The following is a 278871-nucleotide window of genomic DNA, read 5'->3' on the forward strand; positions in this document are numbered from 1 at the left end:
ACATAAAAATGCTGCCTAGGCTTTCTTATCTGTGCACCCTTATAGGTACTGTATCTTAGCCATGCTCCCCAAGACTTCAATATGTGAGCATTAACACGCTTCAAGGTCCTTGATTTCTCTATACGAATTACTGGCTTGCAACCAGGAGGGGAAGCTGAAGATTTGTTCCTAAGTAAACAGGATAGAAGTGCAAGCAATCAAAAAATAAAATAAAAACAGCACATGCACAACTATCATGAAAACGCAGCGGTCGAAAATACGATTTTGTCTTTTTTTTTTTTTAAATGGTTGCCTTTTAATAATATAAACGCTAAGATCCCCATATAGCTTTATATTGAACTAAAGTGAACTGAATTATGTCTTACTGAACATTTACATTTACTACATTATGAATAATTTTTCAAAACAATCTGTCCTCATTAGAAAATGAGACCCTAGTCGTGGAAATAATTGCTTATTACAATTATTATGACCCTGTGTAGGAGGTGTGAGTGAGTGGGGGACTAGTTGTTATTTAGCATTTATTTATTTATTTATTTATTTATTTATTTATTTATTTATTTATTTATTTATTGTTATCTATTTATTGTTATTTATTTATGTATTTATTTATTTTTATGGCAAATTTTAAGCAATTTTTTTTTCATTGTAAACCCATGTTTAACTGCCCCCTCTAGTTATTCCTAATAAAGTTTACGTAACTACAATTTACGTTGAACAAAACACCCGGCTTATAGCAAGCTCGATAAAACGACTTACTTTAAAAAGACAAGAATCGCTAATCCATAAATTTCAATGTGGACGTTGCAAGTAAGGAAAGCAAGGCATATTCTTCAGGTCTCAGTAAGGAAACGAATTGAAGGGAGGAGAAAGTCATGACCTCTCTTGGCCACGCCACCTTGGCCAAAGGATTAACCAAACAGCGGCCACTGACAAACGTTTAGGAAATCAGAACCATATGCTTGAAGGGAGCTATACTGTGGCGATTATTTGTTTTTGCTAAATTAATGAGGGCTAATTGTTAATGTCATTACGTTACGGGAAGGGCACCGGGAAGGGCAAGGGTAAAAAAAAAAAAAAAAGAAGAGAAAAATCAAGGAATGCTGCCCATCAATCGTCTTTGAATACCACAGATGCTGCACTCACTCCCTGCAGAAGATTAAGATGTGCTCAGTTAACCAGGAACAGACCAAAGACTAACGGAACATTGCAAAATTGTGGCAGCGGCACAGCGGGATCCTGTGGAGGCCACACGGCCATAGTTTAGATGCTGACTTATTGTAACAACTAATGACATGACAGAAAAAATAAAATAAATAAAACATAAAAATAATAATAAATAAATAAATAAATAAATAAATAAATAAATAAATAAATAAATAAATAAATAAATAAATAAATAAATATTTTGTTTTTGCTGGAACCAACATGCGTTGTAATCATCCGCTTTATTTTCCATGACCAAAAGTGTACTTGCATGCTATAGAGAAGACGGCTGCTCAGGTGCTTCACAAGTGATTTAGGAGACAGCAAAGCAGCTTTAGAGAAGGAAAATAAAAAAGTTCATTACACTTTCATACTCACTTATCACTCCCCAAAGACGCGTCCATGAAGCCAGTGAAGTAAAATAGCAGGCTTCATCCTTCCTGCAAAAAAAAAGTTATGCGACAAAGCCCTGGAGTGAACGTGTCATTTCCATTTCTTAAAGTGAGACCCCTTGACCTCAAAGTCTCTGGGGTCACTACTTCATTTCAAACTGTTTGCATTAGTCGGGTGGGTGCTCACCAGGCGCAACTTTCATGCTTTCCTCCAAATAGCATAAGCCGGTTTTGTACGTGGATGTGTGTAGGTTGCAGGGGTGTTGTGATGGCAAATGATTACAAATGTCTCCGTTCTAGCATAATTGGATCAAGCTGACTCAGAGCTTATTGAACAAGATCTTAGTTGTTTCAAAGCAGATGGATTAACAATTAAATTTGTTTGGTAATTCCGTGCAATACACCTTGAAAAGACAATAAGGCGCATTAACTTGAATAAATTAAATTCTTTCCACAGGGAATATCATTAGCGGGGAATTTGTACTTTAAGCCTCCCAAAAGACTTTGTCTTACGTTTCATCTTTTAAATAAAAGAAAATGTCTGTAGTAGTATTTACTGCTAAATAACACTTTGAATGGGAGTTACAGTTTTTTATTTGCTTTTAGTTCATCTGATTTGTGGTAGTGTTACATTTACAATTCTTTGTAAGTGTGAATATTATGAATATTATGTGACAGTGGGTCTTTGCAGCACAAATCCCAATGAGAATTTAAATTTAAAAAAAATTAATTACCAAAAAATATCGTTTTTTATGACATTTTTTCTTACTGACATATCTTTTCCATAAGTTGTGTCTTTTTTTTTTTTATATATATTTTATTGATAATTTTTTAGGCTACACATTCATTCCCTTGACTATGTAATTTTTTTATAATAATAAAAACAATCACTAGCTAAAGTTGCGTCAATGCTTTACTGACACAGTAAATATTTTGGTATGGCTTAATTTAGTTGAAAAGTTAACTCAAACATATGTGGTAACATTTTGCATTGATAAGCTTGTAGGCAGAGGTCTGTGTTTTATTTACTGCACTTTTTGTATTTGAATCTAGGAACAGTCCCAAAGAAACGTCACAGTACCAAAGAATGTGTACTGTGTATGTTTATGGATATTATAAATATGTGCCGAACCTGAGCTGGGGTGTCTGTGCATAGCAGCAATACTTTCCCCATTAAAGTCAACTGTCAGGCTGTAAAAATAGTACCGAGCGTCCCAACAAAGGTGAGACCTCGCATTGTACAACCTTGTATTAGCTTGACAGAGGAAAATATCATTTGTCCAAATCTTATTTTAAAGCACAATGAATGTCATCTTGTGTTGCGGCTCTTAAAATGAAAGCGAGTCGACCTCGCTCGATAATATAAGAGCGCACATGGCGCTGGCCGAATGTTTTACGATGATAGCGACCACCACCTGGTTAATATTAGCATCCTCCTTATTGTGTACTCGACATTCCTCACATCACTTTCCATATAATTCACCCAACGCAGGTTAGCAGTGGATCCGAAAATGTCGTTTTATCAAATCGGCGTTTTTGCGATAACTGGAATGAGATAAATCAACGCTATATTTTATCGCCGATAATTCCGCAAGGTCATTCTATAGATAAGAGTACATATTGCAATAAAGTTGTGGTGGTGATTTACGGTTAAGCCTCATGAGGTTTGTCATCTGTATGTGATTCAGGCCGAGGTTCTAACCCACTACATGTGGCTAAGCTCATCCGAGAACTTTACTTGTAAAGGCTGGTTGGAAGTCAAGCAGCTGCGGAAGTAATTCATATTGTGTGTTGGACTCTGTCATCCAAATGTCTTAGTTAAGCTTGTTATCTTGGTATTGAAAAAGGAACGTTTAGAAAGTCATCCCGCGATATAGCTAGACCGCAACAGGAGATACGCAACGTTCAAATCATTTAATTGTCATTTTTTACGGGATATTACAAAAAAAATTGTCTCGTCGAACCTTGTCGTGCTTCCGAACTGGCCCGGTGCGCATTTTAAGTCCTTGATAATAAACCAACAGCTGTAGAACTTACAAACGCTTTCCTCGAGTTAATTGAGTAAATTGAAGCAAGCTGCAGCGCAGTGCTGATCTACGATCCCCTGTTGAGGGCCCAGAAGGGAGACAACAGATTTACTGCGAGAACAGTGGGCGGCCTTTTGTTGGGGCCCTGGTTCACGGGAAGTTTGAGGTCAATCAGGATTAAAATGTTTTCGGGAACAAATGAAGTAATTTGAGCATAATATAAGGAGTGCTCTGGCAGCATTTACCAGGGATCCAGGTGAGATTTATTTGATTTTAAGCCCCATGTCCCCTTTTCATCTTTGTCTGTACCCCTTCCCTATTATTTGGGATTTATATAACATGAGGGTTAGACCTTTTTAACAAGCTCTTTAGTTTTGCTTGACATAACTGAGCAAGAACAATGGACACAAACGGATACTAAGGTGAAAAATAAAAAAAAAAAAAAAAAAAAAAAAAATCTCCTTTTTCTACTGAGAAACTTTTGAAGTGTTTTTGAATAGAGATTCCGGACCGCAGTCATCGATCATCTCTTCATTCAGTAGTTTTAATGATGAATCAAACATCTTGTATAGATAGGAATCATTTCAAACAAAATTGCTACTGCTAATCCAGATTTTGAGGTTCATGTCAATCCAGGCCAAATTAAAATGTATATCATACTGTAGATATGATTATATAATTCACGGCAGCTATTTCTGATCTTTCATAACTGCAACCAGTAATATCAAATCATTTGACGACTTGCACTGGAATTGAGAAGTGCAGTGGAGAGCGAGGCCAACATGAGGCGAGAGGATTGGCTATGTTCGGTAGCAGTCGATCAGATTAATTTGAAGAGGGGCCACAGCATTTAGTTACAAGGGTCAAGAGTTTGATCCTCATCCTGGTTTTCCTCCTGACGAAACGAGTCAGGTGGTTACGGTGGTCCTCCCGTGCGATGATTGCGTTAAATCGAGCATTAAAGGGGAACTACTCGGGGCCCCCCGTTAAATTGTGAGTGAGAACATGTGACTGATGTTGTGCACCATGAGGACTGAGGGTGCACAATATGCAAATATTTTTATAGGATTTGTGTTTGTTTTGCATTTAGTCACATGTCTTCTTTATTTGAAAATATTTTTTTTCAAAGACATTTATTTTGAGTTATATACGGAAAGTTAAGCTGGAAAAGAATGGGCCTACTGTTGTCTTTTTTTTATATTATTATTATTTCCTGTGTTAGCCTGCCATGTGATTTGGAAAGAGACAAAGGCGAGAAGTTATTAAAAATCTGGGTTTGGAACGCTGGTGTGATGGAGCAAATATGTCGTGATGGCTCATGCGCAGCGAACTTGAAACAGCTGCTAGTGATTTCTGAATTATTTCCTCGTGTGACTCAATTTAATATCAATTTAGTGTAATATGGAAGAGCTCGCTCTTTTTACGACATACAATAAATTCAAGACTACATAAAGTGGTCAGGACTCTGCTTTTCCTAACATCTAAGTAGAATTTTGTACAAAAATAAATGCACTGTAATTAATCAGACGTCGATACATTGTATATTTTATGGTTACTTTATTAGTAGCATATTATTTTTATTAATTGTCATTGTGAAAGTCCCAACTCTGACAAGTCGTGGATGGAAAATACTAGTTAATTTTTGGTCAGATCAAAAATTACGATCATAGTGATAATAATCGGAACTGAATACTGTGCTAAAGATAATCACTAACTTTTGTTTTTATGGGCCTTTTTCGTAGGAGTTAATCTGACATTTCAACAACTAATTATCTTTAATTTATACCTTTTTTATTATGATCTGGATAGAAGTATCATATTATTTTTTTAATCAATGTTGGAAGTAACCCCCACAATCATTCATTTTGGCATCTCCCATCTGTTCACCATTTTCCATTAACCAGGAAGTAGCTTGTTAACTAAAAAACATATGGACAAACAAACCCAAACGCAAAGTCCTACATGTTGTTTTCACGTTTATTAATAGTTCACCCTTGGGGGCGAGCTACACATTTACATGCTGTGGCATTCAAGTTTTTGAGATTTTTGTGGCATAGCTAAAGAAACAGATATATTGTTAGCATGTTGTTATTGTTATGTATTATTAGCCTTAATGTGGTCATAAACATTTCAACATTATCTTTGTAAGTGCAAAATATTTTAGAAAAGAAAAATCTGTTGCTTTTAAGACACGTTTTGAGTCACTTCTTCACATCAAGAATTCAAATCTGTTTATGAAAAATCTAATCCCGCTAAGAAAAATAACCTCAATGGTTTTATCTCTCAATGAATCACCCGATTGCATTTTTTGCACGAAAGAATATAATTGTCATGACACTCCCCCAAAACATTTGCACTCACACAGGTCCATCTGTCTAATGAGGATTTCCACCAGCCAAAATAAAGCATAAGGCTCTATCATCACAGTTGATACAAAATATTCCCCACTTCTCAAATCATATTTACAAGTCAGTTTTTCCTCATGATCCTCGCTGAAGCCCAGAAGGCTCTTGGACCGAATATGTCATCCATATTGTACGTCCCCCAATCGCGAGCAATAATTAGTCATATTCTGTCAATGGGCTGCCAACGACACCATCTTTTGAAGCCTTTCACGCCCAGACACGGCCAACAATCGGCTCTCCTCAGCTCCCACATTCATTCATACAGTAGAGTCGGAGAGCAACTGCATGGGGGCTTTGTGAAGGCGAGGGAGTGACACGCACACAAAGCAAAACAGGTTAAGAGAGAGCGAGGAGGGCTGGAGAGGAAAGATGTTTCGGCAGTGGCGGGGTGGGAGAAATAGCAGGCCAAACTCGTTTTCCGCTTGATGGCTTGGCTGGAGAGAATGTGCCTTTACTAGGTAAATGATTAAGGGGGCTGGAGGGGGCCAAGCTGCTCTGCTATTATGTACTTCAAAGGTCTGCAAAGGCAGGTTAAATGAAAAGCAAATGTGCTACCCCCGCCGCTCAAATACCTCAAATGTTTTAGCAGGTGCAAGGAATGAAGAGGTGGGCAGTGACAGAAGTGTGTTGCACCTTGCTTGCAAGTTGCGGGTGGATCTTCAGACAATGTCTGGATAGATAGATCCATTGTGCCGATGCACCAGGGAGGTCCACTTCTGCACACTGTTCTCGCCACTCTGACCTCCTCGGCCGATAAAGCAAATTGGGTGCGAGTGATGTTAACTGAAGTGTTTGTGATGAAGATGCGGCAGTTTTTCAGTGACAGCAACACAGATTGATTGACTTTATTCATCTGATCAAATTTGGTTTATTAATCGTGTGATACCAAAAGGAGAAACAGCTGATGAAAAATATTAAATGATATTAAGATGTGTTTTATTGTGGTTGTAGTAGGCAGATATTACGAGGATGTAGATTTTTTTTTCTCTCACAAGGCTATAATGATAAATAGGGCGACTGAGAATAACTATAAATATATTTCAGAACATCAAATAAAATAGATGTGGAGAGAAGTTCTGCCGTAACGCAGGCACAGCGAGACGGTGTGAATGACTTTAGTTGGGCATATGTGCAATAACGGCAGGATAAGTGTGAGTGTTGAAACACCCACATCCGCCACGGGTGCGACACCTCTCCATACTTAATTGCTCAGTGAAATTGTCAACGCAGCGGGGGGAGGGAGGGAGGATATTTTGGTTTCCATTGCAGATGCACGGATTTGCACACTAATGGACCACGTGCAACACATTAAGCATTTACAATGAAAAGGTGAGATGTAAAATGAAAGAAATGAAAAGTATGGTGAAACTTTCTAACAACACAGATTTTTTTGACTAACATTGGCAAATCAGATGTTTTTATTCCCCCCTAACAATAAAAAAAAAGTCACCAGGGTTCACTTCTCCCATATCAGCTAGGTCCATTACATCAGTGATTACAGGTTTCCTTGTTGCAGAGCAATTAGCTAATCTTGGTCTTTATCACCTCTCAACATCATCGGTGCGAAGCATCTGAAAAGGCAACATAGCTGCCTTCCCTCAGTGACATTACTTAGCAATAGGTCGCAAACTACATTTGACGCACTAATGCGCTGTAATTGCTTCATTATACAAGTGGCCATGTAATAGCGTTAAGCACTCGTTAAGCGCACTTACGACACCCCTACTTATTTTTAGGTGTGACGTTTTAAAGAAATGCAACAGAATGAAAAGATTATTTTTACATTTAATTCAAAAATAAATAATATGAGAGATTGTAAAATTATATTATAGGCCATAGTTTTGGGATTGACTAAAATAAAAATTGCAAGGAAACAAATTGGAGCTGTTGTCATAGCCACTTTTTGGCTCGCGAGAAGATCGAGATGTTCTGTCGTTGCTCGTTTAACAAATTCACCCGCCAGGCAGCTGGATTTGTCAGAAAATTCGGCAAGTGATTGATGCTATTGTTTTCTCTGAGAAATGACGATAATTGTATGTGCTTTTTCCAAAAGTATTTTTTTAGAAGTCAGGTTTTGCACTGAGCAATGTGGAATCTTGGCGTCTCCTCTTATCGGCTGTGTGGAGTGTGGGGCTCCTTCCTCCCCTCTTTCTCCATTTCTTCTCTATCTCTGGCACTAAACTTATCAAAATAATGTACAGTAAGATCATTTTTGGCTTGCGCCTGACAAACTGATATAAATTTCAATCTGCGTCTGACAGAAGTTTCATTTCGCCAAGCGTGCAAAACGAGGCATTTGTGCATGTGTTGTGTATCCGTTGGGTGTGTGTGTTCATTTCTTTTTGAACACAAGTCCAAATTTACCCAGAGAGGCCCCCATAATGTTTTGTAGAGAATCAACAAACATTTGAACAACACAATCAGTTCACCTCAAAAGTATTTTTCTTTCCCAGATGAGAATTAAATATTCTTCCACGATTATTTTTTTCATTAAAATCACCTGTTAGGATACAGTCCAATTTAAATGAGATTTTTTTTTCCCCAATGCATTTTCATGTAATATTAATTTATAGATAATATTTATTTATGGATGTGGTGAGGTGGCTGCTGTGACAGAGGACAGAGTGAGATGGAAACTGTGGCGAGCCCTAACAGGAGCAGTCAAAAGAATAATTGTCGAACTGTTTTTATTAGCCATGAAGTCCTCAGTGTTCGCTCTCACAAAGGCGCAAACGACCCTTTCCAACTGCGCCCATCTATGTGCACAATTAGTTATTTCCCAATTTTTAACACCCATGCACAATCCGCAATCCCAGTTTATAACACCAACAGGAAGTAGCCTTCAACATTTAGTTGTCACCAATATTATTTAGCCTATGCGCTGTCCAGGGTACCACGGCAGTTGTTCCTCCAGTATGCCGAGCCTCGTCATGTGGCCTAAAGCTGATGTCACGGATACCCGAACCTCTCTGGCCGTCATGCCACTCCACATGGTGCCATCAGCACCCCGGTCCAGCTTGGCATTGGCTTCCGGAGAAGGAATTTCGCACCCTCATTACACCTCAGCCACTCTAATTACAACCTGCTCAAGAGCTGTTATCCTACACCTCGCAGTGACAATGACAGTGCCTCCTGTTAGAGGCCAGTTTTGTGTTGGGCGGCGCAACACAACACCTCTGTAAATGAATGACGCCATCCTTGCGGAAAACACTTGCAGCAGGTACCAATTACCGCCACCCGTTTTGCCCCGTTTCTTGTCTTTCAGGACAGCATGCATCTATATTTTTTTATGTTAGTGTAAGATGATGATGATGATGATGAAACTGAGCCTATGGCCCGTTGCTTGTGGTCATGGAAGAGAAATCCAGTTAAACAACAGACAGCACCATTGAATGTGTCCTATCACACACACACATATACACACACACACACAATATTGTTGGAGATCCTGTGTTATGCTGACAAATCCTCTCGTGGCAGCAATCACCTAAGCGTCTTCCATGAAGGGGATGTTCATATTCCTCCACTTATTTCAGAATTTATTGTGTTCATCACTAATCCAAAGATGGGTTCCTCATGTAATACCCGCCATCTAATCATTCTTAGTACTCGGAGAGCTTGTTAGACAAGATCCCGCAGACTGTAATTGTTTTGTCTAGAGCTCCTTCAGCGAAGTGCAAATAGATTAAAGCTTTGGAAAGTGTATGGTTATTTTGTAGGAATATATCACATTAAAATCTCCAACGGGGAATTGTCACAGTCAGTGAATAATACACACATCAACGTAAACACCTTGCCGCTTACATTGTTTCCATAAAGTGGTCGCTTTTCAAATCTGCGTGACAGCAACCTGCCTCTGCCTGTACTGTACGCCGTGTCCTGGCTTAATCTAAACGTATTACACAGCGTAATGTTTATATACAAGTCCATATTAGGCCGCGCAGATCCTAAAAGGTTTATGACGACCATTTAGCATCATGCGAGAGGGGCTTAACATGGCCGTGTCAAGATAACATGCAAGCGCCCGTGTTGTTTTCAGTGGCTGTCATCACAGATTTTACAGTGGCTGCAAGGAAAAGGGGCCATATGTGCTTAAGATGCTCATGCAAGGGCTGAAACTGCAGGAGAGCATGCAAAAATAGAACAGAGAGACAGATAGCGCTCCCTGCCCAAATAGATGATGAGGAAGAATACAGCACAGCGGGTAATTTGACTGGAGAAGTAGCAATATTTTGTTGGGAATGACAAATCTCGGTCATCTGTGCACAGAAACTAGGTGGCGCTATTGCTCATGCACTGTAATGTACTCTTGACCTGCCGTTCAAGTAGAGCATGTCACACTGGAAAATACAGGATGATGTCATCGAGCTCTTGCAAATGAGGGAAAGAGGAATTTCAGGCGACAGGGGTGGGGGGGATGTTGACTCCTCATTAAGATGACACCCAACACGAATCAATCCAGGGAGATTGTGGCGCAGTTATGCTGAGTTGAAATTTCCAGCTGGAATTATCCTTTTCGCTCTATCTGGCCATGCATCATAAAAGCAGCGGTTTAGTGGGAGATGAATAATCTTGCTCAAGCATGCCTCCTTCTCCACTGCGGCAGCAACCCCCCCTCCCTCACCCCCACCTCACGCAATAATCGTCAGAAGGCAAGCCAGCTTAGTCAACCCTGTGCTAGGGGCCAGGATAATAATTGCTGTATTAATTGGTGTTGTCCAGGCTCGACTAAATATAAGAGATCCCAGTGGGGCTAATAATTCATGTTTTGAAGCCTCAATTTGTCTCCCTCAACCAGCACAGGCATCTTCCTGCACAGCCTTGTTTGTGCTATCATTTAGTGGGACAGCAAATTATTTTTATTCAGAAAAAAACGTATATAATTGCAATTTTATTGACACTTTTTTTTTCCTTGAAAACTTTTTCCATTTTGTTATCACATCTGTGCTTAAAAGAGAGCACCTCTAGTTTGACTCATCTTTCCTGTTGTGAACCTGTTAATGTCCCTTTTAAAATAAATAAAAAATAAATCCCTGACTCGTGAATTTATTGCCAAAGCATGTTATGACGGCACACGGGAGCTCAATGTATTTTTTATAAAGGAAGCTGATAATTGGAAACTGCTTTATGTGCCTTAATGTCAAGTGAGAAATATAGAAATTGGACATTTTTAATGTGCAACTTTTTATCATCATGTTTCAATTTAAACTTTTTAAAAATATATTGAGTGCATTTTAATTATGATGCTTTTTAAGACAGCGAGGAACAATTGTTAAAAGAATGGATTTTTCTGGAATATCTCGATTGTGGAGGTGTAAAGTACATAGCAGTGTTCTTGATCATTTTATCGCCCACTCATTCTGCTGCCTCTCTGTATTTTCCTTACATATGTCTTGAATTAAAAAAAAAAAAAAAAAATCTTTTTAGGGGGCTTATTAAACCTGAGCAGCTGTTTTGGAAAGATTAGGTGTTTTTGTTTCAACAGTCTTGATTAAAAGTCATTCAAGATCATATCTTGCATGTCACAGACCTAAATATCCCCCACCAAGTCCTTTTACTGTAAAGCAGCAAGCATTTTAATAAGCTCTGTGGAAACACAACACTGGTGTGTAACGATGAGCAGTGGGAATTGGTCCAAGGAACAGCTTGGCTTTTTACAAACAAGCAGGGAATTAAGATTACATAGAGGCCCACTTAGTTAACAGTTCTGACAGGGTCATTTGACCATCTGCTTTAATTACCAGGTACTAAGACAATCTTCAGCTAATGCCTCACTATGAGCAGTGCAAAGGTGCAAATTAGTTTCCACTTGACAAAAGCAGGGCGTGCCACGAGTTGGACTAACGGCATCGGTTGGCCTCTGACATCACGCTCCATTAAGTGGAGGTGCTAATCAGTGGGCTCATTATGAAGCATGATTATGAATCAGATGCGTACTCCGCTTTTGTTCGCACAAAATATTTGCACCGTTACTCATGCCGAGAAAATGTTTAATGCATGAGTAAAAAAAAAAAAAAAAAATTCCCGTAGTTATTTCATGTGTACGCATGTTGAGAATGTCGTTTCAAAAGTTTACGAAGCCTCGAGGGCAGAGACTCGTTGTCCCCGTGAAAGGAGTACGAAACACTCAGATACACCGTTTTGAAACACGACTTTCCTTTTCCACTTCAACATCTGCAGCACCTTTGCTCGACACGAGGGAAGCCCCCCAGTATTAATTTTCGCTTTTCACCCGTACTCACCTCTGACTCAGTGGGTGTTACCTCAGTCAACTATCATCTAAGCGTCTTTCTGCACCGACAGTTTGCCCGTTATTCTCTTTCGGTGTAGAAAAGAGGGGACTGTGTTGTTTTTAAATCAGGCAGTCATTAGTCGAACAGATGTCTTTTCTTCCAGTGGCTGTCCTTCAGATAAACAGGCCTGAGCACTGACACATGATCCCTCCAGCTAATACAACCATTGATGGGAGAAATAGTAATCAGACAAGTAGTCGTGCGGATGACACACTATGTATACCACTTCCAACACGATCGACACTCCTTAAAATTCATATTTGTTGCGCAACTACCAACAATTACAGTACGTACATTACTCACGCCGATGAAGTATCAATTGCGATTTCACGCAACACTTTGAAATGCGATTGCTCATCAACGGGCTGAGTCCAGAAGAGGGAAAAAAATGAAAGTATGCTTCCTAGTGAAAGCTAAACGTGTGGCATTGAGAGCTTTTTCCTGCAGGAACACGGTGTTCCAGCAGCGCCTCAACCCAGGCAATAACTGTCATTAATTAGACTGATAAATTACGTCCAAAACAATGGCATGTTTAAATGGTCCGATTTAGCCCAAATCCTAAATGAGATATTACATCAAAAGCCAGCTGTTTTCTCTCTGTTAGCCCATTTAGAGCGGCACACTGCCTCGCTAAAAGCGTTTGAAAGGTTACGATTTCCTCAGATGATAACGCAGTACCTTTTAATGAAATTCTAATTAGTAATTTCATGGACTTTGTTAGCAACCGTATCTGATTAGCACACATTTTCACAGCCCACTTTAATTAAGCGCTCTTACTGTACAGTTTCAAAAAAAATCCCCATTTAAAGAGCTAGTTAGCCTAAAATATACTTTGTAAATAAAACTGTTGATTTTTTTTTTGTCTTTGGAAACTTACAAAAAAAAAGTTGCGACCGCCATTATTTAATATCGTAACACAATTAGTCAATTTGTGTATTTATTTTTGTTACAAATACTCGAGTAAAATGCATGTGCAGTTATTTCACAGCAATACGGACAAACTGAGGAAACGATCAGGTCTTTCCGAAATCCCCGCAATGTAATCACATTACATGTTTTCCCAGTAGATTGCATGTCGTCTGTCCCATTTTGTCACAGCCAATTACACACCGTGGCTCCGTTGAGGCTTAGTGACTGTTGACCAAAGAACCCCAAAAAGACCTAATCTGATTTCACTTCCCTTCAAATCATTTCCCACATTTAAATCTAATCCTGGTTTTACAATACGAACTCTGACCTTGAATATCAACTTGACTGCATTTGGTATTTTCATGTTGGTATTTCATCAGCTTCAGAGTGAAGACTGCTTTTGACACAACCTTCACCCAGCCGCCCCCACAGCGGGCCCCTGTGGACCCTCTAAGGTCCCTAACCACACAAGTGTTTCCACGGTGGCGAAACTGTTTCAGCGTGAGTGACATCCCGGTCTGCGTTGAGGCCAACGGCTTAAAAGCGTGACAGACCACCTCGGCCCTACCTCCTTTGCCCCATCCCTCCTTTTAAAACACAGAGTCCACCCTGTCAAGTCACATGCCAAAGCCGTAATTTAGTCTAATAATTACCAGACATCACCACAATGAAACATCAGTGTCTGAACTTCTTTGGACCAAGCTGAATTTTAATACATTTGGAAAAGGTTGGCCGGAGGCACGAACCCCGCTCCCTGAGAAAGTCAACGCACATGTGGAAGCACTTTGGGAAGTGATAAATGATTTGAAATCCACAGCGTCCCCGAAAATGGAAATTAGGCCCAACAGGTGTTAAATGGGAACCACTGGTGCATTTTCAATGGGAGGAGGCAAAACGGCTTGGGCTTGCGGGGCCAGATGTGACGGACGAAGATGGGGGGGGCGTTACTGGGTGCTCATAAATGTGTGATGTGTGAGCCCCATTGTGCCTGACCCCCACAACAAGACATAAGGGCTCACTTGTGTCAGCTGTTTGCTTCCGATGGCCAAGTGCGACGTCTGAGGCTGCTACGATTTGTTCAGATTTCCAAACATTGTTTCCTGTAGGAAGTACATTCCATGGTCGAGTTATCAATGCTATTAAATCTCGCATGAGGGGATTTATGAAGCCGATAATATGGAAATGTAGAAAATAGCCAATACACATTGCCAGAATTATTCTTTCGTCGCTCATCGACGCGGTCTCACAAATTTCACTACACTTGCTCCTACATTTCCCAGGGAATTTTTTTTTTTTTAATTTACCTACACTAGAAAAAAACTGGGTTGAATTGACTCAATTTCATTTGGTCAAGTGGTTGCACGGAATAAAATCATCCAGATCCCAAAATATTTTTTTAAGTAGACTATATGTCTACATTTTTGGCCAGTGGTTGCACAAAGATGTATTTTTTTAAGCAAACTATATCTCTACTTCAAGAATCTATCAGATCATCTTATTTGGTGTAGCCATTTCACAAAATAAAATGGAGTCAACTCAAGACACCATTTCTTTCAGTGAACCCCAGCGAGAAAAGTGAATTGATTTTCAATTCAGGATCGGTCAGGGGAAAAAAAAAAACCACATTATTTCCTCTGCAGTTCCTAGACGAGGCCTGAACGAAAAAGTCTGATCACCAGTTGGAGCCAATCCAAACATGATAAGTCATTTACATTGTGAGATATAATAAATGAATAACAGTGCGGCCAATTGTGCAGTCATTATGGAAAACAAACCAAGCGGGCAAGAGGAACACGGAATCGGGTTTCACTGCCGGACAATGAGAGGTTTCTCATTTTTAGTCCCTAACACGGCCGAAGCTTTAATTTCCTTTCCATCCTCACACAGCGATACAAGATTTGCAAGACTTCTGGATGAATTTCTTCTTCTTTCCTTTCAACCTGTCAGTCCAACTTATAATGCAGATCTCACGGAAACTTTCTCAGAGCGCTGTGAATCGTCCACTTGTTTTCGCGCCGACTCTCAAATTGTTTTGTCACAGCTGTCAAAACACCAGGCGTCAACACGGGCTACGTGGGCAACTTTTGATTGATGTTGATGTGGTCTATATTGCCCAAATCTGCGAGGGCAGGAGAACGATACCGGTCTAGAAAATAAGACAGCTGCTGGTATTTGAAGAATATATTCTTCAAGTGGCGTAGCGCCCAGATGGAGCTTAATCCAATCTATACATCAACATATGTTAACTATTTCATTAACCTCGCCCGTACAAAGCATTGCTGGGGAGCCTGCATTGTTTTGACATGACACTGCTGCATGGGAGTTTAATTAGCTGTTCCATTAATAACACGGCAAACTAATTTGGAAGAACCTGTCCTCTTTAAACCACAGGAACAAAGAGTAGGAGAGTGGAAATCAATCTCAGCTTTGTGCCTGAGCCACTGACCCGTTCACGCTTTGAAGATTGCTGCTGCAAAAAAAAAAAAAAAAAAGCATCTGAGAAGTTATTTAACTACAAACAGAGCCTACCTTCCCCATTCCAGCTGCATAATCAGGCATAATAAGTGACTGCAAAGGTCCACTTAATGTATTTCTAACACTAGAGACCTGCTAATCCTGTCAGGGGGAATGAGATGGAGGGGGGAACCGTGCAGAAGCCAAGCCATGGAGCTGAGCATTTAACTCCATAACCATGCAGGCAAATGCCTGGGCGCCCGAAAAAAAAAAAAAAAGAATAAGCCCAGCTTCGTATTTCAACCCAAAGTGGGGATCCATTTTTCCGCTTTAGTGCCCATCGAGGAACAGTGGGAATAACAACAACAGTAGCCGTGGCTGTCTGAGTCCTCCTAAACCTGTGCCATTATCACTCTCTTTATGAGCCTTTAAACAACAGTCTTCTGGCGAGCTGACATTTAAAGCATGTAACGCTGTTTTAAGGTTTGTTTACACCACGACTTGCATTTCCCAGTCAAACAATAATATCGCAATGTTGCCTACTAAACAAAGCCATTTTTATATCAAACTTACATTTCAAAAAAATACCCTAACAACAATATTGCCTACTAAACAAAGCCATTTTTTAAATTAAATTCCAAAAATATACCGTATATATAATATACCGTATGTAAATAATATCATATTCAAAACCTATTAAGCGTATCAGTTGCATTCTGTGAAATACATATTCCAAATTAGTAAAGTCACCCAGTGGATGGAATATTTCCATTCTCGCTTGATTGGAACATTAAAACATAAATCAACGAGCTCCAACCGGCACACACAGCGAGCGCCATCAGATAGCGTGTTTTCTCCAGATTTGTTTGTCCAAACACATTTTATATTGGGCTTTGAAATTCAGGGAGCCCATTAGGGTTCAAGCATATAATCACATCTCTGTAATGAGGTATTAATTAAGCGAGGGGCATCTATTGGCTTGCTAAATAGCCTCATAAACAACTGACAGGAGATTTGAGATTTTTGACACCATTAAACAAATCAATATTAGGTTTTGCAGACATGCCCGCCGTCTGTCTCTCTGCGCTCTTTGCCAATCAGCTCTGTGGAATACTAATGAGGGAATTAACCGCCTCATATTCCGCATGTGTCCCATCAAACAGATCCTTATCGAGTAGCTCTCATTTGCATGGAAAAAGACTCTGCTTTGTAGGTATAGATTTGACAATATGTCACTCATTATTCCAGCCCGACCTGACTCAATCTGCCGTCCGTCCACTTCTTTTTTTGCATAAATATATGAAATATACAATAACACCCGCTAAGACGATGTTGATTTCCAAGTGGTGCGTTTGTCTACGCTCACTGCAGATTCTCCGCTACCAAGCCTACAATTTCTTGCAGTCCTTCTAAAAAAAAATCCAGTTGGCTTTTTAGATATTATATGAGATAGGTGGCTGCATTTCCTTCAAACCTATTTGGGCATATCAACAGGAATGTTTGAGTGAAGACATTTTCGGTATAACTTTTCCCAGTGCGAAAAGAAAAATGCATTTTGGGAAATTTTGATGAGATCTGACTTGAACCTCACCAAACTTGATGGGGTGGACTAAGCGATGCATTTTTTTGTGTTGTGTTGTGGAGGTCTTGTTCAAAAAAGTCTGGCAAAAGATTTAAAAAAAAAATATTTTGACTGAAATCATTAAAACATGCTCCCTAGAAATTAATTCAAAAAGTAAAATCATTTTACCAACTGACTCTAAAGACTAAAACTGAGGCTTTTTTTTTTTTAATCGTTTTTCCTTTTGGCTGAAAACGTAATCGCATATTCATTCTCATTATTGCTGATTTCCTTATGTTGTTAACAGAAATGAATCATTCTAATTCCATCCTGCTGCTTCAGGTTCAGGTTTTTGTGTATTTTTGGTGACTTTAAATAGAGTCAGAACTCAATAACAACCTAATGATCATTAATTGGACGTTTAGGGCCGTCAATATGTCTGCAGTCATTTGGCTGTCAAGTTCACTAGAATGATGACATGACAGTGTAACATGATGTCAAAGCCAGTCGGAGCCGCTTGGTTGCACATCCTTGCAGCATTCCATTCTTCAGCAGGTGATATCAGAACCACGGAGCATCTCATTTCATCTGTCCCGGGAGTCCGCTCAGACCAGGAAAATGAGTGACAGGGGATGGCCCGTTGTCTTTGTGCTGCGTGTGTGGCCGCGGGGCGCTGAGTTAATGCAGGAGATTGACTCTTAATTGCGGCGGGGAACGCTCATCTTTTCTCATTAATGAGACGGAGACGGAGCCCAGAGATTTTCTCATCACATAAACACTCCTCCACCGGCCAGGTTAAGTGTTGTTTAGATATCGACTTCCCTGCAGAGGTTTTTTTTTTTTTTTTTTTTTGCGCATTGCTGTGTGTCAAATCTTGAACACAAGCAAAAGGATGAAATAGGAGTGAGACAAGGTTAAAAGAAGACGGCTATGTGCGTATGATTGGGGTGGGGGTCTCACAAGAGGCCGGGCTCACTATATGGACCCTCTTCAGAGCGCCTAACAAGGCAGACGAGAAGGCCGCTTATGGGCTCATGTTACATTTGCACTTTGTCCAGCCTGCAGATCAAAAGACAAAAGCAAATTTGAGGGCTTTACCAATAAAAAGTGAGTGTTTCTTGACGGTCACAGATGTTGCGGAGCAGAGGCGGATACATTTGTCTGTCTGTCTCTGGAGCTGGGGGTGAACTTCGGCGTGGAAAACCACCCTGGCTCCCCATGATGCATAACGGTGAGGGATTAGAGAGCACAAAGCAGCAGACTGTTTGGTAGAGCACTAAAATGTGCTCTTCAGGGGCTCATTGAAAAATGATTGCCGATTAAGTGTTTGAAGTCTGCCAAAGACGAGCGTGCGTTTTTAAGCAACGTGCTGATGAAACTCTATCTTTCCTTGCTTGTGCGGACAATTTTCTCTCTCTTTCTTCCGCAAACTGTGCTATGATGTGTGTTCGCTTGTCATGCCTTGCAGTCGAGGTTGCCAAACTCATTTCACCTCTTGGACCCCAGATTGACTGGAAGCCAGACAAGCTCAAATGATAAGAGTGAATTAAGCAGCTCCTCTCCAGCGGGAACATTATTATCCTACCAGAGAGACTCATTGATTTGCTTGAGAACAACAGGTGAGCTTGTAGAAAACAACTTGCTGCCTATGTAAACAGCAGGTAATGTGCTGTCCTGAATAGTTTTTTTTTTGTTTCCACTTTGGTAGTGATATATTGTGACGTGTTTTAATAATCTGATTTAGAGCACTATAAATGTCATTTAGTTTGAAGGCGATTCTATTCTAGTGAAAATTTGGATTGAGGAAATAAAAACATTTTTATTTATTATTTTATTTTATTTTATTTTATTTTATTTTATTTTATTTTATTTTATATTACCACGACACTCGGGAGAGAATTGGTTTGGATTGTTGCCACACTTTAAAACCAAATAGCTCCAAAATTAAGAAGCATAACACTTTACACACGAATTGCTGACTAGCTGAAGCAGATAACAGATAAAAGATTTATTTCTTATTAGAGTACCCTTCAACCCTGAACCAGATAAACAGAAGGGAAAATGGGTGGATATTTACACACTTGGAGGCGACTGAACTATTTTTATGAAAGCATGAAAAAAGTGACTTTTCTATGATATCTTCTCCTTTAAGTAGAAACCAGTAAATTATATGACTAACGTAGTCTGTCTTCAACAGGGGTCAGTACAAGTGGCCCAGCAGAGACATATGGAACTGCACTTCCTGTGATTAATTGTGCCCTAAGATGACAAAATACTCTAAAGAGAGCTCGAGGAAACCATTTGTGTGAGATACAATGTCGAGAGTGATGACAAACACAGCTTAGCGCTTCCCCGCTTGTACGTCAACTCCTTGCAACGGCAGCTTTGAAACTGCAGCGCTCCTCCATATATTATTGCGTTACAGCCATTTGTTTTCATTATTGCATCAAAGAGGACCTGGTCAAGCGGCGGCCATTTTCTGCTGTACCGAGGCCTTCCAACAAATGTGACTCTGGAGTCAGCGGGAGGTTATACAAACAATGGGGAATTTGTACTTTAATAAAGGGTTAAACTCACATTCTTATGTTACTATGTAAAGAGAAGAACAGCCACTTGAGTGCTGCAGTGTGAAAAAGAATTTTGTGTTGTCGCTCTCTGTTCTGGGATGATTTTGAATATTCACGAGATCCAAACTAATTGAAGGCAAAATCATCGAGGTTTATTGCTCAGCATAATATGATAGCACTTGAAAGCAATGTTGGTAAACAAAGCTGACGGCTTGTTCGGGAGCTGTAAATGGAGCTCGGGAAGCCGGAGGGCGAGAGGTGACGGGGTGAAGCTCACCCCGGTGGACAGGTGGAGGTAAACTGAGAGTCGTACCACCCAAGGGGAGCGTGAACTTGAGACGTGTCCCTCACCGTCTTGTGAAGGTGGAGGTCAGCACGCTGAGATGCTCCAATCAGGTTCAAGGAGCAGAAACCTCTTCCCGGGGATAAAATAAAACCACCTGCCGGCAGGGTCAGTCACAATTAGGACTCATAAAATATAATCAAAAGCTGACCTGCAATACTCGGGTGGTCAGGAGAGAACAGAGCATCTTTGTGAGGGAAGAGGTATCACTCGAGTGTGAAACAGACACACTATTTATCTCTGCATTTAGCTCTTAACCAACTCAAGCTTCTAAAAGAAATGGGGAACCATTATGATGAGAATTATGGTGATAATTGACACAGCATACTTACTATATAGAATTGAATCGAATTGAATCGATCGAAAAGAATCAAATCGAATCAAATAGAATAGAATTGCCTAAACTAGTATTGACACACTTTTCATGTCATAACCTCAACATTGAGCCACTTTCACACCACACATGACCATTTTCTTTTTTTTTTTTTAGGAGTAATCTTGCCAAGACATCATAATATGGCAATAAGCCCAGAGGTTGTTTGCTTTCCAGCAGCATCTCTATCAAAAGCAGGTTTATTGTTTGTTTTTGAAATCCAGTAATTAAGGCAGCCGCAAATTGGTATTTCTGTTGTCTGAGGCCTCGGGCCAGGATTAACAGCACTTAGCATTGTAGAATGTGGCCCGCCTCCCTTAAATAGGCTAGATAAAAACAACAACAACAACAAGAAGGAAAGATGGGTTTGCGTGTTCGAAATTTTATTCAACAAAGGCTTGCTGACGTACTTATGTAATTCTTCAATAGTGAATCACTCAATCAATCATCCCCACACATTGACTCATTGTTGCAATGAACCACACGACTTAATGCAATGAATTATATCCTAATGACATTTATTATCCCCCAAATTCCAACATAATGTTACGTACATACATGTCTTGACAAAAAAAATAAACTGGTTGTATAAATGACTAATAAGTATTATTTATGTTTCCAGCACGTCAAGGCTCACCAATGACATAAATCACGAATTGTAAAGTGAGACAGTTGCAGCTAGCTACACCTGCGTGCCTTTGACACCAAAGCAAAGAACAGGATGCCGAAAGGTATTTGGAATGGCCGCGGCGCTTTGACACTCATTACCCTTCTATTACAAGAACACGTCAAGCATGAACATATTTCTCATTTCTGCAGAACAAAGAGTTACATTATGGTGCAGGAATCCAAAGATGCTCAGGAGAACTCACTCCCCTGAGGCAGCACCCATGGGTGACAACTCAACTCTCTCTGGCTTATTACCCCTGCCTGTCAAGCCTCAACACTTGTGCAATAAGTGACATGATTTGAGCTGTCAGCAGGAATGACCTGAGAGGAAGTTTTCTGTTGAGATGCCGCTTCTGAAGGTAGATCAAGGCGATAAACCGGATTTGAGCAAGGTAATGAGTCATTTTAACGGATTCATCATTTGGCTCAGGATGACGTGCTGATACCCCGCGCTGATAATATCGCTTCCAAATTATAGCCTATGAGAATATCAACTTTACAGGTTTCACTGATGCGACAGTGAAGAGATTTTAGCCAGAGATTAGGATGCCTGCAAGTAGAGCAGCACCCTCAATTACAGTTTACAAATCATAAATGACTGATTTCCTTCTGTAACGTTTTTTCTTTTTTCTCGTCGTCATAGTTTTCTTCGGAGGGCCCATATGAAGTTTTTTATTTTCTTACACATTCCCCCATTTTACAGCTATTTTCTGCTCCACTGCAAATTCTAATTGATGGAGCTCAATCTTATCTTGGATAGATGACATCATTTGATACTGATATATTTTGCACGGCCCTTTCAAGCTAATGTTTTGCCAACACATCGTCGAGGCAAAGGTGTTCAGAAATCAAATGTCTAAATTTTTAGACAATCATTATTTTAATTGAAAAATGTTAAGGTTGATTTAGCTTTTGAAGAAGCTGTGGGTAATTGTTGGATTGTGACATGGCGATTATGTTGTGCTAAGCCATTTGGTGTTTTGAAGTCTTTCAGGCTCACATTGTTTGGGAGATTGAAGTCACACCGTACTGTCGTGTAACATCGCACAGATAAAATAGTCAGACATTCCATGGCTTTCCCCCAAAAGACGCTCTTGGCAATCAGCTTGAAATCAGCTTCATTCATGCAATCCATTTGATGAACTCGTTGGTGATTGTTTTTTTTTTGTTCCCCAAGTTTCATTGCCATAATACTAGAAAAGAGCAAAGAGATGTTTCATGTTAAAAAAAAAACAAAGCAGTTGAGTCATTGTTGCTCTTTCAAGACTAGTTCCTGCCGGTTTAGTGATTCTCATTCTCCAGGCACATCCCTGAGGGACTTCAAAATGTACCTTATGCTTTAACTCCTCCCCCTGGTCTGTCCTTCAGACGTTTACTAATAAACAACAGGTCAGCACCTGCCGAGGAAGGTGATTTATCTGAGCCATGATGGACGTGCATTGGGGAGTGTGGCGGCTTAAAAAGGGAATACCTCCAGCTCCGCAGGCCTGCAGGGCTGGAAGTCAACGCCCCCACTCTAAAGCACTTACCACTCACTTGGTTCTGCTTCTTATTTGACTGCTTTCTTTATTTGCCCAGTAAAAACAGCCTAATGGTTGCTGTTTATCACCAGGAGCTCATAAAGCGCCTGAAGGATGGACTAGTCACCTCTTTGGCAGGTGTGTGCATGAGTGGGTGGGTAAAGGGGGCTCGCCCTAGTCTGTGACATCACATCCTGAAGTCCAGCTGCCTCTCACTTTGTCTGATACCAGTCAGGCCAGGCACATGGCCACCGTGTCATTGAGCACTGATAACGGATTAAAGCATGTTTCCCCCCATCTGTCCGATGGATTGAGATGATCACAGGAGGTACAGGGCAGGATTGTGTCCAAGAACCTAACTAGCGCAGAATTACTGAGGAACAGGAAATGAAAAAATTCCTGCAATGCCGATCCACCACTAAAAGCAATTCTTTTAAACTCTTGCTTGTCCCCTGTCTGAACTTTCTGTCATTCTGTTTTTGGTGCCTTTTTTTTTTCCCATATATTGCAAATGAAAGGTCAGCCACTCTCCACTACAAATACACTTGTAGTATAAAATAATGAGACCCGCTTAATATATTTTAGATTTAAAATAAATGTTCCGCTTCTGTCACTGTTTCTCTACGAACGAGATCGGACGGAGGGAAATGATTACACGGTGAAATGGGCATTATTACAGATTATGTGGCCACATTACACAACCTCCTTAGAGCTGTTAAAGTTAAAGCAGTCACTGTAAAAGTGTAAGCAGGTGTGAACAAAAAAAAACAACACAAGTATCAAACTGTGACCGCTCGCAAAGGTTGATCCTAAACCTGCATGTAGAATATTAACAAAGAATTACAGGTGCATTACTTAAAATTTCAGCAGCATGTGGGAACAGTTAATGCAGAATATGTCCTAGCAGGCCTGTGTCATTAACGGACTGGCTAGAGCAGGAAACCTGGGGCGCGGGGTGACGGAGACCAGTCAAGTCTATTTGTCCAAGACCTCGGCACACCTTTAAAGGCTGAATGAGGATGTCCATGTTTCAAAAGGCTCACTCCCCCTACAGCGCTTGTAGCTGGGATCACGTACATGCCCCATCACTCTTCTTCTTGGCCAAATCTGGGTCATCTGGCGTTGGAAAGTAGTTCATTTGTTTTAGCCACCTCGGAGCACTCGATGGGCGCTGGGGGTTGGGGACTGGAGCGGAACGGTGAACACTTGAGAGTTTAAAATTTACACATTTTTCTTGTAATAGTGTTTTGAAATCAGGTTTTTAATATTTTATCTGTCTGACCTCAAGAAAGGAAAATAGGTCTCTATAAAGGTCATCGGATGAAAGATTAACGTGTGTGTGTGTGTGTTCATTACTCGATGGGGACAAAAGTCAGTTTACACAGTCACAAGACTGGAACCTCTTTCAGAGTCGGGACTAAAAGTGAAAACAGGTGTCAAACTCAAGGCCCGGGGGCCAGATCCGGCCTGCCACATCATTTTATGTGGCCCGCAAAATCAAAATCATGAGTGTCAACTCAATGTTTCTTGTTAAAATGCCCAAACTCTAAATTGTCTTTCCTTTTAATAACAGTGAGATATTGCAATTTTTTTTTCTTATAATCCCAATTTCTAAATAAATTGGAAAATTGTTAAACTTTTCTGTTGTATGTGATAATACCCACACACTTATTCAGTCATGAATGGTTCATCCATAACTCGGATGTGGCCCGCAACAAAAAAATGAGTTTGATACCTTTAGTCTAAAGCAAAATAGTGAAATCTCTGTATGACTGATTTATATTCCTGTCTAAAGTAGTTTTCAGCCTTCTGTGACCTCATATTTTCCTTTCAGGAATGCATTAGCAAATGTTTAGCGTCTGTTTACTCATGCCGTCGACTAGACGTGGCAATGTCACCATTTCTGCAGTCAACCAGAAGTGTAGCACTCGCTCTCCTCTCTGCTCTTTTTGCTCTCCACATAGTCGAGTGAAGCTTTTCCAACAGCCGCTTCCTCAAGGCGTCTAGCTGGCAGGTAGCGAGCGTGCAGTTGCCTAGTAAAAGCTCATTTGCTGGAAACAGCCGCTGTTGATGGCGCGACTCAAAGACACGTGAGGTTGATCTCCGTCGTCTTTGCTAAGCAAGAGGTGTTAAGTTGAGGAGCTGCGTGGCACCCAAAAAAAAAAGCAGCTATTTAATGTCGTTTCCAAAGCCATGTTTAGCCTTGTCTTGTACATTACATCAAGTAAATTCAGCCGCCTTCCACAACAATCACGTGTGTGTGTGCGTGCACTGGCGTCAAGTCACGCCGCTATTTTTCTCTGTGTCAGAAAGTGTGAGTTGTATCTGAAAGGTGGTAAAGCGGCTGAGGCTGTTTAATTTCCCCCCTCTTCACTGGCATGAGGGATGGTTCAAAGGGTGACTCTCTGACAGTGCATGTGATCGCTCCTCCGTCCTTTATCTGCCTCCCCACATTAGCACGTAAATGAGGCTGCACTTTGGGTTTTGGGGAGCTGAAGCGTGCTCAGTGTAAACAGGAGTTGTACTCTTATCGTTATTGGACAGATTTCCGACACCCTAACACCTCCCTTTCATTAACATTCAAAAAAGGCTGGGATTTTGACACGGCCTCTGTTTATACAGATTTAGAATACTTTGCGGTAGGGATTGTATACAAAATGCTGGATACATAATACCTTCACTATTGAGCAGGGTTATTGGCAACCTCAGCATGGCATTAGAGCCCGATGACTGACCTAGTAATTATGGCTCTACAAATATTGTTTTCCCCATTAACGTGATTTCATTCGAAAGGGGTTTCGGACAAAACATGATGGAAGGGCAACCCAGACCAAATTATTTTTATTTTTTTGATTGATTCTGAGATATTCATATCTTCAATGTTTGTATTTAGTATAGCTTCTGATATATAACAAATGGTTCAGTCCTTGAGTAAATATGACCAGCTGAGTAGTGAGTGCGGAGGCAATGCCATTACACATAAAAATAAACACGCGCACACACACATGCTTCAAATCTACTTTGCTGCGTGTAGCTGTTGCAAATTAGAGTCCCATTTATCAAGCTTTTAATGTCTGACTGATAAACAACTTAACGCTAGCATTTCTAAACAAATTCAGCTGCTAGGATAAAATAAAAAAATAAAAAATGGCCCGCCCATGGTGACTGGTGTGAAGACAATCAATGCTCACTCCAACTACATTTTATTTCCCGTGATTATTTTTATTCGTCATTTTGAGCATCACCATTTTTTGTTATATCCACCTTACATCGAGTAGCATTGTTACCCCAGTTCTAAAAAATAATTTTAGATGTTTTGCTACCCCTAAAAAAAATACAGTTTGGTGGAAATGGATCAATCCCAAGTTGTAATTGATGTGTTGCGTTCATAGAGTATTTTTTTAAAAGCAGTCGGGTATATCCAGCGCTCTGCCTCATCTCGACATGTTTGTTGGAGTGTGTTCTCAGGCCGACAGTGGGGTGACTGCAGTGGGGTCCCTGAAACTCCATTGTGATTCGAGCAGAGCTTATCACATGGGAGTGAACTGGCAGGCTCTTAAAAGGTATTATATGTGCTCCCGTTCGCCTTCCCACTGTCTGACTGGAGCCCTTGGGATGAAAGGGAAAAGCTGTGGAAAAAGAGACATCGGTTCCCGACATGGGCAAGTCTTTGTTTCTATTCTCTCCATCCCAAGTCTCCCCAGGAATCCTAATTTCCACCATTCACCTAGCTATCGGAAGATAAAAGCTGGTTGAACAGGAATTGGGGGGAGGTGGGGGGAGGGGGTGAGGCTCCTCAATTGAGACAGCTTGTAACCAGTCTAGTTGAGGGGGGGGACACAAAGCTCAAGGAGGTTTGGAGCCTAGATCTCCAGTTGCTTTGAATTTCAAAAACATTGGTGAGCAAATGATTGGGCAGAGCATTTTTTACAGGAGCTGATCTGCGACGACAACAACATAACATGTCATGGGATCCTCTCCTCAATCTCCAGAAACCTCCGAAAGAAAGGAGAGCAAAGTGTTAGCGCTTGTGAAGGGAGTGAACTCCACAGCCCTCATTATACCGCTTTCTTTATTAAAGCGCTTCTCTCCTTTTCTCCCTCTCCTGAGATGGTGATGTCCAAGTTCAGCGGATGCCAAAGCCTGGCAGGCAGCTGATGTGCCTAATGCGGCTGCTTGGCATTAGAATGAGAGATGCCAGTCTCTTGGGAGTGGGAGGTGTTAACTTCTAATGGCTTTCTCTGCCACGGCCCTGACATCTGCGGGGCTCCCGGCAAAAAAAAAAAAAAAAAAGAGTGAGGCCTTTTTGAAAAATTAATGGAGCTCAATGCATCTCGCAGCAAAAAAAAAAAAAAAAAAAAAGAGGGGCTGGATTAATCAGCACATTAAGGGCCAGCTCCGGATTGGAAATAATTATTGGGGCTGACAAGGTGCAGAGATGCCAGCACCAGCTCCTTTCAGGAATGCATTTTAAATAGCAGTTTAAAAAGCCTTCAGATGTTGGCATTATCTTGCGTGACCAAATTAGGAGCAAATGAGAAAAGTTTATCTGGCGTTTTGGAGTATTGAAAGAGCTTAGGCTTTATAAATTATACAGTGTGCGTGGCATAGTGTGTCTCTTTATGCGTGCGTGCAAAAAAAAAGGGTGCAGATATCTTTTCTGTAAGTATACGTTGCAGGAATTGAGGGGGGGAAGGAAACGCAGGTTTCAGATTAAAAGTGGGTGTTTTTTTTTTTTCCTGCAAAACTTTAAGGGGGATTAATTTATATGGGTGCTTGAAAGCATCATACTATTTGTGCAAATGAAGAGTGGATGTCTTAACAACCTGAAAGAGGCAGACACTAAACTGATTACTGCTGACCACCCATGAAAAGCGTGAAGAGGGGGGTGATTTAATAAGCGCCATGTTTTTTTTTCCTCTTTCAGGAATAATCCTCTCTAATTTTTTCCGCAGAAGTGATTGGGCCGCGTTACAGGCATTATTAAAATTCACTACATTTAAGGCGGCAATCTGCAGTTAATATACCTTTCGTCTTTGTAAAATCAGGGTTAAGATGGAATCAAATCATCTTTAAATATGTTAGCAGGAAATGCTAAAATGTATACAACTTCATGGGAAGTGAGGAAAATAAACTATTCGTATGTTTCTGAAGCTGCAATTTTCAAATCGCAAAGGCTGCAATGCTACCCAAAAAAATAAATAAATAAATAAATAAATAAATTTGGGTCATTCAGTAATCTTTATTTATTTATTTTTTATGATTTTTTCAACACATTTGTTTGGTAGAATATAAATTTAAAATGTCAAAGTGATTAGTAAGTTAGCAAATGTAATTGAATTACAAAATTTTTTATTAATTCCTGGTTAATTTGCCTTTTGCTTGCACGGCTAACCTAAAAGACCAAAATATTTATATGTATTCAAAACAAAATATATCTTTTTTACTGTCATGGAAATTAATTTTTTTATTTCTTGTCAGTATTGCAATTTAATGTGTAATTATTTTTTTAAAAAAAATCACATAAATTTACAATATTGACATTTTTTTTCCATCCCTAACCATTACACTATTGAGTCGGTCATTCTAAATTTGACCTAAAACCAAACAAAGAAATAATATGAAACTGATAATTAGCTGTAATACAGTTAACATCTTTACAGCTCGAAGAGGACAACACTTTTCAACGGACATCAATGGGACTCTGCGAGGAATTCCAAATGTTTGCCTGACTCTTTGATCTTTAGAGCACCTCCATCAGATATGTAACCTTGGATAAAGATCTACATTAAAGCTGTTAGCCCCTTTTAACTGAGAGAAGCTCTGCAGGTAGGAGCATCACGCCGACCGGACAATTGGAGGGACCGAGCGGCCGCAATCATCGCTCCAATCTCTGTTGCACTGAAATGAAAGAGCCCCAAACTAATCAGCATATTACGCTGTCTCGAATGCCGTCCGCAACTGTGTAATTCCACGAAGCGTGACGAAAGTCAAGCCTCACCTACGCAGATGTAATCATGTTTATGATTCACCTGATTTGTGGGCTACAAATACGATTTTGCTATTCGATAGGGAAACGATACTCAAATTGAAAAAATAAATAAGGAAGCCATTGTCGTAATGAGCTTGAAATTTGATTCTTATTGAATGATGCAGCTATCACAAATCAGCACATTGTTTTTCCAGCAGTTTTGTCTTGATTGCCACTTAGGTAATACGATCTCCATTTTATTGCCTATGGAAACATTTAAAGAGAACAACTCCACTTGCCATATAGGGGACCAAAAGTCGTTCCAGATGATGCCAGTCACTTATGCTCAAAATCTATAAATCCCAAAATATAAAAACTCTGTCAATAAACAAAACTTGCTACTACACTGACAACTCCATGCACCTGTTATTTTCTGAGCAAAGCAAAAGTCCATTTGTGATATGGATTCCTCTACAATTGAATGATCCCTTGAGGGCGTCACAAACTTCACAAAGGTGGGTGTTTTTACAGAGGCATTCCCAGCTTGTCATTACTAGGCAGTTCCACCGCCTATTTCCCCGCTTGCTGTGCATGCGGTAGCTCATCGGAGCCCTGCGGACACAGCCCTGGGCGCCGCATTCTGGGTAGCGCTTGAACACCTCCCCACCCCTTTCTTCGCTGATCAAAAGCTGTTTAGAGCTTCCTGACGGAAACGTCTTGACTATCTTTGCATACCCTTACACACACATACGGGACACGTAGATGAAAGGCCTGCAAGAACGAGAAAGGATGCATATTTTAATGTGTTCGCCACAATTCTCCGACTATTATTTAAAAAAAAAAAAGACCGTGAATATCTTTCATTTGAATAAAAGCAGGTGACATTTTTAGTTTTGGAAAAAAAAATGTGTGATCTTCCAAACATCCTGCAATTAAGCAATCTTCTTAGCAATTAAACAAACAGAAGGTCAAAGGTTATGGGCTGGCAGCGTGTCTGCTGTGTGGGTGCTGGCGGAACAGCATGGCAGCAGTGGAGAACTGCTAGTGAGGGCAGCTGCTGGTGAGTTAATGAGCGAGGAGGGCATGAGGCCCCCCGCCGCTACTTGTTGCCACTTAATGGCCCCACTAATCCCTGCAGAGGCAATGGCTGTACACACAATTGCTTTGCCCTCCATGTGGTAATATATCCCAGTGACTGGTTCTCACACCCAACAACGGCGCTCCACAATCGAGCGATGCGGCCGAGAAGAAAGACCGAGCCGCCTCATTATTTGTCATTCATTCTGGTAGTTCATTTTTTTTTTGGAAACACCACCTTTCACCATAAGGTCCAAAGGCTGGAAAGTTGAGCCAATTATTACAACTGCTCATATTCCTAACCTTGTGCTGATTCATTCGTCTAGCGAGTATCAGTCATTTTCCCCTTCCCGATCCACGACAGTAAGTTGCAACAATCGGAAATTTTAAACCTGTTCAATCGTCACCATCGTAAATGCATCAACACGATCAAATGGAATGACAACCAAGTAGGAACCAAAATCTGAAGGTGAAAGAAGCAAGCTTATTAAACTTTGCTCATCACTAGGGATGTTAGATACCACTTATTTCAGTCCGAGTACTCAGTTCTTGAGTAGCTACCGATACCAAGAACCGATACCGCTAGTACTTTTGGTTTATAAAATTTTCCCCAAAAGTAGTTTTTGAAAAACACCTTTACATTCCAGTGTATCAATTTTCATGACATACTGCAGGAAATTAATGACAATTTTCTCTTCTATTTTTTTGTTCCTGATTGTAAAACAACCACAATAGAGCAGTCGATACTGGTACGAATATTCTGAAATAAATGTGGCTTCAATATTTTTTTTTGTTACCCTTCCACCTTTCAAATGATCATTACGGTTGATTTTTTTGTAGGATACACAATGTTTAAGATTCAATAATTGCTTAGACTGAAAAAATTCCCAGCTCACGTATCTACGACGAGCTGCACATTTTGTTCCAATTTGTTGTAAAATAGCTCTGCTATTACATGTGGTTAAAATGTTAACATTCCGTACTTTTGGCTTGTAGAATAACATGAATGTAAACGTTCTCAGCACTCATACAATTACACTAATTTTCTGACAGCGTCACTCAAAAATGAGCATTATTTTCATTGTACAATTTTGGATACAGCTTGTATCGAGCCTCATTAGACTTTGTAAATGTTGTGGTCTGTGTGTGTATGGCAACTTTTGAGAGTCACACACACACACATCTCCAGATGCCCTCAGAGTTATAAGCATAGATTTGCCGGTGAGATATGAAAGCATGAAAATCCAAAAGACACTATAAGAACATTCCGCTGATGTCACAGGTCCTGGAAGGTAAAAGAGTCGACATATTAGTATCATTTGTAAAACATCTCAATCTGTTAGTCCATCGTTTTTAAAATGAACACATTTTTCCCACATTTTTTGGGGGAAGGTTTTTTTGATTGTAGGATCAGTATCCGCCAGAATGTGTCCATACATGTCATGACAACACAACAGAGACATGCACAATACTTCGGCGTACACACAAACAACACTCACATAGACGCTTTCAAATTCAGATCCAGATGTGCACCGCTCCCGGCGAAGTCTGGCTCGCTAGCCGAGCGGAGCATTACCAATGGCAAAGAGCAAAAGGACAGATGAAAACAAGACTCCCTCAAAGCTTTTATTTATGTGGAGCTAACAACATTTACACCTGTCTGTGGTTTGGGTTGGAAAAAGTTCCATGCTGATTTTATACCTGCTGCTTTTCTCAGAGTTCATGAGTGTCATGAAGTGAATGGAGCTGGGCGACCAAATGCAGCTTGGACCAGGGTTTACTGAAGGAACTCCAAAGACAGAATATAGAGGCTCACCTAGGGACGAGAAAAACAAGAAGACATGAGACGCAAACAATCCGAAAGGGGAGTGAGGGGCAAACAGGACTTAAATACAAGACAGCTAACGAGAGGGAGGTGAGGTTGATCACACTGATCAGGGCACAGGAGGGGAGGGGCGAGCACACAGGCACGCGAACCCAAACTATGACATCATTAAAACAAGTAAACGACCTGTGACAGATCCTGACAGTGAGTTGGACTTTCTGGCCGCTAATTTTAAAAACAAAGATCATGATTCTCAGTTTTATTTTGCAACAAAACTTTCTGGAAAGAAAAATGCCTCAATGGTCCTAAACACAAAAGTCTCGCGGGTGTTTGCGCCGTTGTGGGGGTGAACACAGGTAAATTATTTTTTTAAATAGAAAAACTGGACTCAACCCCAATTATCATTTACTGTTCAAGCAAAACCATAAATATGAGTAAGGTGAAATTTTTTAATCACGCACATTCGCTCTTTTTATTTTGCAGGTGTACTTCATGTTGTGGAATATCCATTTAACTGTAGACGTATTTATTCTGTTCTACTTTAATGTTGTCGATAGCGCCGACGAGTCTGATGTGTGCAAGCAAGACGGGGAGCCAAAGAGGGCAAACCTCAAGGGGTGCTGCTTCATATTCCTCTCCAAAAGGATTATGGGGGATTTTGGACACAGACACCTCACCATACAAAAAAAAAAAAAAAAAAAAAGGCAGATAGATAGACGCAATAGAGTGGTGAGGACATTTTTTTGTTTTACATTGCAAAATGCATGGTGATAAAAGTTGAGTTCACCTGTTGCCAGTGATTTTTTAATTTGTACTAGTTATTAATATCTTTCACGCCATTGCCCTCATCATTCTTGATAAATGGAGCGGCGGTAGAATAGTGAGTGAGCTGTAACTTTTGGCAGCCCCTCCCTCGCAGGTGTGGGTGATCTTTCATCCTCCCAAGCCTCCATGTCCTATCTCTGGCCTCCATCAAAAGCCAACGTGCCGCCCCAGGTTGAGATTAACTGGGCTCTGGCAGAGCACTCCCCTCGTCCTGCCCCTTTCCACTTCCACTGGCGCATGGCCTACAACAAGGGAAATTAGGGCCAGTTTAGCAGATCTTACGGCACCACTAAACGGCGCCCCAGATTGTTTGCTGATTGTGCTGCAGTACGTTACCTGCCTCATCCACCCTCTGCTTATCTTTACTTTTTGCCAAAAGCAGCACTTGAGCCATCACACACACAGACATTCTCCCTCCAGCTTGTCTAGAGAAAATATATAATACATAACTAACTTACTGCAAAGAGCAGGTTCAATAGTTCATTCAGCCATGTGCTTTGTCACAATGTTTACTTTGTGGTTTTCCATAAAAAAGTCACTCCAGTTAATATTTCCCTTAATTGCTGTTTATCGAATACTTTGTTGTTTTTAAGACAAACTTGACGCTTCATTGCGCAATAATTATTGGCGGACCTCTTGACTATCTATCTATCTATCTATCTATCTATCTATCTATCTATCTATCTATCTATCTATCTATCTATCTATCTATCTATCTATCTATCTATCTATCTATCTATCTATCTATCTATCTATCTATCTATCTATCTATCTATCTATCTATCTATCTATCTATCTACCTACCTACCTACCTACCTACCTACCTACCTACCTACCTACCTACCTACCTACCTACCTACCTCCCTACCTACCTACCTACCTAAAGCCATCCATCCATCCATCCATCCATCCATCCATCCATCCATCCATCCATCCATCCATCCATCCATCCATCCATCCATCCATCCATCCATCCATCCATCCATCCATCCATCCATCCATCCATCCATCCATCCATCCATCCATCCAGCAGGCTGAGGGAGATGGACTGAATGTACTATTCACATCACAGACAAGATAGAACTTCCTTCTTTTCTGCGTGTCCCTCATGTTCATCTCTTCAAGACTCAGTCTGCTCCCTTTCAGCTTGTTTAATGCTCCGACTTTTCTCATGACCAAATTTGGACTCCTCCACATATAGCCAGCGCTATCTAGCCATGGTCAAATCCATCTTCTTCTCTTCATGCATTTCATGTTCCGGGTCAGTGTAGACATGCACAAAAATCCAGACCAAACTTCCCTGCAAATTTGATTTACATTTTGAAATGTTCATTTACAAAAAAAAAAAGAATGGCAGATGGATTTCATTTGTTTTTCTCCTTTGACATCACTGTACTTAAAATGGCTCAAATAGTGAAAACAGAGGACATCTTGATGCGGGTCCGTTTTAAAGACTAGGTCTTGCCACAATTATGTTTGATCTAGCCTAGTGGCAGAACGCTTAAACGCCCATGCTTGGGTGAGACCTATCATTTGTCTCTCTTGTCAGTTTCCTGTTTTCCTGAGCGACTCCTCTGACCTGGCTGTCAGGCCTGCCTGCCCTGAAGAGCACTTTCCCTTTCCTCATTCTGCACAGGGGATTGAGAGGAGAGAAGGAGGAGGAGGAGGAGGGGGGGTTCAAACTTAATCTGACCCATTGCTCAGGTCAGTGAGCTGCTTACCAGGTCTATCCAAACATAGGGGCTTGTTTTGCTAAAGCTGTGGAAAGAAGAAGTACTCTCTTAAATCAATGCTTTACTGAGAGCCGTCGTGCACATGCAAGGTTGTTATGCGTGAAACCGCAGGAGGCCGAGCTGGCACGCAACCAGCGGCATGCTCGTCTCCTCCGTACGACGCGAAGGCCGAGAGAAAAGAAAGATCTCTGTGCACGGCCCGAAAACTTTTTTTCTCAAGCCTGCAGCTTTTTACACTTGTACCTTTAAAGCTGCAATTTACTTACAGCACGCTCCAATGCAACATCCAGCACAGAATAAAAAGAAATAAAATGGTAAATAAATTAAATTCATTAAAATTGAGTTAATTAATTATTCAATTGAATTATAAAAATTGAATTAATTCAAATTAAATTACATTTACATACAGCGCGGTCCAACGTAACATCCAGGGCAGAATAAAAATAAATAAATAAAATGGTCTTAAAGTTGGATTGCTTGACTCGCTGTTCAGGTATCATATGATCTGAGGAGGAATGTTGAAAACAGACAGATTTATTATTCCTCTTCGGCTCAGTGCGATCAGAGGAAAAAATGAAAAGAAGTTTCCTTCAGCTTGAGGAGGCATTTAAGGCATCTTTAAAGACCACTTAACTGCCTTATTGCACATATGACCAGATGCATTGACGTAAACAAGCGCTCTAATTCACCATACTGCTTGCATAGATTCATTGCTGTGGGAGATGCAATGGCCAGTCTCAGCAGCTTAATTAGCAGTCTAATTTGTATTAACACTGGCTATCCTCTCAGGGATAATTATGGATCTCAGTTGTGAGCGAGCTTAATGAGGTTAACGTTTTACACCGAATCATGCTTGAGTCACCTTATAAAGAGAAAAAATGGCTGCTGATTGGAGTGGTTTTGCTTAAAGGTGTACGATGACCATTCTGATTCTGGAATCTCAATGGAGTCAGTAAAGTCAATTCTATGATCATAATAGCAATTTTAGCTAAAAAATTCTTCTGAGTTCTCTTTTACCTTCCGCCGTGTGCTATCAGATGAATCCAACTTGACTTTTCATTTGCCTCATCGTGCCAACTCCACCTCTGTTGACATTTTCTTGAGATCTTTGAGCTTCTAGCAGTCACTGAGCACTCAACTAAACCATGTTTAGCTGCGATGGATAAGGTGCTGATAAGAACTTGCTTTCTGATATCATCTAAATTCCAAACGTCCTGTGATCCTGCACCATTCCCCCTCGAGGCACATATTGTGTTCAGCAAGCACTAAATATGGCCGCCTGGACAATAGTATAACTCAAGGATGCATTCTCCCTTTACAAATACGATAACGTTCACACTGGACGATGAAGGATGGCCCGGGCAAAGCTTCCACTTGGTGCCACCGGCTAAGACTAATGTGTGAGGAAGTAATGGAAATGAAAAGGCCTCTTCCATGTAGGTCTGCCTGGAGCTGACAAACACCTGTTCTACTGAACCTCTAATGAGTCGACATCTATCATGGACCTTTTTTTTTTTGGTGTCTGAGTGCAATCCTGAATAAAGATCATCCTGATATTATGTTTGAGATAACAATTGTGCTTGTTCACGTTTGGAATATATCTAAAATGATTTCCCTTCGAGCGCTGCTCCTACAGTGAAAATAAATCAAGGTCATACCTTTGTCTTACCTGAAAAACAGGAAGCATCTTTTTTGTCTATGTGGGAAGGGTTGGTTGCAGGCAAAACAGGAAATGAAGAGTGTTGGACTTGTCTGTCCATGCTGATCCTCCAGCTGACCAGGAGGCAGGCGGGGGGGGGGGAGAAGACTCAGATTTGTGAGGTCATGAGTTCACAGCCCAGGTGTTGTGCCTCGCAGCGGGACATTTGCCAGTCTAAACAGTGTCAATGGTTTTAGAGAGTGGAGAGGTTAACTTGAGATCAAGAGTGTCCACCTCTGACTCTTAACTCTCCACTGTATCAGTGAGAAATGTCACTCACTAGAGACAGACAATAAAACACTTGACTTCTCTGTTTGAAAGCAGGTAGCTTACAATTTTTGTTTTATGATTTTTATTATTTGTATTTATTATATTTGTATTATTTATTATTTATTTTTTGCTTTATGATTTTTATTTGTATTATTTTTATTTTTTATATTTATATTATTTATTATTTTTATTTATTTTTTATTTTTATTTTTTTATTAGTTTTTACTATTCATATTTGATATACATTTGCATCTGATAAAAGTGCTTAAAATCTAACACCATGTAGTTTTTTTGGTCACCCTTAACTCATTCACTGCAAACCCAATTAATATCGTTGACGTCTATAACCGTCAATGGCACTGAACGAGTTAAAAAAAAAAATATTAGAAAACGCAGCCAATTGATTGCCAAATAAGTTTCATGACAATAAATATACAGAATGTCATATTCTAAAGCAAGCCGCCATCAAATCACCGGAATCCAGCTCTTCTTCATTCCCATTTCATTGATTTAATTTCTTCTCCTTTGAAGATGTCACTTTGTGTGAAAAATGTATTCATCCTGCATATGCAACTCTTACTGACGCTAATCTTTTTGCCAGAGCAGAAATCTCATGGAGGGATAATCTCAGATAAATATAGTTAATTGAGGCCAGGTGAACTTTCTTTATCAGCTGCATAGTCAACCAATCTGAAGTAAATGTGATAATTAGGACGGACATGTCTTCGCTGTGAACACAGCGAAGTCATGTCCCTCAGCCATTTTCCCTCCAACTATATCTGATTTCACAACACATCCAAGATCCGTAACGGTGGCGGTAACCATCGCGGCGTGCCGTTGCCTGCATGCTTGGTCGAGAGGCACATCTTTTTAATGTGGTGACTGATCTTAAATTATATTCTAACTTTTCACATCAGCACATTTACACACGATAAAAGAAAGCCCATTAAAGATGTTGTGAATGTGAATTAAAAGATGATGATGTGGACGTACTTCTACCCTCGACTGAGCCCGGCCACCGCTAACACCCCAGAGAAACCTCGTCCTAATTACTCATTCACCCCGGCAGAATCTCCTTAATTACAAACTTCATTAGCCCGCAAGACTTTGTTTTTCTGCTGCAAAGGATGAAGCAGGGGACAACTCTGGCCAAGGTGCAGCCAGGGTGTGATTTAGCTTCTTTAGCACCTTTATCCCTTTTTTTTTTAGACCCTAGTCAGAGATCTAATTAGAATCATGGTGGGAATCACACACCTTTTAACTAGCCTCCGGAGCACCAGTCAAAGGACAGCGAGAAGATTTGCCAGAGCGTGTTAGCGACTAACTACTCAAATGAACGTCACTGGCCGCCATATGATGTAATAAACCTTAACTGTATGTTTTTCAAGCCGCCATTCTGCTTGTCATTCATCAGTCATGGCTGCTTGAGATCATTACACAATGTTAGCGTTCCTCTTCTTCAATGGCTAAACTCGACAGCGGTGAGGAGAAACATTATGAGTGAATGGAAGCGAATGATTAGCAGGTATTATCGGAGGTAGTTTGGGCGGCTGAAGTGTTCATTAGCCAATCAGAGATGTCTCGGTGAGGATTATGACAACTGATCATTTACAAGTCAAAACGTGTTCCTCTTTAGAAACTGATCATCCAAGTTGACTCCTATCAAACATGACAAGTTAACTCAATGTTACACATTGTGAGCATACAACCATAATGCTTGTTGGGGTTTCAAACTAGGGTTAGGGTTTCAAGGTAGGGTTTAAAACTAGGGTTAGGGTTCCAAACTAGGGTTAGCGTTTCAAGGTAGGGTTTAAAACTAGGGTTAGGGTTCCAAACTAGGGTTAGGGTTTCATGGTAGGGTTTAAAACTAGGGTTAGGGTTCCAAATTAGGGTTCAACGCTAGGGTTAGGGTTTTAAACTAGCGTTCGGGTTTCAAACTAGGGTTTCATACTAGGGTTATAAAGTAGCGTTTAAAACTAGGGTTAGGGTTTCATGGTTGGGTTTAAAACTAGGGTTAGGGTTCCAAATTAGGGTTCAACGCTAGGGTTAGGGTTTTAAACTAGCGTTCGGGTTTCAAACTAGGGTTTCATACTTGGGTTATAAAGTAGCGTTTAAAACTAGGGTTAGGGTTTCAAACTAAGGTTTAAAACTAGGGTCAAGACCATATCCTGAATCTATATTTCCATGTCAAACAGTCAAAGCAATTTGTCTTTAGCTTTTTAGAGCTATTTTGATGTTTACGCTGAAGCTAAAAGCATCATCAGGACATTAAAACTCTTTGACTATGTTGCCATTCATACCGTAGAGCGTTTTTCCACTTAAAGAAGCGAGTACAGAGTGCACACATCCCCCGCTTGCTCCCTGGCCACAAAATACAGTACATGAGGACATGGTGAGTACCACACAGAAAGACTCATGGAAAATATTGTTTGGGAATATTAGTCATGTTAAAACTAACTTTAAGGGTTTGTTGTGTTTGGAGGGCTACTATTATGACAGGACTGATCAAGCAGTTGGCCCCATTTTGCACGGATACCACAAACAGCACTTGAAAAGGTTCTAATGAGACTTGGCGTGGAGGTCGGATTCACATTTCAGAGTTCTGCGTATGTCTTGATTGGGCTGCAGACACGGCGACAAACTGACGTGAAGTCATTTTGTAATATCGTGATTTTATTCCATCCATTTTCTCAATGTGTTCAGAGTTGCTCAGTTTTTCCCGTGCATCGAAAGACGGACAACCCCTCACGCTATCACAATAGTTTTGGTCAGTTCCAATTTTCAGGTACATCTGTTATTACAAACATTATGACAATATATTCATCCCGTGTGTTTTCATTTGACCTAATTATATAGCTCTAATTTGTATTTTAAATATATTTGCAGGCTTCATCGTGCTGAAATAAAAGTGTGAGCTATCCACCCATCCCAATACAAACAAGCATCCCTCCTACCACTGCTATATTTCTCTTGCTTCACTTTCCAGACTCTCATTTGCACCCGGACTTCGCCACCAGAAACTTGATATATTGGGGGGGGCTGACTTTTCCACCACTTTGTTACCAAGAGGGGGAGACACAGAGAAACTGTGCTGGGTGCAAAACAGGTGTACACCTGTCTCACCCTGCCAGTTTTATTTCAACTCCTGCAGTCACAATTAAGTGCTGCAGTGTAACGTCATGATCGTAAATAAAATACTTTCGTCATTAGTAGCTTCTAAATAGCTATTGGCGCTTCACAGATGACTCTCATATCAGTAGTGATGATGAGAGAGGGGACTCACAGGTCAAAAGATGCAGAATAGTTCAGCAGACACATGTGATATATTTAGCGAAGCCATTGTTTGTTTTATTTAGGGAGCGAATTGAGGATTTTCCAAACTGCAGGGCCCCTGAGGTATTTTATCAGGTGTACAGTCCACCATGTGTTAAACATTAAGGGACTGAGGGGAATGTAGCCGCTTGCACATATAAAATGTTTGTAATTTTGGAGGACGGGGGGGTCTACAATTGCTCCCTTCAGAGCTGGCGGACGGATGGAAAACATGCCACTTATATGCAAATGAAACAGCATCACATTACACACACACACACCTCATTAAAGAAAATAAACCTCATGGAATCTGTGGGACTTCAGCAGGCTGTAACAGGGCCGTAAAAGTTGTGCCTGTTCCCTTATGGGGGGGGGGGGGGGGAGCTATTATGTCACAATGCTTGCAGAGGAAACACCACGCATGGAGATGAAGCCAAAAAGAATGTATTTTTAATTTCTTCTGGAGCACTATGCATCCCTGCGTTTAAATCACGACTTTTATCACGTGACTAATCGTGCGTATGCACAAGATGCTGAGTTTACGCAATGTGATCAAAGGTGAACACGAAAGGCACAACAAAGAGGAAAACGAAAGTACAAGTCACATCGTTATTATTATTGTGATCATTCTGTTGTATATTTTGCACCTGTCTCGAAATGTAAATGATTTGTTAATCCAAGCGGAGTGAATGCGTCTAAGTGCTGACTGCACTGGTTGAGAGTGGAAAGTGCCGCGTTTGTAAACTCATCGCTTCACATCATGTCTACCTCCTTTATTAATAAAATAAAGAAGAAGAAAAGAAAAAGAATCTGAAACCGAGGCTGCTATGTTTAATTCATTATGATGCACGCCGTTTGAAGGCTGATTGTAATTGCTCATTTGTCTTGTATATTTATCGCTTCGCCTTATGTCAAGGTCGAGAAGAATTGTGTGGGGTCCATTCTCTCGTTTCATGGATCCATTTCAGTGGTAATTTGGGAAACGGGGCAGCTCAAGTAAGTCGATCGTGACGCGCGGGTCCGCGGACGCGCTGCGGCCCGCTACAGACGCTCCATCATGAACAATTTCCACGCTTCCCAAAAAACAAAATAAATATGTGATATCTCGACATAATTTGCTGCTGATGAATATAAAAGTCGACATTGAACATGTCCGGTGTTTTCCCCTCCCTCGCGCATGCAGCCTCCATTCACATTAGTGCTGTCAGCGGACGTCATTAGAGCTACTAATTGCAGATTAGAGGTTTTGGGTCAGTGGGGGTCACTTGATAGGAGCAACTACTCTTTTCACTGAAGGATAATTATTTCACATCGCTCACTAAATGTTTAATGCTGAAAATTGTGCGGAGTACACAAGGAATAGCATAATCAAAGCGAGAACTCGAGATGTCATTATGCGTAATGAGTACACAATATTTGGAATTTTGCCTACTCCAACATTCGTTTACGCACATTTTAAACCTGTATTGCGGGTTGTAGCAATTTTTCAAATCACACACAAAGCTGAATTTTATTTCCTACAATTTTTATGGTTACGTTTTCATTATTATAATAAATAAGTATTAAACATTATGGATGTTTCGTTATTTTTATTATTATAAATATGTGTGATTTTTTTGTTTGCTAAATATAATATAATTAATATGATAAAGTATAACCCCATGCATTTTTTTCTCTAACGTATAATGCAAATTAAATAATACTAATAAGAGGGAAAAGAGGGATTTGCAGGTTAAAATCTATGCATTAAATTTATCAAATGGTGGCAGGCTCTAATGAGACTCTGTCCTGTCTCCAGTGTGTCCACACAGGCGCACAGAGGGTGCGCCAAATTTTGTTTGTGGCGGATCAAGGCTCACCGCCTCCACTGCACTTTCTTTATCTTAATTCCAACTTGAAAAGATATAATTATCTAGTTTGAACAGGACCACTATCAAATCCGTCTTTATAGGCAGGGAGGGGGAAAAGCTCGAGTGGATTGTGAGGCTCTGAGCCGCTCGGTGTTGCCCGAGATAGGAGTAATGAAGTTGTGGAGTCCGGAGATACAAAGGGCATTAACCTCATTAGCATGAAACCTTTTCTTCTAACTATTGTGGGACCCTTTCAGTGCTCTAATCCCCCCTATTTCAAAACTGGGTTTGTAATAAAGCTTTTAGTTTTTTCTCCCCCCTCTAATTCCCTAAAGATTTTTATTGCTGTTATAATCAAATGAACCGATTAAGAATTGCCTGTTACAAAAAAAAAAAAAAAAAAACTCATCTAAAAATAAACACGTTAAGGAAAAAAAAAAACTATGTTGAATGTTGTACTTCATTCAAGTGTGCGTGGGCCTAAAAAGTGTTATGTTGCGGTTGCTGCAGCACCAAATCAAGATTTGAAACAAAGATCCCATTTTGAGGCGCATTGCAACCTTCCCTTATCGCGTCGCGAGGGCTAGTCAGATTGTGCTAAATTATGTCCAACCAAGCCCCCTTGGATCCGGATTAAGAGATTAAAGTGGACCACTGGGCATTGCTTCCCCTTTCTCCCCCTCATATTACTCGCATGATAATTGCCCAAACTGATTTGCACTTTCACAAAAGCTCGCCGAGACTCTTTGGAGCTGCTGCACACAATCATGGCAGAAACAAATGCTGAATCGAGCGCAAATTATTAGCTCTTCTTTTGCTTTTTTTTTTTTTTTACAATGCACCTGAAAAACGGCAACCGCTATAGACTAATTTATTAAATCTTTTTTTTTAAAATAAAGGCCTGCGTAGACTTTTACAGCGCGCGACATATTGATAAAACTTTATTGACAAAATATTGACAATTACATACTTCTTGGAAGTATACTTTGTGTTAAAATTGTAGCAAACTTAACACATACACAAAAAATATTTACATTCTGTAAAAGAGGGTTTAACAGAAACAATAACAATATTTTTTCTGTACATGGAATACGCTCAGTGCTTGGAGGTTTTTTTTTTTTGTTTGTTTGTTTGTGTGTCTATAATTCATTTTAGTCCTTGTGGCATCTTTGAGTGGAGGCTCACGTCCTGACAGAAGGTTGCGTGGGGCCAAGTACAACCACACATTGGTAAAGCTTTAGAGGTTCAAGGAACGTCCTGATATACCATCCCTTAAATTCGCTCCCCCCCCCCCCCCCCCACCATAGAAAACCAATTTTTGCTTCTTTTTTTTTCTTGAAAAAAAAGACGATAAAGCACTGCTACTTCATATGTTTTCACAATCACTTTTACACGAGAATTATGAATTAAAGACTGCACACTGTCTGAAAAAGAAGTAGGCCTACAACACCTCTCTTAGAAAATAGATTTAAATAAAAAAATGTTTTGTCTTCCTCTTGATTGTGTCAAAATAAAACAAGTAACATGCAATTCAAGTTTTTTTTTTTTTCTAAAAAGCAGTTTTGGTATCTTGAGTGGGAAAAAATAGAAGTGCAACCGTCCAATATGAATTGGAAAATGATAAAAAGGATATTTCAGGTGGTGGCGAGTGGTGACACACAATCTGTCAGTACCATGTTCCTGGTTCTTTTGGACTGACGGAGCCGCAGGGTGACAGCTGGGCCACGCAGCAGCCGGCCTGCCGTCGCCCTCAGCTGCCCATCGGGGATGTGAAATGTGACATCGGGTTATTTGAGCCCACTGTCTTCCCACGGTATCCTGTATTCGTGTCCTCCGTGCGCTCAGCAGCACATATGAGTCTCATTTTAATCGTCCGAAGTCACATCGATTTCCTCCGGACTGGACTGCTTGGTGGCCAACCTCCAGCGATTTATGTGATGGGAGCCCTTCTTTTTCTGTTGCGACTCGGAACCCTCCTCTTCTAGCTTCTGTCTCTTGAATTTTGTCCTTCGGTTCTGAAACCACACTTTTACCTAAAGTGAGGAGGAGGAGGGGTGGGGTGGGGTGTAAAAATGAATAATTATCACCGAAACAGAAACGCGTAAAATCATGCGTAAATACGCACAGGGCTGCACTGAATAACCATGCAGAAAATTAAAGGGTAAAAATAATACCACATTTCACATTTGTCAGGATTGCTTCAAATATCAAAACCGGTGACGAAACTCCAGCTGTTATTATTTTAATACAATATCAATTTAGAGTTTGTCCTAAAGTGGCCACGATGACGCTGCGTCGGTTATCTTCACAGGCACTATTTTTACACGACCAGTAAAACAAAATCGAAATCAAGAAGGATTTCCATTATGTGACACATTTTACACGCTCCTCTAAATCCACCCATCGTGCTGATCAGTGGTACCGTGGGGAACTAACATCTAAATCGATCAATTGTCTGGACCACGCAGCTTTGTCAGTCCCTTCAATGGCAAGTGAGGCGCATTTAATAAGCCCTCAGTGTGTTAATTGAACGACGTGATGCGTCATTTGGACCGATGGGCTCGAACAATGTGGCGAATATGGCAGCGCGACCCACTGAGGCCGAGACCTTCCTTTGAATTGCTGAGCCCACAAAATGGTTAAGTTCTTCATTTAGCCTCCATTTTGAAAGGCAACATTCTCAGTGTCCCCCTCGAAACAAAGCACCCCCGTCTAAAATTAGCTCGGACGGGAGAGGGGGGGCAGATATTGCCTTTTCCCCCCCACAACTCAATTTAAAGACAATTTAGCAAATCATGCACAAATGAACTCTATTTTCAGTCACCAATGTTTATTTCTAAATATCACAATATATTGCAATGATTAAATTCTAATATGCAAAAGCAAATATTTAAACTATTCTCCAAATGTAATTCCCCTGTCACAACAGACACATGCACATATAATCATAATATAGTATAATTGTCCACACATCAAACGAGTGAATAAAAATCACACAAATCCAAAATTGTAGTCTTACCTGAGTTTCTGTGAGGCTAAGGCTGTGCGCGAGTTGTTTCCTCTCTGCGCCCACCACGTAATGATTTTTCTCAAAGGCGTGTTCGAGCCGCAGGAGTTGCGATGGAGAGAAAGCCGTGCGGATTCTTTTGGGCTTTCGGGCGAGCGCGTTGTGCAAAAGGAAGCTCTCGGGACCTGTTTCGTTACCTGAAGCCCAACAAGAAAAGGAGTCAGTTTGTTTGGTTGCTTTTAAATTATACACTGTAACGTAAGGTATTGGCACCGCGGGCCTGTGCAACCATTGGTGGTCGTGCAGGGTGAGTATCACGAAAAATAAAATATTGAGGTATGATCTAACGTCATGTCACATCTTTCACATGCCGAAAACAAAGCAACTACTTTATTTAATTCATTTCTATTTAAAAAATAATTCATGCAGAAAAGGCACATCGTGTCAATGTTTAAAGTATGTTAATTATAATTTGTTGTCAGTCCAATTTAAAAACAAATATTTGCATATGTAGTATAAAATATAGCACAATGAGCGAGTATCAAGGCTATTTAAAAAAAGAAAAAGAAAACTAGGACTACCCTAAATCAAAAGCGCCACCTGCTAAATAAAACGTATAATTAAAACGCAATTAAAAACAAATCCAATCGAAAAAGTCTCTAAATGTACTTAAAATAAAAATTAAATGTTATTTTAAATGTATTGTGTGCAGGAAGGATTCCTCTTGCAAACGGAATATATATTGCACAAGGCAAAATAAAACACATAATATTACCTTGTATAAGAAAATATAATTCGATACAAATATTTGAACGAGTCAGTCGTTTTAATTCAAAACGCCGCATAGAAAGGCGGTGAGCAATTTTTAAATGTAACAATGTTGCATTAAAATTATTTCCTCTTGCGCTCAACAAAAACTTTGGGTGCTTTCCGTGCGTAAAAGTGAGGCAAAAACCTACCTTGAAATCTGTGTCCCAAGTATCTATATCTGTGTAATAACCAGGGGTAAAAAGTAGAGGGGTCTCTTTGCTGGCTGCCAAAAAGAGGGTGCGGACTATGCGGGGACGAGAGCGGATGAGCGGCCAGGGCGTGCGGCGGGGCCACCGGATGCACCGGGACCGCCGAGTTGGGCTGATGCGAGACCGTCTCGGCGAACACCAAGTCCGGGTTTGAGTAGACGCCCCTGGCTCCGGAGTGAAAGCCGTTGAGGAAGGGGTTCATCTGGCCAGAGTTTGCATAGCTGAGAGCCGCCGGCCGGATGGGCTCCTCCGAGCGGGACGCCGTTACCGGATTATCCTTGGCAACCAACGATTCTATCGTGAAACACCTCTTGGGTGTGGGCTGAAACATGGCGTGAAGGTCCGGGTTCCCCAGTTTAAGAGGAAGTTATCGCGGAAAATACTCCAGAGTTGGGAAAGAGGCAAAAGTTGTTGCGCGCCGCGAAGAAGTTCAGCAAAAGCGAAGCACACACCAGACACGATGGATACTGGAAGAGGACGTCAAATCAAAAGTGCGCCGTGCGCTCCCAGACTAATCCATGGATGTGATCGTTTTCCTCGGTGACTCGGTGCGGGCAGATGTGTTAGTTCATGAGGCTAATTAGCGCTGCACTCCCATAAACAGCTTCCTGTGAAGCCTCTAATGGCATGCTGATTGGCCGCCGCCTCTGCCGCTCGCCTTAAGGTGGAGAAGGAGCGAGGAGCTTTAAAGTGCGTCAATGGCAAAGCGGCCTGAGCTCAGAGAGGCGGACTCGAACACAACGCCGACACGATTCGTCCGCTCCTCAGCACCCCCGCCGTGCGCGTGCACGTAGGCGCGCCGCGCACGATTTACGCACGGAGTTCAGGCACTGGAAGGCCTCGGACACGTCCGCACTTGAAACGAGCGTTAGTGGTTTATTCCCATCTTTGAAACTCGACCATTTATACTGGTCGGCCTTAATTCGTCTATCCCTGAACTGGGGAGGCCACAATAGCAGTCACTTCTCGTTGAAAAATTAGGATCTGATGTAAACTAATAAAAATCGAGCATTAGCGAATTGAGATAGATTTGCTAGTAATCGTCGTTTGGCAATTTTAAGTATGCCGTATACGAATGGTTCTGTATACAGTACATGCGAGAAAATCCATATTGATTTTAATTCGCCTTTTTAAATGTGAAGACGAGCCCTTTTGTTATGTTGATAATACGCGCTCCCATATGAAATCTTCAATCATGTCAAGCGTCTCTGGAAACATACACAATGCAGGCATTATTTGTCATCCTGTACATGTGTCAGTAACATTAAACAGAGAAAACGTTACTAATTTATTTCATAAAAACTTACAATTGGCTTTTTTCGTATTATGATTATTTTACGGTAATCAATGTCGTGCATTACATCAGACTTTAGTTTTGAAGCTTTAATAATTCCGAGTAAAACACACCCGTCAATTACAATTTAATGTTTTTATTTGTAAAAAGTATTTCAACGTATGTAACACAAAAATCCCATCTAAAGACTAATAAAGGATATCTTAGTCTAGAACCAAACGCTAAATAATGCGTAGTTAATAGGTAATTAAATAACTCACCCAATTTATTACTACTGGTGTTTTGATATATTAGTAGTAACGCAAAGTTTCTGATTATATTGAATACAATTTAGACAATAGATGCATCGTTTTTCCTGCTATTGCCATGTGAAAAGTCCTGCTGTGCTCCGTGGAGCTTTAGTGACCTCTAGTGGTTGCAATGTATAAAAAAGACAAAGGTAAGCATGGGCTAAATATAAATAGCCCAGTTGCCCACAAGAAAACGTTTTTTTAGCAATCGCAATGGTATATTTACTAATATTCTGTAAGGATTACACAGCACTGGCCTAAATTAAAAACGACTGTTAATTACACAAGAGGTAAAGAGGGCTCATTTAAAATGTTCGGTTGTAAATGATAGCAATTTAGAAATTATCACTATTAGGGTCATGATAGCTGAGTTTACAGTGTCGATATTGGAATTTCTGATGCTGACATAGATTCGGCATATTATCTTCTGACAATAGGAGGGCAAACATTAAAATAAAATTTAAAAAAAGGGTTTTATCCGGTCACATACAACCTGGTGTCACTCCATTGCTACTGCATGAAGAGAAGCAGAAAGTATTTGACGAGACAAATTTAATATTTGAAGCATATACTTCAAAATGGATATTTCACTCGTTTAGCAATCATTTGAAACAGTAGATTAGCCAACATTGACCTTTGCGTGAGCGTGCCATCATACAACATCCCTGTAAAATGTAACATTTTAAGAGGCATTGGTGATTCACTAAGTTTGATATACAAGTCTTATCCGCTGGGTATTGTCATGTCTACAGTGATAGTTTGATTGATGCATAACATTTTTAGAACTACTCAACATCAACTTGTAGTAAATTTAATATCCATCTGCATGAAGTATAAGAGTTTTGATATTGAATTTGAAAATGGATAATAGACACGGAGTATCAGAGGTTTTAATTCAGCAAAATGAGGGCTCAGTTACCAAAGGCCAATCTAACCTGTCTTGCTATTATTTTTGGAGCCACTTGTTGGGACTCAGCGGCGGACGGTGGTCCAGCCATCATCATCGGTCTCGTTTTTGGTGCGACGATCTTTGTCCGCACGCCAGGTCTTCTCTCCCTCTGTATCTTTGTCTTGCTCGCGCTCACGCTCTCTTTCCTTTGGCCTGACTGGTTCCTCACGTTTTTCTTCACCGCCACGACGCCAGGTGCCTCCTGCACAAACAGCATTGCTCATCAGAAAATGCATTAAATATGCCATGCAGAAGGCACTACTTTTAAAGATACATGACGCCACCTACTGGCTGCTGTTTGAAGCGCGGCACACATACGCAAAGTTCCCGTACAATGGATGAAATAGACAAGCATGAAGTCACTGACACCAAAATGTGAACAAGCGATGGGTACCACTTTCATCAAACGGAATAATAATAATTGTGATACTACCTTCAAAGGAAAGCATTCATAAGATTTTGTTTGCTGCTGTTCTTTTGCTATCAATATTGCAACAGTATTTTATTTCCTATTTTTCCAATAATACTACACCTAGTGTATAAAAATCTGCCCAGATCCCTTGTGATGTGCACAACTATAGGCTCCGTTTACCATCATTTAACTCTTTTGGTGGGGCTCTCTGGTGATCATCACGGCGATCGTCACGCTCAACGCGGCGCTCAGTGTCCTCTCTGCGAGAATCTCTCCAGCCGCCTCTTCCTCCTTCTTCTGATCGCCTCCAGCCATTGTCCTCTCTGGAAATATGCACACCACTAATTGAACTGACAAGCCCCAAAAACGCACAATACGATCCTCATTCTGTCAGTCCCACCTTTGACGGTCTTTGAAGCGATCACTGGGAGGTTCCTCTCTCTCTTTGTCATCTTGGTCATCATTGGTGCCGCCGCGAGGAGGACCCCAGCTCTCCTCCCTCGCCTTTTCCCGCTCACGCCAACCACCTCCTTATTATTTTATCAAAATAAAGTACAGTATAAATATAAGGTAAACATAACCTTTTTGTCACCGGGATGGATTACTGTAAAACCCTGTGAATAACACGTACTCCGTTAGAAGATGTGCCCCCAAAAGCACCCCCACCTTCAGTAAATCCCGTGATTTGCTTGCATCCTTGCATGGCCAGCTTTGTTTTCCCCAAGTGCTGTCTTTGTTTTCTGACTTCACAATCAACTTGTCATTTACCGCATATTTCATAAATTAAGATGTTCACGATAATGGTTGGATTTCAATTCAGCTCCCATTTACTAGATGACTCATAGGCCAAATGCATACCTGGTTTAGTGAGTGGCTTCCAGGGTGCCGGGTCATCACCATCACGACGTGGACCATCGTCCCTTCTACCACTTCTGTCGTCGTCACCTCCTCTTCTGGGTCCCCAGTCATCATCACGCCTGGGACCCCTAGAGTCATCCATGCCCCTACGTGGTCCTCTGTCGTCGTCAAATCCGCGGCGGGGGCCGCGATCGTCGTCAAAACCGCGCCGGGGGCCGCGATCGTCGTCAAAGCCACGCCGGGGGCCGCGATCGTCATCAAAGCCACGCCTGGGGCCGCGGTCGTCGTCAAAGCCACGTCGAGGGCCGCGATCGTCATCAAAGCCACGTCGGGGGCCGCGGTCGTCGTCAAAGCCACGCCGGGGACCGCGATCGTCGTCAAAGCCACGCCGGGGACCGCGATCGTCGTCAAAACCTCTGCGTGGAGCTCGGTCGTCATCCATCCCTCTGCGGGAGGGACGGTCATCGTCGCCGCCCCGACGAGGACCTCGATCATCATCAAAGCCTCTACGGGGCCCTCTGTCATCTCCGCCTCTACGTACACCCTCTCCTCGTTTGAAAGGATCTCGCTCCTCTTTGTCATCATCACGACCCTCTTGTCTCCATTCCCTACAAAGACACCCCAAGAGTTAGAAGAGCGGAGTCGCACAACAAATGAGAACGCGGCAAACTCACTTGTCGGCCACAGGACGTCGCCACTCCGATTCCCCTTCGGTGCGCTTCCGCCATCCTCCCTCCTCTTTCTCTCCCGCCCAGTCCTGTTGAGAACAATGACGACTTTACCCTCCTCAATAATGAACAGACTACAGGTGGGTTTAGATTAAAACATTCCCACAATCAATTGGGATATGTACAGACAACTTCAGACAAACCTTGGGTTTCTCGTCTGGGTTTGTGCGCCTCTCCTCTTCACGGCGGCGCTCACGCTCTTCGATCTCCTGCTGACGAGCACGTTGCTTCCGTTCCTGCTCTTCAAGTTTACGCAGGCGCTCCTGATACTCTCTCTCCTCCTCGTCTCGCTGCTCCTGTTCAATGCGCTCACGCTCTTCGCGTTCTGAGACAAAAACAGACGAAAAATGTCATTAGTGACAAAGTAGCAGATAATGACTCGCCAATCAGTGGTCCCTCTGGTGTATATATGTTCCTTACCTTTCTTGAGCTGTTCCTCGTGGATACGCTGTTCTTCTTCTTCTTTCTGGAGGTAGAAAGCCTTACGTCGCTCTTCTTTACGCTGAATCTTCCTTTCCTCCAGACGATTCTTTCTTTCCTCCACCAGGCGCTCCTGGAATACCTTCAGTTTCTCCTACAAAGGGACACGTGTGCTTAAAATGCGTTACGACTAAACCCAGATTGGCACTATTGTAACTCACCTCATAAATGAAGCTACGCGCAGCAGTGATTTTGGATAAAAAGTTTTCCTTGTCCTCCATCATGCGGGACATGCGCTTCTTGTGCTCCAGGGCCTTTTCCCGTTCTATTTTCATGTTACTGATCTGCCACAAAAAAAAAAAAAAAAAAACATATTTGTAAAATCTTGGAAGTATTTAATAAACGTACAATAGCTCATTTTCCAAAGCTAATTTGCAACGAACCCGCTCCTCCTCTTGGAGCTCCCAAAGTTCCATGTCCTTGACACGCTGCTCTTCATAGGCCTTTGTGATAAGAGGAATTTCCTCAAGTCGTTTTGCCCTCTCGAAGTAGTCAATCTACGGAAAGAGACGGACGGGTGAGTCCAGTACAGTGACGAGTGACGTCACAAATACTCGCCGCTTCGCAACACAGGTGTTCACTGTAAACCATCTGGTGTTACCTTCTTCTCCTGGTTCTTCAGGCGCTCTTGGAGTTCTTTCTTCTCTTTCTCCAACTGCTCCACTTGCTTAGCCATGATGAAGTCAGTATCCAGCTCCTCCAGGTCCTGCATGTCAAGAGGTATGTTAAAGACATCTTAGGGACAGATCAAACACACGAACCAGTAGGGCTTCATGTGGTTGGACTTTACCTCAATGTCAATATCCTTGAAGGCCTTGGCGCCCAGTTCGGTCTTCTTAATTTGCTCCAGGCGCTCTCGCACGGTCTTTTTCTTGATTTGCTCGTGCTCTTGCATGATGCGCTCCTTCTCCCGCTCTTTAGCCTCCTGACGCAGGCGCTCCTCCTCTGCCTTGCGGACCTTCTGCTGCTCAGCTTCCCGCTGCTCTAGTTCTTCCTTCTCACGTTGTATGTTGAGGCTTTCAAGACGCTCCTTGCGCTCTTCTATGGTCTGTCTACGAGCCAGGATGCGCTGATGATCTTTGCGGGCGTTTTTCAGATAAGCAGCGATGGCCTGCTGGCTGTGCTCCTCACGCTCTTGCTAAAAAATAAACATAAGGTTTAGTTCACATTTGGCATTGAAGAATTCAAAACCTACGAGTCAAGACGATTTATGCCACATCTCTCCGAACACGTCAAAAAACTCCCAAACAAAAAAAAGAAGCTTTTTGGGGACAACAACATTTGTGGGAATTTCTTGAGCTCACCAGTGTGGAGGCAGGTTTGATGACCTGCAGGGCCTTGGCCAAAGAGGCAGACATTGCAGTCAGCTGGTTCCTTATTTGCTCAGATGGCATGTTTTGCAAGAATGGACCGACTGGAGCATCCTCTTTAGTGGAGTAGTTTAGGTCAGATCCAAAACTCAAGGTCCGAGAGGTGTGGTCAATTCGAACCTTGGTGAGGGAACACAGCTTTTGATGTGACAAGTCCGCACTTGAGTGCTTGCTTGTGTGTGATTGGCTCAAGAGCTTACCTGCAGATCACAGTGCCTGGCAGCATCAACAATGGAGCGCTCCAGCTGGAAGGCATCCACAAATGGAACCAGGGAGGCCAGACGACTGAACTCAATGCTCTGATAGATCTGTGCAACCTAATATGAATGGACACAAAATATGAAACCACAGCAAAAGGTGCGCTTGTAAATTCAAGAGACTGTGTTTGATTACCTGTTGCAAAAGACGCAAGATGGTGTTGCTTTGCAAGTGAGGGACATATTGCTGAAGGTCAGACTCCTTCTCACCTTGGTCTCTGATCCAATTCAGCACCTGGGAAGAGAGCAGAGCAGATTTTGCGGTGGGAGTAAGTCCTGACCAAACGCAACACAAGACATGCAAAATCATTTCATAATCCTTTACTTGAAGTTTGTTACCTTGGTTACTCTTCCACTGAGCTTCAAGGGATGGAAGTCAACTTCGAGCCAATTGTGAAGTTCTTTCACCTCAGGTACTATATACTGCAACAAGTTAAACCTCACCTGGAAGACACAATAACAGTTATGTCTCTCAAAACCAACCCTTGCTGTCACTAACAATTTTTACCATGTCATTGATCAGACTTTGGCGAGTTGGTGGAGCCTGCAGACCCAGGAGGGTAGCCAGCCGCCGGTGTTTCTCCACAATGATACCATCCATGTCCAACAACCGAGCGATATCTGTGCGCTCGGGGGTGATGGGAATGGAGAGAGTAGCCAGGAGGACTCTGGTAGACATCCTGAAGGTGGAGTGAGAAGAGATTTATCATTAAATGGTCTTCACCAGAATAATCTTATACAAAGCTGAGATTGTATAATAAATTAAAAAATAAAATACCTCTGCATCTCCTCTTGTGTGAGATTCTTGCGCATCTCTCTTGAGAGGTGATAAAGCCGGTGGAGGGTGCAAGCATGGAAAAGGGCATTTCCAGACTTCCAAAACACAGTCGACACCTTGTTGTAATAGTTGGCCATTAGTTGAGGTTTGGGTGGCTTTTTGGACAGAGCAAACAAACCATGGATGTCCTCAACAGCCTTGAATGCTTCCTGGAAAGACACAACAAAACGTTTTTACCGAGCACCTTGGAAATACAACAAAACATTTTTACCTAGCACCTAAGTCTTAATAACTGCACATTTGTATTTCCCAGTGTTGAAATTGAACGACATAGTTGTAATGTATATTCTTTGATGCGAAACAGACCTGCCAGAGCTCCATGCTTATGGCACTGTCAAGCTGCACCAAGCGCGTCTCCAGGTGCATGGACTGACTTTCAGGGTTGTTGAGGTTGATGGCAGTACTCTGGTTGTGGTGTCGCTGAATTTGACCCAGATGCATTCGCAGGTTGTCGCACAACTTGCGAAACTCTGCCTTTCGGGTGTACTGTAGGCAAAACTTGAATGCTGCAAATGAGATGAAAACACAATAGAAAAGTTCTTACCGGATTGGCGTGAATGTTGAGAATGGTCATTTTAATCTGAAAAGATTTGACTTCCTCTTTAACAATAAATATTAACCGCACTTAACACATTCACTGTAAGACCAGTTCACCCATCCATTTTTATGTGATCAATAACATATGTTACCTTGCTGGGCGATGTCATGGTAAAGGCGTTCCACCTTGGAGTTGTTTCGGAGAAGGTCCAGGCATTGGCGGTAGGACTCCCACAGAAATTTCACCCACGGAGTGAGGAGCAGACGATCGGTACGATCCTGAGTGTCTTCTCCACTCACAGCACTCAGGAGCACACTTAAGGTGGACAACAAAGCCCAAAACAGTAAGCTTTTGACTAAACCAACAAACCACATCATACAAACGTTCTCACTTTTCTGGAGTCTGGATGTTGTCCAGATCCTCGATGTCCAGGACCATCTGCTGGGACTCCTCTTTAGCAGTTTCGGTCTTGTCCTCTGCCAGCTTCAAGTAAGCCCTAACCACATCCTCAAGAGACTTGATGTTGACCTGATGATACAAGCAATGAACACTTTAACCCCTGATGATCTTAGACATGAGAACACACCAATGAACCTAACCTGCTGGCAGATGTTTTTGTACTGGTAAAGACCCTCCTTTGCCAGGTGACTCTTGCGAAGATCCACGCATAGCTCCAGGTATTTGAGCATAATGGGCTCGTGGATCTTCTGCCATGTTCGATGTTTCTTGCTCTTGATGACATCGTACAAAACGTCCAAAGCAGGTTGCTTCTTGCCAACTTCCAGGAATTCTGTGCATTACACGGGGTAAAAGACGAGTATGTAACCAGTCAATCAACTCGACAGACAGCATCATTTTTGAACAAATAACCAGATGTTCGCTCAAGAGCACTGGAAATTGGCCCTCAGAAGCAATCGGTGCGCAAAGGAGCGCAATGTTCAATTTCCAGAGCTCATAAGCCCCGTTTGTGAGCAAAGCTACAGGTAATTTCTGAGTACGAAGAGGCCCGATGCGGCGTCACATAGCATACACATTGTCACCACATATGGGACCGAGACAATTCACGTTAATAATTCGAAAACACATCATTTCCTTCAACTGTCAAGGTGCAAATCGAAATCGATTATTTACAATCCACGAGAGCGTGTCTGCTCGGTTGCTGGCTAATCTAATACAGTCGTGGTGACTTCTTCAGTGACATTCGCGAGCTAGCGTAAGCGTTTCCATTAGCATTAGCACCACTTTGCGTGACGCGTCAGCTAACGAATAAAAGAGGCCGGCACTACACACTATTTCTTCTCACCATTCGCTCGTTTCAGAGCATTCTCTGGGCGTTGGAAATACGCCGGCATTTTGGTAGTTTGCTAATCTGATCAAATCGTCGAGTTTATGTGAAATTTGAAAGAATCCACGAGTCCATCCAGGCCACGGGCTCACGCACGGAAACGGCGCCGCCTGAGAAAGGAAGGACCTCGTGAGCGGCCCGCTGAGGTTGCCAAGTGCCATCCCCCATAAAACAGTTAACATGACGGATATTAACACGCATTAAGTGATCATATTGCCTTAAAACATATCAAACGAGGTTTCCTCATATTACAAAACTACTCCCTTGCAATTTAGCAATTGTATGTATTGATTTGAGAATTTTTTGTCAACCGTCTTAGGGTTAACTGCTTATAAATATTAGTTATACAAACACAATATGTTTCAGAAGATGTGGTTATTTTAATATTAGTCGATAATAAAAAAAACTTTTTTTAAAAATTGCTTTCTCGAAAAATGTACACTAACAAAGGGGGATTTTACAAAACCTGGCAACTCCGGGTGACCCGTATGTACCGTAAACCCATTGTGGTGCGTTCGCTGTATGAGATCTAAATGTTAAATGCTGGTTGCATGTCAATTCACGAGGTGGATACATCTTAAATTTCAAGTAAAACATCCAGCTGAATTGTTGGATTTGCCAGGACCAGAATTCTCTTGAGCTAGGTTAATGGTGTATCTATTTTTGATGCAGAAATGTGCGTATCTGAGGGAATATTGTAATTAATTTTAAATACGTCTGGTGATTAGCCTCGCAGTTCGACCATTAAAAATTTTTACACATAGATTCGAATGCCTCTTTTACGCCCACAACGTGATTGGTTATGAGTGGTCAGGTCTCCTGACCCGGAAGAAGGAAGAAAATACGCTCGGAGGAGCAAAGCGGTGACAGCAGAGGTAACAGAAACTGGAATAACTCATTAGTTCCATGTTCGCATTAATTTTTTTTACATTACATTCATGCATCTATTTTGATCTTTTTACATTCGAATAGCTTGCAGTTTTCTTGGTGCCAGTCGCATCTTGATGGTCAAGATGCGACTCTCAGCCAAGAAATAGATGTAGTTTTGTATCCCCCCCGAAATTGATTAGTGATCATATTCTGATATTCTCCAGGTATGGAATATGGCATCAATCGAAACACAGTCCATGTTAAGCGTCGGATTGATTGGTAAGTTAACTTTCTCAAGACAGTATTTTACCTCGTTCTTTTCCATGGGAGATTAGCGACTAATAGAGTTTGTGCTGTAAAATCACATGACAGCAGAGCGATCTGCTGCAATAGCAGAATTCTCACATCTTGTCTTGGTTGCGACACCAGAGGGTCTCAAACTTAATTTATTTGTATTTTTAGTTATGCGTCTGTTATGTTTTATTGTGTCTGGGCCGCTCCAAGTATTCCACAAAAGAGGGATTCAAGTACCGTAGTAAAAAAACAAAACAAAAAAAAAAGTACATGTAATCCACTATTTATTAATAACAACCCAGAATATTATCAGTTCTTCAAAACAAGATTGAAGACACAGTCATTTCCTAACCATACTTCCTCAGCAAGTCTTGCTTTGAAAATGATTGGGACTAGTTGACAGGTTGTCTATTCTTTCCACTGTCATTTCAGAAATACATTCCACCAAACAAAGCCATGAACCTTAGCTGTGGTAGCCTACAGGCGATTTAAGAAAAGACAAAAGAGTGTGTGTGTGTGGGGGGGGGGGTTGACCCTTTGACCCCTGCACCACAATATTGCCTCATTGTGTGTGTCACGTTGTCCCCAGAAAAAGATGTGAACGGTGACACTCTGTGGGTGTGGTGCTATCCTTCGGTGGGCTCTGATCTTAGAAGCGTCCTCCTGAGCAAGTGCTGTTTGACGCAGAGCAAGGATGATTTTCATACCTTTGTATTTGGCCAATTCTGCCGCACTTGGTACTACATCAGCACACTTGAGGTAGAGGAGCCAACACCTCTAAACAAGGTAGCTGGCTCATTCATAACAAGCATGGCACAGAAGTTACTTTTCTTACATCTTAAGTTGTTTCTCCCTTGCTAGGTCACGCATTTGTCAGTGGTAGTTACAGCAAAAGACTTCAACCCTGAGAAATATGCTGCGCTTAATCGAATACTCTGCAGGTAAAGTGTGTATGCGCCGTTGATATCAATACTGATTATTGCACGATTTGAAATGATCACCTTTGAGAAATCTTTGTTTTACTATTTAGGATGTACATCAAATATGGCAGTCCAGTGAAAATGATGGAGGTCTACATCGCTGTCCTCATTAAAGGTATTTGCCAGAGTGAAGAGAATGGCTCGTTTTTAACCAAGGACTACGACATCCGAAAGGCATTCCTGGCAGGATCAATTAAAGGTAAAGATATAAAATGCACTTCATTTCATTAATAGATTATCCCTTCATATCAATTGGAAGTGATGTAAAATATAAATTTCCTGGGATAGGGTGACATATTGAACTTTTACTAATTTAACTTACATTAAAGACTAGATTTAAAAACAGAACCATCATATCAGATTGAAAGAACATTTGGAACATGTGGCAATGTTCTGTAGCAATTTGAACCTTGAAATTAAAGAATCCAAATCAAACTAATAAATGTGTTTTTTTTATTATTTATGTTAGATGTGGTATCTCAGTTTGGCATGGAAACCATCATCCTGTACACTGCTGTCATGCTGAAAAAAAAGATTGCTGTCCACCACCCTCGAATTGAAGCCTTATTGGAATTCACGAGGTAAATTTCATCCAAACATTCGTAATTCAATTATTTTTTTGCGTGGTGGCCATAGTTACACACTGTTAATCTTTTCTTTTAGAGCACTTCCTGCTCTCGCTTGGCACAGGAAAGACTGGTCTATTCTACATCCATATGTGCACCTGACTGATACTGAACTGGAGCATCTCAATAAATGCTCAGGTGAAAAGGTTTCCTATTTTCATTTTGTCACAAATAATTATCAAAGGGACTCACTTTAACTCAACATTTGGACTTAGTTGGAATAAATGGGAGACTTGTAAGTTTTGTTTTTCTACAGGATATATAGCAGGATTTGTCGATCCAGAGGTGAGCAACAGATCAGACCTGTTTGATGTGTATGTCAACCTCCCAGACAGTGTCATCACGATTTCACAGAGTGCCAAAGGTGCTGTAATTTTTTTGTAACACTACAGTACTGAGGAGTATTTTGCCTGACAATAAATAATGTATTCCAACGCAGAGGCTATGATGATGGGGAAGTTACATAAGGACATTGGCAATCTTATTGTCCATTCTGCAGAAGACACGGAAAAGTCAGATAGTCAAGTCATTAAGGTAAGAGTTGTGTTTTTGTCTTCTAAGCTGTCAGGAATGGAGATAATTGTGACAGCTACATTCTGAATTACAGGACATTTCTTTAAAGACCCAACAAATTCTTACTCATTTGGGGACCTTGGCTGATCAGTGTGAAGGCTCTAAAATTACTTTGGAATATTTAAAGGAGCAACATTTCCCTCCAGCGACGGAAAACTTCCTGTTTCATCTGGCTGCGGCTGAGCAGATTTTAAGGATGTAAATCTTCTATAAAATTTTACGGATTCTCAGATGCCGTCCAAAATGGTGACGGTTTGGGCACGACTGTCACTTAAGCAGACAGGACCCTGAGTATGTATGACAGTAAAAGTGTGCCAAATATGGCGTTAATTTTTTTTTTTTTTTTTTTTTTTAACTAAAGTTTTCTTGCTGACCTCCAATTCCAAGACATAATTCTGTTTTACTATATTGTCACTATGCCTCATTGTTCAATAGGTGATACACAGTGCAGTAATCCAGGTAATTTTTGTGACAAGGAGAAGACTCATACAAGCACGTTTTTGATTTTAAGTGAAATAATAATTTAATTCCATGCCTACAGATTGTGTACTGTCTCTTTTCAGGTTCTACCATGTTTTTTTGTTATTATGTTTTAGGGTACATTTGCTATGAATGGTTAAGCGCCTCAGTATTTCATTACATAATGCAATGCATAGAATGATGTAACATTGGTTGCATTTATTTTTTATGAACAGATTTGTATTTGGCATCTATCAATGCTCAAAATATTCATAGACTAATAATAAATGTATTGTTAAAAAAACAATCTGCTGCTTATTGACGCTTATTTCTCATTTGTGTTTGCTTCGAGCCCTTTCAGTTTTACTAACTTGAGCTCAAAGTCCTCGGTGGTAGAACAACTGTTCTTCAGCCACCTTGGCCTGCAGGTCTTTGTCAACATTTTCTCTCCTTATCTGGGAAAAACAAGGTCAGATGAGCTCATGTTCATCCATTCACACGAGAAGATATTCAGAATCTTACCGTCCCAAACTGAGGGTAGAGACTGAATGAAATTGGGATCATCAAACCGAGGACGAGAGCTACACTTATGTGACGGACAGGGGCGACCAGCAGAGAATTCTTCTGGAAAAATCTTGTTCTGCAAGAGAGCACTTTAGTTCACCAATAATTCCAACCTGATGATTGACATTAGAGTCAACTGACCTCCGTAAAACTGAAACCAGGAGATTGGGAATAGCAGCAGTTGTGCCAAATAGTACTGCTCTGGATAATGCAGTTTCCATCACAGCCTGACAAACAACAGTGCAATAGTGTGGATGACCAACATGTACAGTCGTGCTGATGTTTATACTCCTCTATTACCTTTTCTGCCGCTGCCTTAGATATGCCCACAGAATTCCCATTGGAATCGAACACTTGAATACCATTTTCACATTCTTCCGCTCTGACAGTCAACACGTTGAAGTAAGCAAGAGCAGCTGGCAAGACAAAACATGTTATGCTCTGAAATATGTTATCACTTCGTGACTGTTGGGCAGAAACTTTCTATGTCCAAAACTAAATATATATATATTTTAAAATTTTCTAATAATGGAAATATAAGAAGATAACAAACCTGAGAGTGGGATTGGTGCGGTAAACCTGAAGAAATTTTGGATGAGTATGCTTCTTAAACCAAGACGGTTTACAATCATTTGAGGTAGGGCCTGAAACCAAAAAGTACAGGATATTATCACACGCTGCCAGGGATGATGATAATAATTTTTGATTGACAAACAGACAATTCAGTAGTTTATTTATTACTATGGTTGCAAATTGTATTAGATGAGAATTATTCAGCAACAGTTTGGTGGTGAAACTCTTGTCATCTAATTGCATGTCATTGTGGTCATGGCTTTCACACCAGCTACAGTTGTCACACAATAATTGTTGTACATACCCCTGCGCATGTTGTATAGGAGACCGTTCCCGCTATCAAAAGGAGCTGCTTCAGAGATGGTGTGTGACCCTGCAGATAAGCAAAAAGTGCCAACTCCTCATTCATGAGTGATTTCATTGCAACTGTCAAAGCAGAGGCCTTATGCAGTCAATTTAGTATTGAAAAAAAGTACATTACCTGCTCTGACGAGCGATTTCTGTTGGCATAGTTGAAACCGGCAGTGTAACTTTGTAATAAAAACTGCAAGGAGACGTTTCAGTAATGAAAATCGAGTGGTATGAAACACACGGTTTAAAAAAAGTAACTCCCATACCTGCCAAAACAAGGTTGGTTTGATATTTCGATGCGGCAAAAAGCTGGCAACCACCTTAAAATAGACACATTTTTAATATTCCTCAAACAAGCGGCAGACTATCACATATTTTAGGACGGACTTACCAAAGGAGCCGTAAATGGCAAAAATGCTGGAAAGAAATGAGACAAACAAAAAGGGCCTTAGAAGCAGCTAACATATCCACAATTGCACAAAGTTCGATATTAGCATAATATTATTATATATTTATATTTTTAAATGTACTGTACCTGGAGGGCGGAAAACTAGTGGAAGCGCAGAACCAGAATCGGCATGGACACACGACTGTTAAGACAAACTAGTGGTCAAAACATTAAATTTAGCTTAATTTCTAAGACACTCAACTATGCTAAAGCATTTAATTTAAACTCAAATTAAGATATATGTAAAAGATAGGCCAAACAATATTTTTAGCAGCTAAAACAGGCCTCTGTCTCCTGCATTAGTACTTACAAGAGAGATGTTCCATGCATGTGCGTCCTACAGGCAGGAAAAATAAACAGAAACATTGGTACTCGGTTTCAAAAAAGAAAAGCAAACACTGAGCGCATCTGACCTTTTTGTTGATTATTTCAACATCTCCAAGTTGGGAGCGACTTTCTTGTATTTCTGCCTGAGAGAAGCGGTATAATTAATTCACAACTCGTGCCACATCACTGGACAGTCTCCAGTCTTGTTTAACTGTTCTTGATACTCACATTTGATGTGAGCAGAGATAATGGATCCAGAAGATTCACCCAGATCTTCAAACGACTAAATACAGACTGAAATGAAAAGTAACACAAGTTCATCAATGAAAGGATATACGTTATCATATGGTCTATTTATAACTCTTCCTTTGATACACAAATAGCTACATAATACACAATATTATGATAGCAACAACATGAGTTATTTCACTAAATACATATGATGCTGAATCTCTGCTTGCTCAATTACCTCCCCATGGCTCTTCCAGTACAACAGATTGGGATCCATTACATTAATACTGTCATTATCCTTATAAACTCAATAAACAAGGTTTCCCATTTGAAAATAAAAAATATATATTCTCACACTTAAACACAAGCTGTCATGTTGTTGAGGTCAAATGGGAACGACTTCCGTGGTCAGTCACGTGTTTATTTATAGCTTTAGGAACAGTCGGAAATTTGAGAATAAGCGTTCACGTTGACGATTAGATTATGATGTTTATTGTTGAATTTACTTAAATACATGCATGTATAAGCTATTATTTATATTCAACGGAAATTGAAAGATAAACATCTGCATGTTTCAAATACTACCAGCAAAGGTATTTCGTGTTCTGTGCGCACCTGAAGGCATCTTTGATCGATTTCGTTTAATTTAGCTTTTTTATTTTTATTTTACGGTGTTTTTTGCATTGACAAATAACAATAAAAATACTAAAATTATATCCATAGTATATGATTAGATAAGAGGCGTCAAAAAAGTAACGTCCACCCGCCCTCTCTTCTGACATCATCCAAAATGGCAGCCAGCTTTGGAAGACTCCTCAGGACATCTGTGAGTTTACAACTTACTTTACACTAAATTGCATCATAATTTCCGTTTGCGTTCATTTTACGTGTTAGTAATATCAGTAAAGATGCTATTGAAGAATGCATGACAAGTTTTTTTAGGTTATGCTGACTTACGTTGAACCTGCAGGTGCAACCTCTGGTTTGTGACCTCTTTCCGCGTTTCAAATATACTCTAAATTTATTCTACATTTAGATCAATTAAACATCATTTTCACTGCCGTTTGTCCCTTTCATGTAAAGCACATGTTAAAATGTAACATACTGTTTTGCTCCAGTACTTCCTGCTATTAAGTGGTTACAAAACTAAAAACCGGACGTGCGCAGGTCTTTTTGCTTTGAGCACATGCTCAGTGTGTCAATTATTGATTTGTTTCAAGAAACTTCCTATGGATACTGTAAATTGCATTACATGCTGTAGTATTACTTAGTCATAAAGGTTTTCAAAAACGTGATGAGCTGCATGTTAAATGATGACTGTCATTTTTTCAGGCAAGAGTTGCAGGAGCATGTTGGCAAGGAGGTGCTGCAGCCGAACGAATTGGGTCTGCTTCGGTGCTTCCGAGGGCCTGCTTCTCTAGCAGTATGTATAAATGTCACTCTGTTTCTACTGAGACCACTCGTCTGAATAATAAGATTTTGCACAGATATAGCACAAAGTATTGCCTAGTTCACAGTCCCCTAAGCTGTCATGTGTTCTTTCAGGTTCTTGCAGATGGGCCGCTGCAGTCACTCAACCTGCACCTGCTTTTAAAGCCACCGCAGTCCATAACGGGGAATTCAAGGAAATGAGCCTGGCTGACTTTAAGGGCAAATATTTGGTCCTCTTCTTCTACCCGCTGGATTTGTGAGTGCTGCCACTCCCGCTGACGAACTTCCAAACATCCTGAGCTGACCTGTGATTTTGCACATGAGCATGCATGAGCCATGAACAGATGTCTGTTATGTACATTATTGTAAAATGGTTTCTTTTGTGTTTGCTTTTTTGTAGCACCTTCGTATGCCCAACAGAGATTATCTCATTCAGCGACAAGGCTAATGAGTTCCACGATATCAACTGCGAGGTAGTGGGTGTGTCTGTGGACTCTCACTTTACACACCTAGCGTGGACAAACACTTCTCGCAAGGTATGCTCCCTTATGGAAATATATTTTGTTTTATTAGTATTAGTGCAATATTAAGATGTAAAACATTAGCAACAAATAAAAACGTAATTGACTCACGACATCGTGTTGTCCATCGTAATGATGTTTGCGTCTGGCAGGCCGGAGGCTTGGGCAGCATTCATATTCCTCTGCTCGCTGACCTCACTAAGCAAATTTCCAGAGACTATGGTGTACTGCTGGAGAACCCAGGCATTGCTCTGAGGTAATTACAATTTAAAGTAATTCAGGGTGAATGCGGACCCAATAGAATTACATTTCCGTATAATTGTTTTTCCTGATATTATTTTAGGGGTCTGTTTATCATCGATCCTAATGGCGTGGTGAAGCACATGAGCGTAAATGACCTGCCAGTGGGTCGTAGTGTCGAAGAGACCCTTCGCCTTGTGAAGGCTTTCCAATTTGTGGAGACCCACGGTGAAGTGTGTCCCGCAAGCTGGACCCCCAAGTCACCAACAGTGAGTGGACAATATTCCAGCCTGCCCATATTAACAAACTCTGCAATTCAAAAGTTTTTCCTTTCCATTTCAGATCAAACCAACCCCCGAAGGATCGAAAGAGTACTTTGAAAAAGTCAACTGATTGTAAAGCACTACAAGTCCATTTAGGTTAAGTTGCTTTATGCACTGTGATATGGAGTTATGCTAATAAAAACAGATTTATGGAAAAGTAAAAGCTCCACAACTGTTTTTTTTGCTCATTCGCACATCAACAGGCATAATCTCACAACCCCTGTACATAAACATGTTTATTTCCTCTTTTTACAACAATATGCAGGATGAAAATGTCATCAGACGAGGTGCAAAATCAATTTCAGTGGGGAAGAATAAGAACTGAGAAGGCAGTACAAGTAGGGCACATACTGTATATACACAATATGTAGGGGTAAATAAAGACTTTGAAAGGCTGCAGCACTCTCTGTAGTTATGAAGACATTTAAGTCGTGTACTTTTTCATACAGCTCATCCTTTGGACATTCACACATAGCGTGTCATGTAAGGGGCAGCAAACCGAAAGGGTGCGCGAAGGAAATGGCTTACGAGATGCCGAGCCTTTTTAAAGCTTTAAATAATAGGAAATCAGTAAGTAAGCTCAAGTGGACCATCCAGCCCCAACAGTGCATACTTGCATTGTGAAGCTGATCTTATCGGTGAAACAATTTGATCAGTATGGTTTGGTGAAAACCTCATGCAAATTCAAGCAAGATGAAACGGCGCCACCAGCCCCAACCACAACATACCTTTTGTTTTAGCTGATTCATTAAAAAAAAAAAAACACCGTCTTGTAAATCTGTACAACGAAAATACATTTGGGATCTACATCTAAAGGTACATTAAGGTTATATACACTCCCCTCATACATATATTATCTTTACATGTAGACAAAATTCAAACCCAAACATTGAGAAAAGACTAAACTTTGGGGGGAAACTCATCACATCCATTTAAAAGTCTGATACTGTACTCGGACTGCAGATCTGACCCTAATTCTCGTTTCCGCAGTCAACTACAGCACAACTCGAATCGCTGCCACTGGAGTTTGAGGGAGCGTAACAGGAAAGATCAGAGCCGCCAAAATGGGAGAAGGACTCAAGTGTCAGCGTCGAGTTTTTGCAGTGGAAGTAAATGGGAACAAAGTACTTGCACTATGCACTAACATTACTGCGAGTTGACTTCAAGAATACAAAATAGAAATCAAGTCAGAATAACTCTGTTATTGTGACACAATAGAACAAATAAAGGCTTTCAATATATTTAGGCCTCTTCACTGAAGAGAGCTGCACCATTCCATCCATAAACATGTCTGGTCTCAGGTGGGACTGGTTTGGAAGGGAAGCCACGCAAGCCTTAAACATTTGCCCCCAATATTTGTGTGAGCGCAACTGATAAAAACACAACCGGATTTTGATGCCTCATCTGCAGCTATGCATCTGATCACTTCATGTTGCAGCTTTGAAAATCATTCAGAAAATGGAAAAACTACATTGTACAAAGTGAGATTCTCACAATCTCTTTGCAAGAAAGAAAACAAAAAGGATGTTGTTTGCCGGCTGTCTTCCTGGATATTTTTATGACCTTGCCGTGGTGCTTTAGTCTATTTTCACATTTGTGTATATCTTCCTAACAAAGGCACTTGTTCCCATGTATCCGACGGCACCTGTAAGACACGCACCAACAACATTTAGCCCTTGGGATTTCACCTAATTCCCGACAAAACGCTGGTTTAAAACCATGTTAGCACTTGTGTCTACCCGACTCTCAAATTTGTTTGTACAAACGAAAGCTACATATTCAAACGTCATGCATGAAATACTGACCACACATGATTCCAAGAGCAGTGCTGAAGACAGCCATGTAACCAAAGTAGAAGGATGTCTGGAATAGCCCGTACATCCTGAAATATGCCAGAGAAAAAAACATTTAGTTTGCGCAATTGTTCAGTACAACAACGAAAATATTTAAAAAAAAAAAAAATATCCGCCAGACTCACTTAGTTTTGAAGAAATAGTAGTAAAAAGAGTACATGTAAACGTAAACTGCAGTGGATGCAGCAGACAGGAAGCTTGTCCATTGCCTGGAAAGGAGAAACGTCATCATCAGGTTATTTTTTTTCCCCCAAAGTTGCAGTGTGGGACAAGATGCTCTCACCATCTATAGTCTTCAGCATTGAGCAGGAAATACGTGCACACAATGGTCACGCACACCGTCACAATGCAAAGGATCACCAGGACCAGCATCATGAAGCCATAGACGTAGTAGATTTTGTAGGCCCAGAAAGATGTAAAGATGAAATACCTGATGTGGGAGGAAAAGTCAACTTGTATAATTGGGATATATAAAATAACCACTCTCGGGCCGTCGACTTACATTTCAATGAAGATGGACCCGAAAGGAAGGATTCCACCCAGACAGACGATGACAGCTGGCTCCATGAACCTAACGGCACAAAAATATACCACACGTGGTTTAGACTGTTTAAAGTTAAAAAAAATAAAATAAAAATGGAGGACACAGGCAAATGCCGTTCCTGGTTCCACCTCAAAGGATGCAAACCTACCATTTCTTTTCAGGGATTGGCCTCGGCACAGCGTTCACCCTGCAGGGAAAGTTTGGCTGACCGGAAAGGTTCCTCCCCAAAATCGTTCCCACCAAGTTTAGCGGCAGAATGACGAAGAAGCAGATGCAACAAACAGCCACCTGCATATGGAGACACGGATCATTTTCTTTCAAACCACTTTAAGTGACACCAATTAACACTTATATACCACAACCTTAAAGCAAGGTCACGCTAACCTGACAGTTTATATTTTATTCTTTCTTTCTTCCCAGCAAACTAGTTGAGATTGAATCAAACGCACCTCTGTTGGCATACAAATTCAGTCCAGTTCTTTCACATGTAAAGCAAACTTACAAATGATTCTATTGGTACAAGTTAAGCAAACTTACAATTGATTCTATTTGTACAAGTTACGTTCACAGCTAAGTAAACAAGTCCAAACGGAAGATCAGCATCCGGGTTCTTTAACACACCCATGTCTAACTAACATACCCCTCAGTCTAATTCTATTCCTGACACTCTTCATTTAGAGGAAGTAAATACATTTGAAAGTAAACTGAAATAAAATCATCACGTCAGTATCTTGTACTATATATACTTTTGGTGACCATTTTGATTGGTAGTGTTCCATGAGATTTTTTTTTTTTTTTTTTTTAAAAACCCACCATGGTGCCAAATGGAATGGCTCTGGAAGCGTGATAGTAGATTGCGATGAAGTTGATGAAGAAGGCAGTTCCGCACACCATTGCCGGGATCATAAAGGCTCCAATGAACATTTGCTTGATCCATCTTCTTCCTGTTTTTGTCAAGAAATTAAAACAAGAACATTTGAATATCGTACATGACGTGAAAAGGTAACAATCGATTTTCAAACACGATCATCACCTCCTTGTTTCGCGTACAAGCTTCCACCAAAATAGCCATTAACAGGGGAAGTGGCAGCATACACAAAAATGGCTGTGCTCAGCATCGATCCTCTCCTGCGGAGCAAAACCAAACAACTCTGTTACGTCTGCGATTCCTTTCACCGAACGGTAATTATTGACGTACTCTGTATATAGGTCCTCGACCATTGCCACGATGATGACAATGAGAGACACAGAGAAGATCTGGCAGCCAGAGCCAATGAGTGAGGAGAAAATGAGTGGATGGCTCGAGGGGCGGAACACATCCCCGTGCACCTGCTTCCAGCCGTATTCATCTCCCAGATCTCGGTCCTATTGGGAAAAGCATGGCGTCCTATGAACTCATTTGAAAGTACTGATTGTCTTTATAGAACCTTTAGCGAGCTTACCATGTCATCCATTTCCTCCTCTTTGCTGTACCTGGCATAATCCTTTCGGAGAGTTCTCATCAAAATCATTGACACCAGACCCACCAAGAAGATCACCATCATGAAGGAGTTAAAGATGGAGAACCAATGTATCTGGAAAGAAGGAGTGAATATGGTTTAATTTAGACACGCACTGGCATCATGGCAGGAACATGCTTGTGACCTCAAGCGGACATTCTCAACTCACTCACCCGGTGTTGAAAGAAGGATGGGTCGAGATACTTGTCAAATCTGTCCTCAAACTTCACATCAGACTTCTTCCATTTCACCTGTGTATGCATTTAGGGACACTTAACACTTGTTTTCAACAAGACCTACAATACAGGCAGAAGAGACATTCCAGTAACTCATTGGGTACTTACAGAGTAAGACATTGCAATCCTTGTGTTGGGCACAAGTCGAACTTTGCCTTCACTAGTAAGATTCACATCAACAATTCTGTTGCCGTTAAAGCCGATCTCCAATTTCTTGTACGTCCAGAGGTAGTGATCTTCTCCATTTTCATCTGCCTCGCCAACAATACCTGAAAAATGAAATTGAAATTTGGTACTGGCTGAAAAAGACGGAATATTTTTACCCCGGACTTTTTTTTTAGTTTTCAAAATTATCCTGGAGTGTAAAAATATTTCCAAAAAAACGGTAATAGCTTGGTTTTGCATTCCACAACGTAACGTTTCAGGTTGTTTTAGTACTGGAATTTCAACCGCAGCAGCCAGTGGCGCGCGTCGATGCACCATAGCACTCAATGTAGTGGGACGCGCCTCAATAAGGAACAAAGACAAAAAATTCGCTCCCCAGATTCCGGATTGTTCAGTGAGGGAGGGGGGGGGAGAGACAAGTGCTCAACAGGTAGGGCAACCTGAAAGATGCTACAACTTAGGCTTGCTCATCCTGATACGGCTCGCTCATCAAGTTTATAGAGAAACAAGAAACACAAAAAGCCAAATATACTCACTATAGAAATTTTGGATTGTCACTTACCCCAGATGGGCAGGTCATCAATGTACATTTGGTACCAGTAGTGATTCTTTATCGCATAAACAAATGCATCCCGTTTGGCTTTGTCCAGCTCAATTTCGCAATACGTTGTCTGCATGACTTCATCTAGAGAGGTAGATAAAATGTAGTATAATCAAATTGTCAATGTGAAGGCACACATCTCCAAATACCAATTGAAATCCATCGGCTGAAACCACACCTAAACAAGTATGCCCAGGCAAGCAATGAATAACTGCTTTTGTTTACCACGTCTACTGTTACCGCCATTGCCATTGTAGTCCAATAAAAAAAAAAAAAAAAAAAAAAAATCAGACCTTAATTACTTGAAATGCTTTTCAATGTGTCTTGGCAACATGCTTTGAGTTTAACATTTTTATGAAAAGCTCAAGTATGACATGTTGGTGTGATGCAACAGTAAATTACCTTTGAACTTGATGTCAAGGCCGCTAAATTCCAACTCCACTCCCTGCAGAGCTTCTCCAAGTGTCTCATGGTAATGACTGATGGTCTTCTTTGTGCCCACACAGAATGGTAAAGAGAAATACTTGTACGTCTCCTGCCGGTTGTGGTAAGGCCCCACTGTGTTCATCCATAATACTACCTCCTCTTTATCTGTGTACTGAAAGGAAAAACAAGAACTGTTACAATAAAGGTCGGACATAATGTGTCAAGATCACCATATGATGATGTTCCAAATTCACCCCCCAAATCTGATTGAACATTATTTCCACTGTATAGACCAGGGGTGTCAAACTTTTTTTTTTCACGGGCCGCATTGTAGTCATCGCTTCTTTCGGAGGGCCATTATGACTGTCAACCCAAATAAATGTATGAGCCCCTCATATTATATACAGTAAAAGCTACAAAACAAACTCGTCAAATATTTTTTTTTAAAAAACATTAAAAGTGAAGACAATTTGCAATTCTAGTAATGACACAAATTTGATGCACAATTTATCTAATGATAATGTAAAATGATGTGGCGGGCCGTATCTTGCCCCCGGGCCTTGAGTTTGACACTTTATAGAGTATTGAAGATATTTATTAAACACGCTGCAGTTAACAAGGCATGTGCAACATGCTCAAATCAGGAATACCTGTTTAATTATTCAGATATGTTTATATGATGGGAATAACAGCACACTTTCTGTGACCCGACCTGATAACGCGACTCAAAACTTGAACGCCGGTGCTCCAAAATAGCCTTGTGTGCAAGCAAGCCGTGCTAAGAAACCAGCAGGGAAACGTTTGGCCATAAGCACTTAGGCCGATGAGCGTTGACAGGCTAGCTTGCTAATGCTCAGCCTCGCTGTCGTTTTCCTAGCCCAATATTTAAAAATAAGAAACACGACGATTGACTTTTTCTGTCCGCGAACAGAGTACTGCTCTACTTTAAAGTTAAGCAAAACGTTAGCATGTTGCACAGAGAAAACGTCCATTTTTTTAAGCAATCCCCTTTCATTCGGCCTTCCAAACGTAGCCTTACTGTGTGTTCATGTTCATCTGCTTCGACGGATATTAAGGAGCCAAGTAGACCGAGGAACACCGCAGCTGCCACCCTCCACCTGGATGATCCCATTCTTTTCGGCGAAAGTGTGCAGAAAGATCGGGGGTGTTAGCTTTGCAGGGCTAGCCCACCTTCTTCCTGGTTGTATGACTGAGGCGATTTTTTGGGACGCTCTTCTTCTACGCTTACGGCGTAAGTATTTTACGATTACTCATCGGATATACTTCCGATTGGCTCGAATGAATCACGTGACTCAACTCGGCCAATCACGTTAAGAAGCGGTGAATGAAACGATGAATAAGAAAACTGTGTCTGCGAATCTTCCGCAACGTTCAGCCACGTCATCTGACTGCCAGAGACCGGAGCTTCACGTTTACCAAACGCACTGTATGACGTGAAACATGCCACAAAGCAAACGCCATCCGAACCAGCCTCCCTTCATGATCTGGGGCATTTTTAACATTTATTTAGCCAACTACGTTAATCAAATTTATACGCCACATTGATTGACGTGTATACATACAGGGCTTGTTTTTTTCTGCTCTCAGTGTATGCAAATAAAGTCAACAAAACTAAGAAAGACATTAAATTACTTACAAACAGAATACAGGGTAATATTTGTTCATTTACATATTTGCATTCATTACATCTATAAGGCAATCAACATATGCAAATCATTTACTTTGAATAATATATGCTCATACACACATTGAACAACTGCTGGAGGCATCTTCCAACTTCACAAAGACAACACAAACTTTCTGTGGAGAAAATAATATGCAGTTAAGTCACCATCAAATCACATGTGGAGCCAAATATTTAATTTAATATGATATTCTGTGAAATTATCAGTGCAATGTTCCCTCACTTTATGATGTCTGGCAGACGGGGGTCTTTGTATAATCCATTGTGTAGATATCCTAAAGGACCTTCGAAGGACACAAACTTGACACGCTCTGCGTTCAGAGTACTCACTGCTATCTCGTACAGCTGGCGGTAAATGTCAAACATACAATTAATCATTTAATATAGCCATTTCACATTTGGCAAATAGCTAAATAGTCATACATGCTGAGCACTCTGAATGAGAACCATTGGATCATCTTCTGCATGAAGAAAAAGTAATGAGCTTTTCATTCTTCTTAAACTGCAGAAAAAAAAACATGTTAAGCAAGTGAATATTCTTTTTTACCAAATCACAATGAACAGTATAAAAATAAATGTAAATAAATATAAATAATTTTTTGAACACCTTCGGCATTACTTCAAACTTACTTTTCCGCAGTGGGAAAGACAATTTTATTTTCAGCCCACGGCTCTGGAAAAAAGTATCCCATGCCAGGAAACTTCCAATAATACTATGAAACACACGAATAAAATTAAAATCAATATTGTATATATAAAGTAAACATATGAAGCGGCATAAGTGTCAAATGTTGAAGCTTACCCATGAAAACACATGACTTGGTAGTTTCTCTTTAGGAAAATGAAAGGTGCCTTCGAGAATCACACCATCCAAAACAATACCTGTTGATACAATCATAGTCAAATTTAACTATTATAGAATTAGTATTTACTTGTGTAGTTGCACCTACCTTCATCTATTAGTTTGACTGCAGTGTTAGTGGTCACTCTGCAAAAGTCACACAGGTTAAAAAAGAATAAAATTTAAAAATGTATTGTTTATAATCTCAGGCAAGTTAGCAGTTGCTATATGCTATGAAAACTGACCCAGTGCCAAGAGAATGTCCCCAGAAGATGACCAGGCTGTTTCCACTGCGTTCTTTGACCCACTTGAACACTTTAAGGGCATCTTTCGTGAGTCCAGCTTCAGTCGGCTCACCGCTTGAGTCTCCAAAACCTGTCAAGTTAGATGTAGTTTTACCTTGCCACCGCTAGATGGCCATCGCACAAAGCGCAAAAGTTGCACCCCTGGCAGTCTGAATAAAATTCACCTAGTTTATTATTCCCTAAAAAAGCTTTCATTTATTTGTAGTGATCAATCATTCAGTACTAAAAAGTAAAAAAGAAAAGTAGATTTTTATTTTTACCAACCTCTGTAGTCAGGCACCAACACATGGTAACCAAGTGCACTCAATACCTGTTGACAAATTAAGTCTTATATAGTTTAGCATTACTGACTTAATGTTAAAGAATGAAAAGGTTTGTGCCGTTAATCACTTACTTTTGCAACTCCCACCCGATGAGGAGCAGCCCTGTCAAAACAGTTTGTAAGAAACAAAATTGTTAATGAGTAGGTCAAAATATCTACAAATTCCTAGCCTAACATACCTTGTGCCTGTATTCCCATGAAGATATATAAAAACTGGATTTCCATCACTCAGTTGGTTTTGGTACCATGCCAAATCTTTGTCTTGTGCCTCCCTCCACTGACTTTCAGGGATTGTGTACCTGGAATAAGTCAAAACAACACAAAGCTAAGAAGTGGACCATTAAAATGTAATCTCTGTTTAGAATAAAATACTGGACTCACCACACACCAAGAGAAATTCCTTCCTCTGATGTTAAGTACATGTTAATGGTGTGATTTAAGGAGAAATCAACAGGTTGGCTGAGGTCAACAAAGAAGGGAACCTTGACTGCAAACAGAAGACAAGAATATTTTTAAGTCAAACAAGGATTTTTAACCATATTGGGAATTCACTTACGTCTGTGTTTGTAAACAAGATGCTGGAATAATCCCCATGACACGACCAGCGTGAAAGGAACCAAAGCAAAGATGACAAATAGTACAAATAAACGACTTTTTGTCCACCGGGACCTAGGCAAGGAGAGCAGAGAAAATACACGAGTAAGCACATTTTGTCTTCACAATCGAATACTGAAATGTGCTTTAATCATATTTATAAAGTAAAAGAGTTGGCTGGTGTGATGATAAGGATGTCAAGACTCTACTGGAATCGGTTTGACCTTGCTTGAGGCAACAGCACAAAAGAAGGTTCAGAATATTTCCAGCTCATGGACAACACATTCCTCCCCCTCCATTAACACTGTAATGTGACAGAAGAGCCCTTTGAGAGGAAAGGCAGACTTCTTCACACCCCTCAAGGGAAAAAATGGGACGTCATTATTGCACAAGCTTCCAAAAAGCTGGCTAGCTTGCACAGAACTGTCATCATGAAAAAAGTGACATTTGAACTCATTTCGTATATTGCACTGATTATTACTTGCGTTTATGTGCAGCCTATATTTGATATTGACGTTGCGCAAGACTTGGTGACGTATGTGCTTTGCAGCAGGACTTCGAGATTATTACACTAACATGGTAACTTACTTGTTCTCGTGCTTCCTTCTCTGTTCTTTGGCTGCCTGAGCGGAACTCGACATATCCTTTTTAAGAGGTCTTTGTCTCATTTTGATGAGCGATTGCAATGCGTTTTGCTCCGTAAGCGAACTTTTTTTTAAATGAAGACCTAATGTTCGCTCAAAGTTCAATTTTTCGCGTGTTCGGTCGGCGTTAGATTTTAACTTATTATTTAAGGCGGTGCCAGTCATGAAAATTGCATTTATCAAAAACTCCCCAAAATTCTTCAAAAATAGATAACGCTGATGAAGTCAATATGCAAAAAGATATTGGGGGAGTACGTAAAAAAATGTAAATTTTTAAATTGACTAAATGAACACATTGATAGACAAATAAACACATCGATAGATAAATAAATAAACAAATAAATAAATAAATAAATAAATAAATAAATAAATAAATAAAATCTGATCTTCTTGGAACCCATTATGCTTTTTCTTTGGGAATTCCCTGTATAGATAAGGAAACACAAGAAAAAGCAAGGCAGCTTTATTTATTTACAGCATTTCATACACAAGGTTACTCAATGAGCTTCACATAGTTGGATATACACATAGCTTCCCATCCAACAGTATCTACAGTAAGTGCACTCCATTATGATTATATTGTACATATTGTATAGATTCAATGGCAGAAATCAGAAATCCCATGATGTTTACTAAGAAAGAGATGTTGGTGAAGATGTCTGACCCGTTTCAAAAGCATGGAGCTTTGGCAGTAGGTGGGAGCCAGCACTGAGGACACCAGCTGTTGGTGAACCTTCGGGCAACTGATGGCTCAAGTACACACCAAATGTAATCTAAAAATGCCAGAAAATAGCAAGCAGCATGATGAGAAATCAAATGTTACACTTAAGAATTGAGTTCTTTGAGAGCTTTGTTTGTTGCGGGGCAATTTGGAAAAAAATGCGAAGGAACAAATATGTAGGATTAGTTGTGAGGAAATCGTTTGGCCATGACTCACCTTTCCATTGCGGTACGCAGAAAGAGACATCAGCGGCTCCTTTGTTTTGGTCCCCGTGTTCTGGTCAACTCCAATCATTTGGCAGCGTACACATTGACCTCTGACCTTTTGATTTATTACACAAGAAGCAAATTCATCTTATTAAGAATCCACTTCTAACACACGAAAAAACTTCATCTCATATCCCAAAGTGTCAACTCACCCTGAATTGAAGGTTGTCGATAATCAAGTGTGACCAATTATCTTCTTCAAACGCTTCAACCCCCGAGATGACAAAATTGGACCGGAACCGACTGATGATGTTCTGTGCGTCAAGCTCGGGATAGTCTTGCCTTTGAAAGGAGTCATGGAAATCCCATGTTATTTTATCGCACTCTCAAAATGATACAGTGTCGTCGCATCCTGACGTCTTTCACCGTTGAGTATTTGAAATACGACAGCGTGAGTTCAAACCTGCTCCTCATTACTTTCTGAATGAGCTCCACACTTGCACGGTTGATCATGAGATACTGAGCTTCATTCACCAGGGAGAGCGATGAGGAGGTGACGGCTGGAAGGAAAATAATTTATATTAGCAGTTTATTTCAGGCACTCATCTCTGCTGGAAATCCTTAATGATTGTGGAAATTGAAGCTGGAGGAAGCTGGGGGGGGGTCTACACTTATGCTTCCTGTCTTCAAGTTGTGACAACAACATAACGATCACAGTAAACTTCTGACACATTCACCCGAAGCAGACTTCTCGTTCATATGTCGAGTGAAATCAGGACTTTGTCGTATAAGGCGGCATGGCTGTCCAAGCAAGTCCGAAAGCCACGATGCAACCTCGTCGCCACAGTCCATCGTCTCCACCCTAGGGAAAGATTTTGTTTAGGACACTGCCAGGGGATACACAGTTTATCGTAAAGTGAAAGTTTGTGCAACATTGCATCCGAGAATCACAGCCATTTCGAATAACTTTGACTCATCAAAAAATATAAACAGCACTTTGTTACTAATTGTTTCATTTCCCCCTAAAAATGGGGACGTGAGTTTTTGAAACTGTCTCGGCCACACGGCTTCATGTTTGTTGCTGCAATACTTACATTACAAATTATCTTCACTTTTAAAAATGTTGCCATATTTTGTAAGCATTTTATCACTGACCTCTTTTCAAAATAAATGTAATATTTGAACAATTTTTGCTTTAAAATGCCATTTGTGGTCAAACATTACTATCCAGAATGTGATAAAAAGCAGAATACAATGTTACAAGCAGCAAGTATAAATATCAAATAAGTACGAGTTGTTCCTGTCCAAAGCTCACCTGTCACCACAAACTTTACTCTGACAGACGGGAAAGCTTGCGTGCTTTTGAGTCCTAATTTCCAGCGCAACTGAAATGTTATTCATCCCTGCAGGACAGTGAAGAAAAATCTTTTAAAAAAAGACAAATGATTGACAGCTGCTTGAGCAGTGCGTCACATTGGCAGAGCTGATGACTGACTGACTTGGTGCCTGTAGGAGCAATTCATTTGAGGACAGATGAACTTGTGGGTGAATGAGGCATAAACGTGGTTCTCTTTTCTGATTCAAGCACACGCCATTTCCATTTACCACCATCCAGCTTCGGTCGTATAGTAAACCCCGAGGTCCAACTGGCCAGTTCTGGACCTAGAATAAAATGACAAAGAAAAAAAATCCTGTAGAAAGAATATTGAAATGCACAAAAGGTGACACCAAGTGCTCACACCTCAAATGCACCGCATGATTTGATGGGATAGATGTAGATGTTTGTCAACGTATAAGGACCTTCAAAGTTGTTTGGACGCACGGGTTCAAATCCCTTAAGTGAAACAATTTTCTTTTCTTCCCTTTTGTGTGTCACTTCCTTGATAACGATTGTTTTCTCTTCAATTGATATGCTAGCTGCTTTAAGCCCCTCTAGTCTCGCCTGGTCGACCGTCGGCGGTTTGTTCACAAAGCAGTCGACAACAAAACTCAAGAATTTCTGACAGTCGTCAAACGTCGACGTGTAGCCAAACGACACGCGAACAGATCCGGTCGGCTGGCCATCCACCATGTCCATGGTGTCTCCGCAGACGTGGCCGGCCTAAAAAAAAAGACAGTTTCATTCTCCAAGCATTTTGAAATTTCCATTTCCCCAAATCTTTCACCTGCAAGTTTCTCCTCATCTGCTGATTTGTGATACCAAGAAAGCTCTGACAAGCTCCAGTGTTGCAAAAGCAACCAGTGCGCACGTGAATGTTGTATAAACTTGCCATTCTGTCCACCTATAATAAAAAAATAAAAAAATCACAAATCCTGCCATCTGCATCTACCACAACATTTCTTACTCAATATGAAATTCATCTTATGCACCTGAGAATATCCAATTATTTCTCCGTGCGAGTCCATCAAGTTGAAGTTTAATATCGCGCCCTGGGTGCTTGGACTGTCAAATTGGCCTTGTGTGTACATTTGAGCCACCGGTCGCCCGTTGCCATGGCAAAGACTTGACAGAAGCATATAAGTGTAACGTGCTAAGCCAAAGGTGTGCTTTTGTATATTTTGCATTCCCCCTGCGAGAAAGAAACAAAACAAAAAAACGGTCATTTCTTTGTGCATCTTTGTTGTGTCGCTGTTAAACTCGACTTACCGGTGATCCTGTATAATGCATCAAAACTGTGATTGAGGGCAATGATGTCCAGGAAGGAGACAGTACCATCTTCCAATCTAATCCAGGAAAGAAAAAAAAAAGAAAAATACAAGAGCCCTACAAGGTTTGCATGCATAAAATGATGTTTTCAAAGACCGTCCATGCTTGGCAATGTTGTTCACGGCCGTACCTGTCAGAAAGGTTTGCAGCCTGCACATAATAATCTTCTCCAGAAAGGTAAGCTGCTGCTGTGCCTCCCCCAAAATAAGCCTTTTTTAGTATGCCTGCTGCATTGTTGCGGACAAGAAGGGCCCCAAGACCTGTAGGGAAGCCAAATATCTTGTAGAAGGAGATGGGAATGAAATCAGCTGGGCAGTCTTGGAGGTTGAGAGGAGAACAGCTGACAAGCGAGGCTGCATCCAGCAGCACAAACCACTGGCCCTGATGGTCACACGCTGGATAAAGATGTCTTGCCTGGATGCCTTCCACATGGCTCAGGGGATACTTTGTCCCTGAGAAGTTGCTCTGTGCCGGGTAGCAGAAGAGATGCGGCGTGTGACAAACTGTATCTTCGCCTTGAGTCTTATCTTTTGCCCTATCTTCCACTTCCTGGGGGTAAACGGGCAGGGTAACTACTCCCCGGGTTGACGTTAGACCTCTTACGCCAACAATAGACGTATGGTTGTCGGTGAGATGGCAGAAGTAACTGCCCGCCTCGCTTTCTGTCTGCGACCTCCAGGGGAAGACCTCTGCCGCTAATTTGATAGCGGCTGTACTGCCAGAGGTGAAAATCACTGAGTACTCTTCAGGGGTCGTGTTGAAATGCTGCAATATTCTGAAAGAAAATGATCCTTTTTTTTTCAAGAGAACTCATTTCATGCGAGATGGTTTTAAAGAGGCCTCATGAGCCCATTTGGAATGTGACATGATTAGAGCTCACCTGTATCTGACCCTCTCCACTGTATCATGTGTCAACCTGCTGCTGGGGTTGTGGCTGTGAGGGTTTCCTGTAAAGAAGATGATGCCCTACGTCAATTTTTTATCTGACAAATAAATATTTCTTTTCATACCATACGTGTTCCTTGAAATATCTAGGCAGTAGTTCTTCACCAGTGATTCCGGGTACAAAGTAGTTGCAGCATGATCCAGATATACAGTGCCTTAAAACAACAAGTGTATTGTGTGGTTAGTTGACTTGAAACTGCTCAGAGCAATTCACATGAGGACACAATTATTACCTTTAATCCGCGTGAACTCCCCCTCCAGCACGTCCTCCAGGTTTTTTCCGTAACCATAACAACTCCACACTTCCCTGAAGGTTTTGAAAGAGTTAAGTTGGTGGAAGTCCATTGAACGATAAAGAGAAGTGTCTGTGTTGGACGCAGCTAAACTCTGACAGCTGCAAGAACAGACAGACAGTTATTGATTGATTTCCACGCTCAAAGTCCATTGAGCACGGGGTTCAGGTTTACGGTCCCATGAAGAGCACAAGACCACAGTTTCACTTTGTCATAGTCTTGTAACTTCCTTGAACAGAAGTTGTTAATGTTAAAGTGACTGGTGTGGAGAGGGGAGGAGCCAATGGGCGGCAACCCTGACTGTCCACCTCAGGGTGGCGGGGCATCTACTAACTTCCTCCCACTGTTGACGAATACATTTCAAAACGTCCTTTGAAGGAAATCGACCTGGTGCGTATGCATCGACCAACAGGGATTATTTTAATAACCGATTAATCTATAAATTATTTGATCAATTAATCACTGTATCGGATAAAAAATAAATCTTAATATTAATATTCTGTACAGTCATACAATGACAAGCTAGAGAGAGAGAGAGAGAGAGAGAGAGAGAGAGAGAAATAAATAGATAGATAGATAGATAGATAGATAGATAGATAGATAGATAGATAGATAGATAGATAGATAGATAGATAGATAGATAGATAGATAGATAGATAGATAGATAGATAGATAGATAGATAGATAGATAGATAGATAGATAGATAGATAGATAGATAGATAGATAGATAGATAGATAGATAGATAGATACAAAATAGTATGAATTGATAATTGATCAACATTGAATACTGTAGATATTTAAATCTAACTGGAACTAGTGACTGTAAAAATTTTAAATAACCCGTCCAGAGTAATCCCATTATATATAATCCCAGACTCAATAGAACCATCAGCAAAGGAGGGGGGCGATTAGGCACAAGTGACATAGAATTGGAATGTCTTATCCCAAATAATAGTGATGCAAATCTTTGTAAAATTACAGAATGAACTTTTATTGACTTTCCCTGTTTAATTTATGACCTTCTCATTTTACTTTCTTGCGCAACTCCAAATTACCCAAATATGCCTTTTCTTCTCATGACTAAATTAAACAGTTTTTATTCACAGAAGAACTACTGGGGAGTTGTATTGAACTGCTGAGCGGTGCTCAGATGTCGGAAAGACAGCCATGAGGCTCACAGCAGCCATCATTGTTTCTGTGCAACACAGTGAATAGTAATTAAATATGCCACTTATGCTTCACTGATTCACTTCCCTCGCAATTTTGAAGCTGAGCTGAATAAATTTTTTTGTGCAGAAGGGCTGTATTGTATCTAGTATGGCCTAATTTCCAGGGCAAAAGGGCTTGGTGTGGGGGAGGGCAAGGCAGAGAGAAGGGGGGGGGGGCACCCCACCCCACGAGGACATTGTGCTTAACATCGCTAAATACCTTCAACGCCACATTGTCCTTTTTAGTCCTCAATTAGTTGGGCTCCAAGCACAACGAATCGATTTCAGAACGATTTTTCTTTTTTTTTTTTTTACCTTGAATATTTATTCAACTACATCTTTCTATGTATGTGCATGTGCTTTGTAAAAATTTATTTTTCTCTGGCGGCATCCAGTGCTGTATGTGGATTGGACAGTCGCCAGCAGAAGCGACTCTTTGCCCTGCCCTTAGGCTCCTTCAGCCTGTGGAACTTCTTCGTGTGGAGGAACGCCTCTTTGGTGGCAGGGACGGGGAGAATTAGGCAAGAGATGTGGGTTCTCTTGGCCTGTGTAGGGGCTTATCTTGGGCTAAGCTGAGGGACTAATAGCAAAGCCAACCTCCGCTCCAGCCAGTCTAAGGGCACAGAGAGCCATCTGTCCATTCTGTGGATAACTGACAACAAAGGAAGTAAACATTGAACACGGACAACAAACTCAGAGGTTATTCCATTAGGAGCCATAAAGGAGAGGAGTGAATAGTTTGGATATAAGGTTAGTAGATTTTTCACATTTTTCGTATTGCATTAGGCCTTCATCTGGAGATACAATTCCAAGATGTACTGGAATTTGCCATAAAGCCATGCGAGATATTCTACAAATGTCTACTTTTGCCCAACTATGAGGACATCATCAAGCATTGTTTTATGTGCTCCTCGCAAAAACATTTAATTTGATTCTTTTATGCCCTGCAAAGTAGAATTACGTCTTCATTCAAAAACCAAGAAGTCATCCTTGTTGTATTTTTCACCTGCCTGTATGATTCTGTAGTTTGAGTTTATTATGTTGTATATACTGCGGCCGCCATTGTGCACCAATGTTTTGTTCGGACGTCTTGAGTAGGCGCTGACATACTAGAGGTGACAGAAATGGGTCAAAAGGGTCTTAGCGTTAACAAAACAAATCCTGGCCTATTGGATTAGGAAGAGATGTTGCTGTTTATTTGATGTTGCCACTGTAATTTTATAATAATACACAGAGGAGGGAAAAAAAGCCTAATTGTTTGCAGAAAAACAACCTCAAAGTATTAATTGGATTCGATCAGAATGAACACATGAACATGGCGGACTGTGGATAAAAACAACTCATTATCAAATTATCTTATTTAATTCAGTTGACTGCACCAACATAACGGTAAAGTCCAATTTTTTGGGTTTCATTTTAGGTTTGGAATGGCAGCAAGGAGCTTGCAATTATGTAAGTACCTGAACACAAATCTGCGAGCGGGTCAATGCTGTGTATTACAAATCTATACATCAAATCCTGCAGTAGCATGAAGCTACGCTATCGTTACCTCGATAGAATTACCGGCAGGAGAGATCTGCACGTCGAGAACACTTCAGTTTCTCTTTCTATCAATAAATCAAACTAAGTACCGTCATAATATACAGTAAGAAAATCTGGTTTTAAAATATAGCATTCTATCGCTGCGTATTGTTAGCAAGAAGCTTCTCTCCCGACATCGAACGCCTCCAAACATTCTTCATTTGTTCTGCATTGCCAACAAAGATTTGATTCACAGTCTTCTGACCTCAAATTGTGTGTCAGTACATTGGAGACCATCACACACATATCACTTGATTGTCGGCTCGCCACAGTGGCGTCCTTTGTGTCTTATCATATCCAAAGGGAGTCACACATCTTGCATTAAGCCGGAACCAAAGACTTGGTCCCATGTGAAGATTGTACCTCGTGATAGGCTTACCCGTTCCAACTAGAGGATCGGGAGGGGAAAAACCTCATTGGTCCAGTCCCTTGATAAAGTTCTGAACATAGTTACAGTTTGGAATCAATTTTATGTCTTCTGGAGATTGATACTATAGAGTCAAGGATTTTGTTATGAATACCATTTCTTTTCCATCCATCCATCCATCCATCCATCCATCCATCCATCCATCCATCCATCCATCCATCCATCCATCCATCCATCCATCCATCCATCCATCCATCCATCCATCCATCCATCCATCCATCCATCCATCCATCCATCCATCCATCCATCCATCCATCCATCCATCCATCCATCTTCCGCTTATCCGGGGTCGGGTCACAGGGGCAGCAGCTTTAGGAGGGACTCCCAGACTTCCCTCTCCCTATCCACTTCATCCAGCTCATCCCGGGGGATCCCAAGGCGTTCCCAGGCCAGCTGAGAGACATAGTCTCTCCAGCGCGTCCTGGGTCGTCCCCGGGGTCTCCTACCGGTGGGACATGCCCGGAACACCTCCCCAGGGAGGCATCCAGGAGGCATCCTGATGAGATGCCCGAGCCACCTCATGTGGCTCTTCTCAACGTTTCATTTACAACATTTGTTATTAAATCACAGTGGCAAACTGGAAACGAGATGGTCGCACAAGGAGGCCACAATTGCACTGTCTGTGTTTTCATTGAAGCACCTTGATGTCTTGTCTAACCTCTTTTAATTTATTTGCAGAGTATTTACATATAAGGTGTGAAAACACAGGGCATGACTGAGAAGGAAGAAATGGCCTCAGATGGGAGCCTGAATGTCACACTGACACTGAGGCTATTGATGCATGGAAAGGTAATTAACCAATGTGGAATAGCCACTGTAGTACCGTCGTCCATGCTCGTTACTGCTATTTAAAGTTTCTTTTCATTACAGGAAGTTGGCAGTATAATTGGAAAGGCAGGTTCATTTTCAAATAAAACATCATTCATTGTGTCACTGCCATGTATAAGATAAATGGAATCAGTCAATGCCCTTTATTTCCTTCCAGAAAGGGGAAACAGTGAAGAAAATGAGAGAGGAGGTAAGAAATAAAGAATGGGGTAACTTGGCATGTTCTCACATGCAGGGTCTGCCTGGAGCAGCATAGAAATTAGATTGGATATTTATTCTTCTTCCCTCAGAGTGGAGCTCGCATCAACATATCAGAGGGATCGTCTCCTGAGAGGATAGTAACCATCACAGGGCCCACAGATGGAATTTTCCGAGCTTTCTCCATGATTGCGCAAAAGTTTGAGGAGGTCAATATGGCTGACATGTCTTTATTTGCCATTTTGTGCTAATATCCACAATACATTGTTGATCTTCTCCTCAGGATATAACAGCGGCAATGACAAACAGCAATGTGGCAAGCAATCCGCCTGTGACGCTTCGCTTGGTTTTCCCAGGGAGCCAGTGCGGCTCACTGATTGGAAAAGGAGGATCTAAGATCAAAGAGATCCGAGAGGTAGGAAGTTCTGAAGTTTTCTATCTGGAAGTTATTGGTCTGCATGAGAATGAGAGGAGACCATGATCATGGTTTTCCTTTCCATACATTTTGTAGAACTGCATATGAGGATCTGATATAACTAAGCTTGTGCAGAGGCTGAAAAGCCATTTGATGATTTATATTTACCTCTTTAAATATTGCTGCACACGTTCCTCAGCTGCTCTTTGCATGTCCGAAGCTTATCGGGGGGATAGAGCTGCAGGTGCTTGAGACTGCATTTCAATTTTGGGTGATGGAGTTCACTTTCTGGCAATAAATGGCCACGTTTTCTGTGTTTGTCTGCTGATGTCAAGACCACAGGGGCCCAGGTTCAGGTGGCAGGAGACATGCTGCCGGATTCTACCGAGAGGGCTGTCACAATCTCGGGTACTCCACAGGCCATCACTCAGTGTGTCCGACACATCTGCTCCATCATGCTGGAGGTATGTTCTGTCAAACAGGTCTTTATGAACTTTGTTTAGACACATATCAGTGCTACATTTGTTGATTTGCATCGAGCAATACAACATTTCAAATATGTCCATCACTTTAATATTTATAATATTTTTCATTTTATTACATGAGCATTTTTTTGTATACGTCGAATGGCCCAATTCTTTGCTGGACTTTTAACAAAGACAACCTTTCAATAATTTTTCCTTAAAGTGATAATTTCTGTAAGAGCACAGAATTAATTAGCTACTTAATTAGCATGTAAGCAACTCACCTTTGTATTCATGAAGGTGCTACCAATTAGATGGGTTATTATTACATGAATCGCTGTTTCACCATGTTGTATTTTCTGAATGAGGGTGTTGGGGTCATTAATTTATTTCTATTGGCAAGGGCACGATTACGCCTCATGCTAGAAAAATGAAAAGCCTCGTAAATTAAGAGTTGATTTTATCATGGCATGCAAGGTCCATGTAACCTTCTCAACCGATTAGAGGACTATTAAAATATTCAGTCAGGGATATAAGTGATACAAAATGTATCAGTCTTGCTAGGAGTTCCATATGTAAAATGGTATTTTTTTTTATTTTTTTTTTTTTAATATCTTTGTCTCTAGTCTCCTCCAAAAGGAGCAACTATTCCCTACCGCCCAAAGGCCATATCTGCAGGAGCCCATGCAGTATTAGCACAACAGCACTCTGCACAAGTAAGTTGCTGGGAAAAGAAAAAAAAAAAAAGAAAAATTGAAAATGCTGCAGGGTTTCCTCAACCTGAAATGCACAAATTTTGTCAATAAATGAATCAACTCCGAACATATTTGTAACAACAAATATGAATCTAGATGGATTTTTCCATACACGTGTGCCTTTTAAATTATATTGATCACCCTGTCAACCCAGAGGAAGGGCAGTAACACCTTTAATATTGCACAAATGTAAGCTTGAAATTGTGTAATTAAAACACATTCAACAATGTAGCTAATGGGTGACAGGTACAAATGATACTTATTTACATTGTTACTTCTCTGCAATGTGACACATAAACGACATGGTGATGTTTTCCATTAACTGGCTTCCCACTGTCCTAGATTTGGCATAGGCTGTTCTGATTTAGCAGACATCTGTTATTGAATTTCTGCCATTGTCAAAACATCAGTTGACTTCTAAATGAAATTCCATCAAAACCAATTACAGCTATTGATTATGGTCAAAAGTGTGGGGATGGATTTTCAATAAAACTTCATTTATTTTATTTTTATTTACTATTTTATTTATTTTATTTTTATTTAGTGTTTTATTTATTTATTTTATTTTTATTTACTATTTTATTTAATGATTTTATTGATTTTATTTTTCATGCTATGTCAGTTGACGTTTCTTCTCCTATGCCATGCAGGCATTTGCACTTCAAGGACAATATGCTTTTGCTCATCAAGATGTAAGTGTGTTCCTTGAAATGACTGACTCCTTCCTTTCTCTCCAACTCTGCCCACTCCCACCAGTCCCCACATCCTCTTTCTTAACCCGTCTATCCGTTTCAGCATCAATGAAACTCTGATTTGTCAACATTCCTAACACTAACACAAATTAGCAGCATGCTCTGATTGAGATCAAAGTTTACAATGAGTCCCTTCATGAGCAAAGTTGTAGTTTGGTAGCCAGAGATGTGATTGTATTTTCATGAGAATTCCGCATGCTTTCTGAAGGAAACCAATCTTCTCACTGACACCGTCTGTGATGTTTGTGAACTTCAGATGATCTCTGTATTGTAGCTGTCAACTCCTCTGAAATAATCCAGTTTGATTGGTTAGCTCTAACTTCCTTCCTACCCTGCAGTTGACCAAGCTTCACCAGTTGGCTATGCAGCATATTCCCCTCCCTTCCCTTGGGCAGAGCAACCCTACCTTCCCTGGTACGTACCCACGGCTCCGGGGAAGACCATCGATCCCCTCTGTCGTTACTCCTCTTCCAATCACAACATCAAACCACCCTGTCACATTCGACGGTATCAGGGATGTCTTCATTCCCCTCAAAGGTCATTTAATTTTTCGTGACCACATCTTACAAAGCGCAAAATGTGAAACCTGTGTGGATAGCATGTAGACAAAATTATTGGAAAAAATAGGAAGGCAAAATGGATGTGTACCTCGTTTTTGATTGATCTAAAGGTCAGAGGTCATCTATATTGATAGAGTGGTTGTGCCGGTTGCTCCAATTGTTTTTTTTTTTTTGAGGGAATTTAGATCAGTGTCCTCAAATTCTTCCAAACCACAATTCTTTTTTCCTCATTTGTCCAATCTTTAGTGGATCAGTAAGTGTAAATCCCTAAACTGTTCCCCAAAATGTACATTTATAGACTTGGCTGGATAAGATAAAGCACAACCACTAAAAAAAAAATAATAATAATAAATAAATAAATGGGGCATATCTTTTGATGGAAATTACAGTCGTAATATTTCCAAATTTCTGCTATTCAACCATTTATGAATATTTCCCAATCCTCTGAAAATGCAAATGCATTTGCCCAATTTTCCCAACTGAAACAAATCCCACTCTCTTGAACCCCCTTACCCTTCTACCCAGCATCATCTCCCCTCAAAATCTAACAATAACTTGGCTCAGACTATCCCTGAAATCATCAACCCACACTTTCATGCAGTCTGTCACAACTAACTAAACCTGCACCACATAGACAGGACTGATGTAAACAAACTCATGCTATATCTCACATTAAAGAATTAGAACCATAGCCGTGTTTTATATGTGGCTAGAATATGTCTTCAATATGTACACAGTACCTAGAAATCTTTTTTTTTGTTCCTCCCACATTATCAAAAGTAATAACTACTAAAAGTAGGTCAATTTTTGGAAGCCATTAGTGCCATGCAGTTGTTAGCGTTCTGTGTTCTACTTTACAGGATTGGATGCATCTGCCCCCACAAGTTCACAGGAGCTGGCCATACCTAATGATGTAAGTTCCTCATAGTTTGTCTTGTGGCAGTTCTAAAATCTGTATCTTGTATTTTGTTTTTCATTCATATTCCTTAAAAATAAGACGTAATATGCTCCGAAAATTTGCGGTAACCACCAAGAACCTCTCAAGGATTCACTGTTGTGTTTATTTTTTGTTTGTTTGCTTGCTCCCCTGTGATATTATTTCTTCCAAGGGTAAAAAAACCCCAAAAACAAACAAAACATGAGCTCATTTGCTATTTACATTTTTTCACTCGCCTGCTCTTCTAGTTTATTGGCTGCATAATTGGAAGACAAGGCAGCAAGATCAATGAAATTCGCCAGGTCTCGGGAGCTCACATCAAAATTGCCAGTGCCACCGATGGCTCAGCTATGCGCCAAGTCACAATCACAGGCTCACCGGCAAGCATTAGCGTGGCCCAGTACCTCATCAGCGCCAGGTAAGACATGACCAGCTACTATTTAAAATTTACGTGAGGGTAGAATAATTATGGTCAAGATTTGTTTTAATTTGCTGCAGTCAACTGCTCCAGCCTCATAAAAAACAAACCTGATTGTCTCTGCTTTTTTAACACATGGCTACTCTGATGATGTTTTCTCTTTGTCTTCTCACTTTCTACCCCTTCACGTCCCTTTGTCTTTTCTTAACCTCACGCATCTCATCATCCCCCTCCGAAATCACGGCGTGCAGCTTAGAGATGGCTAAATACACCATGCAGGCTGCTTCCGCTGCGACCTCAGTTGACCTCAACATGAGCTACGCTCAGTCCGCTTCCAACGCCGCCAATGCTGCCGCTACCTCTCTAGCTGTTCTGACGGCCGCCAGCCCAGCCTCCACCAACATTAATGTCCACTCTCCCTCCACCTTACAGGCCCTCCAAAATTCCCACTATGCTGTCCCTATTTCCAGCCTGCTTGGCATGAAAACACTTCCCGTTCTGGCTGTTCACCCAGCAGCCGCTAGCAGCCTAACACAAGGTTTATCTCCTTACACTGCAAAAATAGCCAATTCGAGCGTCAAAAAATCCGAGCGGCAGAAGTTTGCTCCCTATTGATTGCTATTTTCGTCGATATGTCTCTCCAATTGGATTATTGTTTATTGTAAATGTGTCAATCGCTGGCACAAGTATGCACTGATTACCAGTGAGGCACTAGCTTTCCATTAATCAGGAGAGCATATTTATCATAGGTGGCAGAGGTGCGTGTTAACTCATGATCAATTTATATATGCAATGTGCAAACTCAGGCTTGCTTTGAACCCAGGAAAAAGCGTACTTTTCTTATGACTGTGTGTCACAGAGCTTTATATTAAGACTTACTCCAGGAGATTTGTTTCTTAATATGCAATGTTTACTTTCTGTGTATCTTCTTAGCGCTCTTTTTGATAGCAATTCAATTTGTGTAGGTAAATGGTTTGTTATGTACAATAGAGGTGGTTGTTTTTAGTATAATTAACAAGGATTGCTTCATTTCTCTGTCATACTTCCCCACGTTCCTTCACTTTAGGCTCTCATCAGGGCTAACAGGCTTGGGGGTTCTGTAGTAGCGTGGCACTGTTGCAGTTCTGATGGGATTATTCTAAAGCCACACTGGATTCTAGTGGATTTCACTCTGCACAGTAATCCTTTAGAGCAGGACTGGTCCAGACAACTCATGTATTGTTTCTTTTCCCAATCTCTATCACAACCGATTAAACATGTACGTCAGAAACTGACTGTTATTATGATACATTTTTTCATGCTTTCTTGGTGATGGTCCTGGCAAAGCAGTTTTGTAATGCTTGATGTTTATGATATGGATTTGGAATAAATGAAAATGACTTTTTATTAAGAAAAATGTCTGTTTTTATTATTGCATTGCATTTTTTAATATTATATTTAGTTAGTTTTGTAACAAAATGAAAATATATATGCATATATATATTTTTCCATCCATCCATCCATCCATCCATCCATCCATCCATCCATCCATCCATCCATCCATCCATCCATCCATCCATCCATCCATTTTGTGTTGTACTGGACAAGACACTGACAAAGTGCTATTTTGGATGCAGCCAGTTAATACTAAACACATTTGCAAATCCAGGGAGGGGGAGCAGAATATAATCCTTGTAAATATTCAACAGGATACAGAAAAAAATACTGAAAATGGAGAATTTTTTAATCTCTAGTTTACATTCAAGTGTAAACATTGCAGAACTGTATTATCAACCGGCTGCTAGTGTAGTGTAGTGTAGTGTAGTGTAGTGTAGTGTAGTGTAGTGTAGTGTAGTGTTACTTTTTGTCCCCATTGCTGTGTTGTTCCACCCTTGAATTGACCCTACCGACTGGGGAACCACATTGGCCATTTTGTTGATGAAAATGTTGAAGTGCATATGATCAATAATTTCTTGGGACCCAAATAAAATGACAGTGAAGACTGACATTCAACCTCAGGCAAAACGGTAACAGCAGAGAGCACTTTTGTGTGTATGCTAATGGATGTTCAAAGTTTTCAGGTCACAGCCGAGATAATGAATTATTTTATAAACCAATGCGGACGGAGTGGTCTTCATACTGGAATTGAAATCAATACTAGGCTTACAAAAAGCAACTTAAAAAATAAAAATAAATTAAACTGTAAATATGTAACTTGAATAATAAAAATTGTATTTTAAATGTATATCCCACAATTTTAACTAGAAAGGATTGATCTCAAATATAAAATGGCTCAATAAGTGTTGAACTGGTTGAACTGCACAAATCCAATTATAATAGTTTATTACCTATTTTATCTTGATAACTTATGGAAAAAAAATACATAAAATGAATGATCACTTTTAACGGCTCCGTGCCCAATTAACCAACAGAGTATAAAACCAATCTGGATCACCAGATTTCCTTGCCCCATCAGCAGTTCAGTCTTTTAAATCGTGCCACCTGGCGGCCAGATTGTTAGTTGCAGGAACCAAAGCACCCCGCCTCCATTTATTTAATAATTTGGGGAGAGAGAATAAAGTGCCCGCGCGTGTGGAGCATCAGACTCTCCGAATCACAAGCAGAGCACGGAGCACCTTGCACATTTTTGTGAAACGACTAAAGTTAAAAAACGATCTTCTAGACAACCACCGTTTGACAAAGTGGACCATCCTGCACTTGTGATCTTTTGTTTCTGTCTGGGTTCCTTCGAACTGTGTGTAACGGTGATCCAAAAGCGCTGAGGGAACAGTACGATTATCACAGGTAGGTTCACGTCATTGTTATATTGATTGATATTTGGTATGTTTTTCAGTGCACTTATAAGAGAATTACAACCTGTAATTATTATGATTATTATTAGCAACAAAAAAAAAAAAACATTCCAGTGCATTTACAGAATAATATTCTTTATGCACCTGTGGATACTGCATGTCTTCCTTTAGTGTGCATCTTAAAGATGGGAGGAGAAAATAAATGTTTGATAAATTACATGTAGAATGGAATTCTATTCAGATTATATTCGGGAACGTATGCTCGGGTGAGCTTTCCTTATTTTTGTATCCGGAAAATGTAAATGTCACTACATCTCTGGGTGAGCCACATCAAAAAGGAATATACACAATGTGTCATATGCTGCACTCTGCCCTTTAATATCGCCTCAGTTCTTTTTTTTTTTTTTTACTTTTCCTGGCTGGAATTGTGCACACAAGCACATTTTCACCTTTATTCCATTCCACATGATCCAAAGATTACATGACAGTTTTACAAGAGTGGGTTGTATGTTTGCAAAAACTTTCTTTTCATGTAGGTCACTTGTGAGATTTACAGTGAAAGGATCAAATTCGGTTAGACAGCCCTGCAGCAAATTATTTGCTAGCAGATGGCTCAATAACTCTGCTTTGGTTTACATTCTTCTTCTAATTAGACTACATGATTCTACCCTTAACCTGTTTAATTTCTTTTTACATGGCATCATTAATTCAATGCTTTCTCTGCCCTGTCAGATCGGAGCACACAAGCAAGAACTGTCCTAAGCTTTCATGTCTTAAGCCTTGCAATGCGCTTTGTCACAAATTGACCCAAAGTAAATAGTTTCCTTGCACATTTGTGTAGATGTTTGAATGTTGGAGCAGTGAAGCTAAGGAATTAGATTCAGCAAAAAAAACTAAATCAAGTGCAGACAGCTGTGCAGGCATATTGCGAGTCTGATTTAATTCTAGCCCGTGGACTTGCTTTTCCTCTAAATGACATCCAGTTTGATGTGACAGAGGGACATCGTTGGACTTTTATTCACTGAGACATTTTGAACACGATACTCGCCGTGGAGGTTCATTGCCAGCCAACCTGTGTGAGCTTTGCAACAACAGCCCTTCCATACAAATCAAAACACGAGGCTGCGAGCTCATCTCTGGATGTCGCCGGTCATGTGGATGAAACATGGCCGTAATAGATTTGATTCTTTTGAATAATTCAGCAGAGCTAGTAATTATCAACAAAAACTGTCTCAGCTCATGTGAGGAAAATTCCTGAAGATGGGAAATCTGCCTCAATTTATTTCAGCCTATTTATAGCATTGACTCATTCACTACCATTGACGCATACAGACGTCAAAGTTGTAGTTTATCTGTCTATATGAGTCAATGGCAGTGAATAAGTTAATGTGTTGCTTCATTTGCTCAAAGCAACCCTGGAAGAAAAATCTGAGTGACAAGACTGAAGAGCGCAAGAGGCAGGTCAACCTTTTCTCCACTTGTTATATTATTGAAGTCTTGTCAGACTAATCTAGTGGAATAGAATGAGTAGTGTCCAATTAGTCAAGCTTGAGTTAAATTTTCTCCCTGACTTAATGCTCCTTCTCAAGACTTACGGGCTTTATTTCCTCTGCTTGGTAATGAAAGCAACAATATTTATTATGAGTCATACATCAACGCTACGGTGGGAATCACTGAATCGTGAACCAACAGCCAGGTTAAATCTCTCTTTGATTAATCACCGCGGCTGCACCTCGGTGATCAACTGTGACAAATATGTCGACGTGAGCAAAATATTGACCTTTGACTTTGGGAACGTGTATGCAAAGTGGCATCGCTAATCTGCTCGTGCTGCAAAAGAAGTGGGTTTTTTTTTTTTTGGCTCCCTGCAGAAAGTCAAAGTAACATTTAAATGTCAGTGGAGATCAGGATCATAAAGTCCACCCGCCCCGTCCCAAAAAAAAAAAAAAAAAAAAAACGTGGATCAATAGCAAATTTACAATATTAATAGCAGAGCTGGGCAATGATGTGAAGATAATTTGTTGTAAATTTGGCTTTGTGTCAAGGAAAAGCTCTCAGTATCATTAAGTAGTCAAAAGTAGTTCATGTTTTGTTTTGAGATATCTTACTCATTGTTTTAACATTTATCACCTTGATTATCTCACTTTTATTAGGAGACAAAAATAAAAACCTTTATTGAGCCGTAAACCTGTTTTTAGTGCTGATGCTTTGTGTGAAAGTGTTTTATTTAGTGTTAATATGCTGTAAGGCCCAATTGCATTATCAGGCAATCTATTTACTCTTGCATTAGCAATCTTTCCTTCGTTTTAAAAATAATCATATTCACCATTTAGGTCTGCTGTAACTGGACATCTAATGTGTTTTGTTTGGGCATCCAATCCCCCAAATGTGTTCACACATTAAACCAAATGGAATTAACATAAAGTGTAATGTATTCCTCTGACAAAAACAATCGCTTGCACAGAGTATGTTACATTATATGACAACAATAAAACTTTTTGCACTTCAACATTGCTGTATAGCTTTGCCGTGACAAACAAATGCAAATTCATTGAGGATCATTCACATTTAGAGTTTCACTATTTTTCATTATCTGGAATCAGGAAAGTTGGTGGAGCATTAAATGCTGCTTACCCTTTTATGTTTTTGATCTTTCAATAAGAGCAATTGCATTTTTGGATTGACTTTATAGAGAGGAGTGAATTTCCCATCAGCCCAACATTCGATTCACTTACAATTTTTTTGCAAAACGATTCACGCACCGATGCACCTCAATCATGAGCTGTATATATTTTTTTCTTACCGTGCGTAGTAACTTTCAAACATGTTACATTATTAGATGTCACATTAGCCAACAAATCTGTCACAGCTATGCAAAAAGCCAACTCTGGTTTCAGTTGCGTGTATGTACACAGTTTTGGTCGCACAAATCAATTCAGACTTCCGACTGTTATGTGGACTAATGGCCCATTAAAGCAATTAAAGCAAAATAGAATACATGCCTTGGTTGCAACCAGCCAAGGCAGTGTTGATTCATTCTCACGTAGTTTGTGTTCAAAAGAAGAACAGCATGACGTCAGGCAATATTATGGTGCAATAACTCTCCAGGGAAGGATTACGTGGTCTATACTATATAACGATGATGTCAAAAGTAGAAAATATAACTGAGAATAAGATCATCCTATCGTTTTTTTGCAAGCCGATGGACAATTGTAAAGAGTTTTACATTGTTTGCAAAATTAGCTCAATCTCTGTACTTTACTAACATTTGATATACATTCATTTAACTATGTGGAAAAGCTCATTTTCTCTATTTTCATCCAACATGAACATAAAAACATTATAATATTATTGATTTAAGTTAATTTTTCCCATAGTCAATCAAGGAAATGCAGTCAAATGCCTAACTAAATTGTGTTTCGTTACTTTAAAATCGTTTACCCATCTATCATTTGATTTGAAATGCGTCAACAAACTACGGAAATATGGTATACGACTCATTAATATATATATATATATACATCCCCCTTGAGGTTTGTTTCTACACCTCACAGATTTAGAAAGCATTACTTATTAAAGGAATAAAATGAGCAAACATTTTGCCTGGCTCCCCAAAACCCCTGTGGTCCACCACTAAGCAATATAAATACAAATATTGTATTGTGAGTCACATGCAAACCATGCATCTTTTTTTAATTGACACTTTGGAAACTTAAATATTCCCAACATTGGAGTTGCTTCAGAGATGCCCAATATTTGGAAGCATGCAGAGAAAGGAACGAGAGCACCTCATGTGAAAAATCACTTCATTGCATATTCTGAGTGTTAAAAAGAAATAGGGAGATTTTAAAAGGCTTCATTTTGACTCTCATTGCAAGCGGAGAATTGCTACACTGCAGTAAATACGAGTCTTAAAAGCAAGTTGCACCTCAAGCAATACAAATACACAACAATTCAGTCGGGCTTTTATAAGTTCCCGCCCACATGCAACTACCAATTATGACGAAACCCAAAATATATACAGTCAAACATACATATGTATTTTTTCTTTTTTTGATTGTGCTCCTTAAAACCTGGAAATGTATTTTTAGAGTGTGTGGAAAATGTGCCGAACACAGCACAACTCTAGATTGGGAGTGTTTTGGCATTTCTCCCCATAATAATTGAAGCAGTTTATCACACAACTCCTTTGGGATTTGTGGATAATGGAGTGTTTATGACGTTGTGGGTTGTCGCTATCTATCACTTTTGCCAATTTCAGTGGCAAAGTACACGATCGGCATATATATATATATATATATATATATATATATATATATATATATATATATATATATATATATATATATATATATAAATAAACCAGAAAATAAAGACACACCGGGGCTGATTTGTATCTTAATAGAACTGACACAATGCAGAGAACTCAAAGAAAATATGTGATTTCCAATAAAACAGCATTATTAAGTTTTGAAAAGAATCACCTTGAAAAAGCTGCAAAAAAATACTATAACAATTCAGAATGAATGAAGCCTGTCCTACAGTCAGTTTTCCTTTTTGTACTCCAATGCAATGGATTTCTTCTTTTGCATTGGATGTCCTCAGTTCCTCCTGCTCATTTTTTTAGCTCTTCAAAAATACAAGGACAAAAAAAAATGAAATGGCTAGTATAATGGAAGGTTTACGAGCAAGGCACATTTATATATTTTAGTTTTGGGACAGTAGTGCCCAGAGGTAGTAAACGACTTTAGAACATTATAAGAGCAGTAAATTTTATAGTCATATCTGTATTTTTTGACAGAATGGCGGCGATACACAATATAGATCATGTTATTTTCACAAAGCTGTTAACAACATAATGTGTTTTATAGTCTTCCAAACAACAAAATAAAAAGACAACTCAATAACTTCAAGGAAGACGTTTTAATCCTTAGCCAATAACAAAAAATGGAAAAAAAATAAGCCCATCACCTGTAAGTCATTTCAAAAACAGTACAACTGCAATCACAGGTTCTCCTCACCAGCAAAAAAAAAAAAAAAAAAAAGCGTGTCCCTTTCGGTGTTCCATTTATAACTTGTATTACCGTAGTTGTATTTTCAACACACCAGTTTTTTTTATTTTTTATTATAGTTAGAGCTGAAGTATTTTCGGAAAATCTAATTACAATGATTTCTGTGTGACAATTTAACTTTTCTAATCTATTTTTTCAACCAGGCAATTAATACATTTTTTTAATTTATTCCCATTACATATTAATTTATTCCCATTACTTTCACAGTGTCATAAAAAGCCATGTGACCGCTTGTAACAGCTGTTAAGGTGGTTCGGGGTGAGGTTCTTTTACTAATGGGCTCATCTTTTCATCTCTCGTTCTCCCTCTGCTGCCTTTCTCTCCCGCTACAACTCAAAAGCTTCTGCCTCAAAAAAAAGCAAATCAACATTGCTCCAATACTGCCAGCAGTTTGAGGCAGACAGAATATTTTGTCAGGTTGTCTAAATAACATCATGTGCTGACTCTAACTTCTCCATATTCTGTCACTCCAGAGTCTTAAAGTGAATCCATGCATTGAACTAGGCTGGAATAAATTCACATTGGATTATTTGAAATGTAGTTAGTCAACACAGCCTAATTATATCATTGTATAAAATTGTTAACATCAATACAATTGCCGCCTTTGCGTGGCCTCAGCAACGGTAAGGAAATAAATGGAAGTAGGCCACCGAGCGCAGCAAAGCGTCATAGCAGGCATTTGAATTTCAAAGTGCCAGAGTAAATCAAGTTTAGCAAGAGGCAAAAATAAAAATATCCAGCACAGCCTTTTTTGTTTTTAATCAACTATGCTGTGTTTGCAGTTTACTTCAGGGTTTTACTCCTCCCGAGGTGTTGCATATTAACGTATAAAGGCTACATTCAAAAGATGTGCAATTACATGTGATTACAACACAAAAGAAAGCTCCAAGGAGGTTTTTAACTCGAGAGTATGCGGGGTAAAAATACAAAGCTTCTTCACTTACGGTTACCGTGACACGAATTATCTTTTTTATTTTTCAAATCAATCCCGCTTACTGAGATTCATTTTAAGAAGTAAATTGATTGAGGCTTTTTGTTCCGTTAAGAGGAGCAGAGGAGCTTTAAAATGTTGGATTCAGGTTTTTCCTTTTTGCCACCAACAAGACTGATTGATGCAGGGAACTGTTCCAGTAGCACACCGTATCGATTTCCTAACACAGGTCTATGAATGTTCCCCATCTTAACAATGCAATTCCCCGATCTTCAATTTTCTGGGGATTTTTGCCCGTTTGATGGAACAAAGCCACATGAATGTGTAACCCTGTACCAAAGCCCAGTCATTGAATAAAAAGTGACAAAATACATAACCCCAGTTTAATTTTCTCTTTCCAGATGGACTGGCTCACACCTGAGCTGTGAAGTGTGTTATGTGAGTCAAGGTGTTTTCCCACCTCGCCAGTGGTGGGGAGAGATGCTGCACTCTGTTGCCATGACAGCAGAGGTTCTCTTTGTTCTCTGGTTCCTGATGAATGGGGCTGAAAGTAATCCTCTAACGACTCTACCGGTTAGCCGTGAACGTCTGGAAAAGGTCTTGACCCAAGCTAGAGAGGACAAAGTGGTCCCCAAGCAACCCGAGGACAACAATACTTTGGGTCTAAACAGAACCGGCACGAGCCGTGCAAGATCTAACCTCAGATCGAAGGGTGGGAAGTCCCAAGAGCTGTGGACTGATCAAGATAAGTTCAAACAAATTGACGTGGGTCCCACAAGTGACGTCACCCTGTCCTTGGAAGCCATCGACGAGTACGCCTACCCGGACTACAGGGGTAAAGGCTGCATGGATGAGAGCGGTTTTGTATTCGCGATCGGTGAGCAATTCACCCCAGGCCCGTCCACGTGCCCTTGCCTTTGTACAGATGAAGGTCCTCTCTGCAGCAAGCCCGATTGTCCCAGGGTGCACCCTCGCTGCATTAAAGTGGACACAAGTCAATGCTGCCCGCAATGCAAGGAGAAAAAGAACTACTGCGAATTTCGGGGAAAGATCTACGCTTCGCTAGAGGAGTTTAAGGTGAGTTCATGGTCTGCATTCACTGTGGAGCAAAAAGCTGACAAAACGCCCTTTGAGGTTCAAATTGTCAAGCACTACAAAAAAAAAAAGTAGTTGCAGGTGAGGAAGAAGGCATGATCTAATGGCAAAGATCAGCACTTGTTTTTGTTCGTTCTAGAATATTTCTGTCGGCTCGTTTTCGAAGTCTTCATACGGTACTCTCTTACAAGTGCAAGTAAGTGTATCTTGAGATTGCTCAAGATGTTAGAAACGGTTTTATGATAAAGGTGTGCTGAGCTAAAGCTGCAAAAAAAAACTTTCTGACACAAGCATCGTATATTAGCCTTTGGCTGTGCCTTGGGATTTGCAACAGCCAGGTTGTTATGCGTGATTGCTAACTTCTTTGGGAAGTGCTGCCGCGCTCCATTTTTCAAGTGGTATGCGGAGGCGAAAGCCTCTGCAATCAGCAACAATACTGTCTGAATTAACCTTAGCGCTCTTGATAGAACCAAAGATGTGCTGCTATGCACAAGGGACTGACAAACAAGCCTTTCACAGAGCTGCAATCTGTTCACAATCAGCTACAGTCTTTTCTGGGTTATGATATGGAAAGGAACAATTGAAGAGCCAAGACATTTTGGGACAATTCTGACAATCTCTTAACTCATTCGCTGCCAGACCAGTTAAAATGGATCTTTGACGTTTATAGCCGGCAATGGCAGTGAATGAGTTAATTAAAAAGGGTGTGTACACTTGTGCAACCACATTATCTCAGCTGCTTTTTTTTTCAACTGGCTTTTACAGGTTAAACGTCACATTAATGATGGAAAAAGTTTTGAAATTATTTATGGTGGTTTAGTTTCTTTGACATCACAAAAATGAAAGCATAGGGTTCTTGGAGTAAACATGAAATGAAAGAGGTCGAGGAGAATATTGAGGAAAAATAAAATTGGACCGTTTAACTCTATTCTGAAGACGAGAGCTCACAAAAACATTCTGCCCGAAGGCCTTTTTCCACAACACAAAAAAATTCAATTTTTCCAGAACCTATCATCCGATTTTCAAAATTTCCTGTTCATTGTACTCAGGTTGAAGTATCCATTCCAACTCAGCATTTTGACAGTCCGTCATTTTTAAGAAATGTTATCACGCTGCTATTGTAAGACAGGGATAGCAAGGAATTAATAAAAAAAACAAAACCCAATGCCTCCGCTAATTGTGTTTTCCAGGTGTCACCTTGCGAGAAATGCCGATGCGAGCCGAGCGGAGAGGTGCTGTGTTCTGTGTCGGCTTGCCCTCTGACGGAATGTGTGGACCCGGAATACGAGCCGGACCAATGCTGTCCCATCTGCAAGAGCGGTAAGTGGAGTCACTTGTTTTAAATGTATTGGAAGCCCACAGATTCAGTCAGAACATCCAAACCAGCAAATGAATGGCTTCATCACAGTTTGTGTGTAGTAACTTAGTAGCTCCTTTTCAAAGGTCATACATTACACGCGGTTCATCAGTCACGTCCTTTAACAATTTTGATAAATTATTTCCAGCTAATTTCAAAGAGTGGCAGCAGCATCTGGTGCTATTATGAAGTCGAGGTAGAAGGAGGTACTGTATGTTCATGTTTTTGTTTTTAGTGTTAGAACTCTGCAGAAACCATGCTGCTTAGTCCTTCCAAGACAAATTGGTTTCCAATCATCGAGAACAGTATGTCCATGGGTTCTTTGCTTTTCTTGGTGTGACTATCAAATAGATATGTTTGTGTTTCCTCCAGAATAAAGAACAACAAAGATGATGCAGTATATGTTGCACACAAAAAAAAAACAGTTATAGTGCAACAATACTGCTTGAATCCCTTCAAAGTAAAAAAGAGAGATTAATGCGTTATCATGTTGGCGCAGAAATTCATGAGAAATGTTCAAATACTGAACAAAATGGCTTTCAAAAGAAATCTAGATTACATTCCAACCCAATAAAATGATCAAAGTAGACACATAATAGATAATACATGCCATTATATAACATTGAAATACGATTAAAATATGCTCATAAATGATGGTGATGATCAAAATACAAATTAAGAGTCAAAATGTTGTTTCTTTCCCTCGGGCAGACACTGACAGTCATGTTTAGCTGTTGGATTTTGGCAGGCAACAAGATGATTGTTTGTTCGCTTGTGAAATACGTACATGCCCAAAGAGCTTTGTGTTACATTTAGGCACTGCTCCAATTTTCTCCCTTTGGATTGCACAGCAGATTTGCTGAGCTTCAGTTGTATGCGCATCTGTTTGGAGACAGATGTGGCATGGCTGTCAAATAATATTCACAACTGCCACCAAGCCGTCATGCTCTTTTCATCCGGGGAAGGATTTGCTGTGTTGCAATGGAATCCACCCATATTACCATAAGCTTGACTTCAACATGTCTAACGCAGCAAACTACTAATACAAAAAATAAAATAATTGTGGCGAACAGAGGTAAACCTCGCTATTTTATCTATTATGCTAGTCCCAAAATATATCGACCAGCGGGACCACCAAAAAGCACCACGACATCAAGCTCAGTCGCCAAAATATTATGTGTGGACAACTACTGTGTGATGACTTTATTCGGATCAGAACTTTGCAACATAAGTATTGAAACAGCTATGGAACACAAGATGAGATTGGTTGGCCCTTTAAAAAAAAATAAAAAAGCTCTCATTAACTCGACTTGCATCAATTTATAGCAAATACAAGAAAACTCAACTCGTTCAGCCTTTACCATGATCAGTGTCTGGAATTGTCGATTAATTCCTAATCAATTTTAAAAAATGGTTGACTAGGTCACATGATCAGAACACACATACCTGTACCCAACACAGTGATGCCGAAGCTCCCGCTGCGGAGAGAAATAGCACCGTATTGAATGATATCATCTGTTCATATACCCTGTAGCCAGGAAGACAGGAAATGATACAGACAGTGAGCTCTGTAATTAACTGTGCAGCACCACCAACAAGCCACGTTCAAAACAATGAACACGTGCAATGAAGCCATCCCGAACCAAAAGCCAGCCAGCGGCCCTGAAGGGATCATCAAAATAAAAGTGCAGACAAGTTTTGCTCATTGGATTTGGAGAGAGTGGACCTGGCCACTTCAAATTCAACACAGTTTGCTCTCTTGTGAGTGACAGCATATATTTCAGTTTTGTCACTTTTACAATTTATTGCCAGCGGCTGAATGCGTTACGGGAAGAAAAATATAATTAACGTAAGGTCAAAATGAAATTCATCATCCTTCATCATCCAAAAGAAAAGAAACGCGATAAAAAAAATGACTACCAAAATTGCACTTGTTATTGCCAATTGAAAAAAAAAATGCAAAAGATAACCAATAAGACTTAAATAAAGCAGTTGTCATTGATTTTTTTTTTTTTCTGCGTTGGAAACAAATGCAATTCAAATTTGTCACTCTCCTTGCAGCTACAATACAAAGGAGGTATTTTTTGTAAAAATAAATAGTTATGACTCGCTGCAACATTCCACCTGCCCACCGTTAACAAATTCTACGTGACAGAAAATAAAAAACTTTCACCCTTCGCAGTAATTAGTGTAAAATAAGTTCATCGGCGACCATTAAAATTGTCGCCCTGCTCGCATATGCTGTTTAAGTGTAGCAGATGTGTCGCTTGTAGGAAATGTGTCACATCAAAGCTCACATCATTAGTAGGAAAATAACAAATTACTCATCCAGGGGTGATTTAACACCGACTGACTGACTGAGTAAATTACCGTAGCTGTGCTAATGTTCTAAGGTACATCAAAATTGAGAATATAAATCTCAAGGGTGTAACATTAGTATTCCGATTCCTCGTTCAACGCGTATGCTGATTGAGCCAGTTTGCATTTTTGCATGGCTTTCATCGCTAAATGCAAGTATTGCATCGTTTGATGAGTTAATCAATTATGCACTGACATTATCGTGGCCTTTTCAGACATGCAAAAATCGATGACTGTGGCAGGGTCCCCTGTCTCAGATGTGTTATTCACTTGTTATGCATGCAGACATTTTGGGGAAGAGCCAAGGGATGAAGATGAAAGCGCCAGGTATCGCTGACATCTAGCCCAGACAGTTGTTCATGAATATCAAAGGACAGCTGTGAATGAAGGCAACTTTTTTTTTTGCCATTTGACTCATCCTTAGATAATTTTTACCTATAAAGTTTGTGACTGACAATTATTAACAATAGTGGCACCTCATTTATAGTGCTTCAAGAAAAACACTATTTTAAGCCATCACCATGTCATGGTGGTGGACCCCAAAATATTGTCGGTAGGAGTCACCTGGGATTGTCTAGTAAAGTCATCTGTCAGAAGAACTTTCAACTCCAAGCTCTGACAGAACTTTAACCAGGAGAGGAACATTGTGGACCATATTCCTGCTTTGATTTGCCCGGACTTCCCCTATTGGTCATCCAGAATTTGAGTGCAATGGGAGGATAGTCCATGAAGTTAACACACTTCATACAACGGCCGTGTGTATCAATTGGAGAGTGCACCCACACCAGACTTCAAACTTGCATGATTAAAGTCTGTTGCCATTATCATAACAGTCTGAGTGCATAACCATCTGTTTGTCTATGGCACGCTGCAGCATTTCCATGGCAACCTTAGCATTACCTTGGGGTAGCACTACAATGATTATGATAATCGTGGAATCTTTTAGCAAGTAGAAGCAAAGTGTAACATAAGAGTCACTCCATGTCCAGATGTCCTCTATTGTGGCGTTATTAAAGATTGTTCACGTACACACACAACCCTTGTCCACATTACGGACTTGTTGGTTCTACCCGTCTGAAGAGAAAAGTAGATGGCCCGCTAGCTCATTGGCAGAGTTAGGGATAAAAGAGCCCAGCCACATCTCCGTATCACACAGTACCGCAGTCGTAGCTCATCCATTTTATTGTTGAGTTGGGAGTTTGGAAAGGCAGTTTTGAAGGGGTTCGCAATTAGTCCAGCCTTTAGCCTCGTCCCAATCTCTGTTGCTTCCTGCGTCGCCACTTTGGGCAGATGGTGAAGGAGAGGCCTGCTGATCTGCAGCTCTCTGGCACAATCAAGTAGTCCCAGTTGCTGTCATTAAATGAATCATAGAAAGGAGTTCTGGAAAGTATTGCAAATATGATCTGGTTATTCCACTTATGAGTATGAAAGTGAGAAAACAAATGCAAAAACCTTCTAAAACTACTCCTCAATCTGTTGCAACTTGACGAGTGGCCGGTCGCTACTTTTGCTCACGTCACCATCTCGGTTCGTCAAGTCAAGCAAATCGATTATTATGCCCATCTCCTATTTTTCAATTTAAAATGAAGCTTCTGCTTTTGAAAGATGAAAATAACGACATTAAAATCAGAGATGCCTCTCCATAATCGAAATCGAAATAAATCGTCCTCTACACTTGCAGGTAACGTACAAGGAAACAAATGGTGTTTTTCCGAGACCCAGACATTAGGGTCAGCACTAATCTGGGGGGGGGGGGGGTGATAAACGATTTGAACCGGAGCCAATATCACTTCAAACTGAGCAACATGAGACATGGTGGCTCTGTTGCCAAGAGCGATAAAGGCTCAGTTGAATTAAGGCAAGTATTAAGGTCCTCTTAAGATGCGTCTTAAAAACACACACACACACACACATGCTGCACTAAAAAAAAAACCAAAATAAAACATAAATACTATAAGAAATTGAACTCCACACTTGTTGCCTGTTTATCCTTGTGGCAGCCCAAGAAGAAAGAAACACTATCCTGTAGAATAATTTAACACATTTGAAGCTAGTCAAGCCTGGTAAGACATTGAGCCCTACTCTGATATTTTCTTTTTAGTCAATTTCCAAGTGGCCATTCCACAGCAACCAACTTTGCATCATCCGCAAGTGGAGATCTTGCAGGTCCTTTTAAATAAGATATGCCTATCTTCTGCACAATGATGAAAAAGGGTAAATTTTTCTGCCCTTATGAAGGACATTGAAAACAATAGGCAAGGCGCCGGTGTCCCTGTGGATTCATCCATAAAGATTAGAGGTGGTCTAACTGGATAAAACATAAAAAAGAAAAGATCGTGCTGGACGGAATACAGACACTCTAAGCTATTAATATCATGAATTCATTTATTCATTGTGTTGTTAAATTGGTCCCTCATGTTTTATCTTTACACATCAGTGACACTTTTATCCTGTATTTATAATGCAAATACACTCAAGAAGTCCATTAAGATGAGAGATTTTTTCTCTCTAGATAATTGAGATCTGTTGGTTTTCTTTTTTTTTTTCTCAAAGATGGGATGTGAGTGTTTGAAAGTGTGCTCTCTTCTGTTGTCTGCTTTTCAAGCTATAGGTGCTAATGACACATCATGTCCATATGCTCCCTTTGTCACATCTTCATAAACACTAGTGAACGTCTGGCTCCACAGTCCATTCGTCTCTGTGAGTGTCATTGAAAAGCTTTCGTGCTATCAAACGTGCTGCATAGAAAATACATTAATAGAATGAAACCATGACAAAAGAATAAAATAGTGATCAAAATGAAATCCATGCACCCATGCAACTGTGGGTGTTTCACAGTCTTATCAAGATAAGGGTTGACGTGTGTTTTACAATATTATTGTCCTTGCAAATCTTTGACATGTTGTCGTAAGGATCCCTAATGATGACAAATGGGGAAGGACAGTCGTCCACAGCCACAAGACGAGATGTTCCCCAGTAAGGGTGCATGTCGGCATCTAAAGGACTTATGAATGTGTTGAGGTTGACATTTTGACAGGCTGTTCGAATTGATTGATGTGCTAGCAGCACACTTCTTCTGGCTGCTGACACCTCGTGAAATGCGGCGGCTGCAGCGGAAAGACTCCTCCTCATTCTTCAGTCCCCTAATTACATCGTAATGTATAACCAGCAGCTTGAGAGCTTGTTAGTGCAAGAAATGGCCATTGTTATGCTATACCTGATGCTGCGAGACACAATTCCTGTCGAGTTTATATTTCGTGTGGTGAGGCTGGGGAGATAATGGATGCTTTATGACCTTTTTTTTTTTCCCCTGGTGGCGGAAGAAGAAAGCACGAGGAGAAAACAGCCATTCAAAAGGGTAGACAAAGAAAAATCCATAATTTATTCATTTATAATTTAGCGCTGAAACACATTTTGTGTCTTAGTGTGTCACGATTTCCACCACTGCTTGGGTAACATTAGCAAAAGTGTCCTATGGGACATATTTATGTATTCATTCATTTATTTATTTTATTTGGCATATTCTCCGGTACCAGCAGTTTGATTTGTGCTTGAGGCAAGTTCAGGAAATAAGAAGAAAAACATAATTTTGAAAGGAATTCACAAGTAGGTCTTAAGAGCTTGGCGGCACGCTGAGCACATCCGTGAGGCGAGAGGTGGGGCATACCCTGAACTGGTTGCCAGCCAACCACTATAATGTACTTGTTAGAGGTTCGGAAAGTGAGAAGAAAAAAAGAGGATCTTCTTAAAAAAAAAAAACATTTGTATTGTCTGTCTGAGATGGTTGTTTCGAGATACGAAAGTGCGGCCATCTTGATGTGAACTGCATTACACAAATCAAAATTTATAGCATATTGGATGGTAAAAGAGTACGCACAAACAAGCAAGACCTGAAACCAAAAGATGAATCTTTTAAAGCTCACCGTTACGACATGACTGAATTGAAAAAAGGGCCGCAGTTCACTTCAGGTTTTCTCCGTTGAGTACTAAGTGTGTGTTGCCCCAGCCCTTTAAAAATAAAGTCTTTGGAGATGCCAAAATTATTTAACATTTGATCTTTGGCCCTTACTATTACACCAGTTTTCGATTATTGATGTAAAAAAATAAAAATAAAAGATTCCTTCCTAGTCTGATGCTAAATGGAAAACGTTTCTCTGCATAAAACAAGGGCAAGGCACTCAATGGTCTCAAGAGTCTGTTAATGGCACTGAAAAGCTAAAATAGAAGCAGAGCATGGATGATGCATGGCAGTTTGGGGGAAAATGTCAGCATGTAAATTCCACCTTTTAAATGACCCTGGTGAAAACATCCTGTAAAAATGACTTCTATGTTGGTTGGCTTCTCATTACTGCCGGTCAGAAAAGGGCAATACACGACACTCACGGTATTACAAGCCTTATCGCAAAATTTGATATTTGTGTGTCTACCAAATTATTTTCCTGCCCTTTTCATCGTCATACCATAATGTGATTTTGGAATACCCCAGATTTTTCATTGCAAGTGTTATGCTATGCTTGTGGTCTGTTTGTCTTTGACTTGAAATGATCTTTTTCATGTCTTATCGAGTGACGCTTGTAGCTTTAATCTTTATGGATGAAAGATCGAGCTGTACACAGACAGTCTGCCAATGTTTATAAATGTCCTTCATGGGGGCAGAAGCAAAGCCAGTCTTAGGTATTCTTTAAGAAAAGTACATTGGACTATTTTGCAAAGCCCTGATTAAAATCCTACGAAACATCTGGAAAAGGTAACCTTCAAACATTGAGGCAGCTGGAGTAGTTTGCTCAAGAAGAGTGTGACAAAATGCCTGTCAGATTACATTACGAGAAGCATACATTTTGCCAGGAATTTTTCTTTGTAATAAATCTATTGGGCCGGAAAAATCAAGCAATGCCTGATTTACAGTAGTTGTTTATCCACCCAACCATTTACTATTTTGCTCATGCTAACATTCAAATATGGTTGTAGTAGTGCTGCTTTACTACTTTAGGACCTGGATGACTTGCATCAATTTGTGATATTATGCTGAAAGCACATTTTAGTTCGACATCCTCACATCAGCAAATAGATTTTTTGAATGGTTTAAATAAAAAATATGAAGGTTTTTGGTCAGGTCAAATCAAAGTCCAGTCTTGAATCTGATTGAAATTCTATGGAATATTCTTTCAAAGGCTTTTCATGCTTGAAAACCTGTGACCGTGTTGCTGAATTACAGCAATTGTGCAAGGATGACTGGGCCAAAATGCCTCCAGAGATGTGAACGCCAATTATAGTAAATGCTTGATTTCGGTTGTTGCTGAGGGCGGCCCAAGGCTTAGGGTGGCATTCATTTTCCACACAGGGCGATAGATTATTTATATTTGTATATATATTTGTATATATATTTATATTCATATTTTTTTTATATATATTTATATATATTATTTATATTTATATATATTTATATATATATTTATTTATTTATGTATTTATTTATTTTTTAAATAATACAATCATTAATTTACATTAACTGCAATTTGTGTTTACTTGCATTGTCTTTGATATTTATTTGGTTTGATGATGCGAAACGTTTAAGTGCGACAAACGTCGCTCTCTCTTTCTCATTCCGTTTATTCCTTTGCAATTCTCATTTCCCATTCTTATTCTTGCCAACAGGACCCAACTGCTTCGCAGACACTACAGTGATACCGGCCGGACGAGAGGTAAAGATCGACGAGTGTACAATCTGCTACTGCACGTACGAAGAGGGCACCTGGCAGATTGAACGCCAGGCCACCTGCAGCAAGAACGAATGCCAGCGCGGTTAGAGACTAGCGCGGTGAGAGGAACGTTGGCGAGTAACACTAACGTCCGTCCATATGAACACTTGGCCTTTCACCCAGACTTTTTCGGACATCAGGGTCAGTCGTCTCAACATTTGGAGTCTGCGCTAAGCAAAGGCTTTGATAAAGATTCGTAATCTGCACATAGAATATTTATTTATCTATGTGTTAAATTATTTATGAATATACGTATATATACATCTATACACAAATACTGTCTCGACGTCATTATGCTGTACTAGGTACAAATATTTTTTATAGTCTCTGTATTTTAATAATCGGTCGGCCTCATTGACTGCAAAGAAACACAAGCGAATGTATAGAACACACATGGTTGTCTTTGGAGGCTGAAACCTTGACATTTTCAAAATTCTGACAAGCCCTGACATGGCTGGCGCTCAGATGAGCAGCCATCTCCATCTGACGGGCACTGCTGTTCAAAATGATCAAGCACTGAGCCAAAAGTGAATTTAAAGCTGACTGTTTCTGACTTGTACTACTGTATGTTCTTTAGTCTCTTTGGATGTTTCAAGCGTGCTTTGATTTTTGAAAAGTGCTTTTTTTTGTATCTTGGTGCTCTACTGTATGTTTCTGTTTCAAATAAACAGCAGTCTGTGGCTCTGCGGGAGCTGGCATGAGGCTTCCCATCAGCCAAGTGCTTCTTTACTTACTAATAAAGTATTTGTGTCGTTGTGACACAGACCTTAGATACGAGTCAAATTGGAATCCTAAGAGGCCCTCGGAGGCAGACACTTTTTTTTAACTCGCCACCATACTGACAAATTTCTCAACCTAACACTTGGCACGGGGGGAACATGCAAACACCACACACAAAGTCCGGAGCCGGAATCGAACCCTGCACCTTTGAACTGTGAGGCGGATGTGCTAATCAGTGTGTCACCGTGCCCAAAAAAAAATAAATAAATAAAAAATAAATGATACAATCATTTAATCTGAATTTAGACCAGTCTTGAATTTAAATTTGACACATTTATATTTACTTCCTCCAGTTTCAAATGAGTAACGAGTGTGTGGCGGAGCCCAGCGGTTCCTCGGCCAGCAGATCAAAACGACTGCTCATAATAAATCCAGGAAATGAGCGCTGAAGGGCAGGTAACAGATCAATGAATGCAGATGCTGTGTTTCAAAATTTACCAGCTGTCTTTTGCATGAGCAAGACAGTGAACTCACACCTTACACTGAGCCGGTCATGCGGCACTACTCTGATCAAGAGGGTTGCCAGACAACGGCGTAACATCTCCAGCAGTGAAACGTGCCTCTGAGCTTGCCAGCAGGATCTGAGACAAATCAGCCTAAATGCATGTACATGCAAGCTGACAGGCTTTCTCCGAGCAGCTGGCACAGCTCCATTACAGTTTCTTGTCAGACCTAACGGGTCAGATTCTTTGACTGTCCTCTCAAACGTAAATCATTCATTCAAGAAGGAATGGAAATGTGCTCGCGCATAAGAGTGCTAAATGATTGTGGTTTCGCACTTCAGTCCAATGATTTCCTGTTACAGCACTCGAGGTTTAGTGTACAAAAGTGAACAAAAGTGATCAAACAGCATTGTCTTAGATCAGTGTACAACTTTGACAAACTGACTTGAACACGTGCCACATTTCAAGAGAACGAGAGGAGCCACTCTGATTGGCCCAGAGCGAGGTCAGCTATGATCACTATCACAGTGGCGCTGACCTCCCTTTGTCAATCTGCCGTCGGTGCTCATCTATAAAAATACCAACACCGGGTCTAACCCTCATGAGCCAGGCAGAATTCAAATTGAAACCCAGACTGTTTATTTGTATATTGAAAGAAAGTACTGTACCTTTGTTGGTTTGACTTCCCTGGTTTCTCATAACAAGTCAATAAAGCAAAATCTGTTTGGCGCTTTGTATTTATTTATTATCTGGTGTTAAATTTGTTATGTATTTAAGTACTTGTAGTCTCAGCATATGACTAAAGGGTAGTCGCGATTAAAGCAACATAAATCCTCGTCAAAAATGAGTCTTGGGTCTTTGACTTTGATGTCAAATTCCCTAGATAGTATGCTTATAAGCGAGTCTTCCTTATTAATTGGACGTATCTGTCAGAGGCACTGATAAAGGATTAGCCTCTGCACTTCCCAACACCGCAATGCTGTAATTAGACTCCTGCCCGGTTCTGGCCACTATTCACTTCTGCTGATCATATCATTGATGCTGATGAAATTTATTCCATATTTATTGCAACCAGCCAACTCTGTCGGTTGTAATTACAATGCCACAGGTTTTTGTAGCTCACAAATAAATGGCAGGCAGTTTTTTTTTTTTTTAAATACAAAAACATGTTAATTAAAAATTGAAAACATTCAAGATGAAAATAATGAATTGATATTCAAACCTTCCATGTTGGTGGCATTGCTTTAAAAATGTGAGTGCCATACATTTAAAGGTGTTTATCCTTTACTTTTGGATTGAGTTGTAATGTCTTCCTCGTCACCACCGGCATTGACTTTGAAAAGCACAGCATCTCTTACAGAAACATTTCTTAATGCTACCAGTAATCTTTTAATTATTTCATTACTCAGCACAAGTTAGTCATAATGTCTTTTAAAAATGTCCCCCAAAAACAATGCATTATCATTTATATTCTGGTCAAATACATCTCAGGATAATTGACATCTTTAAGCTGTTTACATGAGACAGAATAATTTGATTACATTTGGAAGAAAAAAAATTAATTCTATTTTTTTATCCCCAAAATAGCCAAAGTATTTTTAATCATCTTTGTATTCCACCATTTGTCTGAAAAGCACACGAATAAAGGAGATCTAAATGCAGGATGCATTCAATTATTTTTTAGAATAATACCGTTATAGCGCCATGTTTGGAGAAGGATGAAGAAGGATCGGTTGTGGGCTTAGCAAGCCGTAAAGAAAACTATGCTACGGCAACCACAGCTGCAGCTCCAGATCGATGTCACACAGCAATAAAATCAACCATGAAACTGTGGACATACAATATGTGTAAAAACTACAGCTGTCAGTTTAATGTGTTAATTAGGTTAATTAACTATGCTGCAAATGACCACACTATAAAACTTTACGCAATTAATTGTGAGTGGCATGTCGGCTGCAGTGACAGGTTACTTCCTGCTTGCACCATGGATGCCACACAGTAAGCTTACTTAGACCTTTTAATTTATTTATAAAAAAAAAAAAAGAGGAAAGATGGGACTATTAATAGGAAGGCAGTGATTTGTACCTTGTGTAAAAAAAAAATAATTTTCCTCCAGCCTGAATTATCACTCAAACGCTAAATGAACCAGTGATTTGAGAAGTGGAAGTGCTTTCTCTCTTTCTTTCTTTTTTATTTTTGTGTCTTCTACACTACTGCTCGAAAGTTTGTGGTCAATTGGAAATGTCCTTATTTTTCAAATAAAATTGCTATTTTTTCAGTCAGTATAACAATAATCAGGAATACACTATACATCGACAAATGACTTTTCTAGCCTTTAATGCAATATCTACATAGGTGTATAAAGGCCCATTTTTGGAAATCATCCCTCCATTGTTCAAATGCTCCATTGTGTTTGCAGGCTAAAGGATGATGAGAAACCCCTTGTGCAATTATGTTAGTTTTCATGGAGAACTAAATTGTCTGGGTGACTCCAAACTTTTGAACGGCATTATATAGCTGCGGAATACTGGTACTGTACACGAGCCATGTTGCTATGGTGATCCATCTTCGTGGATCATTAGATGTGAATGATTATGTAGGCTTTTGTTGTTTGCTTGTCTGCACATTCATCTCCAGAGAGGAAGAGTGCAATTGGAGCCACAAGTTCTGCATTTTTAATGGCGCTGCATTCATTTCAGTCGGAAAGGAGTTTTTTAACGAGAATCAATTAAAATAAACAAAGCCTAGTAATATGTCAGTGAATTTAAGCTTGCTGCTCAGGGTGGGACTTTTTGATACAAGTTTTGTTTATTTTCACTGAGTGAACAATTTTCAGTTTCTGCTCAGAGGTGAACTTTCCTCATGCCGCCTTAGTTCATTAAAATTGCAACGATATGTTTTTATGAACTTAAAATTCCATACATATCATCAAAATGTGTTTCAAATGCTTTGAGAATTTATTTAGCACCTTGTGGATTTAACTCGTGTTCAATAATCCGTTCAATCCAACTTTGAATCCTCTGACAGTTGCACCTGCTTAAACCACGAAGACATGGCGCGATGCTCCCTCGTGATCGGGTTGCTCCTTGATCAATCCGAGCGAATCGCTTCACCATCGAGTACCTGGAGCCTCAAATTGCCTTTTATAGATTTAGTATTGTTACGGCTGCTCTGCTCCCGGGCCATTACCCAGACCGTCCCATTTTATATTCTACTTCTCATCTGCTGGAGGTGTTAAATTGCCCTACTGTGCATATATACGTACCTTTAACCATCCCAACAAAAAGCTTAAATTGTATAACGCTGGAACGTTATGAGCATCAAGAGGAATTCATTTTTCTCAGATAACACACACGCTGGGATTCCAATCCATCACAGGTTGTTACAAAAATGAATGGACAAGACTTCCATGTCGGCAACATTTCATCCACAACTAAAATCAGGGTGACCTGTTTGCTAATGACTTTCTTATTTTGGTGGTCAACTGAGCACAGCACTGCTGCATAACACATCTGCATATGCTGCTGTCAAGTGGGAGCTCTCATTGTGGATGGTGGTGAATATAAATAATAAGAGTTTGCATCTGCAGAAACCCTTAAGACATTTTTTTCCTATGGCAATATATCAACCATGTCATATCTTGATCCATAGAATGCACATAGAGTAGCTGCTAGCTCTCATGCCACTGTGGATGTCCTCGGAATATTGCGTGCATGAAAAGGTTTTGAATACATACAACACTGATGAGTTTGTTTTGAACATTTTGTACAAACAACTTGAAATATCAAGCAGGAGGGGGAAAAGTATAGCTTCAGGCTGTGGGTGTCCATCCTGAGGATTTCTCTTGGGTTTATAAACTTCAAAAGAAGAGACTTTTGCAGTTTGGTAGCTGCTTAATAACAGAAGGCAGGGTCATGTCTTGTATTCTAGGCTAACAGAGAAAGTCCATTACTGTTTCTGCCACTATTGCCTAATGCAATGCCTTCTTTGTGGGGTGGGGGATCGGTGTTAAGCCACATAGAAATGCGAAATTGTGTTTTGCAGTGCTACAGTAGCAGTGTCACATTTGGGAGTCTTTACCGACCTTCCACTATTATCCCATTTCATGCCATAGATTTGCTATAAAAAAAAAGTAAAAGCATTTTTGAAAGGGAAACATGCAGTCATTTTTGATTCAAATTTGATGTTGACCAGTGTTACGAATGATCAGAACACCTTTGGGCCGCTCCCTAACAAAATGATGATGTCATTCATATTTGAGCTCATGCATCAAAGTGGCTAAAAATCATGATAGAAGAGGATGATGAGTTTGCTCGCTCGATTACAAGAGTAAATACAGCTCTGGTTTCAAATCAAATTGTGACAACAGTTATTGGCTCTGTCATCAATCATCATTTGTCCTTTTTCGGGAGGCTGCGTGAACAGTCCGGTTCTTTCTGAGCCACAGCACGGCGGCCTTGATTTATAGAAGAATGATGACATGCTGTCAAGAGAAATGGTATAGATCAGCTTGTTTTCATTTTATTTTCCTTTACAATGTTTTCGTCACAAATTGTCTATTGTTCTGTCCTAGTCTGTCCAATCTGTGTCTTGATGTGAAATAGCAGCTGCTCTATACAATAAGCCCCTCACACTATCTTTCAAAGAAAACCCAGACACCCTGCGGAGGAAATTTATTTTGTGATTTTTGTCTTTCGGGTTCTACTCACACTTTATGACTTAGGGGAGGACGGGAGATTGACCTGTAAATCAAGATCTCCACCACAACATCTCCAGTGACTGTCACGCTCCCGCTTCATTGTTGTCAAACTTTTGAACAAATACCGAAGGATAGTTAAACTCCTCCACTTAGGGCATCTCTGACGCTACACTTTTCATCATCCACTTTGTCTTGGATGCCTTGCAAACACTTGCACCATTTTAACAGCGACGGTTCAAGAATCCACTGCTGTAATTTGAATCATCACACTGAATCAGGAGTGAGGAGATGGAGACAATCCAGATTGTAAGAGTTATTTGATTGGATGCTGCTAAATACACAAGGTGACATTGCGGCCTCATGGAGTGATTAAGAACTCGTTTTTTTTTTGTTCACTGACGCTCATTGGAAACACTGACAGCATAAAATAATGACTCGAGTGAATTGGATCATTTTAGTGAGAGACTCACAGTTCATAAAATGAACTGTAAATGTGAAGCTAATGTGACTTCTTTTACTTAAGTCCAAAAAACATTTGTGTCAATAGGAATTTCAGATAATTTTAGTCTTGTCAGTTTTTATTTACTTCAGCGACTAATTTCATTTATTTGTTCTTCAATAATATTTTTTATGGAAACATATTGAAATTGATCAGTGTAAAATCTAACATTTTAATAAAGCCATTTTTCCAGGCGCGAGAAAAACTGCTGTTGTGTGCAAATTTGAATAGTGGCACAATTAATTTTCAATTCATGAGGCTGCTGACATATTTATTGTGCCAGAGCGTGATCTTGTGGCTTGGAGGGATTTAGTTTGGTTTATCTGAAATAAGCAATGTTATCTGTACATTCATTAATGCAAGGATATAATGTCATGGACAATTCTGTATTATCTTTGATGGACAGCTAAATCAAAAATGGAAAACAAAATATCCCTCCAATCAATAATTTGCACGGTTCACTGACTCGTAATAATTGGAACACTGTCGCTACCAAATGTGGCTTATAATATTGATGGGTCAGCAAAGAATTCCATGTTATATTCGTACTAGGTGCTGATATAAAAAAAAAAAATGTAAATCTTTCATTTATCGTTTGTCCATTGTTGTTGTGACATGACTGTTAGGACAACACAATTTTAAATCCTACTTATATATTAAATCACAGTAAATTGTGCAGACTTGCATAAAATCTCTTCATATCAAATTCATTTGTGTCAGCTCTTGTCTATAGTTTTCGGCTAACTTCTAAAATACCATATTTATATTTCATTCCTCAGGACTAGAGTATAATGACAATAGTGGTCCATTGCCCTTCTTTATTCTTCTGTTAATGTGAGACCTCACGACACCATACTATAATCCTTCTACAACGTCTCCTTTGCAAAAGAGGACGGGCCCTATGATCTAATTTACTCATGATTTACAACTGCTTGTGCATCTGCTGCAGTCAACATATTCATCATCGCGGGTGACATTGCATTATGCTGAATCTCTCTCGCAGGGAATGTTACCATTAAACATGCTCATGCAGCATCATGCCAGCCTGGAGGCTACTCAGCGGGGGTGGGGGGGGTTGGCTGAAGCGTGTGTGGGAAAACTTCCATATTAAAAGCATTATAAGGAACACATTCTTCACTCTCACCCCTCTCATGAAAAATGTACAGCGGCATACTCATTACTTTCTTGAGCTAAGTGAGGATGACAAGCGGAGAGCGGCGGCATGGAGAGGGCAGGGAAGTCGCACTACAATAAAGCATCGGGCCCTCTCCTCGGGCACGCTTGCCCACATCGCTCACGGGAGTTTCATCTCTGCACTCGACTCGAGATCTTTACAAGTGGTCGAGGACAACGCATCGTAAAATATAGCTGGCTAATATTCCGCCATGCTCGCTGGGTGCTATCCGGTCACTGCCTTTACAGTGTAATGAATATAAGCTAGGAGCAATGAGCACAAAGCACATTCATCAGTTTCATCTTCCTACAAGAGATAAAGTCCCAGACAAGGAAGATGAAATTTGATGTATTGCTTGCATATTGAGGCGAATGATTTGAAAAGAGTTCAAACCTGGTCTGGAATTCCCACCTGAGAAGAAACAACTGCCATCAAAGCTTTAGAAGTAGCATGCAGTAATAATGAATAAATTATTTATCTGGGACCTGTCATTCCTGGATACACAGATAGATGGGAACATAAATGTATGTTTAGAGCCCATCTGTCCTGGTAGCTGCTATTGTTTCCTGCATAGAGAATTATTTCATTAATACATTTTATTAGGAGGAGAAAGTAATGACTATAGATAAACATGTCATAATATTTTAGTCCTGGACACATTTGGGTGAGTCAACTATTTTAAGTTGTTTTAAATCCTTCAGTATGAACATTTTTAGCCATCATTGGGTAAAAAAAATGGTGTATACTGTAAATATGCCCTATGCACCAGGCTGAAAATACAGCGCTGGCTTTTAGTGACAGCAGTTGACAAGAGCGGTTACATAACAAAAATTTCTCATGAGCGATCCCACACATGACTAAGGAGACATTAGTGTGTGTGTGTGTGTGTGTGTGTGCTATTCTGTCATGTAGTACTCAAGATGACCAGCACAGCACATTTCATAGGTCACACATCTCTGTTAACCAAGATGCCGGGGGCTCGGGTGCAATCTGTGCATTGTATAAAAAAATTAATTTAAAAAAAAAAAGTGAAATTTAAAAGCACAAAAAAATAATCTTTTTCTGGGGACTGCATTGTTACAAACTCTTCTTTTTTAATTTTTTTTTTTTTATTATGACTTGACACATTTGCTAACCGCTGAGTAGGTGTATTTTTTTGGGGAACATTACAGTATCAGTTTCATTACTAGAGTGACTAAAATTGTTTATTCAACAACAATTTACTTATCTTTGTCTGTCAAGGGGTATAAAAGCTAGAGTGGGTCACCAGCCAAATTTTGTAACCGGATAAATACTGCTGGGTGGTCATGCTGCTACCTGTCCAAATTCACTCTGAGTTATTATGGGATTTATTCCGAGCTTGGGCAACCTTGCACATCTCTTTTCTTTTTCTTTTTTTAAACGTTTTTGGTTTTCTTTTAATTGTGTATGCTATTTTATGTTTGTACGGTGACCTTGAGTGCCTTGAAAGGCGCCTGATAAATCAAATGTATTATTATTATTATTATTATCTTGCTTTAATGGTTCTGTTCTCTCTGAAATGACAACCTTGGAAAAAACATTTTTGCTATTCATTTTTTTGCACAGGCAAACCTTTCGAATCAATACAGTATGTGAGCAGCTGGAGCTTTTCCGAGCAAAACAAGGAGAAGTCTGCAAAACTCCTACAAAATGTCCAATTTATGGAACAATCTCGTGGAACTGACTGGCATATATATTCATGAATTCTGCATAGCAACAAATAGGTGGGAGCAAGAAAACTGATCTGACAACATGTGTTTATCTATTACGGGCCTCTGACACAGCGACTTTATTCTTGTAACCAAATCTTCTACGTATACCCAAAGTAGCAGCTGTCCATATTGTCTTCAAATCACCTCACTCAAATTGTTATTTTGCTTTAACAAGCCTTTGCAGCAGCAAAAACACTGATCCTCAATCCAGAGTATCTGATCCTCTCAGACACATCTAGCCTGTGCAAATTAACACCGCACTGCAGTATCGGGTCCACTGAGCTGGCCAGTAAATATTTTCACAGATCGAGGATGCTTTAAAAGGGCTTACAAGCAAACCAATAATTCACAATTCAGAAACAGAGACTTCTCTGATGAGAATGGTGCCTCCCTCTAGAAATAACAAAGCATTGTACAATCGCAGGCGGGGTTTGGGCTTTAAATCTGAGCAGAAAACAGAATTAATTGGGGAAACAAAGATTTAGGGGGATGGCGACTGGAGATGCAATCAATCATGTGGATATATCTCAACATAATGGCATTCATTATAGATGCATGAATATACAATCAGTGGATGCAACAAATGGTAGGTTTTTGTCAACACGACCCATCTCACTTGTGTCATGTCTGCCCTCCTTTTATCAAGGGAGCAGTGCATGGGCGACACATTCTCCACTCTTGCACTAACTCATAATTAGGCTATTTTTAACACATCCCTTTCAACAGCTCGTGGGTGTTTACATTTGCAAACGACAGCCTGAGTAGAACTCATCCATCAGCAGGCATCAGCATCAACACTGACAGATAAACATGAAAACATTTTCTTCCAACAAAAAACCACCCAGCCACTGAAGATGCGGCACACATACCCGTGTGTTTACATTTACGATATGTGCATTTGCACATCACAATTTTGGCAACCCTTGCAAACTAATTAATAAGCACTCAAGCACATACTGTGAAATATTTGTAGTTTTGATTTCTTTTTTGCTTCAGTGAATAGAAGACAGCTCTTTCAAGTCAGGGCATTTACTCGGTTATGCCCTCTGAAAAAAACGTGTTTCTTTTTTTTTTTTTTTTTTTTTTTACATGCATGTAATTTACATATTTTACTTTTAGAAATCAAAACAACAATTGAGATTCTTTTTTTTCTGTCAACTCACCTGCAAGCAAATAATAAGACGTTTCCTTAGGGACAGAATGTGGTTAAAGATTAAAATAATAATAAATTAAACACAAATGAACAATTTTATGAAATCAGTAGTTTGTAGAGTTAGTAGTAACTAGACAGAGCTCTCACCAGTGCTCCGTGGGTTATTTTACCTTTTCCTGTGCAGCGTCTCTGATCTTAGGGTCGCCTTAGTTCTTGGTGTGCAGAGATTTGATTAAGGAAGTGTCTGTGTCACATATTATCTTGCAAACGGACACCTGTGTGCGCGTGAACTGGAAAGGAACAGGGTAGAACGTGCTCGCACCCAATTATGAGCGCTCGCTCATGTGCGCGTTCCCGTTCGTGCACATTTCATTTCTGTGGCTCGGTTCCGGGGCGTGCAGGTCCAGCAGGCAGTGCCACCGGGCCACATATTGCACAATCCTTCGGGCCGGTTTAAATTTAGAGGCGGGCCAGATTTGGCCCGCAAGCCGGACTTTGGTTGACTGTGACCCTGGTATTTTAAATTCCTAATAGATCATTGTAATAACCCAACAGGGACTTCTATTTTTTTTAATATACTGTTTCTATTGATTTATTATGAGAAATAGCAAACGATATTTTTTTACTGCCTGCTAGTGCAAGCACTCCATCTAGTGGTCATATCTATAGATGGCAATTGTTCTATATTTAATGTTAGAGAAAAAACTTTATTTTGGCTTCTTTATCAATTAGTTATGTGGCGGTGGAATTATTTTGAAAATTAGGTGCCACTCCTCTACAACCAACTGCAAAATACTACAATCACAATAATGAAGTTTTGCTTGACAGTGTCATTGAAAATATCCATACCCACAAAGACAGCTGGGATAGCTTAAAACTGATTTTATTTAGCCAGTCGACAGGGCTGAATTTATTATTGAAGGTTGAAAATTAAAGCAAATGAGAACTTCCTAAGGAGTTCTGAGGCAAAATCATAAGTGTGGTGAAACCAATAGAATTTTGTGCTCTCAATTTGAATGAATAATGAGTGTTATGTGACCTCTGTGCATGTCAGCAATTTGATCCAAGCTGCCACCAAAGTCAGTTTCCCAGCAACCAAATGCCCACGACATAACTTTGCCCGAAAAGATCTATGAACTATGCTGGTGCACAAACACCCTCAGACACTCAGCCTTGGATTTGAATGGCTCCAAGCTAGCCCCTGCAGGTTTGCATGTCATCAGACGGCCGACCTCTCGTGTGGGTCGACCTGCCGGAGGAGACACACCTCAGCCAGGAAACGTTAACTCGAATTTTGGATCTTATCCCCGAGCTCAGCATGACCCTCTGGCTCCCGAGCGAGATGACGTCCCCCTTTTGGATCCATGCAGCTGGCAGCTGAGTGCTGGAGCAGAAGATCCTCACAACTTTATTGACTTTCGGCATGTGGCCCCTAGCTCCACATGACAAGGAAAGGTTGAAAACAGCCTCAAGGCTGTCTGATATAAAGGTAAGAGAGGGTAGAACTCTAGGAGTCCCTCATGCAGCAGCAGGAGCAAAACTCACCGGTTAAACAAAAACATCCTATTTACTCAAATTCAATCTATTGCAGAATTTATTTGGGGATTATCTTAATGAGCAGTACTGTAAAATCTCAATCCAATAGCTGCAGTGCGACACAAATGGATCAACAGCTTCTTCACAAGCAGTGTTTTGCTGCCCTCTTTGGCTGAAATTGTTTAAACTAGTGGAAACACTCGACTACTTTATAAGCAGCATCTGGCCAAAATGTCAATACTGTTAGGTTAGGTTGGGAGGAAAATCAATAACATTATTTTTGTATGCTATTCTTTCTTTTCAAAGAGCTTATTCTCCAGTTTCTTTGTCAAACAAATCAATACGCTGCTTAAAGTTAAAATTCACATCCAGACAGATACAGAGATAATTCTTGTAAGTATCACACTCAATATTGCTGCCAGCAAGAGTAATAATCTTCTAGGAGTACCGAATTTTTAAATGATATTCTACATTTTGACCAAATTTTGTGATCAATGTGATAAATTCCAAATTCAGAGTTGATTACAACGCTATGCTACACAGATCTTTTCAAATGGTGCAAAATATTGCCCCCCCCAGAGAAATAATTTCCATTATGTCAAAAAATTATGTCCTACTGTATGCCACACTGAGAAGTTATTACCAAAAACTGTCCGCTAGGGGGCAATCTAATTCACACAATCCAATACAGCGCAATACAGCACAGCCATTTATGCCCCTGATAAGAGTTAAAACATTTTGTGCATTGGTTTTGCGCTAACACGCTGAAGACTGATGTCAATGATGCCAACACATCAGCAACAATTTAAAATATTTCATTACAAGTATCGCATGTACTCGAGCTGCAGCGTTTTGAACGATCTGCAGCTGTTTGATGCTCTTTTACAGGAGTCCAGTCAGAAAACCATTGCAATAATAAAGTCGAATAAAACCTGTGCTAAAGTATTTAAATGTGTGAAAAAAGTGGAAATTCTGCTCTTGACACCGCTTCATGTGTCACAAATTAAAAACACCAAAGAAATAAACGTGCTCACAGGTCAACCATTGAAGCTGCATTTGACATTGGTTTATATTCTGGAATTAAGCATCGAGGTCAAGTTAATGCAGGAAATCAAATAAAAAAATGTACATGTATGTAAAGATTTTGAATGATGGTGGCTCTGTATAAGACTTGGGGAAAAATGCAACGTAAAAAAAAGTTTGTTGTTGTCGAAATGTACTCAGCGTAAATGTGTTTCCTACAGGGGCCCCAGCAGAGTGAACTTTACCGGCTTTTGGAGCAGGCTGCTCCAGATGGCTGAATCCAGAGCAGCTCGTGGTAATGGTGGTTTTTGCAACCCAGATCCATTTTCCTGGTGCCCGAAAACCCCTGAGATCTGTTTCCTTTGCTGATTACACTGGCCTCCCCCAGAGTTTTCCCCCCAAAAGAGCAAAAAAAAAGACAACTGTTTGGAATGATTAACGGTCGTCCTCAACGGTTAGACGACTTCCACATCTTATTTCGGCAGAGCTCACACACAACAAGTGCTCATGTTATGATTATGGTTAGCAGTTGTTTTTTGCTTGGAACCTTCACATTGGCTTTACTTTCACAAAAGAAATGCCCTCGATGTGTTTCTTCAAATAAGACAATAATGATGTCACTTAATGATTCACTGAGCTGCAGAATAATGAGCTGTCTCATTATCATTGATTTATATAAATGTTTGTCTGCACTTTCTTCCTACAAAGCAAGCGTATGTGTGCAATAATAATGAATTTTGAACTGCAGGATTTGCAGGTATGTGTAGAGATTTTTTTTTTTTAATAAAATGTTTTAGCTAGCCAGCAATCAGTAAGTTGACACCGCTAAAGTAGTCAGTAAATGTAGCCATGATTGATTTTATTATAGGTACTAAACTTTTAATATTTTTTATGGAATCCATGCCCAATCAAACAGCATAAACATTTTGATCATAATGAGAACTCTATTTGCTGAAAAAAAAAAAAAAAAAAACACCCCCCTCCCCCCGCCCACCACTACGTTGTTCCACCCCGTGGTCTCCATCTCATCACTGGTTTCTTTTCAAAACAGCCTCACAAACATCATGATTGATTCAGCTACTATCCTGCAGGATCTCTCAATGCCTGCCTGGGCTGGAGATTAATTTCATTTCCTCATCTTAATTTTTACTCATCGCCTCTCCATAAAAAGGCTAAATGTCAAGCATGCCTGACTCCTTCTAGTGACACGTCTATTCCAGCAGATAATTACCATAAGGAAATTGATGCTTTAGTGTGCATGGGGGAAATTTAATTTACCCTGACAACCTCACAGCATAATGCTTTCCTAAAGAAAGAGAATTTTTCGCTTTGCAGTTGACTTTTTAGAGACTATTTAATGTGATTATCAGCCTTGAACATATTTGACTTATTAAGGTGCTCTAAGCAATTAAGTGCTACACCGTGCTCGTGCTTCCACATGTGAAACATTGAATACTGCTTAAGGATCCATGAAATAGGAAGCCGGAGTGTATTGTTTGGTAGTCGGCCAGCTACATCAGCCGCTTGAAAGCCCCCCCCCACCCCCCCAACCCTAACCCCACATACTCACTCGCCCAGTGATATTAATTACAGCAACACGACTTTCTTCAGGTTGTTGATCAACCTCGAGGCTTCTGTTTACGATAAGACTTGATGATTGCCTGCTCAAACAGGAAGATTAATGTTAAATTCAATAATTTCATCAAAGCTTGAGCTGGGACGCTCATTAACAGTGGGCAAGAGGGCCACAACTCACAGCACTGTTCTTATTTAGTTGGAAAATAAAAGCATTAAGATGACTGATGAAACGCGAAAATGTTATTGGTTTTGTTCGTTCCTTAAAATTAAAGTTTGGGGCACCATTTGTTGAGTCATGAACAGATGCCTCAGATCATGCTGAGTCATATTTAAGTCCAAACATTCCTTCTGCACAACAGGGACCACCTATCTTGCTTTTTCATAGCAAACATGGTCAAAAATGAAGAAAAAGGAAAAAGCTTCTGACCCAACACGAAGCAATGAGGAAGTCAGTGAGTGTTGCCGCAATCCACATTTAAGGCCAAAGACAGAGTAGGCCACATCACTCCTGCTTAAAGTTCCTCCTTTTGCAAGCAACTGCCTGAATGTTGTGCTTCTCAGGAGATAAGAGCAGCCTTCCACGAAAGGTGACTCAGCAATCCAGTACACGACCGCTCCTGAGATAAGACTCGGTGGGGCCTGAAGGTAGTGGAATACTGGAAAATAATCCAAGACGAATTAATAACTGTCAAATTGAAGTGTTTATTAACCCCCAAAAAATACAAGAATTCAAAAGCTAAAAAATATAGCCAGGGGGATCATGTGACAAAATACTTACAGACATTGATATGAGATTAATATTGGAGAACTGCGAATAAGGGGTGATTCAATTTGGCCAAGGCAGAAGTCATTATTTATTAAAAAATGTATCAATATTAATCTTCAAATCATATATATTTAAATCATTTCCTACACAATATTAACACTCTTTACTTTGCTACTAAATTACGTATGCCTGCAGTGTAAATGACAGCTGGATTAAAAAAAAAAAATAGACTACCTTTGTCTTACTTGACTATTTATTTATTTATTTATTGTTTTCATGGCAATTCAAAACAATCCGCATGTGTCTAGCAAAAATGTCTGTTCCTGTCAAAAAATACCCCTGAGGATCAAGTTACACCTGCTTTTTGTCCCTTTTGGAAGTTTGTCAAACTCAGTGCAGCTCTGCTTCCTCCATTTTGGATTTGAACACAGCCGATATTCTCCCAACCAGATCATGGGTGGAGAAACTGTGTGGTAAGAGTGCTTAAAATGTATATTAGACTGTCACTTTACAATTGGACAAACTTCAGCTGGCCTCAATCCCAGACACGTTTTCAAGAAAAATGTAGTACAGATTTAATTTCATTGGTTGTTTAATTTCACACTTGATGAGTGTGCAGACACTCAGATGACCCAACAATTGGTATACAAGCTAATAAGAAATCAATTTCCATAATATATCCCATGATGATATAGCTTGTCTGATATGATCATGTTGTAATATGTCCGAATTTGTTTCACGAGACTCTACTATGGCTAATGAATATACATTCAACTCATAATTAGCCATTTTTTGATAATAACATGTGGCATGTTTTGTTGACATTGTAAATTTTGATGAAGTAGACAGATTTTGCAGAACTGAACATGCATCTAATTGCATATGTATCCATGGAAAGACATTTAAAAGTTTATTCAGGATACTTTAACATCCATGGACGGAACTTTGCCACTAAGACGACGATTGCTGCATAAGAGAAAAGAAACACCAAAAAAAAGAAGAGTGGAAGAGTCATTAGGTGGAAATAGGAGTGTTAATTATAGGGGATGCCGGTATAGGTGACAGAAGGGGTGCTGTCCAATATTCAAGTGAAGGGGTGACCCCCCCAACGCGCCCCTCCCTCCTCCATCAGCATCCTCAGTGAGAATGAAATAAATAAACAATGAATGGTCCACTCCTCTTGCGCGCGCCTCATCCCATCTCATGCATGGCTGCCAGTAATGGTCTACTGGGTGTCAGCTTTTATTGGCACGGCACAAAGCAAGTGCCAAGACGCCCCACCACACAGCGGGCCTGTGGATAAAAGCAAGCAAAATGCCTCAGTCGAGGACAGAGTAGTCATGTTGGGCTGGAACGAGGAAGTGCAGTGGAGAGGGGAGGGACTGAGGGCGCAGTTCCATGGGGCCGCGGCGCTGCGACCTTCTGCACATGGAGCAGGGGACAGTTGGAAGAACTTCATACTGCAAACTCAAGGAATAGCAGGTAAAGTGACTTCCACTAACTTTCAGCTCAGTGACAATTTTGGCAGGACAGGGATAAAGTCCGACACAGGCGCGGTGAGATCCTCTTAAGAGTTTTTTAGGGGGCATGCACCTGCTGGAAAAGACTCCTGTAGAGTTTGGCGGCTGCAGGTGCATCATCTCATCCCGTTTGACACGCGTGCTTTTCTCTGCCGCTACATCGCACTAACACGCCATGCTTGACTAACACTGGAAATGAAAGACTTTTTCTCTTAATCGCATTTCTTCCACAAGATTCGCAGAAATTAGAGGAAGCCTTTTGGCAGTTCCCATTTTCCATTATTTTTTTTAGGAACAATGTAAATCCATACTTTCAAAATTTCTAATAAAAAAGATGATTTGTTTTTTTAGCTTTCACAATTTTAATTGCTTATCCTGACATCTTTATCTGTTTTTCTATTTCTGTCGTAGCACCTGTTGCAGATGTGCCGCACCACTGCATTGAAAGCACGCTTTAAGAATGCAATAATTGTAGCATTTTTTTTTTAAATTTTTTTTTGCACAATTAAGGTGTTAATGTGAAAATATATCAGTACGGCTTAAACAGGAACCTTACCATGACACGAAAAGATAATTCGTAGATAAATATATGAACATTTCCTGCACGTCTAAGCTTGTTTTACATTTTCATCAAATTGTTTAAATGGAAGAAACTTGTGTAAAATCTTACCTTTTGTAAGACTTTTAATTTTTTTACAGAAAAGTAAAAGATTTTAATTTGATTTAAAAAACACACCGGAATTTTCTGCTTTTGAACTTTAACAACTATGTCAAAAAATATGTGACATTAACATTTTACGAATACGTAATGACATTCTGAATGTACTTGACGAACTATAACAGACCTTCTTTAATTTTAATACATATTTAAAAAAAAAAATTCTTTAGGTAATTTTAAAACAACGAACAAAAGGGAAATTTACAATCTTACAAATTGTAATTAACACCAGTAAATCTGACGCTTCAAAATATAAGCAACACTTCCGAAAAAATAATTTCAGTTTTCCGTCTATTTAAAACTTGGAAACGCACCTGCGCAAATGACTTTTTTTTTCGATAGAAAGAAGCAGAAGTGCTGCAAATGTGTGCCTCGTGGGTGCTGTCAGAAGAAAGAGAAGTAGGAGGCACTGCAAGACACCCACTTATTAAAATAATTGTATTGTCTGAATAGCAGACTAGTGAAGTGTGTCACATGCAAATGAAGGAAACTTCTCTTGAGTGCACTTTTACTCCCCCGTTGCCCCCTCACTGGGCCCCCCCAAGAACACATCTGCTAACTCCGCTGATATCATCCATACATTTCACAAATTACTGATGCGAAGCTCCTTATGAACACATGTAGGCAGGAGGTGAAAGCTGAAAACTTAGTTCCCTAATTATTTATAGAACCCATCGCGTCATGACTTATTTTAAATCACATTTTCAAAGTCACATTTAAATATAGTGTTTGTCAAATGTCACTGAAAACCCGACTGTGAACATAAGAACAAAGATAAATGTTGTAAACTTTAATTTATTTGATATATATTATGATTGATTTCAAACAAAATTATTGGTTGGTTATTATTATTGCTTCCCAAATATTCAAATTTAGTTTCATTTAATCTACTGTACTGACAGCAATTGTATTTTTGAGTGCGTGCCTGTGTTTGTATGTGTGCGGGTTTATATGCATGATCCAATAAGAGCCAAAATAAGAATTGTACCAAAAATTCTGACTTCTGAAATTAATTTTGAATAGCAGAAAGGCGTATATTTATTTGTGTTAGTTTAGAAGAGCAAAGAGATGTTTTAAATTAATGTTACCTAATTCACTACAAACCTTTTAGAATGATGCAGTGCAATTCAACATAGGTGTAAATAAAAACCCAATTTTTTTTTTAAAGTACAAGTTGGACTTGAATATCTATTAACATTATTGTATACAGATCTTGTATTGAATTTTAATAATTTTATGCCTTGACATTCCAATGCTTGCAATTCATTTGCTATCATAGAAACACATACGCACATACACACGTGTCTGTTTGTGAGCTCCGTTTCGGGTATCCAGAATATACTGGTGTGGTCCTCAGTATCTGTTAACGGTTTCGCTCTTTCTCATCTCCACCCTTCTTGTTGGCGTAGCTACTTTGCACCTCTCTATGTGAAGAACCCCCCCACCCTTTCCACCAGTACATAAACACTAATGTATAGACACATGCAAGCCTCATGTCAACCCACAAGCCTCTTCCTGTCTCTCCTCACTAACACTCAGATCAAAACTTTTCCAGTGCTTCTGTATGCACGTACGCACGCACCCACTTCAAACTTCCTGGCTATACTAAGTGTGCACCATAGTTTCCAGACGTCTTTGCAAGTAGGTTTTGGCTGAAAGTGTCAATGTGCCCCCACCAACACATTGGTGATTCCCCTCGCACCATCTGCCCAGAAAAAAGGGCACGAGAGAATACATACCCCCCTTTTACCCCGACCTCCAAACTCCAGATGCAGAAGGTCGGTGGAGCACGCAACACCCTGCGTGATCTGTGCAGTAAATCATCTGCACCAGCAACCTTTGCCCCCCTTCCTTTCTTAACAGTTGGGTGTCTGCACAAGCTCCTGACTTGACTCCGCAAAATGCTTTTGCGTTGCGACACAAGCCCTGTCGCTTCCCACTATTTGTTCCAAATGTGTGGAGCCATCTGTTAGTGAAACAGGAAGGCCTAGGTTCCCCTTCTCCCTTGGGCTCGTTTCGCTATTTTCAGGAGCTTCACTTCTCCCTGTGTGGCTGCTTGGACTGGGCAGCGGCTCCACCGAGGGCTTCTTGAAGTGCCGGAGCCCGTGCCGAGGCTGTCGGGGCCCATCTGCTTCAGGCTGGAGGGCCATCCATTATTAATGGGGCCACGATCACTGGTGACTCCTCAGATATTCAGCCCTGGCCGAAGGAGCGGTGTCTCTGGACTCGGCTGCCTTCTCTGGCTTCTAAAGAACCAATAAAGACAACTTCTCCATCCGCTATCCTGTTGGTCTATTATCTCTCCACCTTCCAGTTGCATTTGCTCTCTTGACTTCTCAGTTCTTCCCCTCAATTGCAATCTATTCCACCGCCGAGATGTCAATCGCCCTCGCCCTCGCCTCGTCTCTTTTGGGTTCCGAATGCGAGCGCGTCTGTGGCGAGACTGCGGACTCAGCCATGCGTGCTGGGTAAATTAGAGAGAACATGAGCGTTGATCAGCTGAGCACGGCAAGCACCCGCATCCTCAGTGACCTGAGGCCAGTTAATTTTCTGCTTAATTTTGCCGCGGTCACTTTGCATTTTTTAGATGATTACGTGGCAGGAAATTAACAATAAATAACAAATGTGGTCTGAAAGGCTATTCCCGGCAAGCCCGCCTTATATCGCCGGGCCACTCTCGGATCTCTGTCGGACTTGTAATGAAATTGTCTGTAATTCTTTGCAAACTAACGCGGGCGACAAGAGTGACAAGAGCGATCTCACCGGGGTGACATAGCGAGAGTGCACCCTTTACCCCGCTCCAGCTTTGTGTAATGTTTCCTCTGCCAACTCTTGATTAAATGTACATACTTTTTACATCTCAATCTGTTCCTCCATTAGAGTACTTGCACCGCATGGAGACAGAGGAGGTCCAGGAAATGGCCCCAATGCCAGGTAAGAGACTGCCGCATGATTGAGCCATAACGTTTTTTTTAAACCACCGTGAGGTAATTGTAGTCCTCTAAGAGAGGCGCTCGGGGTCCTTGCGCGGTGAGTGACGGGAGCTTTCCGATGTGTGTCACGCTAGGCCGAGACAGCTCCCCTGCCAACGACGCTATCGAGGAGGCAGAGGAGCCCATGGCTGTTCCAGAAGACCTGTCAGCAGGCTCCGCCCAGCAGCAACACAACAGAGGGGACAAAGGTATACTCAAGCCATAAGATACTCAATTAACTGGGTAGCGTGGTGGTCAAATGGTTAGCATGGTTTGACTCTTCCTGTGTGGTGTTTGCATGCTCTCCATTTCTCCAAGTGCTTCCTCTCGCATCCCTAAAATTTAATTGTCTAAGTGTGAAATGTTGCTAGTCCATATGTGCCCTGTGATTGGCTGGCAACCCATCCCAAAGTCAGTAATAAAACGATGACGTTTGTTGAAGAAAATAATCTTATAATGTACAAATATTGTACTGTTAATCTATATAATCCATTTTCATCCATTTAAACATCTTGATTAGAAATTTACGGATAATTCAATGAGTGCCAAATGAGCAATTTAGTCAAACACGTCAGTTTCAAAAAGTGTTACGTAATTTTTTTTTTCTTTCAACATTTCCCTTTGCACATTAAATGAGGAATCTTTGCAGCTTCTAATCCCCTGGATCAATTAGAGTATCTAAAAATTGTGGAATTGATGCATTTAGGTCATTGGCAAAAAAAAAAAAAAAAAAAACTCCTTCTGATCCATGGCATGTAATTAATAAGCCAAATCTTAAGGAATAGCTAATGTGACCTTGATTTGAATCTGTCAACATCAAGCCAGGGAATATCACGGAGAGGCTAAGGATGCTGGGGAGTCCTCATTAACTTTAAGTCCCCTAAAATGGATAATAATATAAAGAATTAGTGGGGGATTTTAACCAGACACATTATTGACTTAATTGATCACATATAAACCACACCAGACTATAAACTGCTGGTGTTTTAAAGTTTAATTTCCATATGTAAAAAAATATGCACAAATTAAACAACATTATAAACATCACATAAAAAAAATGATTATACTAATTATAAAAATCACAAAAAAATCCATAGATAAGCCGCATTGGACTATAAGTCTCAGAGTAAAAAAATTGCATTCAGTTTATAGTCATCAAGACAGGAGAAAAAAAAGCAAACCTCTATCCCATCTGTGTTTTTCCACTCATCCAGATAACGGCAAAGATTAGCAGCACGCAATGAGAAATGAAAGGCGAGAGGAAACTGAAATAGGATGTGTAAGAGTTTCCTCAGAAACTAGTTGCCGTCAGGCCGTTTCAACACTTTCGGGAGATAAAGACTTCAGGAGCGGGGCAAACAAGTTTCATTGCACACCTGCACAAACACGCAAACTTTATAACACAACCTATTTCGAGTGGTCGAGCAAAATAACACACAACTGATATGAATGTGAATGTGATGGAGTTGAATCCCCCTTACTTCCCTAAACAGCCGGTATACACTGGTGTAAGCGTATCTGTTTGTGCGTCTATAACGTTAGCCAGAAAACACAAGAGGAGGAAGTGTCATTTTCTCCTAAATCTTTTTGTCAATGCCACACAGGCAAACATGCAGGTTGCAATGCATCAACTTGTTGACTGCAATTTGAATCTGTGACCCCAAAAAAATGTCTTTGTGTTATTGGTTTTTTGTACAATTGCGGTTGCAGCTGCACCGCGACACACTAAAAAGATGCTAATTTAGCCTAAGTGGAAGGATAATAAACATTTCATGTCACGTATTGGAGGTCATATGAATGAATTTTTGTCAGACCTTGGAAAAAAATGACATGCATTGACACATTTTGAAGTTTAAGGGTAAAAGTAGGCTGTTTGTGTTGGTTCCACAAGCTTGCACAGACGTTTTCAGGCAGCCTTGTAACAGGAACCCCCGGCAGGCTCAGTGCGTGTTTCCACACAGCATACAAGAGCATTTGCTATCTAACTTCCCATATCTGCTATCTATCGACACCAAAATGTGCCAATTACTTCTGCCACAGGACTTGCTTCTCCTTTGTTTGCAAGTCAAGGATAACATTTATCCACATCGAGCCGACACTGTTTTATTGCTGCATGGTTTATTTGTTTATTATGGGTTGTGACACGAGCTTCCCAAAAAAAAAAAAAAAAAAAAAAATCAGGATTTAGTATGTGACTGAGACAAAGATGATATAGAGTCAAAAGGCTTCTCCCTATTCCTGGTTCATTTGTAACTTCCCCATGTCCAGCACCATGGTTACTTTCTGTTTGCCCAGATGAGTTCAGATGGCTGCTCACACGAGAGGAGAATTTTTATAATAAGGATTTTTAATTGCTGCCTTTAAAAAAAAATAGTCATGTAGATGACGAAAAAAAAAGAAAAATGATTAGTGTTGTTAACGGGGTTTTTTTTGGCTCACTTTTATGAGACAGCAAAAATATTACAAGTCATTTCAGGCTATTTGACAGACAAAATGTCATGATTACAGGTCAAATTGTGAAAAGAAAAAAAAAAGAGTAAGATTAAATATTATTACCTTCCCTTGCCCTTAACTGCAACAAACTTGTTTGATTTGCTAAATGTGTTGCTATACGTGACTTTTAGTAAAAGACCAAATATTATTGTGAGAAAGAAATTCCACAAAAATTCAAAGGAGAGGAACTAGCATGTTCCCCGAGTGGGTCAAGCCAAGTGGATTGTGAAAAAAAAGAAAAGTCAACCTGTTTCAGTTACAAGTTGTTTAACGATTCCTTTCCCATGCTTCCCTTTCTGTCACTTCTCCATAATTCTTAGTATTTCAGTTAGACAGGCCCTCTTTCTGAAGCTTCCCCTTTTCCATGGATTCCAAAATGCTTCATGATTTCCACTTCTTCCTCTTTGGTTGTAAAAGCGCAAGGCTTGAAACGTGGGGAAATCAGGCTTTGAACATGACACGTAAACCGCAGCTTGGCGATTCGCATGATCAGTCTGAACAACGTCGTCTGGTGGGAAAGAAGGAGAAGGTTGTTTGCACGCAATGGCCACTTCTCTTTTCTGGGAAAACAACAAGTCAAAAAAACCAGTTCTGGAACTATGTTATCATGATTTGTAGATTCTGTGTGATTGAAACGATGATGAAAATCTATCAGAGGTTGCGTGTGTGTTTATCAGTCTGTAGACTGTAGTCCTTAGGTTCACGCTACTTCCTGTGTCTCTGTTTCCTGTTTATCTCGCTGTCATTTTTTTCACCAAAGCATGATGGTGTGCGATGATCTCATTGCTGACTTTCTCAAATGCACGGCATGCAATATCTTTTCCATCTGCATATCACCACTTGGCTCTGGTGCTGCAGTACAGAATGATCCTATTGAATGTTCAATTGCCAAAAGTGAGGCAAATGTACACTTTATATTTTAAGCGTTAAAGAAGTTTTCATTCTTCCAACTTCTGTCATGAAGAAATTTCTTATGGTGTAATTTCTTATTCCAAACAAAATATACTGCTTAACATATGTTACATTTGCATTGACAATTTATACCATATGAATAATAAAAATTAATAATAATAGAAATATATATATTTTTTCCTTTTAAATGCATTTTAAGAAACGATATACACTGCATGAATTATAACAAACTATCTAGTACGTCCGGGTTTTTCGGTGCCTCGCTCAAGGGCATCACTATGTACCTCCAAATTGTTGCCATAGTTGTGATTTACAACTGGTGTCTTGACAGGGAAGATGAGTGTGTGTTTGTGTACATCTTGAATCAACGTATTTAGATGATTGCTGGCTTTCTGACAGGACAAATCCAAAATGTCTGCTCATAATGACAACAGACATATTTATTACCATAGTATATACTCATGTGGCCTATGATTGAGAACTGAGAATGGCAGAAAAGAAAAATGGAATGGGCTCCACAACTTCAGTACTAAGTGACAATTCTGTCAATAGACACTGATTTGGAATTCTGACCTTAGAAAAGTTGAATGTTCACAGACAAGGTAAAGATGACTGGATGGTGTGGCTTTATCTTTTCAAATGTAACATGAACTAATTCATCCCAGTAATAGACTGCCCATCTGTTGTTCTACACAACATCATGACAGAATCTTGCTCTTCTTCTAAACCGTGGCCCTTCCCCTCCCCCTGCCCTCTTTTCCAGCCTGTAACATTAAAGTTGAGGCTCGCAGTGATGAGGAGAATGGGCTGTCCTGTGACATGAATGGCACGGAGGAGGAGGAGTGCGCGGAAGACTTGCGCGTGATCGATGCCTCTGGGGCCAAGGTGAACGGCTCACAGCCGAGTCCCGAGGCCAAGGTCTTCTCCTCGGCTGGCGGCATCCGGCTATCCAACGGGAAGCTCAAGTGCGATATCTGTGGGATAATTTGTATTGGCCCCAATGTGTTGATGGTGCACAAGCGAAGCCACACTGGTAAGCCACCTGCAATACATCATGCCCTCCATTATGCACCATGTTCAATGTTACTATGAGAGGATGGATGGATGGATGGATGAAGGGCAGCCAAGCGGCTCGAAATGCGGTCTTACTTTTCTGGCACGAAAGTCATCATAGAACTTGGCCTGTGTCTTCTTGCGCAATGATGGGTAGCACTTGTAGTTTGGGTGTGTGCATGCAGATCGGTCTTATCGTGTATAAAATCATCATTAGCGTGCAAAGAAAAAAGAACTGAGAAACATCACAACAAACTTTAGTCACATTATTGGGCAATCAAGCAGCAAAAATTAACGTAAAAAAAAAAAAACATTGCGAATTGAGAAAAGTCTCCCTCCCCAAGAATTAAATGGAATCTCTGTGCAGTCACAAATATATCTAGCTATTAAAAGTTTTTCAAAAATTCTGAAATGATATTCTATCATAATGAACCCGAACCAGTGGTGGGGAACATTTTTGAAAAAGGCACTTAACTGTCGTGATGTAGAAACTAATGACACTCAAAATGGAATAAAGGAACAGGAGACTAATGTAAATGAAAGTACAATAAAGAATACAATTGTGCCTCCTATTTGAATAGAAAATATTCTGTGGTTGAGTCTTTGCTCCTGAAATGCATTTTTAATGAATTTCCCCTTTTCAATATTTTTGCTGCTTCACTGGTGACTCTTATTTTATGAGGTGGAGGCTTTGGAAAAAAAAAAAAAGAAAAGCCACATTAAAAGGTTCTCACAGAATGCCACAACACTCGAGAAGGCTGGATATTGGTTGATTCCAGGAGCGCTGATCAGGAAGACTGGCTCTCAACACAAAGTGTTTCCTTCACTTTATTCAAATGAGGCTGAATTTGCATTGTGATGTGCTGCTCTTAGTTTAGAGACGAAGAGGAGGAAAAAATGAGATTTTCAGATCAAATTGACCCAGGCAATGGTGCATTACGGAACTGCCAGGCTGAGTCTGAGAGGCTCTTGTTCGATCAGAGCACCGGGAGTTGATGGGGCAGGGGGGAGCATGGAGAGATGGAGCGTCACCCTGGAACCCCCCCCCCCCCTACACACACACACACACACTCTGCCCCTCAGCCGCTCCATTATCTCACTTGTTCTCTTTCCTCGGATGCTTGTAACACAGTGACCCCGTATTCCCGCTCCTGTAGCATACTCGATCAGGGTCCTAGTAAAAGTAAAAAAATAATAATTATAATAAATAAATAAAAAATCCAATTAAAAAAAAAAAAGACATCAATATTTTGATGCTCATTATTTCAGCAGCAACTTTATCCTATTTTGTGTGTTGTGTTTTTTTTGTTCTCTCAGGAGAACGTCCCTTCCAGTGCAGCCAGTGCGGTGCTTCTTTCACCCAGAAGGGCAACCTGCTGCGTCACATCAAGCTCCACTCTGGAGAAAAACCCTTCAAGTGTCACCTTTGCAGCTACGCCTGTCGCAGGAGGGATGCGCTCACCGGACACCTGCGCACGCACTCTGGTAATTTCCAAATACCAATGTTGTCATTTAGAACTCATTAATATGCAATTGTTGTTTTTACATATAAGTACTGTAACTTTCCCCCCAAATTTCCAATTTTTATGAAATGCTTGTAAAGTGCTGCACTTATTCTCACTCACTAAAAAATTTACTGCTGCACTTATTCTCACTCACTAAAAATGTGACTTTTTGATTTATGCCTAATATAAAAGTGATTTAGAAAATTAAATGCTTAAATGTGTGCCCAAAGATACAATAGAGTAAAATAAAAAAAATGCGTATTTTAATCAAATTATACAGTTAATTGTTTACAATGTGATTTTGTAAGTCTCCCGAGAAATCCAAGACATCTTTTTGACTACCACTCTACTTTTTAATTAGGAAGACAAGTTTATTTGTTTGTATCGCTGTGATTATTGATTTATGCATTTATTTATTGATGTATTTATTTCAGTTGGAAAACCCCACAAGTGTGCTTACTGCGGTCGGAGTTACAAGCAACGCAGCTCTCTGGAGGAGCACAAGGAGCGATGCCACAATTACCTTCAGTGCATGGGGCTGCAGAATAGCATCTACACAGGTCGGTGTCTCAAATTTAAATTCTCATTCACCCAAATGTTGATGACATATTTGACGTCATTCAATCAGCACCTCACAATAGAAAAGCTCAGGTTAAACATTTGATGGTCCTTGAACGCTGCATCACACATCACCGACTATGAGCTAAAACTTTGACCTCTATAGATGACCTGTGAAGAGACATTCATTAAAATAGTGCTGTAGTCAGCAGAAAAGAAAAAACAATAAAACCCGCCCTCCTACACAAGTACATGACTTATGGACCATCTATTTTGACTCTAAAACTTCCTTCTCTGTCTTGCTTTCCAGTAGTAAAGGAAGAAAGCAGCCAGAATGAACAGAGGGAAGACTTAAGCCAGATGGGATCTGACAGAGCCTTGGTGCTAGACAGGCTAGCTAATAATGTAGCTAAGCGTAAGAGCACTATGCCACAGAAGTTTGTGGGTAAGGGCCGAAATCTGCTTCCTTTGTCTCAATACATTTACAGTAGATAGGTCTGCAAATTGTTTATTGTTATCTCATATGTAAAAAAAAAAAAAAAAAAACACTGCTAGGGAGCTCAACTACTGTTTGCTGTAAATGGTAAAACCTCACGATAAATCACTTCAGATTGATTTTACTGACCGGTGACTTGCATTGACATTGAACAGACTTTTATCAGACTGAGTCTCACATAGAGTTTACAATGAGAACTAGGTCTCTCACGTTTTTAAGGTGTGTTCATTTCAATACTGTGCTTTTAGCTAATAAGCTCAAAATATGTTGGCATAGGATGTAGGTCAAATATTTTTTCACCTGTGACAACAAACGTGTGTTTCCTCAGGTGAAAAACGCCTCTCAGATCTTTCCTACGATGGAGCACAAGGCGAGCTGATTCAGCCCCACGTCATTGACCAGGCCATCAACAGCGCCATCAGCTACCTGGGGGCAGAATCGCTTCGGCCCCTGGTCCAGCCCTCGTCAGCCTCGTCCTCTGACGTGGCCATGGGCTCCATCTACCCGCTGCACAAGGCGGCCCCGGAAGCCCAATCGGGACCGGGCCACAGCCTGTCAGCCAAGGACAGTGCGGCTGAGAATCTGCTCTTGCTCTCCAAGTCCAAATCTGCCTCCAGCGAGAAGGATGGATCTCCGAGTCACAGCGGCCAAGACTCCACTGACACAGAGAGCAATAGCGGGGATCGAGCGGGTGGGGCGGCCCCCGGCCTCATCTACCTGACCAATCACATCACCTCAGGCGGGCGGAACGGCACGCTGCCCCACGTGAAGGAAGAGCAGCAACGACAGTACGAGGCCATCCGCGCCAACATGGAGATGGCGTCTGAGGGCTTTAAGGTGATGACAGCAGACGGCGACCAGGTGAGGGCGTACAGGTGTGAACATTGTCGCATCCTCTTCCTGGACCTCGTCATGTACACCATACATATGGGCTGCCACGGCTTCAGAGACCCCTTTGAATGCAATCTCTGTGGCCATCGCAGTCAAGATCGTTATGAGTTCTCTTCGCACATAGCTCGCGGGGAGCATCGCTACTGACCCCTGAAGACCACAACATACACACATATAGTAAAAGCAATGCCTAGAAGTGTATCATGTGAAATACACAGTTGATGTGTGAAAGTGTGATTTTATACAGTGTGCATGGTTGTTAAATACAGAAGACATCCAAATTTCATTTCATGAATTTGTGTAAATAGATAACTAAATGGTGTTCAGTAAAGAAAAAAATGGCAAAATAATGTGCCGAAACAGCATCACATCTTACAGTATGTAAAGTAAATGTTCTTATGTTATATTGTGTGTATGTATGGATTTTTTTCCCCCTTATAACAAGCAGCAACTTTATTTTCTAGTTTTTGATTAAAAAAAAAAGATCTGTGTTTTTACAGGTGTGTTAAGTGATGGAGACAAAAACCAAAACAAAATACCATATCTGTACAAAATGCAGTCAATCAAAAATGTCGATGTAGATATAACTCAAGTTCATTTTCCAACTATGTGCAACACACATATTATTTATACTACATTTACTTGCCATTTTTGTATTTATTACAGTAATTGGTGTTTGTCAATAGAATAGTTGCCAGACCTGTTCAACTGTATTAAATGTGTTTATAGTGAAAACATGACTGCTGCTCAACGGCAAAGGTGAGGAAAATGCTATACTGGAGATTTGCTTCATTTCTGTCCATTTAGAATTGTTTTCCTCACGAGACAAAAGCCTTTTGAGGCTTCGTGGGAATTTTATGCTCACAAAATATCAATAAAGGATATTTTAAATAAGCCATAATAATGTCAGATTTGTTTGTTTTCCTGTGTTTCCTTTAATGAGATTAAATAGGTTGAAATTTGAGGAAAAATATAAAATTAATGACACATATTTAATGTTTTTTCTTACCCTACGTATTAAATGAGAGCATATTGTCTATAGTAAAATATAATTCACCTCGTTCCAGAGAGTCAATGTAATATACTAGCAGAAGCGGAAAGCAGCTGTGGCCAACATCGCCGCTCCACGCTTGACTGGGACCAAACAGGGGAGGAAGGACATTTGCATTACATTTTAAAATACTCCCTTAAAGCATCAATAAGTAGTCATTTCACCTTAAAGTTAACCAATTCAAAATTACTTTGTAGCACAATAGTTTGTGAGCAAATATACTAATGCACAGTAAGTACAGCAACAAAAAAAAATATACAGATATATTTGAAAAAGACCAATAAAAGTATCATTAATTCAACTCTTTTACTTAAGTTAAAATAATACAGATACAATACATGGACTGAAGTAATAAATTAGGTTTTACAGTAAACAAAAAACATTCTGGTAAATTTTGATGAAGCCTAAATCTTTATTTTGTACTTACAAATGCTTACTAGTGTATCTAGTATATTTGAATTACTGGTAGCTTTGAGTGATTTTTACTTCCTTTAGTGTGAACGTGCTTCTGCTGGCGGCCTTCACACACACACACACACACACACACACACACACACACACACACACACTCACACACACGCACGCACACAAGCATTGTGTCCCATTAATGCGATGTGACAGGAAGGCATTAAATGTTGACATTGCAAATTTGTTCACCATTTTCACCTTGCTTCTTGAGATGTGCCTCTGACAGGGGGACACGTGTACACAAGCAGACTCGACTCTTTAAAAAAAAAAAAAAAAGAACAAAAAAAACCAATTCGATTCAGGTTATACTGTCTTTGTTGTACAAGCACTAAACAAAATAGAATAAAAGAAATCCAGTCTTGAGGTTTAGGGAGGGAAATTCAAATTAGTGTGGTTAAGTTTCCAAATATTTTGTGTTGAACTTGTGACCAAAAATGAAATCTAAATTATTTAAAAAAAAATGAAATATAAAATATATATATAAAATAAAATATATAGAGTTTCATTACTGTCTCTTTATTCTAAATATTGATCACTTTAAAATATATATATTTTTTAATTTTAGTCTTAGAATTTCAGTGGTTAAAATATTAAATTGACAAAAGGAATTTGTTGCAAAACTTAAGCCATTAATTCAAACGGTGTGCAATAAGCAAAAACAATCTCAGATTCTACTGGCCACAGTAGAAATTAAGAAAACAAGCTAACACCATATGTCACCGTTTGGAGTCCATACTCAGTGGATCCCAGGCAGCACCAGAGAAATTCTGTGCATCTGTCCTAGTCCAGCTGTGAGGAGTCCCCCGTGGTGCCAACTGGGAGGCGGGGGTGTTGACCACCGTCGCACGCTGGCCAAACCAACAAAGTTTAAATACAGTGGCCAGCCGCACAAGTCTTAAATATTTATGAGGGACGTGACAAAAAGATGAAAAATAAATGAATGTCTTTTTTTCATGGCCTTCCAGATTTGCAAAGATCATTTCATTAAAATTACATGATAATTTCATTTCATGTGTGCACTCTATAAGTGTCCCCTTCCAGAGGGGCATGCGTGTGACCGACCGACCGACCAGGCTCTTGGCTCATAAGACTTCATCAGATTGTGCTCACACTCACTTTCTTAAGACTGCTCTCCAGGAAGGTGGGAGGAATCGTGTGAGTCACTTGTTCTGAATATTGTGGAACATTTGCTCACTGAGCGGAATGTTAGCAGTAACCAATCAGCCGGCCTGTGCTGCTATCTTCATCGAAGAGAGGAACGCAAGAGGAAAGTTTTTAGGATGGCGAATTTCTTACGCAACTTCCGTGGACATGATTAACACATCCATCTTTTGGAGTGTGTTACCGGTGTCACACAGAAAGACTCATGACACAATACACTGCTTTGTTTTATACGCATTTCTGTGTAGACCAACAGTGATGTAAATATTTTTATTTAGTTATATTTTAGAAAACACTGCAATTGGAACATTTGTGACTACAGCCACTTAAGTAGTTCAGGAAAAAAATGGAAATAAAACTAAACAGCAACATGTGCACATTCGCTTGGTAACCAGGGAAAGAATATTTTTCCAACTGTCCGACGAAGTGAAACAAAATCCAAGCCACTTGTATGCTTTAATGACAGTTTTTTTTTTTTTTTTTTAGCTAAGGCCATCATCGACCACTTCCAAAAGTCTTATTCCACTCCTCATACAGCTCCAGGTCCTTGGATGAGACGCTGGGTCGCACGGTCTTCAGAGCGTCTTGGAAGTCGCTGTAGAGGATTGGCCGTACCTGATCGGCCGTGATGGTGGCGATGTCGTCGAGCTGAATGCTGCGAATGGGTCCCAAGGCCGCCTCTCGGCACAGTTGTGTCATGTCTGCCCCGGAGAAGCCGTCTGTGTTGGCGACGACGCGTTCCAGTTCTTCCGCTATCAGCTGGTTCTTCTCCCGAGACATGAGGTTGGTGACTATCTGCTGCCGGGCGGAGCCCTCGGGGAGGGGGATGTACAACCTCTTGGCCAGGCGACGTCGGGCAGCCTCGTCTATTTCCTGAGGTCGGTTGGTGGCCCCCACCACCAGGATGCGGTCTTCTGCTGCCGTGGTGGCGCCATCCAACTGAACCAGAAACTCTGTCTTGATTCTGCGTGACGAATCGTGCTCCCCGTCAGTCCGCTGGGACAACAGCGAGTCGATTTCATCGATGAAAATGACAGCGGGCTGGTGACAGCGGGCGATGGCAAACAAGGCCCGCACCATTTTTTCACCTTCACCCACCCATTTGGATGTGAGCGATGATGCGCTGATGCTGAAGAACGTCGCTCCTGACTGGCAGGCGATGCATTTGCCTATCAACGTCTTCCCGGTCCCCGGGGGTCCAAACAGGAGTATTCCCTTAGGTGGACCCCGAAGACCTGTAAAGATGTCAGGTCTCAACATTGGCCAAACAACAATCTCCTTAATGGTGGTCTTAGCAAACTCCAGGCCTGCTATGTCCTCCCACACCACAGGAGGGCCGTGGTCCATGATCTCACTCATGATCAATTCCACTATCTTTGGCTCAAAGTTTTTCAGTCGTTCATCCTGAATCTGAGGTTGCTGATTAGAGTTGGGTCTTGAAGCACCCTCCTCTTCGCCCTGCCGCGGCATAGGAGACACAAATTTAGAAAAAGCCCCTCGAGGCCTGTTGGCTCCCAGGGATTTTTTCACAGGTGCTACAGCGGCAGACGTTGCTCCTCTTTGGGGCTGATTGGAATGTTTCTTGTGTTGGTCCACAATGAGTTGCTCACGGGCCGATTTGAAGTTACATGGAGGTCTTAAGTCAGCCCCTGCTTGTGTCCCACTGCCTTCACTTGCATCATTGTAAAAATTCTTCCGTTTTGACGGATTGGAGGTAGAGAATAAACTGGATTGGTAGTTGCTCGCAGCAGGCCGCCCGTTGCTTTGAGGGGACCCTGACGAAGAATGACTAAACACCGGCTGGACTTTTGTGTTTGAACTGGAAGATGAGTAGATATTATCTAACATTCCCTCAGACGTTTTAGGTCTATCTACAGAAAGAGTGGCAGTGTTATCAACCTCTACTTTGGCTTGTGGTGGCCAATTAGTTTTGAAGGCCGTGCCTTCTGACTTGCCAGCAGCAGTGGAAGCAGACAAGGAGCTGCTGATGCTGCTGCTCTCTTGTCCAACAGATATGCTAACATCTGCTGGTGCCACGAGGGAGCCTTCTCCCCCTGCCCTTGCTTGAATCATATTCTGCACGCAGGGCAAGTCAAGCACACGTTCCACAGTGAGGGACGATTCCCATTTGTCGCTGAGGTTCTTCTGATTGCGGGCCAGATGAAGCGCGCTCTCTGCATAGTTGTTAAGCCCCGTGCGAGGGTCATCCGAGTCCAGCACTGCAGCATAACGCTCTGAGTAGGTCCTGAGCAGGTTGCCTGTGGCGGCCTCTGAGAGGTGGGAACTTGCCCATGCATACTGAATGGAGAGGATGTGGGCCCGGTAGGCATCGGCCGTCTGTTCAGGTGTACAATTGCCAGATGAAATGTCAAAGGACCTCCTCTGCCATTCGTCCAGGTGTGCACCACTCATGCCTGGGCTGTTCCAGCCTGGTGAAGAAGATGGGGCAAAAGTGATGAAAAATGCAAAACCTGTGCAAAAAAAAGATGGTTACATGTAACCTGCAGCTTTATGATACTGCAAACATAATGTAAAAATGTAGCAAGCGCTGCTCTGCTTATAATAACCCAATTCATTTGATTTCTTTCAAATTATTTAAACTATGAATTGACAGGTTGTATACATAAATACACGATGGCACGTACAATCTACACGGTGACTTAAAAGGCATGCAACGCAAAGCTAGCAAATAAGCGTCTTGCTTACTATTGACGGTACGCTCTCACGACTTTGTTACGAAATAGAATTGTCAGACAAGCTCGTTTCACGCGTACGAAACGTACGGTTCCAAACGTACGTTTGCAAAACTATTTGTTCCCGCCACCATTTATTTCCTGTACCGCCCAACTTCCGGTCGCGTTGAATATTTTTGTTTTTTTTCCAAACCGACAGTAAACGCTAAACAACACTATTTAATGGGAAAATTATGTAAAAAAAAAAAATAAAAAATCGAAGATGCGGAAAGTTGGTACTCGCCCCACAAACACACACATATGTCGAAACTTTAAGCATCACCTCGAGGAAGCACAAACACTTAATCACCCAGACTAATTTACTCACAATCAATACATAATTTTGTACACTTACCAAAGCACTCGAAATCTCAAACTTGTTTTGAAGTTACAATCACCGTTGCCGTCTGTTTCCGGAAATCTGTAGTGCCATCTTGTGTTGGAAAGAGCATAAAGCATTTTTAAATGTTCTTGACCCCTTTCCCATTGCATTCTGGGAAATGAAGTGTATAGAACGTCAAACATCCGCTTTTAAACTAACCAACGAAGAATATTCTTTTGAAAAAACGTCATATATGTTTGTAAATGTTTCATACATCACTTTTAGTATATTTATAAGAATTATACCAAAGTTTTTCTTGCACTTAAGGATTTTAAGTGCAAGTACACAAACTACACTAACCATAACCGAGCGAGCTTTAATCCATCAAGAGGAGACAGCTTCGGAATGAGAACGCATGTCGTTGTTGAGTAAATAAACAGTATTTTAGATAGCTTGTACAGAAATAGCCATTTAGTCGGATTTCGTCGTTTCTAATTATTTGTTCAGGATTGCATCATGTTAAAAATTAAATCGGACAATTTCGCAGCAGTCTATTGAGTCAAAAACCGGATGCTGACAGGCCCATGCAGTGGCCAAGTCTGTGGAACTGCTGTCTGCTCCCAGCAGACCCATGTTACAGGACACTTCTGGGGCGATGCCTATTGAGTAAAAAAATATTTTTTTTGCATGTACAGTGATAACGGTTTGTTGTAATGTAGTATCGACATGTCCGCATTTGGCAATGATCCTCTGATTCTGTTGTGAAGTGAACGTTTGGACTGGATATGACTGACTCATCATCACCATGGCCCGGTCAGAGGAGATAACGCTTGACCCTCGATGTGCTGCTCTGCCTACCAGACAAGTAACTCTCTAGCAAGAAAAGTTGTTTAGGTTCACAATTTTCGTATTTCCATCCAATCGTGGGACATGGCCTCGCAGATGTACACTTTTGTTACCCGGGACGACAACAGCACCGTTTATGCAGAAGTTTCCAAAATCCTCCTTTCTACTGGGCAGTGGAAAAGGTTGAAAAGAGACAATCCCAGATTTAATTTGATGCTCGGTGAACGGAACAGACTACCATATGGCCGTCTAGGTAATGTATGATTTTCTCTTTCTTCATGCTGAAAACGGAATCTGCATGCGCTACATCTGTTGTCCACCCATCCACCCACGAGACAGCTGCAGTGACTGCGTAGGGCTGCAAGCCCTTGCGTCGTGTGGAGGATCAGTGCTTCCACCCATGCACCTCAGTTACTGTGCAATTTTGGAGACATTTTTTACTGGGACTTTCCTTTAGGTCATGAACCAGGACTGGTGCAACTGGTCAATTACTACAGAGGGGCAGACAAGCTTTGCAGGAAGGCGTCTTTAGTCAAGTATGTCGCCTATATATTATTTTATTCATTTGCCTTGTTGAAGTTACCATTGTGTTTTGTTCCGCTAATGAATTATTCAAAGGATTTACATTAGCTAATCGTCAACTACCTTTAAATCATCAGGCTAATAAAGACCAGCCCAGAGCTCTCTGATTCGCCCAACTGGTTCCCGGAATCCTACATCATTTATCCCACCAACCTCAACACTCCTGTGGCTCCTGCTACAAATGGCCTCAGCCATCTGAAGAGCAATCCTAAGACGGACGAGCGAGAAGTTTTCCTGGCTTCCTATCATTCCAAAAAAGAAAGTGGGGACGGGACAGTGTGGATCGCCAAGTCATCTGCTGGAGCTAAAGGTGGAATATATACGACACATTTTGTCTGGCACAATCTTATCAATATCTATAAACCTATGTATAGTAAAATAGGGTTAGAATCCGCCAAAAGAAACTTAATGCTAAACTAACTTGCTCCTCCTCAGCTATATTTGACTGCTAACTAGCTATCATCGCTTAAGTCTTTCCTTCTACTATTGACAGGCAGTTCAGAAGAACTTTTTTTCTTCCAACAGGTGCCGGTATTCTGATATCGCACGATGCTAACCAACTACTGGACTACATTGACAATCAAGGACAGGTTCATGTTATTCAGAAATACCTGGAGAAACCTTTACTTCTGCAGCCAGGGCATCGGAAATTTGACATCAGGCAAGTCGTTAATAAAACTCGCAAAGTCTTCATTACTCCACACTAATCATTTCTGATCTGGTTTTACTAGGAGCTGGGTCCTCGTGGACCACCATTACAACATCTATTTGTATCGAGAGGGCGTGCTGCGGACTTCCTCGGAGCCATACAACAGCTCGGACCTCCAGGACATGACCAGCCACCTGACTAACCATTGCATCCAGGAGGAGTACTCCCAGAACTACGGGCGCTATGAGGAAGGAAACGAGATGTTCTTTGACGAGTTTCGTCTGTACCTGCTCAACACTCATAATGTCACCCTGGAGTCCACCATATTACCTCAGATCAAACAAATCATCAAGTAGGTCTTATTGTTTTGCCTTCATGACTTTGGATTGTGTAAGCGTTGGTCATTTAACCTCTGTGATTGACACATGGAATGGAAAATGCTGTAGGCTGATTACACAAATCGTTAAGACTAAATCATTAATTTTGTGTTCAGGCTGCGAGGTTGTCAATTTGGAAAGAGACTAGTCGATTTAACTTGTTTTTTAAAATACTGTATGCATTGGTTAATAAGTAGACAAATGAGATTTGCAATTTGCCTGTAATGCTCATTTCTGAATAGAAAATGAAAGTTTTTGGGCTGTGCGTTTTTTCCAGGAGCTGTCTGTCATGCATCGAACCGGCGATTAGCACCAAGCATCTCTCCTACCAGAGCTTCCAGCTGTTTGGATTTGACTTCATGGTGGATGTAAATTTCAAAGTGTGGCTCATCGAGATCAACGGAGCACCAGCTTGTGCACAGTCAGTAGCAACACGTATTGGCAGAAAAATGCATTTTCACATTGCTTTGGCGTAGTTTCACTCGATTCAACATGCTTTTTACTTTTACATGACTCATATAATTTCAACTTGGTATGTCGCTCCTCTAGGAAGCTGTACCCAGAACTATGTCAAGGGATAGTGGATGTGGCCATTTCCAGTGTCTTCACCCTGAACAATAGTGGCGACGCCTCATCGTCTTCGCCTTATTCTTCATCTCCATCCACCCTGTTCTCCACCAACGTTTGCTCCTCCCCCAAACTGAGAGGACCGCTTCACGTCGGCCCTTTTACCCGACTTTAAGCACAAGGCAAATCCACTGCTGGGAAGAGCATCAATTGTATTCTGAGCATTTATCGTACCTCATCTTTTCCGCATGCGTGTATTTGATCTACAGATGGTGTACTGTATTTGTTTTATCTTAAGAACAAAACAAAAAACTTTCCGTGAGTGTACATTAGGGACTGTAATTCATCCTTTCCTCCCCTGATAGATAGTTGGGGGTTTTGGGGAAAGTGTAGATGCTCAAGATGAAACTTGTGCCTTACATTTCCAGCCATGCAGCTGCTAACGTATCAACCCACTTACATTTCTCTGGAATTGTGTGAGGAGATTCACGTTAGCAATGAGAACGACTGAGTGAGACGCCAATCAAGGTTATTGCAACTAGTAGAGCTCACACTAGCTCACTCACTTCTCTCACTAACAAATTATTAGTTATAAACAAAGAAATTTTGTTGCTACGTCACTTTGCTGATTTCCTATTTCTAATCTATTTTAGGCTCTCATGTTCACGTCTGCTATTTTTTGAGTTATTGTTTCTTAGGTTAACAATGTATTTAAGTCTTTCAGCCTTTTTGTTTATTCTGTGGAATGGAGATCGGTATTTAGGCTCCTTCATCCAGCATGTCTGGATCCTACTGGGTTATTCATGGAAAACACTATGTTGCAGATTTGTTCATAAATGACAAGATACAATGAATTCATTCTTGTATTATTGTAGTAGTCGAAAAGCTCTACTATGACAAGCTAAGCACAGAGAGAGGCTTTTAATTGTGTTTTTGATAATGAATTCGAAACTAATATGATTGCTGATTATTTTTGGATTTGTGTAGGAAAAACATTTATATTTTTTGCATTGGGCAAAACGTGCCTTAGTCATCAAAACCTTAAATTTATGTGTTTTTTAAAATTGTGCATCCAGCCTGGTATGTTTATTTAACTGTTGTCACAAGTTTTGGATTTCTTCATCCCAACCAAAGATGACATGCTGTACATTAAATCGATTGTCCAGTCTTGTGCTGTAATTTGAATGACCCAATGGACTCATCTGAAATTGACTGTCGTAGGTGTGGTGATGTTTTTGTTTTTTAAATGTTGCATGGTAGTATGTCAAACTGTATTGCAAGAATAAAAATACGACCCTCGCATATGCCTCTGTCATTCTCAGAACTAAAAGATGCGGGACATTGAAGATCATGTGGTTTTGTAGGATTTAAATAATATGAAAATGAGTAAAGCCTTGTTGGTGCAAAAAAGAAGTGTATAGAACATGAACTTATATTAAACAGCTCGTTTGGAACCACTAGATGTCGCAATATTTAGCTTTGTAGACGTCACATGCGTCGAAGCACAAAGCACTACTCGAGCTGCTGTTCCTCGCCGGGTGTGGTGGCGCACGCCTGTAATCCAAGCTACTGGGAGGCTGAGGCTGGAGGATCGGTTGAGCTCAGGGGTTCTGAGCTGCAGCGGGCTATGTCGAGCGGGTGTCCGCGCTAAGTTCGGTATCGATATGGTGCTCCGGGGGGAGCCCGGGATCACCAGGTCGCCTAAAGAGGGGTGCACCGGCCCAGGTCGGAAACGGAGCAGGTCAAAGCCCCCGTATCGCCCAGTAGCGGGATCGCGCCTGTGAATAGTTCCTGCAGTGCAGCCTGAGCAATACAGCGAGACACAGTCTTTTATATCTTATTTCTCTTCACTAAAACGACACACAAGACAGCACGTGATATATTTTACATAAATAAACCTTTGTGCGTTCCATTTCTTTTTTCACATATGTCTGTTTTTGTATGTCCTACACTGCCTCCTACTGGAAAATAAACACAACTACACAGAATAAGAACCTAAACATGACAACAAATGAATAAAAATTTAAATCGAAATAATACATTTGACGTCACTAGACAAAATGTATGAAGGAATGCATTAGGAGGCAGTGTTGGGCAAACAAAACTATGCCTTGTAAGGAAAAACTTGAGCATTTGGAAGTTTGTGCAATGCTATAAAAATAATACGAGCTGTTGTTTACAGAGATGAAGTATAAAAGACTGCGTCTCGCTGTATTGCTCAGGCTGCACTGCAGGGACTATTCACAGGCGCGATCCCGCTACTGGGCGATACGGGGGCTTTGACCTGCTCCGTTTCCGACCTGGGCCGGTGCACCCCTCATTAGGCGACCTGGTGATCCCGGGCTCCCCCGGGAGCACCATATCGATACCGAACTTAGCGCGGACACCCGCTCGACATAGCCCGCTGCAGCTCAGAACCCCTGAGCTCAACCGATCCTCCAGCCTCAGCCTCCCAGTAGCTTGGATTACAGGCGTGCGCCACCACACCCGGCTAGGAAGAGCAGCTCGAGGAGTGGTTTTGACTTCGACTCATGTGACGTCACCAAAAGGAAATATCGCGACAGCTCGTGGTTCTAAAGGAGCTGTTCAATATAATTTAAGTTGAAGTTTTATAAACGTGAGCTATACACAATTTATAATTTGAATTTAATTCAAATTATGTAAACTCTTTCTATAATAAGGTGACTGAAAATAGAAAAAATAATCATTTTATTTTTACTGTTGTCTCCTCATTAAGGTGCTGGAAGCTTTTGATTGAGGAAAAAGAACCAAAACATGAAAACAAATGAATAAAAATTTAAATCGAAATAATACATTTGACGTCACTAGACAAAATGCATGAACGAATGCATTAGGAGGCAGTGTTGGGCAAACAAAACGATGCCTTGTAAGGAAAAACTTGAGCATTTGGAAGTTTGTGCAATGCTATAAAAATAATACGAGCTGTTGTTTACAGAAATGAAGTATAAAAGACTGCGTCTCGCTGTATTGCTCAGGCTGCACTGCAGGGACTATTCACAGGCGCGATCCCGCTACTGGGCGATACGGGGGCTTTGACCTGCTCCGTTTCCGACCTGGGCCGGTGCACCCCTCATTAGGCGACCTGGTGATCCCGGGCTCCCCCGGGAGCACCATATCGATACCGAACTTAGCGCGGACACCCGCTCGACATGGCCCGCTGCAGCTCAGAACCCCTGAGCTCAACCGATCCTCCAGCCTCAGCCTCCCAGTAGCTTGGATTACAGGCGTGCGCCACCACACCCGGCTAGGAAGAGCAGCTCGAGGAGTGGTTTTGACTTCGACTCATGTGACGTCACCAAAGGGAAATATCGCGACAGCTCGTGGCTCTAAAGGAGCTGTTCAATATAATTTAAGTTGAAGTTTTATAAACGTGAACTATACACAATTTATAATTTGAATTTAATTCAAATTATGTAAACTCTTTCTATAATAAGGTGACTGAAAATAGAAAAAATAATCATTTTATTTTTACTGTTGTCTCTTCTCATTAAGGTGCTGGAAGCTTTTGATTGAGGAAAAACAAGAACAAACAAGCAAAAGCAACTAAAAATGTTGGCAGTGGGAATTTCTTAAGCGGGGAAAGTTATGAAACATATTTTGTGCTCATGTATGAGTTCCTAGATCAAAATGGACTTGTCCACTTTCTTGTGCACAAGTCTGTTGTTCATGTTTACTTTCGAAACAGGATTCCGCAACCACTGCACACAAAAACTGGAATATTATCTGCGTTGTGCTTCTCCTGTACTGGCTCAAGTACATCCTGATCAATTTGTCCATCAGTCTGTATTGACTCCAAAACATCCTGCTCAATGTGTCCATCATCTACCGATGTTTTGTTCAAGGAGTCACTACTGCTCCATTGTCTCATATGTGCTACTCCATCAGAGGAGCATGTTGAGTGCAAAATGAGATTGTAGGAAGCCTTGTCTTCATCCTCACTGTCTGAGATGAGCTCTTCTTCAAAACCTTCGATCGGGCAAACCAGCATCTGATCAAAAGCGTTGTCCACACTGAAAGAAAGCAACCAATCTCAAATGCAGCTTTGCAACAAAATAAATATTTGAACTATGAAACAATGACTGTTATAGACACAGCTGTGGCAACAGGGGAGGCAAGGCCAAACCTTTTCCTTAAAATTTTTATTTTTTTTTAGTATTTTTACGTTTATGTAATGATCAATCGACTTACTACGAGCTTGTGTGACTCTCATGAACCAGATGAGCCATTGAGACATAGCGATGCTTGAGAGCCTCCGCCGGAGCGATCCTTCTCTCAGCTTGAATGCTTAGAAGACTTTTTAGAAAGTTAACAAATTCATTTTGATCTTCAAATTCGCTGAACACCTCTTTTGTATCCTCTCGGCTCTGCTGAGTGTCAAACAAAGATGGCCGATCCAGTTATGGACTACAGTATGAAGAGCTCTTTTCTAAAACGAGAGCAACTGATTGATCAAAATGGACCTTGCCATGTCATTGTATTAAAACTTTTTTTTTTAAATCTTTTATTCAACATGTTCACACTAAGGAAACAAGGTATTTTAAATGGCTAAAATTAGTATTTGTAAAACATGCAAGTCAATTTTCTGATCATGTACAAAATCATCATCAACACAAGTTTGTAACATTTTGGAAAAGAGTTCTTCGCATTCGAACATGTCATGTATTTGTTCTTTAGTTTAAAAAAAAATGGAGCACTTACAGTTTTAATGGCATCCAGAGATTTTAATCGTATCTTCCATGTTTTTGTCGCTTCTCCGTTTGAAAGTTTATATTCGTCTGGAGTCTAAAAGGGAAAAAAAATATTCAAACAGAAAATCTAAATTCAAGACAGTTCTGCATTATTACCTTTAGCTTCCACTGTTCAAAGTTCAAGTGGGTAAAATACTTTTGGCTGTATTTGCCTGCTAGGAGGAGCGAGTCAGGTGGCTGCCCTCGTATTTGCACGATGGTTTTCATCTTGGGAGAGAAAAATAACATGCTGGATGTCACTCTCTTATTTTATAACTTTACAGTATGTTAATCCATCCATTTTATTTACCATCTGGTACGCGCAATTTGTTGCAAAAAGGTGCTGGCCTGTGTGCAAAAAAGTCAGAGCGCAACCAAGGCCCCACATGTCCACTTGCTCAGAGAATGGGAGGCCAAGAGTAACCTCGGGTGCTCTGTTTGTAAAAAGAACAGAAAGAAAAGTACATTTGAATATCATCTTTGGCAAATGTTAAAAAAAATAGATCCAGTGGAACCTCTAAAGTGAAATAATCTGAGATTTCAAAGTTAAAAAGTTGACTCCAGGATGTTTTTTTTCTATTATTGCTACTATGATGGCTTTTTAAAATATTGCATATAAAAGAAAAAAAAATCAACCAGTTGACCTAAGAGAAACTGCAAGAAGAATGAACCCTACCGGTACCCCATAGGCTGTATGATCATTCCAAGGGTGACTGCAGAGGTCTGGATGGAGCAGCCAAAATCGATTAACTTAACCCTGAATGGCTCACATGAATGATTCACCAGCATGATGTTGTCAGGCTTCAGGTCAGCGTGAATGATTTGGATACCTTTCAGAGCCTCAAAGGCCGTAAGCAACTGCATGATAAGAAGGAAAATAACTCACATGCAATCTTTGGACAGGTCATACAATTATTATATTTTTTACTTAATTATGTAAAAAAATCATGATATGATTTGACACATCTCTGAAATAACATTACCTGATGTGCGATCGGCCGTATCTCACTGACAGACAACGGCTTCTTTCGTTTCTTGACAACAAAATCGAAAAGACTCATGTCGAGCATTTCAAAAGCCAAACATGTATAGCCTTCATGCTCAAAGTTTTCAATAAACTTCACAATGCTCTTTTTGACCGGGTCCAGAACACTCACTATCTCAAGCATTTTGATCTACGGAGAAAACGACACAAATGAGTGACACCAGCGCTCTTCATCAGGTAATAGATGGTGTTTTTTTTTTTTTTTAATACCTCCATTTTGGATATCACATTTGACTTGGTTTTAAGGACTTTGAGGGCTACGGTCTGTGACGTGTCTAAGTTTACACACTGGGCAACTTTACCAAAGCTTCCTTCACCGATTACGTCTTTAAGCAGGTAGGTACTTGTGTTACTACTTAGGATGTTAGATTGTTGCTTTTCAAACGGTTCTGTTTTTTTCTTCTGATCTGCAAATGACAATAAATGTATCAATTAGAGCGAGCACGCAAAGGTCACGCAGTGATTACTCGCTGACACCCGATGCTGAATCACCTACCCCCGGTTTCACTTGAGTGTTGAATCTTTGAGTTTACGCCCATTGCCATATTTATTAAAATTAAACATAAAAATATAATTGCACAGTTCCCTTGTGTCAAGACAGGCACTCTCAACACCATAACGACTCTATGATGTCAGGCCATGTGACTGTGGATGTGACATCATAATCCATGATGACGCTTACAAGTGTAATGTGCGTGTTGTCATTAAAAAAAAAAAGAAGAAAAATCTAGGAAGTTCCTAGATTTCTTGGAAAATCTAGGAAGTTCCTATCCACTACCAACCGTTAACACGTTTATGATGCACAGTAGGTACAATTAATAAAAAAAAGTCATTATTATTAGAGGTGCATGTATCTTCCTATGTGTTAGTGTTGCAAATGCATTTAAAATACATTGATGACATTTTTAGCAATTGATCAAGATTTTAATTCACAATTCAGAACATCCTTGCCCCCTCCAAAAAAAAAAGATAAAATACAGGGATTAATATTTAGTGTTTATATCGGCTGTTGCCCCTAATTTAATTGTGCCAAAATGTCTTCCAGGTCTAATACAGTAGAAAGTGTATAGTCAGGTGTCACTGAACCAACAGGCACAGCATCACCTGCACTGTTAATCCAAACTGTAGCACGTACATGTGCATTGAACCCTCCCTGGATATCAGTGTCCAGTGAGTCTCCAACCATGATACAGTCCTGGGCTTCCACCTGCAGCAGGTCAAAACACAGTCTAAAGATGGAAGGGTGAGGTTTCTGCTCTGCATAATCTCCCCCGACTACAATCTTATCGAAAAAGCCTTCGCAAGCAGCCGCCTCCACTTTCTCCTTTTGTGTTTGAGAATGCCCGTTGGTCAGGAGAAGCAGCTTGTATTTCTTTCTAAATTGTTTCAGAAGACTGGAGATCTCAGGGGACAGACGAATCAGCTCCAGTCGACTCTTTTTCCATAGGTCGTAGCACTGAGCTGCCAAGGAAGGTGTTGAACAACTGTCCACACTTTCCTTGATGCTGTCTTCCCAGTGACCCGTTCGAACTTCATCTATAGATCTGCCAGCTGAAGGGTCAAACTTTTCGTGGTGAAGTTTCTGCTTGAACTTGTCACAAATCTTGCTGATGACGTCATCATCAAGCTCCAGTGAGGACTTCAAAAATTCATAGGTCTGTAAAAGTCACAGAGTATTTCAATTACAACTACAAAAATGACCATGAATTAAATATTGTTGAGAACACATTTTCAAAGTAGTTGCAAGTGTAATTATTTGGCAGCGATGGTGTTATTGTGAACCCATCCGTTGCTTGCATTGGCATTTAATCAAGAATATACTTTTAGTAGGAAAATACCACCTTTTGCATCGCAAATTGAGTCGCACGATTAGTTTCGATAAGCGTGTTGTCCAAATCAAACAATATAGCCTTTATAGGGACACCGTCCATTGCTGATACACCAAGTACACGGAAGCAAGCTTGAGTGAGTTGCGGAAGTAACTGCGCCTATAAAGCTACGCATACTGGGAATTGTAGTTCATGTGTAAATAAAGCGCAGTTTCATTTTACATCCACTTGAGGGCGTTAATATACCAAAATGGCTATTATCCATGATTCAATCGCACTATCCTTTTTTAAATCAATTATCACAACACGTATTGGTATTATAGTGTCAACACAATCACAGATTGGGTTACAGTTGCTAAATAAAAATATTATGCAGCTGTATATATCCAAAATGTAGGTGACAGTTTAAATCTTAATCTACGAATTAGGAAAATAAAAAAAAAACCCACCAGATTAGAGGATATTTCCAATTTTAAAATTCCCTGAATAGTAGATTAATATTTTTATTATTATTTATTATTAAAATTATTGATGGTATTATTTGGTTTAAAAAGTTGATCAAAACAGAACATTTTATGATTTCGATTTTTCAAAGTAGGCACCTTTTGCTCAGATGACAGCTTTGCACAGCTTCTCAGTTATCTTTTTGTTGGACAAGCACTGTGCATATACAGTACAACTAGAAAAAAAAAAAAGTTCACACAGTGTTTTGTGAACGGCTAAAGTTAAATCATGAAAGTCTGAAGTCTCCAAATAATGTTAGCAAACATGAGTTTTTATCATACATCTATCTGGTCTGTAATTCTGTGACACAAAATCAAAACATAGTTCAGTTGTTACGCAACCGAGTCATTCTCTCCTCTGGCAACTCGCCAACGGTTCACACGCAACTTCGTGCAGGCCTTTTTGTCTCTCAAACCCAATCAGAACACGCAACAAGCTCTTCTCACATTACCTGAGATCATCCGTTTGAGTGTAGCTCAGGTGGTTGCGTGAGTGCTTCAGTTGGCCTTTAAAAAATGCCACAGATAAGATACAAGCCAAGAAATAGTGTGAGGCCTAATTTGCTTCTGTCTATCACAACAAACGACTTTTGCACGCTAGGTGAGAACTAAGCTTGGGCCTAGTTAAGGGGCAAGCGTGCAACAACTCAAAGTTCTTAAATAAAAATCTTAAAAAGGAAGTGAAACATTATAGAGAGATGGAATTAAAAAAACATTACATACATTCAAATTTCCTTAAATGACCTCACAGCACCTGTCATGAGCTCTCCCTGGTTGGTTATCACCGTACATCTCTTGTCTGTGGTTGGTATAAATAGGTTTCGAAGATAAACTCCATCTGGAATGGAAAGAGAACTCAGCTGTGCTGTCTTTGTCATGATGCCTCCATCGAGCTTTGCCTCTTACGGAGACTTATGCACGTACGCAAATGCACGCACGCACACACATTGGAGATCATATCAAGGACGGGAGTGTGGGAACTCAACAGAAAATGTTGACTTACCTCACGACATGAGTCGCGGCAACGGGAATGGCATGCACCAAACCAAACAAAAAAAAAAAAAAAACATGATCTAGGGCAGAATGGTGCCTCTTTAGTTGGTAACAAAACACTTTCTAAGATATGCTTATCTAAAATTTGTCTATGTTGCATGGCATGAAATGACACTATTTGGTGTTGGACCTGAAATAATAGACGTGCTTTTGAAGTTCTTTTAAAGTGCTCAGAATTAAAAAAAAATATTTGACAACAAAAAAATGTTAATTAGCCTCATTCAGATTTAAAAGTAGGTTATCCATTCATATGCAATTTCGCAACTCCTTTACCTTGAAACTACAATGCATAAAAAAAAGTCAAAAACATTTCCTGGAAGAGTTTGCATCATAGGTGGAATAATACTGATGTGTCTTTATTTTGTTCTATTTTAAGTTATTGTGGTAACACATACAGTAAGTGTTGACGTATGTATTACAAACACGTCCGTGTGGAAACTCTTGATATGTGTGTGTTAGACCACAGGTGTCAAACTCAAGGCCCGGGGGCCAGATACGGCCCGCCACATCATTTTATGTGGCCCGTGAAGACAAATTGTGCATCAAATTTGTGTGTCATTACTAGAATTGCAAATTGTCTTCACTTTTAATAATATATATCTTTTTTTAATATTTGACCAGTTTTTACTCATCTGATTTGAAATCGAGTTATTTGTCAGTTTGTTTTGTAGCTTTTACTGTATATAATATAAGGTGCTCATACATTTATTTGGGTTGACATAATGGCCCTCCGAAAGAAGCTATGACTGCAATGCGGTCCGCGAAAAAAACGAGTTTGACACCTCTGCGTTAGACGCTTGATAGCGTGATTTGAAAATTGAGACGATACTGTCATCATGTTTGTGTATTGTTCAATTGCTCAGCGCTTTGAAGTGGTGCTCGGAGAGTTATTTACGTTCTGTCAAATGACTTATTTATTCTAAATGTTCTCATATTTGACATGCAACTATCAAATATTTGAAAAGTCATTTTAAGGGATACTGTATGAATTAATTTACAGTGTATTTTGTCATCTCTGATCATATGGATGACTTTCTTTGTTCCATCTGACTGCATGTTTGATTTTACTTGTCAAGGTTAGGTTGAGAAAACAAAGCTAATCAGTCCATCTTTTTTTTTTTTCGAGCTGTGTGATTGGCTCAGAATGTGCGATGCAGTGACGCTGGCAGCAGAAAGAACAGATGGCCTTTAGCTGTTAGGCTGACAGTTGCAGGTGCTGACGCTTTCCATGTGAAGTGCTTTTTCCTTTGTCAAGGAGGGGTGATGATGACATGACATGTTCAATGTCAGTTGCTTAACTTTGGAAAAGGCATCCAGAGGGAAGGTCTGGAATTGACGCAGAGAAGACATGACGCCATATGGATGTTATGTGTCTTTATTGCTTACTTGTGGAGCTTCACTGTGAGATCACCCACCACGCAGCTTGAGTCAAAGTTTCACAATTCACCCTGAAGGAGTCATTTCTCCTCTTGCGTCTGAAAAAAAAACATTTACATATTAATGTTGTTTAAATCCGATTTTTCAAAGTGTGCTGTGTGCAAACCGTGACACAAACTGTAATTGCATTCCTGGAATAAAGTTATTGAGTCAAACTATTTGGAACACAGATAATTGTTGTGTTTTATTGCCTAATCTGGATTGACTTTCTCAAGGCAAGTATCACTTTACGAGCCTTCGTAGGAAGTCGGCACGATGAAGTTAAATCACCAGGAATCTCTGCATTTGTTTCAAAATTATTATTATTTCAAAATTCAAATCAGGTCGCTTGTAGGTCCAAATAAAAAAAATCTGCATAATGCATTTACATAATTGACAGTTGTCAAAATTAACTAACCCTTGTTTGGCCAAACCTACAGTAAGCTACTGTGAAATAAATCGTGCAAATGTTTTTTTTTTTTAATTGAAAGCATACCAATTTTTTTTCTTTTTCATATCATTTACACAAATATAATCAATCAATGGCTAATCAAATCACATGCATTCATAAAAGTCACTACTTGTTCACAATTTTTTATTTAACACTTCAAATCCACACACTGTGATGTACGCCGTAAATCTTGATATCAACTCAAGCTCCACAGTTATCTGATGCAACAGTCTCTCAATAGTCACCTCTAAGAGATCATTTATGGATATTGCGCTACGTCTGCATACGCTCCCTTCTCACGGAAGATCATGCAAGGGAGGGCCCTTGCATGATCTTTCGTGAGAAGACACATGCAACATAGTTATGTGGCACAGTGGCTGCATGCAATGATTGTGATGTAACAATGGCTCTCCGACAGCTCATCTTACTGCTAAACAATCATTCGCGCCACCGACTGCAGAGGAAGTCGTGTTTTTTGTGCACAGTCTAAAAGCATTTAGAAAACAGGTTTTCCCTAATTGCCAAAAAAAAAAAAAACCAACAAGGTGCTTGCATGCAAAGACTAGAAATTAAAGGGCATAGCGTGCATCTGCTACTACGACCTCGTCAGTCCAGTTTGGCGTCTTTTAGCGCAATCCATTACCTGCTTTAGTGGAATGTAAACTACAAAGAATGGAGATCACGTACAAAAGACAGTCTGGCGTGTTGAGAATAACACACACATCTTTATGAATGGAAATGCTTTTCTTCATTCATAAATCCTCGTCAAAGTAAAGGCATTGTACGTTGAGCAAATATATAAACATAGCAAAGAGCTAAGATGTTTTCGACGTATACACAAAAAGTGGAAATAGCGTAAATTTAAATATCTCCAATCTATAACTCCAAACGCAAGCCAACACAAAGATAGGCTTTTTGGTGCATGGACTATATTATACCATCAAACATCTCGAACAGGCTCTCATTGTCAGAAGAGCCAGCAGTTTGGGGTCATGCTGTCAATCCTGGGACCAGCAAGGGACACTAGGATGTAATTAGAATTCAGTCTGGGTTATTAGAGCATGTCTGCCTTTGTGCCTTCAAGCGCACAAACACTGGCCAAGAATGGGACGCTTCATACGTTACGTTTCAATTGGACATGTCAGCACTGCTACCTAAAGATCAACTTAAACATTCTGACCATTGAAGTCACCGGGACAGAAATGTGGTCAATGACGCACCTACACTCGCATAAAGGTGTGATGTTGACGTTTTCGTGTAGCTGAAGAACATTTGCCTGATTATTTTAAAATTAAACATTGACTTTCAATATGCTTCTTTTTGTAATATGGTACAATTTACATTTTGAATGCTTGCTTAATTCATGGTTATCCTTTTTGTGATGTTTTGAATAGTCTGTTGACATTTTCAGCTGTGATTGATGTGTGAAAGTTGCAATAAAAATAGTAAATAAAAATAATCATCGTTAAATATCACAACAGCGGTCCACTGCTTCCATGTCGCTTGTGCTGCTTTTTCCCATTGATTGTCCAATTATGCCAAGACCCCATCCCTACCTCCACGTTGAAGAGCACTGACATTCACATAATGTTGTGGCAACATGATCAGACGGTCTCTCTGGCGGCTCATTAGCGGCCTCCAACTCCCGAGCTCACACCTGCAAGAGCAAGATGTCACAGTCCCGAATCGCATGACCAGCTTCAGAGCCGACCGGAACGCCTCGTTTGTTTTTAATAGACACAAACGTTACAAATACGTTCAAATATTTAGATTTCTGACCATGACATCTTCCACTAAATGAGATTGCAACATTTTACTGTGGCCTAACTTGCTGAGTACTTGACACTAAATGCTGCATTATTTGAATTTATTTTTTCATGAACTAACTTTGCATGATAACTGCACCTTGGTCTTGATGGTTTTAAGTTGACATGTAATAAGAAAAAGGAGAAAATAATAATAAAATAATACATCATGCAAATTAAACACCAAAAGGATCAAATCTAAAACATGTTGAGCTAATTGCTATTTTCACTCCGAGTTTTGTCATTTACACAATGACTTCCAGTCCAAGTTGGTTCATTGCTTGGAAAATGCAACACAAGAAGTTCAAACATAAGAAGATTAGTGAAATGTTGATCTTGGAACATTCACCCCACCTGCAGCTGTGATGATGTCACTCTTGACTTCTGAATTGCAGAAATTCATAATCCGCAGAAGAGCCATGTCAAAGTAGAAGCCACCAATGCCACTGAAAGATAAATTCAGTGAAAAAGTCAAAAACCAAAAAAGCCATTCTTTTCCATGTAATACATCTCACATCAAAGTATAAACACACGAAGAGAATAAATATTAGAGCAATCAAGTGTGATCTGCGTATAGCATTCAATTCCATCTGCAGCCCAAATCCAAATCAGATCATCCCACTGTTGTGGCTGAGCATTTTATACACGCTTTGTTTTCACATGACTGGCAAAATAAGTCACACTTCAGAGGATAAACACTGTATTTGTTTGGGTTTCTCCAGCCATGAAACCTGACAACAGACGGTCAAGTGATACGGACATGTGAGCATTTTGTAACCATCGTTCATAAATCAATTTAAGGATGATGACATACAGCATAAGTCAAAAGAAACAGCATTAATAATATAATATAATATAATATAATATAATATAATATAATATAATATAATATAATATAATATAATATAATATAATATAATATAATATAATATAACATAACAACATAACATTTTATAATATACCACTTATCAATAACTCAAGGAATATATTAAAAAGTTGAGTATATTATATAGCTCGTGTTGGCCAATAGAAATGCAATGTGATAACCCTGCCTGCTTCAAAATAAAAGCTAAGATATCATTTGGTAAACTTTTTTTCCGAAGTAAAATTTTGCATTGGCAGCATGTTTTATTATGAAGATGTTTGCAGTTTCCTTGATATGTCTATTGTAAATAACGATGGGCTCATGTGAAGCCCGCTACATCGTAAAAAAAAGCCGCTGTATGCACGAAGAAGTCTTTTCAGTTAAAAGACTTAATGTAGTTTATTTGGAAAAAAAAAGATAAACCATTAGGCTTTCGAGATGTTTCGTGTAATCCCAATAAAATAGCCTCCCTTGATGTCTGAACTCATTTGTTCCATCTTGACTTTGTTTCTTTGAAAGCTGTATCAATTACGACATATTCATGCGGTGCCTTGGACAAGAAACAGCACTTTGCAGGCTGCCTCCTATTTCACTTGACTGTCTGTCATCATTACCATCGAGTAAAAGTCCCAGAGACAATGCGTGGGAGGGGAGGCAGTCTCGAATGTTATCTCACCTCTGACCTCTCACTAAGGGAAGGACGCAAACACCATAGAGAAGATCATTACTGAGCTTGTGAGACTTTTAATGACAGGTCCCGTTTGGGTTAGAATAACAACACGGTCATCGTGCAGAAATGAGATCAGATTAGACCTCAATGTGCATGGGAAGGAGCTGCAGCAGCCTGTGCTGCTGTGTAGCTCTAACCATGTATCGTATTGTAATTGTACTGTTGCTGTATTATTGTTGTTGTGTATCTCTAAGCATGTATTGCATTGTATTGCATTGCATTGTATTGTATTGTATTGTATTGTATTGTATTGTATTGTATTGTATTGTATTGTATTGTATTGTATTGTATTGTATTGTATTGTAATTGGACTGTATTTGTACTGTAATTATATTGAATTTATATTGTATTTGCAATGTATTTGTATTGTAAGTGTATTGTATTGTATTTGTACTGTAATTGTATTGTAATTGTATTGTAATCGTAATTATAGTTGAAATGTGTTGTTTTTTTGAGCCAAATAAAACTTATTGCTAAGTGTTTTAAAAAAAAGGGTTTAAAAAAAAAAGTCATCCCTCTAATAGCTTGATTAAATAATCAAAATATATTTTCCACACTGATTCCAAAGTAAGCGATGACGGCAAAACACTTCAGCCATCATTAAATTGTCATCACAGGCTAGTTATTCCCCTTCAATTAGGCTGATAAAAACAATGATGGATGACAACGGTTGCCTGATGGCGGCAAAGAAGATGCAAATTGTGAGCAAATCCTTTTTAGCTGGCATGGATTTGAAATGCGCAGTCATGCGGTTAGACTCGTATTAAGCCCCCCATTCTTTGCAAAGAAGTAGCAAGAGTTCAACTGGATTGAAAAGGTTTTCCTCCAGTAAAACAAAAAACAAAAAAGACTGGCCTGCACTTCCATTTGCAATTCAAGGGGGAAAATGCCCTTTCAGTGTGAGAACGGAGGGGAGATGCCTTCACGGGCTGCTGGTTACGCTTTGGCAAGGGCCTCCGTTGCACTTGGCCCAGACAAAAACGAAACAAAAAAAAAAAAAAAAGCGCTACCTCATTGAATGCTGAGTTGATCTGCAAGGTCATCGGGATTCTCATTAGCACCCATCTGCACAACTTGGAGAGGCAGTCGTTTATTTTCTGTAAAGAATAAAATAGTGGTGCAGTGGTGTGGGAGAGTGGAGGTCGTCGGACCGCCGTTCAAGCGCGTCAACAGTCGGACAGAGCTTTAGCCGAAAGCGAGAGAAAGCTTGCTAGTAACCCATACAGCAGTTTGCTTGTTGGAGATCCACATTGCCAAAGTTTATTAAACTTTTAAAGTAAGTCATTAACAAAATGGCACTGCACACAAAAATGTGAACATTTTGTGAACATTTTTTTTCCCTTTTTTTATAATCTGTATAGGAATCTTACAGTTACACTATAAGAAAATAGTATCGTAAAATTTTCAAAAAGTGAATTGGGAAATAAATGCAAAATATAGAGCTTGCATTAGTTATGAGTGAGGAAGTGTAGATGGATTAATTAATAATTATTAATGCAGTGACAAAAACAGTAATTAGAAAAAAAATATTTAAATGACACAAAAATGACATGACAAATAAAAAGGTATGATGTTGGTGGGAGAAAAAGCAACTTTGAGAAATAGTAATATTAATTAAATAAAGTAAATATAAAAAGGGAATAACATAAAAAGCATTGAGTTTCAGAAAATATTGATAACCTTAAAAACGACAGGAATTAATCATTTTTTTAACTTCTTGCAGTTTCATTTAATTTTCCCAAGTTTATTAATTTGTCTTCTTTGTCAGTGTTTTACTCTCCTCCAAACTTAACATAAACCTTACAAGTAATTTTATCCTTTGACAAAAAAAGGTTTTGGATCAGTCTAACGATAGGTGAGTAAAAATCACCAAGAATGGATCTTTTCAAAAAGTGGCTTTTATCTTAATCTCATTTTAAAACATTTTTAACTAGAGTTCCATTTGTCCAAAGTACAGCTTTGTCATAATAACCTGTCCCCAGAGGCGTACCATATTTGGTGAACTTGTCAGTGTTGACACACGGATGGATGATGAAGTACATGTGCGTGACTACTTTACATGTTTTGCAAATCCTTCCAATACGAGGCCCTTGTTGTTCCGCGCAGGTTCTCAGCATTGATGTGGAGTGTGAGATAAGCTGAATAAGTGCTCTGAGATCACGTGTAGACTTCCACTTAAGACCTCCACGTAAATCAAAGTCACGGATGGCTTTCCATACTAAAACTCACTTTCCGCAGCTCCTCAGTGCGGCAATAATGCAAAAAGGAACACGCTGCAATGTAACTGTACCTTTGCTGCAGGTGCAAATCATCACCTGTACACACCTTCCTGCCAACTCCTCCCTGACCTCCATTCTCACTCACACGCGATGAGCAATTGAACTGTCAGTCACGTAGCAAAAGGAAACACTGTTAAGACTCAGCTTATTAGCATTGAGCAGCTTTCTTTGGTGGCTAACGGCGGCGGCTACTGTCTGCGCAATTCCGCCATTCACTTACTGTGTGGATTAAGCAAATGTTCCAGTATCCAAACACTAAGAAATGTGAGGTTTAAGAGATCAAGGAGGCTTATGCGCCGACGGACGGGTCCCTGGAAAGAAAATAATAACATCTTACAATGCGTACCATTTAAATGAAGCTTTAATGGATCACGAAAGTTGCTAAATGTGATCCATACTAACCAAATGGGACTTGAATTAGGGCATGGAGGATTGATGAGCCAGACAAAAGTGACAGGAAGCAGGTGAAACTGACAGTGTAAACAGAGACTACTAACTAAATAGAACGTTACCGACATTTTTCAAAGCTGTGGTCAAAGTTACTGTCATGTAAATAATAGGCGGGGTTTATCTGCATGTGTGTGTTCGTGGGAAGTTCTGGTTTTGGTATAAGCTTGCCTCAACTTGAAAAGCCTGAAGAGTTCCTAGAAGATGTGTATTTGAGTTTATACGTCATTCATTTTCTTGAACTTGGTTTTATGCTTTAACAATTTAGAAGCCAAAAAGGGAATGAATTCCTAATACATTAACACAGACTCGAAAAATAACAGTCAACACATACCGGTGGCATCTCCCAGGTTATTCCCAGCTTGGTTTTCTGACAACAAATAAATCTGGTGGTACTGAGAGAGAGAGAGAGAGAGAAAGAGGTTAGAAGAGGTGTATAGATAAATAATGTTTCATTATAATTTATAAGAACCCAAACAAATAATAGGCAGTTTTAGTTTTGCAAACAAATCTTCGAAAGAAAAAGGTGAGGGTGACGCTGTGTGGTTTAGTTTATGAAATTGGCAAAGAAGGCTGGCTTCACACCACACACCGGTTTGTCTCCACCCTCCATATTTTGAAGTACAAAGGCACCACCACTTTTGCATCTCAACTTATTTGACATCAAGGGAAGAAATCTGAACGCTTGGTAAGTTTACGTTTGACTTTACCTCCAAATTTTTATGGTCTTACTTTTGGACAGAATTTTGGACATTTTCGGCATATTTAAGATCATTTTAGCACAATTATCTTGCATATGTTTTCATTTTGATAACTTGGTGGAATCAGTATTATTTTTAATATTATTATTATCAAAATGTAGTGGTTGTATTTTTTATCTATATCTGAGAGGGGTTCAATAATAATAATAATAATAATAATAATAATAACAATAATAATAATAGTTTGTAGGGGTGGATTACAGTTAGCTCATCTGTCTCGCATTTCTAAGGTTCAGGTTTGAATTTTGGAATTTTGTGTTTTCTCTGTGGTTTCCTCCGGAGGGCCATTATGACTGTGAATAAATAAATAAATAAATAAATAAATAAATAAATAAATAAATAAATAAATAAATAAATAAATAAATAATGATCTATATTATAAATAAATAAATAGTCAAGTCAAGTCAAGTCAAGTCAAGTTTATTTGTATAGCCCTAAATCACAAACAGTCTCAAAGGGCTTCACATAGCCAAAATTGACAATTATTCTCAAAGCATCCCCTGATCATAAGCTCCCAAAAGGGCAAGGAAAAACTCAAAAAACCCCTACCAGGGGAAAATGAGAAACCTTGAGAAGGGACCACAGATGGAAGGATCCCCCTTTCAGGATCACCAGGTTATAATGGATGCAGAGAGTACACAAGTAAATAAATAAATAAATAAATAAATAAATAAATAAATAAATAAATAAATAAATAAATAAATAAATAAATAAATAAATAAATGATGATTTATATTATCAAATTCCTGGATAATTTTAAACTCAGAAGCCAGTTAATAATTTTTTTGATCAGCCATATTTCAATTCACTGAAGACAAATACTTGTTCATAGATGTAAAAGTGACTGTGTATGTCATAAAATACGTTTACCCTGCAACTAGGGTGACCGATTCTGACCGCTTTTCCAAAGCCGACGAGGCTAGTATCCATCGCTGAATCGTGGGGTTCACTCGCCTTTATCAGTGTGTTGCAAGCTGCTGTCCGCGGTGCTGAAGCGGGTCCCCAAATCCCACCATAGGCCAACAGACAAGAGCAGTAGTTCACGAAAACACAAATTGTGCATTACATCGACATGAAACATTAATTAAACTGATTCACAGTACAAAGCTGTGTCGGATCTTGGAAAACAGAAAAGACAGAGACCAGCTCAGGCCACAGGGCCTCGTCGTGTATTGTGCGATCGTTGATAATTAGCTATTAATGCTTTACAACGTGGGGTTCGCCTCCTCCTGGTGGTTTAATTGGAAAGCACATCCAAAATTCCCTTTAATTGGGCCTCATCACCCGAATCAGAGAGTTGGTTTAATATTTGATTTACTGCATAAAGTAAGCAAAATATTAGACACAGCTCTCTTCCTGCTAGCATTAAACTAGAATAAAAGCATATTATTTTGTTGATACCTCTCTGACTTGAGTCACATATGATCAAATATTTTTTTGTAAAGCCAGTTTATTTCATTCAGCTCTTAGATATTATAAATATAATCATCAACAATAGTACATTTGACAAGAAAATGACATTTTGCGTTTGAACTCACTGGTGGGACATATTACGCTGGTTACCTGCCTATATGTAGGTTCAGAGCATGCAGGAAGGGAGGGTTGGAGGAGGTGATGTTTGCAGGCTGGGGTGACACCCTCTGCACGACACCTAAATAAAAAACAGAAAACCTGCACACACGATGGCAGGACCAGAGCAGGCATGCAACAGGCTGCACTTTGGCATGTTCAAAACAGCGACAAATTTAAGATTTGCATCAATGTTTTCTTTTTTTTTAAGCCAGATATATTGAATTCAGGGCTAGCGCATATCAGTAACACAACTTTTAAATTATTATCGTCCTCCCACCTGCAGGACGAGTCAAGATGTCACTGAAACTGGATGAGAGCGGCGAAGCGAATATGACGAGCCTGTTAGTGATTTGTATCACCCTCTTGCTGTCCTTCCAAGTATGTCGCTGGTTCCAGCAGCGCTCCGTTGCGCGCGTGCCGGGGCCGTTCCCCTGGCCCATCATCGGCAACGCAGCGCAAATCGGCAAGGCGCCGCACCTGTATTTCATGCGCATGGCAGAAAAATACGGCGACGTCTTCCAAATCAAACTGGGCTGTCGGAGCGTGGTGGTGCTGAACAGGGAATCCATTAAGCAGGCGTTGGTTAAACAAGGCTTGGAATTTGCGGGCAGACCTGATTTCACCTCGTTCCAGTACATCTCAGATGGCAACGGGCTCGCCTTCATGACCACATCGGACAGGTGGAAGGTGCAGCGCAGGGTGGCTCATTCCACTGTGAGGATGTTCTCCACAGGGAATCAGATGACAAAGAAAACATTTGAGCGACACATCTTATGTGAATTTAAAGAACTTGTGCAGCTCTTCGTGCGCAACACCGAGCAGCAGAAGTTTTTCGCACCCATGGAGGGTATTGTGGTGTCCACGGCCAACATCATGAGCGCGGTGTGCTTCGGGAAGAGGTACTCGTACGACAACGAGGAGTTCCGCGAGTTGGTGGGCAGGAACAGCCAGTTCACCGAGACGGTCGGTGCAGGAAGCATCGTGGACGTGATGCCCTGGCTCCAGTACTTCCCCAACCCCATCAAAACGTTGTTTGACAACTTCAAGAGGCTCAACAGGGAGTTCAGCGCGTTTATTATTGAAAAGGTGACAGCGCACAGGAAAACCTTTCAGTCGGGCTCCATCAGGGACATGACGGATGCTTTGATAGGGGCCATGGACAAAATCGGTGAGAAAACTGACCACCCATCGGCCAAGGACTATGTGCCAGCTACTCTTGCAGATATATTTGGAGCAAGTCAAGACACGCTGTCAACAATGCTGCACTGGATCTTTATCATCCTCGTCAAGTAAGGAAATTTCCTTTCTGTTTAAAAAAAACAAAACAAACAAAAAAAAAAACGCACAATTGTAGTATGGAAAAATTTCGAGGGATGGTGGTGGTGGGTGATTCTAAAATATTTAAACTGAAAATTTAAGTGAACTCAAAATCAAAATTTTAGGTTGGTCAGTTCAACGAAATATTTTTGAAAATTGTCTCTTCTGAATTTTCAACAAAACAAGAGCTTACAGAATTTTTTGTCACTCAAATGATAAAATAATTTAAAACATGTCAATTTCTCCACTCTAACCTAAAATGTCAATAATTATATATTTAAGTTATTCGAACTTGAATTACTGTTTTAGCTCTCAAAATGTCTCTAAAAATAGATAGTGTTACCATTATTGACTGTTTGAATTATTTTTTTTATAAGAAATAAAACAAAAAATCTCCACCGTCGGCTCTAAAATGCAATGTGACATATCTTCATCTTCATATTGTCCGAGACTTCATCCAAAAAAGTTTCACTCTGAGCTTAACAAATTCAATGTTCTTGATTGGGCGGATAAGTGGCGACCGATGGCGCCGATACCAACTAAAAAAACGAGGGACAGATAGCGTTGGAAATGTAATTGCCTCATTTCAGACAAAAGACGTGATGTTGCCGATTACATCGGGGACAGCAACAATCGCTGCCCTCAAAAACACCCACAATTGTTCTCCGCTTAGTGGGATACGGGGTTAAATGTTTTAAGATGATGTTGTGACATCATACTTGCCAATGAAGTCCAAGACCTCACCCTTGACCTTCACTGATAAGTGTTGAAACAATCAACACAGCTTGAGAGTCAACGAATTCCAAATCAGATATATTTTGACTTTGTATTTTTTCTCCACGGTGGATTCAAAGGTACCCGGAGATGCAGGTGCGCCTCCAAGAAGAAGTGGACAAAGTGGTGGACCGCAGCCGCCTCCCCTCCATGGAGGACCAGGCTGAGCTGCCGTATGTCATGGCCTTCATCTACGAGGTGATGCGTTTCACCAGCTTCGTGCCGCTCACCATCCCTCACTACACCACCACAGACACCTCCATCAATGGTTACAGCATACCAAGGAACACAGTCATTTTTATAAACCAGTGGTCCTCCAATCACAATCCCGCCATCTGGTCCCAGCCTGAGAAATTCGACCCCCAGCGTTTCCTCCACCCCAGTGGTGATCTCAACAAGGACCTGTGCAACTCGGTACTCATCTTCTCTCTGGGGAAGCGGCGCTGCATTGGAGAGGAGCTGTCTAAGTTTCAGATCTTCCTCTTCACAGCTCTTCTAGCTCACCAGTGCCACTTGAGCACAGACCCGGCCAGGCCGCCCGACCTGGGCTATACCTACGGTCTGACTCTCAAACCAAACTCTTTTGTAATAGCTATGTCTCTGCGGGATGACATGAAGCTGCTCCAAGAGGTGTCCAGCCAGGCTTCCCACGAGGACACCAAGGCAGAGCCCTCGGACTCTTAAAAAAAAAGATCAAAAGTCAGAAAAATGAGCAGGAAAATGAACTGAACGTATTTATGAGATGAAATGTCAACTTCAGCGAAATGTGATGGTGACATGATCACAAACAGCAAACCTATCAGGAATCGATGTATTCTCGATGACACTGGACATGTAATCAAAGCCTTCTTCCAACTGGAGGTCATCCTTCAATGCAGTGCCTCTCAATAGTGGGGCAGAGAAGGGGGGGGGGGGGGGGTCTGTGACCCAAGGAACATGTTAATTACATTATAATTTTATAGACAAATGATACTATTTATAGTCACTGAGGAGAGTTGAAAAAGGTGTGAAATGTTTTTTTTCTTCCTGGCATAAGAGAAAACAATTGACAAGCACTGATTTAACGCAAACAGTGCCTAACCAGGCAAATAAGCTCAACAAGACCTACTAGACAGTAATCCAGTAATAAGGCTGATGTAATACCAAATGTTGAAAATAATAAATTGTGAAAGTTACTGTACATGCAAGCACTACTCGTGAGCTGTTGTATGGATGCACCATCTAATATACACATACATTAGGTCACAACAGTATTTTTATTTCACTGAAGGAACAATAAGAAACATTTATTATATAAAAGTCTGGATACTTCATTACTCATGCCGACTGCCTATTTCATCCCCTATTAAACATTGATTTATTTACTTCCTGATTTTTTTTTACGTGAATTCTAATTCAATATATCTATAACTCATTAAATCAGATGCAAAACAAAAATGTATAATTGTTTTCAGACTTCCATGTAAGCAGCCAAGTGGGACAATCAAAATATTTGGTTAACAACTGCATAAATCTCACGCCGTTTTGATTTATATTTTAAAGTGTGGTTCACAAATCATTGTACCTAGATTTTCTCCTTTCTCACCTTCACTCAGCCAGGACAGGTAGGGACAAAATGGAAGTGTTTGGGGGATGCTTTTTTTTTTTTTTTTAATGCACAGCTGTTATCTTTCTCTGCCAGGACATCCTGTACGTGATCAGCTCGAGACCTGCAGAGTGCATAACAAAGTGTGATAAAAGTACAGTAGATGATTACTGATAAAGTTGACGACATGCTTCTTTTATCACTGGCACGTTCACGATGAAGACCCGCTTGGCACAGATTGCAAACTATGTTACGAATGGAAACACCCAAAGTTAAACGTGCAGAGTTGCCAACTGAGAAATTGATCTCAAGATAAAGACCTCATACAGATAGCTTTCCTAACTGCGTCAGTGCAAATCATTTAGAAAGGCTAGAATTGATTTTTAACTTTCACCATCATAGAACCTGAAACCGCAGGGTCATGGTTGAAGTCACACGACTGAAAACAAAAGAAATAAAATGGCAATAGATTGAAGATCATCCAGGTGTATTTTAAAAGTAGACCTCCCCTTTCTATATGGGCATTATTTTCTTTCCGAAACAAAACTACCAACTCTCCAAAAATATTATTTACTATTGCGGATGTTTACCTTTCCACAATTGACAAGCACTTGCTCGAGTCGCATCCACATTGAAATTGTGCCAGTAAATCAGATGAGACATGAAGAAAACAAACAGGGAATTCCACAAATGTTTTGAAGGCCGGAGAACAGTAGAAACTTAAGTGCAGGGCTATGTCGCGTGAGAGGCTTTTCAAAACACAAAGGTAACATGAAAGTAGAGGTGATTTCAAATAATTAAAATATTCAATTCATCCTTCCTCAGGAATTTGAACTGGAGAAGACTGGTAAAATATGACACACTGTTATGCAACCGAAAGTTCATTCCTTAAGACCCGCATGTACCAAAATCAAGATTAGAGGCAAGCAACTGCACCCGCAGACTACCTGTACTCAGTTCTCCTGAGAATGCATTTCATCGAATTCTGCAGCTCTCTTCAGTGATGCATGCAGAAAGAAGAGGAAAACATTTTCATAACAGTCATTTAAATTCACTTGGAAGGAAAATGCATGAATAAAAATGCAGCAACATGAGTAAAGATGCGGGCAATATCGTTGAAACAGATAAGGGGATGGATATCAATATTTTTTTTTCTGGCATAAATAATACACATCTTGAAGTGCATAATAAAAGTCATTACAGAATTTAACAAGGTCTAATAGAGTCACACAAATGGATTGAAATACTCTCATCAGTTTCCCAGATTTAATTACACATTCTAGTACCATCCATGATTCAGTTCACACAAGTCTCAACAAATAACAGAATTGCTTTGGCATAGAATAGAACAAAATCACATACATGCAATATCATCTTGCCAGTACAAGTACCTGTGTAAAGCGACTAATTATTATTTTTTCCTTTACAAAAGCACTTTTTTAAAAATGATTTTAGACACACAAAGCAAAGATGGAGAATGAAATAAATACATGTCTGACCTGCATCAGGTCTACATTTTGAGAACAGTTGTCTAAGCAATAAGGAATGATTAAAACAACTATAAAATCAAAGCCCCAACACTCATAATTTATTATTCACTCAAAATGACATTCAATTTTTCACACATCCAAGGTTTCTGCTCCAAAGACTAAATATTACCAAACCCGCTGCTAATGGCTCCATTTAACTGCATGGCTCATATAAACGCATTTCCCCAGCACCTTGTGAATTACTGTTTGTCTGGATAAAAATAAAAAGATACCGCAAACATAGGTGCCTTTTTGTGCTGTAGATTACTGTACATTGTGATAAAAAAAAAAAAAAAAATGGTGCCAGTGTGTATTTATTAGCCCCAAGGACAACAAACGTAGCCCATGTGTCTGTTCTAAAAAGAGCTCACAAGTGATGGGACTTACTAATGAAAAAAATTAAAACGCAGTAAGAATGTTAACGTTCATTTATTCAAATTTAACAAGATGTTTTTTTTGGGTTACCAAATAGTCTATATTTTATTTAAAAATAAAATAGCTTGTGTAGTGCTTTCATGTTGGGACACAGTTTGACCGACCAACACATACATAAAAATAAATGATAAAAAGTACAACTCACACTTTGGTAGAATCCAGTAAGTTTCTCCCTTCCAATGTGTTCCATGACATGACATTTCTCTCTTTCTACTTCAACTGTGCTTTCGTTCTATTTGATGTTGAGGACTTTCACTTGAGGATGTGGATATTTTGCAAAAGTAAAATACTATGGCCATACGTTGTATTGAGTCAATAATGTCAATCAATGTGTTTATAAAACAACAGCGTGATCATTGCGTATTGGAGCTAATGAATTATGTCAGGTAGGTGCGACGAGTTGAGTGCAGAAAAATAGAGCCAACTCTCAGCAAAAACAGGAATTGTCATCATCTGAGCAGTGCCCTCAACTCCAACAACAAAATTCGCTTTCCGAAGGAGCGATGGGAATGGACCAGGACCCGGCCACACCAACCATAGCAATCAACTAATGTTCATCTTCAAGTCAACATTGCCTCAATGGGCCAATTTGCTCCCAGATGGAACTCAACAACTTGCCTCTCACTGAGAGAACGCTTATGGTCTCAGTGTACTCACTGCACACACAAGTTGCCTATAAGGAGCAGAAGCTACAGGTCCGATTCATCTTTCGGGTCTAGCAGTCCAAGATCCGGGCGGAGAAGTTCAAGCTCTTTCTGTGCGTCTTCATCCTATTAACGGACCGTTTATATTAGTGCATTGCAATACCATACAAGGTAAACATCACTTGCTTTAAATATGAACACATAAAAACTTATTTTGTTTGTTATGTCTGATTTGTACCCTAAAATTGCTTCTTTTTTTTTTCTACATTCTTTTGACTATTTGGTCAGGTGCTTTTAGTTTTCAGAACCCGACCAGGTCATGGAAAAAGTTAGTAAAGTGCCAGCTTTTGAAAAATCTCCGTATAGAGGTCAAGGGTCAAATAATAATAATTCTTATTATTCAATATGATGGTTCCTACCTCTTTTGAAAGCGACTGCATTGACGCAGCAGCCTCACACATCTCCCTTGCCTTCTTCCTGTACCCAATGTCTCTGTAGCACTATCACAGAGAAGAACAAGAGACCTTTACAAAGCCCTAAATATCGATATAGGATATCAAAAAAAAAAAATATTGACGTTACAAACAGGTAGATAATGTTCTTTTATAATAGTGTGTCCCTTTCATGGCAGTAAATGAGGTAAACAAAATATTTAGAACACTTCTAATAACAAATGTGCAGATTGTGCAGATAATAAAAACACATGCAGTATTAGGCAGTGCACTTTTAAAAATTAAAACTTGCTCAAAAGGAGTCTACAAGATAACAGACCTTTGCAAGAAATACATAGTTGAGTTTGGAATATCTTGGATGGATATCTTCAACCTACAACAGAGAAAATGTGTTCATTTCTGGAGCTCTTTGCACGCTAAACACAAAAGCGTTTTTGGCAGCTTTGCTTCTATGTTGTGGGCTACATGTTATAACAGGGAGCCAGAACTTGATGAGTAAAGATACACAAGACGCAATAAAGAGACACGCACAGATATATTAGCCAGAAGCAAAATTCTCCACTATATAAACAATCCAAATGTGAGAACACACACTAAGCCTCTCTAAACACGAAGGGTTTGGCATCTGAGAATTTGGCAAAGGAGAGATTTGGGAGGAACTTGACGTTGAGCGTTTGTCAAATGGGACACAAGAGCATGTCTTCGTTTTAACATTGAATCTGTTTTCTTCGTTATGTGTATGAGACATTAGTATGAAAGAAAAAAAAAAAGAACCTTCAGAAAATTCTTCAGTGCGTCTTCAACGGTGGCGCTGGGAGGTTCTCCAAATAATGCAGCGGCAACTTTCCTCTCAAGCCACGATAACTGGGCTACCTGCAAAAGGGACACCAGATTTTAATCAAACTCAGCAAATTTATTGACTTAACTCATGAACGACTAGAAATTTGTAATTATTTTTCTTGGGAACCTATTCTCTGTTCCAATTTGAACTGTGCTACGATTTAAGAAAAACATTTCTAATCTCTTCTCACACTGCACAATTTAATTCATTGCCTGTTCTAGATCATTGTCAATAGAGTAAAATCAACAACTTAAAATGCTAAGTACAAATGAGGCTTTTGGGAGTATTTTCACAGATGGTTGACAACACTGGTACCTTCCTACCAGCATTATTTTTTTTTCTGCCCCCATTTGATTTTTTTTCATCAGACTATGATAATGGCCAGAAGTACATAGTCTGCTTCACACCATTCATCCGAGCCGTCTAATTGCAGGTGTCATATTGCTATGGCGTCATTGCGGAAGCTTTCAAACAGAGGCACTGGTCGAGTGCAAACAGTACATCATTGTGGGACACGTAAACGTGACAGCGAGCCTCTAAAACTCAGACTGTGAAAACTTCAGGTGTTATAAAGCGCACTGCTCCTGACTCCTCGCGTGATTAGCAAATGTTGACTTTAATAACAGTGATCTCCCTAATAACCTATTTCCTTCCTGACAGCAAGTCTGACATATTGACTGGAGCAACACTAGAAAAACAACCCATAAAAAAGAAAAAAAAGTGTCCAAGATTGCCCCAAATAAACTGCAATTAGCCGAATGACTGGTTGACTAGACGCTGTGAAAACAATCGGTAGTTGCAGCAACATAAACGTGTGACACAATGTTGAACAGAAGTTGCATGAAAATATGTTCCAGCTCACAATCTGATTTCCAACTAACAATGAGCTGTGTCCTGTCGCCCTCTCCTGAACATCCTTGCGGGGGAAAACAAACGGCGAAGAAAACCCAAACAGTGCCAATGATTAAGGGGAAACGGTGGGCGTGTTTGCAAAGGGAGACGAAAGGTCGGGTCGTCTTTCAAGGCGGAAGCGCCCGTGGATGTGGGGAGAGATGCCAGAGATAGCCTGAGTGTCACATACAGCATAGCACCAGCGGCCCAGCAGGTAGTAAGACAGGGGGTCTTGAGGCTTCAGCTCGATGGCTTTATCCAGATGATCCTGGCACAGAAATGAAAATGCTGAATGTACAAAGGTTTCACTGGGATGTAGCAACAACGCTAACTTACCTTAAAAATGTAGCCATTCTTGATCTTGTTCTGGACGGTGTCATATTCCGCCATAATTCCACACATAATGGCATACCTGAAAGGTACAGTTAGTCCAATACTGAATTCAATTAGATTTCTTCATATTTTTTGGGGTTGCATTTGGGCGTTTCATCAACATTGCACAGGAATTTGGAAAACATTCGACAAAATAAAACATTCTTCCCTTTTCCTGCAGTAATCCCCCCCCAAAAAATCATTTGGGGTTGTTTTGAAATCTATATGTCAGAATGAAGCTGAGGGTTTGAAGAAATGTGAAGGGGGCTGATCAAGGTATTTTCACTGGTAGGCTGCTTTAATCCTGCTGGTACTCTGTCAAACAACACAAAACCACATAAACACCTTTTATGTACCATGGTGGTGTTGATGGGAATTGGAATTTGCCACTGAATGAGTCTCGGACTGGGGATTTATTTATGTTTTAGCGTTGGGCTACTGTTTGAGGTAATCACAAAAGTGTCTTTGAATGAAAATTTGGAGATCATTTAAAAAGTAAAGCTAGCAGGCTGGAGGACACCTTGCTAAAATGCACAGAAACAAAAAGAGGGAGGGAGAAAATCAAAAGACAACCAGCGCCAAGACTCCAGGGACCAAGAGAATGAGCAGATTAACTGTCTACAAACATTGGTACACAAATTAAAACACAGTGTTGCCAAGGCTCCTGAGGGCAGAATCCAATCTTGCCACGGTGAAACTAGGGAGGTGGCAGAAGCTCATGCTTGAAATAAAACCTTGCAGAGGTCAAAGCCACCTTCTCCGTGTCCTCCTGTGGCTTCCCTGCTAATCCGCACGCCTGTATTCTATAACAGAGGCCCCAAAGGTAGGGGATCCAACATGGTCTGAATTTGCACACTTCCAAAGTTGGCTTAAGAGCGCAAATGCATCCCCCACCTGTCAGTCTACTGAGAACTGTTTGTGTTCAGACGGTGGCGAGGTCAAATAGGTCAATTGTTATTTTGAAATGAAGGCGCTTTTTGGTCTCGGAGATAAAGTGGGATAAGTGGCCTACATTTCAAAATGTTCCAAAGCAGAATCACTGATCTGGACGTCAATTGTGGGTTCCGATGACGTAATGAAAATTATTATTTATAATTATTGGACACTAATTTCTCAACACATCGTTCAAATAAAACACAATAAAAATCAAGGCGTATGAGTAGTTATTTTGAGAATGGAACAATTTAGTTACAGATATTTATAGATCACAGACAGTAATTGAACACACAAAAGAGTGTAAAAAAATAGATGTGTCGAACCGGTTTGACTAAACCGGGTTTGTGCTTAACAAAACTGGATTTACTGAATGATGTTTGGGTTGAAGGACAAATTTTGGACAGCATCCAGGTAAAGAAGACTTGTTTTGACATTTTGGACCATTGAGATTATGATTTTTGATGTAATTACACTAAATAACTTATTGGGGATGTTCAGACCTTTGAAATATCGGATGCAACAAAAGTCAAGGGAAAGGTTCCAAAAAGTTCCAAAATTCCACCTTTCAGTAGGACGACCAAAAAAATAAATAAAAAAAATTAAAAAGCTCCCTCGTAGTTTCAATGACAAAGCAGAAAGTGAAATGTGCCAAATTGTGACACGTTGGGCGTCACATAGGAAAACATGTGATGAGTTTTCTCACGGCATCATTAGACTTTGTAAACAGTTACCTCAGACATAAACTTCCTTGTCACACTACTTGGTAGTGTTCCCAGTTTCTGCCTTAGACCTTATACATTGGTAACAACTGATCTGAGGCGCTGTTTTGCTCCGTTTAAGGATCTTGTAAATTCCATTAAGTGGATGTAGGATTAAAAACTAAGCTTTGGAAAAGCTTTAATTAACTAAACAAACACGGTGTTATACGACAAGTGTTGTAGCACATGACTGACCTAATACTCTTTATGACTGGAGCTTTCAGTTATACACCAAATAATTGGACAATATTAGTAGAAATGTACTGCAAAAAACAAACAAACAAACAAACAAACAAACAAACAGTTTTCTTGGTGTAAAATACATAAAGGTCATACCAGATTTCAGTAAATGTAAATAGAGTGGGAACGTGCATGATTTCTTGCGTGTCAAGTTTAATGCTTCTTTTAACTCAAGTGCTGACAGTGGATCTCATCCATTACAGCTGAAGATTCCGTGTAAGATCAGTAGTCAAGTTTTGACATGAGCATCATTTCGGATGAGGAATGTACCATTGAGGCTTGCACAAATACCAACAAGATTTTGAATGCCATTTTGCCACAGCAAGGGGATTTCACAAGCAATCAAAAAAAAAAAAAAAAAAAAAAAAAAACAAGCGCTCCTTATTTTGTCTTTGCAAGTACATTGACAGAAACGCACATCAAGTGGGGAAATCAGAAAATATCAAATGGTTAAAATAATCCCTAGACTACGACACGAACAAGAGACGTAATGATACATTAAATGTCGGTTTATCAGAGCACACTTGGGTCAGTTGTGATTGGCTGAAATCTATAAATAATAATAATAATAACATACCACTGGTGGCTTTCAGCACATGTGGGGTTCAGTGCCACTGCATCCTCACCGACCTGCTTTCCTACAAAAAAAAAAGTAAACCATCATTTTGTTTGTTGGAACCTATCCCAGCTGACTTTGGGTGAGAGTTGCAGTCCATTATGAACTTTGTCCAATTATGTAAATTATCTACAATTGCCCAATCTTTACAATTAGTGCCAATTAGAAGAGAATCTGAGGTGAAGTTGGTATTGTGCTATATGAGTGTTTACACAGTGGGTTGGATTCTTGTTTCTTTCTAACTCTAATAAAAGATTACCAGTTTCTGCATAATTCTTCTTTTCTTCAAGCGTGGCGCTGATGTCATGAACGTCGCTATACGCTCTGATCAGACGCCAAAGAAATTCGGAGCTCTGTCCAAACTAGAAATAGACCAAGATTAAGTGAGCGAAAACGTCCCAAACTGGTCATTTCTAGCTAATGTAACAAACCTCGTCTCGTTGCGTTGATAGGATGTGCAGACTTTCTCTTTTGTCAGCCTCTGTGCCCTGATGCAAAGAGTCAATCCTCTCAAGTAAGCTAGTTAACCTATCTGTTGTCTCCTCCCTTTCATCCCATTGTTCATCATCACTTTGTTCCTCTTCATCTGAGTCAGTCAGTGCGGTTATGTACCTGTAACAATAGAAGTAGTTTTTGTCAGAGAAGCAAGTTGAATATGGCAGCCAGAATGTGGAAATTATTTTTCTTCCACTATGTTTCTATGATTGCTGAGAAGTCAAAACTGGAAATTCATTTTTGATTATAATTGTGGAGCTTGATCACCTAGTCGCGGTGGGGTAATACGATTTCTTGACAGCAATCATAACAAAATGTTTTATTATAATTTTTTTTTTACTTTCACCTACAGTGAGTACATCCTCACGCTTCAAGCTGAAACCTAGAAAGCTGTAGTCAAGCGCAATTCTTTCCTAATTGTAGCGTTAGACATGAAAAAAAATAAATAGAGTTATTAAGATCTATGTGCGTCACTGGTGGTTAAAGGAATATTTGAGGCTATAGGCGACGGTTCTGGAGGCGTGTCAGAGCGGGCTGCCGACACAAACGTCAGTGACCCAACAGGTGCCATGCGCCGCAGGCTCCATCCCGACTGACTCCACCCGCGACACACCCCTTCCACCCTTAGTGCTTCCATTACAGGCGTGATACGCCAACATTTAATGTGCACCATAATTAATTAGGTCAACAACATCAATGAAGTTACACTAATGTGCCGACAACAAAAGTTAACGCCTACCTCCCGTTACATCACGAGCACATTGATTTACCAACGGTATGAAAATATGGCTATAAACCTGCAAATCTTAGAAAAATCCTACTTTGTATACTTGCAAAGGAACTAATTGTACCATTCATCGACTTTAGCCGTTACTAGGCAATTATATTGTTTGTTGTTGTATAAGAAGTAGGGATGTTCGATACCACATTTTTTCAAACCGATACCAGTTCAAGTGTAAGACTCTCGACAAACACACGCATGCAAAAATTGCATGGCCACAGGATATGCGCTCAGAGCTACAGGGACCCGAGCGACGTGACGAGCCGTCAATGGAGTTTAGCAAATCTCCTTGGTTACTCTGTACAAGTCTGAGTTACCATGTCTACTTTGGTGGGCCTTTTGAGCATGCAGCCTCGCTAATCAGCATGTCGCCACCACTGACAGTGCCAATGAGATCCTTTCATCAGAAACAATTGTTGACAGATTTCACAGGAGCTACTTTCCAACAGATCAGCCGCTGAACTAAAAATCATTGGGTTCTTAGGAAACCTTTTCTCAGGGAATTAATGAGTAAAAAAAAAACAAAAAAACAACAACACTTTTTCATAGACGTAGGATGATGTCATCTATATATTGTAATTTCACTAGCACGTGTGTTTAGGCATTGTAAACATTTGTTCCCAAGATAGGAGGAGGCAGAAGCTGATTTTGAAAGTCATGCATACTTGCAAAAAAATGAAAAAAAGGGCAGAATAAAACAAACATTTCCTCAACCTTCAATATAGTGAGACATTACCTTCTCCCCATTTGGCAAAAGAAAAAAAAAAAATTGCAAACATGAACACATTCTGAGATGTCACACACCAGTGGATAGGGCTGTAAGGCGGAAGACTTTTTACTTAAACCAATAAATTATTTTAGGGCATAAAAATATCCACACCGCAGAGCAAACATTCCCATGACAGAAGCTACACAAAATAAACAAGCAACTCCATTTGCTTGATTTAAAACTTAAGCGTGCTGAGCAGACTTGCCCGTCGCTAGACAATACTTTTTATGCTTAAATCAACAGTTCTCCAATGTCATGAATGCATTTGAGAAAAAAGAAAAAAAAAACCTGTAATGTTCTTAAGCTAAAGTTGCATGACGTGAATGAATGGAGCGGATACTGTTCTAAATTACAAGTTTCTACAAGACACATTTCAATGAAGCCTCTGGCAGCTTGGCACACAGACAGCTTGATGCGTGCGTGTGTGTGTGTGTTTTTTAAAATAACATCCAGAGACCTGGATTGCACTCAATAAACTGCATAGAAGAACTATAACTTTACAACAGTTATTATCAAGCTCTGACGTTTGTAAAAAAAAATAAATTGCTATGCCATCTGGGCAGAATTGGACGCAAGGATAAATTGTGCAACCGGCTTCTTTTGTGTGGAAGCAGCATGATCCCTAAAGGGGTGGAATTTTATCCCTTCACCATTCCCACTCACAAAAAATTACAGAGCAGTAAGACAAACTCTTTAATTAAAGGAGACATGGTATTTTGTTAAAAAAAAAAAAAATAATAAATAACTGTCGTTTATAGTCATCAAAAAGGCATCAGCTTGATTGGAAAACCACGGGTTAATCTGGATATTTGATTTCTGTTTGTGTTGTTGTAATACAAATGTTCTGCAAGATGAAAGACAAACCATCGTGTGAAGCCAGTCACGGCTGGGGAGTAGCTGCTGTGATTTATGATTTAGTGACACCTACAGGTATGTTTTGATCTCTCTTGGCACTGCTTGCGTAATAGTTCCTCAACGCAGGTCAATTCAGGTTAAGCAGTCAAAAGAACATCCAAGAAAAAAAAAAAAAACATTTGCCAGACAGCAAAAAGACTTCAAACCTTGACTCGAGGGATGAGGTGTGATTTCATAAGAATATATTCAAGTGGGCGTGTGTCCCCCCCAAAAAAAAGAACGAAAAATAAACATCTATTCACGTGACACAAGGTTGCCGTGAGTTCAAGGCATTTGTAAAAGATAAGTGAGTGGACCTTCATTAGCCTTGCTGTTTGCGCAAGAATCTAAAACAAATAAGTATACTGAAACCACACGAGCGAGAAGTGGGGCAAACTAGATTTCTGCCACGACAAACCTGCTGGACGACATTGAGCAAAACTAATGCGATTCTTCCTGATGTGAGTTAAGAGCTGGTTAGATTGCATAAACATGCTCAGGAGAGGAAATTTACACTTTACCAATGGCCTTGTTATTAGCCAATGACACCGGAGTTTGCTCTGCCTAACAGGTTGGCCAAATCCAACACTGTAAACAATGGAGTGTGCAGGAATGTGTGTCAGGATGACATTGAGAACATCTAATACAAGCACTAGAAGACCTGTCAAACTTGAACTAATACATCATCTTATGGTTGGAGAAAATCTGCTTTTCGACTTTTTGAGTTATTTGGATTATGCACTTTTTTGCCCCAAATAGGGTAGAAATATTGCAATCATAAATGAGTTTAAATACTAACTGTGCAAGTTTTTTTTCCCCCATTGAAGATGTGGCAGTGATCATTAAACGGTCTTGGTAATATGTGACTCATTGGTGTTTAAAAAAAGGGGTGGCAGGGTCACAGTACAGTTGAAAACAACTTCAAGGGGGGAAAAAAAATTACTATGTTGAATAATCGTGTTCATTTAAATATATTGTATGTACTGTTGCTGAACATGTTGCATGTGATCCACTAATATTGCAATTTTTTTCTAAATTGTGCACTCACTCGTGACACTAGCAAAAGCTGTAAAATTGGTGAAGATTGCAGTATTTAAAAGAGAATTTCAGACATAATCCTGGTTGGTCATCTCATTCTACAACCATCACAGATTTCTGCAATCTGTAATGCCGTTGACACCACCATAAAGACTTTCCTTTTTATTTTTTGTATGTTTTCCTCAAGATCTGTTGAGACACTCAATCAAAATATCAGGCTCATCTCAAAGCGTCTGACAAAGACGAGATGTTAATACTTACCCTCCCTCACTTTCCGCTTCTTCAGAACTTCGCCCACCTGCTATGGCCCCAGTGATGCTGCTTCCAGCTCTTTTCCTTCGTGTTGGTGTGGTCCTGTGAAGAAGAGCAGCTCGGTGTGCATCTGACCTATGAGGTGCACTCAGGTCTTCGCCAACTTGATCGTGCCGCATCGGTAAGGCATTCTTCAATGCCTTCATTTCGTCTTTCAACTCTGACACACATTGTAGTAGGGCCTCGAGGCGGTCCAGTACCTCGATCTGGTCCCCGGGTAGACCGGGACTATTCATAAACGTCATGCCAGGTACAAGTTCATTATTAGTGTGTAGGTAGCGCGCTGGCAATGAGGCCCTTCGTCTTATTTTATAGCCCTGGTAACATGCCACAGCCAAGCCGATGCCAGCCACCCCAGCCAAAGCTCCCAGAATCAGGACTTTGCTGTCTGTTTGGGCCATCCTGAAAGCCTGCACAGAAAGGAAATTTTCAAGTTAATAATTTTGGGTGCAGAATCTAGGAAAGGGTCATTTCATTGGCAAGTATGATTGATGCATTAGATATAAAAATGAAATTCTGTATCTGTATTTTGCAGTGAAACCTGGAAGTGTGTGTGGGGGGGGGGGGGGGGTCTGTCAGAGGGCAAGTACAAGGACATGATTTCAAGAGTACAAGAACGCTATGATAATATAAGTGTTATGGTTGTAACAGTAAAACATCACAAGTGCAGTAAATCTAAAGTTGTCAATAAATATTAAACAAGGTCTCAGGTGTATATTTCACGCATGCAGCATTATTTTAATCAGTCACACTGAAGAAAAGGAGCATGTTACCAAGCGACAAAGCCTGAATAATCCGCCTGAACAATCTACAATATCTTTGGTTTGCAAAGATGGGGGGGGGAAAAAAACACTCACTGCGTTATTTGTTGCAATTGCAATCGCGTCGTGTTGCTATTAGCTTCGATTCAGTTCAGTTTTATAATAATACCGTAACACTCTTTTGAACACGCAGCATAATGACATTGGATATTTCAACGCATAAGATATTTTTTCCAAACACAAAACAAATGTCTACATTATTGTTGACGTGGTTGCCGAAGCTTGCTTAGAAGCGGTCTGTCAAGCTACCTTGTGCTTCAAAGAAAAGAGTCCGTGCGGCTTCAAATGAAATAACGAGAAGTTCCGCTTTACCAAAACAGTGCGGTTATTAATCATTATTATTTTATTCATTCTCCGGCAACAGAGGATGGCAAATTTATGATTAAAATATAATATATCTCTTGTTTTATTAAGATCGAGTGAAGAAATAACTTGTCCGAAGTTTGCAGAAGTTGTAATGATTTAACTTTGCACTAAAGCAATAATCAAGCCCAACAACACAGCTTGCAGATAAAATCAGTATTCACTTAAATGAAGAAGAAAGTTCTTACCATTTTATTTTTCTGCCTGCATGTAAAACAAAAATTTTATGAACAAATTTGAAGCATTAACATTATGAATCTGGCGTTCATAATAATTGTTTTGTAATATTAAATAGTAATATTAATATAGTAATATTAAATAGACACTTACTGTAACTCTGGACCTCACACCTTCCCTTCAGAGGACACTGACTATATAGCTCATTATCAAATCAACCTTGAAAATGTTTGCATTGCAGTCCTCACTGATGTTTATTCAAGAGTAATAGTTGCACAAAGCAGAGGAGTTGGCTGAATATTATTTTTCTGTTTAAGAGCTTTTATATAGAAGGAAAGCAAACAAGATATGTAACTTTATTAAGTAATGGGTTATACTGGTGTACTGTATTTTTACATGCCCAAAGCACTTCATCATTAAATGATTAAATGATTGACAGATGGTAATGTAGCGTGATGTTCTTTTATGTAATGATGTACGCTACGTGCCATTTTCCACCTAGCACCATCATCACTGTATTGTTCCTTTACCCACAACCTGCATTCTGCCAGCAGGAAACAAAAACCTCCCTGAAATTCAGAGGAATGGCTGTGTGGGTATAATACAGACCAGGCTAGATGTTCTGGGTTTGTCCTCCAGGCATAGATATTGTGATAAGGGGATTGTATACAGTACAGATGTGGCCTTGTTCCCATTCGGTCAAAGTCAGCAGATAAGTAGATGTTGTCAACACTATAATTTTATCATCCCACATGCATCACCTCAATTGCTCATTCTCCCCAGGAATAAATAAAAACAGCGACTGATTTTCTTTTGTGCATGCAAAAAAAACAAACTAATGCATTTAACAAACTATGGACATAAGGAAAGAAATGTTTTGACACACCTCAGTGCAATGCCATGTATGATGCAGTCATGATAAGCTATTTCAGCATCTGTTGCACATCATATTATTATGGTCTTGTGTAACAACAAGCAGAGAATCGACAAAGTTTAGTATCTAGCAAAAATAAAAAGCTGATTTGAATGTAATTTGTTTTAACATTTGCAAATAAATGGCTAGTTAATGTTGCAATAACAATTCTTAGGCCTGCATTATTTTTTCTAGCACTCAAAGTTTTACTTTCAGTCTGCATTCCTTGACCTGGTTTCATAATAGAGTGGGCCTGTCATCAGCAGCTAAGGAATGTGAGTTGTTCAACAGGCATGGCCTTTTACTATTTTTATTATTTATTTACTATATTGCAACACTGATAACCCTCTCTTATCATGTTTAATTTTTTTTCCAACTGAGTGACAGTCACTGCCCTCTGCTGTGTGATACTAAATTGCACATTCCTGTAAAAAAACCAAAATTGTTCACGATATCATTAAATGTATGCTTAAAAAAATATTTTTGCAACACTTGAGTACCTATGACTGTTTATATTTGCTTGATAAAAGCATGACTACTTTGGAACTTGACAATGAGTGGGGAATAATTTGGAGATAGTATCAGATAGACTATAAACAGATTGTCATGCTTCTTATTTTGTTTACAATTATATTCACAGTAGTTCTCCCATGGGCTCTTGAGCCACACCTAAGACTATCCAAGACATTGTTTGTTGCTTAAAGTTCTGTATCAAGTTAAACAGGACTCTCAAACAAAACACTGCACAGGCAGCGTGAGTCAAGTATCACATTGGTACTGAAAAAACAGTTACAGAATACACATCAAGCTGACAGAGCTTTTCAAGGCTTCAACTTTACTTTATACACCAAATAAAAATGGGTAAAAATGAAAAAAAATGATTGAACTGAAATAGGATGTATTTTCCAATATAGGATTATCAACGCGGCGGCTCGGTGGCGCACTGGGTAGCACGTCCGCCTCACAGTTAGGAGGGTGCGGGTTCGATTCCACCTCCGGCCCTCCCTGTGTGGAGTTTGCATGTTCTCCCCGGGCCCGCGTGGGTTTTCTCCGGGCACTCCGGTTTCCTCCCACATTCCAAAAACATGCTTGGTAGGCCGATTGATCACTCCAAATTGTCCCTAGGTGTGAGTGTGAGTGCGATTGGTTGTCTGTCTCTGTGTGCCCTGCGATTGGCTGGCAACCGGTTCAGGGTGTCCCCCGCCTACTGCCCGATGACGGCTGGGATAGGCTCCAGCACGCCCGCGACCCCCGTGGGGACTAAGCGGTTCAGAAAATGGATGGATGGATTATCAACGCGTGAATGTTCATTTCAGCTATGGATTGATGGAGCCAGACACCCGCCATTACGTAATTCAACCAGCAGGGGGCACCCAAATAAAACATTTTGAACTCTTTTTGTTGGTAGTGTGCACAAGTTACGTTGCTCTAAAAATAATAATAATAATAATAATATCCCTTGAACCTTTTAAGTTTTTGTGACCCTGTTATCACAATTTTTTGGGGGACATTTCATTTTCATTTCATTTGCACCAATATAAACTGTGTAGTGGAATGAATATGGTCTATGTTTTTCAAAATTTTAAACAAATACAAATATGAAAAGTGTGGTGTGCATTTAAAGTTAACCCCCTCGACACTGCAACCCCTCAGTGCAATCCTCTCTCAGTATGAATACATGTGCACCTTGCTCTTTGAAGGCCACTAATGCACAACATCATGAAGACCCAGAAAGGGTTGTGGAAAAAAAATTAAAGCATAGTTAAGTTATTTACCAAAAAAATCCAATTGAACACCTCAAAGAGCAAAGCGCAATACATTATCCAAAAATGAGAAATGGTATGGCCGTCCACCCAGACTAACATCGACACTGACGTTTTTGGGCTTGGCCTTTAATAATAAACACAGCACCAAAAGGCGATCAAAACAGACCCTGCCATAATTCCCCAAAAATCATGCTGACAAAAAAAAAAACATGCAACAATGCATATGTATCTCGCCTCATCTGCAAAAGCTGCAATTTTTCCTGTTGCTGGATCTCAGGCTTTTTGCATGTGGTTGTTGAGTGAAAGCCCGCATGGTGCCTAGAATAGCTGAGGGTGGGGACGGACAGCAGACTTGCTCCCTGAGTGGGACGCTGTGGAGTGTCTTTCAAGCATCCGCTGGCCTGTGGAGTGGAGGCTGCTTCCTCACATGCATGCCGGTGGTCAGCGCCGTGCCTACACACCCTCAACTATTTCTGTCTTCTTTCAGTTTCTCACTCTCCCTTTGTTTTACCACTTAAACAATGAGCACAAGTTCAATCTAAAGTTAATACAAATTGAGTAAGATTGTGAATTGAGTCGTGTCATCAAAGTCAAAGATGTGTAATGCTAAAGCTATTCTCTGACTAAATTTGCAAGGCATCAGTCATCAGAGAAAAAGGGACTTTTAAGGATAACACTGACATTCCTGTGGTTTTACTGTTGCTTATCACAAGATTATGTGGAGCTGATTAAGACTAAAGCCATAATGAGTGTTTGGTTGAAGAAAAATTATGAAGCATTCCTCAAGTTAAGATCTCAATGTGTCAGCAAACTGCCCCAGCGGGGAAACATAAATTCAAAAAATTTAATAAGGGGCATGGGAATTCCTTAGATGTCCACAGTAATTTTTTTTTCACAGTCTTCCTGTATTGAATACTGTAAATCTGCAGTGCTGGGCAAGAACGCCTTAAAATGTTAAATGTGGTAAGTCTACACAGTTACTGTACAAGCAAGTGGTAAAAAAATCTGTTTATGTAAACTTAAAATTTGTCCTTATCGCTCTTGTGAGGCTTCCCTCCCTTCTACTGTGCATTGCTCCAAGTTCCACCTCGCATAATTAGATGAATAAAAGATGTGCTTGACATTTCAAAATTGTCCTGACATTCATCATGCGCTCTGGTGTCTTGTCCCTCCGAGACACTTGATCCAGCAACAGTAGCTGAAGGCTCAGATCGACAGAGAGTCGTGGCTCCCGAAAAAGAATGATAAGCTGCCGGGTTAGTTAAGAAGTTGCCAAGATTACCAGGCAACGGCAGCTGGATTCCTCAAATGCGTTTTATAAATTGAGCTCTAAAAGTTAATCTGACCATATGTCTCAGTTGGAAATCAAATTGCGCATGATTCGGGTTAAAACTGTGGTCAGGGTTTCAAATTAGGATTTCAAACTAGTTTTAGGGTTTCAAACTAAATAAGTAAATCTTTGTATTTCAATCGACTCACCCTATGCAAAGGAGTGGTCATTTGGAAAAGTATGGGTAAATTGATAGCAATGTGTTCTGGCTTGTTTTTTTTTTTTCATGCAAATATGCATGAGATTGCCGTGTAACATGCAACAGGTTGCGCTTCACTCGTGTTTTCTTTTTACCACATAAGAATCTCCTTCATTACTTGTGACACGTCGATGATTTTGTGGTAGGTGCAATTGTTTGTGGTAGTTGCAATTGTTTGATGATCACAATGATGATGATTATAAGTCATGAGAAAAATCACGGAAAAAAAACTTATATAAACTGCACCGGACTATAAACCACAGGGTTCAAAATTTGAGAAAAAAGTAGCGGCTTATAGTCCGAAATTTACGGTACATCCAAACTTCCATCTCTTCAACACGAATGAAACATGAGATAATGTCTGTTGTATACATTCCCCAAATTCTTTCATGGTAGATTATGTTCTAGGAGTGTGAAATATTTCAGTAAGCAAGAACAGATATCACCAGGGGCAAAGAGTTTCAATTTGCAGAACTCATCACAGTGGCATCTTTAAATGAAGACAAAAACGAATCTTTTAAAAGCCACAAATTAAATAACATTTGAAACAACACAAATGCAAAATTTAGAATTAAAAAGTTAAAAGGTGATGAGAAAAATTCAGGATGCAATGTCTACCACTATAGGTGGCCAGGGCGAGGCTTGATGGTTTTCTACTACGGTCAGCCACTGTGAAAGAGGCAAGCTAGGCGGTCTGCTAATTCTCATGGACATAATGGTACTTGGGTTGTGGATGGAGCAGGATGTAGGCTGTTGAAAATGGCCACAACCACATGTTGATTGCTGCTGCCTGAGAAACATGCGGCAAAATTCTGGTGGGAAAACTACCAAGTTATGTATTACTCGACTCTCATTTCTCTTTCTAAGGATGCACGACAGACAGACAGCCTCAATGCGGTCAGACAGTTTAATTGTACACAACAGCTTGTTCCACCCCCAGCCAGATTTGGAAAGACATTATCATTATCATCAGGTTGTGATGTATTGTGCAGTCCAAGTGTCAGTCTGTTGTTATAAAGTTTGTGTTGTTGTATAATTCTCAAACAACCAACTCAGTCAGTTCATGATTGTGATAAATAATCAGTAAACGTTGTCAGGCTTCAAGAAAACAGCAGCACTAGCAATACTAAAATAAAATAAAATAAAATAAAATAAAATAAAATAAATGTGATGGATTAATTGAAGATATGAATAAACTGTCTGTTGTTTTGTGTCAACATGTGATGATGTTATTCCGAGGCACACCCTTTTACACAATCGTTAGCGACAGACAAAATGACAGCTTCAGTGGAAAAAATAATTGATCAACAGGCTATCAACTCACTCACTTGTTGTTTGTTTGCCTGAAATTGACATGGAGACCAAGATGGGTGGAAAAGACAGAGCTGAGCCAATTTAGCTAGAAAATAATTACCATGAATTAAAATGTTCTTGTCATCGAACTCCACCTTTTCACCTCTGGCCAGGGTCCATATCAGAAATAAACACTTAAGTGAAGGTGCTAACTTTGGCATGTGTGGTCTTCTCCGATGACTCCCAAGAACATGCCTCCATGCATACATTTTAAGATATAGCCACAGTGCAAGATGGTGCTTAAACTTTCCACAAGATCATCTTCTCCACACAGCAACCCATCTACTAAGGCTCCTTACAATGCTCCCAGGCTCAGAATTCTCCCGAGGGTATTGATGTTGTCAACAAGAAAAGGAGAATATATTGCTAAGAAATTAATTGTCTCAGTTGCAGAAATAAACTGTCAGCATAGTGCCGAGTTTAACAACAGCATACATGTTAATAATTGTCTTGTTATTGCAAGATGTGTTTTTATTATTCTAAAGTCATTCCCTTTGGAAAAAAACTTTCCAAATGGCCTTCACCTAAAAATGATCATTTATGAGATGATCTTACACAATGTCCACATTTGGCCTAGAAAATAGCTGCACCACTAATGGATACCATTAATAAAGCCCCAACACTGTATAATATCTGTCTGTCAGTACTTCATGTGAAAACTGCCCAACAATAACAATTGGCACATTTCCAAATCTCAGACACTTGAAAACCAACAATCCTTTTTTTTCAGACTTCACTCATACAGGAAATGATACTGATAAAGTTTGCACTGTAAAGGGTGTGAACAAGTATGGTAGCAACTGGAGGAGGAAGGGCGTAGTCGACTGATGTGTCAACAGAGTCAGGCATTAACGTGATTCAAATTGAATCTGAAAGCGTCATCAGCCATTTCATATACGTACGTCCCTCAGTAGTTTGTTGTGTGGTGGTGGCTTAAATGGAACAATTTAGACGTAGAGAGCTTAATTGCTGAATTTTCCTGAACTCGAGGAAAATATGAGTCAAATGCCTTCCGAAATCACATGAATATGTTGTTGCACGCATGTTAGTTGCTAGGATGCAACTGAATGTCAACATCACTTGCAATTTGAAGACTTTTTTTATCATTAATTGTGTTGATTTTTTTTTTATTAACGGAATGTCAACAATCTGCAAAATAAAATAAAGCAATTTGATATGAGATCATGATCCACCATGGGTACTACGATGACATCATTGGAGGAAGAGCTTCATTCACAGCTCTTGTCAGGCCTGCACAAATATTTTTGTCATTCATTATGAGCTTTACAAAATATCTTATTAAAGATGGAAAAGAATGAGCAAATCTATCACTAAGGTGGTGAAGGAGTGTGTTTATGTAAGTATGTACTGCATCATGTTGTAAGAGAGTGAGGCAAAATTATTTAAGCAGCATTATTGCTTTTGAGTATGTTAATCAAACATTTCTCAGATATGCATCTATGGCCACAATATTACGTACAATTATGGAGTAAAAAAAAAATGTTTTGGTTTTAGTTTATGATTGTGATATTGATTGTCTGCTGCACACCACTTTACACTCCCAACATGCCCTGTTGCCATCTAGATTTTAGTCTCATAATGGTAAAAAATAAAATAAGACACATAATTAAATTCACAAGGTCTGTTACTTTCAATGCATATGGCTAGACAGCAGCATGGTTATTATAATTTTTTTTATTTGGCTGAAGCGCCGTCCTATGACCTCCATGTCCTCTGCAGATACTGCATTGCTGCAGTGTTCTGCATCTCCTCACACTCTGGCACTAGCCTACTGCAACCTAGAAGAATAAAGCTTCCCTGCAAAACAGTCTGATCCTCTAGTTATCCAAATACCCCATTCTAACAGGAAAAGGGAGGTTTTGGTTTTGGAAAGAATGTTTGTGACAGACAGATAAGGATAAAAACGCGAAGAAATTGTCCGGTCCAGTCAAATATCTCGAGGCTGTCCACAGAATTTACAGAATAGCTCTTATCAGATGTGAGACGGAACGAAATGAGACACATGCACGCTCGCTCGCCTTCACATCATGCAGCCAGATATCCACATGCTATTTCTTGCTGAGCTTGTGATTACTGCAGATTTTTTTATTACTGCATTTCCCAGGAACGCAATAAAAGTAAAACAATCTATGAAGCAAATAGGAGAGATAGCAGGTGTTGCTCGAGAGAGAGAGAGAGAGAGAGAGAGAGAGAGAGAGAAGGGAGGGGAAGGAGGCAAGGAGAGAGTAATGAGAAGAATGAGAGAGAGGAAGAGGAGGGAGGACCGGGGTGAGGGAGGTATAGGAGGAGACTCGACTTACTTCAGAGAGGAACAGGAGCCGAGGAGCAATTGATAAACAGCTGTCCGGCAGACGTCCCAGTCGACAGAAGTGCAGCCCCGAGGCAGAAACCTAAGGCTGAAACATAAAAGAAGCCATCAAAGACCAAAAAAAAAAAAGAGCAATGATCGTGCACAACCTGGAGAGGATCAAGCATTACTGAGGAGGTGAGTGAGCACAAGATTTATTTTTCATCTCTGAATTGCTGAATGGCGTAATGGTGTTGTAGTGTGCAGGATTCTACACACATTTTGTTGTCAGCAAATCTCTCAAGCAGCTTGCTGCTGACTTTGACACGTGAATGAATGCAAGCGGTGTAAAGCAGGTTTTTAAGGTCACACACTTGACTGCCAAGAGCAACATAATAAGCTCCCTCATGCGACACATCTAAGGGATGTTCCTTTATAGAGTAAATCACAACGATAGCTTTGAATTTAGATCAATGATAGCAGATAGATGATATTTAACAGGCAAATTGAAAGATTATTTCTAACCAGTGCATGTGGGAATTCGTTTCACGTTTTGTGTGCTTGGATTTGAGTTCCCTACTCATCACGCAATGCTGACAAGCTGCGGATGGTAAAAAAAGGAAGCAAGATCGACAGAACAAATGTGCAACCCTGCTATTCACACTCCCACCACGGGCCCTCAGAAGTAAAGCCTTTGCCTATAATTGAACTTTTTTTTTTATGAAACAAACACTTCGGACTATTCTAGGGCTGCCATTTTCAGTCGAAGAAGCTCTTTCAACCTTTCAGGCATGAAAGCAAAGGCAGTAATTTTAAAGTGGTCTTTTCTTTATGACAACAATTAACCAAATATCAAATAAGATCTATTTTTAAACAAGACAAAAAACATATCAGCGCATTCTTTTTTTCAAGAGGAATATTTTGTGGGTGCGTAATATCTATTTTGGACAAATAGGGGAAGTCACATGCAGGTCACATTTTAAACAGCTGCTCTTCTTATTCGTTGTGGTGCCACCAGAAATATGCAATCTTGTCATTGGGTTACACCACTAATAATATACTGACCCATTTGTATTGTGCACGTGACTCGCCCACACAAATCATGAGCCACACGTTGAATGCCAGATGCCAAACTCTTTCAACACCTTGCTCCTTATAATGTCTCCACACTAATAACTAAGTGCCCGAGCAAGCTCAGGCTGGAGCGGCTCCAGATCACTCCATGCCCACCCAGCAAGCTATCGCTGACCCAATGACACTCTGGTTTATCGTGCTGGACAGATTCTCAGGCAAGTATATATTTAGGAAAGTGTGCCATCAGATTCCAACTCCCCCCCACGAGAGATATAAATGAAAACCGTGACCGCATTCTGTTGTGGCAGCACTGCTTGGCCCAGATTGGTCAACACGTGCAACACATTTTGAGCAAGTACCAAAAGCAGAGTGCAAATCTGGGCCTGGCTTTGTGGCTTATCAGAGTTCTCCATAAACTGAAGATTATTTTGAACTTCAAATGTTGCCCTCAATAAACTCTTCCACTTAAGTCAACTGTTGTTTATCACGAACGAGCTTGACGAGGATTGTTTTGATTCCTGAGAACGTGTGAATCATCTCCCGCCACACCTCACGCAGGTGTGTTGTGCGTTGGTGGCAGTAGCCAAAAACAGCATGATTGTTTTACCAGTAATTTGCATGTGACCTCTGGAATTCCTCTCATGTTTGCCAATGAAGCCAAAATGAGTTACCAGCAGGATGTCTGATGTGAAGGTCATAGCCTCAGGCTTTCACCACACCAGCTGACTTCTTACAGGCCACAAATGTTGACCTTGGCGAAGATGCATATGGGATCCACTCCCTGTGAGACTATCATGTTAGGTCCAAGCAGGCATTTTGTCATTTCAACAATAGTTATTGGCACATCTGGCTATTACACAACTAAAAATAAATATAATGCGTCTTCTTTCCTGTTCAAGTCAAACAGCTTCCATTCTTCCAGAAAGAATTTGTGTTCCGTATTTGTGAGGTCGTATAAGTCCCTGCCTGTGTCTACTTACAGCTCGAGTTCATCTCACAGGTGTTGGTTGAGGTTGAGGTCAGAGTTCTTTGCAGGGGTAATTAAGTTTGATAGCTAACAGTGACTTTTTATGGAAGCGGCCTTGCAATGAGCTTGAAGCATGCAACCGGAGTTAGCTAGCCCGCAGAAAGCTGTTTTTAGATTCTAGCAAATGGTGAGCCTCCTGGGCCCAAATTGTACTTGGGACTGTCGGGGTTGGAAAGGTTTGAGGCATAGTTCAGTTAAGAGCGCAAAATGTTGCTTTTTCCAATTCCCTGTCTATTTTTTGCATTGTACTACAAAACATCGCAGAGTAGTGGTTGAAAGATGTTTTTTTAGTAGACTATGACAAGGTGAAATTTGAGTTGAAGTCGATTAATCAATGACACTGCTGAGATTATGTTACAGTGTATCTGAAACTTGAAATCGAAGTTCGGTCGGGCTGTCACAAATGAATCGTTTCTCTTATCAATTATTTTATCAGTTAATCGGCGACTCTGAGCCCTGCAGTTTCCTCCCTCATACCAAAAATATACATAATAGGTTCACTGAAGTTGTTTTCCGTGAGTGTGAACGTTTGGTTCTTTGTCATGTGATTGGCTGGCGACCAACTCAGGGTGTGCCAAGATTTATAGGCAAAGTCACCTGGGATAGGCTCCAGCATACCTGCGAGTCACGTGAGAATAAGTGGGGCAAAGAATGGATGGACTACCAGAACTTGGGAAATGGCTATAGTGAGCACTTTCTTCCTGAAAAATGGAGGTTCCAAAAATTTTCTGTGACAAGTCATAGTTATGACTTCATTTTTGGACACCATTATCGGGACAAATTCATCTTTAACATATGTCAGACTACAGGATTGTATAAGACATAAAATAAGTACCAAAATTGAGACAAATTGAAATCTATGTACCAGGCCAGAGAATGAACAACGAGAGTGGGCTGAAAGAATGAAAGCCTCAATTGTAAATATGAACAAAACAAGTCACGGATCATATTGATATTTTTCTTAAACACAGCTCACGCATGGCGTCCATTCAAAAGCGCTATCAGTCACAAGCACAGTCAGGCATGTCCCACAAGCACTCCCATACAAAAGATGTTGTTGTTCACCACACTGTTTTGTCATGACTATATCCCCAGTCCAGTCCTTTCTTGGTAAAGCTTGAGCCAAAATGGCTTTTACCGACGTGCAAATTTCTTACCTAGTACACAACAATAAAACAGCACTTCTAGGAATTCATGTTAAAAATGCCGCAGTTTCATGTCTCAACGAGTGCCGGTCTCTCTGGCTCCATGCTAAATAAACATAGCCTGCCAAAAGTGTCTTTGATAAGGTTGATGGAGGAATGTGTTTTTTTTTTTTATATATTATTACCTTGTGCTTTCTTTTTGTTAAACTAAGCTGACTGTTTTTAGTGATGCACTATCAGACGGACACTGCTGACAGACCTCATCAGTAAATGTCTATAAATGGGCAAGCTCTCTCGACTGCCACTCATCGCGCACACACACACATGCACTCAAAAGAGAGAGACAAAAAGAATTTACCCCTTTCTCCGGTCTAGTGTTTTGTCCGAACATTGTCTTACTATGTCAGTTCATTCCACTCTTAATCTTGTGCTGACATTCTCAAGAGACAGCAGAAAGCAATCAGTAACTTCATCAAATTTAGCAGGCCTTAATAACCATCAGTCATACTGATGGGGTTTGTGATTCAAAGTCAATCTCGTGCCAAATCTGCATCGCCTTCTTTCTTAAAATCCACTTGCCCTTATTATATCCAATCCCCCCCTTAAAACCCTTTTGCCCATCTTGTGCGTGTCTACGCTTTTTCTCAAGCGGGGTGCCCTCCACTGATCCTATTAAAGTCCCCCTTTACTATCCAATCTGTAGACCAGCTGTTCTACATTAGCACATCGACAATGGTGCAGACCAAAGGAGAGACACGTGAAAAGAGATACGCTCATCCTTCTCTGATCTTCAAGCTTTTAAGATCAGCCCAATCAAGTTGAGCAATGAAATGTTTATTCTTTCTGTCAGGATCCTTTGTGTACTTTTTTTACTTGTTATTGTTATTACGGACTGTAATGTGTTTTCAACATCAACATATTTTTTTGCGTTCTTAATTTGCTTCCTTTCTTGTTGTTTTCAGAGAACAGTGGAGTGCTGCATGGACGACGTAATACGGAGAATGTAACTCAAGATTCTCGTTGGGGATCTGTAATCTACAAGTTATAGAGCTACTCCGAGTCACAGTCATGCCAGCAAAAGCACCGATATATCTGAAACCCACCAACAGTAAGAAGGGGAAAAAATGTCGCCTACGTGATATTTTGTCACCGGACATGATCAGTCCGCCACTCGGCGATTTTCGACACACCATTCACATCGGCAGGGGTGGCGAGAGGGATGCCTTTGGAGACATGTCCTTCCTCCAAGGAAAGTATGAGCTCCTACCGGGAAAGGGAGATTCCCAACCACAGTATGGCGTCCAAACTGAGTTTCTGAGAGCCAACAGTACAGGCAATGCTTCCTTCGCGGAGACCCCATCCCCTGTTCTCAAGAATGCCATCTCCCTCCCGACCATCGGTGGCTGTCAGGCACTTACCCTACCACTGATCTCCTCCACCGTATTCTCAATGCCCCCGCAACCTGGAGACATAACAGGGCCCGCACCCCCAACGAAACCTGACAACATTGAGGATGTAGAGATCGTGCAGATGGATGCTTTCTTGCACTCCATGGACAACTACAGTAGCAAGACCTCACCCCACTTTCGAGACATCCAGTCAAAGCCCGACGTCCTTCTGGATCTCCTGGAGAACATGAAAAAGCCGAAATCGAAAGCGGTTATCAAGACTAATATGGTGAACAAAAAAGAAAATAGGATTGAGGAGCAATCTTATTACATCAACAATCATGGCAGCAGCAGCTACAAAGCTAACGGAAGCCTTCACAGCAATACGAGCAATGACAGCTTTGAAAGTTATGCAAAAGAGGACTACAAGAGCAAAATTTACAATGACGCCGGTAGTCTCACTGACAAGAGCAACGATCTGGGACATTTTCAGAAAAACATTAACCTGGAATTCAAGCAGGAGCTTCCCAAGTGCAACGGAGAGTGGGTGGACAGAGACAGTGGTGTTGAGGAGGGCCGCATCTGTGATTTTGACTTTGACTTTTCCAAAGAGAAGAACACATCACAAGAGTCCCTCACCCGAATCACGGGGTCACTGCTCTCCCTTGAACTTGATCTGGGCCCATCCATCCTGGATGATGTGCTCAACATAATGGATCAACCCGCAGTGAAAAGCAGGCCTTGAGCTGCACTGAGGCCCTTGGAGGAGAAAGGGAATGATCAAATGATCAACAAAGGACTATGTGAGCTACGTTAGACAGAGCTGCCTATGTTTTCATTATCAAAACATATAACTATTTTGGCTTCTATGGAGTGATTTTTTTTTTTTCTCTTTTTTTTGGCCATGCCGGCATGTTCATATATGCATGTAGTACTGGGTTACAGTATTGTGCCTTTAATCTTCATCCATCCATCCATGTATTTTCTTTACTGCTTATATTCATTCGCGGATGTGCTGGAGCATGCCCAGTTGACTTTGGGCGAGAGGCGAATTTTATAAATATTCTGTTTTTCTTTTTCAGATTTGTGTGTCAAACACTGTTGTGGGTTTAACAAAGCACTCTTTGTCTCTTCATCAATCTGCCTTTTTTTTTATGACAGACTATTATGCATAAAAGTGTTTTGGAATTTGAACACAAATAAAATATTTTATTCTGAACATGATCTCTTTATTATTGTGAGAACGCACCACAAATACGATGCTACCAAATTGGACTACAAATTAGAAATTGTAACGCAAGAAGCAGACAAGGGGGAAAAAAATGAAGTACAGATTGACAGAAAGACAGAATGGATTTATTTTCTGTCTCGAACATTCCTGACATTCTGTCTCCTTGCCCTGCAGTGGGAGCACCGGTGGTGCTTGGGCCGGCGCCTGCACCATTTGTTTGCATGTTGAAGGGACATGCAGAGGAGGGGGTCTTTGACATTCTCTGCATTCCGGTCACAGTGCATAAGTGTCCTGGACCGGACGTAAATCAGCTGTTCCAAAGGAGACCGTCGGTCTGGTCACACTACCCATCAGTCAAAATGTAAAACCAAATGACACAAATACAACCTAAAAGCAAACTTTGTTCAATGCTGAGCGATAGATAGGTTTCCTTTGGTCCAGTCACAATAAAGACATGTTGTGCAAAGAATCAACAAATCCAGACCTATTTATTATTTTTTTCTTTATACAGACATTGACCGGGCCATTACGGCGCGGATCGGTTTCAATCCCCAAGTATCCATAAACAACCACAATCAGTTCACTCAAGGAATCTAAATCAGTCATAGAACCAGATGTTAGAGAAAAGCCATCTCATCACAGACGACAGGCCAGAAGTCGTTGGAAAATCCCCAAATTTCAAACAGGCATCCACAACCCCCATGCTTGAGTAATGAAAACCTTTGCTGTCAATGTAATTACTATTTTCACACATCGCTACCCTAATAACAGCCTTCTTCAGAATGGACCCCAAGCAAGCAGCCTTAAAAAAAAATTCATCGCCACACCTCCGTACCCGTAGTCTGTTGTGTAACATTACAAAAGAATTTTTGTTGGGATGCCAAAGATCTTTGGACACAAAATTCCAGGAAATACCAATGATTTATGAAATCCAGTACAAATATTTGACATATGTTTGACTCTGAACACCATGTCCCTGTTTTATTGCTGTCTATTCCACATTAATGGAACTATTTTCATGTTTCAACAGAGGATAGGAAACTGTGACTAGAACCGTCAATGTCGAGCACATCAACAAAATATTCCGTGTGTGCGTGCGCTTCATTTGAGTCTATAAAGACTCCATTTACACATTAATTATATAATTTCCCCTCAGCTCAACTTAAAACACGGTCTTGACTGCAGCTTTTTCACATCAGTCCAAGAGTTAGGGCAAAGCGCTGTCATTACCTGCTACCTTGGAATTTTCCAACCAATGAATTAATGACCTTTCACAAACAGAAACACTGTATTTACTATTTTGTGCAGCAAAGCAAAGAAACACTACCTCAATTTTCCTGTCTGAGTTGAAGTTGTCACTACCCAGATGAATAAACCGTAGGCCAAGGGCCACTGGAGCCAAAGAAAGCATAGAGCAAATATTTCCAGCCGTGTCTAAGAACAGAGGTGCATAGTGTGAGCGCTCTTTTTTGCATGGAGCCCCTCATGTAGATCTCAACTGTAAGTGACTGATGAGAGGGGAACATTTAGTAAGTTGTTTCTCTGAACGCTGGCCAAGAATGGAGAGAGCAGAGACACAAATGAAGCATAAAGTCCCTCTTTTATTCATCTGCTCTCACTGGACGTGTCTACATGCGAGAGGAATTTGGTTTCCAATCAAATCTGGTGGGTGAGGGTGAGTGGTTGGGGGTGTAATCCAATTTTCAAAAAATCCAACATGGTCGGATTAAGGTTTTTGCATACATTTAAATATAGATCACATTTTGACCACAAAATAGGATATTCCGAGGATATTTCCTTGATCAGATTGTACAACACCGACGAATTGTTCGTATTTACTTTCACGGTATTCGTTTTTTTTAATTTACCATTTGAAATTAAAGACAATATCAGCTATTAATTAAATACTCTAAACTCAATTTACCTGGGGGACACTGGAGGTAAGGCCGCATTGGGTATTTTTAGGCTCGGATAAAAACTTTTTGTTATCAAATGTAAGAAAATAATTAACAAACGGTAATAAATAAATAAAATGATAATAAAGAAAAACAATAATACAGCAGATATAGAAAACTGAATAAACCATATATAGCTGCTGACTAGAGACATTTATTTTTATTCACATTCCCATGTCTGTATTAACTCATTCAGTGCCATTGACGATTACAGACTTCAGAGATATTAACTGGGTTGGCAATGAATGAGTTAACAGTTGTTTAACCTTGGAAGGAAGATTGTTGTGAACATGGCTTCTGCCTTTTTTTTGCTGCTAGAGACCTGGCAGCATTTCCTCTTCTTCATAGCTGAGCCACATTTGGCATGAGAGAGGGAGCAGTTGAGACCCTCAGTAGGGCTTAAATATTCTCTGTCACTAATTCTGTCCAAGGTTAAGCTTATCTCAGTTGATTTTTACCAAGTGACATTTTGATACCATTTCATCGCTGCCATTGTGACAACACATCAATAAGCCATCATGACAAGAAAATCTTCAAGATGAAATATCGATTTAGCATTACCAGCACTGTCATGTATACTTTTTATTTTTTCTCAGAACTGTAAAATTGCTGGACAGACAGATTTATTGTCTGCATGTTCAACAATGCAAACCCCATGATACCTGACAAGAAGACTTACCCTGGGAAAATTTACTTAAGGATTCCCCGCAAGAAATGCGGACTTAAATATTCTACATATTTGCTGAACTGGCAGAAGCTGCCTTTCAAAAGACAACAAAAGGAGGGTTTTTGAGAATGAGGTCTTTCTCGGAGATGAATAAAAAGAGCGTGAGTCAGAGTTGATGCAGTGCAGATGCGAGTAACCTTGTACAGTATGGCGGACGGGCGGACCATGGATAGCCCGACTTCTCTGCACTGTTGACTGCTGTTTGTCTGACAGTAACCATGGAAAATACACTTTGTGTTTGTATCTTCAGCACGTGAACGAGGGCGAGAGCTAAACACAGCACTCTCATCTCTGTGACAAAACCCAGACCCATTTAGCCAAGGTGCCCCTGTGAGTTGAGTCAAACACCAGATAGTTGAAATGCTTGCTGGGAGGTTCATGAACATCTAAATTAAAAGAGTTTCTAATATTAATGAAATAATATGAAGTTCACGCTAAAGACCATATCATTTAACTTTATTGGCAAATGTATTTGAATCATCAGAATGGTGCACGTTTTCATCTTGCAATCCTCAGCAATTCCCCTGGAAACATTGTGACGAATACTACACTGACGCTCGAAGACACTTGCGTGCGAGTTTTTTTTTGTCCTCAGCACAGTGTCACAATGCATAACTCATGTGTAGCTTTTAATTTTTATGACAATCATCTTGCTTAGTAAATCAAATTCCTCTATTTATACATTTCACATACCCACAGCGCAGTGCAGCAACAGCCCGCCATGTCGTACTGTATTTATACATTTGCTCTGAATTCCATTAATGCCATGCAGAAGGAGTGGCGCTGAACTTCGAAAAGTGTCTCCCCTTATAGATACCGGGTGACATCATGAGACATTTTTTGTACTGGTAGGTTAACAACAGCAACCTTGTGACTCTAATGAGACGACTTGACTGCTGTCACCTCCTTGAATCCAGTAATGTGGTCAGGTCATTGAGGATGAATGGGAGGGGCTTCTATTGACAGTGCATGCCTGTCCTATAATTAGTGTGGCCCATGCCAACAAAATAGACCAAACTTAGAAGTACGTTCTAATTTGTTGGCAGCAAAGTATCATTTGCTCATCTGTAAGGACTTTGAGCCAGACGACCACGGTTGAAGTTTTGTTTCGGGGGAAAATTTAAAAATGGCAACTGGTTGTTGGAGAAAGTAGCGTGGGGAGAATTTAATTAGAATTGAAGAAGTGAGCCATTCATTCTGCATGTGTATATGTTACTCACCAACGCACGTGACGGTTGCTTGTTTACTTTCAAACTCAGCTTGTAGCCGACACGAATGACATCATGACATACTATATTGAATTAACACTTGACTGTTAGATGTCACGTCTTTTCTACTACAGATGTTACAGATGGGGTATTGTACCAGCAAGACTGCAGTAAAACATCAAGTTTATGCACATGTCAAGCGTTCAGGTCAGAGGCGTACATTCCTTCCGTTATGGACAGTAGGCTTCGGGATTCTGCCTTTTAAGGTAAGACCCCCACTCGGATTCCCCCTTATTCCCTACTACATGTGTGATCCCTCTGGACCCCCACGTTAATACCTTGTCACCAACCAGCCATGCAAACACTTCAGGAGGAAGATTCAGGACAGATTCTTTCTCTATAAATAAATACTAAACACCAAGCTGATGGGTTTTTATTTTATGGTTGTTTGGTGGAGTTTTAAATAGTCTGTGGTTGCATTGTGCCTGACACACTAGTCTTTAAATTCATCAATTCCCATTTGACCAAAAAAAACATATATATATGTATATATATATCGCAAGACTTCAGTTTCTTTGCTGAACTGTCAATCAAAATGAGGACGAAGCTGATCTGGCTTTCTTGCTGTCAGCATTGTGAATACCTCAATGGACGTCCAACATGCATTATAAACAAAAGTAGATTCACCCGAGTGTTTTAACAATGAACATAAGAGAATGTTTGAATGGAAGGAGGCAAAACAGATCAGAAGCAAAACATAGGTGCCAGCAGTTTGTAGAATATAATATGAAAAAAGATGGAAGAAGACAGATAATATGTCCTTGTACGGCAGTGGTAATGAATGAAGACTGTTGACGAAATGTCAAACACATGCAATTAGAGTATGTGGAGGCCACCACTTCGACAGTATCATGAGGATACGCTCCACCCTGGGACCAAGTCACTTATGTATACAAACACATATGTTAAAAGTCAAAGTGTGTGCGTGTGTGTGTTGTGAAGTGAAAATGGATATTTAAAAAAAACAGTGTGAAGTGATGACTGTATTGAAAATTGATGAAAATGGTTACTTGTCAATATTGAACCCAAAGGTTTCATTTTTAGCTATTTCATCAAGCTTACTTTTGGTGCTGCATTGTCCATTGTTGCTTCAATGCATTTAAGTGAGTATATCATTGTTGTTACTGGCCTCAGTGATTACAATTTGTCATGAACAAACGTAACTTTTTTATACCATTTTATACTCTTAGTTACCGGATGACCTTTGTCTCCACATAGTTAAGGACTAGGGCATGACCTGGTGTTGGCACCTGTTGTTCTATTGTCAGTCTGACTTTGTCTCACTGTTCCCCTTGATTTTTATTTGAGTCCAAAACACAAATCCAGTCCTTGTCTTCTTTCTCATGTTGTCAGCAATTTAGGGAGAAAAATAAAACACTATTAAATCATTTTGTGTGACAAGGAACCTCAAATCCAAATTCATCTTTTTGGATCAAACTTGCCCTGACAACATTTGCATGTTTGTCTGGTCTATGTGGATTGTGGCATTTGGAATCCTTCCAGAAATGGTTTTGAGTATTATAACTGCACTGCTTGTTGCACTGCTGATCAGTCCAGAATATTTTTTAAATCCATTTTGTTCAGAATTAGAACAGTTTAGCAGCGCCCTCTACTGTTGTACTTTTCCAACATCCACATGAGAACTCTGAGTCTAAGACGCTTTGATTTGCAATTAATGAAAGCCAAACCCAATCAGAAACAAATGTGCACTTGTCATGTCTTCATATTTTTCACCTGTATGATGCAGGAATAGGACATCATTTTCCTTTGTTCAGTTCATTTTAAACCATAGAAACAAAATAATGGTGAGAAATACCAACAATGCAATGAGCCGGTATATAAATAACATTTATTATAACAGGCTACTGTTGCGGGCTTGCTTGGTTTTGTGTTGTGGTTTAGTTAACTAACATGAGCTACAAGTGGGCTGAGTATACCCCTCCGAAAAAAAAAATGGCTTCAGGGCCTCTCAGTAAAATTGGTCTTGAACTACCACTGAACACCCCTCTTCTTGGAAAAATGGTTGCATAGGCTTATTTAAAATGCGTGGTTAGTTCAAATATACATACATGTTACCCAGATATGGCCGGAGCTAAGCCAGACGCAATTTATAAATATTCAGAAGTCTTGTGAGAGTCCTATTTCTGTTTCCTACAAAGCAACAAAAAGAGCAAGAAAACTCCTTCATTGTGTTCAAAATATTTTGGTGCTATATGTAAAATTTAATTATACAGTAACAATTCCTATGCTGAATTTTAGTTCTTGTCTTGTGTGATACCCAAACATGTTTGTGGGAAGTAATTACTATATTATGTGGCTGTGAGCTAAAAAGAAAGTAGTATAACTGGCTTGCTGACATGTGAGGAACCACTGGGTGGCACACTGCCAGCACTCAATTCTTTGACCAAAATATATTACACAGCAGTCTTGGTTTTATGACACATATCCACATTTCTGTCTTTGCTTCTCCCATATTTAAAAATAATTTAAATATATGATAATTGATCATTTAATGTGCGTGGTGAGTAGCCTACTCTAGAGAAGCCCATTTAAATTTGCATTAAAGTTATTATTCAAAGTTGCACACAGCACTTTGCCCTACATTATACTGATCAGATAATTGGAAGGTAAGTAATCGATCGTCTGTCACAGTGCAGACGCACCGTTTGAAGGGCAGACGTGACATAGATATAACCTTGAAGTAGCCTTCAAATTGAGACAGCAGTTTTGAGCACATGGTCCAGCTGATCTAGTCCTGATTCTGAAAACCGCTTCACTAATAAATGTGTTTTTAAAAATCAAAGGATTTCTGGCAAGGATGGATTCTGTGATTTATTTTTTAAAATGATTTGGTGTTTTTCATAATCCTTTGAAGCACATTGTGTAATATTTCCGAGAAGCGCTTTTGTAAGTACAAAGGAAACAAATTGACTCGATTATATTTCAATCTCAAGGCTAGTTTGTCAACTGGGAATCAAATCTTGAAAGCTCCCATTGCAGCACTTCATTTCTATGGTATGAGGACATCATGCTGTAAACAAATTTCTGCTTATTTTCTCCCTTCATACACGATGAAGATTTTGTACTCATGTCTAATTGATTTCATTTCCTTTTGTTTGACCGGAACTCTTGCACCATGTCTGAGATGAAATATAAAGTCATTATGTATATGCACACTCATGCCCCAGTTCTAAATAAGATTGTCCGAGTAAATTAGAAAAATATTCCGAGTGGTTATACATGATTCATATTCATGTTGTGTCCAGCTCTATCATCTCATCATTCACTTCGTGAAGTGTTTACATGCAACACTATCCTTGTGAGGATATTGTAAAAGAAATTCTACAAAATGAATTTCAAATGTAAAACTAAATACTTAATAGCATCCTCATCTTTACTTGATATTTTCATTAATGTTTTTTTTTTTATTTCTTGGTGCAAAAACATGAATAGGAATTGCTCCTGACCTTTTTTTTTTTTTTCACCGCTCCTTTGTGTCCCCTATTGGGTCATCATGTATTCCATCTGCATGTCTTCATAGAAGATCAGGAAACGCATGGCTTTGCTTTAAGGTGGGAAGATATGCCATTAACCTTTTGGCTTTATTCACGGAAATGTCCTTTGAAGGCTATCTGGGGATGGCAGAGTCACTAAAATACCATCCATCCCACCCATCAAGTGGAGTATCTATAGTAACAATGGGAGACTGCCATCTTTCTTGCTGAGCCATGGTGACTGTGGTGTCATCAGTCACTATCACCATTTAATCTCTGGTGATCCTTAATTGATGATTTCATCAGAGCGGATCAGGACCCTTTTTGAAAGGCAAACTGCTATTTTTAAATCTGCCTAATTATTCCATATCTGCACATGACCTAATGTAAGGAACCAGAAATAGAAATGCACTTTAGGCTACTTTTTTTTTTTTTAATCGTTTAATCGTATATAAATTGTTGCTGTGGTAGCCGCATTAAAGGTTTGTAAACTTGGCTTCTATATTTGGACCTGCACGGTTCTTGGAATAATACAAATCCAAGCCTGCACATTTCCTCCAGGTGAATATTTTTTCTGCAATCCATCTTGCAGACTGATTGGGACTTTTATCATTGCCAAACAGACTTGCACTGCTAATGGATTTGCACATAGGTATTTGTACTTAGCGTGGATCTGCTGTCAAAGTGTCTAGCAGTCTGCATCCCCAAATGAAAGAAGCAATGACAAAGTAATCCTTCCATCCTAGTGCAAAGCCATCTTGCTACGGAATGAAGACAGATGAGCTATTTCAATCAATTTGTAATTTACTATTATTTACTATAATATTCAACTCTAACCAAAACCAAGAAACTGAATGTGCTTTATCAAAGAAGAATATAACAAAATAATATTGTACAATATTATTCGAATCAAGACAATTTAAATAAACCGCTAGCTAATACGGATGTACCTACTCTGCTATCTGTGAAATAGCTGTAAGGCTGCTCAGAAATATTCAAATGTATTTTCATCGTAGCATCAACAACTGCTATCAAATATTTGCAGGTTTATTTTACTCCCTATTTACACACAATTATTTAGCAACTCTTCTGCAGATTGTATTTCGCATGAAAAGAAAAATGTTCCATTGCTTTTCTATGTTCTCGTGTCTTGCTACACAATGTAGCATTTGAAGGTTACACGTTTTTTTTCTTTCTTGCACCAGCCGTTTGAAAGTAACAGGGGCACGTTGCATCAGTGGGAATAAAACACAGACAATCACTTAACTAAACTCGTTTTCAAAATCTTTTTGGACAAGCACACCCAGTTCCCAAGTGTCCACTATGCACCTCAGGGTCAAACTCTCCTGGCCCCTCACTTCATTGTAGCAAGAAAAATGAGACTTGACATACACAACACAACCCATGCCTTTGAGTATTGCTATATAATCTGCCTGAATGTGATAAGGAAGCGTTTATGTTTCAATATTCATTAGTTTTATTTCTTTTGATATTTTGTTTTACTAGCGCAGGTATACGCAACTGTGCGCAGTTGTGGGAGGAAGCAGCCAACTCCTGGCAGCTCCCCTTGTTAATGAATTTAAATTCAACAGAGAGAAGAACAAATATGGATTTGTTGGAGTACATTCAGGAGATTAATAAAAGAAATGTGAATTCATAGTTAAAGTAACTGCAAGATTTTCCCTCAGTTGTGTAATGTCCTTGTAATACTGCTTGTCACCACCACCTTGTGCCAGGACGTCGGAGGGGTGCTATTAAAAATATTGATTTAATCTTTGAATACTATGATTCTGAAATATTGCCCCTCGCTCGTTTTTACCTACGGATGACCTTTGTTAGTGAACCATCCCATCCCCTATGATCTCTATTTGAGTGAATTCCCAGCAGAGAGGAATCAGCCAATCGATAACATCTTGCCCTGCTCTTTCTCTGGCAGACTAGTGACAGAGCATTAATGGAACCCCGCCAAAGTGGAGAGGTTTTATTTTAGCACCTTTACGCAGCGTACTTTTCCTCCCATGGTCACAATGACCTCGAATTTCTAAGCAAAGATAATGAAAAATTTGTCATCAAGTTAAACCCAAATTCGCTCAAGAACACACACAATTTATTCTAAAATTAAAAAGTAATTATTCTTCCAATAATTACTAGATATCTGACTTTACATCGTCCTCCACCTGACCTTAACCTACCTAAGCAGGAAACGTGTCCTCATCGTGAGGAGATGTTGACTCAGACAAGATTAGATGGCCTCCCTCTGTCACTGTCCTTTCTCTGCCTTCTCTGGTTTCAGCCCACCTAATGGCTACATTTTCCAACTTTGTGGGAGTCCCCGCTTTGGAAATTGAAGCCAACAAACCCTCATCTATCATCAGCCTCACCATGATCATATTGAATTGCAGGCTGGTGTCCAGTTGAGATGAAAAGGTTCTTTTCAGTGATTGGAATTACAGCACGTGCATATAAAAAGCTGTTTTAAAAAATATGCGTGTCTCTATAAAAGGCCTCTGATTGACCACAAATGAAATTCGACTGCTAGTTTGCCTTTTCATTTCTTTTTTTTTCACCAAATCAGCACCCCTTGTGGTCCACAGAGAGCTTCCACGGCATGTCATTTAACTGAAGAAGACATTTCATACAAATTCGAACTCCTCTTCAACATTCAACAATTCTTCCTTGAATATCAAATCCGTCTATTTTTAGGACATCTTGTACTTTACATTGCAACAATAAAGATGTGCTACATTGTGTTTTCTCAGTACATTAATTTGCACCACTAAGTCCAAAATGACAAGTTAACATATTTACACCTTTATTTTCCGCTGTGTTTATGCATAAAGAAATGTGTGAACAAGCCTGCAGTCATGCACATAGCTGCAATATTCTCTAAAAGGGGACTCAAGAGGTTTACTTTGAATTTGTAATTGATAGTTTAGATTTGAAATGTACTGCATCATGTACTGAAATACAACAAGAGTACACTTATAGATAAAAATGTAATAAAATATATCTTGACCTTTATACTGGCTTGTGTTTGTGCATTTTATTCTAAGATTCTGTGTCACGCACCTTGAGACTGGTGTATGTTTGTTACTCAAGAGGGATCTGCTATTTTGAATCAACCTGAAGTTTCATGAAAATTAGGTCAGGCGTAAATAATGTCTTCCAACCTTTTGCCTCAGTGGCCTTCCTCTGTGAACAAATGAGACATCTGGATGATGGAGAGAGCACCTCAAAAGGTCACCAAAAATTACAGACGTGACAAAGTCACCAGCGATACTGTGTGGTGATTATTCAAAAGGTTGTGAATGGAAAAAAAATCCGTAATGTGGAAGGTGACTTTTTGCATGGTACTCTCACACACTTAACCATTGATAAAATAAACGTGTCAAATGTCTTATTCATCAGCCTCGTGTTATTCAGTTGGCTATCTTGTAGCCTGCCTAAAGATGTACCACTGTAAGGAAAATTCCCATACACACAGGTGTCATATAAAGAATATGAATAAAATTCAAATAAAATGTTACCATCTGTGTAAAGACTGGTAAAATTAGACCTACTGATTCAATTTAAATTAAATTAGGCTCCGAAAGTAGAGATTACACAAAAGTAAAAAGTAAAAAATATATATTTTTAAATTGAGTACAGGATTTACCAATTTTTGTAATTCAGCAAGGTGAAAAACAATGCCAGGAAAATACATTCCCACTTTTATCAACTTTTATAGTGCTTGGACTAAGATTAAAAATACATATATATATCATTTGCTCATTGCTTTTATTCCATCAAAACATGTTACTTTTTCTAACATTGTAAATTGATGCACACAATGCTAAATGATCTAAATATGGCAAATTAAAAACATACACACTACATTTGGGCTAGGGGGTGCTTGTCAATCTCCTCCAGCACTTTATTTGATATTTTATAATAATTTTATAAATTATTTTCTTTGCCTTTTCGTATGAGAGTATTCCCATTTTTGTCAAAAACGTAAAGATTGAAAATGCATTTCCTTAAGTGTGTCATGTGACAGTGTTACATTGACCTAGTTTCTTAGGAGGCGTGTTGCTGCTGCAGTCTTGTGGGTTTGTTTGAATGAGCGGCGCGCGCGCGCGCGCACTCGCTCACTGTCAGTGAAGGATGCGCGCTCCAGCCGCACATCGAAGCCACCACAATGACCGAAACCACCTTTTTATCCCCGCAATGAATCCATACAATGAAACCAGAGCCGAACATAACCTGTTTGCTTTTGGCACCTACAAACTTCTCGCCTTCACCATCGGAACCATTGGAGTGTTTGGCTTCTGCAACAACGTTCTTGTCATTCTACTTTACTGCAAATTCAAGAGACTTCGGACACCTACCAATTTGTTACTCGTCAACATAAGTTTGAGTGATTTGCTGGTTTCTGTCGTTGGAATAAACTTTACATTTGTCTCGTGCGTCAAAGGTGGGTGGATTTGGAGCCATGCAACATGCGTGTGGGACGGCTTCAGTAACAGTTTATTCGGTAAGATTGAAATCTATCATTGTTATTTTCTGAAACCCTTTTCCTGACAATTTTAGAATTCAGAATATTTTATTTTTATTTTTATTTATTATTATTATTATTTTATTTTTATTTTTTTTTACTTTTATTTATTTTTTATTTTTTTTAGGTTACTCAGTGAAAAACTTTACAATAAAGTTGACCTCACATTAGATATATTTGGGGGTGAGAATATGCAAAGTCCACACCGGAAGGCTTAGATAGAGCTTTTTTAGTTTTCATTAATTCCACAAGTACATAATGGATACATCATGCAGTGTAGAAAGCTTTTTCGACAGAGGTCGTTACTAAAAAAAAAAACACAACTGGCATCATTTCATGTCCTCCAGAGTGGAGAAAATGTCCTCTCTTGACAAATATGCCATATCATCCTTGCACCTCATCCAAAGTATTACTCAGTGGAGGTCGTTGACTGACACAAAGGCGAGCCAGGGGAGCTGTAGCAATAATAGCAGTCACATCTCGCAAAACATGTCCATCCTGCTGAAATTGTATGTGGGAAGAGGAACCCGCGCGTGCAGATCCCTGCAAATTTTGTGTCTGTCAATGTTGGCTCAGCCTTTCATCCATTAATTAGCAGGTTAATGAAGAATGACAGCTTTGGCATGGCTATTAAGGCATGTAATTGAAGAGATGTATGGATTTTATAGATATATATATATGTGTGTGTGTTTTATAATAGAAATGTCATTCTCAAATATAAATGTTTTGAGGATTGGAAGTTTCTAATCCACATCCTAATTTCTGTTCAGGCATCGTCTCAATCATGACGCTGGCAGCGTTAGCTTATGAGCGCTACATCCGGGTGGTCCATGCACAGGTGGTGGACTTTCCCTGGGTGTGGCGGGCCATTGGCCACATCTGGCTTTACTCCCTAGTTTGGACTGGGGCTCCTCTCCTGGGCTGGAACCACTACACACTAGAGATCCACCAACTGGGATGCTCCTTGGACTGGGCTTCCAAGAATCCAAATGATGCTTCATTCATTCTTCTATTCCTCCTGGCTTGTTTCTTTGTACCTGTGGGCATCATGATCTATTGCTATGGAAACATCCTCTACACGGTACAAATGGTGAGACCATTTAAATATGACTTTTTTTAATTTGATGATACTAGAACATGAATGAGTCAGAATAATCAGTTGCAAAAAGGTGTGAATGGAAGGGCTCATTAAAATTCATGTCACATAAACGTAAAAAATAATTTGTCTCTCCAAGGTAAAATGAGGCAACTTGATGAATGGAGCACCATATGGGCATTTCATAACTCTCCCTATCTTTAAATATACTTTCTAAACTGTCATTCCATGCGTGACCATGGCACTACTTGCAGTATTTTGCAGAGGCTTGTTGATGTGATGAATTGCTTCATAAGAATAGATGCAGTTCACAGGGTTAAACAACAAAAATGCCTCTAAACTTTCCTGAAGGGCGGTCGAGAGAAAAGCAATTACATTTTTGCCTAACAACTGATTAATTAAGAATCCTCCTAATTGTGTGGAATCATTATTATTATTTTGCAGCAGATGAGGCAAAAGCATTGAATCATAATTAATTGTTTGGTTTCCCCATAATCAATCAAGCAACAATAATTCCTAATAATTAATGTTGGCAGTAAAACACACAGATAACAATCTTTATATTTAATGAAAAGGAACTGTGACCCTCACTAAATGACTTGAGTGCTGCCTTTCATTTCTAGCTCTATTATCATCATAAGCTTTAGTGCTTTCTCGCTTTATTCCATCTGTCGCCTGGTAATATAAAAGCAAAAAAAAAAAAACGGCGATTGCGTGGGTTGTTAGAATTACAATTAAATTCTTGTGTTAAGCTTGATAATTGCGTGAGTCAAGCAAATCTGTGAATTCCAAAAAAGGTGAAACACCCTGCAGCATCATGAAGGTGTAGGCTGTTAGATTTCCATGCAAACCTGTCTGCAAAGTCCCCGAAGCTCTCCGATGCACGAGAGGAGCATTTTAAGCAACATGGCAATTGGGAGCCCACGGAGAGGTTATAGGAAAATCTTCTAAAGCAAGTACCTGAACCCTGAGTATTTTTGCTGTCAAGAAAATCTCACTGCCGATAGAGACAATTTCAGCACACACATATAGTATCAGAAGAACATGCAAAATCTACCAATAGATGAACTGACTCCTGCTCTTTGCTTTGTTTTCATTAGCTGCGCTCCATCCAGGATCTTCAGACGGTCCAAATTGTTAAAATCCTAAGATATGAGAAGAAGCTAGCTGCAATGTTTCTTCTCATGATCTCCTGCTTCCTGGTGTGCTGGACGCCCTACGCTGTTGTGTCTATGATGGTGGCTTTTGGCAGGAAGAGCATGGTCTCGCCCACTGTGGCCATTATCCCATCCTTCTTTGCCAAGTCCAGCACAGCCTACAACCCCCTCATCTATGTATTCATGAGCATGAAGGTTAGTAATTATGTATTTATCAATTTTTACAAATTCTCTCTGTGTGTGGGAGCAAATTGGAATGAGAGGCCCCAAAAGGTGTAGCGAGATGCTAATTTGATTATTTTTCCTCATCAATGACTTTTGAATTTAAAGACCTTTAAGCAAATCAAGGTCATCGGGTAGTTGTTCTCCACTGATTGAAGCAAAAGGAAGAGCACACCAGATGTAAACAGGCACATGGGAATGTGGGTGGGAAATTGTCACTTTCATTTGTTATCCAAAGAGAGATATCTGGTGTGCTTGGCATACAAATCAGGGGGGTGAATGTCATTGTCACATTAAGCAGCACACCCTCGCTCTTCTTCTCCCACCTACTTGCCTCACAGTTCCGGCGCTGTTTGCTGCAGCTGCTGTGCTCAAGGTTGTCTTGGCTGCAGCAAAGCTTCAAAGAGCGGCCCCTGGCTCCGGTTGAGCGTCCTATCAGACCCATCGTTGTTTCAAGTTCACGCGGCAGAAGAAAGAGACCCAAAAAGAGGGTGACCTTCAGCTCCTCCTCTATCGTCTTCGTCATTACAAGTGACGATTTTCACCGCTTCGATGTGTCGTCCCCTGCGGAGTCCTCTGCTAATGTCATTCAAGTGAGGCCGCTGTGATCCTCCCCAAGGCGAGACTGTCATCCTGTGCAGGTTTACGACCTGCCATGCTATTCCAAGCTCAAATCAATATGATCAGGGGTTTGAAAATCAAATATTCTCACCCTTATATAACATATATGCTGTCAAAACATACATTCTTTGTCATCTAGTAACTGAGTTCAACTATGGTTGGTATTTAAAAGCAATTGGGTATTGCTCACAGTCATACACGCTGCTATGACACTTAAAATGTGTTAATGGATTTAATAAAGAGATACTATTTTTTATTATCTAACTAATTTGTTTTGAGTATTTTCGATCCAAATCTTTCCAGCATCATTGTTGAAAATGGCAGAATTCTACAGTATGTATGAGGAGGACTGTGAGCAAGATAAGAGAAAACTTGGACTTCAAGGCATACAGACTTTTTTTTTTGTTTTGGAGTCAGCTCCGTCTGTCAGAAGAGTTCCAGGATCGGAGTCATGAACAATGTTGTATATTTACAAAGTAGGATTTTTCTCCCCAGAGTATATTGCACAACTGTTACCTCGGCTCTCTACAGCCATTGAACATGTTTACAGTCGCTGATCAACCAGCACATCTATAAAAAAAAGATCCTGTGCTTCATTCAAGGTGTGCAAAGAGCAGAAAATTGTGTCAGGTCATAACATGGATGATTCAAAATGACAATGTGGCTGCTCTGAGCAGAAAATCCCGACCTGGATCCAAATGATCCTCACAAACCTGTCTATGTGGACTAAAGCCATTGAGTCACTAGTCTAGCAGATGAGTACTCTTATTTAATAAATATAATTATTTGTATTCTATCTTTGTTTAGTAATAGAAGTGGTACTATTTTAAAATAATTCCAAATAAATTGTATCATATTAAATTAATCTGACAACTGTACTAATCATGTGCCATTTTCACATAATGAATCACAGTAATGAATTTAATTGAGCATCATTTGAGACATTTTGTCTCGCAGCATAAGAATTAATTGAATACATTTCATCACTGTGAGTGATGTTGTAATTGGTGCACTCAGCGTCATATGTGAGTTAAGGAGGTACCAAATCTTGCAAGCTTGTTCAACAGTTTCTCAGTAGGAATGCTGAGCTTGTTGATTTGTGGGGGATTTTTGATGAGCAGGATAGAGCCTCCCAAAATTGCTCCTGTCGCAGCAAAAAACAGGCCCCGATTAATCACCTGTGAAAGAAATAAAATATTTTTTTAAAATTACAGTACAATATTTACATTAAAATCCCACTATGTTAATTTTATGAAAATGTGAGGAGCTCAAACCTTCAGGCTAAGCTTTATTTGCATTTGCTGCATTTATAAAAACAAATGACTCTCCGATTTGTTGCAGTGCATTTTATATTGCATCAAAAATCAGACCAATATTTTCCAGATGAATTTAATAGATTGTTTTTTTTTTTTTTACTAGGGGACAACATGCTTTGAATATACAAATAAAATAATAGTGAATTTCCTCAAATAGCATTCAAGTGGAGTTATTTACCCGAATACATGACCCATGTTAGTCTGTGTTCTATCTAATCTGGAACATTTCTGTATTGAATAGGAGGCAAACAAAAGCATTGACACTGGGTGATGTTTGTTTTTCTTGTTTAGAGACATCTCCAAGGTTAACACTGTGCCACAGTTTTGGTCTTTATTCAATTCACTGACAAGATGCATGCTCTCTACAGAGGTCAAGGAACTGCACAGCCGAGGTGAACCAGGCTGCAGTGTACTGAACTCATCACTCAAATGTATTGAGTGGCACCAAAAAAATCGAATTAAAGCTTCCTAGAGGAACCATCTTTTTTTTTTATCGTCAATTTGATGTGAAGCACTTTAAATGTCACCACACATCTGGTGCTTAAATGAGACACAAAGTCTATTAGTGGATGGATGGATTTCAGGGACTTACTTTGTCTTGCCAGTGCCAGCGATTCACAGCTTCATGGTAAGGTGTTCTTGTGAACGTCACCTAATTGGGGTAAAGAATACAGCTTATTTTAAAAGTAGGCGTAATATTTCACCTTACGCTTTATATTTGGCATTTACCATCGTGTAAAGTGGGATTATTGTCTTTGGCATGAGGAAATGGAGGATGTTATCGACACGCTTTCGGAAAAGGAACCATTTGGAGTTGACGTGAGCTCGCATCTGCAAAATAAACAGCCAGCAGGTTTTGAAATGAATGCCACAAATGTATTTAAATGTCAGGTCATTTGAAAGCATGAGAAATGAATTTCTCAGTTCAATAATAATACGCAAATCAGTGTTGTACGAATCAAGATGATTGTCACGTTTCATTGACATTTGGGCTCCTTCGTGTGCCATCATTTTCCCAATGTTTGAGTCAGCTGCTATTTACCTTCCTCATTTGAATTTTACGTCATTTGCATTCTGTCTTTAAGCTTGCACTGGATAAATTAGCATACATTAGATTCATTACATAAATTACCAGATCTGTACATTGAATCTAGTTCATTAAGATCTGCTGTGTACTACTTCAGATATACAATAAAGGAAGTTACTTTGGATTAAATTTTAGACTACAGTTAAATTTTTGACTACGTTTTGATACATAGAGTTGGACTTAGAGATGATACCTGTGTTTGTTGTCCTTCAATAAACTTGAATACAAAAAGCTCATTAAAGAGCAAGTGAACAACTATTGATCATGGCTTAATGAGTTCAGTTTTCATTTGAGGACACCACGGGGGCTATTTGGTATTTTACGGTATGGTATGATTGCTTTATTATCAATAGTGCCAGAGGAGATACACTCCAGTCTGCCTGGGATCCATATGTGATGTAAATCAATGTATTAATATTCTCCCACCCTCGTCCACCTAATCACAATCCTTGTTCACAATATGTTGCATTTTACAATACGGGGTGAAATAAACATGTATTACTTCGATGTAATTGTACATGGCCAGATCTGCGATTGCATGGTCATCCGGAACTCGCACTCTGGAATACTCGGGCAGTACAGCACCTGTGTAAAAAGCAGCGGTAAAATTCTTCATCGGACCCGATCACACATCATTGTTTATATCACATGCACTTACTGAAATCTTCATTGAACTGCTCCATTATTTCATCAAAAACAATGCAATCTTCAAAACCCTAAAAAACAGACATGGATTAACAAATCTATATTTGCATTCTTGTCCATCCGTCCATTCCCTTGGTGTTACTTACAGCATTCATTCCTTGCCCGTAGAAAGGCACTACTGCATGAGCCGCGTCGCCCATAAGGACACATTTATCTCCAATATGATACGGGGAGCACTTGACGGACACCATGGCCTGGGCAGGCAATCGAAAATAATCCCTTTTGAGAGCATCACTGGAGAAAAAAAATAAAATATTGAACTGGTTATGCCTGTTTGTTGGGACAGCTACATGATTGTAAACAAAGCACACTTGGGGGGAAAAATTCAACATTGAACTGATTATGCCTGTTTGTTGGGACGGCTACATGAAAAACAAAGCACACGTGGATTGTAATGTTTTTTTTTTCACTGCATCGTCATCCCATCTGACTAAGCTACAGCGACTATTTGTGGAACTAAAGCACACATTCAATTGTTTGCTCTCCATGCTCCAAATCAAGTTAGTGCTGAGAGGAAGCCTGGAGCGTTTGGTGGAGCTCTGTCAGCCCCAACAAACGCTTCACCTTCAATTAAAATCGGGGTAGCGTAAATACATGTAAGAGTCAGACTTCAATTTCACACTTCACAGACTGTGCTTGTGTGGATGGAGTTGATGACTTGGAAATATTCTGAGCATGGCATGGCTTGATTGGATGGAAAAAATGATGCAAAAGAGGATGAAAGGGTAAATAGAGGTGAAGGTCAGTACGTTGCTTACACTCCTATTAACGGTATGGCGTCGGGAAAGTATTTTTGGAAAAACTCGATGACTTCATCTCCTGTGGTGATCTTTGCAAACTCTTCAAAGGGCATGAAGAGAGTGCAGGTAAACGTCTTGTCCTATAAAGAACAAAGGAGATTCGCATAGATTTTTTTTCATTCAGGAGAGGCATTGTGAGATGATTCTCTGTCAGAATACTAAAATCGTTTTTCTCCAGTAAGGCTGATGAAACAACCCACATATATTTAAAATAACAGAAATTACTCCTAAAAGGACAAATTGTCTCTGCAATCATTTCTCTACAGCAGCAGTCACACATCTTGTTTTTTTTTTTGTTTTTTTTTTGGTGTGCAAAGACATTCTAGGTGCTAAGGACATTGAGTGAGAGCTCTGAAGCACTTTCAAGTCTGCAGCTTTAACCTTGAGAGAGCAAAGGCGCACTCGCTGACTCAGCCATGCGGAAAAATCATTTGGGGATTAAGATAGACAGGAGCGACAGAGAAAGGTTTTAATACTAACAAGAAATAAAAACACTCTTTGTAAAAAGTAGAAGAAGACATTTTGCCGTGTAATTGATTAGTCAGTTCCGACTGGCAAATGAGGTTAATTAACCCACTAATGGCATCATTGAGGGTTCATCAATTTCAAAGCTTCTGATTAGCCGGAAATATATGCAAATAATGTCATTTCAATCCGTACATCCAAAGTGAGGAGAAAAACATGGATCCCTCTTACCAAATTGGGGAGCGCAATCATCATGAATGTGTTCCGTGGCCAAATATGGAGATAATTAGCCTTCATGGCAAACTGAGGATGCACAAGAAAACAGTGTGAAAAGTTCAATTCTTGCACTAGAAGCAGAACTGACCTCTCCATTGACAGGCGGCATGGTGAGCTCCATGTAGCCATGGGGGATGTAAGTCTGACTGTAGTTAAAGCGGCTCTGACGAAGGAATTGCTTGCGAACGGCTGAAAATGCTCCGTCACAACCGACAATGAGGTCTGCTTCGATCTGCGTTTTGGATCCGTCCGGCCTGAAATGCATGGGAAAATTCGGAAAAACCTGCAATTACTTCATTATGTACACCTTATGTGATCCAATACTCCATTATCATATCGTTTTATCCCATTATGGAGCACAAGACATTCTTGCATAAATAATTCCACAAGCTGCAGACAACAAATTAGCTGTCACGGTTCAGGATGTAAAAGCGAGCAAATGTGGATTGCGTTCGAGCTCCCGGGGTATGTGATTTTATAATGCACATCTTCCTCAGTGTATGAAAATGCATTCATGTGTGTGTGACTCATTCAACTGACTACATTAATGGCCACCAGACATTAAATCAACACATAAAAAAACAGTTTGAATGAATAAGGTGTGTCGCTTGAGGTGTTTCATTGTTAATTAGCTTGTATTGCATTTAGAAAGAAAATAAACCATTGAGAGGCTTCAAAGACTACTGAGATTAGCGTGACAGTAAATATGGTCAAGGCCACATGCACTTGCATGTCAAATACACAAAATAATAAAACCAATAAAAACACAGAAGCCTTAATATATTATTCAGGTAAGTGTGAGTGCATGTTCTTGTACCTATCTGGATTCATCGTTACATATTCTTACCTGATAAAGGTCATTAAACCCGATTCAGCACTCCAATCCTGTAGTTTGTGGTCAAAGTTCAACTTGGTGTTTGCATACGTCTCAGCCTCTGTTAGTTAATAAGAAAAAAAAAGTTGAAGCTTTAAGTTTTCACATTTCTTTTTGTTGTCATTGCAGGAGTCTGATTTGTCCTGATAAGCTCAAGTTTAATTAAAAGACTGCCAGACATTATCTCAGAGTGGAAACTGAGGCACAACTTCATAATACAGCTGCGACTCACTGATAAAAATGAGGGAAACAGTTCACACACATTTAAATACAAGACGCCATAAAATTAATATTTCAGTGCAATCAGGGATTTTGCTACATCATAATTGGCTTGTATATACCAGTATAATCTTTATCAATTGATCAAATATTTGATGTTTTGCAAGGGCTTTGTAGATTTTGTTTAATTGCACTTCAAATTCAAAGAGCTACTTTAATTTGGTCACTGTTATGACTGCAGCCTTGTCACATTTGTCTGTGCAGTGAGTTACTTTAGTAGAACTATAGAAAGCCAGATAATGGTCCTACCTGTTAGCAGCTCTTTGTTCAGATTGGCTCGGTCGACAGACAGGATGTACTGAAGTGAAAACAATGTCTCATTAGTGCAGCTACAGCTCCACAAATAGGCAACATGCTGTTCACTGAAAATTGAAAACCGCCTGGGATTCATACGTTTATGATAATTCCCATTTCTGTGTCCACAGCAACAAACAATCATTTTTAGACAGATAAATGCTATTTTCAATTAACAGGGCAAGCTAGACAAGCCAGCTCTGTGTGTATATATGCAATTATTCATGTAATGTTTGTTCGTTATTGCTTATGTTGATCAATTTTCAATCAAGTGAAAAGCAAGAATAAATATTTCAAACCTGGCCCTTTTTGCCATATGGAATTGGGGACTGCACACCATTTGGTGAATGGATCATTCTTGCATGCATGGGGATTCCTTGGGAGATAATCTAAAAGAAGAAGTGTGAATATCAGACAAAGATAGTACAAGTAAACATAACATTCATATTTAAAATTGTTTTTTATTTACTATGGGAAAAATATATACCAGATTATCTCCAGACCTGTTTAATCAAAAATCTCTTAAATAGCTAAAATAAAGATGCCACTTCTGAAGATCCTCAAAAAAACAAAAAAAAACAAAAAAAAAACGCAGGCCTCACTTTTTTTATGACGTTTGTTTGCACCAGTGTTGTGTTTACAATGTTAATGCTGCTGGGAGCGATTGTGACATGCTTCCTAAATTAATAAACTGTACATAGGTGTGAAGGTGAGTGTAAATGGTTGGTTGTCAATGTGTATAATAACATTCAATTAGCTTTAAAATTTCAAATTTAACTTTCTCATGAGTTCTCCCTGCTTGGCTGTTGTTTATGTCCTACTATAGCAATAAATGATGTCAACAAACCTTCTCCTCCATTCCGACATGCTTGAGTGACTGGCGGCCTCTGTGAGATAAAGCCAAGTTGATACTTCTCCCCTTCACGATTTTTGCTTGCCGGATATCTGGCCAAGAGGTCAGACAATGACTTTATCACCAATTCATCACATTATCAGATAAAGACTTGCTCTATGGCTCAGGGGAGATTCAAATATCTGTCATACCATCCCGAGTTTCAAACACATGTACATCAAAACCTCTTTTGGCAAAGAAGCAGGCATTCAGTGCACCAACCTAAAAAAGAAAAGATAGGGTGTTCTTGTCACTGACAGACTTCCAAAATTAAAATTTGTTACATTTATGAAGCTGCTCCAGCTACAGTACATTTACTTAAAGTGAATTTGACCCACAATGTATCAAAAAGGGAAAAGCAATGTATGACTCAAGAAAAAAAAAAAAAGGGTTTACTTTAATTTTGTCTTACCAGTCCACCCCCTACCACTGCCACAACTTTTTTTTCCTTAGTTGATTCCTCCATTCTTGCTCAGGTGGTCTCTCACCCAGTCAGGAGGTCTTGTTCGCTGGTTGTCCTTGTCTAAGTGACAGAGCTGAGCATGAGGTAAATTTTTAAAAGAGGAGGAGCAAAGTCAATGACAATGTTGTGAGTCTTTTAAAAGTAAACACACAGGTTAACTCTGCTTGTTTTACATCATTTTGGTCTTTGTACTTTAACCTAATTGTTATTTGGGGGATCAGCGTGACTGTGCTTATTCCATATGAAGTCAAAAAGAAAAAAAAGTGTGTCATGTGGGTTTTAAAATGCAGGGCCACGCAAATACCTGCTTACAATCAGAATCATTGTCTGGATATGTTTCAGTAATCCACTTTAGAAGCAAATAGTGCAGTTTGATTGAGGAAAAAAATGTGAATGAGGAAGAAATGTGTCTCCATCTAGTGGTTGTATGTGATGACATCAATTAAATTTGAGTAACTTAATTATATATATATTTTTTTTTCCAGGGATGGGAATTAAACACGATCCCCGTATCAGTGCCATTATAAATAGAAAAAGTATTTATTTTGACATCAAAATAATTATGGAATGCTTCTTTTCGTGTTGTCTTTTTACACTGTTGTGTGGCGATTATTCAGACTTTTAAGGCAAGTAGAATATCAAAAACATCCAAAGCTAACCAAGGTTTTTAAGTTAAACAGAACGCAACGTTAATATTTCCTACAGGGCCCCTTTCATTCGATCAATGTCGCAAGACATTACGAAATTTGTGACGAATTTGTTGAAACAGTACGTTGTATAGTCAAGAAGTACGTGGCCATTTGTCTGCTGACAGCTGTGCACGCGCAAACAAGTCAAAGCTTTGAAACCAGATCGATCCATCACACTCAACTTATAGGCCTTATAATCGATACACGCGTAAGTCACATTTTATTGCTTCGTAGTATTTTGCGCGTATTAGGAACACGTTTTAATGACCTTCAAAGTTATACCCCATTGTTACAAAAACGAATTAAGCGTTTTTACACCCTGCGCAACTTCTCGATGACATCTGGGATCGACTCTTATTGTCTGAACTAAGATGGCGGTGTGAAAGGCAAGGTTTGTTGTCCATGGATGCAAAGTATGTATAAGTGTATCAATCGAACGGCGCAGTGCACGAAATATTTCCAAGCAGCAGGAAGCGGCCCCAATATCAACAAAGGATTTGCGTAAGTTTCACATGGTGATTTATATCGTTAGAAGAAGTAAATGTGTTGTTATCGCATGAAGTCACGCTAGCTAGTCCTTGCCACAGACACCGGTCAGGGCCGTGTTAAGCCGGGTGGTTGATCTCCGCTTTCCATCTTAAACACTTCCTGTGTTTCTTCTTAAATGATCTGCCTTGCATCCTGTTTGGTGCAAGGACTCTAAAGGATCAGTGCATGTTGTGTGTATTTCATAGACTGTATAATACAATTCGACTCCCAGTTTCTCGCTGATGGCCCCAACATTCATTGTTGATGAGTCAGGTTTTCATTCCAGTGGGCGGCTCCCCACATCCCGTATACACTACAGACCTTTCTCCTTCAAAGTGCTTAAATTGCTCAATTTAATCTTAAATTGCAGACAGATGCTAATGTAATGCCCATAGAGTTATTTACTTAGCTGGTGGTTGGCCTTCTGAGTTGGAGTTCAGAGTTAAGTTCAATAAATGCTGTATTACTTGTTATCTAAAGGCAAATGTTCATGGGGTCTCTATTGTGATATTAATAAGAGTAATCACACAGCTTTACAATTTCATATTAACATAAATTAAGAGGTGGCTGCCTCCTTCCAATTTCCACCCGAAGGCTTTAGGAACTTTGACCTCATGAAAACTGTTACGTGGCCAGGTTTGTTTTATGGTTGTGCGATATAGCCTAACATTTACTTCACGGTGTAAATGAAGAGCTTTTTTTCGGCCTTGCCACTTACGTGCAGAGTTTTCTTCAGGTTCCAGCAAAGTTTTTCAGTTTAAACATTTGATATCTTGTCTTAAATTGAATACAGAAACGATCACTGCGTTCCTATTTACGTCCCGACTTCATTGGAATTGGGGTTTGAATATATGTGAATCTCTGCTCATACTGTATACATCCTCCCTATTATAGGCTGGTGTCATCTTCTCCACTTAGAATGATTGACCCAGCTCTGAAGAGTGTGGTCGCAGACATAATTCGCTCCCCCGAGGACAAGCGACTTTACAGAGGCCTGGAGTTCAACAATGGATTGAGGGCCATGCTCATCAGTGACCCAACGACAGACAAATCCTCCGCAGCTTTGGATGTCCACATTGGTAAGAAATAAAGAACATTTCTATGTGGTATACCCATCATCTGCAGTATATCGAAAAATGTATCCTCCCCTCGATTGACTGTACCTCAGTGATCAGTCTACTTTTAAATTTCAGGTTCATTATCCGACCCGGCGAACATCGCCGGCTTGGCGCACTTTTGTGAACACATGCTGTTCCTGGGCACAAAGAAATACCCAAAAGAGAATGAGTACAGCCAGTTCTTGAGTGAGCATGCTGGCAGCTCCAATGCCTTCACCAGTGGAGAGCACACGAATTATTACTTTGATGTGTCTCATGAGCACTTACAAGGAGCTCTCGATAGGTAAAGGACTATTTATTTGATTCTATTTCATCTTTCAAAAACAATGATTTGCCTTCTACGGTATTTCAAAATAATTTCCTCTCATGGTTTAAAATGCCATTCCCAATTTACATTTATTGTCACTAAGCATTTTTTAAATAATGATCCACACTGTGTCATAATGTCATCTTTAGGTTTGCCCAGTTCTTCTTGTGCCCGCTCTTTGACGAGAGCTGTAAGGACCGCGAGGTGAATGCTGTTGACTCTGAGCATGACAAGAATGTGATGAATGATGCTTGGAGACTCTTTCAACTCGAGAAGGCCACTGGCAACCCACATCACCCCTTCAGTAAATTTGGAACAGGTTAGCATCACAGTGCAGCATTTCGGCTGGTTTGCAAATATATTATTGTATTCAAGAAGCAAATATGATGTGCCCTGTCCATTCCAGGGAACAAACTGACCCTTGAGACCAGACCATCTAATGATGGCATTGATGTCCGCCAGGAGCTCCTCAAGTTTCACTCGACGTATTACTCCTCTAATCTAATGGGCCTCTGTGTTTTAGGAAGAGGTAAGGCAACCCAGAGGAAGATTTTATTTTTTTAGGAGGCAATGTGTTAAGTGATTTACATCCCAATATTTGGTAAAGAGCATCTGGCCTAAGACAATTTTTTTTTTACGTACCTCGACCTTACCCGCAGAATCCCTAGATGAGCTGACGTCTATGGTGGTCAAGTTATTTGCAGAAGTAGAGAACAAGAACGTGCCTGTCCCGGAATTTCCTGATCACCCCTTTCAAGATGAATTTCTAAAAGTGAGCAGCTGTTCTTTGCCTTTGCTGATAACATTTTAAAAAATAATTTTATTTTCCCTGTTTGCTGTGCCAGCAATTCTACAAAGTGGTGCCCATAAAAGACATAAGGAATCTGTACGTGACGTTCCCCATCCCAGACCTGCAGAAATACTATAAGTCAAACCCAGGACACTATCTGGGACATCTGATAGGTCACGAAGGACCTGGAAGTTTGTTATCGGAACTAAAAAGTAAAGGTAGGGCACGCCGAAGGATTACACAGGGATACCATTTGAGCATATGAGGATTCAAAAAAATTAATTATTATTATTGGATGCCTAAGTAGTGAAATTGTCATTCTTTTAAGGATGGGTGAATACACTTGTTGGAGGCCAAAAAGAAGGAGCTAAAGGATTCATGTTCTTCATCATCAATGTTGACTTGACAGAAGAAGGCCTCTGTAAGCAGTCTGTCGTGTTTCCCAGTCTGGTGTTTGCGGAACACTCTAAATTGTAAAATAACCTCTTCATGTGCGTGTCACCAACAGTACACGTGGAAGACATTATCTTTCACATGTTCCAGTATATCCAGAAACTGCGTACAGAGGGACCTCAGGAATGGGTGTTTCAGGAGTGCAAGGTAACTACAGTATTACATTATTTTATAAATTAAAAAAAAAAAAAAAAATCTCACTGACACTAAATTTGAGCTATCGATGACTTTGATTCTGTCTTTCTCTGCAGGATTTAAACAAGGTAGCCTTTCGATTTAAAGACAAGGAGCGACCTCGTGGCTATACCTCCAAAGTGTCTGGTTTACTACACGTAAGTGGTTCTGTTTCCTGTCCTGACACTCACCCTGATGCTGCTCTTAACTTAGAGACTCATTTCTGTTAATGTCTTATTTGTTTTTTCAGTATTACCCACTTGAAGAGGTTCTAGCGGCAGAGTACCTTTTGGAAGACTTTAGGCCAGACTTGATTGAGATGGTGCTGGACAAGCTGAGACCAGAATATGTCAGGTTAGTGGAGTCCTCCTCAAATAGTGGGGGGCGTTATGTCACATATTCTCTACTTTCAGGGTTGTTTTGGTGTCAAAGTCATTTGACGGTGAAACAGACAAGGCAGAAGAATGGTATGGTACACAGTACAAGCAGGAGGCGATATCCATGGAGACCATCAAGGTGAATCTCTGCAAATACAGTGCCAATCATCACTGTGCTGGCAGTCAAATTCTTCTTGCTTCTGATGAACGACATCATCTTAAGACCATTCAATCATGTATGTGTTTCAGAAATGGGCCAGTGCTGACCTCAACGGCAAGTTCAAGTTACCGATGAAAAATGAGTTCATCCCGACCAACTTGGAAATTTACCCTCTTGAGAAAGACTCTGCTTCCGTCCCTGCTTTAATCAAGGCAAGTGTGTTGTGGCGGCTGTGTTTTGACGTCAGAGTACTGGAGCGCCACTTATCATTAATGTACACAAGGAGCTTGATTTTAATTATAGATTACATGGAAGAAAAAAATCCGGTGTGATTGTGTTTGCTAAAAGAAGGTTGAGGACATTTTATTATTGTGTGTTTTTTTTAGGACACAGCAATGAGCAAGGTGTGGTTCAAGCAGGATGACAAATTCTTTCTTCCCAAAGCGTGTCTGAACTTTGAGTTCTTCAGGTACGTAATTATTTGGTTGCACAATTACCCATTTAAATGACCTTCATTAGCTCACACAATCATTTAATTACACATTAGTTGGTCATGAAAACTTCAGAATAACTGCTTTTGTTCCTTTCCTCCATTTCTGTCACATCAGCGTTAGCTTAATTGCGCAGAATGTTTTTCTTTCTTTCTTTGTGCTGACTTAAAAATGTTACAACATTCGTTTTCATTCAAATACTGCCAGCGCGTGACAAAAATATTTATATGTTCAAATATTTTCAGAAGTATAAAAATTATTTGAAGAAAACATTTCCAAGAAAACTTCACTTGCTGATAGTATACATTGTGTGCATGATATTTTGTTTTGCTGCATTTTGTTTCCGAGGTCAAAGAGGGAAATAATTGTCATTTGTAAATGCACTTTCTTTCTGTGACCCCCTGCTATTTTTCTACAGCCCGTTTGCATATGTGGACCCATTACATTGTAACATGGCTTATTTATACCTGGAGCTCCTAAAGGACTCCCTCAACGAGTATGCATATGCAGCCGAGCTAGCTGGTTTGAACTATGACCTTCAAAATACCGTCTATGGGATGTATGTAAGTATTCTGATTCCCTCGTAAGATTTATGTTGCATCCCAAACCAAAAGCCCCCCCCCCCCCTCCTACACTTCCCCCGACTGGGCTATAGTGGCTCAGCCAGGCCTCAATGGCGCTAATTGTGAAAAGTAATCTACTTTTTCTTCAACGTAAAGAAAAAATTATTATGAAAATAAAACGCATAAACGAGACCTGGCTGGTGTCAGTATAGCTTTTGTTCGATCCCGATTTTTTTTCCATCCTTCGTCTATCTTCCGTTCATCTTCCCCAAACACTCATTCCTATGAATCCCTTTATTTGTGCCTCAGTTCAGGCACGTCGATTTTTATGCTTGTTCCTGTGCTGTGAAACTATCAAAACAAGCGTGAGGCTTCTCCTGATGTTTGTGCGGGACAGTCATGAGGCTGCATATACATACTCTTCCTTTCAATCTTCACATATTTGCAATGTCTCTCATTCCCATCAACTGTCTTGTTGTTGTTTTTGTTCTCCCTCCTTCTGTAGTCGCTACTTATATGCAGATCCGCTACACTGCAATATGACCTACCTGTTGCTCAGGTTACTGAAGGATGATTTAAGAGAGTATACATATGCAGCCCGCCTGGCAGGGCTGGTGTATGGCATAGGCTCAGGGATGAATGCCATCCTTGTAAGTAAGCTTTTTGAGTCCCGCGGGGAAGTGAAGCAAGTGCTGTGAACTGTCCTCTTTGAGGACTTTCGAATGTGCAAGTCAAATTGATTGCTTGTCCCACCAATGTACTGCAAAACGTTTCAACCAAAAAATGCTAGAGTCAACACAAATGGCTAAATATCAGCAAGCTCAAGCAGTCCACTCCATTATCTCGATTTACATTTCTCCACCCGCAATGTCTCTCATCATCGCATCGTCTTTGGCTGATATAGCAAATAGTAGTGCTTGCACATGCTGCCGTTTTCCTTCTTTGAATCCAGATCAGCTTTCTTCAAATTTTGAATCCGTACTATTGACAAATGTCAATGAAATGTTTTTTCTTGACTACTACAACCGTTTCCACTAAAATTTGGAATAATCCACTAATAATCTCTCTTTGCTGGTATTGCTCATTAACAACCTCTCGTTGAAAATGATGGTGGTCTTTCCTTGGTGACATCACTTTGGAATATCTGTGAACTGTGCCCAATCAGTTGACCATTTGTCAAGTCATGTGATGTGGGGAAGAATTGGTGCGGTTGCTGAATCACGAAGGGTACAGAATGATGACACTGCAACTAAAAAATAAACTTGTATCTTCTATTTTCAAATTGTTTTTACACAGAAAAACAATAGTTTCCTAGGAATGTTCCTTTCTCCCAATACAGCACCACTGTGTTGAAAATGATATATTTCACCATAAAAAAGTGCATGAACAGCTTCATCCCCCTGGTTGGCTGTATCAGATTCGATTGTCTCCAGAACCAATCGTCCCACAAGAGATGACCATCAAGTTCATAAAAATGATTAAACTTACATTTTGACATTGATCAATCTGTTAAATAATCTGGCTCTTTCTCACTGTTCCAGCTTTCTGTTAAAGGCTACAATGACAAGCAAGACATCCTTTTGAAGAAGATCATTGAGAAGATGGCCACATTTGAAATCGATGAGAAGCGTTTTGACATCATCAAGGAAGCGGTAATCGCGATTGACGTTATCACCATTGCTGTGTTCTCGCCAGGAAATTTTACAGTGCAGTATTTACTCTGCTTATAATTTTTTTTATATTTAATCCTGCAGTACATGAGGTCTTTGAATAACTTCAGAGCAGAACAACCACACCAGCACGCCATGTACTACCTTCGTCTACTCATGACTGAGGTGGCTTGGACCAAAGATGAACTCAGAGATGCTCTCGAAGGTGAGATGACTGTTGTTGTTGTTGTTTTTTTTAAATATATTTTTATTGAGCAATGGTATCCTCATTTCTTAAGATCCTTTTGAGACAGTGGGGGATATAAGACATACTAGATGTTATTTTAAATAACTATTATCTGTATTCCAGATGTAACTCTCCAGCGCCTCAAGGCTTTCATACCTCAGCTGTTGTCTCGGTTACATATCGAAGCCCTTCTTCATGGCAACATCACCAAGGAGGTTAGTTTGTGTTTTACTTCTTAGGACAGAAAATCATTTCTGGTGTTCGCATGCAATCAGAAATATTGCCTAATGTGTTTTATTTGTAGCACTTTCTAATTATTCTTTCTGCCCTCTTTGCCGTGTCATTAGTCTGCTCTTGGCATGATACAAATGGTGGAGGACACTCTGATTGAGCACGCACGCACCAAACCTCTCCTACCAAGCCAACTGATCCGCTACAGAGAGGTACAGGTTCCAGACGGTAAGTCTTGTACTCCTTCACACTCCGGAAAAGCACTCGTAAAATCAACACCCTGCCAGTCTCACACTGCAAGCACAGTGAAGGACCCTCACCGCTCACGTCATCTGTGACGCAGCCTTACACTTGAAAAAGCTTCAATTAAATTCTAAATTCCACCTAAGGAGACTCGTGCTCAGCAAGTGTAAATTGATGTCATCGAGCCAAAAAAAGGACACATTAATATTAACAGATAATAATAATAATAGATAATAAATAATAGAATAATTTTTGTTCCTTTGAGAATTGGAATGAGCACAATGGCCTCCATCATGCCTATCCAGAAAAAGTTCCAAACCACTAAGATTAATCCGAAAGCCATTGCAATGATTCTCTTTTGATATCTTTTGATTTGAAAAAGTGAATATTGTCACGTTCCTGGCAGGTGGCTGGTACGTTTATCAGCAGAGGAACGACGTGCATAACAACTGCGGCATCGAGATCTACTACCAGACCGACATGCAGACGACCCACATGAACATGCTGCTGGAGCTCTTCTGTCAGATCATCTCCGAGCCGTGCTTCAACACGTTAAGAACTAAAGAGCAGCTGGGTGGGAAGCCTGATATCTTTTATAACAGTGTCTTATGCTTTGAGCTCTAACCCAATTTCTCTTTTGGACCCCAAAGGCTACATAGTGTTCAGCGGGCCAAGGCGGGCTAACGGGGTCCAAGGTCTTCGCTTCATCATCCAGTCTGAAAAGGCGCCGCACTACCTGGAGAGCCGCATCGAAGCGTTCCTTTGCAGCATGGAGAGATCGTTGGAAGAGATGAGCGAGGAAGCCTTCCAGAAGCACATCCAGGCCTTGGCCATCCGCCGCCTGGACAAGCCCAAAAAGCTGTCTGCTGAGTGTGCCAAGTACTGGGGAGAGATTATTTCCCAACAGTATAATTTTGATCGAGGTGAGCAAGCGCTGCAAATGTTCTCCTCACCTTTTGATCTCTTCTGTGATTGCTCATGTTTCACATTAAGAGTACATTTCTGGATAGAGGCAGCAGGATATTGGACACTGTAGACAATAAAAGCCTAGTTTCAGGATGAGGTTCTTAAAGATGTTTTTTTTTTTTTTTATTGCATTGTACTGTTCATAGGTAAAAGTGTAAGTTTACACTAAGACAAAATGATTGCAGGAATACCAACATTGTGATCATCTTTGTGTCGTAGATAACATTGAGGTGGCCCATCTGAAGACGTTAACTAAAGATGACGTTATGCAATTCTGCCGTGTAAGTAGATTAACCAACCACACACGCCCTCACGATAAAATAAAATAAAATCAGACTAGTGGTTACAGTTTCATTTTCATCTTTGTGTGCCTTCCACAGGAGCGCCTAACCCTGAATGCCCCTAAAAGACACAAGATGTCAGTTCACGTGTTGTCCAGAGAGATGGACACCTGTAAGTATCTGCAGTCACGTGACCAAGTAGAAGGACACCACACTGCTCAGTCTGACCTCACTTTACCGTGTCTCTTAGGTCCCCTCGTTGGAGAATTTCCTGCTCAGAACGATGTCAACTTGGCCCCTGCGCCCTCTCTGCCCCAGGTGAACTCCATTTACACAAACACATCTTGTTTTTGAGTCGGTAATGGGAGTTTTTACTTGGATGTTCAAATTGTTTTTGTTAATGTGACAACTAGTCCCTAGTGAGCTAAAAAGAGGATCTTTAAAGATGTTTTTTTATGTGTTTCTGCAGCCGTCGCTGGTCCGGGACATGACAGAATTCAAGAGGAGTCTGCCTCTCTTCCCTCTGGTCAGACCTCACATCAATTTCATGGCAGCCAAACTGTGAGCGACACTGGCTGTGTCCAGACGCTGCGCCCGTACCGCCACGTCACGTCAAGAAGACTCGGATCTGACTGTGTTTGTGTGTGTTTAGGGGAGTACATATGAATGTGTAAGTAAGCAGTCTGGATTAACTAGAAAGAAGTAGATGCTTGGAAACATGCGTGTTGTAGAGTTACACAGGTCACCATAGCTGTGATTAATGGTAGAGCCTCATGTTCCAATTGAACAGGAGATGCAACACTTCAATAATGATGTCACAGTCCTATATAAGCTTTTTGTAGAGGAGCTTGACATCACCTAACATAAAAAAACTTTTTACTCATCGTCATGTTCATCAGCCTCGTTGCGATGATTTTAGTGTTCAGACTATTTTCATTTTAAACTGTTCATATGTTGGGACCCATTTGAGCTATTTTTAATCAGCTTACTATGAATAACCTTGCCCATAGAAAGTTATTTATTTTTTTTTAGATTTCAACTTAAAATACTTTAAAAAAAAAAAAAAAAGAAGACATCTCAGGGGTACTCAAGTGCTGATTTATAGTCTCAAAGTTATGTTGGTCTGTCATCTGCATTAGTTTGTTCATTTAAATAAATTTGATCAAATCCTAATTGTCATTATATAGGTTTTTTTCTCACAGACGGTCAACCTGTTGTCTTACTTTTGTTTTTTACAGGGATAATTCAACACATTCACATGCAAACCGAAAATGCATGTTGTATCATTTTTTATCAGTCTTGGCATAAACCATACAAAAGAGGCAAGTACAAAAGTCAGACTGAATTCCGATAACTAAACGTGTTTTGGCAAACTTCACCGTGCACATGTGAATGTGAGACACAGCTAACACATTCGTGGTCAGTGTGTCTGCAATCTTTTTAAGCCCCTCCCATTTTACCTGAGCCAAGAACAAGAGGACCTCATACTGCTACAGTAAGCATCTGTTCTTTCCCTAAATATATGTTCTGCATGTAAAATTAAATTGCTTCGTCAACTGTTGTATCAAAGCCTCCATCATACATGTTGATATACATATAAACCCACGTGATTGATGCACGTAAAACGGAATTGCTACGAGAAGTGATTTATTCCTAAAATGGTGGCCAAGAGAAACAATGTTAAGTTTAATCTGATTGAATTGGAATCAGAAATGTACATATTTTAAAATGAAAATACTTGACATTGGTTGTATTGTCCCTGACAGAAACAGTCGAAAACTGTCAAAAGGAGGGAAATAAGTCCTGAGCAGCTTAAAGAAGAGAAAGATTGCCAAGTTATGTCTCCTTAAATTCCGTAAGGAAAAGGAAGTTAAATCAGTACCCCTGGGGCACAGTTGCTGACTAAATAATATTTTCATCTGAGATAGAAGTGCTTGCAAACACGTGAAACAAGTGGCCAACCAGCAAAGTAAGTGCTGTCAGCTTCCATTTAAATATTCATTCACTCATTCATTGTCCAAACAGCTAATATGTCAAAATATATTAAAGAGAGAAACAAAAAGAGGTCAATGAGATTAACTCTGGAATAAGTTTTTGACTTTTTGAAGTCAAGCTTGGGCATCCCATGGAAGGGCGACGGCCTTCAGTAAAACAACAGGGAGTTCTTGGACAATCTGGCTCATCTAGTTCACTAACTTCATTAAACACCCAAGAAACTTATTCTTAAGGAGATTTTACTTGTTATGATTGTGATGGTTTTGTCTTTTTTTTTTCTAACGTGAGAATAAAATCTCCGCTGAGTCACACAAAGCGTCTAGACAAAAGCATTCATCATGTGGATTACTTGGCTGTTCCCGTTTTTCTCAGGTGTGTGCCTAGGGCATGGCACATAATAAAACCTGAAAAGAAATTAAATCTATTGTATGCAGTTGAACAGCCACCACACCCACACTCTCCCACACACACACACCCATGCTGGACCAAGTCAAGGTGACATTGTTATCCAAGTCAAAGTCTGCTTTATTCTCAATTTCTTCACATGCTAAGACACACAAAGAAATCAAAATTACGTTATGCGCTGGTTGCCAGTTGAACATCGTTTTATTGCATTGGTTTCAATAATCGTTAATACTGGCTGTATGTATTTTTCTTTTCGTATTTATTTTGAAGTGACGTCTAAGCAATAACATGATGGGGTGCTTTCAGAGTTGAGTGAAGGAGCGGCCTCTGAAGTTGATTACGTCCAATTAACTTTATTCTTCTTTCTGGAAAGGAATGGTGTCCTTAACGACAATAACAACATGAGTGTATACATGGGTATGTTCTAAAAATACCCATCTAAAAAAAAAAGCTCACCGCTAATCGGACATTGTGACTTGCTAAGAAGAATGTTAAGGATTGTTTGTCTTTTTCTGTTTCCTTCTTCCTTTTCTTTCAAATTAAGTTACTTGGTTCTTAACATGCAATCTACATATTCTGTTAAAAAAAAAAGAAAGAAAAACATTAGTGACCATTTAAAAGGACATTTTAGTGCTGCAATTTTAAAGCCGTGATACTGCAATATGTTTGCCTAGGATTATCATACCTTCAGACTCTTAATTGTCACGATCGGAATGGAGCCAGGGCGACCAAATGCATCTTGGACCAGGGTTTATTAAGGGAAAAGAAAGTTGGAAGGGAGGATGAAGGGAACAGACAAAACAACTTGCAGACAGGAACTAACAGAAACAGGAGATGCGACTAAAACAGAGACGTGAGACGTGAACAATCTGACAAAAAAAAGTGAGTGACATGCAGACAGGACTTAAATACGTGACAGGTAACAGGAGGCAGGTGACTGTGGTTAGTACATAGATTGTGAGTAGACACAGGAGGGGAGGGGCGAGTACACAGAGATGCAGACAGAAACCATGGCAACATAGACACACAGAAATGAATGATATTCATTAATATTATATCAAAGCAGGGACTCCAATCAAACTAATAAAAATAAATGTTTTCACATTTTTAGTTGTAAATGGTTTATTTTCATCTTTGCTTATATACAGTTGAAATGACAACAATTTAATTTATTATTTCTGAATTACTAGTTGGGGCTGTCACACTTTTCAGAGTTGCGGCAAACATACCGTAGAAAACAAACATCCAATTTTTTTTTTAGGTCCATAAATAGGTTTAATAATCATTAACTCAGTCATATACATAAAACCAACTAATCCACTTTTCATTTGTTTAAATACTTAAAAGAATTGTTAAAGTAAAGTAAAGTACACAATAATTTAAGTTGTTAGCACACCCGCCTTACAGTTAGGAGGGTGCGGGTTCGATTCCACCTCCGGCCCTCCCTGTGTGGAGTTTGCATGTTCTCTCCGAGCCTGTTTGGGTTTTCTCCGGACACTCCGGTTTCCCCCTACATCCCAGAAACATGCTTTTTAGGCCAATTGAGCACTCCAAAATTGTCCCTAGGTGTGAGTGCGAGTGCAAATAGCTGTTCTTATATGAAGACAACTGGTGTCTCCAAAAACACAAGACAAGAATGTACGGAGCAACTTTCAAGTAAAGTGCAGTATTTACAAACGCATATAATCCTTTAAGAAGCTTCACGGTCGTATATAAGTGGTCGAACTTATTTAGTTAAATTTTTATCTTACACACAATTGCAAAACACGGCGGGAGTTGAAGCGCAAGTCGTGCGCTTCACTGTTTTGTTTGCACTGACTTTCATAACAACATATAAGTACATTTATATATAAGCAGCGTTACTGAATAAATGATGAGGCGCATATATGAGACATACATTTGATCACAAACATAAATAGATGGCTTTCTAAACGAGATCCTTGTTTTAAAACACACTTCACAAAAGCAATGTGAACACAACAGCGGCGATCATGGTGGTGAATGAGAGCGTCCGTACGTTGGCGCCGTTAAGGCTAAACGTAGCCTTGGCCAACGATGCGTCTGCCGTTCGCACTGCGATATTTGCAGACGAGGCCGTCGCTGACGCCAGAGCCCGCATCGTGTCCGTCTCGGTGTTGAGGCGACGGCCCGGCGCGGTTACCACCACAGCCAACACTGCCGCTTGTCTGGTTAAGTCAGTGCACACCTGCCCTGTGGACCCCACAGACAGGATGGCCAGCGGATCCAGAATAATCTCCGTGCATGGCTGCGAAGCACCAGTCACCGTGTCTTGCAACCTCCTTGTAAACATCCTCCACTCATTGTCGATTTCTCTGGCCACTTGGTGGGCTTCTATAATTGTTTGCGTCGTTGCTTGACCAGAGGCGACAGTTTGTGCGGCTCTTGTTGCCCTGGACGCTATTTCAGCCGCCTCCTTTGCCAGGCGAGCCAACTGCATTTCCAGGCCTGAGCCATTTTGTGATACGGCCAGGGCCGCATCGGCTGCGTTATTTGCTGCGAGAGATGCCCTAAGTCCGGCGTTCACTGTCGAGTTCAGGGTAACTTCACTGTTACTCAGTGAGGTGGCAGAGCTTGCCGCTTCCTGTGCGGCGGTTAATGCATCCCTGGCTGCTGATTCTGCCCCTGATCCGCCCGCCGCCGCCGAGCTCGTTGCGGTTATAGCTGCAGCCGAAGCTACGAAGCCGACCACTAACGAGTCTTGTGCCAGGCTCAGTGTTGTTCTGTTCATGAAGTTTTGCATCAGGTCTATCCCTGTTCGTGTTACTGTGCTCGCAGATCTTCCTAAGCTTCTTGCGTCCTCGAAATTCTCTGTGGTTCCCGCTACGATGCCTGTAGCTTCTGCCAGCAAGGCGACTTGCTCTGCATCAGCAATTGCTTCAAACATTTCAGGTGTCAGCATGGATGACAACCGACTTCCGAAAAGTTCTGCGGCCCTCCTGGATGTCATCACGAATTCTGCCGAGATGTCGGGAAATGTATCTGGTCTTGCCGTCGCCGTTTGTCTGGCCACCCTCGCCGCGTCGAGTGACACCCTTGCCGCCTCGAGCGAGAACCTTTCCGCTTCCGCTTCAAGCCTTCCAGACGACGCAGCTGCTTCTACTGCGTTGGCCACCGCTTCTGCCGCGTCTGCTGCTCTTGCTGCGGCATCTCTTGCCTCCTGTGGTTCTGCCTCTCCATTTGCAACTAATAAAGCCGCACGATTTGCTGCCTCTGCACTTTCAAAGGCGCCGTCGATGAGATCGTTTAGATCTGTTCCGGTATTGGCCCCAACAACTGTCGCCGCCGAAGCTGCGAGGGACGCTGCTGCTGCCGCCAGGGACGCTTCTCTTGACGCTTGGACAGCTTCTGATGGCGTTTCCGTAGCCTGTGCAGCCGCAACTGCATCCTGTGCTACATTTTGTATTTTTAGGACAGCTAGTTCACTAGCTAACTCAGCTTGTACATTTCCGTCATTTGGTGCCGCAGATAGTTGGGCTGTGTCGAGTGCACTTCGAGCTTCTGCTGCTGTTTGTTCCACCAACAAAGTTGAGCTTTCAGCTTCCTCTATAGCTTGTCTTATGCTGTCCTCTACATCTGCTGGCAGCTCTGCTGAATTGAGTATAGCTTGTAGTTCTTGTGCTAACATCTCAGCCTCTTGGTTTGCCTTTCTTGCATCATCTATTAGAGATGCGACATTTTCTGCAGTGAGTCCAGAAGACATATCACTCGCTCCGACAGCAGTTGTCATTGCAGCTAATCTTGCTAAAGTTGCTGCTTTTTTTGCTAATTCGGCGAGTTGAAATGCAAATGGTACCAAGTCCCCGTTTGCCCGAAGCGTTGCTTCTTGCGCTCTGGTTGCAGCAATTTCAGATAAGTCTGCTGCATTATCTGCTGCTGCTGCTGCTGCAGCTGCATTTATTGTGCCACGAGAAAATGAAGATGCAGCAGTGGCTGCCTGTTCCGCAGCAAATGACGCTGCTTGTGCAGCTTCTTCTGTTGGTACGAAGCCCCCTGATACTGCAGCTGCCACTGCTGCAGCTAAGCTCCCCAGTGATGCTGCTGCTGATGCAGCAATAGTAGATGATGCCACGGCTGTCACCGCTGATCTTTGGATTGCAACGGAAAAACGTGGGCTGTCACTGCTTAGCGTGCTGTCGCTGGACAGGGTGCTATCGCTGGACAGGGTGCTATCGCTGGACAGGGTGCTATCGCTAGAGAGGGTGCTATCACTTGAGAGTGTGCTGTCACTGCTTAGCGTGCTATCGCTTGAAAGGGTGCTGTCACTGCTTAGCGTGCTATCACTGGACAGGGTGCTATCGCTGGACAGGGTGCTATCGCTGGACAGGGTGCTATCACTGGACAGGGTGCTATCACTAGAGAGGGTGCTATCGCTGGACAGGGTGCTGTCACTGCTTAACGTGCTGTCGCTGGAAAGAGTACTGTCACTGCTTAGCGTGCTATCGCTTGAGAGGGTGCTGTCACTGCTTAGAGTGCTATCGCTGGACAGGGTGCTATCACTGGACAGGGTGCTATCGCTGGAAAGGGTGCTATCGCTAGAGAGGGTGCTATCGCTAGAGAGTGTACTGTCACTGGAAAGGGTGCTATCGCTAGAGAGGGTGCTATCACTTGAGAGGGTGCTGTCACTGCTTAGCGTGCTGTCGCTGGACAGGGTGCTATCACTGGACAGGGTGCTATCGCTGGAAAGGGTGCTATCGCTAGAGAGGGTGCTATCGCTGGACAGGGTGCTATCGCTAGAAAGGGTGCTATCGCTAGAGAGGGTGCTATCGCTAGAGAGGGTGCTGTCACTGCTTAGCGTGCTGTCGCTGGACAGGGTGCTATCGCTAGAGAGGGTGCTATCGCTGGACAGGGTGCTATCGCTAGACAGGGTGCTATCGCTAGAGAGGGTGCTATCGCTAGAGAGGGTGCTGTCACTGCTTAGCGTGCTGTCGCTGAACAAGGTGCTATCGCTAGAGAGGGTGCTATCGCTTGAAAGGGTGCTGTCACTGCTTAGCGTGCTATCACTGGACAGGGTGCTATCACTGGAGAGTGTGCTATCGCTGGACAGGGTGCTGTCACTGCTTAAAGTGCTGTCGCTGGAAAGAGTGCTGTCGCTGCTTAGCGTGCTATCGCTTGACAGGGTGCTGTCACTGCTTAGCGTGCTGTCGCTGGACAGGGTGCTATCGCTGGACAGGGTGCTGTCGCTGGAAAGGGTGCTATCACTAGAGAGGGTGCTATCGCTAGAGAGTGTGCTGTCACTGGAAAGGGTGGTATCACTAGAGAGGGTGCTGTCACTGCTTAGCGTGCTGTCGCTGGACAGGGTGCTATCGCTAGAGAGGGTGCTATCGCTTGAAAGGGTGCTGTCACTGCTTAGCGTGCTATCACTGGACAGGGTGCTATCACTAGAGAGGGTGCTATCGCTGGACAGGGTGCTATCGCTGGAAAGAGTGCTATCGCTAGAGAGGGTGCTATCGCTAGAGAGTGTGCTGTCACTGGAAAGGGTGCTATCGCTAGAGAGGGTGCTATCGCTAGAGAGGGTGCTGTCACTGCTTAGCGTGCTGTCGCTGGACAGGGTGCTATCGCTGGACAGAGTGCTATCGCTGGAAAGGGTGCTATCGCTAGAGAGGGTGCTATCGCTAGAGAGTGTGCTGTCACTGGAAACGGTGCTATCGCTAGAGAGGGTGCTATCTCTAGAGAGGGTGCTGTCACTGCTTAACGTGCTGTCGCTGGAAAGAGTGCTGTCACTGCTTAGCGTGCTATCGCTGGAAAGGGTGCTATCGCTAGAGAGGGTGCTATCGCTTGAAAGGGTGCTGTCACTGCTTAGCGTGCTATCACTGGACAGGGTGCTATCGCTGGACAGGGTGCTATCGCTGGACAGGGTGCTATCACTGGACAGGGTGCTATCACTAGAGAGGGTGCTATCGCTGGACAGGGTGCTGTCACTGCTTATCGTGCTATCGCTGGACAGGGTGCTATCGCTTGATAGGGTGCTGTCACTTGAGAGGGTGCTATCGCTGGAGAGGGTGCTGTCACTGCTTAGCGTGCTATCACTGGACAGGGTGCTATCGCTAGAGAGGGTGCTGACACTGCTTAGCGTGCTGTCGCTGGACAGGGTGCTATCGCTGGACAGGGTGCTATCGCTGGACAGGGTGCTATCGCTGGAAAGGGTGCTATCGCTAGAGAGGGTGCTATCGCTAGAGAGTGTGCTGTCACTGGAAAGGGTGCTATCGCTAGTGAGGGTGCTATCGCTAGAGAGGGTGCTGTCACTGCTTAACGTGCTGTCGCTGGAAAGAGTGCTGCCACTGCTTAGCGTGCTATCACTTGAGAGGGTGCTGTCACTGCTTAGAGTGCTACCGCTGGGCAGGGTGCTATCGCTGGACAGGGTGCTATCGCTGGACAGGGTGCTATCACTAGAGAGGGTGCTATCGCTAGAGAGTGTGCTGTCACTGGAAAGGGTGCTATCGCTAGGGAGGGTGCTATCGCTAGAGAGGGTGCTGTCACTACTTAACGTGCTGTCACTAGAGAGTGTGCTGTCACTGGAAAGGGTGCTACCGCTAGAGAGGGTGCTATCGCTTGAGAGGGTGCTGTCACTGCTTAGCGTGCTGTCGCTGGACAGGGTGCTATCGCTAGACAGGGTGCTATCGCTAGACAGGGTGCTATCGCTAGACAGGGTGCTATCGCTAGAGAGGGTGCTATCGCTAGAGAGGGTGCTGTCACTGCTTAGCGTGCTGTCGCTGGACAAGGTGCTATCGCTAGAGAGGGTGCTATCGCTTGAAAGGGTGCTGTCACTGCTTAGCGTGCTATCACTGGACAGGGTGCTATCACTGGAGAGTGTGCTATCGCTGGACAGGGTGCTGTCACTGCTTAAAGTGCTGTCGCTGGAAAGAGTGCTGTCGCTGCTTAGCGTGCTATCGCTTGACAGGGTGCTGTCACTGCTTAGCGTGCTGTCGCTGGACAGGGTGCTATCGCTGGACAGGGTGCTGTCGCTGGAAAGGGTGCTATCGCTAGAGAGGGTTCTATCGCTAGAGAGTGTGCTGTCACTGGAAAGGGTGGTATCGCTAGAGAGGGTGCTGTCACTGCTTAGCGTGCTGTCGCTGGACAGGGTGCTATCGCTAGAGAGGGTGCTATCGCTTGAAAGGGTGCTGTCACTGCTTAGCGTGCTATCACTGGACAGGGTGCTATCACTAGAGAGGGTGCTATCGCTGGACAGGGTGCTATCGCTGGAAAGAGTGCTATCGCTAGAGAGGGTGCTATCGCTAGAGAGTGTGCTGTCACTGGAAAGGGTGCTATCGCTAGAGAGGGTGCTATCGCTAGAGAGGGTGCTGTCACTGCTTAACGTGCTGTCGCTGGAAAGAGTGCTGCCACTGCTTAGCGTGCTATCACTTGAGAGGGTGCTATCGCTGGACAGGGTGCTATCGCTGGAAAGGGTGCTATCGCTTGAAAGGGTGCTGTCACTGCTTAGCGTGCTATCACTGGACAGGGTGCTATCGCTGGACAGGGTGCTATCGCTGGACAGGGTGCTATCGCTGGACAAGGTGCTATCGCTGGACAGGGTGCTATCGCTGGACAAGGTGCTATCGCTGGACAGGGTGCTATCGCTGGATAGGGTGCTATCGCTAGAGAGGGTGCTATCGCTAGAGAGTGTGCTGTCACTGGAAAGGGTGCTATCGCTAGAGAGGGTGCTGTCACTGCTTAGCGTGCTGTCGCTGGACAGGGTGCTATCGCTGGACAGGGTGCTATCGCTGGAAAGGGTGCTATCGCTAGAGAGGGTGCTATCGCTAGAGAGTGTGCTGTCACTGGAAACGGTGCTATCGCTAGAGAGGGTGCTATCACTAGAGAGGGTGCTGTCACTGCTTAACGTGCTGTCGCTGGAAAGAGTGCTGTCACTGCTTAGCGTGCTATCGCTTGAGAGGGTGCTGTCACTGCTTAGAGTGCTATCGCTGGACAGGGTACTATCGCTGGACAGGGTACTATCGCTGGACAGGGTGCTATCGCTGGACAGGGTGCTATCGCTGGACAGGGTGCTATCGCTGGAAAGGGTGCTATCGCTAGAGAGTGTGCTGTCACTGGAAAGGGTGCTATCGCTAGAGAGGGTGCTATCGCTAGAGAGGGTGCTGTCAGTGCTTAGCGTGCTGTCGCTGGACAGGGTACTATCACTAGAGAGGGTGCTATCGCTGGACAGGGTGCTGTCACTGCTTATCGTGCTATCGCTGGACAGGGTGCTATCGCTTGAGAGGGTGCTGTCACTTGAGAGGGTGCTATCGCTGGAGAGGGTGCTATCACTGCTTAGCGTGCTATCACTGGACAGGGTGCTATCGCTAGAGAGGGTGCTGACACTGCTTAGCGTGCTGTCGCTGGACAGGGTGCTATCGCTGGACAGGGTGCTATCGCTGGACAGGGTACTATCGCTGGACAGGGTGCTATCACTAGAGAGGGTGCTATCGCTAGAGAGTGTGCTGTCACTGGAAAGGGTGCTATCGCTAGAGAGGGTGCTATCGCTAGAGAGTGTGCTGTCACTGGAAAGGGTGCTATCGCTGGACAGGGTGCTATCACTAGAGAGGGTGCTATCGCTAGAGAGTGTGCTGTCACTGGAAAGGGTGCTATCGCTAGGGAGGGTGCTATCGCTAGAGAGGGTGCTGTCACTACTTAACGTGCTGTCGCTAGAGAGTGTGCTGTCACTGGAAAGGGTGCTATCGCTAGAGAGGGTGCTATCGCTTGAGAGGGTGCTGTCACTGCTTAGAGTGCTATCGCTGGACAGGGTACTATCGCTGGACAGGGTGCTATCGCTAGACAGGGTGCTATCGCTAGACAGGGTGCTATCACTGGACAGGGTGCTATCACTAGAGAGGGTGCTATCACTGGACAGGGTGCTGTCACTGCTTATCGTGCTGTCCCTGGACAGGGTGCTATCGCTTGAGAGGGTGCTGTCACTTGAGAGGGTGCTATCGCTGGAGAGGGTGCTGTCACTGCTTAGCGTGCTATCACTGGACAGGGTGCTATCGCTAGAGAGGGTGCTGACACTGCTTAGCGTGCTGTCGCTGGACAAGGTGCTATCGCTGGACAGGGTGCTATCGCTGGACAGGGTGCTATCGCTGGAAAGGGTGCTATCGCTAGAGAGGGTGCTATCGCTAGAGAGTGTGCTGTCACTGGAAAGGGTGCTATCGCTAGAGAGGGTGCTATCGCTAGAGAGGGTGCTGTCACTGCTTAACGTGCTGTCGCTGGAAAGAGTGCTGCCACTGCTTAGCGTGCTATCACTTGAGAGGGTGCTGTCACTGCTTAGAGTGCTACCGCTGGGCAGGGTGCTATCGCTGGACAGGGTGCTATCGCTGGACAGGGTGCTATCACTAGAGAGGGTGCTATCGCTAGAGAGTGTGCTGTCACTGGAAAGGGTGCTATCGCTAGGGAGGGTGCTACCGCTAGAGAGGGTGCTGTCACTGCTTAGCGTGCTGTCGCTGGACAGGGTGCTATCGCTGGACAGGGTGCTATCGCTGGACAGGGTGCTATCGCTAGAGAGGGTGCTATCACTTGAGAGTGTGCTGTCACTGCTTAGCGTGCTATCGCTGGAAAGGGTGCTATCGCTAGAGAGGGTGCTATCGCTTGAAAGGGTGCTGTCACTGCTTAGCGTGCTATCACTGGACAGGGTGCTATCGCTGGACAGGGTGCTATCGCTGGACAGGGTGCTATCACTAGAGAGGGTGCTATCGCTGGACAGGGTGCTGTCACTGCTTATCGTGCTATCGCTGGACAGGGTGCTATCGCTTGATAGGGTGCTGTCACTTGAGAGGGTGCTATCGCTGGAGAGGGTGCTGTCACTGCTTAGCGTGCTATCACTGGACAGGGTGCTATCGCTAGACAGGGTGCTGACACTGCTTAGCGTGCTGTCGCTGGACAGGGTGCTATCGCTGGACAGGGTGCTATCGCTGGACAGGGTGCTATCGCTGGAAAGGGTGCTATCGCTAGAGAGGGTGCTATCGCTAGAGAGTGTGCTGTCACTGGAAAGGGTGCTATCGCTAGAGAGGGTGCTATCGCTAGAGAGGGTGCTGTCACTGCTTAACGTGCTGTCGCTGGAAAGAGTGGTGCCACTGCTTAGCGTGCTATCACTTGAGAGGGTGCTGTCACTGCTTAGAGTGCTACCGCTGGGCAGGGTGCTTTCGCTGGACAGGGTGCTATCGCTGGACAGGGTGCTATCACTAGAGAGGGTGCTATCGCTAGAGAGTGTGCTGTCACTGCTTAGCGTGCTATCACTGGAGAGGGTGCTATCGCTAGAGAGGGTGCTGACACTGCTTAGCGTGCTGTCGCTGGACAGGGTGCTATCGCTGGACAGGGTGCTATCGCTGGACAGGGTGCTATCGCTGGACAGGGTGCTATCGCTAGACAGGGTGGTATCACTGGACAGGGTGCTATCACTGGAGAGGGTGCTATCGCTGGACAGGGTGCTGTCACTGCTTATCGTGCTATCGCTGGACAGGGTGCTATCGCTTGAGAGGGTGCTGTCACTTGAGAGGGTGCTATCGCTGGAGAGGGTGCTGTCACTGCTTAGCGTGCTATCACTGGACAGGGTGCTATCGCTAGAGAGGGTGCTGACACTGCTTAGCGTGCTGTCGCTGGACAGGGTGCTATCGCTGGACAGGGTGCTATCGCTGAACAGGGTGCTATCGCTGGACAGGGTGCTATCACTAGAGAGGGTGCTATCGCTAGAGAGTGTGCTGTCACTGGAAAGGGTGCTATCGCTAGGGAGGGTGCTACCGCTAGAGAGGGTGCTGTCACTACTTAACGTGCTGTCGCTAGAGAGTGTGCTGTCACTGGAAAGGGTGCTATCGCTAGAGAGGGTGCTATCGCTTGAGAGGGTGCTGTCACTGCTTAGCGTGCTGTCGCTGGACAGGGTGCTATCGCTGGACAGGGTGCTATCGCTGGACAGGGTGCTATCGCTAGAGAGGGTGCTATCACTTGAGAGTGTGCTGTCACTGCTTAGCGTGCTATCGCTGGAAAGGGTGCTATCGCTAGAGAGGGTGCTATCGCTTGAAAGGGTGCTGTCACTGCTTAGCGTACTATCACTGGACAGGGTGCTATCGCTGGACAGGGTGCTATCGCTGGACAGGGTGCTATCACTAGAGAGGGTGCTATCGCTGGACAGGGTGCTGTCACTGCTTATCGTGCTATCGCTGGACAGGGTGCTATCGCTTGATAGGGTGCTGTCACTTGAGAGGGTGCTATCGCTGGAGAGGGTGCTGTCACTGCTTAGCGTGCTATCACTGGACAGGGTGCTATCGCTAGACAGGGTGCTGACACTGCTTAGCGTGCTGTCGCTGGACAGGGTGCTATCGCTGGACAGGGTGCTATCGCTGGACAGGGTGCTATCGCTGGAAAGGGTGCTATCGCTAGAGAGGGTGCTATCGCTAGAGAGTGTGCTGTCACTGGAAAGGGTGCTATCGCTAGAGAGGGTGCTATCGCTAGAGAGGGTGCTGTCACTGCTTAACGTGCTGTCGCTGGAAAGAGTGGTGCCACTGCTTAGCGTGCTATCACTTGAGAGGGTGCTGTCACTGCTTAGAGTGCTACCGCTGGGCAGGGTGCTTTCGCTGGACAGGGTGCTATCGCTGGACAGGGTGCTATCACTAGAGAGGGTGCTATCGCTAGAGAGTGTGCTGTCACTGCTTAGCGTGCTATCACTGGAGAGGGTGCTATCGCTAGAGAGGGTGCTGACACTGCTTAGCGTGCTGTCGCTGGACAGGGTGCTATCGCTGGACAGGGTGCTATCGCTGGACAGGGTGCTATCGCTGGACAGGGTGCTATCGCTAGACAGGGTGGTATCACTGGACAGGGTGCTATCACTGGAGAGGGTGCTATCGCTGGACAGGGTGCTGTCACTGCTTATCGTGCTATCGCTGGACAGGGTGCTATCGCTTGAGAGGGTGCTGTCACTTGAGAGGGTGCTATCGCTGGAGAGGGTGCTGTCACTGCTTAGCGTGCTATCACTGGACAGGGTGCTATCGCTAGAGAGGGTGCTGACACTGCTTAGCGTGCTGTCGCTGGACAGGGTGCTATCGCTGGACAGGGTGCTATCGCTGAACAGGGTGCTATCGCTGGACAGGGTGCTATCACTAGAGAGGGTGCTATCGCTAGAGAGTGTGCTGTCACTGGAAAGGGTGCTATCGCTAGGGAGGGTGCTACCGCTAGAGAGGGTGCTGTCACTACTTAACGTGCTGTCGCTAGAGAGTGTGCTGTCACTGGAAAGGGTGCTATCGCTAGAGAGGGTGCTATCGCTTGAGAGGGTGCTGTCACTGCTTAGCGTGCTGTCGCTGGACAGGGTGCTATCGCTGGACAGGGTGCTATCGCTGGACAGGGTGCTATCGCTAGAGAGGGTGCTATCACTTGAGAGTGTGCTGTCACTGCTTAGCGTGCTATCGCTGGAAAGGGTGCTATCGCTAGAGAGGGTGCTATCGCTTGAAAGGGTGCTGTCACTGCTTAGCGTGCTATCACTGGACAGGGTGCTATCGCTGGACAGGGTGCTATCGCTGGACAGGGTGCTATCACTAGAGAGGGTGCTATCGCTGGACAGGGTGCTGTCACTGCTTATCGTGCTATCGCTGGACAGGGTGCTATCGCTTGATAGGGTGCTGTCACTTGAGAGGGTGCTATCGCTGGAGAGGGTGCTGTCACTGCTTAGCGTGCTATCACTGGACAGGGTGCTATCGCTAGACAGGGTGCTGACACTGCTTAGCGTGCTGTCGCTGGACAGGGTGCTATCGCTGGACAGGGTGCTATCGCTGGACAGGGTGCTATCGCTGGAAAGGGTGCTATCGCTAGAGAGGGTGCTATCGCTAGAGAGTGTGCTGTCACTGGAAAGGGTGCTATCGCTAGAGAGGGTGCTATCGCTAGAGAGGGTGCTGTCACTGCTTAACGTGCTGTCGCTGGAAAGAGTGCTGTCACTGCTTAGCGTGGTATCGCTTGAGAGGGTGCTGTCACTGCTTAGAGTGCTATCGCTGGACAGGGTACTATCGCTGGACAGGGTGCTATCGCTGGACAGGGTGCTATCACTTGAGAGGGTGCTATCGCTGGACAGGGTGCTATCGCTGGAAAGGGTGCTATCGCTAGAGAGGGTGCTATCGCTAGAGAGTGTGCTGTCACTAGAAAGGGTGCTATCGCTAGAGAGGGTGCTATCGCTAGAGAGGGTGCTGTCACTGCTTAGCGTGCTGTCGCTGGACAGGGTGCTATCGCTAGAGAGGGTGCTATCGCTTGAAAGGGTGCTGTCACTGCTTAGCGTGCTATCACTGGACAGGGTGCTATCACTGGAGAGGGTGCTATCACTGGACAGGGTGCTGTCACTGCTTAATGTGCTGTCACTGGAAAGTGTGCTGTCACTGCTTAGCGTGCTATCGGTTGAGAGGGTGCTGTCACTGCTTAGAGTGGTATCGCTGGACAGGGTGCTATCACTGGACAGGGTGCTATCGCTGGAAAGGGTGCTATCGCTAGAGAGGGTGCTATCGCTAGAGAGTGTGCTGTCACTGGAAAGGGTGCTATCGCTAGAGAGGGTGCTATCGCTTGAAAGGGTGCTGTCACTGCTTAGCGTGCTATCACTGGACAGGGTGCTATCACTAGAGAGGGTGCTATCACTGGACAGGGTGCTATCACTAGAGAGGGTGCTAACACTGCTTAGCGTGCTGTCGCTGGACAGGGTGCTATCGCTGGACAGGGTGCTATCGCTGGACAGGGTGCTATCACTAGAGAGGGTGCTATCGCTAGAGAGTGTGCTGTCACTGGAAAGGGTGCTATCGCTAGAGAGGGTGCTGTCACTGCTTAGCGTGCTATCACTGGACAGGGTGCTATCGCTGGACAGGGTGCTATCGCTGGACAGGGTGCTATCGCTGGACAAGGTGCTATCACTGGACAGGGTGCTATCGCTGGACAGGGTGCTATCGCTGGACAAGGTGCTATCGCTGGACAGGGTGCTATCGCTGGAAAGGGTGCTATCGCTAGAGAGGGTGCTATCGCTAGAGAGTGTGCTGTCACTGGAAAGGGTGCTATCGCTAGAGAGGGTGCTGTCACTTGAGAGTGTGCTGTCACTGCTTAGCGTGCTGTCGCTGGACAGGGTGCTATCGCTGGACAGGGTGCTATCGCTGGAAAGGGTGCTATCGCTAGAGAGGGTGCTATCGCTAGAGAGTGTGCTGTCACTAGAAAGGGTGCTATCGCTAGAGAGGGTGCTATCGCTAGAGAGGGTGCTGTCACTGCTTAGCGTGCTGTCGCTGGACAGGGTGCTATCGCTAGAGAGGGTGCTATCGCTTGAAAGGGTGCTGTCACTGCTTAGCGTGCTATCACTGGACAGGGTGCTATCACTGGAGAGGGTGCTATCACTGGACAGGGTGCTGTCACTGCTTAATGTGCTGTCACTGGAAAGTGTGCTGTCACTGCTTAGCGTGCTATCGGTTGAGAGGGTGCTGTCACTGCTTAGAGTGGTATCGCTGGACAGGGTGCTATCACTGGACAGGGTGCTATCGCTGGAAAGGGTGCTATCGCTAGAGAGGGTGCTATCGCTAGAGAGTGTGCTGTCACTGGAAAGGGTGCTATCGCTAGAGAGGGTGCTATCGCTTGAAAGGGTGCTGTCACTGCTTAGCGTGCTATCACTGGACAGGGTGCTATCACTAGAGAGGGTGCTATCACTGGACAGGGTGCTATCACTAGAGAGGGTGCTAACACTGCTTAGCGTGCTGTCGCTGGACAGGGTGCTATCGCTGGACAGGGTGCTATCGCTGGACAGGGTGCTATCACTAGAGAGGGTGCTATCGCTAGAGAGTGTGCTGTCACTGGAAAGGGTGCTATCGCTAGAGAGGGTGCTGTCACTGCTTAGCGTGCTATCACTGGACAGGGTGCTATCGCTGGACAGGGTGCTATCGCTGGACAGGGTGCTATCGCTGGACAAGGTGCTATCACTGGACAGGGTGCTATCGCTGGACAGGGTGCTATCGCTGGACAAGGTGCTATCGCTGGACAGGGTGCTATCGCTGGAAAGGGTGCTATCGCTAGAGAGGGTGCTATCGCTAGAGAGTGTGCTGTCACTGGAAAGGGTGCTATCGCTAGAGAGGGTGCTGTCACTTGAGAGTGTGCTGTCACTGCTTAGCGTGCTATCACTGGACAGGGTGCTATCGCTGGACAGGGTGCTATCGCTGGACAGGGTGCTTTCGCTGGATAGGGTGCTATCGCTAGAGAGGGTGGTATCGCTAGAGAGTGTGCTGTCACTGGAAAGGGTGCTATCGCTGGACAGGGTGCTATCGCTGGAAAGGGTGCTATCACTTGAAAGGGTGCTGTCACTGCTTAGCGTGCTATCACTGGACAGGGTGCTATCACTGGAGAGGGTGCTATCGCTGGACAGGGTGCTGTCACTGCTTAGCGTGCTATCGCTTGAGAGGGTGCTGTCACTGCTTAGAGTGCTATCGCTGGACAGGGTGCTATCACTGGACAGGGTGCTATCGCTAGAGAGGGTGCTATCGCTTGAAAGGGTGCTGTCACTGCTTAGCGTGCTATCACTGGACAGGGTGCTATCACTAGAGAGGGTGCTATCACTGGACAGGGTGCTATCACTAGAGAGGGTGCTAACACTGCTTAGCGTGCTGTCGCTGGACAGGGTGCTATCGCTGGACAGGGTGCTATCGCTGGACAGGGTGCTATCACTAGAGAGGGTGCTATCGCTAGAGAGTGTGCTGTCACTGGAAAGGGTGCTATCGCTAGAGAGGGTGCTGTCACTGCTTAGCGTGCTATCACTGGACAGGGTGCTATCGCTGGACAGGGTGCTATCGCTGGACAGGGTGCTATCGCTGGACAAGGTGCTATCACTTGAAAGGGTGCTGTCACTGCTTAGCGTGCTATCACTGGACAGGGTGCTATCACTGGAGAGGGTGCTATCGCTGGACAGGGTGCTGTCACTGCTTAACGTGCTGTCGCTGGAAAGAGTGCTGTCACTGCTTAGCGTGCTATCGCTGGACAGGGTGCTATCACTGGACAGGGTGCTATCGCTGGACAAGGTGCTATCGCTGGACAGGGTGCTATCGCTGGATAGGGTGCTATCGCTAGAGAGGGTGCTATCGCTAGAGAGGGTGCTATCGCTAGAGAGTGTGCTGTCACTGGAAAGGGTTGTAACGCTAGAGAGGGTGCTGTCACTGCTTAGCGTGCTGTCGCTGGACAGGGTGCTATCGCTAGAGAGGGTGCTATCGCTTGAAAGGGTGCTGTCACTGCTTAGCGTGCTATCACTGGACAGGGTGCTATCGCTGGACAGGGTGCTATCGCTGGACAGGGTGCTATCGCTAGAAAGCGTGCTATCGCTAGAAAGGGTGCTATCGCTAGAGAGGGTGCTATCGCTAGAGAGTGTGCTGTCGCTGGACAGGGTGCTATCGCTAGAGAGGGTGCTATCGCTGGACAGGGTGCTGTCACTGCTTAGCGTGCTATCACTGGACAGGGTGCTATCGCTGGACAGGGTGCTATCGCTGGACAAGGTGCTATCGCTGGACAGGGTGCTATCGCTGGGGAGGGTGCTATCGCTGGACAGGGTGCTGTCACTGCTTAGCGTGCTGTCGCTGGAAAGAGTGCTGTCACTGCTTAGCGTGCTATCGCTTGAGAGGGTGCTGTCACTGCTTAGAGTGCTATCGCTGGACAGGGTGCTATCGCTGGACAGGGTGCTATCGCTGGAAAGGGTGCTATCGCTAGAGAGGGTGCTATCGCTAGAGAGGGTGCTATCACTTGAGAGTGTGCTGTCACTGCTTAGCGTGCTGTCGCTGGAAAGGGTGCTATCGCTGGACAGGGTGCTATCGCTGGACAGGGTGCTATCACTTGAGAGGGTGCTATCGCTGGAAAGGGTGCTATCGCTAGAGAGGGTGCTATCGCTAGAGAGTGTGCTGTCACTGGAAAGGGTGCTATCGCTAGAGAGGGTGCTATCACTTGAGAGTGTGCTGTCACTGATTAGAGTGCTATCGCTGGACAGGGTACTATCGCTGGACAGGGTGCTATCGCTTGACAGGGTGCTATTGCTGGACAGGGTGCTATCACTGGACAGGGTGCTTTCGCTGGATAGGGTGCTATCGCTAGAGAGGGTGCTATCGCTAGAGAGTGTGCTGTCACTGGAAAGGGTGCTATCGCTAGAGAGGGTGCTGTCACTGCTTAGCGTGCTATCACTGGACAGGGTGCTATCGCTGGACAGGGTGCTATCGCTGGACAGGGTGCTATCGCTGGAAAGGGTGCTATCGCTAGAGAGTGTGCTGTCACTGGACAGGGTGCTATCACTGGAGAGGGTGCTATCGCTGGACAGGGTGCTGTCACTGCTTAACGTGCTGTCGCTGGAAAGAGTGCTGTCACTGGAAAGGGTGGTATCGCTAGAGAGTGTGCTGTCACTGCTTAGAGTGCCATTGCTGGGCAGGGTGCTATCGCTGGACAGGGTGTTATCGCTGGAAAGGGTGGTATCGCTAGAGAGGGTGCTATCGCTAGAGAGTGTGCTGTCACTGGAAAGGGTGGTATCGCTAGAGAGTGTGCTGTCACTGCTTAGCGTGCTGTCGCTGGACAGGGTGCTATCGCTGGACAGGGTGCTATCGCTGGACAGGGTGCTATCGCTAGAGAGGGTGCTATCGCTAGAGAGTGTGCTGTCACTGGAAAGGGTGCTATCGCTAGAGAGGGTGCTATCGCTAGAGAGGGTGCTGTCACTGCTTAACGTGCTGCCGCTGGAAAGAGTGCTGTCACTGCTTAGCGTGCTATCGCTTGAGAGGGTGCTGTCACTGCTTAGCGTGCTATCGCTAGACAGGGTGCTATCGCTGGACAGGGTGCTATCGCTGGAAAGGGTGCTATCGCTAGAGAGGGTGCTATCGCTAGAGAGTGTGCTATCGCTGGACAGGGTGCTATCGCTAGAGAGGGTGCTATCACTTGAGAGGGTGCTGTCACTGCTTAGCGTGCTGTCGCTGGACAGGGTGCTATCGCTGGACAGGGTGCTATCGCTGGACAGGGTGCTATCGCTAGAGAGGGTGCTATCACTTGAGAGGGTGCTGTCACTGCTTAGCGTGCTGTCGCTGGAAAGGGTGCTATCGCTAGAGAGGGTGGTATCGCTTGAAAGGGTGCTGTCACTGCTTAGCGTGCTATCACTGGACAGGGTGCTATCGCTGGAGAGTGTGCTATCGCTGGACAGGGTGCTGTCACTGCTTAACGTGCTGTCGCTGGAAAGAGTGCTGTCGCTGCTTAGCGTGCTATCGCTTGAGAGGGTGCTGTCACTGCTTAGCGTGCTGTCGCTGGATAGGGTGCTATCGCTGGACAGGGTGCTATCGCTGGATAGGGTACTATCACTGGAAAGGGTGCTATCGCTAGAGAGGGTGCTATCGCTAGAGAGTGTGCTGTCACTGGAAAGGGTGCTATCGCTAGAGAGGGTGCTATCACTTGAGAGTGTGCTGTCACTGCTTAGCGTGCTGTCGCTGGAAAGGGTGCTATCGCTAGAGAGGGTGCTATCGCTTGAAAGGGTGCTATCGCTTGAAAGGGTGCTGTCACTGCTTAGCGTGCTATCACTGGACAGGGTGCTATCGCTAGACAGGGTGCTATCGCTGGACAGGGTGCTGTCACTGCTTAACGTGCTGTCGCTGGAAAGAGTGCTCTCACTGCTTAGCGTGCTATCGCTTGAGAGGGTGCTGTCACTGCTTAGAGTGGTATCCTTGGACAGGGTGCTATCGCTGGACAAGGTGCTATCGCTGGAAAGGGTGCTATCGCTAGAGAGGGTGCTATCGCTAGAGAGTGTGCTGTCACTGGAAAGGGTGGTATCGCTAGAAAAGGTGCTGTCACTGCTTAGCGTGCTGTCGCTGGACAGGGTGCTATCGCTAGAGAGGGTGCTATCGCTTGAAAGGGTGCTATCGCTTGAAAGGGTGCTGTCACTGCTTAGCGTGCTATCACTGGACAGGGTGCTATCGCTAGACAGGGTGCTATCGCTGGACAGGGTGCTGTCACTGCTTAACGTGCTGTCGCTGGAAAGAGTGCTCTCACTGCTTAGCGTGCTATCGCTTGAGAGGGTGCTGTCACTGCTTAGAGTGGTATCGCTGGACAGGGTGCTATCGCTGGACAAGGTGCTATCGCTGGAAAGGGTGCTATCGCTAGAGAGGGTGCTATCGCTAGAGAGTGTGCTGTCACTGGAAAGGGTGGTATCGCTAGAGAAGGTGCTGTCACTGCTTAGCGTGCTGTCGCTGGACAGGGTGCTATCGCTAGACGGGGGGTTATCGCTGGACAGGGTGCTCTCACTGCTTAACGTGCTGTCGCTGGAAAGAGTGCTGTCACTGCTTAGCGTGCTATCGCTGGAAAGAGTGCTGTCACTGCTTAGCGTGCTATCGCTTGAGAGGGTGCTGTCACTGCTTAGAGTGGTATCGCTGGACAGGGTGCTATCGCTGGACAAGGTGCTATCGCTGGAAAGGGTGCTATCGCTAGAGAGGGTGCTATCGCTAGAGAGTGTGCTGTCACTGGAAAGGGTGGTATCGCTAGAGAAGGTGCTGTCACTGCTTAGCGTGCTGTCGCTGGACAGGGTGCTATCGCTAGACGGGGGGTTATCGCTGGACAGGGTGCTCTCACTGCTTAACGTGCTGTCGCTGGAAAGAGTGCTGTCACTGCTTAGCGTGCTATCGCTGGAAAGAGTGCTGTCACTGCTTAGCGTGCTATCGCTTGAGAGGGTGCTGTCACTGCTTAGAGTGGTATCGCTGGACAGGGTGCTATCGCTGGACAAGGTGCTATCGCTGGAAAGGGTGCTATCGCTAGAGAGGGTGCTATCGCTAGAGAGTGTGCTGTCACTGGAAAGGGTGGTATCGCTAGAGAAGGTGCTGTCACTGCTTAGCGTGCTGTCGCTGGACAGGGTGCTATCGCTAGACGGGGTGTTATCGCTGGACAGGGTGCTGTCACTGCTTAACGTGCTGTCGCTGGAAAGAGTGCTGTCGCTGCTTAGCGTGCTATCGCTTGAGAGGGTGCTGTCACTGCTTAGCGTGCTGTCACTGGACAGGGTGCTATCGCTAGAGAGGGTGGTGCCACTGCTTAGCGTGCTTTCGCTGGACAGGGTGCTATCGCTGTAGAGGGTGCTTTCACTGCTTAGCGTGCTATCGCTGGAGAGGGTGCTTTCGCTAGAGAGGGTGCTCTCACTGCTTAGCGTGATATCACTTGTTGTTTCACTTGAAGTTGTCTGCGTTGCTGGTGTTGTGAAGTTTCTGGGCGGGCAAGGGTGAAGTTCATAATAGACAGAGTCATTGTCTTCTTGGTCGGAGCCATGGGTATGCTGGCAAGGTTTTTTTCCTTTATGGCATGGGTGATGGGCATGCCGGCAAGGGTTTCCTTTATGGCCTGAGTGATGGGGATGCCGGCAAGGGGGTTGATTTTTATCGGGGTAGTCACTGGTATGCCGGCAACGATGTTTTTTATGAATGGAGCCATGGTTATGTCGGCAAGGCTTTTTTTTTTTATGATTGGAGTCACTGGTATGTCGGCAAGACGGTTTTTTTTCACGAGTGGAGTCACCGGTATTCCGGCAAGGGATATTTTCTTCATGTGCGTTCAGTTTGTCATTTGTGACATCATGGGAATTCCTTCTATTTGTGGTGTCATATTTGCTTAAGCTTTCTGAGGGAACATTAAGACTATGTTGGCTGTCCTCCGGTAAAAAAACTGTATCATCCTTGTGGTCGTCTTCTGGTCCTAAATTCTCCTCTATCATCCTTGGCCATTTTCTGCTTGTTGGCAGACTGTTGATTCCTGTGTTAATGTGTTGACAACAATGTTTCATGATGACTTTTTTCTTACTGTTTGTTACATGTTAGTTGGGAGATTGAATACTTACTGACAAGAAGAAGGAGAACGGTGATTATTTTGAAAGTGATCATTGTGGCATATGATGTCCTGGAAACAGTAAATAAATGGGTGTCACATTAATAACTATTCATCATCCATTTAATTTCTAGCAAATATTCGGGGTTGGGTCATGGAGGCAGCTGCTTAAACCGGGAAGCCCAGACTTTCCTCGTTCCCTATCATCATCATCATCAATCAATGAAAATTAGGTGTCCATGCTAAAAGCTTAAATAAAAGGTCCAAAATCATGTTCAATCACAGCTGCTCACTGAAAGCATGGCTGAACTACTGCATCAAATGTTTAAGTTAAACCAAACCCTGAATGTAGCTTAGCGTGGCACGTAATGTGGGGAAGATGACGCCTTCCAAAGTCATCATGATCAGTTTCCACTACTTACTGAAATGAGATGGTGTCTTTTATACGGTGGCCCTCTCAGACGGCTTGGTGGCGGATGCGAAGAAGACAGACGCTTTCACTAAACCTAAGCGTCTACTCTGGAGCTGCCACAATGTCAAGATAGGATCTACTGGACAGGAGAGAGATGATTTGAATATGCAGCGGTAGATAGAAGTTGAAGCTCAAAGACTCAAATGATTCAAGCAGTTGGGCAATGAAGACAAGAGGCTGAGAAAAACTGGTTAGCCCAAACATACACTTTTTTTTAATTTATTTTTTTAACTTATCTGATAGCAAAGTTATCAGATCCATATGGACACAGCTCAGGGTAATGAATTCTGCACCATTTTTTTTTCTTTTTCAACGTCATGGCTTGTCACGCACGTGCTGCGTACATCGTTCATCAACGTGATTAATTATTGCCTTTTCATAAGGTTGTGACAATTTACCAGTTGATCGTCTGTCACTGAGCCCTGTTTCATTGTCTTTGTGATCGGAATCTGAAAGAAAACTCAACCTTTGTCTTTAGGAATTTTTATAATGTCACCCAATGACACAGAAGAGTGATTCATTTTCAGAGCAGATGAGAAACGTGACCATCCAAATGAACATTCGCACGCTATCCTGCACCCCAAAAAATATATACAGGTGACAAAACCAAGTGTCGTACAACTAATTGAAACTAAGGTGTGGAGGATTTTACATAAATGATGATGGCTGAAACGTAACCACCAATGGAGCTCTGCAACTCGGAATGATTCGCATAACTTGTTTCTGAATATTGCTGCACTACTGGTACACACACCTTACACATTAACCTTTTAAACACAATATCTTTGAATAGTTTTGCACATTTATGCAGTGCCATTACTTAATGTGCTTAACCTTTACCTTCCACACCCTAACCTAATTTCTCACGATCAAAGGTTATCTGACACCCAAACTGTAATCCGCCCTGAGACGCAACATGAGGCAAAAATGAATGTCGGTTGATAACACAGATCAACATTTGCTAATGATGTGTGAGCTACAATTAGAAATGTAGTCATAAAAAAAAAAAAGGCCACTTGTCTGACTTTGAAATTACAAGACAACTCTATAAGAAGTTAATATCCCCCCAAAAAATGGTATTTTGATATCTGTTGGCTTGCATAATTAGGTAACACCTACCGGTGGAAAGGAGCTAGAAAAGGTTCCTTCTGAGTCCAAGAGAATTTTGTCAGCCCAAACGTCTGGCAATCCTTAAGAGTACCAATGATCCTCTCGGCAGTCCCAAGTATCCGTTGTCAACTGACTTTGTCCTTCTTTGTTGCGACGCCAAACCAGACTGCAATGGATGGACAAAAATTTAATGATTGCGATAGACAACAAAAATGTTTTTTTTATATTTGAAATAGATGTCCAAATGAGGTGATGGGGAATTTGTAGAAAAACAAAACGGAAGTTAACAACCCTAAAATATATATTTTTTTTAAATTAAGAATACACTGTATGAGTGGTCAAAAGTAAAAACCTGGGATTTCGCTTAACATTACATTTCTGGAATAATAGTTCAACATAATAAATTATCGCCTGTTTGCTTGTGTGCAGACTCAAGACTTTTTAATTGGTAATCTAATTTGAAGCCGTTATACCGGCATTGGTTAAGCGATGTTATTTCTCTTATGTCCTTGAGATATGTTACGTCTAGAAAAAAACGTTCCCATAATCCGGAGCCCCTTTAAAATGTTTAGGTTTACCTTTCAATGACACATCTTAATACAAGTCATGTTTGATAGTTATAACTAATTTCTAATATGCTTGAATCATCGAGGTTCCCGTCAAATCATTTTAGATTAGTTCTCGTATTTTTCTTTTTCCATAATTTCTTTTTTTGTTTGCGAGCCTTTGGAGGTGAGTACATTTTTCACTGTTTATATCACTGGTGTCAAACTCAAGGCCCGGGGGCCAGATACGGCCCGCCATATCATTTTATGTGGCCCACGAAGACAAATTGTGGATCAAATTCGTGTGTCATAACTAGAATTGCAAATCGTCTTCACTTTAACATATATATATATATAAAATGGCCCTCCGAAAGAAGCTATGACTACAATGTGGCCCGCGAAAAAAATGAGTTTGACACCCCTGGTTTATATGTTTGAAATTTGCATATTCATAAAAAGTGCTAAATAAAGTTGAAAAAAAATGGACTCGTCCTATATTACTCTTTAGTCAGTCTGCAGCAAAAATTAAGGAGTTTACCCGGCTGTTGATCAAAGTTCCACGGACGGTCCTAGATGCTATTGCCACCTCAGGAACCTAAGCGTGATGTTTGCAAGTGAAGTAGGAGAAAGAACTTACCGTGCCGAATGAAGGTAAGTAAATTGCAGAATGCAGCTCCTGCCTTGGTTTCAGTCCTGTACTTTGTATCACCTCCCACCTATGTTGTGATAGTTAATAAGTGCAATGATTGAATGTTCCTCCCTTGCAAAGGTGTAGTCATTAGGGTGTGCCATTTAATTAATTGTTCTTTCTTCCCTCCCAGCTTTACCACAGTTAATTGTTCAAAATTGACGCTATGAATCAACAAAACACGTCATCAAGTGGCATTGTCCATGTCATGTGAACTTGAAGGCCTATTCAGAAAAATGTGGAATGGTTCTCAATGGTCATAGTGAAAGAGTTGAACTAGCAGCCAGTTTTCCCAAGCACTTTCATACGGGAGCGCTATCTTACAAAACACTTAAGGTGTGTTCTAACCACTTTGTGTGCCTAATGACAGTAAGGTGCAGTTGCATCTTTTCAGGGTCACTAACAACAATTGCGTAAGCCTAAAAATGCAATATTGCGCTTTGGAACAAGAGTGGTAAATAAGCAATGTGGGGTTTCATTGATTTTTGGACTACAATTCATCTGTCTGATCACATAAATCACCACCAACAAATGCATCCGGTATAATAACCAATTAAAATATCTTGGGGGATTTGCCAGGACTCTGTTTAGGAACATAGAGATTAACATGGAACTTTACAGCACTGCAGTGGCTAACTTTAAGAGGGGCATCAAACTGTGGATTATAAAAGAAACACCAATAATAACTCCAGATAGGTGTGGATGGGAGTTCACAAAGGAATTGAATTGCTTCAAGCAATTGCTTTTAGACTGAAATGATACTGGCTGCATGTGCAGTGCCACACGCAGGTTTAAAAAAATAAACTTGTTTCCCATACACGGAAAACCTCAGGAGTTTAGGGAGAAACAACTATTTGAAAAGAAAAATAAAGCTAAATCTACAAGCTGGAGCGAAAATTTCTAAATTGTTCAGAATTTTTTTATTTTATTGTTTTGATAATTAGTCATTGGTGTAAACAAACACATTGTTCAAGCTCGGATGACTCAGTTATGTGTAGCAGTACTTAAGTAATTATGTAAATTTGGGGTTTGGGTTGTAATTTTCCATGAAAAGTACTCTAATGACTACTGGTTTGGATCGGCCACCAAACAAGACAAGCACAGACTGCAACGGACAATTGGGACTGCGGAAAAGATAATCGGAACCAACCTCCCATCAATCAATCACTGGGCAATAATATTCAGTTCTTGCCACTTAAATGTTGTTAGTAACCTGAATGGTGTTAGTCACTCGAATGTTGTACTGAAACTGAGATCAACCGGAGTCAAATTCCTTCTTTGGCATGCACAAAGTTGGCCAATAAAGCTGAATTGGTTTCATTGACGATAATTTAGCAAAACAGGAAACGGGGGTTTGGGATCTGGCCCAACATCACACAAAACTGCTGAGGCAAGAACACAATTACAATCTTGAATAGTGACAAGATAATTTGTCAGCTTAATTGCAGTTTCTTATGAGGTCGAAAGTGTTTTATGCTTTGAAATCATACGAGTTTGGCACGTCAGCTGCGCATCAGTCAAGTGAATTCAATCAGCTTGAGTTAATTTCAATTTTAGTAATGACACGAATTTGATGCACAATTTGTTTTCGCGGGCCACATAAAATGATGTGGCGGGCCGTATCTGGCCCCCGGGCCTTGAGTTTGACATGAGCCTTAAATATCTTCATAATAAAAAATAATTATCTTTTCATATTCCAGGTATTCCTCAATAAAAACATGTTTTTGACATAATAGCATTTAATATTTTAACTTACCTTTTATACTACATTAAAAGAAATTGTATAACTACCCTAAGCTTCCATAAGTGGGTCAAAAATGACCTGCATGCTTTCTCTATGCATACCCGTACGCCTACATTAGTAAACGTTACAAGGCATTAGCATCTGTATTTGGAAAAATACATTTATTCACAGAACAGATACCAAAGGATGGAACTGAGTGAGACACAGTGAGGGTGCAGGAAAAGCTCACCAAGTTTACACGTGCAGGTTAAATATTCCCAAATAGTGTCTTTCCACAATGGAGTCACATTTCTGACAGTTTCCTGAAAAGGGAAAACAGCAACTTACAGCTTTAGTGATCACAGCTCCAGCGTCGTGGGCACATTTGGAAAATATCAAGCAGTTGAACCTACCCGTGATAAAATTCAGATATACAGCTGACCCGATTCACATTCGTCATTGTTGCTGTTAGGATATTTGAGTCAGTGGTATTGGTTGGAGGGAAAGTGCATGGGAAATATGGGAGCCATTTTAATTGTTCAAGTCCTTTAGATGACAACATTCACAGGGGTCTCCCAAGTGAGGGAGTGATCTGATAAAACAAAACAAAGAAATGTTTTCCGTCGTGTCGTGTGTTCCCATGGTACCAGCATGTCCATGTTGGCCTCCATCCAAGTAAAAAAACCTTAATTTTATAAGATGTGACTGTTAGACAATCAAAGTGAAGGCAACCAAGGGCTTAAAACACTAAATGTTTGTTCACATTGTTCTCTTGGGAGCAGTTTGAGGAAGAAAAGCATAAAGGAAGTTATTAACATTTTATCTTTCATATAATCTATAATATTGTGATGATTTTCAACAGAAGCAACCAAAAACTGGCAAAGGGGACTTTTCCAGGAACTGTTATAAAACAACAATTTATTATTATTTAAAAAAAAAAAAATAAATCACTGCCATATGAGTGCGCAGATTCTCTGGTGTGCATGAATATTGTCTATTTTCAGCAGGCAGAAGCATCAGAGGTTTAAAATCAAATGTTGGCAGGATTCTGGCGGTATCTTGTCATTGAGGTGTGAAGATCATATGTTGTGGGGTGTGGGGGTGGGGTGAGACGGACTAATGTCCCACAAACCTCACCCGCCCTTGATCAGCCCGGGTCCTCAAGCTTCTTCCTGCTCAGGGAAATTGAGGATCTTGCGATGTGCTTGCCGCATGTACTGCTGCTGTTTGAAGTACACTTTGAACGACCCCTTGATGGCAACAAAGGCGATTCCTCCCTGTGAAGCGAATGGGTGAAGCGCATGTTTCTAGAAATGGTATTTTGTGTTAGATATTTGTGGCTCCACCCACCAGGATGGTCCTCTGTAGGTTGGAGTTGACGCTGCTGAACATCAGCTTGCCCACAATGGTGGCAATGGTGGGGAACACCAGCGCGCCGCACAGGATGCGGGTGGCCGAGACGTGATCGGCCAAGGGACTGGCCTCGGCCGGGATCCGAGGGACCGGGCAGCCGATCCCTGTGGAGATAAAGCGCCGTATAAGTCTTCAACAATTTTTTGGGGTAGAGGCTAGTAGATAGCTGTGCACGCTAACCGGGAAAGATGCTGTTGAGGATCTGCAGTTTGTTGGAGTATTTCCTCCATAAACGCAGGACGTAATCCTCCCAGCGGATCATCTTGCCGAGGATCAACATGACAGGGATGGTGGGCAGGCCGATGAGAAGGAAGAGAGGATCAGCCCGCTCCATGACATCCAGACCCTCCTTGTGGCCCACCACCTGCGCATAAGACAGATTCCTATATTAACTTAAGTCTGGATTGTTTTAAGTGACGAATAAAAGCTATAAAATTTGTGCTGGAGAGCAGTAGTAACCAGAAGGTGCCCTCAGTGGTCAAACCTGCATGACGGTGACGGCGCCATACGTGACTGCAGTCCAGTATATGGATCCCACCATGATGCCGGCTGCAGCGAAGGGACCGGCCTTGGAGATGACTCGATCGGCCAGGTCCAGTACGTAAACCACGGGCCCTGATGGGGGTGAAAAAAAAAAATTCAATCAGGAGCACAGTAGAATTGGACCAAATGCAAAACCAGCAGGGAAATGAATCAACGTATTGACACCAAATGGCCCGTTTGAGGTGAACATGACCCATGACCCCCTTTTTTTTTGTTAACTGCACCTGTGTTAACATTTTATTCTAGACTGATTTCGCAATGCTTGAGTACAGTTATTTTACAGTTACTATGATGACAGTATAATTTCCTTCCATTTACACCTACCTGATCTCTACGCTACCAGAACGAGATCTAATTGAGTCTGCCTTTAATGAGCCGCCCACAGGACAAGAGATTCCAAGCATTCCATTACACGTACTGAGTTTTTTGTTTTTTATATACGAGACCATTAAAAAAAGGTGTGGTAAATGCTTCAATGGTACATGCGTGTTTGGCAGACTATTACGGAAAAGTAATGACGCCATGCTCCGAGGACTTGTTGTCTTTTGAGCCATGTTGACGGGCTTGTTTTTGGCTTCGCAGCAGGCCGAGTGCTGATGGGAGTGTTGCCGCAACTACTCATCGAGCCGTTTCCATCGTTGCGCCACGTTTCTCAGACAATAAACAAAAGCTGGGTAAAGAGAAAAGCTGATATGTTGCTGTGAGGTTTCACAGCGGGGGAGTTTGTGGAAACGAGACGAGCGAACTCGGCAGTAACCCCGAGAGGATGACCGCCCGAGCTTTCGTTAGCTCCATTCTCCAAATTGAAAGCTGTGGTCAGTGTTCGCAAGCTGTGAAATTACTCTCACTATGACTTAACAGTAAACACTGCAGGAGTAAAATGATCTTTGAAAAATATGAATCTCTCTGGCCCCATCTTCTGCTTCGAATGTGGCTTTCAAAAACCACCAAGCATTTAAAGAAAACAACCAATCCAAGATAAAAGAGAGACAAATCATTTGTCACGCACTTACAGGCACACCCATAACTGGCACACCCTGGCAACCTCGTGCTTTCTGTTTCCTTCAGGAGCTTTGCGGAAACTATGGCCGAAAAAACAGCCCTCGATGATAAGGTCAACAACTTGGCATGAGACTCGCAAACAGTTAGGCAACATTGAAATCTTGCACGTCGTTTCAACACTGCAAACTCCCCCTTTGTAAAGTTAAGCATTCTACTAACATGTTAGAAAAGGAATAATACACTTTGAAAATGGCAACATTTCCGGACTATAAGACGCTACTTTTAGCACAAGCTTTGAACCTTGCGATTTTGTTTCGGTAATCCAGTTGAGAACATTTCATTCAAAACACCTGCGTCGGTGTACGTGGTGGATCTGGTAAATTTCAAACTATTTTTGTTTTTCTTTTAAATCACAAAAAACATCAAATGCTGGCTGAAAGAGGTCAAGTGAGGCGCAGTAATGTCTCAAGTCATATTGTCGCGCTGTTATGATGTACAAGATGAGGTGTGACAGCTAAGGTATATTTGATGTAAAGATTTTGAAAGAACTTCTTACAAGTTATAATGTATTCAAGAGCTCATATAATATTATGAGTTACATATAACTGACAGTTAATCAATCTTGAAATTCATTGGTGCGGACCTTAATTAGCACCTTGGAACAACCTTGGCAGTGTTAATAGCGGCAGAGTGGTAATCATGAGCGCCTCAGAGACTGCAGCAGCAATTAATCCTGATAATTACAGAAATACTTTCATCTTAAAATAGCTATAGCTTTCAGGCTTCCCGCAAAACATTGGTTTGACGCCAGGCGTCATCTCATGTCACGGCGTCTTTGAAGATACAATTCAAGTGGCTAATTGACGATTAGTGACACGTGTGCACGCACGATAGATGTCTTTTTAGGGAAAAACATGATCACAAATGCACCCTTGTGTATGTGATTACTGTATATTTTGGAACTTGCAACTTACCCAGTTTGGGAAACACGATGAGATACTCAGCGTTACACTGCGGACAGGCCACACGTGCTGTGCTATTGCCGCGCTGCTTCTCATCCACCCATCGCTGTAAGCAGGCCTGGTGGACCCACTTGGTGGAACCCCGGCAACGGCATGGACGCACCCACTCGGCTGTGCGGTCATCTTCGTCTGTTGCGAAGCATACCCAGCAACTCCTGAAACGTATACATGATGACAGGTCTGAGGATAACAAGCAAAACAATCTGGAATGTAAGACAAAAGTCAAATGTTAATGGTGCATTTAGAATTTTCCAGTCAGTGTATTTAAAAATACTGATTCATGATATCGCATAGGGATATGATAGGGAGAACTAAGGGGATAATCTGTCACCATCTAGTTTAGTGATGGCCACTTTGAAAAGAAAAGTGAAGCTAGAGTTGTAACCCAGCAGCTGAAAAAGTTGTCAAGACAAAATACAGTACTCTCCCACAGACTCATTAGCTCCCATTCAAGGTAATCCAGCCTCACAGTCCGACAGGATTTAATAAACCACAGCCGAAATGCAATCCTACATGCGAAACTTGAAACTGTAGCTCGCCCTTTTGCCTCTAACGGGCTAAGAGAACTCTAAGAAGAGTAAAAAGTGCTAAATAGTGTCAGTCTCCCTGCATTAAATCTAAACTATATTTACCTTAAAAAGAGCTGACAATTTTATTATTCACAGGACAGGGTAGGCAATTGTCGGGCCTCACCCACACTGGCAGTGGCTCTTGATTCATTTTTGACATTGCTGAGCCATTGAAAGCTGAAGTACCAGTGTTAACCACAGGACGGCAGACTGACTCCCCAAAATTAAAATCTTTACATTGTTTTTTTTTCTGAAAACATACACAAAAAAATGTAACTTTGTTTTGCTGTTTCTTTGAATGGGAATTATTATGCAAAAGATGAGCAATGGATGTTTTCTATAAGCGTCTGAAAATTTAAATACATGAAGATACTCTTCTGTACATTGGTCATTTTGTCCCCATCAAATTTTTTTTATTTTTTTACCATCACATGGCTATTAACTAGTCACACATGGCAAAAATGATGCAACCATCAGCAGGGTAGAGTCATGTCGCCCTTCAACTGGCTGAGTTCAGGAGAAATGAAACTAAAGACAAGCAACAGGAAGAGGGGTGATGAAGCAGAAAGACACTGTGGCGAGAATGTCACATGCTGTTAATGTCAGCTGTGTCTCTCTTTTTTGGCCTCTGGTGTCTTTAACACAGATAGCTGTCTGCATGGGATCAGCCAAGGTACCCCACCGAGCAGACATATGAAGGAGACAAGAGTTTTTTGTCACATGTCCTAAACAGCCAGTCCCTGCCTAAAATAGTTCCTTCAATATTGCTGATAGCCTCTTAGCTTCCCTGACCATTTTTCTTCTTGTCTTTTCATCAATCTTGAAACGATGTCACTGTGGTGCCATATATACTTGAGGATGACTGTCTTCACTGATTGGACCAACAATGTATTCCTCACCAACTAGTTGTGAAATACCTACTCGCAGGAATGACCTGACTGCCCGAGACAGCCCCAGATAATAGCTGGTGGCCTTATATTTGCAAGTGATAGTGGAAAGTTATACAACCGTGTGAAAGAAAGGGAACACAATATACAACTTCTTGCCATCACCTTTTCAAACATGACCAGGGTCATTGCGTGTGCATATATGCCTGCTACTGGTACGTTTAATAAAAATTTCCTTTGTGTGTGTTTGTAATGGTTCACAAACAAATGACGTAACATGATGCTTATTCATTCACGCTTTCTAGTTAATCATAGGCATATATAGGATTACACTGCATATTACCTTTGACACGATGGCAATTAATTTTGAGTTATTTTGGTGGCCATTTTTTCAACATGAAAGTAAACCCCCACCTCTACATGTTCTCAGTAGATTAAAGGTGCGTTGAGTGACCACTCACACAACGCATTCAATGCAGCAAACAGTGACAATGAGCACACTGCAGGGGGTGCACACTGCAAGAGGGTGCGTGGCAACATTTTAGGATTTGTTTAACACACCAAAAGCAGAATAGTCGCTCAAATTGCAGGGACAGCTGTTTGGAAAAACTGGGCGTGTGTTTAGTCTGCATGGGTGGTACGGGATGGCTTATCACTTTGTGACATCACAATGTGAGGATACGATCGTTTTCTCAGATCAGGCAGGGGTGGTGCTTGGAAGGGAGAGAAGAGCACAATGCTCCAACATATATGAATGGAGGGAAACACTTTGGGGAGGGATTGTTGAGGAATTTTATTTTAATTTTAAAAATTGGTTTAGCATGATATACGGTAGCTCTTTTAAAATCCGTAGGGCCGTAGCTCCCAAACTCAATCTCCGATTGCCCTAAAATTCAAAATGTTCAAACCCATAAGAATAATTACTTGACAACTGTCTAGAGTAAACTGTTGTGATTTTCTGCAACATATCATGGTGCGTAACGTCCATTAGCATGCTAGCCATACACTCACCTGTCCAGATTCTGCTGCAGGACCACCGTATCTACGTCCGCCATTATCAAGAGAAGTGTGTCGTCTAGACGCCGTGTTTGAACAACCGATGACTTGATTTAAAGATAGACATAAAAACAAAAAGGCCGTTAAATCACGGACACCAAGAACTAGCGCTAGCTAAACAAGCTAGTGGCTACGAAGGCCTTTGTGTTGACGCGAGTCCCCAACTACTAAGCTATTATTGTGCAAAAATCTATTCATTCGTGGCCATTGCGCGCTATCGATCTCTTTGCTGCACTCCGCACATTACCGCAAATATCAACATTTTGGCTAAGGTCTAGTAGTCTGTCACTCTTTACCACATCGTTGTAACAGCTTGACTCCGATCCGATGACAGGAGGATATGATGCAGCGCAGGGCAGCGCGGCCATGCGTGATTACGTCATCAAAACAAGGTCGTGCTCTCGGGAAATGTAGTTTAATTACGCTTCTGTCAAACTACTCTTATTGTAGTTGAGCCATTTAGGAATAAGGCTGAATTAGTCTGTCAGCTGCTTTGTCGCATTTTTATAATCATAAATCATAATCACAAAATACCCATATATAAGATATATGCATAATATAATTACACAATAATTACGTTTTTTAAAGTTGTGTTGCTTTCCATATGTTTTGAAAACACACAAAAAATGTATTTTAATGTGTCTTAATCTCTTAAATTCAACATTGTTGCTCACTCAATATGGGGACAAATTGTCGTTCATGTTTCCATAAACTCTAACTCCCATGATCCTCTGCGGCATCATCCATGCGCCGCAGTCAATCAGCTGTTGAGGCAACTGCTGACTACCTCGGAACAAGGGTTGCTCGTTTGTCATTTCTAAACCTTGACGAGGAAAAACAGAAATATATTCACTCTCCGAGTCCCCAAAGGGTGAACAATCAAGGTAACTTGGCGATAGACTGACAAACGGCCGTGGTGCATGCTGCTTGTGTCGTTTTGTGTGACACATATGGATCAAAGGGGGATTTCTAGGCAAGGCATTTCCATGAAATGTATCGCACGTCTGTGTGCGAAGTGCTGTTTGTAAAGTCATGTGGCAATGCGTCTTAAAAGGGTGAGGATAGCTGTTCTGTTCTGATGACCTTGGAAGCGCACCTCTTGGGTGGAAATCGCGGATTAACTGCTGGGTTGTGTGCAATGCAGGTTGTTGCGATTATTTTCAAACCCATAGCTGTCACACATCTAAAATCAAATGTATTTGATAGTTTTCAATGTCTCCGCGGTTGGATGTTTATGCAATAAGGTTGCCAAATGTGTAATGACTACAAACACTGCATGACTTAACATTTGCTGCTGCCTATTGGCGTTTGTCGAAGCGCAGTTGAATGTGTTTTCATGCGTTTAGATTTGTTTTGATCCCCAAAAAAAATGAATGCAAATTGGGATGGTGATAATTGCTGGCCATGCCATTTGCGTTTCACGAATAGAAATTGTTTCACTGAAATGGGAAGTGGCGTACGTACTTGTCATTGGGCTAAACCGCACTCCAATATCAGGGTTGAACACAACATTTTATCTTTATCACTGCGGACCTCCACCAGTGCGCTATAGCTGAATAAAACGCCTTTCGACGTATTTACACTGTGTCTACATATTCTGAGCACACAACCGGATATGCGCATTAATAAAGAATTCCAGGCGCGTCACGGTGCAGCATTTAGCATGGTCAGTTCATTGATAGCTTAATAACAGACCCTATAGGATCCTTTCTCCTTACGGGAGGACAGCTGTATTTACTGACGTATGCAAATGAGCACAGGGGCGGTCCTATATCCCCACGCACAATTCCGTTTCACATTGCAGTTTAGAGTTTCCTGCGTGGAAGGGGAACCGCAACGTGGCGAAATCGGAGAACTATCTCCACGTATATGCTCTGTGCAATTCGTGGCATCTATGAATACATATGCTATTGTTGGGAAGTATTCGATAAAATGAGTGATCACCAAATGGGCTTTCCACTTGCATGGTCCTACTAGAGTCAGATCCACGCTGGAGTTGCTCTACTTGGACAGACCCGACAGTTGCTGTGTGCTTGGCTGAAATATAACAATTACACGTAAAATCCATCTGTTTTGCAGCTCTTCAAAACATGCAGGATGATTTACTGATGGACAAAAACGCAGCCCAGGCTCACCATCAGCAAGATCCGACACAAATAGACCCTCCTCCTTCCTCCAGTACCCCCCCGACCTCGTCATTGGAGCCCTCGTCCTCATCATCGGGGTCTGAGAGTCCGTCGACCGGGAACAGCAGCACGGCGGACAAAGTGTCGATGGAGTCCCCAATCCTGCCAGGGCTGAACTTCCACCAGCAGCCACAGGAGACCGATCCTATTTCCTCCCCGCCTTCCCCCTTCGGGAGCACTTGGTCCACTGGGAACACCAATGTCGTGGACGAAAGCTTTTTCCAGGGAATACCCTCCGCGAACGGGACGATGCTTTTCCAGAATTTCCCCCACCACGTCAACACGGTCTTCGGTGGTAATTTCTCCCCGCAGATGGGACTCGCCCCTCAGTCTCAACAGCATCAACAACCGGCGCAGCAGCAGCCTCAGCAGAGAAGATCACCCCTCAGCCCCAACCAAGGCCCCTTCCTCCAGAGAAACGCTTATCAGACCATCATGAACGCAGCTAAAGGGTCTTCTTCTTCTTCTTCAGTATCGTCACCGGCATGGAATAACCACCAAAACATGGGGTGGAGCACCGGCTCCAACCACCCTTGGAGTGGTTTACAGGCAGGCAGGGACCCACGCAGAGCAGGGGGCGTCGGTGTTGGAGTCCCCTCTCCCGTGAGCCCAATTTCCCCCGTGAAAAAAAATTACGGCAGCAATGTTATTGCACCGCCAAAATTTCCAAGATCTGGTCCCCTCACTCCCAAGGCCTGGAATGAGGACGGTGCCTTCAGGACTGACAGCAATATTCTACCTATACAGGTAAACACACTCCCTTGCAAAGGAAATGGGTTATTTAGTCTCCGATTTATTTTTCTCCGTTTAAAATTTGTATCCTGCCTCAAAATCAAAGAAATGGAGCGATTTTGGAACTACACATAGTATTGCGATATGCGTCTTGAATATTGCCGTATCGATATGATTGCAATATTTAACATGTGCCTTAAATAATGACATATTTACTAGGTAATAGATTTGTGTCGATACTGTACACACTTTCCACAGGCTTCATCTATGTTTACTTGTATGAACAGCCTCAAGACTGTTTCAGAGGGGCACCTTTCTCAGCTCGCCATATCCAATTGCAAGTAGACTAGTTGCCAATACTGACTTGCTTTTCACACATGGCCGCTCCCCCCCCCCCCACACACACACACACTTAGTTTATTTATGCTGACTCCAAAATATATCTCTTTGCTTAAATCTAAATCTAAACATGGATACATTGGCGTTGTAATGATTACATATTGCGTGTGGATGAAACGCAACTCACGGATGGCAGTGCGGGATTAAACATTCAGGGAAAGATGCTTTCACTGTCATTTAATCCATCTCAGGCCCAACAACACAATCCGAAGTGATACTGTGGACTTGTCTAATAAGACTATTGTACATGTTTTATATAACCGATGAATGACTTTGGCGTCAGTCTTAAGTAAAATGGATTGAAAATGAGTCACAAACACTGGAGGGAAAATGCACTGTCATCCGCCATATTTGCCCTTGGTTTTCTCAGTAACATCGTCCTAGTTACATAATCAACATGTCACAGTTAGCCCCAAGCTACGCTGATGCTAGTTGCCATTTGTTTTTGCCTGTGTTTATTTGTACCTTTCATTGCCTGCTCAACTGGCTTCTTTCTAAAATCCCTTCCAATATCAAGATATGATTTGTCTTGACGCAAGCCTTTGTGGCTGTGTCTGCATTGAGTTAATTACCCTTGTGTGTGAAACAAATCCAAATCTTAAGATATGTGGGCCGCATTATCAGTTGCACTCACCTACTCACACTAACCAACACAGTATTTTCCTAGAAAGCTTTTGGGTGCCTCACTAATGTCATCCCAGCCACAGCTCACACTTAAGTGCTTAACAATTCCAACCATAATTGGAGGGGAGTTATCACCACGATGCAAGGTCAGGGTGCCACATGTCATCTGGTTTGTTGACTGAAGTGAAACTCGGGCAAATTGCTGAGCCAAGCAGCAGGAGCAATGTCACGTGGGGAGCTCATGACACGGCAGGTGTGCCCGTTGAGGTCGAAGATCTCACGAAGGGCCATCTTTTCCAGACTGCGTCTTTTTGAAGTGTCCGAACTTGTGAGTTGTATTTATGCCGATTCCCCCGGTACAGATTTCTGACCGCTGCGCGTTTAGTTTTGAACGAACGCGGCCACCCTAAAGATAAAGAAATCATGGAACATGGAGTTTTCCCTCAAATGTGTGATTGTAAGTGAAACGTGAAAATGATTAAGCACACTTTAAATTTGAAAAGGCATTGCACCAGCCGTCCCCAACCTTTGCACAAAAATTTCATGTAGATATATTTTGAAGGATAGCTATAGAAATTAAATTGAATTAAATTTATTTATTTATTTATTTATTTATTTATTTATTTAAAACGTCTTGATATTCAGGGAAGACCCAGCCCACAGTCCATTCTGACCTCTCGGGTCCTTACGTTACATTAAATGTAAAATCTTTGGATCCATTTAGGTCACTGGACCAGATTGACCTCGCCCCCTACAGTGCGCATCCATACTGATCACCCAGGAAGGGGAGCGCACGGAAACTAAAAGCTCAGCATTTGACGTATTTAGCGTTTGTACCAAGTGAGCAGATTTTTATCTGCGTGGTGCTGTCGGGTCCACAGTGCGGGTGAATGACGCTTTTGAATGCTCAGCCTAAAGCGTAACAATAGTGTTGGTGTGCAAACAATGCTGCTTGGTTTTGGGCTGCCAAGCCTGGAGCGAGACACTCTCAGGCCTCACCTTTGGCACACATGTTACTCCAATACATTTGGTCACCGGCGTTAGATCAGCTGGCAGGGATTGGATTGACCTTCAGCTATTCACCATAGTATTGATTGTTGTTCTGGTTTGCAAAGGGGAGGGGTCAATGTGCCCCACATGATCAGGAAAAAAAAAAGAAAAAATCAGCATTTTTTTGGGGGTTTTTCATCACAAGGACAGAATATGCAGCACATGATTAGTCATCTGTGCTAACTAAAGACCAAAATAAATCCCTGTGTGACCCATGACCACTAGACCAACTTTCCACTGAGGGCAGCTTCAGAGCCTTCTCTGTTATGTAGAACAAGTCAAATATTTCGATTGGTTTCACTCCAGTCAGAGCACGTTGGTATTTTAACAAGGTATAAATAAATAAGATACATTATTGCTGGTACTTTGATCTGTTCTGTGTTCATTTTGTGTTTTGCAAAGTGCTGCCGCAGATTATGACCCCTGTTCTCTCTCTCTCTCTCTCTTTTTTGGTTGTGTTTGTTTTTTGTTTTTATGTTGTAGGACGCATTTAACTTGCACTCTTTGGGGAATGCCTTTATGGATGCGATAAGGGCTGACCATGACAAAGGTAAAACTCACCCACTCGCCATTTAGGCCCACTGATGAATATTGATATTTTGTGAAGAAATCATTTTGCAGGGATAATATTCGTATGCCCCTGCTTTTACTCTATGTAAAAAAATAAATGTAAAAAATATTTTTTTTTTTAAATAAATAAAAATACAAAAAATGTCAAAATTGTTTTTATCGCTCTTGAGATGCCAAACATTTCTCATTGATTCAATCGTATGCTATTTTTGGCCTTTCGCTGTAAATTATTGATTCCAGCCTTTGTTTTTGTTATTGACTGGACATTGCTAGCAAGTATAAAACATCAGAAGCAGAGGGAGAACAAATAATACTGCTGCTGTTTGACTTTCAACACTGTTGACAAAAGCATCGGTCTGTAGATATAAGCTAACACACGAGGACTTTATCGGGAGCAAAACAGGCCTCGCAGGCACCAGAAGCCTGTTTACAAACTGTCAAACCGGGAATGATGCACTACTCTTATGCCTCGTTGCTTCATTTGGGTCAAGTGTGAGCAGACTGTGCCAGATTAACTTTGCCATGTGGCCACTCTGTACATAAGGTAATCCAGAATTGTCCACACATGGGAAAAAGTAAGTCGACAGGATTGGAAGAGGGCTGGTGCTAAATTAAGGTGAGGTGAAAGGTCAATATTAGCTTTGCCTGACATGCCGGACTTGACCTCATAAACTTTTAGCACGTTACACTGAGATGATGGCAACAGTAGAGCCCTGTACTTTAAACACCATTTAATGACTACATAATGACTACATATAAGATAAGATGATGACTGTGTTAAAGGGGAGATTGCAACTAATGTCCAATAAATCCTGTCAGGGTGATTGTTTTGCGCTAGGACGGCAAATTCACAGCTCGTGCTGTCATGACCGGGCTAATCCCTCCAAGGCAGAAAAACAAGTTTACTTGTCTTGTTTTGATAATGAATAAAGAGTTTGTTTGTCCGAATTGAATTGAAAGCGTTATATTCAATAAAAAAATAAAAAATAAAAAAAAATCTCCCAGACTAACGCCAGCTTTGAAAGACATGCTGTAATTTTATTTTGGTTACTTTTGACCCAATGGTTATTTTGAGTTTTGTTTTCCATGGACACAAACTTTCTGTTTTCTGTTGTGTAGCTGTAATAATTTTCATGATGTTGTTGGTGCAAGTGTGCATGGGGAGAGGGCGGGAGTAGGTCATGCTGACAAATGTGGAAGGAAAATAACTGGTTCTTTCCAACCATGTCAGGTGCTTCTCACTGGGTATTGTTTTTCTTTTTTTTTTTCCACAGTACAGTATTCCATTGGGATTGAATTAACCTGGTCCAGCTCAACGCAATGCGGGTTAGGGGAGCAATGTGCATTTTTTTTGTCCTATACTTTGACCTTTGCATCACTTTGGTAGACATTAATGTTTGACCTCAAAGGAAGTTCCTTTGAAAGCCAATCAAAGAAAGCGAGGTCTTGTATCCTAAATAGTAACACTTTACTGCTGTCCCGGTTAGCACTAGTTGAATTCTGTCTGTGAGGAAGCCTAACCAGAGCCGCAGTTCCAACTCGGGGGCCCCTCTGGGGTTCACACTCAACTTCTTGGGGGGAGCAGATGGCAGTCAGCCAGAGCTATTTTAACGTGTTAGGAAAGCAATGCCCTCAAAATTACTCATGGAAGATGGGCAAGCACATTCAAGGCCTTAATTGTCCAACATCTACACGCGTGAATCCTAGCACAAAATTGTTCACTTGTGTTGTACAGGAGTAACTTTTAACATGCTGTTTTGTTTGGACGACACCAACCTGTAACAAGCAGCTGGTCCGGCTCTCAAGAGCCATGTCACGTGAGGGTTAAATCCACAACAACATCTTATCAGCCCTCTTTACCAGTGAGCTGGACTTGTATATTAAAAATATTCTATTAGTAATATTTATGTTGAAGCTATATTCTAACCGTGTGTTGAGTTAAACTGGTGTATTTCAATATAGTGGTAGGCAACCTTTGAAAGGGAAGGATAGATACTGTCACTCAAGATGAGGTTCATGCCACGAGGAAACGATATTTTCTTCAGATAAGATATCTTAATTGATGTTTCTCGTGGGTTCAGAGTGTATGCTTGGAATGACTTAAGATAACCAGAATGAGACTGTCCCACATTAAAGTGTTGACAGATAGATTGAGAGACAAAAGCTCTGCTGAGTTCCCAGCATTTTAGATCCCTTTGTTTGTGTGTGTGTGTGTGTGTGTGTGTGTGTGTGTGTGTGTGTGTGTGTGTGTGTGTGTTTCTTCATTTGTGTGCATATCAAAGATGTGACAACAAATAAATTTGTATTTTCTTACGTTCACGAAATTTTTATTAGTTTTATCCCATCTTTATGTGTAGTGTTGCTTTTCAACTACGGTCAATTGTAACAGAAACGATTCAAGCAAATGGCTATCAAGCTGCTTTCGATTTTTGGTTCATGCCTATTTTTCTTTCCTAGGACGTTTGGGCCTTAACTTCCATCGTCCTGGAGCCGAACACATAATGCCACTGAACAGTGAGTAACATTTCCTTGCGATGTCATTCTATTTGATTTTTTTTTTTTTTTTCTCAGAGGGTTTTAAGCCTTAGCTAATGTGTGAAGTATTTTATGCCATGTTTGTACAGCACAAATACTGCATTTCTTCAGACAGGTGTGGGTTTATTTACTTAGTTGCAATGAAGATCTGGCATCTCTTTCAGGGAAGGCATCTATTTGCGGTAGGAAGGTGTAATTAGTGCAAATGCTTGTGTATGGGTGGAGCAAAAACACTGATGATCATTGTTTGGTCAACAGAATTCTTACGTTGGTGTTACAGTGGGAATGGAACGTGTACTTGGTTCACATTAGTAGAACTTTTTTATTCCTGTTTTAGGTAAATGATACGATGCGGTTACGATTGTTTCCTGATTAGGTTTCTGCATGGCTAATAATGCTCTGCTTTAAAACTACCTATGTTGTTCATTTTATTATTACATATGTGTTATTATTAAATATCTAATATGAATAAGTACAAATAAATAAATCCAAAATGTAAGTTTTCCTTTTCAAAATAATTCCCGTGGAGTCTCTTTCCCAGCTTTTTCTCCCATACCTTCATGAATTCCTGGAAAGATTTTTTTCGGAATCCTCCACAGCCACAACTCGCCTCCTCTTCCTCTCGCAGTGAACTAACCACAGGACTTCTTTGTAGACTTGCTGGTTGGTTGTCGACAATTTGTTGCGGTTTGCAATCTATCTGTCGTGATGCCAGTCTTGGAACTTTTCTGACACACCTCGTGTCGAGTAGACCATGCCACTAAACATTTGGTGCACCTGCTTAGCCTTTATTTGGGGCTGGGTTTCCTGACACCATAAACCAAGGAGGAACCTTCTAGCACAGTTGACCTGTGAATAGCATGACTATAAATAGCCCCACATGTAAGACTAGAATCTGTTGGTGCTGGTCTACTAGCATGCTGATGACCAGCCAGGTGAAGAAATCAGGATCCATATTTTTTAGCCATTCAACCCATTACATTTTTCCACACAGGAGAAGCCTTAATTAATTTTCAAGTGCTACAATACACTACAATTCTTTTCATGATCGCAGAGAGTGCGTCCTGGATTGATGTTCAACTCCTGTTTGATGGGCGTACGCTGAAGCAAGCACAGATCTGTCAGATCTTCCAAAGATGTCGCAACAAAAAGGAGCTAGCTTTCTTCTATTCTTATAGTATCACTCATTTGCTTTGAGGAGTGCGGAATAAAGTTGCAGTGTCAGACTTAATAAAGGTGTCTGTAGCCAACTTATCACTTGTGGAAATCAGGACATAACAAACTCATCACTTCCAAAGAAATTTCATTTTGCCTCATGGCCCAAACTCAAAAATGGAGCTTCAGCCCATTATTTATCTCCATTCCCCTTCACGGGTTTGTTCCCCGTGCTGTAGTTTCTGTCTGTTTCCCTGGTTGCTAGGTGACTTTGTTACAGCAGAGGCTCAGGAGAAAGGGCAATACTACAGCCAGCCATTCCAGGTTTGGGGGGGATTGGAGAGTCAGAGTTTTTTTTTTTTTTTTTAAATGAAAACGTTGTGAAGGAAACGAGCCTCAGAGACAACATATTCTCTGAGAATAATCCTCATGCTTGTCCACGTTTGTAATGTAAAAAGCCAACTCTTTCCTCCCCTGCTGTTCGTATTTAATGAGACATATTGAATTTTGGAGTGGAGACAAGATAAACAGAATTTTATTAATCCTATGAGGGAAATTTTAAAAGCAGGGCATTAAAGTGAGGTTCAAATTCTGTAGTGAAGTGAAGCACAACACTTGTGTAATTTTGTGACAACCCTGCAAGGACCGATTAGACAGGCCAGATGTTATGCCCAGGTCTGCTCCACATGATAAAAGTAAAAGTTGGAGCTTTAACTTTTGATTCAAGTGAAGGCTTGAGGCCGCCACCTGTCCCATCTACTCAATACCCCGTGGGAACTTTCCACTCATCCGCAGGTTTCCATTCCTAACCAGGGAGTAAATTATAATACTTCACTGAGGTCATGATAATGACTAACTTGCGCCACCTTAATTCGTGTATGTACTCTGCTTTATTGTCCTGTTCGTAAATAAACACAAAAGATTAGCATCAATGTCAACAGTTTCTGGTTCATTAAACTTCAATGACAATGTCCACTTTTGCGTTATGCAAGGAAATATGTCAGGTATTTGCGTGACTAAACCAGATTAAATGTGTGTTGTTGCTAAAGTCAGTGGAGCAATTTGCAACGTGCAGTTAAAACAATTCCTCCTTTAGTTGAACAGGCTTAGGTGTGGCCGTCCGTGTTTTTCCTGTTACCTTGGCGATGTTTCTGGACTGGTGTTATTTCCACAAAATGTCTCGTATCTCTCCCCTACCTGTGTTAATGCCCACCACCCCCCCACTGTGTCTCCTCTGTTTTTCTTTCCTTCGCTTTCCTGACAAGCAGCCCGGAGCTTTGGCCGCAGAAGAGGTAATATGTAGATCTTACTCAAGGTTCCTGCTTGCTTTGCCCATTATTGTCTCTTGAAAGACGCCTCATCTGTGTTGTCATTGATGAAATCATCCAAATGAATGCATTTTCATGAAATCAAAATGGGGTAAGAAAAAAAAAATCAAAATCACGAGGGTTGACTCACCTTAGTAATTGGCATCAAGCTTTTGTAATACTATGTGATTTGAGTTCTTCCAAAGCGAATTTTTGAGAATTTCAAGAGTTGGAGATGATTAATTTGATTGGCAAATGTGTGATTCTAATATTGTTGTTTTTCAATATGCTTTTGAACAGCAATCTTCAAGCAGAAATGCCAATTTTATGATTGTTATTTGTGAGCCAATAGCTTCTGCACTGTTACTTTGTTAACCAAATAAAAGCTGAATATAGTTGATTCCCCTAAACACACATCACATCCACACAAAGATAGTAATTCAATATTAATGTGTTGTTTTTCCAATGCATAGTGACAATCTTTGTGTCACCAACTCCTCAGGAAGCAAATTTTATTTTTTGGCTGTGTTCAATGAACCATTCTACTATGTAGCGAGCAATTGTCATAATAGGAAATGAGTCATAATAATAAATGAGTGTCATCCGGATAGGACTAATTTACTAAATATGTTTTACCCGGCATCGGGTTGGCTGGTTGTACCCTGCCGCTTGCCAAAAGTCAGCTGGGAGAAAATGGAAAGATGATTTAACCTGCCGGGCAGTGATTTTTTTTTTTTTTTTTTAGAAGCAATTCCATTTTCATCCCGCTCTGATGCTGGTCTTGACACCCGAAAATTTGAATCGATTTTAGGGTCAATTATTTTCAAACCACAAAAGTTTCCATAGTCGGAATCATTCTAATACTTTCACAATGAGGAGCTCATAGTTGTAGAGATTAGATGTGTGGTGAGGATTTCAAACAGAAATCTTCTCAACCAATAAGAGACCAGCAGGTTTACATTACCCGTTTTGGTATTGTTTCCGTACATTGAATTGAGCCAAGTAGGTACCAGGCTCAGCAGGCAATTAAACTTGTGGAAAGCAGCCAATAGATTCCCTTAAGCTAGTGGATTCCCTTAAGCTTTCTTTTTTTTTTTTTTGCTCATAATGGCCATCCATACATTACCTAAAGCTGTTTCCACTTGGGAAAGGAAGTATGCGGTGTAAAAACAAGTCCTGCCCCTTCAGTAGACATATCATAAATTTAGAAACAGTACATTGTTATTGTGGATTGGGCTTAGTGTTAAATATTAAATACATTTAGATATATTTACACTGGCCTTTACATTTCGATATTTACGTGCAGAAGTTGTGGACCATGTGGAATATTTATTTGTACTCTCCCTGCATTGTCTGACCTCCTTTACTCAATCTTTGCCCTTCTCCTTGCCTTTCCTCTTCTGCAGGTCGTTCCTACCTTTTTCCCTTTGAAGATGCTTTCCTTGACAATGGCCACGGTGAGCTCTCTTTGACCCCAGGCCTCAACTCTCCAACCCGTTGTCAGAACGGAGAGAGGATGGAGCGCTACTCCCGCAAGGTTTTTGTCGGAGGCCTGCCCCCAGACATAGACGAAGGTAAATTGTTCACCTGTTTAATTTTTATTATTACCACATATATGTAACGTTCATATGTATATAATAAGCAAAAACATTCATGACTTCATTATTTTACCAGATGAGATCACCAATAGTTTCCGTCGCTATGGACACCTGGTGGTGGACTGGCCCCACAAAGCCGAGAGCAAATCCTACTTCCCGCCGAAAGGTAACATTAGTTTGTCCAAACAAACGCTGGATTTTCCCATCGCACATCAAAAGACTACACCAATAAATATCACCTTGGGTGATTCTCACCATCATAGGGTGCCCTAAAACGTTCATGTTACCCAGAAATCATACTGAGAGAGCGTCACATTGTTAATCTGTGTAGCCCAGCGGCAGTAATCATACACCATGAGATTTCGCACTAAGGGCTGTTTATCGGAATGGTTACCTCAGGCAGGACAATGTTTTTCTCCACAACTTCATGAGCCCATCAGCAACCCATGAGCTTCTGTCATTTTAGAGAAGCTATTAAGATGTTCTGGAAATAACTGGCATTCCTCATACACGTGGTAATACGCTACATCTGGAGGAACTCGTTTCTCAATATTATGGTTTTCCTGAATTGGGAGGATTCCTTGGGCGTAGTGTTGACTCTACTAACGCCACACCCAGCAGCAAAACTATGACAACCTTTTCGGGGAATGAGCTGAGGAAGCTGTCATTGTAAAGGGGTGTGGTCAAGTGTCTTAAGAAATATATATATTTATACATTTTCATTTTTAATATTGCTCCAGAAAGCATAAAAATATATAAAATAAAAAATATATATCTTTTTACCTTAATTGTTTTTTTGCAAAATAACACACAAAACCGTGATCTGCTTTTTGAATATTTAAATGTGAAATCACTTACTAATTAGCACTTGTCAGTTTCGCTCATTGCTCATCAGTGTTTTCACAATTCTTTGTCTTATTTAATCTGTTTCTTGTGTTTTTCTCGTCAAGTTATCCACTTGTCGCAGCAACCTGTTATCAGCCTAATATAAGTATTTTTAGCTGAGCACCAATGTGCCTGTTGATTGTGTCGACAGATATTTTATCCTCAAAAAATGAAGTGTCATTAAATGGGTTTATTCCCTGAATGCTTCTGATGCGCTCTGAATAATTTCTCGGGATGAAAAATGACACAAATGGAGGCCAGTCTTTGGTTCTCAGATGTCTGTGATGTCGTGGCAACCACAATGAAGTCTGGTCACTATGGTGATGGGAGGTACTTCTGCCCGATATCACCCAGCACCGTCATCACGGTTGATGCTGCAAATGTTAAGGAGCTATTTAGGGCTGAGTGAACGAGGTGGCAAAATTGCCCGAGTGTTGCAAAGCGCTACCGGCGTGCAAGATGACATCATACTTCTCTAAAGCTGCAACACTCTAAGACGATATATAGTCGTACCGAAATGCTTTTATAAAAGTGACTTTTTCAACATATTTGACTTTATTAATGGAATTGATTTCTCTTTTTTTCTTGCTATATAGCAAAAGGGAAAAACTAGAGGCTACTGTGAATTAGTCTTGGAAATGACTGCTCACATTAGAAAAAGAAAATGCTTGCAAACCACCATGACTCATTCCAGACTGTTTAGGCACCAATAATTTTGAAACTGACCATTTATTTTATGTTTAAAAAAGAAAAGGTTGTACACCATAATGTAGTACTGTTGAAGTGCTTAAGGTTATCCGCTTACTTTCTGTTCATGAATATGTAGTCCATTGTTCATTGTGTGACTGGGTGACTGTGTAAAGCATTTAAGTAACTTGGGCTGAACATTTTAAGTCCATTTACTTTTCATTTTGGAGCATTTCCATTTTTTTCCACTTTGTTTTTAATTTATTTGTAGTACATGTTTTTTCTCTATGAGTTCGTCCTGACTTAAAACCTTTCTTGTTATGTTAAGGTGACACACACTATCACTTGATTTTGACTTTCTTTTCAAATCTGTTTCCTCTTTTCCAGGTTACGCCTTCCTGCTGTTCCAAGAGGAGACTTCTGTTCAGGCATTGATTGATGCCTGTATTGAGGAGGACAGCAAACTATACCTGTGTGTGTCCAGTCCCACTATCAAAGACAAACCGGTGAGCAGATAACAATAGTCATCCACATATTTTCTTTATCCTCTGTGGAAAAACAACTATTAGCTTTAATGTGATTGGTTAGAATTTTTAAATTTGTACATACAATTTTAACCAAATTCTTTCATTGAGCAAAAAGAAAAAAAAATCCCTGCGATATTTTTGATTTTATATTTTAACCATGTTAAGCACTTTGAGAATCCTCTTTGTGCTGTATAAATAAAAATGTATTTACCATAGTACCCCCCCCTAACAGGTCCAGATCCGTCCATGGAACCTGAGTGACAGCGACTTTGTCATGGATGGCTCCCAACCTTTAGACCCCCGCAAGACCATCTTTGTAGGAGGAGTGCCCCGTCCTCTACGTGCAGGTAGCTGATAGAACGATTGGCACTAATATTACTTGCCTCTTCTAATACATATATGTACTTTTTTTTTTTTTTGAATGTACTATGTACATGGACCTTAATAATCAACCCTCTCTTTCTCTCACTCCAGTGGAGCTTGCTATGATCATGGATCGGCTGTACGGAGGCGTTTGCTACGCTGGCATCGACACCGACCCGGAGCTCAAGTATCCAAAAGGGGCCGGCCGCGTGGCCTTCTCCAATCAGCAGAGCTATATCGCCGCCATCAGCGCTCGCTTCGTTCAGCTGCAGCACAATGACATTGACAAAAGGGTACGTTCACCATGCCCCGTTTCCGTCCGTCCTCACGAAGGACCACCGCATTGAACTTTGTCTCACCCGCTCTGCCACACGTCCCATTGTTATTATGGTGCACGTTTCAGCTTGCTAAAATGAAAAGGCTCGCTTAGGCTGTCTCATCACTGCGGGCCAACACGTGTTTCCAGTTGCAGACACACATGATTGATTTAATTACAGTTCTCTATACATGTTGAGCCTCACGTGCTGCATATTTGAGCCACGCCAGCCAATAGCAGACGCATACATTGTGACCGAACAAGACTGGTTGTCAGCCAGAATACTGGGCCTCTCTTTAGGGCGTGGCCCCACCTATTTTGTGTGGACAACAGTAGCCTACTGAGAAACACCTCTGAAAGATGTGACTAACCCTTAAATCCACCTTAATTCTTCGGCCCCACCTATTTTGTGTGGACAACAGTAGCCTACTGAGAAACACCTCTGAAAGATGGGACTAACCCTTAAATCCACCTCAATTCTTCGGCAAACTATATTATTTTCAGTAATTCTATGCTTCACATTTTTCTCGCCTGACTTTGCGCCAGTACACAAAAATAAAGTCGATGAACTACTTACTGAGTAAGTATTGAGAGCGATAAGAAAGTGGGAAATATAACTGTATAGAACAGGGGTGTCAAACTCATTTTCGCAGGCCGCATTTTAGTCATAGCTTCTTTCGGAGGGCCATTATGACTGTCAACCCAAATAAATGTATGAGCACCTCATATTATATACAGTAAAAGCTACAAAACAAACTGGCAAATAACCCGTTTTCAAATCAGACGAGTAAAAACTGGTCAAATATTTAAAAAAAAATATATATATTATTAAAAGTGAAGACAATTTGCAATTCTAGTAATGACACACGAATTTGTCTTCGCAGGCCACATAAAATGATGTGGCGGGCCGCATCTGGCCCCCCGGGCCTCGAGTTTGACACCTGTGGTATAGAGGTATTTTTGTCCAAGGACTTTGTCTGTGTGGGAGTCATTTAAATGGTTTTGAAAGAGGCTGACACACAAGCTTTAAATTAAATGAGAAGGATTTTGTGGCCACACTCCCACAAGGTTTGCATCGTCATTCCCACCTTGAGTGTCACCATGACGACCGAGCCCTCATTTCTTTTTCCCGGTCAAGCTCTTTGTAAAAAAAAAATCGAAACAAACAAATGGGAGCTGTACTGTATCAATGTGAAATTGAGGAGAATGTCTTCTGCTCTTCCTCTCAGGTGGAGGTGAAGCCGTATGTGCTTGACGATCAGATGTGTGATGAATGTCAGGGGGCGCGCTGCGGGGGCAAGTTCGCCCCCTTCTTCTGTGCCAACGTCACATGTTTGCAGTACTACTGCGAGTACTGCTGGGCCAGCATTCACTCGCGAGCCGGCCGAGAATTCCACAAACCGCTCGTGAAGGAAGGAGGCGACCGTCCTCGACACGTGTCCTTCCGCTGGAGCTGAGTAATGTGTCTGCCTGACCATCCCCAAATACATAAAAAAAAAAAAAAAAAGTCCTTCTATCCGTGAGCAGAGCATGACAAATAACACAAAGCATCCCATCTTCACACCCTCAGGCCCAACTCTTTGTATTGCCCTCTGATGAAGCATTGTGAAACGTGAAAGCTTTGAATTTGCACTTTGGCATACCACCTCAACACACACACACATGCACGCACACAGACACACAGGATGTAACTTCACACACTTGACTACTTTCAGCTCACTCTCTTCTTTGACGAGGTGACGAGGTCCTGCTGACCCCCCCCCCAACCCCCCACCCTCCATAGTCACGTGGAAGTGGGACCATATGAATATTTAAAAAAAAAAAAAAGCCTATTTTTAGTTTTGTACCTATCTATACATGTGGATTATTTTAATTTAATGTAAAAAGAGCATGCACTTATTTTCAAACACACACACAGACATACATTACACACATGTATACATGGATGTACTATAAATATACACAGTAGGCCCTAAGAGAAAACGAGTCACCAAAGTGTACAAGTGTCGTCAAACTGGGCAAAATAAGAAACATCGCAAAATAAGGGCCCTGTAATGCCTTGAAAAGATGAAAATAACATTATAATCAATCAATCCATAATCGTAAATATTAATACCTCATACAACCAGATTAGTTCACTGTTGATTTCTAACGATATTTTTCTAAATGTATTGCTGCAATGGCTTTGCTGCTGAATTTTATGGTCAGATACCAGAAGTACAAAGTGCAAAGAGAACATCCACGGTGCATTCTTGACAAAAAAAGATGGCTGCCATTGAAGCGCATGTTTATTTCAGGTAGCTGCATGCTATTGACCTTTTAATACTGCCCATGTTTGCACAGCACACTACAGATTCATCAAGAGGCAGTGAAGATTCAAAGCAGCTCGATGCAACCTTAGTATCACAAATCCAATTCAGTGTAAAATAATATGACAAACCATCTCTGATAGGTGAAGTACTTTTTTTTTTTTTTTGCAGTGATTGTTGTTATAATTGTGCAATTTTTCTACCGTATCTAGTTAGGTCAGAGTATGCCTAGAACTGTGATTCGCTTTAGCTGTTGTTCATGTCCAACATAGTGAGTGAACTTTGGATAAAAAGGACAGCAACAATGTTGGATCCTATTGAGACGTCCCATAAGTCAACCAAAGAGTTTCTGACTCGATGAGTCAGCCTAGCAGTTGTTGTCCTCCCTCCCACAAGAGGGCGCTGCTGTGCGTAGTGGATTCAGTGATAAGGAAGAACAGAAATGAAGCTACTGGATGGCACATATTCTCTACATATTGGTAGAAGTAATACAGATGTGCAAATTAGGGGTACGACACTATTTACCCCCCCATTTATTTTGTCCTGCAAAGCTTGAAGTAACCAACCTGCTAACAGTCTATTTGTGTTTTGTATGAAAAGTTTATGGAGTGCAGTGATGGCAAATTACCTGTAGTTTTTGTTTCTTTGTTTTTGTTTTAAGCAGTTTTGTGGACAATCCATAGCCTGTAAGGTTCTTGCAAGGTCACGCGTGTTCACTTTTGATTTTTCGTTGGGGTCGTTGATTGCCCCATGCCCAGAAGCTCATCATCTCTTTTAGTCACAATCTGTTTGTTTTCGTATGCTTTGTGCTGTCCACAAAAAAAAAAAAAAAGCAGAAGATATATTTTTACTGATGAAAAGAAACTAGAGGCTAACCATCAGTCGTGTATTCCTACGAAAGTGAATTTTGTGACAATTGCTTCCCTGCGAAAGTGATTTTTGTGACGATTTCTTCCCACCCAGGCAGGTTTTTTGAGTTTGTTTCTCCCAGAATAGGTTTTTGTTCTGCACTACTCTTTGTATTGTTTTCAAGTGTCCGCACTTGTTTTTGTTAAACAACAAAAAAAGACGATAAAACTTTTCTTTCTGACTGACAAGATCTTTTGCAATACCTCACTTTTGAAATGTAATAGGAGACAAACTGATATTTTCTAAGTTCATTCAGATGAAAAATTATATATATATTAATTTAATTCTTAAAGAGAAATTATTTAACAGATGGTTGCTTTTTTTATTTGCTCATTTGCTTTTATTTAAAAAATATATTTTTTTGGGAGAAGATGACGGTTGAAGGAGTTAAAACTACAACCAATATAATATTGCGTCTGTGTGAGAGAGTACAGCCTAGTTTTGTGGTCACGTCTGAAATATTACGAAAAAAAAAATGTGTCCCCACTTTTTGTATCTTTATAATCACGTATTTAGTACTCTGTTGTCCACAGTTGTAAAAGAGGTTTTCTGTTTTTTTTTTTTTTTAAGACGTTTATTTTTAAAGTTTTTCTAAAATACATGTTCCAATTGTTTTTGTATTTCAAATAAAAAAAATCCTGATATGTTAGCTTGGCCTCATTGAAAACGTGATGGGAGGTTGTAAGAAAAAGAATGCTATGTTAACACCAAGCAGGCAACTCGTCTGAAAGCCCCCAAGGTGCATCAAGACTGGTGGCCTTTTGCTCATGCAACACTTGAATTTGTCCCAATTTTTTTTCCACCCTTCCAAAGCTAAGAACCTCTTTGTTGTTACGTGCAATACTGTTTGTACTATTTGTAAAAAAAAAGACAAAAAAAAAATGAAAAAAATGTGGCATAAATCTTTACTGCAAAATTATTTAAATTGTGATTCACAAGAATAATTTTCTACTGTGTATTTACCTACTACCTGCTAGTACCTTTCAGTAGTATGTAGCCTTTGTACTGAGAACATTATTGCTATTTTCAGTTTTAATTTCATTTCACATAATTTTTTGGGGAAGAAAAAAAAAGGACTAACATTTTTCCATGTCTTTATTTTATATTTTTGCCTTCACTGGTTTATTTTTCAACCCATAAGATTTCTTGGGTGAGACGTTCATATCT

At 41.1% G+C, this 278871-nt stretch overlaps 24 protein-coding genes and 2 long non-coding RNA genes across 42 annotated transcripts in view; 11 read left to right on the forward strand and 15 right to left on the reverse strand.

Moving 5' to 3' along the window:
* Positions 1-28070: 28070 nt before the first annotated feature.
* LOC125978406 (uncharacterized) lies at positions 28071-31863 on the reverse strand. Its single transcript, XR_007484997.2, has 3 exons — positions 31469-31863; positions 31267-31323; positions 28071-31052 (listed from the first exon to the last, which is right to left on the reverse strand). It is a non-coding gene; the product is annotated as an uncharacterized lncRNA (long non-coding RNA).
* Positions 31864-42209: 10346 nt separating this feature from the next.
* Positions 42210-46134, reverse strand: emx2 (empty spiracles homeobox 2). Its single transcript, XM_049737049.2, has 3 exons — positions 45248-46134; positions 44301-44485; positions 42210-43314 (listed from the first exon to the last, which is right to left on the reverse strand). Exons 1-3 carry the CDS (start codon positions 45636-45638, stop codon positions 43147-43149), a joined length of 744 nt encoding a protein of 247 aa, XP_049593006.1. The 5' UTR covers positions 45639-46134; the 3' UTR covers positions 42210-43146.
* A 1292-nt stretch (positions 46135-47426) lies between these two features.
* eif3s10 (eukaryotic translation initiation factor 3, subunit 10 (theta)) lies at positions 47427-54795 on the reverse strand. Its single transcript, XM_049737040.1, has 22 exons — positions 54625-54795; positions 53921-54111; positions 53713-53849; positions 53473-53636; positions 53090-53289; positions 52724-52932; positions 52454-52625; positions 52285-52389; positions 52082-52180; positions 51889-52005; positions 51623-51808; positions 51109-51456; positions 50920-51024; positions 50702-50815; positions 50480-50602; positions 50259-50412; positions 49982-50163; positions 49785-49867; positions 49111-49718; positions 48653-48782; positions 48433-48575; positions 47427-48042 (listed from the first exon to the last, which is right to left on the reverse strand). The coding sequence occupies exons 1-22, from the start codon at positions 54671-54673 to the stop codon at positions 47864-47866; spliced, it is 3798 nt and encodes a 1265-aa protein (XP_049592997.1). The 5' UTR covers positions 54674-54795; the 3' UTR covers positions 47427-47863.
* Positions 54796-55175: 380 nt separating this feature from the next.
* dennd10 (DENN domain containing 10) lies at positions 55176-58775 on the forward strand. The gene is made up of 10 exons (XM_049737045.1): positions 55176-55541; positions 55761-55815; positions 56420-56616; positions 56692-56771; positions 56861-57009; positions 57280-57391; positions 57474-57574; positions 57693-57800; positions 57876-57970; positions 58044-58775. Exons 2-10 carry the CDS (start codon positions 55770-55772, stop codon positions 58209-58211), a joined length of 1056 nt encoding a protein of 351 aa, XP_049593002.1. The 5' UTR covers positions 55176-55541; positions 55761-55769; the 3' UTR covers positions 58212-58775.
* Positions 58668-61377, reverse strand: sfxn4 (sideroflexin 4). Its single transcript, XM_049737048.2, has 14 exons — positions 61201-61377; positions 60960-61025; positions 60818-60874; positions 60715-60741; positions 60492-60546; positions 60348-60373; positions 60223-60276; positions 60087-60149; positions 59910-59978; positions 59586-59676; positions 59333-59448; positions 59174-59259; positions 58991-59108; positions 58668-58923 (listed from the first exon to the last, which is right to left on the reverse strand). The coding sequence occupies exons 1-14, from the start codon at positions 61237-61239 to the stop codon at positions 58846-58848; spliced, it is 945 nt and encodes a 314-aa protein (XP_049593005.1). The 5' UTR covers positions 61240-61377; the 3' UTR covers positions 58668-58845.
* A 296-nt stretch (positions 61378-61673) lies between these two features.
* prdx3 (peroxiredoxin 3) lies at positions 61674-63640 on the forward strand. Its single transcript, XM_049737050.2, has 7 exons — positions 61674-61788; positions 62295-62385; positions 62508-62649; positions 62794-62929; positions 63067-63170; positions 63258-63423; positions 63497-63640. Exons 1-7 carry the CDS (start codon positions 61753-61755, stop codon positions 63545-63547), a joined length of 726 nt encoding a protein of 241 aa, XP_049593007.1. The 5' UTR covers positions 61674-61752; the 3' UTR covers positions 63548-63640.
* A 55-nt stretch (positions 63641-63695) lies between these two features.
* tm9sf3 (transmembrane 9 superfamily member 3) lies at positions 63696-70053 on the reverse strand. The gene is made up of 15 exons (XM_049737042.2): positions 69841-70053; positions 68778-68973; positions 68337-68459; positions 67718-67878; positions 67547-67624; positions 67317-67448; positions 67073-67239; positions 66908-67002; positions 66688-66818; positions 66023-66162; positions 65833-65901; positions 65614-65760; positions 65456-65539; positions 65283-65359; positions 63696-65122 (listed from the first exon to the last, which is right to left on the reverse strand). The coding sequence occupies exons 1-15, from the start codon at positions 69931-69933 to the stop codon at positions 65055-65057; spliced, it is 1761 nt and encodes a 586-aa protein (XP_049592999.1). The 5' UTR covers positions 69934-70053; the 3' UTR covers positions 63696-65054.
* Positions 70054-70298: 245 nt separating this feature from the next.
* Positions 70299-73432, reverse strand: si:ch211-117n7.7 (Monoacylglycerol lipase ABHD12-like). 2 transcript variants are annotated; one of them, XM_049737044.2, is made up of 14 exons: positions 73157-73432; positions 72793-72872; positions 72531-72643; positions 72356-72461; positions 72154-72273; positions 72047-72077; positions 71917-71962; positions 71593-71722; positions 71457-71494; positions 71309-71388; positions 71137-71219; positions 70930-71008; positions 70730-70851; positions 70299-70622 (listed from the first exon to the last, which is right to left on the reverse strand). In XM_049737044.2, the coding sequence occupies exons 2-14, from the start codon at positions 72840-72842 to the stop codon at positions 70601-70603; spliced, it is 1020 nt and encodes a 339-aa protein (XP_049593001.1). In that variant the 5' UTR covers positions 72843-72872; positions 73157-73432; the 3' UTR covers positions 70299-70600. The 2 variants fall into 2 exon arrangements, with proteins under 2 accessions (XP_049593001.1, XP_049593000.1); XM_049737043.2 differs by lacking the exon at positions 72793-72872 and having other exon boundaries at positions 73157-73423.
* Positions 73433-73659: 227 nt separating this feature from the next.
* mocos (molybdenum cofactor sulfurase) lies at positions 73660-78330 on the reverse strand. Its single transcript, XM_049737041.1, has 15 exons — positions 78025-78330; positions 77857-77946; positions 77727-77793; positions 76977-77621; positions 76787-76863; positions 76510-76709; positions 76305-76421; positions 75881-76240; positions 75639-75801; positions 75455-75542; positions 74877-75001; positions 74603-74699; positions 74352-74481; positions 74150-74254; positions 73660-73985 (listed from the first exon to the last, which is right to left on the reverse strand). Exons 1-15 carry the CDS (start codon positions 78134-78136, stop codon positions 73845-73847), a joined length of 2517 nt encoding a protein of 838 aa, XP_049592998.1. The 5' UTR covers positions 78137-78330; the 3' UTR covers positions 73660-73844.
* A 1319-nt stretch (positions 78331-79649) lies between these two features.
* Positions 79650-88025, forward strand: zgc:110045 (uncharacterized protein LOC664755 homolog). Its single transcript, XM_049736061.2, has 14 exons — positions 79650-80044; positions 80715-80746; positions 81981-82091; positions 82173-82196; positions 82288-82320; positions 82421-82537; positions 82612-82743; positions 83079-83207; positions 83834-83923; positions 84613-84654; positions 85053-85128; positions 86135-86187; positions 86460-86629; positions 86881-88025. The coding sequence occupies exons 3-14, from the start codon at positions 82014-82016 to the stop codon at positions 87242-87244; spliced, it is 1308 nt and encodes a 435-aa protein (XP_049592018.1). The 5' UTR covers positions 79650-80044; positions 80715-80746; positions 81981-82013; the 3' UTR covers positions 87245-88025.
* Positions 88026-89162: 1137 nt separating this feature from the next.
* On the forward strand, positions 89163-106706 carry vwc2 (von Willebrand factor C domain containing 2). 2 transcript variants are annotated; one of them, XM_049736227.2, is made up of 5 exons: positions 89163-89413; positions 95826-96259; positions 96350-96501; positions 97710-97839; positions 105890-106706. In XM_049736227.2, exons 2-5 carry the CDS (start codon positions 95905-95907, stop codon positions 106039-106041), a joined length of 789 nt encoding a protein of 262 aa, XP_049592184.1. In that variant the 5' UTR covers positions 89163-89413; positions 95826-95904; the 3' UTR covers positions 106042-106706. The 2 variants fall into 2 exon arrangements, with proteins under 2 accessions (XP_049592184.1, XP_049592182.1); XM_049736225.2 differs by having other exon boundaries at positions 95826-96501.
* A 15245-nt stretch (positions 106707-121951) lies between these two features.
* Positions 121952-125970, reverse strand: LOC125978546 (uncharacterized). Its single transcript, XR_007485080.2, has 2 exons — positions 123930-125970; positions 121952-122670 (listed from the first exon to the last, which is right to left on the reverse strand). It is a non-coding gene; the product is annotated as an uncharacterized lncRNA (long non-coding RNA).
* On the forward strand, positions 122544-135389 carry ikzf1 (IKAROS family zinc finger 1 (Ikaros)). Its single transcript, XM_049735964.2, has 8 exons — positions 122544-122859; positions 126496-126549; positions 126683-126796; positions 130756-131025; positions 132363-132530; positions 132985-133110; positions 133419-133553; positions 133933-135389. Exons 1-8 carry the CDS (start codon positions 122544-122546, stop codon positions 134640-134642), a joined length of 1893 nt encoding a protein of 630 aa, XP_049591921.2. The 3' UTR covers positions 134643-135389.
* Positions 135390-137430: 2041 nt separating this feature from the next.
* On the reverse strand, positions 137431-140402 carry fignl1 (fidgetin-like 1). 7 transcript variants are annotated; one of them, XM_049735972.2, is made up of 2 exons: positions 140263-140402; positions 137431-139604 (listed from the first exon to the last, which is right to left on the reverse strand). In XM_049735972.2, the coding sequence occupies exon 2, from the start codon at positions 139585-139587 to the stop codon at positions 137671-137673; it is 1917 nt and encodes a 638-aa protein (XP_049591929.1). In that variant the 5' UTR covers positions 139588-139604; positions 140263-140402; the 3' UTR covers positions 137431-137670. The 7 variants fall into 7 exon arrangements, with proteins under 7 accessions (XP_049591929.1, XP_049591927.1, XP_049591928.1 ...); XM_049735970.2 differs by having other exon boundaries at positions 137431-139646; positions 140263-140388; XM_049735971.2 differs by lacking the exon at positions 140263-140402 and adding an exon at positions 139973-140040 and having other exon boundaries at positions 137431-139646.
* Positions 140403-140593: 191 nt separating this feature from the next.
* ttl (tubulin tyrosine ligase) lies at positions 140594-144552 on the forward strand. 2 transcript variants are annotated; one of them, XM_049735976.2, is made up of 9 exons: positions 140594-140895; positions 140997-141094; positions 141172-141328; positions 141533-141611; positions 141735-141967; positions 142183-142318; positions 142389-142658; positions 142961-143104; positions 143233-144552. In XM_049735976.2, exons 2-9 carry the CDS (start codon positions 141035-141037, stop codon positions 143423-143425), a joined length of 1272 nt encoding a protein of 423 aa, XP_049591933.1. In that variant the 5' UTR covers positions 140594-140895; positions 140997-141034; the 3' UTR covers positions 143426-144552. The 2 variants fall into 2 exon arrangements, with proteins under 2 accessions (XP_049591933.1, XP_049591932.1); XM_049735975.2 differs by having other exon boundaries at positions 140594-141094.
* A 2093-nt stretch (positions 144553-146645) lies between these two features.
* LOC125978237 (homeodomain-interacting protein kinase 1) lies at positions 146646-149798 on the reverse strand. The gene is made up of 7 exons (XM_049735407.2): positions 148982-149798; positions 148675-148856; positions 148309-148432; positions 148116-148226; positions 147970-148053; positions 147460-147635; positions 146646-147281 (listed from the first exon to the last, which is right to left on the reverse strand). Exons 1-7 carry the CDS (start codon positions 149165-149167, stop codon positions 146942-146944), a joined length of 1203 nt encoding a protein of 400 aa, XP_049591364.1. The 5' UTR covers positions 149168-149798; the 3' UTR covers positions 146646-146941.
* Positions 149799-149945: 147 nt separating this feature from the next.
* nanp (N-acetylneuraminic acid phosphatase) lies at positions 149946-151045 on the reverse strand. Its single transcript, XM_049735409.1, has 2 exons — positions 150885-151045; positions 149946-150700 (listed from the first exon to the last, which is right to left on the reverse strand). The coding sequence occupies exons 1-2, from the start codon at positions 150972-150974 to the stop codon at positions 150059-150061; spliced, it is 732 nt and encodes a 243-aa protein (XP_049591366.1). The 5' UTR covers positions 150975-151045; the 3' UTR covers positions 149946-150058.
* A 9974-nt stretch (positions 151046-161019) lies between these two features.
* Positions 161020-168187, forward strand: cyp1b1 (cytochrome P450, family 1, subfamily B, polypeptide 1). Of its 2 annotated transcripts, XM_049735400.2 has the most exons (3): positions 161020-161109; positions 163038-164043; positions 164926-168187. In XM_049735400.2, exons 2-3 carry the CDS (start codon positions 163049-163051, stop codon positions 165527-165529), a joined length of 1599 nt encoding a protein of 532 aa, XP_049591357.1. In that variant the 5' UTR covers positions 161020-161109; positions 163038-163048; the 3' UTR covers positions 165530-168187. The 2 variants fall into 2 exon arrangements, with proteins under 2 accessions (XP_049591357.1, XP_068508570.1); XM_068652469.1 differs by lacking the exon at positions 161020-161109 and having other exon boundaries at positions 162849-164043.
* Positions 167683-180102, reverse strand: LOC125978235 (regulator of microtubule dynamics protein 2). Of its 3 annotated transcripts, XM_049735402.2 has the most exons (12): positions 179948-180098; positions 179806-179821; positions 178383-178843; positions 174576-174756; positions 174404-174506; positions 174106-174166; positions 171559-171634; positions 171413-171490; positions 170265-170363; positions 169810-169863; positions 169458-169538; positions 167683-169164 (listed from the first exon to the last, which is right to left on the reverse strand). In XM_049735402.2, exons 2-12 carry the CDS (start codon positions 179806-179808, stop codon positions 169084-169086), a joined length of 1278 nt encoding a protein of 425 aa, XP_049591359.1. In that variant the 5' UTR covers positions 179809-179821; positions 179948-180098; the 3' UTR covers positions 167683-169083. The 3 variants fall into 3 exon arrangements, with proteins under 3 accessions (XP_049591359.1, XP_049591362.1, XP_049591361.1); XM_049735405.1 differs by lacking the exon at positions 179806-179821 and having other exon boundaries at positions 179948-180102; XM_049735404.1 differs by lacking the exons at positions 179806-179821; positions 179948-180098 and adding an exon at positions 179291-179528.
* Positions 180103-187626: 7524 nt separating this feature from the next.
* On the forward strand, positions 187627-193516 carry cdc42ep3 (CDC42 effector protein (Rho GTPase binding) 3). The gene is made up of 2 exons (XM_049735408.2): positions 187627-187861; positions 191872-193516. The coding sequence occupies exon 2, from the start codon at positions 191978-191980 to the stop codon at positions 193040-193042; it is 1065 nt and encodes a 354-aa protein (XP_049591365.1). The 5' UTR covers positions 187627-187861; positions 191872-191977; the 3' UTR covers positions 193043-193516.
* An 11586-nt stretch (positions 193517-205102) lies between these two features.
* On the forward strand, positions 205103-209353 carry opn3 (opsin 3). Its single transcript, XM_049735406.1, has 4 exons — positions 205103-205485; positions 206277-206596; positions 207703-207954; positions 208323-209353. Exons 1-4 carry the CDS (start codon positions 205116-205118, stop codon positions 208587-208589), a joined length of 1209 nt encoding a protein of 402 aa, XP_049591363.1. The 5' UTR covers positions 205103-205115; the 3' UTR covers positions 208590-209353.
* Positions 209354-209505: 152 nt separating this feature from the next.
* Positions 209506-216143, reverse strand: kmo (kynurenine 3-monooxygenase). Its single transcript, XM_049735401.1, has 15 exons — positions 216003-216143; positions 215743-215812; positions 215546-215643; positions 214998-215087; positions 214654-214702; positions 214099-214186; positions 213340-213505; positions 213207-213278; positions 212469-212590; positions 211797-211944; positions 211664-211721; positions 211508-211590; positions 210648-210749; positions 210511-210570; positions 209506-209780 (listed from the first exon to the last, which is right to left on the reverse strand). The coding sequence occupies exons 1-15, from the start codon at positions 216054-216056 to the stop codon at positions 209622-209624; spliced, it is 1419 nt and encodes a 472-aa protein (XP_049591358.1). The 5' UTR covers positions 216057-216143; the 3' UTR covers positions 209506-209621.
* A 939-nt stretch (positions 216144-217082) lies between these two features.
* Positions 217083-226493, forward strand: ide (insulin-degrading enzyme). Of its 2 annotated transcripts, none has more exons than XM_049736696.1 (25): positions 217083-217243; positions 218165-218349; positions 218464-218671; positions 218845-219014; positions 219102-219224; positions 219355-219467; positions 219541-219703; positions 219814-219906; positions 219994-220085; positions 220190-220270; positions 220363-220466; positions 220526-220628; positions 220739-220861; positions 221036-221118; positions 221559-221703; positions 223245-223355; positions 223458-223578; positions 223723-223814; positions 223947-224058; positions 224480-224647; positions 224724-224996; positions 225259-225320; positions 225420-225492; positions 225571-225638; positions 225790-226493. In XM_049736696.1, exons 1-25 carry the CDS (start codon positions 217149-217151, stop codon positions 225883-225885), a joined length of 3057 nt encoding a protein of 1018 aa, XP_049592653.1. In that variant the 5' UTR covers positions 217083-217148; the 3' UTR covers positions 225886-226493. The 2 variants fall into 2 exon arrangements, with proteins under 2 accessions (XP_049592653.1, XP_049592655.1); XM_049736698.1 differs by having other exon boundaries at positions 217091-217243; positions 218189-218349.
* A 2331-nt stretch (positions 226494-228824) lies between these two features.
* Positions 228825-251452, reverse strand: LOC125978853 (serine-rich adhesin for platelets). 3 transcript variants are annotated; one of them, XM_068652646.1, is made up of 5 exons: positions 251287-251452; positions 250114-250270; positions 248945-249070; positions 248536-248594; positions 228825-248450 (listed from the first exon to the last, which is right to left on the reverse strand). In XM_068652646.1, exons 4-5 carry the CDS (start codon positions 248576-248578, stop codon positions 229678-229680), a joined length of 18816 nt encoding a protein of 6271 aa, XP_068508747.1. In that variant the 5' UTR covers positions 248579-248594; positions 248945-249070; positions 250114-250270; positions 251287-251452; the 3' UTR covers positions 228825-229677. The 3 variants fall into 3 exon arrangements, with proteins under 3 accessions (XP_068508747.1, XP_068508748.1, XP_068508749.1); XM_068652647.1 differs by having other exon boundaries at positions 248945-249073; XM_068652648.1 differs by having other exon boundaries at positions 251188-251357.
* A 1763-nt stretch (positions 251453-253215) lies between these two features.
* marchf5 (membrane-associated ring finger (C3HC4) 5) lies at positions 253216-259963 on the reverse strand. Its single transcript, XM_049736702.1, has 7 exons — positions 259849-259963; positions 259508-259599; positions 256993-257195; positions 254958-255088; positions 254654-254837; positions 254411-254577; positions 253216-254337 (listed from the first exon to the last, which is right to left on the reverse strand). The coding sequence occupies exons 1-7, from the start codon at positions 259918-259920 to the stop codon at positions 254221-254223; spliced, it is 966 nt and encodes a 321-aa protein (XP_049592659.1). The 5' UTR covers positions 259921-259963; the 3' UTR covers positions 253216-254220.
* Positions 259964-260269: 306 nt separating this feature from the next.
* Positions 260270-278871, forward strand: part of cpeb3 (cytoplasmic polyadenylation element binding protein 3) — a 19405-nt gene continuing 803 nt past the window's right edge. The window contains exons 1-11 of one of the 2 annotated variants that reach the window (XM_049736699.1): positions 260270-260436; positions 261632-262485; positions 265027-265093; positions 267571-267627; positions 270072-270095; positions 271517-271684; positions 271785-271874; positions 273668-273786; positions 274040-274154; positions 274282-274463; positions 275716-278871. The exon at positions 275716-278871 is cut by the window's right edge and continues 803 nt beyond it. In XM_049736699.1, the coding sequence (XP_049592656.1) occupies positions 260298-260436; positions 261632-262485; positions 265027-265093; positions 267571-267627; positions 270072-270095; positions 271517-271684; positions 271785-271874; positions 273668-273786; positions 274040-274154; positions 274282-274463; positions 275716-275943 (2043 nt within the window). In that variant the 5' untranslated portion in view covers positions 260270-260297 and the 3' untranslated portion in view covers positions 275944-278871. The remainder of the gene's footprint in view (positions 260437-261631; positions 262486-265026; positions 265094-267570; positions 267628-270071; positions 270096-271516; positions 271685-271784; positions 271875-273667; positions 273787-274039; positions 274155-274281; positions 274464-275715) is intronic. The other variant, XM_049736700.1, reaches the window with a different exon arrangement.

The sequence above is a fragment of the Syngnathus scovelli genome, chromosome 12 (assembly GCF_024217435.2).
Source record: "Syngnathus scovelli strain Florida chromosome 12, RoL_Ssco_1.2, whole genome shotgun sequence".
NCBI classification, from domain to species: domain Eukaryota; kingdom Metazoa; phylum Chordata; class Actinopteri; order Syngnathiformes; family Syngnathidae; genus Syngnathus; species Syngnathus scovelli.

What these genes read in the sequence shown, in the direction of transcription:
- emx2 (XM_049737049.2), bottom strand. Translation starts at nt 45,638, where the DNA reads ATGTTTCAGCCCACACCCAAGAGGTGTTTCACGATAGAATCGTTGGTT. An exon ending in CTTGGGACACAGATTTCAAG is followed by an intron (nt 44,486 to 45,247) that starts GTAGGTTTTTGC and finishes GTTGGGCTTCAG; the next exon opens with GTAACGAAACAGGTCCCGAG. An exon ending in TTAGCCTCACAGAAACTCAG is followed by an intron (nt 43,315 to 44,300) that starts GTAAGACTACAA and finishes TCCTCACTTTAG; the next exon opens with GTAAAAGTGTGGTTTCAGAA.
- eif3s10 (XM_049737040.1), bottom strand. Translation starts at nt 54,673, where the DNA reads ATGCCGGCGTATTTCCAACGCCCAGAGAATGCTCTGAAACGAGCGAAT. An exon ending in TCAGTGGAAGAGTAACCAAG is followed by an intron (nt 52,181 to 52,284) that starts GTAACAAACTTC and finishes CTCTCTTCCCAG; the next exon opens with GTGCTGAATTGGATCAGAGA. An exon ending in TGAAGAACCAGGAGAAGAAG is followed by an intron (nt 50,816 to 50,919) that starts GTAACACCAGAT and finishes CTCTTTCCGTAG; the next exon opens with ATTGACTACTTCGAGAGGGC.
- dennd10 (XM_049737045.1), top strand. Translation starts at nt 55,770, where the DNA reads ATGGCATCAATCGAAACACAGTCCATGTTAAGCGTCGGATTGATTG. An exon ending in GTTAAGCGTCGGATTGATTG is followed by an intron (nt 55,816 to 56,419) that starts GTAAGTTAACTT and finishes CGTTGTCCCCAG; the next exon opens with AAAAAGATGTGAACGGTGAC. An exon ending in CCTGGCAGGATCAATTAAAG is followed by an intron (nt 57,010 to 57,279) that starts GTAAAGATATAA and finishes TATTTATGTTAG; the next exon opens with ATGTGGTATCTCAGTTTGGC.
- sfxn4 (XM_049737048.2), bottom strand. Translation starts at nt 61,239, where the DNA reads ATGGATCCCAATCTGTTGTACTGGAAGAGCCATGGGGAG. An exon ending in ATGCATGGAACATCTCTCTT is followed by an intron (nt 60,547 to 60,714) that starts GTAAGTACTAAT and finishes TTGTCTTAACAG; the next exon opens with TCGTGTGTCCATGCCGATTC. An exon ending in CCTATACAACATGCGCAGGG is followed by an intron (nt 59,677 to 59,909) that starts GTATGTACAACA and finishes TTTTGGTTTCAG; the next exon opens with GCCCTACCTCAAATGATTGT.
- prdx3 (XM_049737050.2), top strand. Translation starts at nt 61,753, where the DNA reads ATGGCAGCCAGCTTTGGAAGACTCCTCAGGACATCT. An exon ending in GAAGACTCCTCAGGACATCT is followed by an intron (nt 61,789 to 62,294) that starts GTGAGTTTACAA and finishes TCATTTTTTCAG; the next exon opens with GCAAGAGTTGCAGGAGCATG. An exon ending in AACCCAGGCATTGCTCTGAG is followed by an intron (nt 63,171 to 63,257) that starts GTAATTACAATT and finishes ATATTATTTTAG; the next exon opens with GGGTCTGTTTATCATCGATC.
- tm9sf3 (XM_049737042.2), bottom strand. Translation starts at nt 69,933, where the DNA reads ATGGGATCATCCAGGTGGAGGGTGGCAGCTGCGGTGTTCCTCGGTCTA. An exon ending in TGATGACCTGCCCATCTGGG is followed by an intron (nt 67,879 to 68,336) that starts GTAAGTGACAAT and finishes TTCATTTTTCAG; the next exon opens with GTATTGTTGGCGAGGCAGAT. An exon ending in TGCTCTTGGAATCATGTGTG is followed by an intron (nt 65,123 to 65,282) that starts GTCAGTATTTCA and finishes CGTGTCTTACAG; the next exon opens with GTGCCGTCGGATACATGGGA.
- si:ch211-117n7.7 (XM_049737043.2), bottom strand. Translation starts at nt 73,377, where the DNA reads ATGACTGGCACCGCCTTAAATAATAAGTTAAAATCTAACGCCGACCGA. An exon ending in ATCGGGTGGGAGTTGCAAAA is followed by an intron (nt 71,963 to 72,046) that starts GTAAGTGATTAA and finishes ATTTGTCAACAG; the next exon opens with GTATTGAGTGCACTTGGTTA. An exon ending in TCATTCAGAGTGCTCAGCAT is followed by an intron (nt 70,852 to 70,929) that starts GTATGACTATTT and finishes ATTTACCGCCAG; the next exon opens with CTGTACGAGATAGCAGTGAG.
- mocos (XM_049737041.1), bottom strand. Translation starts at nt 78,136, where the DNA reads ATGGACTTCCACCAACTTAACTCTTTCAAAACCTTCAGGGAAGTGTGG. An exon ending in TGCATTATACAGGATCACCG is followed by an intron (nt 76,710 to 76,786) that starts GTAAGTCGAGTT and finishes TCTTTCTCGCAG; the next exon opens with GGGGAATGCAAAATATACAA. An exon ending in AGTAAAGTTTGTGGTGACAG is followed by an intron (nt 75,002 to 75,454) that starts GTGAGCTTTGGA and finishes ATCTTTCCCTAG; the next exon opens with GGTGGAGACGATGGACTGTG.
- zgc:110045 (XM_049736061.2), top strand. Translation starts at nt 82,014, where the DNA reads ATGACTGAGAAGGAAGAAATGGCCTCAGATGGGAGCCTGAATGTCACA. An exon ending in TTGCGCAAAAGTTTGAGGAG is followed by an intron (nt 82,538 to 82,611) that starts GTCAATATGGCT and finishes TCTTCTCCTCAG; the next exon opens with GATATAACAGCGGCAATGAC. An exon ending in CAGTACCTCATCAGCGCCAG is followed by an intron (nt 86,630 to 86,880) that starts GTAAGACATGAC and finishes CACGGCGTGCAG; the next exon opens with CTTAGAGATGGCTAAATACA.
- vwc2 (XM_049736225.2), top strand. Translation starts at nt 95,905, where the DNA reads ATGCTGCACTCTGTTGCCATGACAGCAGAGGTTCTCTTTGTTCTCTGG. An exon ending in CTTCGCTAGAGGAGTTTAAG is followed by an intron (nt 96,502 to 97,709) that starts GTGAGTTCATGG and finishes TGTGTTTTCCAG; the next exon opens with GTGTCACCTTGCGAGAAATG. An exon ending in CTGTCCCATCTGCAAGAGCG is followed by an intron (nt 97,840 to 105,889) that starts GTAAGTGGAGTC and finishes TCTTGCCAACAG; the next exon opens with GACCCAACTGCTTCGCAGAC.
- ikzf1 (XM_049735964.2), top strand. Translation starts at nt 122,544, where the DNA reads ATGGTCCACTCCTCTTGCGCGCGCCTCATCCCATCTCATGCATGGCTG. An exon ending in GCACAAGCGAAGCCACACTG is followed by an intron (nt 131,026 to 132,362) that starts GTAAGCCACCTG and finishes TTGTTCTCTCAG; the next exon opens with GAGAACGTCCCTTCCAGTGC. An exon ending in GCAGAATAGCATCTACACAG is followed by an intron (nt 133,111 to 133,418) that starts GTCGGTGTCTCA and finishes CTTGCTTTCCAG; the next exon opens with TAGTAAAGGAAGAAAGCAGC.
- fignl1 (XM_049735972.2), bottom strand. Translation starts at nt 139,587, where the DNA reads ATGAGTGGTGCACACCTGGACGAATGGCAGAGGAGGTCCTTTGACATT.
- ttl (XM_049735975.2), top strand. Translation starts at nt 141,035, where the DNA reads ATGGCCCGGTCAGAGGAGATAACGCTTGACCCTCGATGTGCTGCTCTG. An exon ending in AGGAAGGCGTCTTTAGTCAA is followed by an intron (nt 141,612 to 141,734) that starts GTATGTCGCCTA and finishes TTAAATCATCAG; the next exon opens with GCTAATAAAGACCAGCCCAG. An exon ending in CAGATCAAACAAATCATCAA is followed by an intron (nt 142,659 to 142,960) that starts GTAGGTCTTATT and finishes CGTTTTTTCCAG; the next exon opens with GAGCTGTCTGTCATGCATCG.
- LOC125978237 (XM_049735407.2), bottom strand. Translation starts at nt 149,167, where the DNA reads ATGCTTGAGATAGTGAGTGTTCTGGACCCGGTCAAAAAGAGCATTGTG. An exon ending in TACGGCCGATCGCACATCAG is followed by an intron (nt 148,857 to 148,981) that starts GTAATGTTATTT and finishes CTTATCATGCAG; the next exon opens with TTGCTTACGGCCTTTGAGGC. An exon ending in CAAATTGCGCGTACCAGATG is followed by an intron (nt 148,227 to 148,308) that starts GTAAATAAAATG and finishes TTCTCTCCCAAG; the next exon opens with ATGAAAACCATCGTGCAAAT.
- nanp (XM_049735409.1), bottom strand. Translation starts at nt 150,974, where the DNA reads ATGGACGGTGTCCCTATAAAGGCTATATTGTTTGATTTGGACAACACG. An exon ending in CTCAATTTGCGATGCAAAAG is followed by an intron (nt 150,701 to 150,884) that starts GTGGTATTTTCC and finishes TGACTTTTACAG; the next exon opens with ACCTATGAATTTTTGAAGTC.
- cyp1b1 (XM_049735400.2), top strand. Translation starts at nt 163,049, where the DNA reads ATGTCACTGAAACTGGATGAGAGCGGCGAAGCGAATATGACGAGCCTG. An exon ending in ATCTTTATCATCCTCGTCAA is followed by an intron (nt 164,044 to 164,925) that starts GTAAGGAAATTT and finishes GTGGATTCAAAG; the next exon opens with GTACCCGGAGATGCAGGTGC.
- LOC125978235 (XM_049735402.2), bottom strand. An exon ending in GAAGCGGAAAGTGAGGGAGG is followed by an intron (nt 174,757 to 178,382) that starts GTAAGTATTAAC and finishes CTATTGTTACAG; the next exon opens with GTACATAACCGCACTGACTG. An exon ending in TGTGCTGAAAGCCACCAGTG is followed by an intron (nt 171,635 to 174,105) that starts GTATGTTATTAT and finishes TGTACCTTTCAG; the next exon opens with GTATGCCATTATGTGTGGAA.
- cdc42ep3 (XM_049735408.2), top strand. Translation starts at nt 191,978, where the DNA reads ATGCCAGCAAAAGCACCGATATATCTGAAACCCACCAACAGTAAGAAG.
- opn3 (XM_049735406.1), top strand. Translation starts at nt 205,116, where the DNA reads ATGCGCGCTCCAGCCGCACATCGAAGCCACCACAATGACCGAAACCAC. An exon ending in TCCTCTACACGGTACAAATG is followed by an intron (nt 206,597 to 207,702) that starts GTGAGACCATTT and finishes TGTTTTCATTAG; the next exon opens with CTGCGCTCCATCCAGGATCT. An exon ending in ATGTATTCATGAGCATGAAG is followed by an intron (nt 207,955 to 208,322) that starts GTTAGTAATTAT and finishes CTTGCCTCACAG; the next exon opens with TTCCGGCGCTGTTTGCTGCA.
- kmo (XM_049735401.1), bottom strand. Translation starts at nt 216,056, where the DNA reads ATGGAGGAATCAACTAAGGAAAAAAAAGTTGTGGCAGTGGTAGGGGGT. An exon ending in CATATGGCAAAAAGGGCCAG is followed by an intron (nt 214,703 to 214,997) that starts GTTTGAAATATT and finishes TTTTCACTTCAG; the next exon opens with TACATCCTGTCTGTCGACCG. An exon ending in GCTGGCACTGGCAAGACAAA is followed by an intron (nt 209,781 to 210,510) that starts GTAAGTCCCTGA and finishes TTTCTTTCACAG; the next exon opens with GTGATTAATCGGGGCCTGTT.
- ide (XM_049736696.1), top strand. Translation starts at nt 217,149, where the DNA reads ATGCAAAGTATGTATAAGTGTATCAATCGAACGGCGCAGTGCACGAAA. An exon ending in TTACAAGGAGCTCTCGATAG is followed by an intron (nt 218,672 to 218,844) that starts GTAAAGGACTAT and finishes TGTCATCTTTAG; the next exon opens with GTTTGCCCAGTTCTTCTTGT. An exon ending in TTGACATCATCAAGGAAGCG is followed by an intron (nt 223,356 to 223,457) that starts GTAATCGCGATT and finishes TTAATCCTGCAG; the next exon opens with TACATGAGGTCTTTGAATAA.
- LOC125978853 (XM_068652646.1), bottom strand. Translation starts at nt 248,578, where the DNA reads ATGATCACTTTCAAAATAATCACCGTTCTCCTTCTTCTTGTCA. An exon ending in CGTTCTCCTTCTTCTTGTCA is followed by an intron (nt 248,451 to 248,535) that starts GTAAGTATTCAA and finishes ACATTAACACAG; the next exon opens with GAATCAACAGTCTGCCAACA.
- marchf5 (XM_049736702.1), bottom strand. Translation starts at nt 259,920, where the DNA reads ATGGCCGCGCTGCCCTGCGCTGCATCATATCCTCCTGTCATCGGATCG. An exon ending in CCTCAACAGCATCTTTCCCG is followed by an intron (nt 254,578 to 254,653) that starts GTTAGCGTGCAC and finishes TTATCTCCACAG; the next exon opens with GGATCGGCTGCCCGGTCCCT. An exon ending in ACCTACAGAGGACCATCCTG is followed by an intron (nt 254,338 to 254,410) that starts GTGGGTGGAGCC and finishes TTCGCTTCACAG; the next exon opens with GGAGGAATCGCCTTTGTTGC.